Source organism: Sorex araneus, chromosome 1, assembly GCF_027595985.1.
Source record: "Sorex araneus isolate mSorAra2 chromosome 1, mSorAra2.pri, whole genome shotgun sequence".
In the NCBI taxonomy this organism is placed as follows: Eukaryota; Metazoa; Chordata; class Mammalia; order Eulipotyphla; family Soricidae; genus Sorex; species Sorex araneus.
Window position 1 is genome coordinate 394,910,566 of NC_073302.1, and position 288,358 is coordinate 395,198,923.

Consider the following 288,358-nt stretch of genomic DNA (forward strand, 5'->3'; position numbering starts at 1 on the left):
CAGTTCAGGGAGATGCAAATCAAAACAACATTGAGATATCATCACACACCACAGAGACTGGCACACATTCAAAAGAACAAAAGCAACCAGTGCTTGGCATTGATATGGGGAAAAAGGGATGCTCTTTCAATGTTGGTGGGAATGCCAACTGATCCAGCCTTTCTGGAAAACAATATGGACACACCTTCAAAAACTAGAAATTGAGCTTCCATATGACTGCACAATACCAGTTCTGGGAATATATCGAGGATGCAAAAAAGCACAGTAGAAATGACATCTGTACCTATAAGTTCATTGAAGCACTGTTCACAAGAGCCAAAATCTGGAAACAATCCACATGCCCTAGAACAGATGACTGGTTAAAGAAATTTTGGTACATCTACACAATGGAATACTATGCAGCTGTTAGGAGAGATGAAGTTATGAAATTTGCTTATAAATGGATAGACATGGAGTATATCATGCTGAGTGAAATGAGGCAGAAAGAGAGGGACAGACATAGAAGGACTGCACTCACTTGAGGAGTATAGAATAACATCATATGAAGCTGACACCCAAGGACAGTAGATACTAGGGCCAGGAGGATTGCCCCATAGCTGGAAGCCTGCTTCGTGAGCCGAGAAGAGAAGGCAGATAGAATAGAGAAGGGATCACTAAGAAAATGATGGCTGGAGCAATCAGTTAGGATGGGAGATGTGTGCAAAAAGTAGATAATGGACCAAACATGATGACCTCTCAGTGTCTGTGTTGCAAGCCATAATGCCAAAAAGTAGAGAGAGAGTATGGTGAATATTGTCTGCCATGGAGGCAGGGGAGGGTGGGAAACGGGGGGGTATACCGGGAATCTTGGTGGTGGGGAATGTGCACTGATGGAGGGATGGGTGTTTAATCATTGTGTGATTTTAACCCAAACATGAAAGCTTGCAACTATCTCACAGTTATTCAATAAAATTTAAAAAAAGCAAAGTCATCGAATTTTATCATTTCTATTAACCTTATATATATATATATTTTCAGAAAACTGATAGGACTAACATATAACAAATACAGCATCACTCTAAAACATATCCCTTGAGTTTATTTTGGAGGTCTCCCTAGAGTAGTATGGTTAAATAAGTCAATGATCACTGTGGATTGATGCAGCTTCTAGCCGCTTTCCCCTCCCTAGAGGCCTGGTAGAGAGACTGAAAGATATAATATAGCACATTCAATTAATATATTGTTTACAGCCATATATAGAGAGAGGAAAAGAAGCACTAACAGAATATTATCTAGTTTTATTGACTAGAAAAGGGATGAATCTTGATGAAATGCAAAGGATTTTTAAATTAATGAAAATCTAAAATACTATATAAATGAACATACCCTATGATTAGGAATGATGTGATAGAACATGTGTATCAGGTAATTTCCAGAAAAGGAGCTGGTCATGCTACACTCACTTTTAAGAATGTGAAGTTCAAGACTGTTAGCAGATCAAGTAATATTAGCATGAAATTGTGTATTTATCTTTAAAATTTAAATTTAAATAGTAATATGGTTACAATAAATTAAAGTTTATAGTATTGATGTGCAGTTACCATCATGTGCTGTGTCCTTCAACAACTGTCCTAATATGTGATCCTCATTTCTTTCTATCCCTCACTTAGTGTTTATCTGAATTTTATCATCTAAAGTCAAGGTTGATTTTCTTAACTTTCTCTATTCCACAGATTAATCAGATCATCTAGTATATGTCCTTCTTATTCTGCTAAGCATGATACTTTCCAATTCCATTCATGATGCATCACATAAATCATTTCATCTTTTCTTATAGCTGCATATATTCTATTGTGTATGCCACAAGTTCTTGTGGACCTTTTCGGGTCTTCTATGTATCTGCGAATAGAGATAATTTGACCTGTTTTCAATTTTTTACCCTATGCCACAAGTTCTTTATCGATTTATTTAAGACCAGTTGGGTTGTTTCCATATCCTGATTATTATACTAATTACTGCAATGAACATAGAATTGCATATTCTTTTGTAAATTAATTTTTTGTTTGTTTTGTTTTGTTTTGGATGTAGATGTAAAGAACAGGAATCTCTGGTTCCTATGGAAATTTACTTTTTGGATGAAAAATCCATACCATTTTCCACAGAAGTAGAACCAGAGGACATTCCCACCAAAAATAAATAATGGTTCCTCTGAAATGGCATCCACACTGACACTGTTGAACAACAGCCTTAAGTTTCTTTGTATTTCGAATAATAACAATAATAATCACTTTGATCATAATTATTAGTAGAGAGCTAAGAACTTGGAAACTTGGCCTCATTTAAAACTGGATAATTCACTTGATAACTAAGTTTAAATTATAGTTAAGTCAGAGTCATTCTGTTGATCAGTAGAACAAATTTGCCATTAAACCCTTCTCTACTTTGATCTTCTTGAAAAAACACGGTGGGCAGTATTCACGGTATCTTGAAATTAATTGAATCTGTAAATCATAAAGTATAACATATTTCTTACACACTAATTTTTGGGGAAAATGACAGAAAAACATTCAAAGAATGAAAATTACTATTTTCTTAACTGCTTTATTATGTATTTCACTTTTATAATGGAAAAATAAGCATCATTTCACAAAGAAATATTGTAGGCACAAATACAGTAGGAAAGGAAATTATAAATTTTCTCCTATTTGTGGAAACTGATGTGTTTAAGTCTGTCCAAAACAAACCTCACTATTTAGGAAAGAAATTCAACCTAATGCATTTATTTGAAGGCATTTTGATAATATCTGTAAGAATCTGTGGGTTATTTTGGAAAAATCTTCCCCTGTTTTTTAGGTTATAGCTTCCATTGTGGCTGGCTTAGCAGCTGCTTCTGACCTTGAACAAAGTAGAAGCCTTGGAATGCCTTTCTGCTGTCTGTGCGGACCTGTTCTCTCCAGTTACAGCACAAAGGGATAACTTAATTCCACTTGGGATATAGGTATGTTTGGGTTTCAGGAAATAATAGAATACTGTTGATTAGTTGTGAACTAGAACAAATAAGCCACAAGAGGGCATATTTTTCTTGGTTTCATCATGCTAATACAAATAAAGCTTGCCTCAATTAGGTATCACAGGAATCCCCTGAATTCATTTTCTTAGAATACACCCCTCTGAAAGTGTGGCATGGTGGCACGGTGGTGGTCTGAGGTATAAAGTGAAGCAAGGTCAAAAGGATTGTTTTCTTACCTGCTATGTAAAGAAAGTCTCTATAATACTTCCTTAAAATTTTCCATAGGGGAATATTTGTAGTTACAAGAACATTGTTTAAAAGTAAGAAAACAAGGAATGCGTTATTTGACTTTAAGGCCTCCTGCCTCTTTCTGGAATAGCTATATTTCCTATATCAGGTACTGAAAGCTTTTACAACTTTTAGTCAATGTTCCTTGTCAAGGTTTTCTTTTCTGAGGCCTCAGGATCTGGGCCAAAGAGGCTGGATCGTGTTTTTATTTTTATTTTGAAGTACATTCCTGCTGAATTTAATTATTCACCACACCCTAAGCCAGCTAAATAAATATAACTTAAGATTCTGGTTTGGAAAGGTTTGAAAATTGCTGAGTTTTTTCCAAGTAAAATCTCACAGTATTTTAGGTGTTGTATGATAGAGGGCAATAAGGCAGGAGTCAGAAAAAGCGGGGTGAGCCTCAAGTGATCTACTTGATGACTGATATCCTTCTTTCTCACACAGGGTTAGAAACTCTCTGAGGACACTTCCTAACCTGAATGTGTATGATTATTTATGATGTCATTAGAGCTCAAAGACATTAAGCAAATTTCTGACGGTTTTACATGCTGAACAACCATAAATGATCTTCAGTCTGTTACTAATGAGAAAAGTGGATACATTTACTCAGAGTTCTATGTCTGTCTCATTAATCTGAACAGAAGATAAAAGTTCGTTCTCTTTTTTTCCAACCATAGAACATTATCTAATGATCTTTATGTATAACTATCTAAATGACACAGTGATGAGTAGATTTCCATGATCAAATGAAGCAGATGGAAAAAAGAATCTGGAGTTTAAAAAGGAAAACACCTGATAGTAGATTAAGAGGTGCATAAATTGCTTTCAACTCATGCCATCACTTGTTCTAATTAGACATAAATTTAAGTATATTCCATATTTCTCTTGTAAAGGTAACAAAATATCTTATCTGTCAGTACGCATATGTTAATATATGGGAAGACATTCATAAAGTATGATTCATTAAAAAGCAGAGAAGTTTAATATGTGACCAAAGTCTGACTAATTTTACAGAACTAAGCACTAAAAAAATCTGAGTTTTATCTCCATGTTTTTCTTTATTACACATACTCTTAAAATCTATTTTACCCATTTTATTTTCTTATTGCATTCACTACATCCTCTTCTGTATTTTGTATAGAGGATACAAGAGAGAATTAGGACTATAGATTTTTTGGGGAGATTTTTATCTTCTGTTGAAGTACAGCCAGATCCTCTGAGATTTGCTAGATTTAAGTTCTAGACCAAATAATCATCTTTCTCCTGTCTGTGGGCAGATGAAATATATGTGGACTTGGAGGAATCTAGGAGTATACTGGTTCTACTTTAACTCATCTCTGTTGCCTTACTCTATGACTCCCAACTTAGATTGATGCTTCTTGAAATTTTCTAATTGGAACTTTAGTCTCTACCTTCATCAAATATTAATATACAATTCTTTGAGAAATAACGTATTTCACATTGTCTAACTTATTTCCAGAGAATGAGATATGCAAATTCTTTGAGCCTAGTGGAGATGGATGAGGGGCAGTGCTAAGTCACTAAGGAAGATTCTGGAACCTCAAAACACATTTACTTAGACATTTAGACACTTTTTTCCTCCAACGCCTGGAAAACAGTTGTTTTATTTTTACTTTCCTTAGTTTTTTTCTCTATCCAGTGTAAAATAGGCACAGGAGCAGCAATTAGGCTACCCTAACTGTTGATATACGTGTCTGTCTCTTTCAGTGCGAAGAGCACTTATTGAATCTTGAAGAGCTAAACTTAGAGATAAGTAAACTTGTACAGTACACTGGCCATTAAAAAAAGAAGAAGAAACTTGGTTCTAAATTAGACATTTCCCGTTGGAATTATTGTAAAGATTCAGATTATGTATTACTTTATGGAGCATATTGTTAAACTGTTTTTCATGACAGCAGATTTCAGCTCTTAAAGGGAGTTATAAAACTGTCCTGCTGGGATGCTGTACAGTTCATTGGCAATTCAGAAATAAGATCAGTGATGATTATCATGTCCACTCTTTCCATCAACACATTTAAGCCCCAAATACATGATAAAAGTCTACCATATGCCAGCAAGACAGAGAGGTACCTAAGTTTTGCAAAGCACTGAACACAGCTGAAGTCATTCATCACAACTTTGGACTGTGCAGTTGATTCTGTCTGCTTCGTGTTCAGAGTAATTAAAAGGAGGGAAAGCACAGAACCCAATTTCCAGATGTTTTCTTCTCTTAGCATGTTTAGGATGCCCTAGTAAAGGCAATGTAAATTTGAAGACAGGGGCACTTAAAGCTAAAGCTAAATAATTTAAATACAAATTTGTGAACATTGTTTCAGGAGCTAGAGAAGCAAAGACCCAATATAGCCAATATTTTATCTGTGATGCAGACACATGCATAACTAATTACGATGTAACATACAAAGAGCTTTTAATAGTAGAAAATCAGAGTGGTTTGGGAGAAACATGAAGAAAGGACTAATTCTGCAGGGGTATTTTGGATAAGTTAAAATAGTAGCAAAAAGGACATATTCTTTGGTTTAAATATATTAAACGAATGTAGATACGAGGAAAACTGGATCTTCAGCTAAACAAAATTCTAGCTAGACAATATTTTGGACAATAAACTGACAGTACTATTAGAGAACTACTAGAGAGCATTTTAAAAAAAGTCTTATTATTTTCTATAATGTACAAAAATTTATATGGTGGGAGATTTAAAAAAATAGATTTGTTTTCACAAAGAATTTTCCATTGGAACTGAGGGGCAATGGGGAGTAAAGCAGTATAAAAAGAGAGGAAAATAGAGTAAAAGCACCCAGGATGATTAGTTAAAATAAATGAGTGGTGTCATATTTAATGTAAATATTCGAGAGAAAAGTTGCTATAATTTAAACTACTCTGTGGAATCTTAAAATTTTCTGTATTCAAGGAGAAACCGTAGGAGAATTGGCTGGTTCACAGTCAAAACCAAGGTTATGGGGATGCGCCAGCATGAGACATAGGAATGAACCTTGGTCAAAGTTAAGAAATCTGAGTCCTTCATGTCCCTGGTTGTGGCACCAGAAGGCTGTCACTTCAAATGACTCATTTATCCTTTATGTCCCTCAACTCCTCACTGTTAAAGTAAGACAAGTGAAGTCCCTTTCAGATCTTCCATTGTTTCTATGTTTCTTTTGTCTGCTCTTTATCTCTAAACCAAAACACCCATGGTCACTGGCCAGGGAAGCTGAGACACCTTAGTCTTAAATCAAGCTGACAAATGTCCAACCTGTAGCTGCTGCTTCTCTAAGGTGCATCTCCCTCGGTTTTATGTTTGGGACTAAAAACAATAAGGTTTCTAGTCACAAAGAGGATAATAGACCATACAGCTAAAAAGGCCATTTTTTAAAAATGACACTTCAGTATTCATTTGCACAAGTTATTTTCACCTTCCTGGGAGAAGCCTGACCATGGTGTCCTTGTGAAAACTGCAGAATGAAGATGTTTCTGCATTGTGTTTATAAAAGAGGAGGTGGCCTCGAAATCCTGCAAGTTTATCTTCACAAAGGAGCCTGCCGTCTGGTCCCTCTGTATTTCAATTTTTCACAACCATGCTGTGCATGAATCTAAAAAAAAGAGAACCTCCTAAATGTGGAAAGGTGACAGGGACTCATTCACTGGCTTAAGAGAGAAAAAGAATGTTGCATTGGGTTGTTTTCTCTCTCTTTACTTGGCTCTTCCTGGATTTCAGCTCTTAATGAAGAACCAATCACTACACTTCACCCCAAGCTAGCTCCATGATGGCCATTAACAGTGGACACGGGTTTTATTTAGTGGAACACAGGTGCTGTTTCTGAGCTTTTAGGATGCTGTTTGTGGCCAATCACCCCCTTGTTTTTTTCTGCAAAAGGGATTTAGAGACTTTATGGTATCTAATGGACAGAATAACCAGACCCTAAAGTCACTAGGGCGCGGAATCAAACATCCAAGGTGGCTTTTTTTTTTTTTTTTTTTTTTAACAAAGAGTGGCCAGTCCAGAAAAAACCTCCCTGGGCCAGGCCGGAGCTCCGTGTAATCCCTGCTGCAAACCATCTACGCACGGACAGGGACGGACTTCTGCAAGCCAGGGGTGGGTGTGTGGGGTGGGTGTGTGTGTGTCGGGGGGGGGGGGTGGCGTGCGCACACGGGGGGAGCGTGAGGGTTGAGGGAGGAGATCGGAAGGGAAGAGGTAATCCCCGGCGTTCTGAGCATCCCCTTTTTAGAAAGACCGGGTTTCTCCCAGGACAGCTGCTGCGGTCACACCACAAAGTTAAAAGCCGCCCTCCGGCTCCGAGCGTGCCTGCCCTCGCCACCCTCGCCTCGCCAAAGCGGCAGCTGGTGCGGCGCGCTCCGCCCGTGCCTGCAGCGGCGCTCGGGGCCAGCAGCGCCCCCTGCCTCCGACCCGGCCGCGGCCGACACAGCTTCCGCGCGCTCGCGGGGCCGCCGGCGGCTGGTGGCTCAGCCTGGGCTGCGGCTCCGAGCAGCTCGCGCCCGCGTCCCGGGTCGCCGCCCGGACGCTCCTCCCGTCGGCCGCCCCCGCTGCTCCTCTCCCGGCCAGGGCTCGGAGCCCCGACAGGGCTGGGGAGAGACGGTTTCCAAGGTAAGACGGCGGCGTCCGGGTCACCTGCTCCTCCGGGGGGAGGGGGCGCTGGGGGCGGCGGCGGCGTTTGAAGCCGGGGTGAGTGGATTTGGGGGTGGCGGCGGGTGGCAAGGGGGATGCCCGGCGGCCGGGCTCCAAGGGGAAAAAAGCGCTCGCCGGCGACGCGGGAGCGGGAGCGCCGGGGCGCGGGGCGCGACTCTGTGCGCTTCAGGCGCGGCCGGCCGGCCTGTGCGCGCCGCGACGGGGACAGCGTGGCGGCTGGGGGCGCGGCCCCAAGTCGCCGCTGCCGGTTCCGCTCGGTCCGCACCCCCTGGCTGCCGGCACCCCCGGAACGGGCGCACACTTTCCTCTGCCGGCAGCGTCCCAGAACTTCACGCTCTTCGCCACCGGCTCCCAGCGCTGTCCGCGCGGTGCGGCCGCCAATGCCGAGGGGGCTTCCGCGGGGCGGCAGGTTCACTTGGAAGCGCTGGTGGGGACGGTCGCGGCGTGCGTGGCGTGGGGGTGGGGTGGGGGGACCGGACTCGATGCGACTGTGCGCCCTTGTTCACTCCGGCTCTCTCTGGGATGGGCCAGGGGATGGGGAGCCCCTTGGAGGGTTGTTTATGTGTCTCAGCTTCGGGATGGGGGCGGGGAGGAGAGATGGGCGCCGTCTTTTTTTTTTTTTTTTTCCCTTTTGAGGGAATCCCGACTGTCCGTCGGGGGGAAAGCCTGCATCTCTGTCGACTCCGCGGGGAAAGCCGGAGCCAGTCTCGGGCCACAGAGGACACTGGCGGGGCTGAACCACACCTTGCCAAGTGCACTCCTTACTGGAGCGGGGCGGCTCGGGGTCTCTCTCGCCTGGGCACCGCTGGAAGAAAGAGACTTTTGGAGACTCCTGCTGGGATCGCAACTCACAAGCTCGTAGCTCTGGGGTTCTCTACCCCCCGACCCCTAACGCCCTCCCGATCGCCCTGGAATTGAGGCATCGACAGACGGTGCTGGCTGCTCGGGGCGCTTTCTTTTCCGCTCTGGCGGGGAGTCGCCCTCTCTCCAGACTCCGGTTCCACCCCGCGGCGCGGGATTTCTTAGCTGGCGGCGCGGCGCGTGGAAGGGATTGACAGGAGGAGGTGGAGACGCCGCGCTCTCGCCGGCCGTCTGGAGGGGACCAGGCGCGACTAGAAGCGGCCACCGCAGCGGCTTCAGCAGGCGCCCCCCGACATCCCCTCCCTGCGATTCCAGTTAGACAGGTGAAGTTCTCTCCCTTTAGCCCCCGCCGATGCCAAAGCCACGCATCCTTTTTCCTGCATCCGAACCCCTTCCCAGCCGCTCTTTGCTTATAGGCGCAGTTTGCACCAGCTGCTGGAGCGGAATAGGCGTGAGATGGAAACTTTAAATCTGAAGTTCAGCCAGAAATAGATTCTTACTCTAGACTGTGCGTGTGTCGGGGGGTAGGGGTGGGAATCGCCCAACGGGCAAGAGAGGGTTGAGGGGGAAGTGGAGGACACGCGCCGAGACCCATCCTGAGTCTAGGGCTGCTGCTGTTCATGGGTCACCATGACAACCGCCCGGGCTGGAGCGGTCAGAGCCTTCCCGGCTGTGCGCACGTGGAAAGAAAAATGCGCGGGGCGGGGAAGGAAGAGAGCCTCATGTCATCACTCCAGGGATGCCTCCCTGCGCCAGGCGGAGAAAAGGATGAGCAGGAAAGGTCGGAGAGGGAGTGGGCAGCCCAGCCCTGAGCTGGGAAGAGCTGGCCAGCCGCGGGATCTCAGAGACGCGCCCGAGGAACCGACGCGGACAGGCCATCAAGTGATGAGTCAGGTCAGGGAGATGGAAAAAGACCGCGGTTCTTGGGAGAGAAAGGCCAGGAAGTACAGGAAGGTGATGTGGGAGGAGATAAAAATAGGGTCAAGAGGTAAATGACAGACAATGAGAGGGGACTGTTCAGGACTGCCAACATTGCAAATGGAATTTGCCCATGTGTGACATAGGAAGTTGGCGGAGAAATAAAAGGAATGTTGGTCAGACATTTATTCCATTCCAGGTGCCCTATGTATTTTCGCCATTATCATTACTAATATTAAAGTATCAATTTATTATTCATTTTTAGATTTGATCACATAGGGCAGGCCAGAAACGGGTGATGTTGATTTCTTTTTTCTTTTTGTCAAATTTAAAGAACATAGATTTTATGTGTGTGTTTTTTGGGGGGGTGGTCATACTGGGTGATGCTCAGGGGTAACTCTTGGCTTTACACCTCAGCAATTACTCCAAGAGAAAACAAGGTTTTCTCTTATGATTTAGTTTCTCCCTTTCATTGAAAGTAGTCATGAAAAACTGAAGACTTTATTACAAATAGGTGTAGGGTTGATGATCAGATGAAACAGAGTACGTAAGAAATATTTTCTGAGATTAAAATGAGTAAAATTCTTATTTGTGGAACACTTTCTATTCAGAACACATCATGCTTCATTTCAAACACAGATATTTGGAATTCTCGTTTGCCTTGTGATATGAGGTTAGTAGGAGCCGTATGGAGCACAGGGTTGAAACAGGGTTGGCCTGTGTGTAAGGCACATGGTACCACCTGCTGTACTATCACTCTGGCCCAAAGAACAATGATTCTTAGGGATAACTGTTATTCACAATTTAAAGGCAACAGGAGGCCTTTACAATTTAGAGAGAAGAGGAACCCTTGGAGATAGTACAGGGTGAATGCCTTTGCTCAGCAGGCTGCAGTCCCCAGAACTACATACGGTAGTTTTAGTACCCAAGCACTGGGTACTACATCCCAAGCACTGCCAGGAATGACCCCTCAGCACAGAGCCAGAAGTAAGCTCTGAGCATTGATGGTTGTGGTCTAAGTTCCTTACCCCTCCAACCTTTTAGATGTGAGGACACGGAGGTATAAAGGTATAAATGGAGGCATCCAAGTATAAACCATTAAAAGACAGAGCTGAGACTAGAACTGGATGCTGGCCACTTTTTAGGGATTTTAGGCAGTTTTCCATGACTCTACTTAAAGGGAGGACCTTCTAAGGTCAGTTTCATGTATCTACCGTAATGGAAAGAACACCTCAGGATTTAAATTGGTTCTGAGATTGAGGTAGGGTAAGGGCTAGTTCAAGTCTGTTGGCCTAGAATAATGTGTCTATTATATTAATACTTGCATTTTTTGTAGGTCTTGTATCCTGTATGAATCATTAAGGCTTTTGCAAAGGAAAATGAAAACAAAAGAAACATGCTCTGTCAAATAATACTGCCATGGTTATGTTGAGAAAATTTTCTGAGATTAGGAAGCTTCCCTTAGTTCATTTATTGCTTTTGTGTTCCTAGTTCACCAGAACTGACTTTTTGCTCTGGCGTTACTGGTTCACTTTTTAAGAGTCTTTGTTGCCCATTCAATTTGTAAGAGTAATTATTTGACATCTGAAACATTTCTGTTAATTTTTGGAGGGGGAAGGATGGGTGTTAAGAGAAAATGGCAGTGTAAGATGTTTTAGAATTGTCAAGAAAGTATAGCAAGTATAAAAACAAACTGTGAATGTTAGAGAATCAATTGTGAGACATATCCCTTGCAGAATTGCCTGGGATATAGGTCTCGGTGAATGGATTGATATCTATTTTATTTTTTTTTTTTGCAGGGGGAAAATTGCAAACATAAAACACTTCTTTTTCTCTCTCAGTCTGCTTTTCTCTCCCCTCTCCATCAGGAAAACAGTGAAAATATCAATTTGGCAGTAATTTCTCTCTCTCTCTCTCTCTCTCTCTCTCTCTCTCTCTCTCTTTCCCTCTCTCTTTCCCTCTCTCTCTCACCTGTGGAGTGCAGTTTAGGTGCTGAAGGCAGGAGTAGAATTAATTGTTTTGGTATTATGTGAGAATAGGAATATAAATAATTACAAAAATGGAAGCAGCACATGTTCCATTTCAAAAGTCAGGCTGACAGATCAATGAATTGCTCCTTCCTTCCATTAGGAAATAGTATTTTTTTCTTTTTGGGTCACACCCAGTGATACACAGGGGTTACTCCTGGCTCTGCACTCAGGAATTTTCCCCTTGGCAGTGCTCAGGGGACCATAGGGGATGCTGGGAATCGAACCTGGGTTGGTGGCGTGCAAGACAAACACCCTACCCACTGTGTTATTTCTCCAACTCCAGAAAATAGTATATTGTTTAGTGTTGGGCTTAAATGAAGATAGGAAATGTCAACAGCTCTTACTTCTTTAAATTAGCCTTTAATTCCATTGCGTGGGTATTTGTTAATTTTCAAAATGTATATTATTGATTTGAAAGGGTGTGCAAAAGTATTTTCAGGAATTGATGGGTATTTCTATGATCTGGTGTTTGTTTATAACCCATGTGAGTTACTGGACGTAAGTTGTCATCATTTTTTACTTTGTCACTGAGCTCAGTATTCCTAGTATTCCTCAGGTTATTAGACTTAAAAACTAATTTTTCTTTCTGGGTCACACTTGTTGATGCATAGGGGTTACTTCTGGCTCTGCACTCAGGAATTACTCCTAGCGGTGCTCGGAGGACCATGTGGGATGCTGGAGTCAAACCCGGGTTGGCTATATGCAAGGCAAATGCTCTGACCCACTGTGCTATCGCTCCAGCTCCTAATTTTTTTTTTTTTTTTGAGGGAGGACATACCCAGCTAAGCTTGTGGCTTACTCCTGGCTCTGTGCTGAGGGATTACTCCTGTTAGGGCTTGGGAGACCATATATGGTGCCAGGAATCAAACTGGGTGCAAGCCATGTGCAAGCCAAGTGCCTTACATATTACACTGTCTCTCTGGATCCCAGGTTATTAGATTTTTATAAAATCAACTGTTAATTCTCTAGAAAAACATCATTCTAATTAGCACCAGTTTGATGATATTGATGCATTTCCATATAATTTGTTATAATTCATTGTTTTTGAAAAAGGCAAGTGTGACTCTGAACTGTATCATCTTGGAGATATGATACTTTGATGACATACTTCTTGGGTAGCATTCTCATCAGTAAATGATATTTTAATTAAAAAGGGTCACCATAATTTTATATAAAATTGTTTTTCATATATATGCCTGGATATATACTACTTGTGAGCACACCCCCCTACAGAAATATACAAATATGCAAGAATTTTGTATCAGCGATATTCTAAATTTCTCAGATTTCAATCATTTATTACTTTCTTTATTTTTGTTGTTCATAATGCCTGATCAGAGGTTTAAGAACCTTCAAGGAACAAATACCATGTCTAACTTCCCTTATCTTCAATTTAATACAATGCAGAGCATAATATCATCATTCAACACATAGAAGTTAATTAATGATTAAATCAGCTAAAAGAGTTTTTGAATTTAAATATAAAGGATTAAATGTAAGGTATCTAGGGATTTTGATGGGTTTTGTTTTGGTAGTAGCTAGAGGATCTGGATGTGTGGTTTCAAACACACAAGGAGGTGTGTTCTACCATTGAGTTTCTTCCCCAACTTCAAGGTCTTTGCTTTTATACATATTTTACATTCTTTGTTATTAAAAAGAACATTTTCTCCTATGATTTAGTTTCTCCCTTTCATTGAAAATAGTCACAAAAACTGAGGATTTTATTACTGTAGGTGTAGGGTTAATGATCAGATGAAACAGAGTACATAAGGAATATTTTCTGAGATTAAAATGAGTAAGGTTTTTATTTGTGGAACATTTTCTATTCAGACATATCAAGCTTCATTTCAAACACAGATATTTGGAATTCTTATTTGACTTACGATACTAAATATGAAGTTAGTAGGAGCAGATATTAATTTGAATTTTCTTGTTGAAATAGGGAGTATAGTTTTTCGGTAGAAGTTTTATTGCAGTAGTGATGTTCATAATTTTATAGTTCATTATTATTACTGAAAATTCATTATTTATGGGCATAAATTTATTTTAAAATACATTCCCAATTAAAAATAATTAACAATTTATAAATAAACTTTATCTGTGACATAACTCTTAGAACTTGGTTTCTAGTACCATTCTTTAATAAAAAACAAATGGGGCTCATTAGAGAAATGGTTCATTTTAAGATTAGGCAAAAAATACACAACATGAACCTGAAACATATTGTAGCACCAGTATATTTAAAAGCACAAAAATATACACAGGTGACACACCACATATCATTACATACATTCATGATGAAGGCTTGTGAAAGGAATAGAGCAACGTATTGAAAGAATCCTTTAATGGTCAAAACTGTACAAATTTTTGAGGGGAAAGGTAGTATTGATTATAACCTGAAGTATTGGGTAAATATACTTGAGACCATGGTAGACAATGATTGAATGAAAATATGGTAAAGACAAACGTTCCATGTAGTAGAATTGCAGGTTATTTATGTAGATTCTTTCTGTCTCTCCCTCTTTTGTTGTTTTGGGGTCATGACTGGTGCTGTTTAGGGTTTACTTTTGTTTCTGTGCTTAGGGACCACCTGGGGGATCATATGTTGTGTCAGGCATGGACCCTAGGTTGACTGTATGCAAAGCAAGCACCTTACTCACTGTTCTATATCTCTAGCCCCTTAATTTAAGACTATCCAGCTTCAGAAAGGGGAACACATAACTCTCTACATCTGAAGTGTGGGCTAAGCATTCATTCAAAGAGAACAAAATGGACAAGGGAGATGGGAAATGCACTGTATCTACAGTGGATAAGTCTGGGTAGCACCATCTTAGCGTGATATTCATGGTCAACATTAGGACAGATAAAGCATGCTGATGGTATAAACCCATCAGGCTAGCAGATTAAAATGATGTTTTATGTCAGTAATCACTCTCCAAAACTCATGTTCCCAGTAAAACTATAAGATAAAGATCAGAGAAGTTTTAGGAGAGGAACTTAACTGTATTTACCAAGTATTCAAATTTAGCAAGATACTGAAACCTAAGAAATTGGAGAGGACAACAACAAATACATAAAATACTGTGGTATTTTGAGTGGCATTTATGAAGGAAAACTAATATTGGAAAAACAGTAAGAAAACTAGAAAAAGACGAAAGCTTAAGTTAATGTGTCACTATTGATTTATTATAGCCAATATTCATAATAATATATGATGAATAAATGTTACATGAAACTGTAAGGGTGATAGCAGAGCTTTCTACACTTTGTTATTAATGTTTTACAAATCAGAAATTGTTTAAAATAGAATTTTTGCATTTTTGTAAAAATGTGTATTGAGAGCATAAATTACAAACTTTATAGAAGGTAAACTATTCTCAGATCAGCAAGGGTATTGTCATTCAACTAAAGTTCACTGTATTCCCCTACTTTATATGTTTTGTTATATTCTTTAAGTTGATATAAAGAGTATTGGTTCTTATCACAATAAACACCTATATGATTTAACTGGTTTAATACTCACTTTGAAAAATAAGTGTGGATTACTAAAAATTGCATATCAACATTACTTTAGGTTCTTATGGAAAGAACAACATATTAGTCATATCCTAGAAATCAATTTTAAATAATAAAAGAAGACAAACCTATTTCCCTACTTTTGTCTTTGCTGTTTAACTGCTATTGACAAGGTCCATCATCAGTGCCAGATGCCTTCAGATCTAGATGATGATTGTGCTTCCAGAATTCTTGACAGAATGGCTTACTGGCATTTTTCTACTTTGTTGAATTTCAAGATCATCAACTGCATTAGTTATGTTAGAGATTATTCGCTATCAAGTATTATGTTCATATACATATCATTGTTTGACAATTTATATATGTGAAAAAGCCCTACCTCAGAAAAAACCTCAAAAAACTGTTATTTATGTGTATTCTATTCTGTACAGAGTGGGCCGGAAATCTGAGCTTCCATTCCTCTTTTACTATTTTTTACCGTTTAAAAGTGTGCTTTTGTATATATGTGTTTCAAAGCTTTACCTATATCTACATGCTTTTCTTTTCTTCATTTATACACGTGTGTATGTAAATCACATTATTCGTTTTATTTCCTGTGTCTAATTGTGCATTTTTAGACAGGGATTTTAGGGTTCATGTGATAGTACAACAGATGGGGCACTTGTCTTGCACGTTTGAATCCCAACATCCTTATGGTCCCCAGAGTCCCACCTGGAATGCTCATTGAGCTCAGAGTCAAGAATAAGCCTGTAAACCACTGTATGTGGCCCAAAAGACCAAACAAACAAACAAACAAACAAATAAATAAATAAATATTTTTCTCTGTTCGCATGGTTTCTTTACAGTTGGACAAAAGTACTTTTGTCTTTCTAAAATCAAAGCTTTGAAACATGCCGATGTCTTATTTTATCAGCTAATATTTACAACAATACAACATTTACTTGACTTTATGCTCTACAGTTAAATTCATTTTTCTATTAAATTTGTTTTGTTTAACTATTGGTATTACTGATAAACCTAGGAATTCCTTTCCTTGCCTCCACCTCCAGAACTTGTTCAGGAAAATCATGGAACCTAACCTCTGAATCTGTTTCTAAAGGGATGTGTGTGGGGATTTTGTGTGTGTGTGTGTGTGTGTGTGTGTGTGTGTGTGTGTTATGTGTGTGTGATACCACAGTGCATTTGCTAAGACAGTGAAAGTATCTGAAAAATACTCTGATGGATATGATTAATTTGCTCTGGTATCTCACTGGAATCTTAGATTCTAAGTTGTGTTATTTTTGCAACCAAAGAGATGGTACAGTGGGTAGGATGCTTGCCTTGCATGCAGCAGACCTGAGTTCTCTCCCCAGCATTGCTCTGTGATTCTCAGAGCCCACGAGGCCTAATTCCTGAGTTCAGAGCTAGGAGTAGGCCCTTAGCAAGGGCAAAAAAATATGGGGCAAAAAAAACAAACCCAAAATCATCCCCCATCAAAAAAACTCCAAAGTTTCCTGTTTTTGTTATACAGAGTCAAATATATTTTTTTTAAAATACCCTGCAATAGTAACTTAATCACTTAAAAAGAGGAAGGAAAGAATAAAATAGACTAAAAAAAACTTTTTAAAAATGCATATATTTTGCATAGATAATATGTGCAATTCACATTTTTGCAGAGAATCATATTGTTTTCTTTTAATTTCCTGTCAATATACTTAAAATAATTGATAAATTGTGAATATTTCTAATTAAAAATTATTTTTTAAAAAGTTCCTTGTCAATTAAAACACTTATTTTAATCATTAATTTAGACATTTGATTTTTTTGTACCAGGGTAAAAATTATTTTGTGCTGAATTTTTTTCTTTACCAATTTTATTTTTTATGTACATTCTAACTCAATATTCACCCTTTTAGTCATACATCTTCTGTCTCTAAAGCTTCATAAATTACTGTGTCATATTAATGATGGTGTTATGAGATGCTCCCTGAACAAGTTTGCAGAAGGCTAAAGTAACCAGACTACTCTGTTTGCAAAAGTACTTGCATGAGGAATAGTGTAAAGGTGAGTGATCAGTAATTTAGAAATAGGAAAATATTATACATCCAGGAATTATTACATTAATCTTTAAAGTTAAGGCTTTTATCACCTGTACATTAGCTCTTCACAAGCACTTAAACTGTGTATGCAGATGAGAGAATAGCATTTCCCTTTCTTTGGTGTGATTCACATTTAACAGAGCCATGGGGTTGTTGTCTTAGACTGCACTGTGATGAGGTTTGGCAGAAAGTGTTCATTGTTCAGGTTTTTAAAAGGGCAAGTTTTTGGCAGGATTAACTTGCATAGAAAAGGAATGGTATGCTTACACATGTGCACTCAATAAACCCTTCAGAGGTTGGGCTCAGATATTATGGATTCCTCACTCCACGCTACCCCCCAGACTCTGGATGTTGATTGTTTAGAGCACTTCATTTGTTGTAACACTATTACATAGACCTTGTCATGTTACAGAAAATGCTATTTTTGATTTATAACTCAAAAGTTATTAAAGTCCAGTGAGAAGTCATTTCATATCCTTGCACTTTCACTTGAGATTTATTTAAAAATGTTAATTGTATTCAGGTACGCCTTCCCCAAACTGACAACTGTCCTTTAATATATTTATTATAGCCTTTGGTTATTTCTGGTTATGAGAATAAAGATTTAAATTTTCTCATATATATATGTTGTTGAAAAGTGTTTGCATTAACTACATTAACTAGTAAGATATGGGCCAAAAAAAAAAGATTTTTTTAGATTCTACAAATCGATATTTTGAGCAAACCAGCATTATCCACCTGAACCTATAATCTTTGCAATATGTCTTTATGGGCTTTGGGTTAAGCTGTTTCCTTTGTTCATTTGAAATAATTTTTGACAACATTGCTATCACCTCTCTGGTTTTCAACGAATATCTGCTCCTCTTGTCACCCTTACTAAAAATTTGCCTGGGAAAGTTTGTTTTTCAGTCAAATTCTGCCCATATTATTACCCATCTGGCCTTAAGATATTTTCAAATTTTCTAAACTGTTATCCTCTGTCTTCTAGTATTATAAGACTAGGTTTCTCAGGAATAAGTACTTTGACATTGTTCTATTTTCACAGTATATTACTCCAACTTGCTGATAATTAGTACACAGTGCAAACACCTTAAATCAAGCCATTTAGAATCCGATATTTCTGTTTCCCCCCCCTCCTTGTCTATCTTGCGTATATAATTTGTTACAAATTTATTTCATACCTACAGTCATTGAACACAATGGAAAAATGGCACATAATCCTGTTTTTCTTGATGCCTTCCTATCTCTATTCCCTTTGTATTTTGAATTAAAGACATATTCCTTGCTGTACACCTGGTATATGCTTGACACTCAGATTGACATTGATTATCGTTTCTCTGCCTTTTGGCTAAGATCAAATTGACGTTGGTTAATACACATATAAAACTGCAATGTTATTCTAAAACAGATAAATATAAAGTAGTCTGATGCCACACTGGGTCATATTAAAATCTCTTTATGATATTAATATATTATACAAAGGTAATTTTATCTTGTTTTCTTTGGGGCTACCCCTGGCAATGTGGTGATACTTGGGGGTTATTACTAGCTCTGCATGCAGGATTCCATTCTAGTGGTGCTCAAAGGACCATAACGGCTGCTAGGGATTAAACCCAGGTCGACTGTGTGCAAGGTGAGTGTTCTACCGACTGTACTATCATCTCTGACCCCCACAAAAGGTCATTTTTATAATCACATTTTTTTAAATAAATCTCTACAGCCTTTTATTTTGTTATGCTCCCTAACTTTTGCTTCTATCTATGAGACTGTGCCCTGAGTCTTATCTCCAAACCTGACCTCTTAAGGCTCCACTTTCTTTCCTCACCACACCTCCACCACACCGGTGGTTGTTTCATTTCTACAAAGTTTTCTTCTAAAGGGGTCACTCTGGTCAGCAAAAGTTTCCGAGTTTTTAATTTATGTCACTTTCAACTAGAAATTTATAATTTTTCTAACTTGTTATTTATTTATTTTTGCTTTGGGGATATAGATGGTGGTGTTCAAGACTTACTCCTGACTTTACACTCATGGATCTCTCCTGGAGGGACTCAGAGGATTATATGGGGTGCTAGGAATGGAACTCAGATCACCTGCATGAAAAGCAAGCAATCTACCCGCTGTACTCTGTCTTCTGCCCCCTTGAACTGGGGATCTAAGAAATAGGGAAGAAATAGGGTGCAATGGTTAAGTCTATGCCTGAGCTTAGATCCCAGCTCTATCTCTTCATAACTGCGTGATTCAGACACATTACTTGGTCATTTTTTGAGTTTCCTGTTTTCTAACTTTGGGTTCCTAAAAGCCCTAACCACAGGGTTATTGAGTACTAAGTGGGTAAATACAGGAAAATCAAATGCCATATGGCAAAAGAACGGGGTTTCAAGGTTTTCTATTTAGCCACAAGAGTGCATGTTAATTTTTCTTCATCCTTATGTAGGTTCTGCATGCCGAACAGAGCTTTGATTCTCTTGCATTTATGTTCCGTTCTACTGCCATCTTGATTTTTATTTATTTACCTTGTGAGTCTCTCAAGGGGTACTCAGGATGTCTTTGGGAACCATCAACAATTCTCATCAGTGATTTCCAACCAACCATGCTGACAGGTCAGTGCACGGACCTGAGAATGCAATGCTGTCCCTTCCTTGTTGAGCCAGGCATTACCTGGGCCACCAGTAATCTCTGGGTTTGAGGGCTTCCCACAAAAATAGTGCTTGGAAACCACGTAATGCTAGAAATCAAACCTGGGTAAGACACATGCTGAGTTTGCATCCTAACTGTTCTGTATCCAGGCCCTCTGCTTTCTTGTTCTGGATCTGTCAAGTTCTTTTCACCTTATCAAAGAATAGTCTTGGGGTAACCTCTGTAATTACTTGATTAATAGAATGACTTTTTAGGATTGATCCTTACCAGCCTCTTTTTTGCAGAGAGGAAGTATATTTAAAGAGACACAGTTTGGGGGATGCACTGTAACAGACTATGATACAGAATGTGGGGGAAATTCCAAGGGCACACAGACCCTTCATTACTTGTTGCCACAGAAGCAGCAGCTTGTTAGAGATGCTAAAAGCAAGTAATAAAATCCTTAGGCATTCTCATTTAAATTTCCAATCTTAATTCTCAACATTCCTTCTTTCTCCTTTAAGTATTTACTGATGGATTCTTAACATTGTTTATTTCCTTCAAATGTGATCCTTTCCAAAATAAATAAAACAGATTTGTTCAACAACTTCTCTCCTATTTTAGTTACCAAACGGACAAACATTTCTTTAGTTCTCCAACATGGACCTACTGTGATTCCAGTCTCTTTGCTCACAGCTTATTTCTACTCTTTGGTCATGCCTTTGCCCTGTACATTTCCTAGATAGCTGTTGCTCTTAGTAGCTTTCAAGATATGCTCTTACGATTTTGCAGTTCCAGAGTATTCTATTTTCTTTCCCTCCAAAAGACAATGCAGAGAAAGTGGTAGGACTCACTGTTACTTCACTAGATGATATGAGAAATTTTGTCTCAGGTTCTGGAACTCAATCTTTTCTAAATCCCAGACTGTGGATTGAAATTAATTTTTTTCAAATAAATTAAAAGATTGTCAGAAAAATGTTTGAATTGTATACCTATTTTCTATGAATACAGACCCAAGGTTGAATAAAAATTTCTCTGTCAATTTTTATTTGGAGAAAGTGGGAAAGTTTAAATAGCCTAGTTCTAGACCATTGTTTTCTAACCCTTTTCCCTAAAAGTACCCCCCTTCCTGTGGCCCTGACCAACCCACTGGTCCCTAATTTGTGCTCTGGTTTTGCATTTATGTGATATTTCACCTGCGGCCCGGCCCCTTGGAATCACCTAGGTCCCCACAAAGTCCATATGCTCCTAGTTGAAAAACATTGTCTTTGTCTATAACCAGTGCTGACCTTATCTAACTGGAATTGTCCATCCTGGGTAATTATTCCCTAAATTTTTATGGGACCTTGTTAAAACTTACAATATGGCACTTACAAAATCAAGTTGCCTAAGGGAAGCTAAACTCATCTTTGAAGGAGGAAGTTTAAGAAGAAACAGAGATAAGTAATCCTGCCTCTGTGTTTAAGTAATCTAATACTTTGTCCCAAGCTACCTCATCGACTTGGCACTTCTCTGGAATATAAATACTAGAAACAGCAAGTATGTTAATCAATGATATTTTCCAGAAATTGAACTTAAAGGTCATTTCAGTTTTGAGTAAATGGAAGTAAAACTGAAAAATGTTCTGGCTATTTTATGGGAAAACATTTCTGTAATGTTTTAGATTGTTTTAGATTATTCTATTTCCACAATTTGGCAATTTGCTTATAACGAGTCATCAACATATATTAAAGTAAATTTATATTTACTTAATATAGTTTACTTAATATAGCATATTGTTACTTAATATAGCTTATTGTTTGTACATGATATGTTGACATTTTTCTAAAACCATCTTACTTTTATGTATAAATTAAGTCTGCCTTCAGCCCTTATTTCTGGGAAAATATTACTTGTTCCAGTTGCTCTCATTATTGTATTTATTCTCTTGCTACATATGTAACCATCAATCTTGCTGCAAATGAAAAAAAAAGTTATGAAAATTGCAAATAATGTCCTGTCTTATGTTTACAAGCAAAATATTTAACAAAATACATACTGCAGCTATTCATTTTTATTTTTATTAGAATCAGGGAGTCTTTGATTATTTCTCTCAGTCAAAAAAAATCTCAAATAAATCTCAAAGATAGCAATATTTAATTAAAAATATGTTAGGTGCAGGAATGATCTTTTTATAGTCTTCTGACCATTAAATTATGATATGGAATGTTCCAAGTGCTCTATTTTTCCTCTTTACTGTGAGATCATTTTGACTTCATCTTCATTCAGAAGAATGTTAAGAACAAAATATACTTGGTGAAAGTAGAAGACACACCCTAATGTTTAAAAAATAGCTTCTTTAAAGTTTAATTTTATAGACTAAATATACTAAATTTGTACTATCTGATACAGAATTTTGGAATTTCTCCAGTATAGTCTATTTTTATTAAAATTGTGTATTTTGTCAGTATAATTAGTATCTGAGGCATTTGCTTGTTTCTATTTGTTTAATGCCTGCCTTGGAAACAATCTGAGTATAAACCTGATAAGCTGTCAGTCTCTTAATAGCTTTTTGGAATTGTTTCTTAAATATGAATAATTTTTCTTTAATTTGACTTATATCATATTAATATCTTAAATTTAAGAAATGACCTGAGAAAATATTCAATTTCTTAGTTTTTTTAAAAAATAAAAGAAAAATAATGCCAATGATCTCTTCCTTCCCTTTTTGTTTTTGTATTCTTCCTCCCCCCTCCCTTTTTCTTACTTCCTTCCGTTACTGTGAAGAAATTACTTCTGTATTTTAAGATCAGTATTGAATAACTGTAGAGCAGTGACCTGGAGCCTGAATATTTCATGATCCATGTCTGTAAGAGATTATAGTTGTAGTAAATTTGGAGCCACACAATGGAAAATTACAAAGCTGTGATTGTAAGTAACATCTCTTCACTTCTGGAAGGTAAAAAACACAAAACAAAAGAAAACAAAACAGCAACACTATTATGTCTTACATATTACCAAATTACTTAGAAAATAAATGCAAACTTTTAGCTTATATTTAGTAAATAATGTGTTCTACCAGTATGATCACTTAGATCTAGGAAAAAAGGTTAGGTAATGATGATAATTGTTTTATAAATATATTTTCCAGTGCATATGCTGCCAGAGTCCATGTGCTGCTACTTGTGCCCATGCGGCTGAGCACATGTGATGCCTGAGCACATGTGTCGCCCACATCTCCCCTCTTGAGATGTGTACTTTCATGCCTTCGTGCCTAATGCTAGGATGTGTGTGGGGGCTTTCTCTGCCCCTGGAGAAGCTCGTGTTCTCTCTTGAGTGCATTGCGCACTCTCTCTCTCTCTCTCTCTCTCTCTCTCTCTCTCTCTCTCTCTCTCTCTCTCTCTCTCTTTCTCTCCCCTTCCACACCTCAAAAGTCTTCCAAATAAAATCTTTTTATTCACTGCTTGTCTACTCCTGAAATTCCTTTCTGTGAGGCGAGACAAGAACCCAGTAACCATGGGACCCGGTGGCAGAGGCAGTTGGGGAGAAAGTGACCGTCTTTCTTCTTCACGCTTCACACAAGTCACCCATGGTGCCCACCAACATCAGATGGCTACCACAAAGGGACATGGAGTGAAGAAATCCATGAGGAAGAAGTTAATCTGTGGAAAATCTGCTGTGGAGATAACTTCAGGAACCCAAGTAATTCACCGTTTTTATTGCCTGGGGTCCACTAAAACTAAGGTAGCATGAGATTTCACCCCTTGTGCAGGCAGGATCAGTGCCCCTCAGTCAGCATGAACCAGCTCCAGAAGACTGGACCTTCAACCATTCTCCCTTAAAGATTTAAGGGGGTGCAATCTCTAGGGCCATTGATGGGATTACACACACCTGTGTGTGTAATCCCATCAACGGCCAACATCCAGAGAGAGATTTAAAAGCAAGCTCTCAGAAGAGAGTGATGCAGAGAGTCTCTTGCCTGAATGCCTGGCTGTCTTCCCCAGGGCCCCTTGAAGGGGATAGGCACCAGCTTCCCTCCCCACCCCGAGCACAGCTCCCGGCGGCCAAAGACCACACTGGAACCTAGCTACAGCCATGCTGGAGGCTCCTCTCTACACGTTCGGACGGGCCTCATGGATGAAGGTACTGGCAGAGGAACCCAGGTGTGTGTAATCCCATCAACGGCCAATGTCCAGAGAGAGACTTAAAAGCAAGCTCTCAGAAGCGATATCTTTAGCCTACTTCTCCCTCTGGGAGAAACTGGCAATCTTCTGAGAGTTTCCTGCCCCCATGGGACAGCCTTGCAAGCTTCCCATGGTGTATTCATATGCAAAATCCAGTAACATGCTAGATCTCATTCCCCTGACCCTGAAGAGCCCTCAGTGCAACATTGTTAGGAAGGCCCGAGTCGAGATAGACTTCTAAGATCTCAGGGAAAGGAAGAAATGAGATGTTACTGAGCCTGCCCAAGCAATTGGTGATTAACGGGATTTCGTGATCCTGAATCTCTTAGGGGGAATATGATATAGGCAGGTAGATAGGGAAAGACCCTCGGCAACGAAACTTAGGTCAACAGAACTTCTGGGAGGAAAATCCTAAGACTGATCCACCCTGTAGATACAGAAAACAGACCTTATAAGACCTTCAGCAGACTTTGAGGAGGTTGGACCTCTCCCCATGAAGTTCCTCAACCCCTCGGACCTTTCCCTTAATGTGATACAGCCCTGAGAAGACTCCAGAACTTCTGGATCAAGACAACCTGAGAAGAGCCTATAAAAGCCACCTTGAACAAAGGGAGAGCATGCATATGCTGCCAGAGCCCATGTGCTGCTTGCGCCCACACAGCCGAGTATATGTGGCGCCTCCGCAAGTGTCGCCCGAATCTCTCCTCTTGAGATCTTGAGATGTGTGCTTTCATCTGTGTAGGGGCTCTCTCCGCCCCGGAGAAGCCTGTGTTCTCTAGAGTGCATTATTCTCTCTCTCTCTCTCTCTCTCTCTCTCTCTCTTTCTCTCTCTACCTCTCCACACGTTGAAAATCCTCCAAATAAAATCTATTAAATATATATATATATATATATATATATATATATTTTCCCCCTATAGGTATGGAGCTGCCCTTAATAGGCCTCTACCGAGCAACTTTTAAATATATGTATATTTATAATGTGTACTTTTATTAACACTATAGAGTTGTCTATTATAATATATGGATATTTCAGTCTTCAACTTATTGATATTTTACTAGAATTATTACAAAATTTATTTATTGTGTCCTTTATTTTTAATTTTTTTTAAAGAATTGAATCATTGTGAGATATACAGTTACAAGGTTGTTAATGATTGTGTTTCAGGGATACAATGTTCTAATAATCATCCCTTCACCAGTGCACAGTTCCCAACACCAATGTCTGGTTTCCTTCCTGCCACCTTTACTATGTCCCCTGCCCAACCTCCCACCCCTCCACAGCCTGCCTCTGTGGCAGCCACTTTTCTTCTTTAGCTATCTCTCTCACTCTCTCTTTCCTTCTGGCATTGTGGTTTGCATACAGTACTGAGAGGTTATCATGTATATCTCTTCACCTATTTTAAGCACTCAATTTTTGTCTGGAGTATTACTCTTGTTATTAACCTGATATCCAGCACTATATAGGGTTATATATACTTGATGTTGCATATAGTTTATTGTATACACTTTATGTTACATATGCACATGATTTACATTGTATATAGTTTTGTATGTATCTATAATACATATATACACATGCCTTAAGATTAATCTAGTATATACTGTATGGTGATGATACATTGTTTAGATGTTATGAACTTTATATATTAAGAAAAGATTTATACTAGAAAAAAAGAAGGAAACCATCTGCTCACATAAAGTCATTTTTATAATAATAAATTACACAGAAGTACGTACTGACTCAGAAGCTCCTCTCCTAGTCTCACCTCTTGAAACCAAGATCTTAGTTTCGTTAAAGAACATATTCATGGTTGTGTGAGTAGGGTAGGTAGGACAGTAAATAAAATGGTGGAGGTGTCAAAAGTTATGAAATACATAGTTTATGTGAATGTAATATATAATATAGTAGCATTAGTTAATATTACAATATTGTATATTTGAAAGTCTAGAAAAGAAATATTAAAGTTTCTCTCTTAAGAGAAACATTGTAACTTGTATGGTGAGAATTTTTAACTATGCTTAAGGTGGTGGTTGCTTTACAGTATATAAAAGTAATGAATCATGTGTCTTACACCTGTAACTATTATAAAGTAATTTGTTAATTATGTCTCAATAAAATAGTTGAAAGAAACAAATAAAAGAACTATCATAGAATATATCAGCTTACTTCTAGCTCTTGTGCTGAGAATTACCTGATAGAGGTCCAGTCAGTAATTATAAAATGGGTGAGTGATTCTTTTATAGGATAAATGCCGTGAGAATTGCTTGATGGTGTTCTTACTAGTACAGGACAATCAGGAAGATTCTTCCAGACAGTCTGGATGTTTAAAGACTTTTGATTTGCATCTGTGTGTTTTGGATTTTGGGTGGTGCTCAGGGATTACTCCTGGTAGTGATCACGAAAGAGCCTGACAAGCTCCCCGTGGCATACTCGATATACCAAATGCAGTAACAATAACAGATCTCATTCTCCTGACCCTGAAAAGAGCCTCCAATCCTTGGGAAAAACGAGTAAGGAGAGGCTGCTAAAATCTCAGGGCTGGGATGAATGGAGACATTACTGGGGCTCTCTTGAGTAAATCAATGAACAATGGGATGATAGTGACAGTGATACAGTGATTTGCATATAAAACATGTCTGTCATCTAACTTACATTTTTGTTTTCTATCAAATTTAGCATAATTTATTCAAAGCAACCTAAGACAGAGATAAATTTATCTGATCACAACTCCCTCTCAAGCACTTTCTAAAACTTGTTTGTACACCAAAGTTTAAGTAGTAACCTGCCATTTCAAAATAAATTAAAAAAGACAGTAGCTAATTCTAAACATTAAGAGTTAAGTAGTATTTTCAATTTGTTATTTCTTGCACACTTGTTTCAAGTAGTTTTCATAAAGAATGAAGTTCCTCTGGGATGGTATCTAACTGTACTGCCTTTCACCTTCCCTGCCCCTCAAATGTTCCCTCAAGAGAAATGCATAGATTATGTGGTCACAGATGGGTACTTTTATTAATTTTAAAATAGGACACTCTGGTGCAAAATACTGCTAAATCATTTAACTCTAGTGTATATGTAAGTTAAATTAAATTAAAATTTAATGTTCTCATAAAATATCTATTAGGAGTGTAGGTACTGGTTTGTAATTTATGATTCTTTGTCTGTAGGCGGTATAAACTTATCTAAAATGTTGCCACTTTCCATTTATCATCTGGGTGTGAACAAAGAAAGAGAGATAACAGTTTTACACAATATCATGCTTTCTTGATGCGGTCACCTTTAATAATAGAAATCAAAAGAAACATTTCCCACTGTGTTCATCATAATTCTAGCAGGAAGCAGATGTGCAGTCTTATTTTTTTCTCTAATCATGTATTTATTTATTGCATTACATCTTTCAGTTGTGGATATTTTCCTGTAGAGGGAAATTCCATCCTTCCTGGAATAATAATTCCCTACGTTTTATATGTTTTTTTTTAATGATGGGTTGATGTGAAAATATACTCCCTTTTCTTATGTGTATTAGACTTTTGATTGTATCTCTATACAGGTAGAGCCTGAGTGCTTAAACTCTTCCTGCGGGTATTTCTGTGGTGTCATAAAAACAAATCCAGGGATTTTTAGGGGAAATCATATTCCTACTGAAATATAGTATTATTAAAATGTAAACAAATAGATTGCCAACAATGGTGTTAGCATTATAGAAAATTTTGATTTTACTGAGAGGTAAAATTTTATAGCTTAACCTCCTATCTTTCCAGCTCTTTTATTTCTTTTCTTTATTTTTGATGAAAAATTCATAATCAACACATCATAAGACACTCCCCACTCATTTTCCATAATTACCACACCATATTTGATGGGGACAACAAATCATAGAGGGAAATATTTATATCTATATACTTGACTGGGAACACTGGTAAAGGAAATTAGAGGCTGCCCCAAAAGCTTTCATTCATCTCAGAGAGCCCAGCAAGCTACCGAGAGTAACCTGCCTGCACGACAGAGCCTGGCAAGTTTCCCATGGTGCACCTGGTATGCCAAAAACAGTAACAATGACGGTCCTCATTCCCCTAACCCTGAAGGATTCCCCCAGTACACCGCTGGGCTACACTAGCATGCAACAGGGACAAATGGAGACATTACTGGCGCCTGCTCAAGGAAATCGATGAACAACAGGATGACAGTGATACAGGGATTTTTGATGAAATGTTTACTTCTCTGTTACAACACCTTGACCATTTTCCAATTTATCAGCTTTCTTTTTTCTTTTTTGTTTGGAGGCCACACCCAGCTGTACTCAGAGCTCACTCCGGGCTCTGCAGTAAGATATCACTCCTGGCAGGATTGGGGGATTATATGGGGTGCCAGGGTTTAAAACTGAGTCTGAGGCATGCAAGCCCACTTGAAATGGTCATGTGGGTTCACCAGTAACTGTTGTTCTTTAAAGAAATATATATATATATGTATATATATATATTGTTTTGTTTAAGGACATTGTTCAGCTAATTTGAAAACTATTAAAGAACCGTGACTCACAAAATTATTAATGGCTGACTTTTACGCAATGATATTCTAGCACCAGTCCCATCATCAGTGTCTACTTCCTTCCATCAGTGTTCCCATGTTTGTTCTTGTCCTTCTGCCCCCAACCTGCTGCCTTGATAGGATATTACTAAGTTGATGATTTTTGTTCAGTTAAATTTTGACAAATTCAGACATTTATGCTTATAGTCTCAGAATCTATCTATATACCTCCCACACTGTCATTCAGCCCTTAATATGACCCACTGCTTTCTCCATAGACATACCTTCTTGGACAAACTTCCTACTTATGTTTCCACTGGCCTTTGTATCTTCTTGGCTTTCAAGATGAACATGTGTAAAATTAAAGTTTTGACTACTTGTTTTCTTTTTTTTGCTTTTTGGGTCACACCTGGCAATGCACAGGGGTTACTCCTGACTCTGCACTCAGGAATTACCCCTGGCCGTGCTCAGGGGACCATATGGGATGCTGGGATTTGAACCCGGGTCGGCCACGTGCAAGGCAAACGCCCTACCCACTGTGCTATCTCTCCAGCCCCTGACTACTTGTTTTCTTTACTGAGCTTCTTAACATCATGTATTTCTATTGTTACCATCCATGAGTAGTCTAAATATTATATTTATTTTATTTTAGTTTAGTTTTTTGTTTGCTTGTTTGTTTGGGATTATCCCCAATGATGCTCAGGGCTATCTCTTGGCTCTGTGTTCAGGGTTCACTCCTGATAGGCAGCAAAGTTGGTTGCATGTAAGACATGTGCCTTAACTGCTGTACTATACCTGGCCCCATTTTAGGGTTTTGGTTTGTTTGTTTGTTTTTATAAGGACATCCTAAGTTGTACTTAGAGGTATGAACATCACTCTGTGATACTTGGTTTAGCAAATTTGCTTGATGATGCTTATGCCTGTAGATCTGCCCAGGCCCATAGAACAGGGGCCACCAGGGCTACTCCTGGACAGTGCTCAGTAAACCATGGGTGCAATAAACTGGAGTCTCATGCATGCACTACATCACTTTGAGCTATCTTCCACCCATAGTCTATCTTTTAATTTTTACTTTTATTTAATTTGGGGTTCCCAGTGATGCTTAGGGACATTTTCTGGACCAGATCTCAGGACCGATACTGACAGAGTTTAGGGGACCATGTGGTCCTGGGGTCTAAACTCACGTGCAAAGCATGAACTATATCTCATTAGCAATCTTTTTGGCCCCACAATCTAAATTTTACACAGGTAATTTTTGATGCAATGGCAAAGAGTGTGTTTTGTTCTTAGTCAACCAAAGTAAGGGCTTTCATCCTTACTTTATAACTCATTGGCTTGTAGTTTGGGATGACCTTATTTACTTACCTCAGTTTTAGTTTCTATTCTTTTAAGTAGGGTTGTAAAATATGTTTAATAGACTACTGTGGGGGATTAAATGAATCAATTTGAGTTCATAACTTAGCTAGTGTCTCTTCCCTAGTTATTCCTGTGTGTTAGCTGCTATTATTATCATTTTACTCTGCACTATTTCCAGTTGGTTCAGCAAGTTTTCTTAAAATTTCTCTCTTTTCCATGCTCATTGCCAACACCATGATTCAAACCTTCATGATCTTTCCCTTGAATTATTTTAATAGTTTCCTAACTCATATTCCTGTTCTCATTTAATCATAAGCCCCAACAAATTTAGGGACTTCTTTTCAAAACGTTTAGCCTGGTTGGGAATGCTATATTTGGCAAGGTCAAGCTGTCATAGAGTGATATATAATTTAAGTGAAAATGATATTAAGTTATAGCCTATTTGGTTATGTACATATACATGTATATGAAATATTATAGTAAATAGAAATGTAAACAGCTTCATTAAAGCCAGATTAGATATTCATGATTACTAAAACTTCTCATGTTATTAATCATCATCTTGTCACCTTCCTCTATTGGTTTAAAAACTAGTAAATCATGTAATATAGTCAGGTACTATTTTAATGATTTTATTTTATGAAAATAAATGGCTTTTTAAAATTTACAGACAATTTTATTTTTCCCTCGTTATATATGCAATTTTTTGGTACCACACTTTCTTTTCACCTACTGAGACTCATTACATCACACTTGTTCCTATATTATTTTATATGGAAGAGGCGAAGAATAGCTGATGTTTTTCTTTTGTTGAAAGAGAAGGGTCTGAAGAGATTCTAAAGATTATCAAATTTAATATGATATTCATGTGCAAGAAGCTACTGAAAAATTACAAAGTGAAGTTTTGTGTGTGAGGTGTCATCCCTTCCTGTGACCAGTTGTGCTGGAATATCACTGTTGCCATCCATGTCCTGTGCTGTGATGTCAGAATCGAATAATAAATTGGTTTAAATTGCTTTAATCTAATTTTTAAAAGTTTATCTATTTGTTTAGGGTCTCCCAAGCAGTGCTCAGGGAGCTTGGGTGACACTCCTGCTGATACTCAGCAAACTGGGCCAGCAGTTGGAACCTCGGATGTGGTGTCACTTAGACACTGTAGTGTGGGAAACCACTAGGACCACCCCAGGGGATCTCCAGGGCTTTACTCGAAATGCTTGGGAGGAGGATGCATGTTGTTGGGGACTGAAACAAGGTGGGGCACATGATTTATAATTTCCTTACTATCTCTCAGGCAAATCCAAGTTAAATTCAACGCACAGAGAGGTCACGAGAAACTATGACATCACCACTTTTCTCTCATCATAGCTTATTCATCTCTTGAAATATTGCTCACTCACAAATTCTAGCTGAAACGGCACCCCTGTTATTAAATCTTTCATTTTCCTCACCTATTAGTCAGTAAATTACTTAATTTATACTTGACACTTTACCATTGCATTTATATTTCTTCTCAATTATAGCTGTTGATATACATGTTTTCTTTAAGTATCAGTATAAGTTAATATAAACATGATTTCTTTGAGTAAAGGGTCACATTTATCAACCATAAACACACTACAGTGGTGTTGAATTTTAAGTGAGGAGTGTTAAGGTCAATATTTAAAGTTCCAAGATGTCACTATGATCTGAAATGTTGCTAACATAACATATGACAGTTTATACAGTATCTATGTGCCAATTTAAGAGCTGGCATGTGTGGCTCTCAGTATAATGTAACACTGTAAGTCTTCCTTCTGCATTGGAACATGTTACTGTTTCCTCACTTCAGCACATATAAAGTAGTTGGCTTATACTGATAGACTATATTGTGTGAGAAGATCCATGAATCTTTAAAAATGAAAAACAAATACTAATTTGCGAAATACTTAGACTATGAAAACTTAGAATGACTAAGTACATTTCCTTTATTCCTAAAATTATTTTTAAAAATCACTTCAAAATTTCTGCATTCTTAATTTTCACAAAATGCTGTTGTTTATGCCTAAACAGTTTACATGAGTAGATAATAGATAAATGGAAAGGTCTGAACTAAAATAAACTGGCTGTATGGGTGGGGGCACTGTATTAATATTAAAAGTAAAATCTCAGACTATAAGAACAAGTGGTGGCTAGAAGGAAAGAAGGCAGGGAAGTTGGGTTAATAGGTTAAGTTGGATCAAATTAAACTTTTGGTGGTGATTACAACATAATACATACAGACACAAACAGATGAGAAATTGAGCTAGGTCTCAAATTGTAATGCTGTATATGTGAAACCTATATAATGACTATAAACAAATTCTACCTCAATAAAAAATAATTCTTAAAAAAACACCTCTGTGCATCAAAGGAAACAGTAAAAGGGCAGTTTATGGAACAGGAAACAATAATTTCAAATTATACATATGAAAAATTAATACTATACTATATACAGAATTTCTCCAATTCAATGACAAAATAATATAATTACAAGCGAGCAAAGAACAAAGTAACTTCAAAAAAGACTGACAATAGCCAGAAACATTTTTCTATGAAACAGTGCTCAACATCACTAATAAGTAGAGAAATGCAGATCAAAACAAAAACGAGAAATTACTTTAATTCAAACAATAGAATATAGCTGGTTTTTGTGAAGTTCTAGAGAAATTGGAACCTTCTGCACTGTTGATGGGAACATAAAATAATCCACCTGCTTAGGAAAACAATATAAGCTTCCATAAAAACATTAGAAATAATATATTATCTAGCAGACTCACTACTGGTTATGTATCTTAAAGATTAAAAAGATATCTTGAAGAGATATATGTACATCCGTTTTGATTGCAGAAATATTTCTAATAACCAGGAAGTAGGATAAAACCAAATGTCAACAAGGACTCGAACAAAACAATGTGTGTAAAGACAGCAAAAACTGTATGGAGCCTTAAATACAAATGAAATTTTGCCATATGCCTCAACATGGATAAGCCTTTAGAACATTAAGCTAAGTAAAATAATCCAGTTACTAGATACCATATGTTTCGTGATCCAATTATGTAAGATATCAAAACTAGTTCAACTAATGGAAACAGAAAAGAGAAGCCTGATTTAAAGGACTGGAGGGAGGAAGAAATGGTAAGTTCAATGGGTCTAGCATTTTAGTTTCATGAGATGAAAAATTGCTGGTGATACATTGTACTAAAGTTTAAATTTAGATTTAAAATGATTCAGTACATTTGTTGCCAGATTTTTTAAATAAAAATTTTAAACATATTTTAAACTGTTTAATTCAAAGATGTTTGCAGCATTGAACAGTATAATGGCTTGCTTCATGTTATTATCAAGAACAATTTTAATATAGAAAATTAAAAAGAAGATGTTGCGACTAATAGACTAATATATGAACTGAAAGACTAGATTGTTTTTCAAAAGATCGGCTTCTTCACAAATTACTTAGGACTAAAAGTATCTACCTCAGGAGTCTGAAGTGAAATATATTGTTAGAAGACAGCAGCACTCCAAAGAAGCTTTGTGTTATTATCACTATTATTATTGATGTTTCTACTTAAGATTATTTATAAATTAAGATGAAAATTTAAAGCTTGCTACAAGAGGCAGCTTTGACTTTATTTAGTTCATTTTTTATATTTGGGAGATAGGCAGGGATACCTCTTTTTACTATTTTGAAAGGGCATTCAGACATGAAATACTTGATTATTTACTTGAATCAGAATTGAAACACTTGGCTAGTTGAAGGCAGTTCTGGGAACGAGAAGAAGGGCGCCTCTCTCAATGATTGGAGCTGGATTTTTTGAATTGAGTCTTTCAGAAATAAAGGGCTTCTTTGCCCATTTTCCATGAATTTAGAGTTTTCATAGTAGAATTACCTTGGATCAGATACATTATAAGAAACAGTTCCCATTCTACATTACTTAAATGCAGCTTTAAATAGCCTTAATTTTTCTTACTCTTCTTGTATCCATTTTGTTTATCACTTGGTTCCCTTTTATTCTTATTTATTTTCCAAGTATGCTTACCATTTTCCTAAGCATATTTTCCAAATTACATTTCTTATTTTTCAAGTACTATAGTGCTGTTAATTTTGGAGTGTCCTTTGCAAAGGTTTTCTTAATATTCTTTTGTGTTATGAGTGATACTGTTCACTGCTATTCAGTTACTTAAACTGAGGCACTAGAACACTTAAGCAACTTGCTCAATTTTTCTCCCAGAAACAATGAAAACAAAATGTGGAAGTTGGTCCCAGAGTAAGAACGGGCTTGTTGTTAGAATATAAATCATAGCAAATCTTTTCAGAGAACTATTTCACCCATCCCTTTATTCTCTCTGTTTCACAGTTCTGCATCTTTCTTTTAGGAATTTTCCCAGTTACCTCAAATATATATGAACATATACTGCTTCCCCCTCTTTAATTCCTTAAGTTTTCCCGATGCTGTGCCTCTGGCTTCCAGCTCATTAGCTCCCTGCTTGCTTGAGTTGTTCTTTGCCTCGAAACTTCTGCCCTGTGACATTCAATCACTGACTCCATTCCTTTCCGTCTTCCAAGAAGTCTGAACATTTTAGATGCTATTTTCTTTTCAGTCAATTTTAAGATGATGTTTGCCTCTGCTAAGTGTATTTATTTCCTCTCAGCTACTGGAACCTTCTGTTCTGCAGATTTTTTCTTGGTGCATTTGAGAAGCAGTTGCCAAGATTCTTTTTGAGAATATCCTTGTGTTGCAGTGTCTGGCAACTTAACATAGCTTTTACTCTTTTTCTGGATTATTCTTCCACAAGACTTTCCTTACTCTCCATTATTGTTTACTGTCTATTGCACTTCACCTTCACATTTTCCTGTCTGAAGTCTTCAGTTTCTCCAAACCTTTCAATGTCTTTTTCCATTGGGGTGGAAGTTGTGTTTTAATCAGCTGTGTAAGCTCATTCTATGAAAACACATGTCTACACATTCTGGAAATATAAGACTGAGTTTTGTTCTTTTTATTTTCCACCTGATCTGCCTCATCAGCTTTTAGCTCCTGGGAAGGATTGGCTTCACAAAGTTAGATCCTGTATGTGAAAGAACCTGTGTTTTTAATTGTGCTGTTATTGAGGATATGAATGATGTAAGAAATACAGTACGATAGGAAGGTCATAGAAGATGACACATTGGGTGGTCTTCCTCTCTACTTTGACTTAGTAGCTTTGTTGATTATCAGTTTTGTTATTTGTGAAAGGAACAGTCAACAAAGGCTAGCTCTAAAGGACATAGATTCAAATGAAATAAAAAGCATGTCCATGTTTTAAAAATTGGACACAACTACACAGCAAGTATAGATGATTGTTCCATTGACCCTAAAAGTTCAGAAAAGAGTTGGTTGAGCATGTAGAATTTTAAATAAAAACAAGTGGAATATGTGAACTAGAGCAGTAAACTCTATTTACTATTGAACATCAGGAGCTTTTGTAGTATTGAAGTCTTCATCTTGAATTTTAATACAAGAAATTTAATCCAAGAAATTCATAAGTAGTTCTGTTCCTGTGTATGGGACAGATGAATCACATACCTGTTTTGCTAATCCAGAGATTATAATGCAAAAATAATACCTGTGCAAGAAATTGACAGTTTTTTTCCAGTGGTAGGATGGGTATCCCAGTGTGATTCACAGAAAAAGTAGGGAGGGCCTGTATGAACATGCAGCATCAGGTACTATTTAGGGAGGAAGCTCACCTGGGAATCCTTTGCTTCCTTCTGTGAGGATTCATCTAACTCCCAGAGGAATGATGATTTAAAGGTTTATATCTACCCTCAAGTCTAATTATATAAGTGATTTTAAGTTTTACTAGTAAAAAACTACATTGCAAATCAACACATACAATATTTAAAGAAAACAATATTTAAAGGAATTGCTATACCATTTATTTCCTTCTCCCTGCTGCTAACTTAATTTTCATGCCAAGTCATTCATTAATGAAGATCACTCCAGAAATAAAATATGGAGGATAATAGACCACATTTGAAGTCTTTCTGAAAATTTACCGTAACTTGTTACTATGATTATATACATCTTTCTTCTATGATTGTTTTGTCATTTAGAACTGTGGTAACTATCTGAGTGGTTGAATTGTTTATATCTACATACAGAATGGTATCAGTTCTTTCCTAGAGCAGTGCCTAACTCCCTATCAGGGGATGGGATTTATCACTTGTCTGTTTATTCCTTCCTTTCTAATTTTAGGGTTGTCTTCTTTTCAGTCTCACGGCAATTATTCTCACGAATCGCTCCTCCTGGTACCAGGTTAAATAATAACACTTTTCTCTAGAGTATTTATGTCTTTTGCCTATGTGTAGATAGCTACTTAGCCCATCAACTTGTTGCTCCACCAAGCTGTTCTTGTTTCATGCTTTAATCTTTCATCATAAATCATTTTTCTCTGCATCTTAATCATTCTTCCATCATGTCTCTGAACTCATTCCAGCTTTTTACACCTTTTGGATAATGAGGTGCCTGAGTCTGCACACCAGGTGCAATTCCACTAGTCCTGTCTAGGAGGGTCCCATTGCCTCCAGTGCTGTTATGATGCTTTTTTTGTTCCCTGAGGTACTCATTAGAGAGACATGCCTGTCTCTACAGGCAGAGTTGAGCATGGGCACATCTTTCCCATTCTCCTGCATCTGACTCTGGCTAAACCTTTTTTCCTGGGTGAATATTCCTACTCTCTCTCTCTCTCTCTCTCCTCTCTCTTCCTCCCTCTCTGTCCTTTTATCTCGCTCTTCCTCGTAATTCATCTATTTACTTCCCTTCTCTCTTTTCCTTAGTCAAATTCACTACCTTCTGAATTTCATGGTTACACAGAGGTGCCTACTGCAATCTCTCACTCTTATAAGGTAAGTGTCCAATTCTTAAATATATTAACTCTTTCCACACTTCCATGGGTAAAGAAAAAATATTTTTACCAAACCTGTTACTTTTACAATTAAAAAAATCACATTATTAAGTAGTTTGACATGATGTTTTTAGGACTAAAATTTTGACTTGTTTTTGTTTTTTTAAACAACACTGGAGAGGCTTAGGGGCTATTACTGGCTCTGTATTCAGGAGTCACCCATGGCAGTGCTCAGAGAACCATTTGAGGTGCTGGGAACTATAGTGGGCTTAGTGGGATGAAAAACAAGTCCTTTAATCCTGTCCTGACTTTCTAGCCCCTGAAATTTTAATTTTGTAATAGTGTTTTATGTATTTGAACTACAACTGGATTATTTTGATATAACTATTCAAAACATTATAAAATAACCCTTGGTTTCATTTTTTATCCATGAATTACTAGTTGGGCAATCAATGGTAGGTATATATCTGAAATAGTCTCAGTCTAAATTATCATTTGTGTTTCTTGAATTCTACTTGATTCATTTTTCTTTTATCCTATCATTTGCTCTTTTTTGTGTTACCTTGTTCCAGTCACATAATGGTTATTGAAATCCAGCCTTCAGAATGTCATTAGGAGAGAAAAGTACAGAACCTGTATTATAGATTTTAGAAGTAATTAGCTGTGGAGCCACATCAGGTGACACTCAGACATATTCTGCTCATTTTCATATATATATATATATAGAGAGAGAGAGAGAGAGAGAGAGTAACAGTAAAATTCGGGAACCTGGTTAAGTGATAGTAAGCCAAGATTTTGTTCACAAATTATAGAATAAATGAAAGATAAATCCTAAATGAATAGTTATGTCAGATTGAAGGGGACCTTGAAAACTTACAAAGGTATGTGTTAAAAATCATTTTTCATCACCTGTAAAATTAATTGTATCAAAACCACTTTTTGAGTATAAATGTGGTTTGTGCATGAATGGAAACAAAATTTTAAGAAGTTGGAAAAGAAGCTATGGTTACAGGCCAATAACTAGATAATAAAAATAAATATAGATTATAACGTGATGGAACATTTGGGCTAGGTACATACAGTATACTTGGGAACTAACTTTAAAATCAGTAACTGGTCAAGAGGGACTGTGACATGTTTCATCTGGAATATTTTCATAGTTAATTTAACTCCTAAACACCAACCTATGACTTATTCAAATGGAATGTCTGGAGATGGTTGCATAGAAATTGTAATTGTCATATTCCTCACAGTTGAATCCTGTTCTTATAACTGGTTAGAAAATTTTAAGATGAGAGAGCAATATGTGTTAAAGTAAATTAATATTAGAGTGTAGTCTGAGTAGGACAAGTAAAGATTACCAAACAGTGTTAAGTGTCTAAGAAATTGGGAAGGTCCCTAAGGGAAAGATCAGTGACTTTGATGAGGGAGTGATGTGGTTAGCTGAGCAGGTGGAGACAAAAGACACTGTTGACAGGAAGGGGTGAGCGGAGTTAAGGAATTTGTGAGGGATTTGGGAATTCTGACCTTTTGCTTTTAATGGAATAGAAAAACTTCTGGGTGATGTTGCAAGCCAATGTATTTTGTAGGTCAAGTGAAGATTCAATCACAGGACAGTTGAGAGAAAACTGCCCCTCTATCCAAAGAAGCTTTTTATGTTTGTTCTGTTTACTCTAACTAATGGTGATGCATAAATAATGAAAAGGACAAATAAAGTAACTGGTAGATCATCCTGGATCAAGACACAAGGCAAAACAATAAACACCCTTAACATTAGAATATTAGAGCAAGCAAGCATTTTAGGGAACATAGAGAGAGTTTGGGGAAGGGTCAAGTAGTTGTGAAAAGATACGCATTGTAGAGTAGAAGACTAAGAATTCAAAATTGTTTACTTATTTATAGAGACATCTTTTTTAGAAACTTGAGGAAATGAATTAACAACCTTTATGTGGGAACTGGAGGGATAGTACAGCAGGTAAGCATTTGCTTTGCAGGCGGGTTTGATCCCTGCCATCCCATATGGTACCATAAGGACCGCTAGGAGTAATTCCTGAGCACAGAGTCATGAGTAAACCCTGAGCATTGATGGGTATGTCCTCCCCCCCCAAAAAAAAAAACAGAAAAATGAAAAACTTTTCGAGGGCCAAGAGCTTTATGCAAAGGTTTAGGACATATGCCTTGCATACCCTCAAACCAGGGATCTGGTTTGACCCCTGTTGCCCCAAGACACTAAATATTATGGGTTGTGGCCCTGGAGGTTCCTGAGCACTGCTGGAGTGACCTCTCATAGTCCCTAGCCCCCACACTGAGTCAAGGAGCCATACTGAATTGATTGGTTCAATATGCTGGGTGTGGTCTTTTGTATTCCCTGAGAACCGCCTTGGAATTGCCTTTTGTTTGTTTGGGGGCTCATGCTTGGTACTCCTGACTCTGTTCCTAGGGATGACTCCTGGTGCTGCAAGACCATACTTGATGGTGGGAATTGTGATCACTCCCCAATCTTTCTGTTAATATTCTGAAGTAATTTTAATTTCAATACCGAGTCAGTATTTGAACATAGACACCAAAATCTTTACCTATATTGGTCTTAACATAACACTTACTTTCACAGTTTTTAGTATGGAATGTCTTTTGTCCATTTAAGCAATAAAGGTTTTTATTAATATTAACTGAGGAAATAGAATCACCGGCAGATTTTAAAAACCTGAGTAGAAATGTGGGCTTGTGCTAAGTGAGGATAGTGACTTTCTTTATTTCGAGAAACAGTTATTCCTGAAGCATCTCAGCTCTCTGCACAGTCTCACTGTGTGTGTTTTACTCTCTATAAGACAAACTATTATGCAAGCTCACATCCATTTGGGAATATTGTATTAAGTGTTGATGGGATCATTGTTTCAAACAAAATGTGTTTAAAATTATTACTTTTCTTGATTGTTTGCCTGAAGGAATTCCCTCACTGGTTCTGCAGTCAGTAAGATATTCAAAAGACGTTATTAATTTTCTACTTTAAAAAGTTAGATTTTTTTTAATTGGGGGTGTGGTTGCATGCTCTGTGGTGCTCAAGGGCTACTCCCTTTATTTCCTCTGGGGCTGCTACTAGAAGTATTTAGAGGGGCCATGTCATTCTCTGCATGTGCTCTCTTCTTTGAGACACCGCGATGGCCTTTTCCTCTTAGTAGTTGTTTTGCTTGTGATTTTTTTATTGGACAGACTTTTCTTTTTATAACAAATGTCAGTTCCTTAACATACTAGCTTACCTGTATGTGTCATCTACGCTGGATGAAAATGGAAAGTATATGGGGTTAAGTTTAAAGAGAAATGTGGGAAGAAATGTGAGCAACATATATGAGATGGGATTTACCTCCAAGTTGGTAAACATCTCAAAACTTCCAGTATTGAATCAGAAAGTTGTCATGATGAATGTATGTATGTATCTCCTTAATGGAGAGAATTTATTTTTCTCAGTAGACAATTTTGGAACTTTGCATTATTAAATATCCAGTTACTCCTTTAGGTTGGTAAAATTAATTGCTAACATTCAACAAATTATGTAAATGTTGGATACTGCTTTATTACATTAAGAATTACTTACATGTAAACATGAGGGACGAATGTGTTAATAGCATTTTTCTACATGCAGTATTTCTAAGCTTATGTACATATGTGCATTATATACATATATGCCACATATATGTAAGAATTAGATGATCAGAACTATTGATCTTCAAAAGAAAATTGAATAAATCCCTATAAATTTGGACCTAAAACTGCATTCGGTAATATAGAGGGAGTTGTAAAAGTATGATCAGTCATATAATTTATTCATATTTTCAACAGGTAAAATTAGTTTTTGGTTTAAATTGTCACAATTTTAAAAGAGAAATCAATTACCACATATATTTGCTCTATGATAGTTGCAAAAATTCTCCTTTTAATATTAGACTCAATAACATTAGGCATTCTTTTGAAGATCCTTAGATATAAATAGCTCAAATGAATATAAATTAAAGCATTAAATTCAATAACATGATATGCTCAGTAAATATTGTTCTATTACAGATTTCAAACAAATTTATATTTCCTAGTCATTGAATATATGCGTGACTCATTCCAAAAATTTCTGTAACTAATACTGTCCCATAGTAGTGTGACTAGAACTAACAGTTCTTGTACTCTTGCACATTACCCTCATTGGAAATATATTGTTTCCATGTCACTCAATATCTTTAGGCTTCTTTATGTGTACCTATGGTGGGGGGGGAACTATTTAACCCATCAGAAACATTAAAACTAAAACCATAACCTCATAAACACTGAGTTGTAATGGACAAGTCAGCGAGCCTTCAAGTGATTTAATGCACAGTAAGAAATGAATTTTTCTAACTATCATAATCTCTTCACAGCACATTTTTAAACAAAAAAGATAGTAAAAATATTTATTTTATGCTAAAATACTCAGGAGTGGGATATACAGTTATCTTTATTTCATGTTAAGAAAATATTTGAATATCAAATAGTTTGCTAGAATGAAGAATTATATGATAAAGTGATTATATAAGAAGGTTGATTGTAGAATCCAGAAGTAGGAATAAGGATGTTTCTATACATCTTACTTATATTTTGTGTCTACTTGGAAATTTTTATAGCAAAAAAAATTAGAAATATTTGTAAGGTAATTATTATGAGATCATTTAAAAAGTCAACATGCTAAAATGTGAAGGAAAGTACCATAATAATTTATATTTTTTCTTATAAACAAAAATAATTTAGATTTATTTTAAAATGAGAGATATTTTATATTAATATTAATTTTAGCTAAATTTCTTTTAGATGTATGCATCTTTTAAGAAATATTTTACTCTTTTCTCTAGATTATGTGTTTAAACCTAATTATTTTTTACAGTTCCCTATTATTTAGGGCTAGCCTAAAGTTATCACCTTGTGTTCTATTCTCATCAATGGACTTATTCAGTTTTATGATTCTCTGTGGTACATTTACAAAGTGCACTTTATACTGCTCCTGTAGTTCTCTATAAATAGGGAAACAACTATACTACTGTGTTTCAAATCATTGCACTTGGCCATTACTTCATTTGCCATAAAAAAGTATAAACAGTGCAAGTGCATTTCATACTTGGTAATTTCTAAAGTGTTAATAAGAAAATGTCTGGTTAACCTTGGTGTACAGAAAGTGGTGGGCCCCCCACACAGAGTTTCAGGAAGGTTTGATGTGCTATGAAGAGTGAAACCCCTTGCCTTTTGCCCTCTCTTCTCTTGGTCCTTTCATGTTTAATATATTTTAAATAAAATATTTAAACAGGTTATTAAAGCTGGATGCTGCCAACCTATATGAGTCATCAGTATCTGAGTATACATATCATTAACGTATGCTAAGAAAATGAGCCATTGGGAGTATTTAGAACTTAGAAATTCTGTCATGTCTGTAGCATCTGAATATTCACAGCTCAGCAGTACAGGAAGCTGGTGACTTGATGCCCAAGCAGTCAGGAACAAGAACTATAATATGTCTTAGAAAGAGGGGCAAGAAAAGTATTTATGCTGAGATCATAGAACTGTTAATAATTAATTTTCAGATCCACAGACATTAATTTGTATATACGATTAATTCAAAAGGATTTTAGGTTGCAAATAATAATTCACTCCACTATATAACTCTGGAGTTGTTTTTCATCAAAATAAATGCAGCAAAAGTTGCAAAGATGTTTTACATTTTACTGGACATATTCTTTGAATGCCATTGGTTGGTAAGTAGTCATATTTGCTTCTTTCAATTCATAGTCATAGTGTTCCAGTGATTTCCACTAGAGATAGGTAGTTGTGTTTCAGTTTCTGATGCTACTTGAGCTTGATGTACATGAGCATTAGTGCGAAAGATTAATGATTTTTTTAGGATCTTACATTGTTTTATCTGTTTTATACATTAATGCATTCTATAATGCATTCTATAGATGACAAGAAATTTTTTTAACCTGGATTCACATTTGCGTTTGTTTTCTAAAATAAGCGGTTTTATTTGGCTTATCATCTTTGGGGGCCTCCCAAGCAGTGTGATCAGGAGGGTGTAGGGACCCCACCAACGATTCTTAGCCAAATGGGCAGGTGTTCAGTGCGTGGACCACAGGAGGCCATGCTGCTGGGCCCCTGTAGTACGGGTGGGCTTACCCAGGCCATCCCTGTGGTGCTACAGGGCATCCAGGGCTCAAGTGACTAGGCTGAGAGAATCAAGAGCTCTGCTTGGCTGTGCACTGGGCTCCACAGTTAGCACTGCACTGTCCTCCTGTTGTTCATTGATTTGCTCGAGCGGGCACCAGTAAGGTCTCCTTTGTGAGACTTGTTGTTACTGTTTTTTGGCATATCAGATATGCCATGGGGAGCTTGCCAGGCTCTGCCGTGCAGGCAGGATACTCTTGGTAGCTTGCCGGGCTCTTCGAGAGGGATGAAGGAATTGAACCCGGGCTCTACAGTTACACCTAGCAATGTTCAGGGACCATGTGTTTTTGGGGACCTAACCATAACTACAATATTAAAATTTTCAGCCCCTAAAATTGACTTCAAATTTTATTAATTATTCTTTTTGGGTTATGCCTGTCCTGGCTCATGCACTCAGGGATCACTGCTGGCGGCCTCAGAGGAACATATAGGGTATCTGAGATCAAACCCAGGTCGGCCAAATACCTTACCCATTGTACATTGCTCCAGACCCTAAAATATATTTTTTATAAAATGGAAGTAATTTTTTAGATTATAAGTACATATATGTATATGGAAGCATATTTCTGGTACATAATCATAGCTTTACTCTTATTAAAATATAACTAGCTATTATATTCTAGATAATTGCACCCTTACCAATGTCTCTTGAAAGTTCCATAATCCTAACACAGTTTTATGTGTTCTCATATAATAAATTACCCCATTCTGGATAAGAAAAGAGATATCCTTTGCTTTCTAAATAATTGCATTTAATTTGAAATCAAATTTAGTTGCAAATGTTGATATCTTTCACTTTGTTAACTATCCAAATGTGGCGTTGTTTCAAATTAAGAGTCACTAAAATGTCAGTTTTCTCCTTATTTGTTTGTACATTTCCGTAAAGTTTGTTCAACAGGTATTGTATTGGAGCAATAGAAAATACTGAGAGTAAGACATACCCTTCTTGGATAAACAAATACCAGTAAATTCAGGTGTAAAATAAAAATCAAGAAATCAAGACAATGATTACTTATAAATTTAAGGGAATAAATTCTAACAATAATACAATCATAAACTCCATTAAAATTCTTATGTTTTATTATCAGACCATAGCATCCATGTGGAAATGAACATTTGCTTTAATTAAAGAAAATCTCTATGAGCAAATACTACAATTGTAATAAGTTTTTTCGAACATATTTGTGGACTTTTTCATTACTTTCATCAAAGTATGCCCCAAAAGTTTTTATTTCTTTTGGTGAAAAGCTGAAATTTTTGAATTTATCATATAAAAATGATTTTGCATATTTTAGGGAAAATAATATATAAGCTACTTAAGATTATATAGTTCAATATAATGATATAAATATGATATAGAAATAATTATACATAATACATAAAGGATGTAAATACAATAAATACAATAATAATTAATACAATTATTAATTATAATATAAAATAATTATAATTAAAATTTCCTATTTAGTACTATATATATATGTGTAGCCCTGTAGCACTGTCATCCTGTTGTTCATCGATTTGCTCAAGCGTACACCAGTAATTTCTCATTGTGAGAGTTGTTGTTACTGTTTTGGGCATATCGAATACACCACGGGTAGCTTGCCAGGGTCTGCTGTGCAGGTGGGATATTCTCGGTAGCTTGCTGGGCTCTCCAAGAGGGACAGAGGAATCAAACCCGGGTCAGCTGCGTGCAAGGCAAACACCCTACCCTCTGTGCTATTGCTCCTGTGCACACATAAATTATGAAGTTCAATGTCAACATATATAAAAAGTTTCAAATCTTCATCTCTTTTGATGAAGAACCCCATACACAGTCTGGAACAGACTTTGAAAACAATCTCTTGTGTCTTAAGAACATTCCACTGTTTCGTTTGGGCTTGATTTTAGTTTGCTTTATTTTGAGATAGAAAAAGATTTCCAGAAATTATTTGTGTTTATGTAAAGGGTAAAAAACTCATCTTTTTAAAATTAAAATTTACAAAGGAAAGAGCAAAGGAAGGAAAGAAGACAGACTTTGTAGAGCCAAAGACAGTGTGTGGGTGGGGGCATGGGGGAAGTAGGGGAAGTGAAGGAACTTCATGAATAGCAGCAATTTATTTTCTTTATTTAATTTTGCATACAGCTATAATACTATACTCCTTTTAAAAACTGTAACTTTCTTTTTAATCTCAGTATTATCAGATAACCTCTGTGTGTTTGTATGCATATTCTATACTTTTTTGCTTACAGGCTACAGTGCTTTTTAAATATTATATCGAAAGCATTAAAGTTCAAGGTGATATTAAATTTTTAAATATAACCGGGGTAAAACATTTTTTTAAACTTTAGCAACACTGTTTTAAAGTCTCCTTTTGTTTTTCTCACATTTACAATGAACAAAAAATCATGCAGATAATACAAAATAATAGCATCACCTCAAAGAAACGTCAGTGAGATGAAAGTCAGCTTTGGGACTTTAGCCAGTGAAGCTTAGTTGTGGTCCTATAATAAGGACTTTGTTGTATAAGGATTCTAAGCTACCCCATAAAGCTAGAGATATAAACTCAGAAAAATAGCAACACAAAAAAATCTTCAGTGACCTTAAAGTTGCATCAGTAAACCTAGTAAAAGCCAGTGAAAAATGGAAAGTTAAAAATATATATAAAAATTAAACTTGAAGAAGTCAAATGATAAATTTAGGACAGTTCATATGCAAAATATCTTTCAGATATGATTTGGTAAGTACCCCAATGTACATTTATACCTTTCTGGATTTGCTAGAAAAACACAAAGAACAGAAACTGTTAACATTTTTTAGATATTTTACCATATTTATAAAATTTTGGACGCCACTATCACCAAATTCTGTTTGTTAGCTCCAATCAGATAAACATTTCTGATTTGGCCAAATGACTATATTGGTTGCTATGTTAAAATTGGTTATGGGAGGGGTCATGCCTCAGGTGGTGATCAAGAGATTGGGGTAGGAGTACCACTCCCAGAAGTTTTCAGCCTTTATAATCTGATGCTGTCAGGGTCCAAGGGCAGTTGGGGCCCTTGATCTCTGGAACACCCGGGTCACTCTTGTAGTGTTTAGGAACCCCAGTGGTATATAACCACAATGGCAGCAAGTATGTGGTGCCGATGATCTCACTGGGTTGAGTATATGTCTTCTCCCTTGGCCCAATATTAGGTTGTTTGCTTGTTTGCTCGTCTTCCCAGGCGATGCTTAGGAGACTGCACCAGTGATTCTCAACCAACTGGACCAGCAGTGAGTGCAAGGGCCTGAGCATGTGCTGCCCCTATTGTGGGTTATGCATGCTGCCCTGGTAGTGCTGGGGCCTCTGAGGCTGCCCTCAACGATGCTCAGGGGACCGGGTTGTGCCAGGAATAAACTGTTGTCCCCTTTCCCTATTTTTCTTTCCTTTCTAAGTAACCACAATTTCTTATTTTGATGTCTGTGTATGTGCATGCATGTTAAGCACCCCACACTTCTCATGTTCAACACTGGCAACCCCAGTACCTGTTTTGCATGGATTTTTCTTTTTATCTCATCACCTGCAAAAAACTGCTTCTCACAGCTATGGAGAGGAATGTTGCACTCTCTAGTGTTAAAACTGTGAAATACCTTGTCTAATTGTACAAGGTTTCAGAACTGTATGTTTACCATGAAACTTCAAAATACCCCACAGCATGCCTTGGGAGTTCACAACACACCGGGAACCTTTTTGCAGGGCCTTAAAAAAAATTAAACTTTTGCATGTAAATGTTATTCATAACCCCGCAATATTAAAATCGAGAAGTCAGAATGCTTCAGCTACTGTGGAAGGGAATAGAAAGTATTATAAAAGAACTATAAAAGTACAATAACTTATTATTCAGTTCCCATGTTGTCTAGCATTTTCAGCCCAGCTATTGTAAATACATTACATAATTTACAGTATAATTTTCTCTGCCTCTGGAAATTTGACGATGGAAATTTGACCCAGTGGTTGTTCATGGTACCCTAATCATTATACGACACACATATTGTATATTTAAGGTAATGAAATAATCAATATCTATAAACACATTTTAATTTTTGATATATTTATATATTTTAAGAGTTGGACTGATTGTTTTACAATGTTTCTAATTTAATTCAAAAGAGTTACTTTTTTAAAGGGCCCTATAGTACTGAGAGTAAAGAGTAGAGGTTTTATTTTCTCATGTATATCCTAACTACAAACAAATTCTTGATTCTCTAAATCAGGAGATTTTAACTAATCTCACATTATATCTCTTTATCCATTTCAATAATCTGTTAGCTCTGTAAACATAGTTTCTTTTAAACAACCATTGTGTGTGTGTTGTGTGTGATGTACTCAAACATTGACCTCGGAGGATATTATCTAGTTTATTAGATGAAATCAAGTATGATCATTTTAAATAAATAATTTTTTTTGTAAATAATTTTTTTGGTAAAAAAATGTTACCAATTTCCTACTCAATAAAACCTTAGAGTTATCATTCCTAACTGAAGTCCTGGAACAGAAAACTAACTCGTTTCACTAATGTGAATTTTCACAAACATAAAAACATTTTAAAGTTTTAAGTGAAAAGTTAAAAATTAGTTGTAGGTGAAAAGTGAAACAAAATATAATAGCATAGAGCTCTTATTCAATATCTCAGTCAAGGCTAATTTGAACGTTATGGATCCTGTCACTGACATAAATTTAAATTTGAATTTTAGTTATTCATTTCCCTTACTTTTAAAAATTTTATGTAAATTTTCTATTATCTCTTTTGTTGATCAAGTTTCCAAAAGGATAAGTAGATTCCCATCATAGTCTGGCTATGTGAACAAGTTAGTTAAATGTCATAACAATGATAATTTGTTTCATTTAATTCATTGATTCAAATAATTTGTCATCTACTAGATACCTACTAGACATTAGGTTCTTAAGGAAATGAAAACCAGAACTAATGCTTCTTTGTCTGGATCTATATAAATTCTCTCAGCACTAGGACTAAGAAAATTATGTAGAAACACGCAGAAGGGAATTGGTCATATGAATTAAGATTGAAGATAATAGCAAAGAAATTTAACCACTGTTATATGTCTAGACTGACTGTTAGTTTATGTGCAATCGCTAGAGCAGAAAAGAATAAATTAGCTGATACTGTGATATACATTGTCTAGATAACAAATAAATAATATGCAAAGGAATCATTAGAAGAACGATTTGAGTTTTTCATTTAATGATTATAACATAAATTTAGGGAAATATGTATATATACATATATTTGCATATTCATATTTTTGATGAAGTTACTTTCTGGGTAGATATCTGTTGGCCTGCCTAAAGACAAAGACAGAGGCTGGAGCAACAGCACAGCGGACAGGGTGTTTGCCTTGCACTCGGCCAACCCAGGTTCGATTCCCAGCTCCCATATGGTCCCCTGAGCACCGCCAGAGGTAATTTCTGAGTGCAGAGCCAGGAGTAACCCCTGTGCATCGCCGGGTGTGACCCAAAAAGAAAAAAAAAAGAAGACAAAGACATGCAGATGGTTAGAAATTAGAATTATTTGAAAGATGGACATAAATTCAACTGTTACTGAATATTGTTTAGTTTGCTCTTTTACAGTCAGTGAACACTTCTTGGCAAAAAATTAATGTTCTTTTTATTTGATCCAGTCACTTACTACTAATTGCTCTGGCAAAATGTTTTCTTTTAGATTTTTTGAGGGGAGAAGGCCACACCTAGGTTGTACTCAGGGCTTACTCCTTTTACTATGCTCACGGGTCACTGCTCGTGGGGCTTTAGGGCAGTGTGCGATCCCCGGGATCAAACCTGGGTCAGTAACATGCAAAGTGAGTGCCCTAATGCTGTACTATTACTTGGGCACCTTTGAAGTTTTGACTCCAGAATTAACTCTTGATTAGTCAGTGCTCAATTTACTACTTCACTGAATGTGGATATGGAATCCGCAGGATCCTTTTGTAGCCTATTTTAAAATCTTTTTCCACATTATCAAAATTATTGGCAGCTTTTACGGTGTAATTCTATCTATATGAGAAAACTGGTTCTTTTGTTCATGTCTTGAACTTATCTGTATCTGCTGGAATGTTATTTTATTTGCTTATTTTTTTGAGCTACCATTTGTTTTTAACAATGTGTATGCTAGTAAAATGAAGAATTAAGAGAAGGATTTAAAGATAGTTGATATCAAGTGTCATTCTATCTATATATTGTGAGGTACTATACAGAAGTAAGATTGAAAAACCATTATTCCATATACCAACCTTTTTTCCTTTATGTATGCATAGTTTGGATCTTTTGAAGTTTTGTAGGAATGCTATCCAAAACACTTTGAAATGAAAATACACTGTACTTTCTCCCTGTTTTATTTTTGTTAATTAACATACCCTGTGATCTTGTTCATTGAGAAGATTGACTCCTAATATTTCATTATTCTTTTCATAACTCTTTATATAATTTGTATTTTTAGTACTCTATATTTCCTGTAAGCTCCTTCTTGAAATACTCATATTTCAAACGTTTTCAGTTCTTAAATACCTTTAGTTAAAAATATCAGAAAGTAAAACTATATTATAATCTTATTATATTAGGTTTCATTTAAATGCCATACTTTCCCCCCCTGTTTTTGTTTTTGTTTTTGTTTGGGGGCTACATGTAGAAGTGCTCAGGGCTTACTTCTGTCTCTGTGGTCAGGGATTGTTCCTGGCGGTGCTCAGTGGACCATATGAGATAGAGGGTTAGCTGCGTTAACATGCTACCCACTGTGTTATCTCTCCACCCTCCAAGGGCTGTACTTTTGTCTGTCAAGCTGAAAAAACATAAAAAACAATTCTCATATGTTGTTTAGTCCATCATACCTATGTTTATACTTAATATATTAATTTATTCATTTTTCCATACTGAATACCATATCTTATATACCAAGCACATGCCACAATGGCAATTAAATCAAAGATAAAAGATGAAATATATACTTATTTTTTACTTAAACAATTTCAGAGAGTTTGAAAAGAACAGAAAATATATTGTTGTGATGTGTGCTATTGTTTACATTTATCAACTCAGTCTTGAATTTCTTATAATGAGATTTTAGAGGTTATATTATCATTACCTTATAAGTAAATGAATCCAAATAATAATAAAATCCAAGCTAAAACTATGTATATTATTCATTCCTTTTATAATTTGTTGTCTTTAGTTATAAACACCGTAATCAAATTAATTTTTAAGGGCACTTCCTCTTGTATTTTAGATGTTAATAAATTGCATTAAAGTAAGATTCTATCATAGTTCATAAAATAATCCTGATATTAATATTGTTATATACCAAATTGATATTTAAAGCTAGCATGAAGGGCATAGCAAACATAAGAAAAAGTGCAGGTCTAATTTGAAGCTCTAAATTGGTGGCAAAAATGTTGTATATTGCCAAATATTTTTCTGCAGCAAAAAATGCTTCTGGCTGTAAATGCTTAGAAATTTTTCCCCTCACAAAAATTCTGATGGCTGGGAAGAGCATGTTTACTTGTTAAATGGTATCTAAGGCAAGATATATAGTGTTACATTGATGATTATTTCTCTCTCTCACAGAAACATGTTTTCTGATTGTGGGAAAAAAATAAAGGCTGTAGATTTCTTTAACTTAGCTATGTTTTAATGCTATTTTAAATTCACCTTAAAAAATTAAACTAAAATACTGTAATACTGTTTTTGAATATATTTATATATTCTTGAAGTGACAGTGGGGCATTCACTCTTCTTTTCAATAGACTTATAAGCAATTTGAAAATAGATCAATTATTTCTAATGAAATTTATCATACATATAGAAATGCTAAAAATAAAAAAAATATGGTCCTGATTATAGGTAAAATATCTGATACTTTTTCTGTTGACTGCATGCTATAAAGATCTCTGTCACTGTCACTTTCATCCCATTGCTCATCGATTTGCTCAAGTGGGCACCAGTAGCATCTCCATTGTGAGACTTGTTGTTACTATTTTTGGCATATCGAATACGCCAGGGGTAGCTTGCCAGGCTCTGCTGTGTGGGAGAGATACTCTCAGTAGCTTGCCAGGCTCTCCAAGAGGGGCGGAGGAATCGAACTCTGGCAGGCCACGTTCAAGGTGAATGCCCTGTCTGCTGTGCTGTTGTTCCAGCCCATGCTCAGGAGTTACTCCTGTCAGAGCTCAGGGGACTATATAAGATGCCCGGGATTAAACCGAGGCCAGCTGCATGCAAGGCAAATAAATGTCCTACCCACTGTACTATCACTCCAGCTCCTGGTCCTATATCTAGTTTTAAAAGTTGAATCTTGGCAGCCAGGGAGAAGGCTTGAGCTGTAAAGATATATTAGTTTAAATATACTATAATTTATTTCATCTGTTATTTTTAACTTATACGCCTACATTTAAAAAATATATAAGCTTTGCATTACAGGTTTATTTGACAATGTCAATACATATCTTAGAACCGGATAATATCCCATATGTAATATATCTTGCTAATTTTTTTTCTCAAAACATTTTGAAATTACTATAATAATAAAATCATTGACATATACTTCATAGCTAATGTGTTAGGGGCTCTCTTCATCACTTGTCAGAAAGTCTGACAGTATGTGAAATACATACCTTGTTGCATGTAGCAACATGTTGCATGTTGCATGTATCTCACTAACAAAATATTTTGTTAATGATTATGAAGATGATATTATGGTCATTTTGCTTCATGGGAATAACACAGGATTACTTCTTAACAAGTAGAAAAAGTTCCAAATTGTCTGAAATAGGCTTGTTCCTGATGTTACTTTTTCTAGTTAAGGTAGCAAGGTCTTAGCACTTGGTATTCTCAAAGAAAAAAAATTTAAGTTTAGTATTATTGCTCTAGAGCTAAATATTAATATATATACATAATGTACTACATTTATTTTGAGAAGGTAATTCAACCTAAAAGACAAAAGATTATTATATTCCACTCATATTGCTTGTCTGGGAATTTTTCTAAAAAGAAAGAGAATGGAGTCATATTATTAAAGAAAACATTGACAGGATTTTTGGACTCTAAGAAATACTATCCCTCTTTCCAATCAGACAAAGAACTTATTTCTGGATCATTGAGACCAAATATCAAAAGCCTTTATTCTTCTTTCTAAAACTTGTCTACATCCTGCTATCTGAGATTCATGATAAATATAAATTGAGGAAAACGCCCTATTACCATGGAAAATGATTTAATAAAAGTAGGACCACCATGAGATAGATTCCTTATTTCCCTAATGTAGTCTGTGTTCTATAAATAAATGATGAAATCTTCAGTAAATTTTATTATGTACTTTAAAATAAGGTTGTAGCTTTATGTTTAGAGAAATAAAGTTGGACTTAAGTTTTAAAACAATAAAATTCTTATGGGATTAACTCTCCTTGGTTCTGATGTTGCAGAGACAACTAAGCAAGCTCTCAATGTTTTATTAGTTATTTTGGGGTTGAAATTGTTCTATTGGCAAATAAATGACTTAGGGGTAGGGCATACTCAGCTTTGCTCAGGACATACTCCTGACTTTGTGCTTAAGGGTTCACTCCTCTCTGCTCAGGGGACCTTATGGGCTGCCATGGATAAAACCCAGTTCGGCTGAATGCAAGGCAAACATCTGGCCCACTGTACTATTGCTTTGGCCCCAGAAATTACTCTTAAACTCAAACAAACACTTCAATAATTAAAAAAAATAGAACACTAAGAAAATTCTCTCTTTTTATAAGTGGTGTTGATACGTCATTTATTAGAAATTCATTCATTCCATGCCAACTAAAATGCATTATCAACTTCCATACAGTTCACAAAAGCACATTGTTTTTCTTTTTCTCTTTTGAGGGAGAGGGCTGTTAATAATGCATTAATGTATTAAAGCTCTGTTTAAAAGCATTTTAAAACTAGTTTTTGAATGCAAACTGTATTGCACACATCATAAATTAATACTAAGATAACCAGATTTACTCCACTAGAGTCTCTCAGTGATGACTTTATAAACCGGGCCCTTGTTTATTCTGTGTGTGGCCACTTTGGTTATTAGTAAGGGTTACATTGACTGCCTTTTTCAGATTTATGAGAGTTGGCAAAAATACTTGAGAAAACACAATCCAGTCTCTCTCAGTAGGAAACAGTATTAGACACTAAATAAACATAAATTTTGGTAAACTGGTTACCCAGCAAAATAGGAACATATTCTTAATTTACATTTAATTCTGATAAGTGAAAGAATACATGGGGGGGGGAGTTTCTGTATTGTGATCACAAAGAAGGCATTTTTAAGTAAAAACAAAGACCTTGTACTAGAAGTTGTCCCAATCATTTATTAAGGGCAGTGCTTCTTTGCCAAGGAGATACATATCATGTTATTCAAGTAGGTAAAGATCAGGAGAATAGTCCATCTCTTTAAAATCAGCACAGAAAACTCAATAGCACAATAATTAATTTTGTTTAGATTCTAAAAAGAGTTTTGAGAAATAGATATATTTTGTAGTTAATTAATGCGTAGTTTTCAAATAATTTATTAGCTCTTGATAACACTGAAGTTTATGAAGAGGTTAGAACATTTTTAAAAGGATAACTTGAACCTCTCATGCATCAACAAATTAATGTCATGGGAAAAGAAAAGTGGGGATGATTTGTGAACTACATTAAATGTGATAGAAAGAAAGCAACAGGTTACAGTATATCTCCTGATTGGATCCTGAGATGGTCAAATAAGCTAGAAAGTACAGTGTGGAGATAATCCTAAAGTTTTCTTTAGTATGAAGTGGGTATAAAGTAAAGATTAAAAGGTATTGACGAGAGCAATGGCTTATAAATGTTGCAAAAATATTGGATACATTATCATGAAAATGGCAAGCTTTTGGTTGCCTGAGTCTCTGGGCAGCACTTGTTGGTTCACTCTTTGCCTGTTGGCACCGTTGCCAGCCCCCTCCCACGATGAGGTAGTGAACAATTAAGGGGGGGGCCCTTCATACTTCTTTGTCAAGACCCTGGATGAATGGTTTGATGCTCTTCGTGTTCCTGGAGCGAACAGAAACCATTGGGCTACACTAATATTCGACAGGGATGAATGGAAATGTTACTGGCACCGCTCGAGCAAATCGATGAGCAATAGGATAACAGGCGATACAGGTGATCATGAAAATAAATGTATTTGCACAGAATGAATAGAACAGTAAGGCAAATATTTTAACAGTGATATTTTCACTTCTTCTTGACTTCCCTCTTCATTGTCAAAGTAAGGTGGCGCTTTTTTTAAATTCTTTTTAACTGTCTGTGTTTTAACTACATACGTTCAAGCATACTATTTTTGTACAAATTACAATTTGTTATTGAAATGATAATGAACCAGCAGTAAAATTTATCTTTAAATGCACATTATGATAGTATGCATAGGACTTTTTGGTTTGCTTTATTTTATTTCAGGGCCATATGCAATCTATAGAAGGACCTTCCAGTTCTGTGTTCAGAGTTTATTCCTGGAAGTACTTGACAGTCCGTATGGTGCCAGGTTTTTGGCATGCAAATATGCACTCCATCTAATTAGCCATCTTCTCTGGTCTCAAGCGAGTAGGCCAGGAGTAATTTTTGAATATTGCCAGTGTGGCCCCACCTCCTCCAGAATAGATACTGCAATAGAATATAGACAAGTCTTTAGTAAGTGCAATAGAGAATGTCTTTGTAGCACAGGATCTCTTAGCTTGTTATACTGATATAATATTTATTTTTCTTAATAGTAAATAAGTTTATACAAAGAATGATAATCCGACTTTAAGATATTTTGGGTTCTTTTCCTTTGCTCGAGTGGGCACCAGTAATGTCTCCATTGTGAGACTTGTTGTTACTGTTTTTGGCATATCGAATATACCACGGGTAGCTTGCCAGGCTATACCGTGCGGTAGTTTGCTAGGCTAGCTTACTAGGCTCTCCGAGAGAGGCAGAGGAATTGAACCTGGGTTGGCCATGTACAAGGCAAACGCCCTATCCGCTGTGCTATCTCTCCAGCCCTTCCCTGCAAGATGTAAGAGAAAACAGCAGTTTTTTTCTTTCCTTCTTTTGAGAATACTAAATCCAATTTGAATTTTGCTATTATTTTAGGGTAACGAAAAACAGGAACATGTTCTAAATGAATGAGTATTTCAAACTCTTTTCACTTCCACCCCTGTTATGCTATACATTTAATTTCTTTCCTTCAGAAAAACTTCTTGAAACTCAGATTAAATAGATAAGGCTTTTAATGAAGACTCTGTGGTAGTCAGAGACTGTTAACAATGTGTTTGTGTTTTACGAGTTGTAGACTATAGGTTTTATGATGGGGGAAGATATATGAACAAGTCAGGAAATAAGAAACTAGTACTTGGCTATAACAAGTTAAACCAAATTGTGTGCAGATATTTGAAGTGACTACGGTGAAGAATGCCTTAATATTTTTCTTTGTGTAAGTGATCTTGTACATGTTAGAACACCTTTGCCAGTTCCTTCATTTAAAACCAAGTTAATTTCAATTCACAATGATAATTTACCAGAAGTCAAAATATTTATTGTCAGAGCTTAAACAGGAATTAATTTACCTGAACTCTGATATTGCATTTTTAATCTGTTCCACTAAGTTTTTTCTTAATTTTAGTAGAGGAGAAAATGTGACTACTTTAATAAATAGTAGTGCATTTCAGAAAATCATATTATTTAAGTTATAAATAAAAGTAGATATTAGATTAAGATGTCTTAAATCACCAAATATCTCCTATAAAAATATCTCCTATAAAAAAGGATAATCTTAAAAGCACTAATTAATTTTAATGGATGCTGTGAATTTACCTTATCCCATTATATAATATTGGCATTACATAATATCATTCAATTTAATTAGCTCTCATGTTCAGAGATGTCCTGTAAGACTGAAAGTTCAAGTATTTACTTATTACTCATCTTAAGATTGATTGAATATGAGTTAGACTGATTACATTTTCACTCATGTTTGAATTTTAAAAAGAAACTTCTCTTCTGTATTCTGTAAGAACTTGTTTAGTGTTACTCTTTTTAGTTTCCATGTCAACTTAGATATTGTGGTTTCTAACCATTTTGTGAGAATGTAGTTAGACAATTTTATGGTCCCACCTGGCATATCTAGAGAAGCACAATGCCAGGTGAAAAAAAGAGAGGCCAGAGACTGTTTCTTTTCACTTTAAAAAGAAAATAAATATTCTGTATAAAGCAGAGGAAACAATTTTGTTTCAACTTTGTTCAGTGAGTACAAAGCTGCTCCAAATGAGAATTGAATCATAGAGTTGAATGTAATTATCCTATTGAAAAGAGTAGACATGTTTTAAATGTCCAAAATCAGTTGCTGTAATATCATGCAAGTGATCCTATTTACCTTTTCCATTTCACCTTTTATTCTGTTTGCTGTAGGCTTTGGGGCTACACCCATTGGCACACGAGGGCCACTGCCTCCCTCCTCTGGCTTGGAGGTAGTAGATGGGGAGGTTGATCCTCAAAGTGCTTGTTGAGGACTGCACAGTGCCAGGGGTTGAACCTGGGACTCTTGCATTCAAAGCAGGTGCTCAACCCGAGGAGTTAGTTCTCGGGCCCATTCTTTCTTAAAATCTTTTTTTGAGGGGGCGGGGTGTTGGCAGTGCTAGAAATGGAACCCATGGCCTCAAATTTACAAAGTTCTCCTACTTAGCCCCATTCCTGGCCCTATCTTTCCATCAATTCCAATTTTCTCTGCAATACCCCTTCCCTCTTACGAGTAGTTTTATTCCCAGTGTGGTTTCACCTCTATTCCCTGACCTTTGAATAATGAAATGTGCCAGGGATCAGTGGTTTTACTTACTGTTTCCTCTATCTGTATTGCAGACCTTTGCAATGCCTCCTTCTCTAACTGCCATCTACATAATTACAAAACAACACTCCTTTCTTGATCTTATCTTACTTCCTAGCTAATCTAGTTGCCTTCTTAAAGTCACATGATCGATATACTTATTTAACATGTCCCAAACCTGATGCTCTTTGAGCAAAATATTTCTTGAGCATTCTCATACCCCATACCAGGTATGTTAATTTCTTGTTTAGATCACATGCAAATATGCACACCAGTTTTTGCCACCTATCTGTACAGGTAGATTTTTTTTGTTTCATCTGCTGCATGACTTCTCCAGATATTTGTTCTCATTAAACTACTCATTGAGCCTTTTTCTTTGTACCTCTTAAAATTCCAACTCCAAAACAACATTTCCTCACTTCTATTTATTTCTGTTTTCTCAGCCATATTATTTGTCAGGATTTGTGTGAAGTTCATTTCACTACTCTCTGCTTCCATGTTTTCATATGTAGGAAATCTCCTCGTCCTTCTCCTGCTCTTCTGTTCGGTTCTACCTCTTCTTCATCTTTCTTTTTTATCTCTTTTACTTCTCCTCCCTGTTTCCTCCTCCTTCTTCATCCACAGAGAATCCTGTGGAAGTGGTCTATGTCCAGAAGTAAATCCACAGGAAAGTAAGTCCCAGAACTTCACCAATTGCCACATCAAGTCTGCCACAGTGATGTCCACTCCACCCTGAGCAATGGTGTCACTCATGAGCCTGTTGGCAAACAACAAAGCGAGAATGGCTTGTAGACCTTCATCCTGGTGTCCAAGGGCTGTTGCACATAACTGGGTACCAGGATGAGTTGCACAACCTCAGGAGGCGTCAGAAGAAAGATAGCTGATGCCTGAAGATACTGATGATTCTCGAACATTCTATGATCAGGCTGTAGGCACCAACTCGGAGGCCCATTTTGAGGGGCCTATTGCTGAACCTGGGTCTGACCTTGAGTGAGAAGCCAGACAGGAGTCTGTCTGCAACCCTTCAGACTTATAAAGTCACATCTAGTATCTCTCAGGGATAGAAAGCAGAATGTTTTCTGGTTCAGAATAAGACCTCTAATTTATGTCTAGAACTCATGATAATTATCTTCAGGCTACTTATCAAATATTTGTTTGGGCATGATATTTTCACTTAATAATGAACCATCCATCCATGTACTGGAGCACAGTAGGTAAGGCATTTGCCTTGCATGCGGCCGACCCAGGGTTCGATTACTCTGTCCCTCATGAAGAGCCCGGCAAGCTACTGAGAGTATCCCAGCCGCACGGCAGAGCCTGGCAAGCTACCAGTGGTGTATTTGATATGAGAAAACAGTAACAACAAGTCTCACAATGGAGACGTTACTGGTGCCTGCTCGAGCAAATTGATGAACAATAGGATGACGGTGCTACAGTGCTACAGACCGAACCAACCTACTACTATAAAATAGATTGATAATTTATGGTTGCAATTAAAAATATAAAGCATTCTAATAGGGTAGAGGTGAAACTTCTTTTGATCATTTTTATGTGGATTATTATATTACACCTAATTAATTCTATGTAATGAAGTCACTCAAAGATATATTTTAATTACTTTGTTTTCTGGGGTGTCAGAGATAGAACTTGGATGATCCACAAGCAAGTGTCTTACTGTTGTATATTCTTCCAACCTCACTTGTTTTTGTTTATTATGGGGGCATACCTGGTGGTGCTCAGTGCTACACCTGGCTCTGCAATCAGGAATCACCTGGCAGTACTCAAGGGTCCATATGGGATGTGGGGATTGAACCTGAGTGGACTATGTGCAAAGCAGGTGCCCTACCCATTGTACTGCAACTCTGACCCCACCCAGCTTCCTTTTTTAAAATAATTTCACCTGACAACATTGAAAAAACCAATCATCATTTGGATGGCTAACCATCTTATGAAAAGGGGCAGAGAGATTTGACAAGAGTTAAGGCACTACCCTTGCATGCAGCCACTTTGATAAAGACACTGAATCAGTCTCCAGTACATATATTCTGAGCACCACCTGGAGTGACCCCTAAACACAGAACCAGAAATAATCTCTGATTACTACTAGGACACTCACTGAACAAAGAACAAAACCCATCAAAAACAAACAAACAAAAACATATTACTGGAATAGCTATCAGAACTTACATATAAAATGTTTCACTTATAGACAGTAAGAAAGTGTGAAGCAGGGTCTAACTGGCACTCAAATTCTTTATAGTAAATGTTCTATTTTTGTCATATTCTCTATCAACATTTTACATGTGATTTTTATGTTATTAAATAATGTTATTAAAGAATTTTGATGTTATTAAAGAATTTGATGGGGTGCTATTAAGAATAACTGGAGTGATAGTACAACGGGTAAGGCACTTGTCATACATGCAGCTTGTTTGTGTTCAATCCCCACAGCATCCCATTTGGTCTCCTGAGCTGACCAGGAGTGATTCCTGAGTGCAGAAAAAAGAGTAAGCCCAGAGTACCTCTGGGTATGGCACGCGCGCGGACACACACACACACACACACACACACACACACACAACAAAGCAAAATAAACATTAAAAATGGCTTTGGTTTCTTATAAAACCTCTAGACCCTTGTAGACCTAAAATTTATGTGTCATCTAATAAATAAGAAAAGATGATATTTTCATTGAATCTCCTTTATGATTTATTGCTTTCTTATCTAGTGAATATTTATTAGGTTTTCTTTTTGAGTCTCATCAGATTTTATAGGCAAATATACGTAGGTCTAAAATAATACGTGTTTTCTGTGTATAAGCCTCTTCCAGTATTTTTGGAGAGGTAAGAGGTTCATAGAATGCTGCCTACAAACAAGCTAATATGATGGTAAGTGAATGTGGTAAAGAAACATGTGCTTTGGTTATCCTGAGAGTGATTGAATGTTTTGACCTGGAACTTGCCCAGAAATGCTTTTTGGATGATATTATATCTGGGTGGGTAGGACATCAAGCACAAGAAGAAGAAAGTGAACATGACTTAGAAGGCATGTGTTCTTTGACCATGTAAAGTGGGACTGGGAATGTAAAGTGAAGAATAGAGAAAGAAGTAATTGATATTGGGAAGGAACTGGCATGCCAAGCTTGGGAGTTTCTATTTTAAATTAGAGATGGCATTATAAAAGCAAACATTTTAAGAAAATAAATGTGGAAACATCAAGTCCGAAGACTGGAGCTTCCTAGGAGAGTCCGTGATACTGATCAGATTAACTCAGGCATGCCATCCATTAGTGTCCTGGAAAGTAGGGTAGAATAAGTAATAGACAACATGGCATGGACATTATTAAAATGCATTACTAGGGCATCATTGATACTGATGACAACCTTTTTTATATAATTAAAGACTCCATCCCCTACATTTTAATTATATTACTTCTCTATTTGATAAAGAGAAAATTATGTAAATATTAAAGCTTCCTGATATATAACTTAATACCAACAAGTCAGAGTAACAATAATCCTTGAGAAAGGAAGTTGAATTGAGTAGAAAAGTTAATTTGAAGAAACAGATCTATGCATCTGTCTGTTAATCATTTAAAATATCTTTATATACTTTACTGGATTACATTATACCTCTTTTAGATTGGTGACATGCTAAGTTTACATAAAAGAACTCTAAGATTCTGAGCAGTTAATTAAATTCCTGAAGATGAACTTTGGGAGGAAAAGCCAGGAATTGAAGTAAAGTCAGTTCCTTATACTCTTAACTCAGTGTTCTTTCCCCTACAACATGCATGATTCATCCTTGCTCTTTTTTCCAGTCCAGCCCTTTGAAAAAAAGAATAGCTAGAGGAACTGGTTTATATTTTAAAACTCAGGTTTTAATGTCTTAAGTTGCATAATAATAAAAATTGTTGAAATTGGCCCCCCATTGATCTAAATTAATTTTTAACAGGAATCAGGCATAATTTACTTTCTGATGGTACTGATTTTACCAAATTACTATAAAGTTTAAAGTAAAATATTTTATTCACAACTGTATAATTTAAGTGGCCTGAATTTCAATAATCTTGAAATTTTATTTAGGTTTTTAATTGTTTCTAAAGCATAAGACTTTGAAATTAATACTTATCAATAATTGTTATGTGATTATTTAATTTATATATTTTAAAATGTGTTGATTTTTAATGACTCAAATACAATGCTAGAAATATAAAGACTGCATGAATCCTTAGAAATGATGCTTACCATTGTCGTTGGTAGTAATCATTTACACATAAATGCATAAAATGCAAGGTAACTTTTAAAAAGAGAACTTAATTTCATTAGAGTACTGTAAAAGAGAATTTTATTTAGGGCATGTCTGCATTAACTGACTTTTGAAGTTCCAAGGGTAGAATAATATCCTTTGCTCATTGTTCTGTAGTAAACAAATTCATTGCACTTTGTTAATAATGTCCCAGATAATGCATCCCTGCTCTACTAAAAAAAATTATCACATTTTGTCCTACCCAAGATAGCAATATTCTTTACAGATCTACTTTTATATGTTGCTTGAATGATTTGCTACACAGATATTGCTTTCCTACACCCTATTATTTGACTGTGCATTTATTTAGAAAGAGTTATGTGCTCTGAATGTTATGGTCATGTGGGTTTTTATAAACATAGCAAGAGTGATTAAAGGATAGAGTTTTTGTTGTTGTTCTGGAAGTTAGGGTTTTTAGTTTGTTTGCTTTATTTTCTTTATAGGAACTACCCTGTGCCATGCTTGGGGGACAGAAACTACCTTACAGAGCTTAGTCCATGGTATTTGATCAGTGATATGTTCCTTCTCTGTACCCAACAGGGCCACACTTGATAATTCTGGGGGACTATTCTATAGAAGGGGTTTAACTCAGAGTTTTACACATGATTACTCATTTGATCTACTATTGGAAGTATTTCACTGGCCCTTGAAGTATTATTCTTAATTGTGAGCATAATTTCTGATCAAGTATAATTTTATGCCTCTTGGGTGGGGAGAAATACTAGCAATTGAACGAAAGAGAAAAGTGGAAAGTATAAAAGTAAAGAAATCCAATTAAGATGCTTTGCTTTCTTATTATCTAAGTTGCTCCATTGAGATTTTTAGAGATATACAGGTGGTTATACTTAGAAGAATTTACAAATTCCCATAGGATCTGACAGGATTCATTGGCATACTATGCCTAGTTAGGAGAATGAAACTATCCCAATTTCTAATAAGAAATAATTAATGTCACAGTAATGTTTATTTCACAAATACTGCATAGGCAGAGATTTTATTAAATATTTTAAGTTGAAGAACATAAGAAATTGACATTATTTCCTAAATTTTGAAGTATTGACTGTAAAATAGTAGTACTGTAATTCATACCCAAGCTTACCAGTATCCCAAGTTTAAACTTCACGTTTCATAGATGTTCTCTATAACCAGAGTTTTCAATATCATTCTTAAAGGAGGTTAGATAAAAACACGATTCAGAAAATTTTTGAAGAGATCCAGAAATAGTAGGCAATACCCAGAACTACTCTCTCATTTTTTTGTTTGTTTCTTTATACTTTTGCGTATGGATTTTATTGCAGCCAGTAGTCATTCTAGTTTGGCCCAGTGGTTCCCAGATGTTTCTGAGTTTTTTGAAAGTACATGTTTCTTTATCTTTTTTTTTAAATTTTTATTAGTGATCACCTTGAGGTACAGTTACAAACTTATGAACTTTCATGTTTGTATTTTGTTTACATCCCTCCACCAGTGCCCATTCTCCTTCACCAATGTTCCCAGTATCCCTCCCACTCTTCCACCCCATCCCCTCCACCCCACCCCACCTCTGTGGCAGAGCATTTCCTTTTGTTCTCTCTCTCCTTTTGGGTGTTGTGGTTTGCAATAGTGGCACAAGTAACCCTCGTGTTTGGTCTATAGTCTATTTTGAGCTTGCGTCTCTATCCCGTGTGGGTCCTCAAACCACACTTTACCTGCTGTTCCATTCTCTATCTAAGCTGCCCCTTTCTCCAGCGTGTGAGGCCAGCTTCCAAGCCTTGGAGCCAACCTCCTGGTACTTATCTCTAATACTCTTGGGTGTTAGTCTCCTATTCTGTTATTTTATATTCCACAGATGAGTGCAATCTTTCTATGTCTGTCTTTCTCAAATGTTTCTAAAATGCTCATGATGTCACACACAACAGTTATGCATCGAGATGCTGCCTGCTTCATTTCATACACCATGGAAAGGGCTGGTAAAGGAGACAGGAGTGACTGACTGTTTCATCCTTTGTTTTACAAAACTATGCTCATCATCTGCTCTGTGCCAGACACTATGGTAAGTTCTGAAGTTACCTTGACAACTTGACAACTACACAACTACACTTGACAAATGTGATTGATGAGTTTAGTCTTTATTTGGTTTAAAAGAATACTTGTGGGCTGTGAAGATAGCTCAAAGGATTGGAGCATGTAAGGGAGGTCTGGTTCTATCCCTGACACTGTGTGGTAACCTGAGCATTGCTGTGAATGACCCCTGATCAGTTAATCAGGAGTATCCTTGAAGTACTGCTGGGAGTGCTCTGCCACACCCTTTAGAAAAATAAGTACTTGTTTTTGCAGATGGAGATTTAATTTATGAGATGTAGAGGATGTCCTGAATCTTATTTACTAAGGCATTTCAAACTATGATTTTACTATAACAGTTCAGTGTTTTGAATGTTGTAAGAAGTAAAACAGTTATAACAAAACTAATTCCTTATGTGCATACACTCTTTTGGCTTTTAATATCCCATTAAAAGACCTCCACGTACTTTCTTTAACATTATAACCCCAAATTTAATATTATTCACTGTCACTGTCACTGTCATCCCGTTGCTCATTGATTTTTTCGAGCGGGCACCAGTAACGTCTGTCATTGAGAGATTTATTGTTACTGTTTTTGGCATATCCAATACACATGGGTAACTTGCCAGGCTCTGCCATGCGGGCGCCATACTCTCGGTAGCTTGCCGGGCTCTCTGAGAGGGGTGGAGGAATCGAACTCGGGTCGTCCTCGTGAAAGGAGAATGCCCAACCGCTGCGATATCACTCCAGCCACTTAATATTATTGTATGAAAATATTTCTTTTTTCACTATGTCTTTATTATTTTATTTTCTAACAATTTCCATATCCAATAAAGCAATTAAATGTGTTCTTTTGGGTAGACTTCATTTGGGCAGTGCTGTTGCCTTGACAAATTGGAATACAGAATAATGTTTATTTTATTACCATGATAGAGGTCTTATCTAAGTATGCATTGAAGAAAAATACATTGTAGAATGAGGGTTGGGAACTTTAATGCCAAGTTACACAAACACTTTTGCAATCATGGTAGGAGAACCAGAGATTTTCTTGGTTTATTTTTAAGTTTTATGTTCACTAATATCTCTGGAAAAATAGATGCTATATAAGAATATGGATGTTAGCTGAATCTATTGTAGTCATAATTTTATTACACATGTTAATCAACCCATATTTCTGTATGACTTAAACATCTGTATGCTTTAAATGTCTGTCGATTGTTTCTCAGTAAATGGGAGAAATTACACATAGTAAAAGTCATGCACATATATGAAAGGGAATTAGATCAAATAAAATAAGTAAAGATATTTAGTGGCATTATTAGACAATACATGTTATATAAATAAAATTAATCCTGAATTTGAGTCCATGTAAGAACTTTATATCCATATTAAGAATAAAGGAGAAGGGTAGGTATGAAAATAGCACTGTGATTTTAATAGGATTGATGGGTAGATTAATAAAAGTTAAAAATATTTATCACTGGCTCAGGAGATGGTTCGTAGGTTAAGGAGCAGTACTGCGTATGTTCCCCTGAGCACTACTGTGCAATCTCTGGGCGGCTAGGAAACCCCAGTGGCTTTCTCTCTGCCTTTGTTCCTTAGACTGGGCCACTCATCCACCCAGTATGGCCAATGCCATGCGTGAATGAAAGAGGAAAGGAGGCCATCAGGCTGGTTGGCGATAATTGCCATTTATTCCATTCTCCCCATGCGCCTGTTCCAGTCTCACTGAGTCTTTCATTCTAGTCTCACACTGCCCCTCCTTCCCATCTCCTCCTGTCTCCCCTCACTTTTCTCTCCATGCTCCATCTCGCAGCCTGGTCTCTCATATCTCCACGCGTCTGCTCCTCCATTCTTCCCCTCCATTCTTCTCCCTCTGTCCGCCTTGTTAGTCTCTCTCCACTCCATCTTGCTGCCCTGGTCTCTCTCTTGTCTCTCCCCATCTCCCCGCAACAGGGGTAGACACCACATCCTGTCTGTAGCATGATCAACATATCAAAAGCCCTTCTTGACTGCAGATCAGGCTCAAAAGAGGGAGATACCACCTAGGGGATTTTCTCTTTTCCTTAGTCCAGTAACTTAATTAAGATCTTAATTTTACTTCTTAATAAGAGTTATTTTGTATGGACACAGTAAGAGATACATTATGCTTGTACTGAGGCTCTCCTTATGCTTGTACTGAGGCTCTCCTGGGGACATCTGAGATCTATCTCAGACTACAGTGCTCAGGCCAGATTAATCTCTCCTAACCCTAGCAGGGTCCTAATCTAGATGATACTTTTTGGATCATGACAAAATTTGTCTATGACCATGCTCTTAACTTACACTTAAGTATCGTGGCGTTTCGGCCAGGCCCATTTTGATGCCAGGGTAGCTCAGAGTTTGCCCTGGGTTCATCCAATCTCTCGTCAGGACCCTGATTTTGGGGTGCTAGAAAGTAAGGGTAACTGAGGCTTAAGTTGAGAGAACAGATGCCCACAGGCAATATCATTTGGAGTCAATTAAGTCCATGTTGCAAAAGCATAGCATTAACTACCTTCCTGTGTCTATACAAGGACATTTCTCTGAATTAACTATGCAAAAGACATAAGGAGAAGAAAAAAGCAATATTTACAAGTAAACAGAGTCAGATTAGGAGATAAAGGTGATTGACTGTTTGGGGGAGCAATTACCGAATCCAAACTCCCCTGAGGTCAGGGAGGAAGGGCAAACCAATGTTATCCTACACACTATACTATTAGGTTTCCCTGAGATCCAGGAGTACCAGAGTACCACTGATTTTATAGGCCCTTATGGTATGCTGGGCATGGAACCTTGGTCGGCCCTGTGCCAGACAAGATCTCTACCCTATGTACTATCTCTTTGGCCAATGATTTTAATTTTTTGAGGAATCCCATATTGTTTTTTTGTAAGAGCTGCACTAATTCTTGTTGAATGAATGCTCTTCCCACATACTCTAACCGGCTCATCAGTATTTCTTGCTTTCAGTACTGTTGTTTTTATTTGGTTTGCTTTGTTTTTGTTGTTCTTTTGTTTTTTAGAAACTAAACTCTCTCTGATTTATACTCTTCATTCTATTACCATAAATTAACTATACGTAAATTCGAGGATACATTTTCGTGCTCTTAATTCTACTCTTTTGGTATGCATGCCTGCTCTCTCCCACTAACAGGCTTTTTTATGATTACTGTCTTATACTTTAATTATAGTCAGTATGATGCCTTCTGTATTTTTCTCAGGAATGCTTTGGTTATTCAAGGTTCTATAGCACTTTGATGTATTTTCAAGTAATGTTTGCTCTACGCTTAAATAGAATTTTGATAGGGACTATATTTAATAGCTAAAATGCTTTCAGTAGGATGATCATTTTTAAAATGTTATTATTCCAATGAATGAGTATGGAATGTCTTTTTATGTTCTTTTCCTCTTCTTACAACTCTTATAGTTTTCAGTGTACAAGATAATACATGTCCCTTTGCAAGACAATGCATGTTTAGCTTATTCATAGCTGATTATTTTTAATTTTAATTATAAATGGGATCTAAAACAATTTATATTTTTCTTCTGGTTCATTGCTTGCAGAAAGAAAAGCAGCATATTTTGCATTACTTGAATTTAGACACTGCCACTGTAATATATTGGTCTGTTATTTCTAATAGTTTAATTTTATTGAAATTTTAGAATTTTTAATGCATGTTATTATGTTACTTATCATAGTTATAGTTTTTCTTATTTTCCTATTTTAATTTTTTCTCTTGCCTAGTTGCTATAATTAATACTTCCAATAGTATATTGGATGATAGTGGTCAGAATAAATATCTGTTTCATATGATCTTAGAGTTAAAGTTTTTTTCTTCACATTGAGTTTTTCATATATGACATATGTTAGTGTATGTTTCTTCTATCCCATTTTGTTGAACATTTTTCAATCATAAATGAAAGTTAAATATTTCTTTACTGTGTCTAGTAGCACTGTCGTCCCATTGTTCATTGATTTGCTCGAGTGGGCACCAGTAATGTCTCCATTATGAAACTTGTTGTTACTGTTTTTGGCATATTGAATATGCCATGGGTAGCTTGCCAGGCTCTGCCATGTGGGCAGGATACTCTCGGTAGCTTGCCGGGCTCTTCAAGAGTGATGGAGGAATCAAACCTGGGTTGGCCGCGTACAAGGCGAATGCCCTACCTGCTGTGCTATTTCTCTAGTCAATATTAAATATTATAAAGTATGAGAGACACGTATGGACATAAATTTATAGCAAAATGTGTACTGAGGAAGAAAAGTTAAACATTTTTGATATTGAACAAGAGATTAATCATTCTTCATAATATTTGAATTCTGTAAAGATAAGTAATAAAACAAAATGTATGGAGAAACCTTTCTATAATAAAGTTGTTTATTTTTATTTTTGAAAGAAAACAATTGTTTTTCTTCTAATTCCTACTTAGCTTTTTTTCAGAATTTTACTTGAGAAAAGTTTGTTTTTTTTTTTTACTTTTGGGGCCACACTCGGCATGTCTGGGGTTATTCCTGGCTCTCACTGAGGAATTTCTCCTGGCTAGCTATGGGGACCATATGAGATGCAGAAGATCAAACCCAGATCAACTGAGTGCAAGGCAATCCCCCCTACATTCTGTGCTAATGCTCCAGTCCCCAAAGTAGAGTAATTGTTTTAATGATGGCGGCCACATATAAGAATATTTGAATAAAGGGAATTGTTTTAGAAAATAGTCTGAGGGCTGAAAAGACAAAGGCAAAGCCTTTACTTGTAGGTAGCCGACCTACAAGATCCCCATACTCCTTGAGCCTTCCAGGAGTAATCTTTGAGCACAGAGCCAGTAGTAAATCCTGAGCACTTCCGGTATGGCACCAAGCCCAAAATAAATGAATAAGTGATAATTCATTTAAGTGATATGCATATAAAATTTGAATACTGAAGGAGGCATTAAAAACTGGCAAAATATCTATAACTCAAAATAAGCACATCTGAATTCTAAAGAATGAGAAGAAGTTAGTCTTTTTCAGACAAAGGTAAAGGAATTTGAAAAGAAAATCTCAATATGTGTAATTATGGATTTGTCAAATTTAAAGATGACCAGTTATAATTATGCTGTGGGTCTTTCTCTAACCAAACAAATTAATAATCATTATTACTGTTCTTTGAGTAGAAAAGGAATGATATTTACAATGAGAAAGATAAACAATAGTCATCTGTAGTAATATTTTGCTCATTTTTAAAAGTATGTATAAATTATTTGCTCAGTTTTGACCAGGTTGGTGCTTGATTTCTTTAGGTCATCTTCATAATACAAGAATTGTTCTGTTGTTTCTTTTATGTTCAGGAAAGAATTTATTTTTAATTTTTTTAGGAAAAAATTTAAGCCACAATATTATTACTTTCTTTATTGGATAGGCTCCCCTCAGGGGCCACAGTCCAAATATTAAATTTTATAGATTTCACGTGGATCTTGTGAAATCTCAGTGTTCTTATTATTTTTGTCCATATGGGTTTATTAGAGATAAGATCGTCATTTGATTTGGCTATTAGAACAAAAGCAAGCAGTGCCAAGTAACATACAACAAGGATGCTTTGTTGTGCAATTATTTATGGAACACTATATTTTTGGTGTATTTTAAAAAGGTAAACATTATGTTTGAATCAATTCAAAATAAAAGTAACAATTTTAATTTGTTTCTGCAGATAAAAATTTAGCTCAGCATTACTAATTAGGATCATGTGTAGTTTTGTGAGTAGTCATTTATCACATGCTGTTAGCATTGGGATGTTAAGAAATAGATCAGCATTTAATGAAATATAAGTATATTCTTCCTGATCTCCAAAAAATCATATTCTACACAATAAAAAACATTAATGATTTTATAGCAATTGATGGATTGAAGAATTCATTACATTTGTAGAGATGGTTTCTTTTTGTCAGGGAGGGGGCATGCCTGGTGATAATCAGTAGTAACTCCTAGCTTTACACTCAGGGATTACATTCTGGTGGTGCTGGGGAGGGGGACCATAAAGGATGGTGGCGATCAAATGTGGTTGACTGCATGCAAAGCAAGTGTCCTACCCACTGTATTATCTCTCCAACCTGGCAATGACGTTTCTTAATGATCTTAATGAACAAATAGTTTCAGATCAAGTATACTGGGCTAAATTTTTATTCCTTTGTAATTGTGCTCTACACTTGAGAAATTATTGTATTGTCTTGACTACTAAAGTAAGATATATTAGAACACACAGAGGAAAATTTAATAACACGGTATTTTGAAAATCAATATGATGGGTTGGAGCAGTAGTACAGCAGGTAACGACATTTGCTTTGCATACGGCTCACCAGGGTTCTATCACCGGCTTCCCATAAAGTCCTTGAGCATCACCAGGAGTAATTCCTGAGTGCAGAGCCAGGAGTAACCATAAACCTCGCCAGTTGTAACCCAAACCCACCCCCCAAAAATAAAAGAAAATGAAAATGAGAGTTTTAGCATTTTATATTTTATTCCAGTGGACTTCATAATGCAAACTTGTACTCATTGTTCTTTGTTATCTCTGTGCTTGATTAATGAGATATAAAATGATTCTATACAAACATAATTTTTTCTTTGCCTTTACTGACTCACTCTTGGTTTTTTTATAATTGTCATTTGATGTGTTGTACATATCCACGTCATCAAGTGGTATTAATAATATAATGATGTTCCTTCTAGAAAAACCACTTATTCAAACAGTAAATAGAAAGAACTATAAATTGCAATTATGTCAAAATGTGTTCATCCAAATGGTAGTTTTCATTTGAGATGACCATAGTGCTTTGCCTCCTGAGTTGAGAAAAATACTCAAGTGACCTATATGTAGCACAGAGATACGAAGATAACAGATCTCTATATCAATTAAAAAATCAAATATTTCCTTACATTTCTCAATCTACACACACACACACACACACACACGAAAGGAATCCTGAATCTAAGTGCTTGATATCTCATTTGCCAATAATGTATTTTAAAATTTATTTTCTAAACATAAAAAATCTATTTTCTCCATAGTTATACATTGTTCTATTATCACCATTTCAGAACAAGTGTTGATAAATAAAGCACATCGATGAGTTTCTCATATAAAATTTTATATTGCTTGCTCCTTATATGTGTTTGAAGAATTACCATCTATCTAATAAGTTCTGGATTGTTTGTATTCCACAGGGAAATGGCACAAGTCCTTCTTGAGTGTTAGATTATGCATTTGGATTTCTGATTTAGTGGAACAGTGTGTAAAAATCTCTCATAATCAGAATACTCCCTATTGGCTCTACATCTGAAGAACCCCAAGAGTGCTATTTGTCCAAGTGAACATCTGGAATAGATTACATGCATTTAATTGGCTCCAGGTTGAGCTTGTTATAAACAGTAGCATACAGTACAACCTATGCTATTCACTAAATCCACCCACTTTGGGTTAAATCACACCTACATCTCTTGATAATTTCACCCAGATGCATGCCACATATACATATTTATGTACACAAAAAACATACATACACACACAACTCTGGTACATAAAAAAGATTTGAGTGCAAAAATTTTTGGAAAGACATTTAGCCCATAAATTAGCTCAATTAAAATACAAAGTATTAAATTCAAAGAATTGCTGAGAATAAAAACAGTGAATCAGGAGCAACCGATTATAGTGACTGTTTTATAGTTTAAAAATATTTAAAGTAAAAAATACTCTCCAGAGGTTTCTGGATTGTGTACCCCACCCTTGGCATATGTTTCAGCACGTGTAGGCACTTATCAGAAAGTCATAGTAGCAAAGAAAGCAGTGCTTTGATTTTTAACTTACTTAACAATATTAATGAGTTGGGTTACAGGGAACAGTATGACTACTGTTCATTGAAAACTAAAACATCAATCTTTTTAACTTATGGTACAGGAGGCACAGGGCATGTCTAAGCGATTAATGACCAGTTGGAGGAGTAGATATCTCAATACATAGCCAAGCCCCATTAACCCCAACTGGTCATTAATTCCCAGGAAATGTTCTGTACTGAGGTCATTATTGCTAATAAAATGCACACATGGAAAGTTTCCTCTATTTTGTCTGTATACATCAACATACGTTGTTATATGTCATAAGAAATGTAGTATTTCAGAAACTCAGTAAAATTAAACCCAATGAGAAAGATAATGAACTTTATTTCTACACTCATTTACCTTTAACTTTTGGGGGAGGGTGTATGTAGGTAAAATAATACAATTTAGTATGTCAGTGTTCTGGATATGCTTTACAAGATGGCCATATTGTTAACACCTAGAGAGGGGAGTAGTAAAAACATAAATTGGAAAAGGAAAGTAGAATTAGAAAACTTAATGTTGAGTGCAAATGGGACCAGCATGCATGATCTAATATAGAAGGCACTGTGGAATCATTGCTGTGTTTACATGGTGTGTTAGGTGGAACAGACACGTGGCACATGTCAGAGTTCAGTGAAGTTCCTCTTTATTTTCCTTTCTCTTCTACCCTACTGAATTTTGTTGCTCTTCTATCCTGTATGTAGATCTAACTAAAGTTGTAGCTTTCTGGACAGCTAAACAAGGCATCACCATTTCCTGGAACTTTTTCTCCATTTTTCTTTCTATATTCACTATTAAACATATCCTTTCTTGGGTTAGAGAGATAGTACAGTGGGGAAATCACAGAGGGTGTGGCACAAACTCCCCCTCTCAAATATTTAAAAAATATTTACATGTATTCTTTCATGCTCATTTGTTCACTTTACTCCTTTGAATTGTATTCTAAAGCATACCATGAATAGTTTTATTTTAAAAATTATTTTAGTAGTATCACTGTATCACTGTCATCCCGTTATTCGTCAGTTTACTCGAGCGGGCACCAGTAACTCCTCTATTACATTCAGCTCTGAGATTCTAGCAGCCTCTCTTTACTCATCTTTCCCAACAATTGTTGGCTCTTTCAGGATCAGGGCAATGAGAACTATTGTTACTGTTTTTGGCATATTGAATATGCCATGGGTAGTTGCCAGGCTCTGCCGTGTGGGCGGGATACTCTTGGTAGCCTGCCAGGCTCTCTGTGAGCTGTATTTGAGATATGAATACACCACGGGGGGTAGGTTTTCAGGTTCTCCAAGAGGGAGAACAAGGCTGTTAGATGTCTCTCAGCCGCTTTGCGGCCGCATGCTTCTGGGAACTTAGTTTTATAATCTCTGGATGTTGGCCGTTGGTGGGATTACATGGCACCAGGGGCAGGATGTGGCTGTGACTGCCAAGCTACTGGAAAATGGGGGGTTTGGGTGGAGAAGGCCCAGTCCCAATCCGAGCAAGCTTGGAGATCTCAGCCCCGGGTCCCACACACCTGGGTTCCTCTGCCGGTCCCTTCATGTGTGAGGCTCGTCCTAACATTTGGTAGTACTTTAGTTATTTATGTGTAATCAATCCCTTAAGAAAATCATAGTTTTTAATTTGTTCAATTTTATTTTTTGGCACCATGGATTGAAACAAAGTACTTTAGACAAGGAAATTATGTTCTTTACCACTTATCTACATTCCTAGTACAGAAAACAATCTTACCTCTTTCCCACTTAGCAATCCATGGGAATTCATTGTGACGAAATTCTTGATAAATTTATGTATATAAATTACATTTACATACATATATACATGCAAACATAATCTTAAAAGTAAGGAATATATAGATTTGAATAATATGGGTTTAAATTATACAGGTTTGCCTATACTTGATTTTTTTGGTAAAGTGTCAATGATGTGAATTTATGGTGGTGGTAAATATAGTACAGTACTGTAAATATGTATTGTCTTTCTTATTGTTTCTTATTTTATTTTTATTGAATCAACATGTGGAAAATTACCATGCTTTCAGGCTTAATTCTCAGTTATACAATGCTGAAACAACCATCCCTTCACCAGTGCACATATTCCACCACCAAAAAAACCCCAGTATACCTTCCCCCCACCCCCGGCCTGTGTAACTTATAAATTTCACTTTACTTTCTCTTTACTTTGGTTACATTCAATATTTCACCAAAACACTCACTATTATTGTTAGGAGTTCCCCACTAGAGTCAGACCTGCTGTGAAGAGATATGAGGTCACGTGGCCGCAATAGCGGCCACACAGTTTTGGATTTCTGTATTTTAGAAACTAAGTCCAGGGAAATTTCTTCCAGAAATTGGATCATTGCAAGCTGTACCTCTCATTAGTGGTTCTCATAATACGGGGGTTACCACACTCTCTCCCCTCCCCCTCGGCAAGGAAAAGGCGAGAGAAATACCTTTCCCCTCCTGGGCAGGCATGGGGCCGCGGCTTAGTTCTTAGTCTGGAGACATTCTGCAAGGAGCTTCCGGTACCTATAGTAGTTTAGCTGGCCTCTGGAATCATGCTCGTGCAGCTGCGGTGAGGTCGCACATGTGTGGCCCCCGGGATCACATCTCGGCTGAGAGACTCTTATTGTTTCTTGACATTTTCATTTTTCTTTTTTTCTGGGTCACACCTGGTGATGCTGAGGGTTACTCCTGACTCTGCACTCAGGAATTCCTCCTGGAATTGCTTGGGGGGACCATGGATGCCAGGGATGGAACCTAGATCTGCCGCATGCAAGACAAACACAAGGCAGATGCCATGTTTGCTGCACTATCGTTCCAGCCCTGCATTTCTTAATATTGTATTTGACTTATCTTTGACTTATAAGGAAGGAGACAAGATCAGATGGGGTCCATGCTCAGAAAAACACTGAAATAGTCTGAAATGGTCAGACAGCAGCTACTTTAAAACACTTTCCCATAGCTGGATTGATCCCTAGTTATCCCATATAGTCTCCTCCTAGCCTGCCAGGAGCTATTTCTGAGTGCCGAGCCAGGCGTAATCCCTGAGCACCTGTGGGTGTGGCAGGGAAAAAAATCCATTATTTTTTCAGATTACAATGTGCTAAATCATGGGTGATCAGCAGAGGTGGTGCTGGACAGTGGTAAAGTGTTAAGCATGACATCCCATCAGTTACAGTATTATAAAACAATGCCTAAAATTGTAAAAGAAAATGTGACTGCTACAGAGGCAGGCTGATGGGTGGAAGGCAAACTGGGGACATTGTTGGAGGGAAGTAGATACTGGTGAGGTGGTGTTGGACCATAATGCCTGAAGCTCAGGCATGAATAACTTTGTCAATCATGGTTTCTCAATAAAAGACTAAGAAGTTTTTACCTGGGAGATAACTAAGGGCTGGAGTCTGTACTTTGCATGGGAAGTCCTCTGTTCAACCCCTGGCACCACATGGGCACCCACTAATTTTTTTTAATTTTATAGAATGACCGTGAGATAGTTACAAGATTTCATGTTTGGGTTACAATCTCACAATGATCAAACACCCATCCCTCCACCAGTGCACATTCCACACCACCAATATCCCCGGTATACTCCCCCTTTCTCACCCTCCCCCTGCTTCAGTGGCAGACAATATTCACCATACTCTCTCCTGGGCATTATGGCTTGCAACACAGACACTGAGAGGTCATCATGTTTGGTTCATTATCTACTTTCGGCATGCATCTCCCATCCCAACTGGTTTCTCCAGCCATCATTTTCTAAGTGATCCCTCCTCTATTCCATCTGCCTTCTCCCCTCTGCTCATGAAGCAGTCTTCCAGCTATGGGGCAATTCCCCTGACCCTTGTATCTACTGTCTTTGGGTGTCAGCCTCATGTGACATTATTTTATACTCCACAAATGAGAGGCACCCACTATTAATAGGAGTGACTCTAAAACAAGTTTAAGACTCAAGAATGTGTGTTTTCTGTACGTTTTCCTTTTTTGATTTTGGGTCACACCTGTCTGTGCTTGGGGCTTTCTCTTGGCTTTGCACTTAGGGTTTACTCCTGGGGACTTACGAGACCCTATAAAGTGCTGGAGTTTAATTTGCATTGACTGCATACAAGACAAGAGTGTTGCCTGCTGTGCTATCTCACAAGCTCCCTAATTTGGATATTTATAACGTTTGCAGGTCACACAGTATAGGCAATGAAAAGCCTTATCATGTGCCAGGTCCAGACCACAGGAATCACGGGATGCCAGAAATTGAACTTCAGTTAAGCCATGTGCAAGTCAGATGGCCTACCTACCTAATAATTGTTCCAGCTGTGTGTTTTGGATTTTGGGTGGTGCTCAGGGATTACTCCTAGTAGTACTAGGGAAAATCACAGAAGAGCCTGGCAAACTCCCCAAGGCATATTTCATATACCAAATACAGTAACAATGACAGGTCTCATTCCCCTGACCCTGAAAAGAGCCTCCAATCATTGAGAAAAAGGAGTAAGGGGAGGTTGCTAAAATCTCAGGGCTGGGACGAATGGAGACGTTACTGGCGCCTGCTCAAATCAATGAACAACAGGATGACAGTGATACAGTGAAAGTGACTTATCTTACTATAAGAGTATAGTAGTTAATGCATTCAAAATATGTTACTCAATCATTTATGCTGTTGGAAAGACTTCTGATCAACAGCTCTTCCTTATGTATGATGGGGACAAAAGCTACAAATCAATTTTTAACTGCAAAAGGAGCCATTGTTCCTAACTCTAGTTGTCAGCTATATATCTTTTCTTTTTTTTTTTTTTTTTTTTGCTTTTTGGGTCACACCCAGCGATGCTCAGGGGTTACTCCTGGCTTTGCACTCAGGAATTACTCCTGGCAGTGCTTGGGGGACCATATGGGATGCCGGGGATCGAACCCGGGTCGGCCGCGTGCAAGGCAAATGCCCTACCCGCTGTGCTATCGCTCCGGCCCCTATATATCTTTTCTAAAATACTAAGAATAGGTATACATACAGAATTTTTCTTATTAGTAAAAGTAGTTTATAAAAATAATGCATGGCTATAAAACTACTTATAAAAGTAGTTTGTAAAAATAATGCTTGCATAAATGTTAAATATTTGCAATGATTCATTTCTAAAGATATTGAACAAATAAATACTTGTAATTTTCTAGCAATGCAGGGATCAAACTCAGAATCCACTGAGTCATTTTAACCAACCCCCAAACTCACAATTTATAATTAATCATGATAAATTTTCCTGTAGACTAACTACAGTTATTCTCTTGTAGCAATAGCATAAACCCACCTTAGTAGTTGTGAAATAGTGCAACTTTTATTTATCCATTTATTTTGTTTTGAAGGGGATGGGGCATATCCAGTGGTGCTAAGGGCTGAATCCTGTCTCTGTATTCAAAGATCAATCCTGGTAAATTCAGGCGACCAAATGTGGAGTAAACCCATTGATCGAATCCAGTTCAATGCCTTATCCACTATACTGTCTCTCCAACCCTCTAACTTTTAATGTTATGTTAAATTTAATGTTATGTTAAATTTTATTATTTAAATTAGTACTTTATTTGTATTTTATATTAATAATACCTTTTATGAAAAATATCTGGCCACTTCATTAAAAAATTAGGAATTTAGCTTTCATATAATAAGCGATTCTATTTCTCAGCAGCTACCCTGGGGCCGAAAACTATTCAGAAAAGAAATTTGCTCTCCTGTTATACAGATCCCTTTATCATTGTATAAGAAAAACAGCTCCAACCCCATCAACAACTGGGGAGAAGAAATGAACAGAAGTTTCCTCAAAAAAAGAAATATAAGTGGCCAAAAGGCACATGAAAGAATGCTGCACATCACTAGTCATCAGGGAGATGCAAATCAAAACAAGATACCATCTCACAGCACAGAGAGTGGCACACATTCAAAAGCAACCAGCGCTGGCATGGATGTGAGGAAAAAGGGATGCTCTTTCACTGTTGGTGAGAATGCTGACTGGTCCAGTTATTCTGGAAAACAATATGGACAGTCCTTCAGAAACTAGAAATTGAGCTTCCATATGACCCCGCAATACCACTTCTGGGAATATATCCGGAGGATGCAAAAACACACAGTAGAAAGGACACCTTTACCTATATAGTCATTGCAGCACTGTTTTCAAAAGCCAAAATGTGGAAACAACCCAAGTGCCCTAGAACAGATGACTGGTTAAAGAAACTTTGGTACATCTACACAATGGAATACTATGCAGCTGTTAGAAGAGATGAAGTCAGAAATTTGCTTATAAATGGATAGACATGGAGAGTATCATGCTAAGTGAAATGAGTCAGAAAGAGGGAGAGACATATTAGGACTGCACTCATTTGTGGAATATAGAATAACATCACAAGAGGCTGACACCCAAGGACAGTAGATACAAGGGCCAGAAGGATTGCTCCATAGCTGGAAGCCTGTTTCATGAGTGGAGGGGAGAAGGCAGATGGAATAGAGAAGGGATCACTAAGAAAATGATGGCTAGAGGAATCAGTCAGGATGGGAGATGTGTGCTGAAAGTAGATAATGGACCAAACATGATGACCTCTCAGTGTCTGTGTTTCAAGCCATAATGCCAGAAAGTATAGAGAGAGTATGATGAATATTGTCTGCCATGGAGGCAGGGGGAGAGTGGGAAATGGGGGTATACCAGAAATCTTGGTGTTGGGGAATGTGCACTGATGGAGGGATGGGTGTTTGATCATTGTGTGATTGTAACTGAAATATGAAAGCTTGTAACTGTGTAGAAGTGATTCAATAAAATTTTTTAAAAAAGGAAATTTTCTTTCCTATGTTCATTTAAACACTATTTACAGTATTTAAAATCTGAAACGATCCAAGTGTCCAAGAGTAGATGACTAAAGAACTATGACACATATACACATATATATAGCTCTAAGAGAAAAAGAGATGAAAATATATAATTTGTTGTTAAATGTATGAATTTGGTGAAAAGCATGCTGGACCATTTTAATAGAGTTGCTTTTTCATTTAAAAAGTAATACTAAGGTTATCAGTATGACTGGAAACTAAATATAACTATTTCAATAATAATAAACTGCCTAAATTGAAATTTTTCAAAGCTAATGCTAGTATCAAGCATTAATGCTAGTATCATACATTAATTTTACAGAACCTGAAGCAGATAGAACAAAGGAAATTCTTTTTAGGTAGACATTGTTCTTTTTGTATTCTGGTTTACAACCGGACATCCCAGGTTCAATTCCCAGCATCCCATATGGTACCCTGAGCACCGTCAGGGGTGATTCCTAAGTGCAGAACCAGGAGTGACCATTGCTGGGTGTGACCCAAAAAAAAAAAAGAGATAAAGACCACTTCATTCTATAATAAGGCAAAGTGTTCCAAGATTAAGGTTATAAGAAGCCTTCTAGCTAAATCTTAGGCTAAATCTTTTAATTTATCTGCACTTTAATTCATCTTACTATTCCAATTCACATTGATTTAGGGGAAATATTTAAATTTGTCTATCTTTACTCATCTGTTGAAGAAAATAACTCATTAGCTTTCCTATAGGCCTATTATGCACATGGTTAAATGATAAATTGTGGCATACTTAACATTCTTTTAATTTTATCACATTTGATTTGAGTTATGCAGCATCAAAAAAATAGTCCAATAGTAACTCACTGGGCAGAAACGAGGGTTTGTTGGAAAAAATATGTCATCATCATCATCATCATCATCATCATCATCATCATCATCATCATCATCATCATCATCCCGTTGATCATTGATTTTCTTAAGCGGTCTCAGTAACGTCTCCATTTGTCCCAGCCTCTCTTTACTCATCCTTCCCAACAATGCCACATTGAAGGCTCTTTCAGGGTCAGGGGAATGAGACCCATTGTTGTTACTGTTTTTGGCATATGAATATGCCATGGGAACTTGACAGGCTCTCCCATGTGGGCAGGAAACTCTCTGTAGCTTGCCAGATTACCCAAGAGGGAGAACTAGGCTATAAGATGTTCCCGGCCATGTGCTTTTAGAATCTTGCTTTTACAGTCTCTGGATGTTGGCCATTGGTGCTGGGGGCAGTTACATTGCGCTGGGGCAGTGTGACCACCTAGCTACTGGAAAATAGGGGATCTGGGTGGAAGAGGCCCAGTCCCGATCCGAGCAAGCTCGGATATCTCAGCCCTGGGTCCCAAACATTTTGATTCCTGTGGTGGTTCCTTCATGCATGAGGCTTGTCTGAACGTGTGGAGAGGGGTCTTGAGCATGGCTGTGGCTGGGTTCCAGCGGTCTTTGGCTGCTGGGGTTCTCTCGGGGCAGGGAGGGAAACTCAACCCACCCCCTCCTAGGGGCCCCAGTGAAGACAGCCAGGCGCGGGGACAAGAGAAAGTATGTATGTGTATATATACACATATATGTATATGTATATATTTATACAGGTATACATATATATGTTTTATTGGTTATAGGTTAAAACCTAGCTGGTATTGTGTATCAGTTCTGTTTAGTATTTTATTCCTTTGGAGCTCTTATGGGCTAATATTTAATTTGTTTAATCAAATCATCATAACATTAGAATCTCATAGTCATATCTATCAATTCAATTAATTTAACAACATTAATTTAACTTACATAAAATACTTTAAATTATCTGCGACACATAATGTCGCATAAAATTCACTTAGTGAATATTTGTTGAAATCTTAGTATCATGCTTAATTTGAAGTAGATTTATTTTATTTGTCCCAGGGCTTAACAAAGACAGCCAAGGCAACATATTTGCACAAATTTGTAAATAACCAACTCTTCCCCTTATAAGGTCTTTAATTTTATAGCTCATCTTTTTATTTTTGTCACGTTGTGTGGACTCTAATCTCTTTGTTCCCTCCTCGTGGAATAGTATATTTGGTGCCAATAATATTCTATCATTTTAGCCAAAAATCTGTAGTATTGACCCTGAATGTATTATGCCAAATTTACCCATTTACCAAATTTTAGGATGACTTCTTAATATCTTTAAGTTGGAAATACTATCGCTTCCTTAAAATACTGGCTTAGTGTCTTTTCTATAGGGGATGGTATGATCAAAACAGTGGGATTTAGTATTACATGGTCAAATAATTCGTCATTAAAAAATGTACTTTCTGCATTTGATTAACATATTTTTCAGAGGAGGAAGAAATGCTAATTAACATATAGTGTTGAAATTTCAATTATATAATCATCTCCAAGTCAGATTGAAGCCGGGCTTGAATTCTGTTACTCAGTTCTGAGTCATTCCCCTGCAAGTTTTGAAGGAGCAAAACAAGAGAGAAGGAGTAATTGTTTTTTAAAATCTTGGTACATTCAGGAAATTGTAACTTAGTGAAGAAAAAAATCAGTGAACTGCTCTATTAATAGATCTTCTCTTATTTTTTAGACTAAATTAATAACTGCCTGAAAAGAGCATTGTTTCATCATGAATGCTGATAAAGATGAGAGACCAAAGTCCAGAAGCCATGATTTCCACATTTTCCATGCCTTGGTGATGCTGAGCCTGACCATGCTGTTTCTTCCAGTCAGTGGGAATTCTAAGCAAAATATTCCGCGACTCAAGTTAACTTATAAAGGTAATGCCCAATTATTTATATGAATTGTATTTCTATTACTGTATCTTTTATTTTGAAATGTTTACTGACATCAATAAAGTATTTATAGTATTCTCAACAGTTAATAAGCATGGTAAAATAGAAGGCAAAATTTGGGGGATTTTTTGGGACAAAATAAATGCTAAGTATTTTTTAGTCAAGTATTTACATGATCAGCTACTTATTAGTGTAGTTAAGAAATTTTGGTCTAAAAGTTATATATTCATTTATTTTGGTTTTGAGTCTGGGCTGGAGTGACAGAGCAGTGGGTAGGGCCTTGCACGCGGCTGACCCGGGTTTGATTCCTTCACTCCTCTCGGAGAACCCAGCAAGCTACCGGGAGTAACTCTCCTGCACGGCAAAGCCTGGCAAGCTACCTGTGGCGTACTTGATATGCCAAGAACGGTAACAACAAGTTTCACAATGGAGACGTTACTGGTGTCTGCTCGAGCAAATAGATGAGCAACGGGATGACAGTGACAGTGGTTTTGAGTCCATGTCCAGTTGTGCTTAGGGTTTTCTCCTGTCTCTGTGCTCAGGAATCACTTTAGGTTGGGATCAGGGGCTATATTCAGTGCTGGGGATTGAACCTGGTTTGGCTATGTGTGAGGCAAGAGCCTGAACTGCTCTAAGATCTCTCCAGCCCTAGCAAGCCACATTTAACTTAATATGGGTTAGATGCAATTAGCACCAATTAACAGAAAAATATTAGTAAATGCCAAATAGATTATACTAATTAGTTTATCCCAAATTAGGTGCTTTTAAATATAGTAAGATACTTTTTAAAAACTGATAGTTGAGGATATCCTTAAGTCTGATATATCACTGTCATCCCGTTGCTCATCGATTTGTTCGAGCGGGCACCAGTAACATCTCTCATTGAGAGACTTATTGTTACAGTTTTTGGCATATCCAATACGCACAGGTAGCTTGCCAGGCTCTGCCGCGTGGGCTCGATACTCTCAGTAAGCTTGCCAGGCTCTCTGAGAGGGGTAGAGGAATCGAACTCAGGTTGGCCCCGTGAAAGGCAAATGCCCAACCGCTGTGCTATCACTCCAGCCCAAGTCTAATATATATTTTAATATAAAATGGTAATGTAAAAGTTTTAAAATACAGAGATAAAATGAAGTCTACTTAGTGTTAAGCTAATTGATTAAAAATATTTGTTACCATAAGCAAAGTGTGTGTGTGTGTGTGTGTGTGTGTGTGTGTGTGTGTTGATGAGAGACAGGTAGCATCACACTGTCTGTCCTCCCTTTGTTCATTGATTTGCTTGAGCAGGCACCAGTAATGTCTCCATTGTGAGACTTCTTGTTACTGTTTTGGCATATGGAATATGCCATGGGTAGCTTGCCAGGCTCTGCTGTGCGGGCAGGATACTCTCGGTAACTTGCTGGGTTCTCTGAGAAAGACAGAGGAATTGAACCCAAGTCAGCTCTGTGCAAGGCAAATGCACTACCTGCTGTGCTATTGCACCAGTCCTGAGAGACAGGTATCATGCACAAATATTTATTTCTTTTGTTTTGTTTCTTGTTTTATTTATTTCTGTTTTTTTTGTGTGTGTGTATTTTTTTTTTACCACACCTTATGGTTCTCTGGGCTTACACCTGACTGTGCACTAAGGGAACACCATTGGTGGGACTTGGGAAACAGATGTAGTACTGGGGATCAAACCCAGCTTGGCTACATGCCTGCAAGTCAAGCAGTCTACCTGCTATACTATTACTCTGACTCCTTGTTTTTTCTTCTCTGAGTCTGCTGTGGTTTAATTAAAATCTTAGATAATAAGAGGAATTTAAAGGAAGTTGGAAGATGTAAATTATTCTGAAAGTTTTAATTTCCCCTAGGTTTAAGATAACTTATCATCAGCTTGGATTTTATAGAGTTTATTTGATGTCAAATGTATATGGAATACAGTAGACTTTCTTTAGATATTACACATTTCATGTGTTAGGGTTTGTTTAGAATTTACCTTTCATGAATGAATGTATTAGGGGAAGATATTTTGGGATATGATATTCTAGAATTTATGGAATAAGAAAAGACTAATATATGGTTTAAAATAAATCAGGCCATTGTCTTTGGGGATGTGGGAACACTAACTAACTGGGAAAATATGAGAGCAAGTGTTCAGAACTATGGAATCTTTATCCTGATAGTTATGTAGCTTATTCAAGAATACCCTTCACAAATTATCATGTTCTAGGTGAGATTTCTTTCTATGCATTCAAAATTTACTTTAAAAACAACATAGAACAGCTAAACAATTAAAATATAAAATGTTGAAAATAAGAGGACTGAAAAAAGGGAAAGAAAATTCTGTTTGCTCTTTATGAAATAGCAAATAATACAAGAATTTTACATTGATAAATGTGAATATGCTAAACAAGGAAAGCATAAAAAGAAACTCTAGGAATAAAAGATTATTTATAGGTTTGTATATGAATTATATGATTTCATACACACCATAACCCTCTTGATGGTGATTATATATCCTTCCTACATATGAAAATATTCATGTACTAAGAAATTGAGAGATTTTTCAGTGTCTCAAGTTGGCTCCTGAGTCAGTCCCATATTTCATAGAATCTAGATTCTTAATCCTACTTCGCAGACTTTTGAAATGAATAATGCATCCCTGAAGTCCATACTTATCAGAGTGAAGTTTATATAGAGATGTTAAATTTTCAGAAGTCACATGTTAATATTTGACTGTATGATCTGTATGATTTTCAACTGGGCTGGAGCGATAGCACAGTGGTAGGGCATTTGCCTTTCATGCAGCCAACCCGTGTTCAATTCCTCCACCCCTCTCGGAGAGCCCGGCAAGCTACCAAGAATATCTCGCCCGCCAGGCAGAGCCTGGCAAGCTACCTGTGGTGTATTGGATATGCCAAAAACAGTAACAATAAGTCTCACAATGGAGACGCTACTGGTACCTGCTGGAGCAAATTGATGAGCAATGGGATGACAGTGACAGTGATGATTTTCAATTGTTAACCTTAAATATTACTGAACATATCTATTTTAGATCACATAATCTAAAATCAATGGGTATCCAAAAGGTATTGATAGACTAATAAAATTTATTCCCCTTAATCCATTTATGGGAATAAAAGTAGATTGGTAGACTGGCATTGTGATAATGTGTTCAATGCCAAACCCTTATATAATAGTCATTATAGCACAGTGGGTAGGGCATTTGCCTTGCCTGACCCAGTTTCGATTCCTCTGTCTCTCTCAGAGAGCCCAGCAAGCTACTGAGAGTATCTCCCCTGCACATCAGAAACTCCCCATGGCGTATTTGATATGCCAAAAACAGTAACAAGAAGTCTCACAATGGATACATTACTGGTGCCCGCTCGAGCAAATCTATGAACAACGGGACGACAGTGCTACAGTGCAGTGAAGAAAAATGCTTATGTACTACATTCTTGCTTCTGAGCTAATACTCTCCATTGGAATTCTCTTTGATTTTGACTATTGAATTGATACCACCTAGTACCATTCTTTATCAAGCTTTATAAAAATAGTATTGTAAAAGCTTACTTTGTTTTATATACCATGATTTGTAATACTGTTAAAGGTAAAGTTTCAAGATAAGATATACCAGTACTATAGAGCATCTTCTATAGTACCACCCTCTGCCTTTAGTGTCTGCTTTCAAATTATCCCCACAAACCCCCCATTCACCTGCCTTGGTAAGATTTGTACTGAAGGTGGAGTTGGAGTGATAGCACAGTGGGTAGGGCATTTGTCTTGCAAGTGGCTGACCCGGGTTTTCGATTCCCAGCATCCCATATGGTCCCCTGAGCACCATCAGGAGTAATTCCTGAGTGCAGAGCCAGGATTGACCCCTGTGTATTGCCGGGTGTGACCCAAGAAGCAAAATTTACAAAAAAAAACCCCAACAAACAAACAAAAAAAGATTTGTACTGAAGACCAGTTTGAAGTTTCTTTTCTTTTGGACATTTGTTATTTCCTTTACTTTATTTCTTTATAACTCACATATGAAGGTAACCATTCTGTGTCCCTCTCCTTCTGACTGACTCAGCACAGCAAGACAATCTCTAGATCCATTTATGTACATCATATTACATGATTTTATCTTATGTTTGTTTGGGATTTTTGCCACACCTAGCAGTGATTAGGGCTTTTTCCTGCCTGTGCTCGAGGATCAATACTGATGATGCTTAGGGAACCATATGGAGGAATGGCGATCAAATCCTGGTGGGCTGTGTGCAAGGCAAATGCCCGATCCATTGTACTATTTCTTCGGACTCATCATCTTTTCTTTTCTTATAGCAGAGTAGTATTCTATTGCATATATGTATTGTCATTTCTTTACATAGTGAACTGTTCCTGGACTCTTTGTTTCCAGAATTTGGCTATTGAGAATAATGTTGCAGTAATCATAGAAGTGCATTTTTTTCCTGAATAGAGATTTTTGTCTCTTGGATTAAGTACCAAGTCATAGAATTGCTGGGTTATATAGAACACAGTTCTTTGTTTTTTGAGACGTGTCCATATTGTTTTCCCAAAAGGTTTCACTTGTTGACATCCCACTAGTAATTATAAGGATCCCCTTTCCCGACTATGCTAGTACTGGTTGTTTTTTTGCGTGTAATTCTCACTGGTGTAAGATTATATTTAATTATATTTTTTATTCTCCTGATAAGGGATGCAGAACATTCTTTTAATGTGCATGTTGATCATCTCTATGTCTTTTTAGAGAAAGTGTCTGTTCATCTTTTCCCCTCATATTTGACACTGTATAAGAGTTGATAATGCCAGATGTGAGGTTAAAAATTAGTTAAAATAAATTTTAGTTTTGTTTCAAACATTAGATTTATGGGGCAAAATTAACATTTTTTTCCCTAATTCCTTCTTATCAAGGTGCTGACCAGAAAGGCAGCCAACAAGTAAATTTAGCTTCTTTGAATAACTCAATGATTATTTTGAGGCATTTCTTGGAGGTCAACTGAAATATAATCTCAATTTTATCCACAGAATACTCTTTGATAAAGGTTTAGCTTTGAACCTCTGAACACACAGGAGTTTGTGGGGTTCCATTGTTGTATAAAGAGATTTCACTTTACTTGCATATTTTGAATTCTTTTATGTTTATGCACACTCAGTCTGTTTTTGAGAGCATTAGGAAACACTGGATAATTATATTCAATTACTTTAACCCAGAGGAATTTACTATTCTTAATTTGATTTTTTTTCTTGATTCCTCTTGGGACAGTTTCAGATGTTTGTGACACTGTCACAGCTTGGAGAAATCACTGTCTCCTTAGATTTCTTTTTCATATAGGGAGACAGATGTAGAACAAGTGTACAAATGAATGTCATTTCAAAGTATGGGACATGCCATGGAGAATATAAAAAAAGAAACACTAGGCTGTCTTGGGCAACTTATATTTATATCATATTAAATTTTATGGCACTCAGGAAACCATTATTTCTACAACCATTTTATTGATAAGAAACAAGATACTCAGAGCTCAAAGACCTTACATCAAAGCAAGAAGCTATTATATGACTGAACTAAGTTGTCTCTTTGGGACCCTAGTTCATGGTCAGGCTCTTAAAACCTTGTGCAGTTGGTGGAAACTTGACATATTCAGAAACACTAATATCAAGATATAAAAGTAGTACAGGTTTCATTATTACATTTCATTACATTTTTGGCACCATGCTTGCTTCAGTCTCCAACAATAGTGTTTTTTTTCAATTTTAATTTTTTTGTTTTTCTAAAATGTTGTCCTTCAGCTACTGGTCCAGAGGCTGTGCTGGTGTGCAGGCATAGAAAGGTTGAAGGTCACTTTCTGCAATATTGATTCTAACTCTTGGTTCTTGGTTTGGAATGAGGACAGGTAGCAGTTGACAGGTGCAAGAAGATTGAATAATACTTCTTTCATTTTCATAGAAAAAATTAAAATTACATTTAAAATTTGTATCTTCTGTTGAAGAGATAAATATTATTTGATAGAATGGTTCTTTGTTGGAGTTTCCTGAGAAATCAAAGTCTATGTATTATATTATTTACAAATTACCATTTTTTATCAGTCAAATGTCTTCTGTGTCTCTAGAGTAAATTCAAGGCTATTTGACTCAGCTAATTTGTTGAGCCTAATTCTTCTACTCTATTAACTAAAACAAAACATCACTGTTTCAAGAACAAAGGACAAAATTCGAAATTTTTTCTGAGTTAGTGAAGGGTTAGTGAAGGGTTAGTGAAGGTCTGCACTAAGGAAAAACTTAATTCAAGTCTGATTAGCTGTTTGTCTCACCCATCCTCAACCCCCCCTGCAGGGCAGGTTCTAAAGTATATGCAGTTAGAACAGGTGGGCTATTCTCAGTACAGGAAAAAGCAAACACATTAACGTCAAACAATTTGTCTTTGGTGCGCATGTAGCCAGAAGTTTTCCTAATATCTTGGTTGAAGAAGAAAATGCCCATTTAAAACATGAGATTAGTAGTTCTGTTGCAGAATCATTCTAGGGGTGAGGAAATGTAATTAAGAGATAATCACTCATTGTAAGACTTTGGACTAGATGGGAATATTTGTGCTTGTTTTTATAGTTACTGTGTCTAGTCTGGTTTTTTCAGATAGTGCCAGCAAAGGATTGGAATCTAGACTGCCAGGCCACAGGGCTTTCCACAGACTAAAAAGAATGGATTTCTTTACTTCATGGTGACTCAGTTGCTCAAACTCACCTCCCCTGTACCAGATTTTGTTCCATAGACCGGGAATATGACTTCTATTCCATATAAACTAGCAGTGAAGAAAGCCATTTATGAGGCCAAGAATTTGGGTCTTAACTGTTGTTAGTAGTTGTCAGGTATTTGGATGTATATTTTCTGAACAACTGTGCTCTTATTCATAGTCTGGTAAATCTAACAGGTGCATGCATTAATTTAATTATTTATTTGAGCTTGTTTTGAAGGTATATTGAAGGTATATTGATAAAGCAACACAGTATTTGGCACAATATGCATTTAATGTTGTTATTTTTCTTTATGTCTTCTCTGATGCTAATATCAAGGCCAAATGTTTTTATTGTTGTTATTGTTTTGTTTTGTTTTATTTTGGAGCCACATCTGTTGATACTCAGGGTTTAATCCTGGTTCTTCACTCAGGAGTTACTCCTGGCGGTGCTTGGGGAACTATGTGGGATGGTGGAGATCTAACCTGGGTAGGCTGCATGCAAGGCAAGTGCCTCACCTCCTGCAGTATGGCTCAGGCCCCCAAGCCCAAACATTTCCTATGTAATAAATGTAAAGTATATATATATACATATATGTATGTATATATACATATATATATATCAGCCCTCCTGAGATTTTTATATGCATTAAAATTGCTTCTGTTTACTCATAAAGCACTTTCTATTAAATTTAGTTTCCCAGAGTCAGATACTATCTATAGATTCCAAATATTTTTAAGGCACTTTCAGTATTTTTACCTTTGTGGTCTTCTAGTATTTAATAATTCTTTACATTTTTAATGTTATTGTTGGCTTTGATGAGAGCTGTGTCTTTGTTTCATTTACAAATTACTAATTAATTATTGAAATTTAATTTAAAGTAAGTTAAATTAGGTAGACATCAAGATATGTTAAAATAAATCATATGGGCATAAATTCAAACTACATCATGCGGTATAATCACGAATCACGAATCACAAAATCCTGTTGATCGTCGAGTTGCTCTAGCGGTCTCAGTAAACTCTACATTCATCCTATCCCTGAGATTTTAAAAGCCTCTCTCTTCTCGGCCTCCCAGTGATGCTGCATTGGAGGCTATTTCAGGTTCAGAGGAATGAGATTCAGCTGGTTTCTGGCTTTGGCATATAGATACACCATGGGAAGCTTGCGAGGCTCTCCCATGTGGGCAGGAAGCTCTCAATAGCTTGCTAGTTTCTCCCAGAGAGAAAGGTAGGTTATAAGATATTGCACGGCCGCAAAGCGGTAGTGTGCTTTTGGGAGCTTGCTTTTAAGACTCTGGATGCTGGCCGTTGATGGTATAAAGTGGAAATTTTTGTTGCAACTTTATTAGGATTAGTGTGGCGAGACAGTAGAGTGCATAAGACACTTATAAGCAACTGACCCAAGTTTGATCTCTATCACCCTGCATGGTCAGCCAAGTTCCTCCAATGGTGATTCCTGACTGCAGAGCAGGAGAGAGCCCATAGAAATGCTGTCTTTGGCCTTAACCTATGCTCTCGCCTCCCCCAAAAACAGTCAAACAAAAGTTTTGAAAACTATCATGTCAATAAATAATAGGTTAAAAAATGACAATGCCAGCCATATATCTATGAGGCACAAAGGTTTCAAACTTAAAAAAGTAATACGAGACAGAGATGGACATTATATATTGTTCAAGGAGATAGACTTAGCAAGAGAATTTATTAACATGTAATATAAAGGAGCATCAAAATATACCACTGTCAGTCACTGTCATCCCATTGCTCATCGATTTGTTCGAGTTGGCAGCAGTAATGTCTCTCATTGTAAGACTTGTTGTTACTGTTTCTGGCATTTTGAATATGCCACAGGTAGCTTCCAGTCTCTGCCATGAAGCAACTATAATATAAAGCAACTACTAATAGGACTGAAAAGAGAAATCAACATAAACCCAATAGTAATTGAAGACTTAAGCACTTTATTGGACAGATAAACCAGACATAAAATCAATGAGAAACAAAGAAAAAACATAAATGAAGAGCTGGAGAGCTGGACTTAATAGACATTTATAGGGCTTTCCGGAAGAGATACTGTGATATGAAACAAGTGTCAATAAAGTTATGAAGAATGAATTCATATTTTTTCAGGCCACATGTTATAAAAGTAGAAAATAATGAAAAACAATACTGTGGGGATCAAACATTTGTAGCGGAAATGATATCTATTAAAATATGCCTTGGATCAGTGAGGAGATCAGAGAAATAAAACATTTCTATACTCCAATAAGATTGAAAACAGGGGCTGGAGCGATAGCACATCAGGTAGGGCATTTGCATTGCACGCAGCCGACGTTCGATTCCCAGCATCCCATATGGTTCCCTGAGCACCGCCAGTAGTAATTCCTGAGTGTATGAGTCAGAAGTAACCCCTGTGCATTGCCAGGTGTGACCCCACCAAAAAAAAAAAAAAAAGATTGAAAACACGACCTATCAGAAAAAATTAGTGTAAAGTAAAAGGAGCGCTATAAGAGAAATTTATAGAAATGCAAACTTACATCAGAAAATGAGAAACCCTCAAAATCATAGCCTAATCTTGTCTCTTAATGGACTAGAAAAAGAATATGTGAAACCCAAAATCAGTGGAATGAATGAAATAAATTATTGAAGCAAAAATATTGAAAGATATATCAAAAAGAAAATACATAAGATTAACAAAACAAACAACTCATTAATTAGAATAAATAGTGCTGGAATAGGTAATGTATCTCAAGTGGCACACATGTCTGATATAAGGTCCTGAGTTTTATCTCTGACTCCACATGAACACCACCACCAATGTGAATTACCTCTTTGTGCAAAAAAAAATACTGTTATGTGTGTCCATGGCCCCTACGTATTACCATACTCCTGTGCAGAGCATCTTAGGCATTTTACCCCACCCTACCACACACCATTGGCTACTGTTAAAAAAGAAATAAAAGAAGTAAGAGTTAACACAATGAACAGACCCTTTGTTATGCTCAAAAAGGAAAGAATCAAGGATGAATACTCAATGAATCAGAAATGAGTGAGGAGAAATGTCAACAAATACCACAAAAATATAAGAGATTTCTATGAATAACTTTATTCCACTAAACAAGAAAACAGAAGAGATTGATGCATTTTTAGAATTACACATGATATCCCAAGTCTGAATGAAGAGGAAACAGAAAATCTTACCAGGCCAGTTACAAGCAGGATTACTGAAACAGTAATCAATGTACTCAGTTTGATAGTGTTACATAGCTTCTAAGGAGCTAAGCAGATTCCAGAGTAACACTATTTCTTTTAATTTTATGTTATAAAGACTGTCAGAGGAAAATATTTCCACTATCCATCCCTCTTGGAGAGCCCAGCAAGCTACCGAGAGTATCCTGCCCTCAGGCAGAGCCTGCCAAGCTACCCGTGGTGTTTTTGATATGCCAAAAACAGTAATAAGAAGTCTCACAATGGAGATGTTACTGATGCCCGCTCAAGCAAACCAATGAACAATGGGATGAAAGTGCTAACAATGCTGTGTTAAACTAGGAGGCAGTATCAAGGGTCTGCTTTCATTATATGCCAATTGATTAAACTCAGTTTCCAAGAATCAAATGTCAGTGATAAATCAGGGACTTACTGCTTAGAAAACTTGCATATAAAGGTTGAAAATAAAATTTAGGGCTTAGGAAAACTGGTCACTGGTTGGAACTAACCACAAGTGTGTGTGTGGGAGAAGGTAGGTAAGGTAGAGAAGAGACTCAAAGACAATAATAGCTGGGAATGATCATGCTGGACAAGATCTGAGTGTTAAAAGTAGGTAAGGGATATTCTTGATAAACTTTCAGTATCAATATTGCAAAACACAGTGCCCCAAAGAGAGAGGAAAAAACACAGAGGAAAGAGAGAGAGGAAAGAGACAGAGTTGGAGACAGAGACAGAGACACTGAGAGACAGAGGCAGAGAGACAGAAAAAGAAGTGTCTGCTGTAGAGGTGGAGTTGAGGTTGGAGGGGTAATGGGTGGGAACCTGGGACACTATTGCTTGGAAATGTACACCAGTGGAAGGATGGGTGTTGGAATATTGTATGACTGAAATTCAATCATGAACAGCTTTGTAATGCTCTAATAATAATAATAAATTAATACAAATTTGAAACGTAAAATTAAAAAATTGAAAAAATGAACTCCAGGGGTCAAAACAATAGTACAGTGGGTAGGGCATTTGCCTTGCTTGCAGCTGACCCTGGTTCAATCCTTGGTATCCCGTATGGTTCCCTGAGCACCACTACGAATAATTAGTGCAGAGCTAGGAGTAACCCCTGAGCATCTCTGGGTCTGGGGTGTGACCAAAAATAAAAACAAAAAAAGAAAATAAGCTCCAGAAAGATTGAGTAATAATTCAGGATGATGTAAGTCAGTAATTAGAAATCTGATTCTTATCTCCTCCTTTTTAGTGAACACTGTTTGTATTTCAATTTCATCGTCATCATTATCATCCCATTGATCATCAAATTTCTTGAGTGGTCTCAGTAATGTCTACGTTTGTCCTAGCCCTGAGATTGTAGAAGCCTCTCTTTACTTGTCCTTCCCAACAGTGTTGCATTGGAGGCTCTTTCAGGGTCAGGAGAATGAGACCTAGCTTGTTACTGGTTTTGGCATATTAATACACCATGGGGACCTTGCGATGCTCTCCCATGTGGGCAGGAAACTCCCGGTAGTTTGCCACGTTCTTCCAAAGGAGAAGTAGGCTATAAGATATCTCGTGGCTGCTTTATGGCCTCGCCCTTCCGGGAGCTTGCTTTTAGGTCTCTGGTTGCTGGTCGTGGATGGGATTACACGGCTCTGGGGGCAGTCCCTGGGTGTGACTGCCTAGCTACTGGGAAATGGGAAATCCCAGCAGAGGAGGCCCAGTCCCGATCCAAGCAGCCTTGGAAGTCTCAGCCCTTGGTCCCACACACCTGGGTTCCTCTGCCAGTACCTTCATGCGTGAGGCTCCTCCGAATGTGTGAAGAGTGGCCTTGAGCATGGCTGTGGCTAGGTTCTGGAGGTCTTCAGCTGCCGGGAGCTCTGCTCAGAGCGAGGAGAGAAGCTGGAGCCCATCCTCTCTGAGGGTCCTCGGGGAAGACAGCCAGGCATGCAGGCAAGAGACTCTCCACTGTATTTCAATTTAAAAGTTAAAATTTATTTTACCCTGTATTTGAAGCAGTCTTCTGAATGTAAGTGATTTGTGAAGGTGCAGAGGGTGATGGAAATTACACAGCTTACAGATGATGTATTATTCCTACTCAAGTATAATAAAAAGGCATTGCTGGAATAAATATGTAGAATAATCACTGAGCTACAGTGCTTAGTAGTATCCTTCTGATAGGTCAAATGAGAGCTATGTGATGAGATAGTGGTTATCCATAAATATGGATATTATTTTAGAAGAGGCATACTTTATTTTCTAGGATTAAATCCAGTCAACTCTAATTTTATCAAATACATCATGTTTTTTTTAACAAAACTTACATGTAAGTGGTTTTCTAATTTGCACATTATTGGAGATAAAATTTTTATATATACAACTGCTTATTTTATGACTTTAGTCACTAAAATTTGGCTCAAATTCCTTGGATCTTGCCAGAGGTTTTTAATAGCAGCATTCATTCAATACATGTATAGGAGTATAAATTTAAAGACACTTAAAAATGAGTGTCTTTTTTATATGGAAGATTTGACAAGTGCCTCTTTTGTTTCTATTAGTCAGAAATGTAAGTTGTGAATTTTTCAAGGGTCCATTAGACAGGATACTTTCAGCTGATTAATTTAAACTAGGCATGAATTATAACTAAAGTGCTTTTTAGTTTAAAGAAAAGGACTCATAAAGATGTTATTTGATTGAATTCCCAGTGAGCCATATCAAGTCTAGAAAATAATATAAATATTTGATTAATCTCAGGAGAATTGTGAAAAGTGAATGAAGAAATAGAAATGAATTTCTCTATGTGTATAGTCTGTGAAAAATATAAATATAAGAATTGTTTTTTCTATATAATACTGAACTGTAAAATATAAAATCTAATTACAATAAGTGACAGAACTTAGAAGGTCTAGATAAGTTTTATTCTTTCTTTGGCATGTACCACTAAAATGATTATTTGTTCTTACTGCATATAGATCTTCTTATCTGGCAATGAGTGATAATTCTTATACTTCTACTAGGAGATCAAATTAAAGAATATAGGGGAGGGCTGGAGTGCTAGTACAGCAGCTAAGATGATTACTGTACATGCTGACATCCTGAGTTTGATCCCTATATAATCTACTCGAGCTGCACTAGGAGTGATATCTGAGCACATAGTGTAAGCGCTGAACACTGCTGGGTGTGCACTACTCTTCAAATACATGTATGAGAAAAACTATCGTACATATTTAATACATTTCAAAATGTACTTATGACAGTCTTTTAAGGAGGATATATCAAAAGTTATTGTATTAATTCAAGCAATCCATAAGAAAAACTGAAAATGTTCAAAACTATAATTTTACTTCTTACCCTTTTATTTATATTTTTAATTCAATCACAGTGATTTACACATTTGAATAGTTATTCATGATTGGGTTTCTGTCATATAAAGTTCCAACACCTGTCCTTTCATCCGTGTACTTTTGCAACCACCAGTGGTCCCAGTTTCCCTCCTTACCCCTCTGTCCCATGGATTTATGAGAGAATTTCTGCTGTTATAGACAATAGGGAATTTACTTAAATTAATAAATCATAACTTGGCATCTTCACATATTCCTTATAGGTTATATATGTTAAGTGGGTACTTAAATGGATATTAAGTGTATACAGGGTGAATAATAGGTGTGATGTAAGATAGAACTGCTCATTAGTAATGAACTTATTGTAGTATATCATCATCATCATCATCATCATCATCATCATCATCATCATCATCATCATCCAATTGATCATCTAATTTCTAGAGCAGTCTCAGTAAAGTCTCCATTCGTCCTAGCCCTTAGATTTTAGAAGCGTCTCTTTACTCGTCCTTCCCAATGATGCCGCATTCAGGCTCTTTCAGGGTCATTTGTGAATGAGACCCAGCTTGTTACTGGTTTTGGCATATGAATACACCATAGGGAGTTTATGAGGCTCTCCCATGTGGGCAGGAAACTCTTAGTAGCTTGCCAGGTTCTCCAAGAGGGAGAACTAGGCTGTAAGATGTCTTCTAGGAGTTTGGTTTTAAGTTTCTGGATGTTGGCCATTGGTGGGATTACACGGCACCGGGGGCAATCCTTGGGTGCAGCCACCTAGCTTCTGGAAAATGGGAAATCTGGGTGGAAGAGGCCCAGTGCCTATCCTAGCAGGCTTGGAGGTTTCAACCCCAGGTCCCACACACCTGGGTTTCTGTGCCAGTACCTTCATACGTGAGGCTTGTCTGAACGTGTGGAGGGGGCCCTGAGCATGGCTGTGGCTAGGCTCCAGATGTCTTTGGGCGGGCGAGCTCTGCTTGGGGTGGGGAGGGAAGCTAGAGCCCACCCCCTCCGAGGGGCCCCAGGGAAGACAGCCAGGCTCGAGGGCAAGAGACTCTCTGCATCGTTCTCTTCCAGGAGCTTGGAAACCAAACCAATTGTAGTATATACATATTATTTTAATCATGCACACATGAAACATATTGTTATGAAATGCTACTTTAACAAAAATATAAACATTGAAGAACAAATATGTCATTATATAAATTATATATTAAATGAATTAAGTTGGAATAAATTTGGCTGATACCAATGTGAAGTGTACATTTTAAAGGAAAAATTACCTGGACATCTTGCCTAAATTTATATATGCCATCATTTACAAACTGAAATATAGTGTAGAGTAAAAGAACTTAGCTCTTGAAAGCAAAGAGGTAAGAATATTCTATTTCCTTTTGGATCCAACTGTGGTTCAATGTCAATAGCACAAGTGGAATCTAGGAACTTGTTAATAATGAAACATCTCAGGCCCCTTTCCAGACTTCTAAATTAGAATCTATATTTTAGTAAGAGTCCCAAGTGACTTGACTGCATTAGCTCAGAATCCAAGTGTTTTGTTTCAGACCAGCATCCTTTTCCCCCACCCTTACACATGAGCATACGGAGGTCACTACAGAAATCACTTATAATTGCAGAGCCACAGTTGGGTTTCCAAATGGCACAATAACCTCTCTAAATTATTCATAGGACTGAAATAAATTCTGACTTACATGGAAGGTAGATAATGCAAACTGAAAAAACTTAAAATTAGATAAATATTATTTATTACACTTATATAGAGGATTAGTGTTGATTTTAGTTCATCCTTATCAAAAAATACTTGCATTATTTTTTGTAATGATAAATTAATGAGAAGAATAATAGTCTCAAAAGGCTAAGGTAAATAAAACCAAATTTAAAAGGGAATATTTTAGGAATTTTTAATGAAACCAGTGGAGAGAGCAGTTTATTGAATGCATTGTCATCAGGGAATTTGGATTTTTAACTTCTAGCTTGCTTGTGATTTGGGAATAAACATAGATTAGGGAGCATTATGTGGTAGTTATTGGTGAGGAGGGGCCACATAGAATGGGGCATTTTTGTTTTTTGTGGGGTTTGGGGTGTGTTTGGGGTCACACCTGGCATTATTTAGGCCCTACTTTCAGTGCACTGCTTGAGATCATGTGATGGTAGAGATGGAACTTGGGCCTCCTGTATGCAAAACGCATACTCTATTTCATTCAACATAATACTTTCCATGTTGATCCACTTATATGCAAATTTCATGACTTCATCTTTTCTAACAGCTGCATAGTATTCCATTGTGTAGATGTACCAAGTTTCTTTAACCAGTCATCTGTTTTTGGGCACTCCGTTTTTTCCCAGATTTTGGCTATTGTAAACAGTGCTGCAATGAACATAGAAATGCAGATGTCATTTCTACTATACCTTTTTGCCTCTCCAGAATATATTCCCAGGAGTGGTATTACTGGGTCAAATGGAAGTTCAATTTCTAATTTTTTGAGAAGCGACCATACTGTTTTCCAAAAGGGCTGAACCAGTCGGCATTCCCTCCAGCAGTGAAAGAGATTCCCTTTCTCCTCACATTCATGCCAACACCAAATGCTTTTGTTTTTTTGGATGTGGGCCAGTCTCTGTGGTGTGAGATGGCATCTCATTGTTGTTTTGATCTGCATTTCCCTGATGATTAGTGATGTAGAGCATTTTCTCATGTACCTCTCAGCCATTCGGATTTCTTCTTTGGGAAAGTTTCTGTTCATTTTATCACCCCATTTTTTTTATTGGGTCGGCAGTTTTCTTCTTGTGGAGTTCAACCAGTGCCTTGTATATCCTTGATATTAACCCCTTATCAGATGGGTACTGGTTAAATATCCTTTCCCGTTCTGTAAACTGTCTTTGTATTTTGGTCACTATTTCTTTTGAGGTGTAGAGGCTTCTTAGTTTAAGATAGTCCCATTTATTTTTCTCTGTTTTCACTTGCTTGGCCAGTGGCATGTCATCTTTGAAGATACCATTGGCTTCAATGTCATGTAGAGATTTGCCAGCCTTGTCTTCAATGTACCTTAGAGTCAGAAAGAAAGAAACAGACATAGAAAGATTGCACTCATATGTGGAATATAAAGTAGCAGAATGGGACACTAACACTGAAGAGTAGGAGATATCAGAACTAGGATTTCTGCCCCACAGCTTAGAAACTGGCCTCACATGCAGCTGAGTTAGAGAAGGGAATACCTAGGAATGTTGGGAGGACCCACTCGGGTTGAAAGCTGCATACCAAAAGTAGACTATAGACCAAGCATGATGGCCACTCAATACCACTATTGCAAACTACAACACCCAACAGGAGAAAGAACAAAAGAGAATGCCCTGCTGAAGAGGCAGGGTGGGGTGGTAGCGGTTGGGGTGAGGGTGGTGGGAGGGATACTGGGAACATTGGTGGAGGAGAATGGGCATCTGTGGAGGGATGTAAACCAAGTCCAAACATGAAAGTTTATAAGTTTGTAACTACATTACGGTGATTCACTAATAAAAATTTAAAAAAAAAAGAAAAGAAATAAAAAAAAATACTCCAGCCCTCCCTGTGTCCATAAAGCATTTCTTTTCTGATTGTTCTATAAACTTTTTGAGTAATATTAAAGTTGAATCTTTGGTAGTGGGAATAGATATTTGAGAAGAAATGATAGATAATTTATATTACGGAAATTATAAAGTTTTAGATTTAGCTGAGTGTTGGTGTAAATGACATGAAATATATTTAGAGTTACAAGTTATTTAAAGAGAGGAAGAGGAAAATAATAATGAGGAAAAATGCAAAATAATTCTGTAGATTTAAATGTGGAAGTTGGATTAGGTTACAATTAAGGTCTTTTAGATACTCACATGGAAAATTAAAAAATTTCAAACCTCAGTTACCTTTCTCAGGAAACTTCTGGTGTGTGCTCATCAAAATAAGATAATAAATCAAAAACAGAAGATGAGCTATTCATGAAAGATGGGAGTCATCAAAGGAGAGAGGTAGAAGGAAACTCTTCCCCAGGCCAGGGAACAATCAGTTGAAATTTTCGGAAGCCCTAGGAGGAATATTTCTAGAGGAAAAAAGTAAGACAGTTTTATTTGAAAAAAAATTTGGAGGCATTTTTAAGAAAATATGAAGGGGGTTGATCATGATTTCAAAGAACACTATTCATATTCTTTACCAGCATTAAAGGTAAAAATTGGGAAATAACTAGTAAAACTGCTTTTCTTTCAAGAAAAGATAATATGAGAATACTACTTATTTTTTCAACTGGGGAAGCATATTTGCACTGTAGTAGTGCAATTGCTGAATACGAGTTTAATAAAATTGGTCATATTGTTTGGAGCTCATTTTGAGGGAAGCAGTTGGCATAGTATAAAAGCTAAAAATTAAGCTCATGTAAGTAGCAGAGCAATAAAAATATCTGGAAAATGATGTTTTAAAGTAGTGATAAATGTGCATCTCTGAATATAAAATCAACAAATAAAAATCAATAGATGTGTTAATATTAAGGCTGGCTAGGATGGTCAAGATTGGAGAAAAAAAATGACTGACTTACATGTTTATTTTAACATGTTTTTGATATATTTATTTACATGGCAATATAAATAAATGTTAAATTAATATTCTATAAATTACTGCTATACTTCACTTATTCTTACAATTCTTTATACATATTAAAACAATCTTAGCTTAAGAAATTCTTTGTTCCTGTCAGATTTATCTTGCTATTTAAAATCAATTGCTGATGGTGTGATAAGGAATAAACATCTTAAATTTTTAAAAATTAAAGTCACATGATTGATTGAAAACAAATCCACTCGTGTGACATGGTTGTTTTATTTTAAATATTCCTTGAAATTAGTAAATGGAAAATGTCTAAATGCCTTGAAGAGAGTTAACAAAATAATCATCCTAGTAGAATCTGTGACCCCCCCCCAAATGAATCTCTATATACTTTCTGAAGAAGTTTTCTTTGTAATGATATATTCTTATGGAAATGTACCAGGTAAAATATTTATCTTTAAAATGGATCAATAGGAAAGCATTTTTAGCAAATATTTTAATTCTTTCTAAGCTTGGAATTAAAAATACATCTAATCATAAGTTATGACTCTTACATGTGATGAGTTATGTAAAGGATTTAGTATTGAAGACTAGCCAAATAAGAGTACATTTTTGATTTACAACCTTGGCTGTAGATGGAAATGTGACTGTGAAAAATTGCCACAGTCCTTCTCAACATCCTGTCCCGACAAGAACTTAACTCTGATGATATAATAGGTTTTGTTTCTAATTTATATTTTCCTATATAATCTCTAATTTATTATTAAAAATATGTAGTGTTCTGTTTAATACTCCAAAAACAAAATAATCTCCAACATTCTTTTATAGGAGAACAAGTTAGTTCTTGATAATTTTTCTTTCTGACTTAGACTTGCATTCATTCGCAGGAAGCTTAACAGACAGGGTTGGGCTTCCCAGTTAGGAAAGGATAATGATAATATAACATAAAACTGTAATTCTGATGTAGTCTTTTGTAGATATATTAGGTATGACTAATATTCTTTAAAAATGTACTCGGAGAGCTAAAGAGATTGTGCCAGGGATGGAATATATGCCTTGCATGTCGCAAACCTTGGTTTGATCCCTGGAGCCATATGGTCTCCCAAAAACTATCAGGAACAACCAAGCAGGGGTAACTCTTGAACACCGTAAGGCATGACCATGTGGGCCCCCAAGCATTACCAGGAAGCCCAGAGTAATCGTAGGTTTGAAGGAAATGAGCATTATTACCATGTTCTTGGTTTCTGATAAAATGGCCAAAATTGCTATTGCGGGCCCCTGGATCTTGTTAGCTATCCCCTTTGCAATGTTTGATGTAGCGGGTGTAGAAAACTATGGATGTAGTAAACATACATAGAGATAACTAGTATATCTGATATGTGGAGGTGAACTCTTTTGAAAAGCAAAGTCTTTCCTGGGGTCTCATGCCTTGTCAAGCAAAGCATAAATGGGGGAAATTTAAGATGTCTTTTTTCAGAGGTTGAAATTGAGAGAAAATTCATGTTTTTCTTTGGATCAAAAACTGGAGAAACAAGTACAAGTTCACAGAGAGCCCAGTGGGTTAATGGGCTACAACATTAGGGATTATTTTTCATTTTGGAATTTGATTTTTTTCAATGTTTATTCAATTCAGAACCCATTGAGAATGGGTTTTCATTTGCAGGGTGGGGTGGATGGTGTTAATGATTTTGCAGGAGAAACATACTTTAGAATTATGGAAAAAAAAGGAATTCCCGGAACAAGTTTTTAGATACTAAAAGCATGAAACCTCTGGGAATTCAAAGGTCAGGAGGAAGGATACACTTATGGGAATAATATTAAACTAAAGAATATAGAATATAAATATATATATATATATTGGCTAAATATATTTTTACAGGGTACAGGGGTAAAGACTTGTCTTTCACAAGGCTTCTGCTGATTCCCTGCACTGATTATGGTCACCTAGCACCTTCAGGAGAGATCCCATAGTGCAGAGCCAGGATTAAGGCCTGAGCAATTGTCTGATGTGGCACAAAACAAGCCAGAATTCACAGAGACAGCTTTACAGAGAATATACTGGATATCTGTTTGTCTCTATTTAAGAAATCTTGGAATTTCTCTAGTAATATAATGGTGGCTTCCTAGAAGAAGAGTGGGGGCAAGACATTTATGCTGAAAAAAACCCAAGGGAGTGACAAAGGCTACCGGTTTTGATCTAGATACATTTTGTGTTGTCAAATTTCTCTGATAAGAAATTCTACTCCTGAGACTGAAAATTGGTTTATCTCAAAATAAACGTTTTTCTATCCCATGAACGAAATTTAATCACTCATTTTCTTAAAAGAGGAAATAAAATGCATCTCCGTTTGGCGTTCATTATGGGATGTTAGAAGCCATGTGTTAATTCTGTAGTGTTCTCCTGAGGAAAGTGATAGCTCCACCCAATTCAGGATTTCTGGCAATAAATGCAGGATTTCAAGGATCTTGAGGTTTGTTCATTTAAAAAACACGGAGGAAGTCTGTGTTGCTTAATCCTTAATTTATTAGATTCCATGTGACTAACCACTCCCTTCCTTTTTGGGTTGAAGAGGAAGAATCTAGACCATCAGGTCAAATGTTTCTTCAGTCTGAATGAACAATTGTATAAAGGGACACTAAAAGGATACAAAGAATTCTTTTCAGAACAAATGTTTATTTCAAATAGACATGGGTATTATGGGATCCTTAGTCTTCCTGCTCAGAGCTGTGATATTCATTATTTCTGTACTTTGGGACTAAGAGCTCTTGGAGTTTTGAAGCCTACTGGGTCATTCTGCACTGATCTGGATTGGTCAAATGGGATTGCTACTATCTCTGATTTGCGTTTTACTGTATTTTTGTTCTTCTCAAAGGTTGGCAACTACCTGCTCCAAGGAAGAGAGCAATAGCCAGAACTATATAGGTGAATGGCATGGCAGTTTATGGCTCTACACAAACTCCATTAAAAGAAGTCCAAAGTGAGGTTCTAAACCCTAAAATATCCAATGAGTTTTCACCATCTGCTTTCTTTACCTACACATACAAAAAGGGAAGAACTGAAGTAGTGGTTTGGGGGTTTTTAAAGGCAATGCAGATAGGAAGTTCTGTCTTACCATTATCAGTTATTTCAGACTTCTTTTTCTTAGTTTAGCTGTCCTTTCATTTAGGTGAAATTTAATATTTGTTGTAGGTAAGCATGTCCTATCTACAAAGATGTAATATTCGCGAGAATAGAAATTGCTATCAGTTCTTTGTAGCATATACAGAATACTGTGTTATTTTAAATCAGTCATTTGCTTCCAAAAGCTATCTTTTTTGTTGGTTTGATTTGGTTTGGAGGCCACACCTAATGGTGGTTAAGACTTAATTCTGCCTCTGTATTCCTGGGAGGACTTGGGCATGCTGATGCATACAGAGTTCTGGGTATCAAATCCATGGGGTCTATGTGCAAGTGACTTATCCTCTGTACTATCACTGTACTACCATTCTGGTACCAAAAGTTTTTATGTGTGGAATCACTGACTTCCTTCTGCTAGATTTAAAAAAAATCTTACTGTGTGTAGGGGGGCTGGAGCAATAGCACAGAGGGTAGGGCATTTGCCTTGCACGAGGCCAACTCAGGTTCGATTCCTCTGTCCCTCGAAGAGGACCTGGCAAGATACTGAGAGAATCCTGCCCACATGGCAGAGCCTGGTAAGTTCCCCGTGGAGTATTTGATAATGCCAAAACCAGTAACAAGTCTCACAATGGAGATGTTACTGGTGCCCACTCGAGCAAACTGATTAACAACGGGACAACAGTGCTACTGCTACAGTGCTACTGTGTGTAGGGAACATACATGTTTTCCTACAAATTTCCATAATATACTGGAAGATGTTGATAATTACTTTTGACTCTTGAAAGAGTCACATATACATACAAAGTTATTATTATGATAGCACATCCTTTATATGATTTCTGGACCTCAGAACCTCAACCCAACTTATTGATTGTTGATAAGGAGCATGTATTCTCTATCAACCTTCCATTAAATGCCATCTTACCTAGTGATTCCCATATCAAACAAGGGGAATAACTGATTAACTGCATAACTGTTTCATTTTTCAGAAATGATAAGTTTGTAGGTTTTTTTTTGGGGGGGTCACACCTGGATATGCACAGGGGTTATTCCTGGCTCTGCACTCAGGAATTACCCCTGGCGGTGCTCAGGGGACCATATGGGATCCTGGCAATCGAACCAGGGTCAGCCGCGTACAAGGCAAATGCTCTACCCGCTGTGCTATCACTCCAGCCCCAAGTTTGTAGATTTTTCAAGAGTGTATTCCCAGAACAAGAGTGAGCACTCGAGGACCTTGGTGATGAGTGTGATTACAGACTGAAAACAAGGTTATAGACAGTGAATTGCTGAAAGGAACAGTGAAGAGGAACAATTGTGGTACATTAGGTCAAAGGCTCAGGTAGGGGAACAAAGAATGCTTTTAGGATTCAAGGACAAATGCTGCTGTAGTCTAAGAAAGGTGGGACAAGTTAAGTAAGTGCAAGGCAGGACTCAGAATAAGTGAAGCAACACACATCTCTTCTACCCCAGGGAGAATGAAGCAAAGTAAAATAGAGGGTTTTTTTTTAAAAAAAAAAAACCAGCATAATCTATGGATAGAGTTAAAAATCACATGCCTGAGAACTGCCACTTTAGGAAAGAAAAAATAGAGCTCTGAAATATACTGCCAAGGTATTAGTTTTAACTTTCATGAGTTTGCTGCCTGCCGAGCCAGCATCCATTTATGATTGCAGAAATCCTGGGAGTGTATTTGTTTTAGGTGTTAAGATGCATGCTCTGAACTTAACATATTTTCCCCTGGACTTTGGTTGATGATCCTCTGCAAACAAAAATGACTTTGCTTGGTTTGGCATAAATGCAAGAAAGATAAGCTGCTTGGGGAAGAGGGAACCTGTTCCAATCCTTGTTCCAAGGTCTTTTCAAAATGAGTGCGTCAGCCTGAGAAATTTTCATGTGTAATGCCTAAGTCTAATTATTTAGTTTGGCTACAAAGAATTGGCAAAGTATGCTTTAATCGTTTGATGCTAACATTGTCACAAGGCAACATTAAATCATTTTGAAATGATAATACTTCAGGTTAGTCACTATTTTTGCAGCTGTTCTTCCTTGTCATATTTGTTTGAAATGAAACCCAATAGAATTGGTTATGGTGAAGTAAAATAAAGCAATGAACTGCATAAAATGTATATTCTTTCTTCATTGTGATATGTCTAAACAGAACAACAAACAAGTAAAGGACATTCCAAATTCTTAAACATCTTCTCTCTCCCCAAACCAAGATACTGTCAAATTCAGGCTCTCACCATCATCTGGAATCTTTTGTGTAGTGACCTCTTACTTTTGTGATTGTCAACATCTTGAGCAGTTTTTATAGTAAGACTTATCTTTCTAACATTCAATTTTTTTATCTTTTCTGCATAAAATGTTTTTGTTACCTACATAAAAACACAACCTGCCAGCCTGACATCTTAAATCCTGGTTAGCAGGAGGATCCCTTTATGCCCAAGCTCATTTCTCATTTTCCCCAATGTCCATGTTTTAGCAAATGAACTCTTGTCACAGTATCAATTCCACAAACATGTATAAGTGATTTCATTTGAATATATACCATTGTATCTTTTCTGTCAAGTTTATATTTCTCTTTTAAACTACTCTTAAATGTTACCTGCTCTTGAAAGGTGAGGATAATCAGTTACTTGAAAGATATGTTAACATTTTGTGTATATTTCTATTCTAACTTGGTTTACTTATGTTATATTTTATTTAGCTATCTATTTATACTATCATCTGGCAGAGCCTTGAGAACAGGGCTAAGTCATCTGACAAGAAAAATCAATAATTCCATTATTATTTTTTGGGGGGTGGTCACACCCAGCTGTGCTCAGAGCTTATTCCTGGCGTGTCCCCAGGGATCACTCCTTGTGGTGCTCAGTTACCAGTTACCATATGTGATGTAAGGGGTCAAACCCAGATCAGTCTCATCTAAGGAAAGTGCCTTCCCTGCTATCTTTCTGATTTCTTCAATGTTATTCAATGTTATTTTTAAAAACATAAAGACTTATAATACTCATAAATCAAATTTAATAGTTAATAAGATAATTTTCAATATTAGTGGAACTTATTTGGCCCAACCTGGTTTTTCATAATCATGTTCAAAATAATGATGTTGTTTATAATTAAATTTATTAACTTTAGCCATCTTAAGACATTACTTATGATCTTTATTTAAATACCTTATTTAATCATTGTGAGAATCATGTATTTATAGAGAGAAAAGTTTCATGTTCTGCGAGTCCAGAGTTCATCATGTTCTATAATTTGAAAAACTCACTCTTTGTTCTGCTGGTATGTCTCCATTCTTCTTACTAAACTTAAGGGTTTATTTTTTCTAAAATAACTTTTGCTCCTATGAGAGTCTAATAATGATATCCACCAACAGCTTTATCATCAGTAAATGTTCAAATTGACTTCTTTTAAAGGTAGATACCTAGATAAACATGGAAGCTTACTTTTTCACACATAACTCCTTTATGAATAGTATTATAACTATAAAGAATCCAGGCTATGACTTAGGTGATCTGAACCTAAAGTTCATATTCTTCTTTTTTTTTAAGTTCACATTCTTACACGTTAGGCTAAGTCTCATTTTATTTTTTAACTAATGGTAATATATGATTAAGATAATCACGTATTATAAATGGGCATCTTAATATAATCATATATAGTATTGCCTAATTTTCTCTATTAGTTGTTCAAGATATATTCTTGTAAATTTTATTATATATTTTCCATTTTGTGCATTTTAGTCTTTGAAATATGGAACAATCCTACCAAACATACATATTCATTTATATAAAAGTTTCATCATCATCATCATCATCCCATTGATTGTCGATTTTCTTGATCGGTCTCAGTAACGTCTCAATTCATCTTAGCCCTGAGATTTTAGAAGCCTTCTTCTTCTAAACAAAAATTTATATGAAATGTTTTCTCTTGTCTCTAGATAAGTTTTATCTTATCTTTTATCTTGATTCCACTCTTTTCAATTCTGCTTTACAAGCAATATGCAATATGCAATGCAATGCTTGTTGGCTGTTAGCCCAGCTAAAATAAGTTAAGTATATTTGAAGAAGTTAAAATATATTATTCCATTCTTTCTCTGGTTTAAGAGCACTCTGATGTTATATTTAATTTAATAGAAAATAAGTATAAAGTTGAGATTTCTATTCAGTAAACAGTATGGACAAGAAATATTAATGACATTTATGTTTATGAAAGTCACACTTACTTTGGATTTTACGTCTTATGGCACCTACTTCATCATACTGTCTTTTGGTTTCTCAAAACTAAGACAAAAATCTACCTTAGTGACTAAGAAAAATAACAATAATTGAAAATTTGAAAAAATGAATAAAGGGAATTTGCAACAGTGAAAGTAATAATGAAGTCCGTAATTGATAAAATAGATGCCCTTTTAATTTCAGGAACTCATAGCTATTTTATACAACTTAAAACCTTCCATGAAATATTTTAGAAGTTTATTGATTCCTATATCCAAACATTATCTCTTTACCCCTTGAACCTTAGCTACTATTAGTTACTTGGAAACAATGATTTCTAGACCAGTGGTACTCAGAGAATAGGATTTGCTTTTGGATGTGCTCGGGGAAGGGCCACCAAAGGTACACCCATTGGCTCTTGTGCAGTCACGTGATGCACAAGCTCTGAGGCAAACTCAAGGCTATTCATTTCATTTCTTTGGGCTATCTCCCCATGATTTTAAAATCCAGTAACATATAATGCGATTTCATAAGTCATCAGTGGTAATACATCATACTTTTATTTAATATTGTAGGGTTGCACAAAAATTTGAGGATCTGAAAACACATTTTATAAAAGACTATTGAAAAAAATTTGGTTTATAAAAACCCAGACATAAATTTACATTAGAGTTTATTCATATTACAATTATTGTCACTGTCATCTCATTGCTCATAGATTCTTGAGCAGGCACCAGTGATGTCTCCATTGTGAGACTTGCCGTTACTGTTTTTGGCATATTGAATACGCCACAAATAAGCCTCATAGCTTGCCAGGCTGTGCCGTGCAGGCGAAATACTATTGGTAGCTTGCAAGCTCTCCGAGAGGGGTAGAGGAATTGAATTTGGGTGGGCTGCGTGCAAGGCAAATGCCCTACCCACCATGCTATCGCTCCAGCCCATTACAATTACAAATGAAATAAAAAGGTAGGATTTACAGACAAGTGTCTGTAGTAGACTGTGACAATGTTTCGATTTCCATCATTGGTGCTACCTAATTTTGTGACTTTAGGACATGTAGAACTAAATATCTATGTTTATCTACATTTTATAAACTCTTGAATTTACATTAATTCATTTATAACATTTCCTTTCCAACCTCAAATTGTTATTTCATTACTAGTATAGGGTCATATCTCTTACATAATATTATTTGTAGTATTCAGTTTCCTCATTTTTATCTTCCTCATTATATGAAATAGGCACAGTGTAATCTTCCAAATATTAGTTTCTATTAAAGAATATTAAAAGCAGAAGGTTTGAAAATTTTATCGCATTTTCTTCAGACTTAGTTTAATGCATATATTGATTCTATTTTCAAATGTTATTGTTGGTAGTTTCTCTAATTTTTCACAATGTGGGTACAATTTTGAAATAATTGCTTCTGTATTTGTATATTATAATTTTCATATTATGTGAGATAATTTGGGCTGGAGTGATAGCACAGCAGTTGGGAGTTCGCCTTTCACGCAGCCGACCCGAGTTTGATTTCTCCGCCCCTCTCGGAGAGCCTGGCAAGCTATTGAGAGTATTGAGCCCGAGCCTGGCAAGCGACCCGTGCGTATTGGATATGCCAAAAATCGTAACAATAAGTCTCTCAATGAGAGACATTACTGGTGCCTGCTCGAACAAATCGATGAGCAACAGGATGACAGTGAGATAATTTAACATTAAGTTCCTATAGAAATGCATATTTTGTCAATAAATGAAACAAATACTTTAGTTTACATCTATAAGTATTTTCTAAAACAATTTTTTGTATGTATTGGAGCTATCATGCTATTTATATGTATTTGTGATATGGGATAGGGCATACAGTGAAAAAAGTAAAGTTTTTGTTTATTAAGAATTTTGTCTTTGTCTCTTTCTGTACTTTCCTCTAGATTTGCTGCTTTCAAATAGCTGTATTCCCTTTTTGGGTTCATCGGAAGGACTGGATTTCCAAACCATTCTATTAGATGAAGAGAGGGGCAGGCTACTTCTGGGAGCCAAGGACCATATCTTCCTGCTCAGCCTGGTTGACTTAAACAAAAATTTTAAGAAGGTCAGTTTATTTGTACATGGCTGTAAATGTATATATTTTCATGTATTCCACTTATATCCTTTCACTTTGTTTTGCTTTAACTAACTCAATATCAAGTGCAATAATTTATATACATATCAAAAAATACAGCAAAAGACATTAGCTCTATGCATTTTGGATTTTTATCAGTTTAAGTTCATGAACAATTTCCTCATCGACCACCAGAACTCACGGCTGCTGCTACCGGAAGGGAGCATAAAATGAGGTCCCCATAACTATGCCACTAGACTCTGCGCCATGCTGTTTTCACTGGGGGGCACCCCGCAGGGGGTGGGTGAGAGCCCTCCCTGCCCCAAGGGATCCAGCCCTGGCAGCCGACCTCCACAACCCAACCACTGCCGTGCTCCACACTTGGGCCAAGCTTCACATTCCAGTGAACATATCCCTAGACTGCACAGCCGTGAAACATCATAAGACATCCCCTACTCATTTTCTATACCTCTTGGAGAGCCCAGCAAGCTACTTAGGATATTCCGTCCTCACGGCAGAGCCTTTGGCAAGCTACCCATGACATATTCAATATGCCAAAAACGGTAACTATGTTTCTTCATGTTCCTGGAGTGAGCAGATGCCATTGGGCTACACTAGCACTCGACTGGGATGAATGGAGATGTTACTGGCACCCTCTCAAGCAATCGATAACCAATGGGATGATACTGATAGAGTGTTATAGTGAAGATCATGCACATATTATTTGTTACAAGCAAATGAGTATAATATTATGTTTTTGAAATATGAATAACTGGAATCAGAAATTACTAAACACTATAGAATAGAAATAAAGTTTCATATCAGAAAGTTGTCCTATTACCTATTCATCAAGGATTTAAGTTACTTTATATGAATTATAAAGTTAATGTTTGAACTTCACTTAACAAATCGTATATTTCAGTTGATAGAGTTGCTATGTTAACAATTTATCACTGCAATTCTTTTATCACTCATTTTGTAGCTGAATAGGTTTCTAGGATGGCCAATTCATATTCATAGAGTGAAGGTTAATAGTGCCTCATCTATGTTTCCTTAAGAATAATCTTAGTAATGGAAGAAAATTGACATATATATGTACACACACTTATTATTTGAAGTAGAAAAACATTTTGTTACCATATTTTCTAGTGTAGTGATCCACAGTGGAAATAATAGCACATTTTAGACTCTATCAATTATCATTTGCAAGATGTCATTATCTATGCACAAGAGGATTGATATCAATATCAGAAAGGACAGAATAATTGGTGAAAAGATCTGTGATCTATTTTGCATATTTTGATAAGGATTTCTTTCTGTTTTTTAATTGACATATTCTGATGTATCCTAATAGAAATACCAGAACCCATTGCAAGGTTTTTGGCCAGTAGTTGGGTTCACAGGATTGAATTGATAATTACTTTTTTCTATTTGAAAGAAATCGTTTAGAGGGTATTCTTGGACCTTGAAGCATCACAGAATATTCACCTACAGTGACAAATTTAACCCTTTTGTGATACTTTTAATAATCAAATATCAGTTACTTGTTATTTGTATATTATTGGCTCATAGAGGTTTTGTCTTTGCATGGAAAAATTTTAATCTCCATTTGTCAATATTATTTAATTAGTGCTTGTAATAGAAACAATGCTGTTTTGTGCTTTTAAATTATTTAGGTTTTTACACATTTTTCATAAGATCTACTAAAGGAATAAAACATTTTTATGAATTGTTAGACTTTCATTTTTATGAAAATGGTAACCTTTGAATGCAAATATACATGCTTGTATTTCATGTAATTTTTATTCCTAGAAGATTAAGTATATAAAGTATCACCAATAATTGTTCTTGATTTGTCTTAATCTAACTTTATAAGTTTTTTTAAATAAATCATTTTGCAGCCTCTATATTTTTTACAGCTAAATGAAAATAATTTAGTGATTAATTTTGTGATTAATTTAGTGATTAATTTTGTTCTGGAATTAGAAAAACTTGCTCTTTGCTCTGCTAATGTTCCTTTATTCTATTTACTAATCTTAAGGATGTATTTTTCCTTTATAACTGTTGCTCCTAGGAGAACCTAGTGATTATATCCACCAATATCTTAATCAGCAGTAAATGTTTCAGTTGGATGTAATCTTTTTATGAAAGAAACCAAAGAAAATTTTAGTCAATTTTGCAGTTTTTCTTTAAAAGATGCTGCATAACTAAAATAGCATTTTTCCAAATATGTCTCAGTTTTTGTGTAATAGCTAAAAGGGATTTGGTTTTTTTCTGGTTTCTGCCTTCAGGGATTGGAAGAAAAAGACTGTTTATCTGAACTGAGAGTATTAGATCATAGCTTAAAATAAATTCTGATAACATAACTTCCTTCTGTGACTATTTTCAGCAAATTTCTCTTTGGCCATATTCCATGCTTGCAATGCGTTAATATTTAATAAAATAAATATTTATGAAACATTTGTTTCTCTTATAGTATTGTAGAAATAAATTAAAATTTGAACACATTTTAAAATTGGCATCTTGGTTAGAATGTTTCTCACATACTGACATTTCTTTATAGATGCAATGCTTATAATTCATAAAGGAGTTATATATGAAAAGACAAGTGTTCATGTTTATGTAGGTATCTACCTTTAAAATTTATATAAATCACTCCAGTGCTAAAAGGTACTGCACAGTAGCAAATAAGTGTCAAGATATAGTACTTTAGCAGTGTTTAGACTTATGTGGTTTGCATTGGCTCAAAGCCTCTCGGCAAAAATCCAGGCTCCTCTGTAGAAGAAACCACACATGTTGGGGTTCTGTAGAGCTGAAGGATGCCCTTTGTACTCGTTAGAGTTAAAGCAATCTTCAACACATAACTGAGTTATGAGTTACTTCTTGGGAATTTTTTCCTCTGGGAAATTAAAAAATATAGAAGAAAGTATTCAGTTAAAGTATTGAAATTTAGGATATATGTTTTCTTGAGGTTTTTGTCAAAGAGCTATGCTTACTGAAAAATAGTCATTATAATTTAATATTTGCCACTAGTGGTTAGGGTGGAATCACCAGAAATCATAGGAAAATCCTTTATTAAAATATTCAGGAATACAAAGCAATAATAGTCTTACTATTTTCCTGTTTAGATTTTGAGTCAAGTACAATGAATGGTACTAATATATCCTCTCTATAGAGCCAAGTTAGGTAGATTAATTTTGTAGTGACATTTAGATAAGAGGGATAAGACTATTTAAATATTTTTAGGATTATGCTTTAGGAAGTTAGTAGACACAAGAGGAATGTAATTGCATATTACAATTGGAATACCACATCATTTAGGTAAACTTTCCCAATGTTGGTCTACAAGGTCTCTCTCCAGTTAAGAAATATTCTAAGGATTTCTCTCTCTGAGGCAGGTTTGGGACAGAGCTTCACATTAATTTAACATTTTGTTCCCTCAACATTAGATTAAAGCTCACATTAATTTAACATTTTGTTCTCACAACGTTAGATCCAGTGAACTCACTGCCCCAGAAGTGATCTGATTTCAAGCGAAGGATATGGATCTGAAACTGTGCACACCGCTCCTAACAATGTTTTGTAGATTGAATTCCTCCATAAACCAACCCTGAGATAAAGATTTACTTAAAGAACATTTATAAAGGAGTGCTCTGGGGATCAACATTATGAGAGAGACCATAAAGGACATTGTCTTAGTATTCAATGAGAAAATTAAGCCCTTTTGTAGCCTCCTTTGTCCAAAGCCTCAGGTGACATGCAAAACTGATAAGGCAGCAAACATTTGGTATTTTCTTCTATTATATATGTATGTATGTATGTATGTATGTATATAAATATATATAATTACTGGGTTTAACTTGTAAAAGAGAATGTTCATTTTCTTATTAATTCATTAAACATGACTATTAGTATTATCAAAGAAAGAAAGAAGGAGAGAAAGAAAGAAAAAGAAAGAGAAGGAAGGGAGGAAGGAAGGAAGGAAGGAAGGAAGGAAGGAAGGAAGGAAGGAAGGAAGGAAGGAAGGAAGGAAGGAAGAAAGGAAGGAAGGAAGGAAGGAAGTGAGGGGGCAGGGAGGGTGGGAGGGAGAAAAGAAAGAAAGAAAGAAAGAAAGAAAGAAAGAAAGAAAGAAAGAAAGAAAGAAGAAAGAAAGAAAGAAAGAAAGAAAGAAAGAAGGAAAGAAAGAGAAAGAAAGAAAGAAAGAAAGAAAGAAAGAAAGAAAGAAAGAAAGAAAGAAAGAAAGAAAGAAAGAGAGAAAGGAAGCGAAGAAAGAGAGAAAGAGTGAGAGAGAGAAACATGATCATGATTTCTACGTTTATCCTTCCTGAGTTTGTTAGTTTTGTGATTTTTGAGTAAGGAGACACACCTACCCATGCATGTGCAAGGGCTGTTCCCAGCTTTGTTCTCAAGTGACCAAACCATGCAGTGTTGGGCATTGAATCAACAACACTTGAGGCAGCACCTTAACCCCTGTCATGTCTTTCTCTGACCCACTTCTGAGATTATAAACTAGTAGAAATCCAGTCTCAAGATTTCTATTGATGTCTAAGATCTAAGATTCCCTGCAGTTCATTCCTACTCTATGTTTGTAGTATCATTGGTGTAGATTCTTCTTTGTCCCCTCAGTAGTATTTTACTTATTCTGTCTGTCTCTCTCTTTCACTAACTTCCATGTTGATTCTGTCCAAAATAAATAACTTGCAAAATCTGTACTGTTGCTAAAACTTCCTGAAATCATCTTTCACATTCTTGCTCTATTTGTCCTCTGTTATCTTGAAGGTACCTATCTATGTGATTCTTTTACTTATTGCCTTTTTCCTTGCCAAGGTTTCCCACTCCAGGAGACATTATTTATTTTCTTATAAAATTATTATACTTATTAATATTTTTATTTTATTTATTTATATCAATAATAGATGTCCTGTCTGATAGAATTATCATTAGTAGTTGTGTCAATATATTCCCCATCCAGAACCTTCATTCATATCATATCTCATTGTTGAGAAACAAGTAAATTCCATTTTTAAACTCAAAAGAATGGCAAGGATTTTTCTACTTTAATGATCATCTTACGTGATGAAAATCATATTCAATAATCAATCATATTGATCACTCCTCTTACAGTGAGGAAGTAAATATAAGTTTTTTAAAAAAGGTAATTTTATGAGCAAATGATTCTTTTTTTTCACTAATGTAGGGTACTTGAGGCAATTTTTTTTCTAGATAACCTAAGGAAAGGGTGTGCATTTTATATTAAAACATAATAAAGATTAGAGCTATTAAAAAGAAAACTATCCAGATGAATTTTATTTTATTTCAGGGGTCTTAGTAATATACATTGCAAGTAAAAAGGTTTTTTTTAAAGTAATTAATGTTTTTCCACCATGCATTGTTAAAAACATTGCAGGCCTAAAAATACTTCTGTTTACTTAAGAGTTCATTTGTCTTTATAAAAGTGTTCTGGGGGCCGGAGCGATAGCACAGCGGGTAGGGTGTTTGCCTTGCACGCGGCCGACCTGGGTTCTATCCCCGGCATCCCATATGGTCCCCCAAGCACTGCCAGGAGCAATTCCTGAGTGCAAAGCCAGGAGTAACCCCTGAGCATCGCTGGGTGTGACCCAAAAAGCAAAAAAAAAAAAATAAATAAAAGTGTTCTGTGGTTTTACATAGGAGTTTTGATAAAATCTAATCTTTTATAGATCTCTTTAAATTTTTTCATACCCTATACCTTTTATCCCATTTATATTCCTGTTGGGGTTGACATTGCTAAGAGGAAGTAGCTTACAACCAAACGTAAAGATTTAAAGAATGCATCATTATTTCATCATGTTCATGTCTTGATTGTGGAAGAAGTGATTCTGTATTTGGCACCATAGAGTCCCTGAAGCATCCCTGAGAACAGAACATCCCTAAGCAGTACTGAGTCCCTGGATGTCTCTGAGCACTTCCAAGGTAGTCTGGCTCATCCCTGGTACTACAGGACCCAAGCAACAGTCCATCCTGGGCCCTTGATTGAACTATGTCTCAGATGGACCAGAATTGTTTGGGAGGATCCATAGGACACTTGAGCAAAAATTGGGAGCCCCACACCAAATTAAAAAGTGTTTATTGTTCAAAGAACATATTTTATAATTCCCAGTATATTAAACTTATGCATAATTAAGTACAGTTCTATCAGATTACATAGTAAAGCAGCTTGGATTGATTTGGTTGTACCAATCACTGAGATTTAAACCAAGGTTTCGTATTTGTTGAAGTAAAACAGGATATAGCTTAGTGACAGTTTTATCCTATTTTCTGTGTTTTGTCCTATTTACTGTGTTTAATTTATTTTTAATAGAAAATCATTTGAGTATTTTTAGTATTATGAGCATCTTAATGAAATAAAAAATTCTGGTATTGCCATTGCTTATGTCCTAGATAGGGAGACAAAAAATAACATAGGCAAATTAGTTATAAGACAAGTTAAAAAAATCCTAGAATGCCCAAATTTGTGAGACAGATCACATATCACAAGAATTCACGGGATACCGAAGAATCACATACAATGAATAGAATTTGAACTCATTCATGTTGTTGTGGATAATTAGATTGTTGGAAACTGATTAATTTAAATAGTTTGTGTCTGGATTTGCAATGTGAAGTTATTGTTTTCTTGTTGAGTTTGGATACAGAGAAACATATTTAGAAACTATGTAAAAGGCAATTGTTTCTTATTTCCATATATATTTATTTTATAGTTTATTAGTCCAATAAATTAGCATCCTACACCATCTCAAAAGTCAGAAAAATATCTATATAACTATATTAAGAATATATATACTTATATATGTTAGATACATATTAGAATACATATTAGAAAATTTCTTGAGAAAGGATATCAGCAGGCATTTATTTTATCATTTATTTATAAGTGATTCATTAGAAACCTGCTCAGTGTAGACATCATAATAATTGAAGTGTTTGACACTTGTACAATATGGTTTAAGGACCCATGACTTCTAAACAAATGATTCTTAACTGCATAGAATTTGTCACTGTGACTAAAAATGAACATTCTTTACCTTAGTCATCTTAAGTAGTCCTAGAAACAGTTTATATAAAATCCAGAGCCCTCTTTCTGTAAACTAAGGGTAATATATACAGCCTAAAATTCTCTCTCTCCTTTCTCTCTCTCTTTTCTCTCTCCCCCCTCTATCTCTTTCCCCCCTCTTTGTCATAGTTGTAATGTTTAGCTCCTGATTTAATAAATTATCGGTGTCCTTCCACTTAAAAATGTTCCTCATTTTGGAAGCATTTCGAACTATACAATGGTGGAGTAATCTTTAAACTAGGATGGAAGCAAGAACAGGTCTCAAAAAATGACTCTTAAACTAAGTACTGCTTTTGTATCCATATTATTTGTGCATTTGCTTCTTGGTTTTCTTATTTCAAGTGGACTTTAAAGAAAGACAAATAGACCAATGAAAAATAAATTTATGCTGAAACTACAGCTATTATTTATTTTAGTTATTTATCTAACAGCAACTGGCATGCCAGCTCATGAAAAATAATAAACTTTATCTTACCTTCCCAGATCCCTTTCAAATTACTCTGTAAACTAGTTCTATTCCCCATCCTTCTCAACCTGTTCCATTATTCCATGACTCTAGTAGGCCCCAGGACTTTTTTTGAGGTCACATATAGGTGGTACAAGCAGTTATTATCCAGCAGTTAAAAAGTTCAGTTTAATTTAATAAAACTTCCAGCTTCCACCCCCTCTACTTGTCCCTGCTTGTGCATGCCATGTGAGGAAGGGCTGCTGCTTACAGAGATTTAATAGACCTCTCTTGTTTCTCTTGAATGGTCCTTGTCTTCCCTAAGGCTATCAAACATAGTAATAGACTCTTTTATAGTCAAATTTAGGAAAAAGGAAGAGAGGCAATTTAAGTGAAGTGTCTCCTCTTCTATTACCATCAGAAAGATCATTCCATGACTTCTTTTTCTTTCTAAGCACCTTGTGGATATTTGCAATGCCAGTGCCCGCTTCCAGAGTTCTTTCCTGCAGTTTGATGGGCTGTATTTCACCTCAGTTTTCATTCTTTAGCTGGCGAAATCTTTCAGTTTCACCAAGTGTTAACTTCTACAGCCTCTTTTCTCAATCCTCTATCTGGTAAAGGACCGCAGGTGAGCTTATGGCTTTTCAATTTTGAGCACGGCCGCCTACTCTTCCACTGAAACTGCATGGTACATTTTTTTATGGACAATTTTACATAGTTAAAGTTCGTACAATATAACCAGTAAGCCTGATCTCTGTTTATATTGCGGTTTGACAGCTCCTCACCATAAAACATTGTCTTTAGTGTCCCAAAACTGAACATAAAATTGCTAGTGCATCCCAAGCTCCCATCAGAGCATCTTCCCTAACATCTAACAAATTCTTACCCTGGGGATTATAAGACACATGATATTACTGTCTTGGGCAAAACTTCTTTTACAAGGGAAAGAAATTTTCTAAACTCCAGCTTTCAAATTTTTTTTTAGACAGAAAATGAATGAACTCATCTAGATTATTTTACCACCATCATGAAAACTTTTATATCTGAAGATAACATCTCATTTTGAATTTTTCCTCAGCTCAAATTCTCTTTGAACATTTTACTATCAATGAAGATTAAAAAAATGATCTTTCAAAATAATGTTGTCTTACCCTTAAGTGTAATGGATAATCTCATTATATATCATTCCTAAAGTACACACACAAAAATCATAGGGGAAACAAATGGAGAATGTTAATATTCTTTTGAGTATTATTTATCTTTTGGACCATATGGGCCTCAATCAAAACATTTGCTGTTTTGCATCTTACTTCCCATGTTTTTCTGTAGTATTTCTGTTGAGATTAAACAAAGCAACCTCTAACATTCTAGATAAAAGGGAATATAATGGATTCACAAATACACTTTAAACAATTGTAAAGTTTGCTTTCTTATTGATAGAATGTTCAGTTACTTTTATTTTTTATTTTATTTATCAAAGTATAATATCTTAAAACCGGTATATATCAAAGTTTAATATACATGCATGTGTAAGTGAGAGAGAGAGAGAGAGAGAGAGAGAGACACTGTGTGTGTGTGTGTGTGTGTGTGTGTGTGTGTGTGTGTGTGTGTGTAGTGTTCCAAGGATTGCTCTCTTAGTAAAGAATGAAGTTCTGTAACTGGATACCAATATAAAACTATTTACTATCATTAGTGTTGAAAGAAAAATAGTGTGATGCTTAAAATTTTTGTTCAAATTAATTCATTTGTATTTTATATTAAATACGATATATGTTTCTGGAATGTGTTTGCTATGGATTTTAGAACATGAAAATAATGTAAATGTTATAGTCTGTGTAAGATAACTTCATACAGAACAAACTGAGATACTTTTTTTCACCTTGTAAAACTAAGTTCTTACATTTATTCCTTTATACCATCCTAAAAGCAGATATATAAGAGGAAATACTGACTATACTTAAGTATGAAATACTCAATTTAGAAGTTATATACGATAAGGGATTTAACCTTGCATTTTGTAAAATGTTTAGAAAAAAAGTCATGTAAGTAAAATTTTTCCTTTTACCTCAATTTGTATAATTTTCTCATTATGTAACATGAGAATTAGGCATATACCTATGAAAATTAATCAGATGCCTAAAAATTTACAAAACTGTGTCACAATTTTTAAGTTCATATATTGGCAAAGTAACTGATCAGAGTAATTTTATGATTTTAAATATAATAATTTTTCAGTGAGCTATTTTACCATTCTTCTTTCTGTAGCATAAGTAACTCACTGATTTCTTCTTTCCCTTGAGATATTCCTAAATGAGAGGATTTTAGTACATTGGTATTCTATTCTTGTTTATAATGAGTATAAGAATAAGATGCTCTTATAAATCAGAAGGAATTTTCAATTTCAGTTTCCTTAATGTACTTTTTTTTTGAAGTAAATAGATTTTATTTTGAGGTTTCTGAGGGAAGGAGGAAGGGATAAGTGGGAGAGAGAATAGTAAGAATAACGCGTTCAAGAGAGAAAGTGGGCTTCTCCAAGGGTGGAGGAAGCCCCTACACATAATCAAGATTTAGACACAAAAGTATGAAAGCATGAAAGTACACATCTCAAGAGGGGAGATGCGGGCGACATGTGTGCTCGGGCGACACATGTGCTCAGCCACACGGGCGCAAGCAGCACATGAGCTAAGGCAGCATATGCGCTTCCTTAATGTATTTTATGGCTAAATAAGATTTCCCATCTAATAGGTCACTTCCTAAATATGATATTTGATGATAAAGACTCAGAGTAAATAATTGCTCATTAATAATCAAGTTATTCATAAAAAATCACTACTTTTTTTAAATTTGTTTGTTTGCTTTAGACCACACCTGCTTTAAAGCTTAGATAATAGTTTAAACATTTGGAAGCTATGTGGACATTCCAGTAAATTAGTTTTGGTATATGGGGCCCTGCTTAGTTTCATGCTGACTAATTTGTTCCTACTGCCTGCAAAGTACATGCTAGTTATCACAGAGGAAAAATAATCACCCTGTTCATAGATGTGTTGGCTCTCCAGCCCGAGTGCTTATGTGCAGGTCCCATCTGGTCACTATTGACTGTCATGATAGGTCAGACTGCTCAGACATTTTACAGAACTCTGACAAGAACACTTTTTGTGTATCCAGTTTTCAGGGAAACACTGTAGAACACTATTCAATGATTATTTAGTATTTGATTTGGTGTACCTCTCTAATGCTGTGCCAGGTGCTAAAAAGTGTAAGAAGCATTGTCTTTTGTCACTCAAGTGGTGACTAATTTCAAAGAGGTTTATGCTGGATAGTGCCATCTTTATTTCTTATAAAATTCTGTAATCTATCCACACATGTAATTTTACAGTTGCCTAGGTTATTTAATATTATTAACCCATTTATGGGTTTCTTAAAAGATTTTTTTAATTTATCAGCACAATGAGATTTCTCTTAATTTTAAGCTATTTATATTTATTGAGCTTCTGTTATATTCCTAACAATCTTTGAGATGCTGGCATTATTTTGGAAATATAATAGCTTATGCCTCTACTCTTCTGGTGTCTCTGATATCTTTGGAAGTTGAGGGAGAAGGAATAAAAGGAGGGGAAATAAAGTTAATTGTCATTTTTAAAATGTGATGTTCTATAAATATCACTTCAGATTGATCATCAGTGATAAACTTTCTGGAGACATTACTTTAAATGAAAAATTATAATCAAAAGGACCATTCAGTCAAGGTCAGATATATTCCAGGTGGAACAAGCTCATTCTGAATATAACACTAAGATAATATTTTACATGAAACATTTGCTGCTAGCAAATAGTACAATAGCAACTCAAACATATATTTTTTGTACTAAAAATGAAATTTATTTACAAAAAAGGAGTGGCCGGTGTCTGTGATAAGGACAAGTGTATCAGAAAACAGAGATGCTCCTGGAAGATGGCAGACATCATGAGACAGGGTCTGAATTGAGTCCTTAAAAGAGAAAGGAGAGAACTCATCAAGACTTCATGAAAGAAGCCATGAGTGATAGATCAGAAGCCATGAGTGATAGATCAGAAGAATGAACTGGATTCATCGTCTTCTGCAACCCTGCTGTTGAATGTAAACCTAAGAATTCTTTTCCTCCAAATTTGGTAACTGCACTGTAGTACGGTAGCATAGCGCTGTCGTACCATTGTTCATGGATTTGCTCGAGTGTGCACCAGCAATATCTCCATTGTGAGACGTGTTGTTACTCATTTTGGCATATCAAATACGCCACGGGGAGCTTGCCAGGCTCTGACTTGAGGGCAGGATAGTCTTGGTAGCTTGCCATGCTCTCCGAGAGGGACAAAGGAATGGAACCCATGTTGGCCACATGCAAGGCAAATGCTCTACCCGCTGTGCTATCACTTCAGTCCAAATTTGACAAATACACTTCCAAACTGTAACAATTTTTATCTGGATCATTTTCAGTCTTATCAGCTTTACTTTGTGTTCCTGTCATTATTTTTCAGTACTTCATTATATGATAACATATATCTGTGTCCTTAGGCCCAACCATAGTATTGATTGTTCTTTTGGTTTAGATCCTTGGAACTGTATGGCATTCAGAACAGTGTTTTGCTATGTCCACACTTGAATCTTGTCCTTTTATAGCACAACCTACATTTTTGGGGATCTGATTTTTTTTTCTCTAACTTAGTTTTATGAACAAATTGTGGTTCCCTTCTTTGCTTCATTTAATAGTTTTTGGTATCTTTGGATTAGGGCAGAGGACATTTAACAAGTCTCAACTTGCTACATTGAATCAATTAAACTGTTTCCCCAAGGATGAAACTTGAGGAGATATAATTAGAATTTCCTTAGAATGTTTTTGTAAAGCCTTATTATCATTTGAATGTTTCTGTAACTTGTCTAAGATTGAATAATTAAAAATAAATTGTGTGACATTTTCACCTTGCCTAATGATAACTGTGAATGAGTTTTGTAAATTGTGAATGAAGTAATAATTTTTAGGGACATTACAGTATTTTAACTTGAGATTTCCTCTTGGGTATTCAAATTGGAAAAGAAAAAAGTTTGAAAAATACCCAGACAAAAATATTGGACTGGAGAGATAGTACGATAGTACAGTGGGTAGAGCACTTGCCTTGCTCATAGACAACCTGGGTTCAATCCCCGGTATCTCATCTGATCCCCCAAGTACCACCAGGATTGATTCTTGAATGCAAATGGAGAAGTCACCCCTGAGCCTTGCCAGGTGTGCCCACCGCCACCCCCCCGCCAAAAAAAAAAAAATGTTCGATTTCAACTGGAAAAAAAGCAAAGTTAAAGTTAGTTAAGTATATCTGCAGCCATACATCTAACTGCATGCAGCTCTTACTATGTTTTAATTAAAATCAATATTAAAACTTTTGAAAAAGTGTTTAAAATATAATTTTATATTATATGATATATGTAAGGTGGAGGTGGAGACAATTTTCTTTTCTTCTGGGTAGGGAGGTCAGGAATTGGGTCACACCAGGTGGTGCTCAGGGTTCACTTATTCCAGTGCTCTGGGAATACGTGTAATCCTGGAGATCAGAGATCAGCCATGTGGAAGGCAAGAGCATTAACCACTGTGTAAGTTTTCTAGCTGACATTGAAGGCATTTTCATTTTCTTACAGTATCTCTTTTTTATTCTGTTATCTATATTCTCTCTACAAAGAAAATAAGTGACTACTTGACCTTCCAGTGTCAAATAAAACAATAATTCACGAAAGTTATCAATTTTCATTGTGGATATGAAGAAAAGCCAAAAAATGCTATCATGTATTAGTTGATATATTATAAATATTGGGAACTGATTTATCAGATATTTTTGTTTCAAAACATTAATACATATGGGGCCATAGTGATAGTATACTGGGCAATGGTCTTACTTTGCAAGCAACTGTCCCAGATTTGATCCCTGGCACTACTTGTAAAACTAAATATGTTATTTGCGTTCAAATAGTCATCTTATAATTAATTTATCAATATTAAATTAATAACATTAATTTAAATTATATAGTAAATATACCAGTTGGCCATAAAATAATGTTAAATTTTATTATTATTATTCCATTAATATAAAATCAGTTAAAATGGAGTCAAATATCATCTCATAAATTAGATAAATAAAGTATTAAGAAATGTGTTTAACTTTCAGTTTTTCAAATCACCAGGAGTGATCACTGAGTGCAAGGCTAGGTACTCCTTGGGTGAGCATACCTGGGTGTGACTGAGCATCCCTGGGTGTAGCCCTAAAGCCCAAACAAACTAAAACAACATTAACCCATCACTTTCAGATGTACAAATTTATAACTTAATTTTGTCTTCCACATATTTTTTAAATTATCGACTTGATCTATAAGATTAACATGAAAATTAGAATTTATTTTATCCCCTAAGTGGTTAGCAGTGATACAATTAGTAATTACTACCTAGATAATTATACTGAGCAGAATTTTTTTATTCATATAGATCAATATAAGAGATATGTTTAATTTCTGATGTCTTTATTCTCTGTGGGTGGAGAACATGTAACTGTAAACTTTTTTACAAATTTGATGTCAAATTTTAAGGACTTCAAAACTATTAATCATCAAAATGACCATTTTAAAGCCTGTACTTGGCATATAACATCATATTAGTGAAGAACTAGCTTTCTGTAGGAGTATTTCAGGACATTAAAATGTGACACTTTTGTAAGTGGCATCGATGCTCCTGGTATGCCTCTCTTTGAGTGAAAGAAAAAGTTCTGCCCAACTTTCTAAAAAAGAGTACAGCTGCATGAAATGCAAGAAGCAGCATGTGTTCTGTTTTGACCTGGTAATGTAGCTTTTAAAATGGCTTGTTACTGCATATGCAAGACAAATGAAGTACAAGGTAGTTTGAGGAATTAAAATCACAGAGGCAATACTATCTCTTTCTCAAAAATGTGCATATTACCTGATCAAATGGACTGCTGTGAAATTGTAGTTTTTAAGTGTGAGGCAGGGAATCGGTCCAAGAAAGATATTCTCAAAGTGTCCAAACGGGACAACTAAAAGTATATCAGGTTCCTGCTAGATTTTGTGAAAGTCTGCTTTTGTGTAGGTGAACCCCACTCAACAAATTTTGAACATATTTTGAAAAACTTATATAAATATGTTTATTTTGTTGTTTTTAGTTTTTGTTTGGCTTTGCTTTTAGATTTAATTGAAAGGAATCAGGTTTTTTTTTTTTTAAATTTTAAGGAATTAAAGGAAAAGAATTGAAACATTTATTCTAATGACATTTTTCAAGAATAAGAAAATCCCAAACATAAATCTAAATTAAAATGTTGTTTTTTAATATTGGCTTAACTACAATGATTTTTTTCTTTTAAGAATTATTTATAGTCTGGAAGGCAACCAGATAACTACAATGGTGTTATAATTAAGGTAATTATATGTCAATATCCTTCTTGACAATAGCCTGTAGAAATAAGCCAATATATAATCTCAACAAAAATTATTTTTAAAAGACCTGAATGTTACCTTACAAAGTAAAATTAACTTAATACCACTTTATTTTTTAAAATTTTTATTGAATCACCATGTGGAAAGTTACAAAGTTCTCAGGTTTATGTCTCAGTTATACAATATTCAAACACCCATCTCTTCACCAGTGCCCATATTCCACCACCAAAAACCCCAGTATGCCCCCTGCCCCCGCCCCCCAACTGTATAACTGATGAATTTCACTTCATTTTCTCTTTACCTTAATTATGTTCCATATTTCAACACAAAACTCACTATTGTTTTTGGAGTTTCCCCCCAAGAAAGACAGCCCTACTACCAAGGAAGCATTCGATAATTAGTTTTCCATTGCTGAGAATGAAGAAATATGTAGCCCCACTGCTCCAAGTACATAACTCTTTTTTTTTCCTTTTTCCTTTTTTTTTTCTCCCTCATTCCCCTTCCTGTGCCTCATAGTATGGTGGACACCACGCTACGTTTCTCCCTGAAATTGGGAAACAACCGGGAAAGAGGAATATTTCCTCTTCTCGGCAGGCGTGGGGCTGTTGCTTAGTTCACAGTTCAGAGAAGTGGCTGCTACTTTAATAACCATCAATATTTCAACAAAAACTCACTCTTATTATTTGGAGATTCCCCCACAAGTCAGACCTGTTAAAAAGGAACCGTTTCACATTGCTGACAATTACAGATGTTAAGTCTTGGTTTTGGATTTCTGTATAAAGTCTAGGGAAAATTCTACCAGAAATTGCATAGCCCAGCTCATAGTCCCAGTGCATTGCTGTAAGAAGTCTCTGGAATCAAAGTCTTTATGCACAAAGGGTCCATTTCACTCTCAGCAGCTCCGAATTTATCTGGGCCGAGGGCGTGCCAGTTACACCCACTTCCCATGATTCCCTAGGAGCCCCAAGCTTAAAAATCTTATACCTCTGGGTTAGGAGTCTTAGAAGATGGTGCCTGCCATTTGGATGCTGCCGCCGCCACCATTTTTCGTGCAGGAAGACAGGATGGGGAGGAAAGATCCACCCCAGGGCTGTACGGAGTTGTAGCCCAGTTCACAGTCCCAGTGCATTGCTATTAGATAAAGCTGTGCTGGATGCCCGACTGTGTTAGGTCTCTGGAATCAAAGTCTTTAGGCGCAGAGGGTCCGTTTCACTCTCAACAGCTCCGAATTTATCTGGACTTAATAACACTTTAGACCTCTTTAATACTAATCACCCAAATACATTTTCTATTTTAAGAATTACAGATTTTATGTTATTCAATGTAATGATGTCATTGTCACTGTCAATGTTGTCCCCTTGTTCATCCATTTGCTTGAGCGGGTACCAGTAACGTCTCCATTGTGAGATTTCTTGTGACTGTTTTTGGCATATCGAATATGCCACGGGTAGCTTGCCAGGCTCTGCCGTGCAGGCGGGATACTCTAAGTAGCTTGCTGGTCTCTCTGAGAAGGATGGAAGAATTGAACCTGGGTCAGCCATGTGCAAGGTAAACATCCTACCCTCTGTGCTATCGCATCAAATGAGAAGATATTTTGAAAAAAATATGCCATACAACAAAATTTAGCCAATTTATTTAACAATGCTTCAATATTCCAATAAATTCTCAGTGCTTGTGTTGCTTTCTATGACATTTATTTGTTAATCAAAAACTGGGTCTTCTGAAGCTTGTGATTTTTATTTTATTGGCTAGAATGAAACAGTCCTATTTATATTTATGTGGCCTATAACTATAACTGAAACTGTTTAACAAAACCATTGAAAGAATCTTTTAGAGTTGTATTTCTTTGCAAAGAGAAAAATCTTTAGTTACTGATTTAGTGTCCAATCCTTAAAGCATGGCTCCAGTTGAAATTATTAAACTAAGTAGATCTATTACATTAAGGACTGAAACTGTTAAGAACAAATAATGTAAAACAATGGTGCAGAAATGGGAGACTATGGAGACAGACTATATTTCTCATTTAGCTGCCTGAGTGTTCCCTGAGCAAGGTATGCAAGTATCTTTGCTGCCAATACTTTTGCTGCCTTCTTTGTTTCTCTCTGAATAGTCAGTCACCCGATTTGTTTCACTGACTCAAATCTTTTCAGGTCAGTGCTATACTTTCCCAGGCAGACAGATGGGTTTTCAATGTGTCTAATGAACACAGGAGTTATTAACATGACTGGTATAAGTTTACTTTGGAATTTTCTTTTATACCTAAACAGTCATATAAAGATTGTTCCATACCTTTAAATGATGCCCTCTATTTTAAAGTTGAATTAAATTTATTTAAAGATTACTTAATTATATATTGGCTGCTGAGCCTCACCAGGTAGTGCTTGGGAGTGATTACTAAGCACAATACTTAGTCCTGGCAGTGTGCTCAAGGATAACCCCTGAAAGGGCTTGAGAGACCATATTGGGTGCTGCAGGCTGAACCAGGTGGACCACGTGCAAAGTAAGTGCCGTATTCACTGTTCTATTGTTCCAGCCCCAAATGAGTTTTATTTCTTATTGTTATTGATTTCCTTTGGGACATGGCACTCAAGGAGTGCTAGGACCAGTGCTGCTCTGAAGGCAACAGCGGTATAACTGGTGGTATTCAGGTGGCGAAGAAACAGCACCAAACACTGAACTTAAGACTTGGGACATTCAGAACAGTCACTGCCATATGAGCCACACCACCAACCACAAATTATCTCTAGAAGCAACATTTTCAGTTATAATTTAAACTTTAACTTAGTTGCCCTTTTACTTTTTGACGTATGAAATAAAACCCTATGATGGTCTTTCGTGTCTCTGTCTCACTTATTTAAAATAAAGAATTATTTTCTTCTGTTATTAATTCTGTTATTGTTAATATTACTGATGTTTAGATTTTCATGTAAAATATCTAAGTATCTCTTCAACTTACTTCTAAAATGTTTTTATTATTCCATCTTATTAAACTAAAAGAATGTGATCCAACTGAAATGACTCAAATATTAATCTAGTTGTAAACCAAATAAAATGAGCTAAGGATTAAAATTGTAAACACATGAATCATTTGCATGTGTTCTGTATCTGACTTATTTACAGTCCAAGGATACAATATTATCCTCTGAAAATTACCTTTAATATTGAAAGTCAGACATGCAGAGTTTAGATTTTGTAGAGACAAAGTTATTCTGGAGATTGATTGCACTAGTGAATATGCTTAATAATACTAAATTATAAGTTTAAAATGGCTAGGATAAAAATCTATATTATATTTTGCATCATATTTCACTACAATTTATATTATATAATTTATATTATATTTATATTTCACAACAATTAACCACAAATTATAGTATACCTTAATCTCTAAGTGCAAATATCACAGTATAAAATAATCCAAAGTACTGTTTTTATAAAGGGAAAGAAATGATGTGTAGTTTAGTATTTTCTGCCACCAGTGCTTAATCAAGTGAACACCAGAATAACTTCAAAAATCTCTTGAGTTTCCAACCAGTTGCAATAATTTTAATTTTATTATATATTTATGTAAGACTTCATAGTTTTAGGTTGATGGCATATTGTTGTCAATTGCCCTGTGCCTGATCCATTATGATTTATTTACTTAATTGTTTTATATTTTTAATTATTTTATTTTGCACCCAGGGTTCAAACTCAGAGCTTCAGTATATTCAAGGCAAGATCTCTACCACAGAGCTGTATTTCTGACCCTTACTTGTTTTAATATCGTATTAAACACCCCAAAATGCACCATTTAGATTAAAAATTAAGATATGGTAAATAACTTGTTTCTTAATATCAACTTAAAGCTTTTATCTGGGTAACTTTCTGAATTATGTATTTGTTGCACTTGTGATTTTCCTTTTAATTATTGCATCTACATATATACCTATCTATTTTAATAGTTTTAAACTTTATTTTGAAAGGATCTTGCTATTATGGAAAATATACAGTTGGGAAATGCAGTTTTTATCTAACAATTAATGACTGATTTTCACTCATATTAGTTTTAATTGCTGAAATTTTACTTACATTTTACTGCTTGCTAATATTCAAAATTTTATGGAAGTTAAATTGCAGTGTTTTAAGCCATTTCTGAGTAAATTGCATTTATAAGCTTACAACTTGAACCTACTCCTGATTCAGCTTCCTGTCTATGTATACCTGTGATTGTGATTTGTATGTTTTTCAAATGTGTTCTTAAGTGAACAATCCTACTTTCTTTAAAGCCTCAATAATTTCACTGTTTCTGTCATTACAAGAGTTTTGAGTGTAATCGTCTGTTTTTTATTCACAGACATAAAACCCTAAAATTTCACCATCAGATAATATCATATAAACACTAGTGCCTTCTAAATCATTTGTTAATTCCAGGTTTAACAAGTCTATTTAAATGTATTCCCTCCGGTTATTTTCCTTTTTTCTTACCTATTAAAACCTTTTCTGCTAACATTGGTGAGAAACATAATAAAAGTTTGTTGGGAACACTTGAAACGTTATAAGCAACTCAGAGCTTGCTTTTCTTGTTCCTTCTTGTCTGTAGTTGATGGAGCAATAAGATTGTTTGAATCTTATTTTTCAAAAGCTTCCTGACAGAATTTCTAAAGTTTGTTGAAAAGATAAAGCAAAACCTTTGTTATAAATTCAAGGCTGTTAAAGCATGACTAAAAACTACCAACCAAGAAATTTGTTGTCCTTGTTCTTAATCATTGGCCTGAAGAATACCCAGTATATAGTGGTTGATGGACTCTCAGTTCAGAAGGTGGATAGACTCTAGATCCTGTTTTGGCTTTCCTGTGAACTAACTTCCCATTTTTGATATATTATCTAATAGCTGTGCTTTATGTCTTCTGACTTGAAAATGAGGGTAAATATAGCTATCCCAAAGGGTCTGTGTGAGACTTAACAAGATAATGCTTAATATGATAAATACATTTAGCAAAGTGACAGATACATGATATCCAGGTACATTAAATATTGTCATTAAATCCACACTGGTCTTTGACTTGAAGTGATAATTTTTATGCATTCTGACAGAGACCCATTTTCCAAACTTTATAGCTAATATTTGTAGTACACCAGTACTCTACGAAAAACAGAAAAACAAGGTGAAGAGAATCATTTCTTATGTAAGCAAATGCTGACATGTTAACCATTGATATCACAATAAGAAGCTCTGACTCTAAACATATAGAATCATCTACTGAATTTATTTTAGAAAAATTAAAAGGTACATAAAAGGTAATGCTCCTGCATAGCTTTCTTTTTAAATGTTTTTTGATGGTGTCTTGGGAAATACTGTAAATATTTGGAAAAGTCTCAAACTTCTTGCCTCAACTTTAAAAACATGCCTTTAGTTTGATATCCACTCTTCAATTTCAAATATTGACTTTTCTAATTAGAATTGTGGGATATTTTAGATATTCAAATTATAATACACCTTGAAATGTTTTACAGATCTACTGGCCTGCTGCAAAGGAACGAGTGGAATTATGTAAATTAGCTGGGAAAGATGCCAATGTAAGTAGGACACTGTAAAAAATATCGTTGTTAAATTGGAACTGATATATTAGTAAATATTTATATTGGGTTTTACTGAATCAATGGCATTAAAATATTTTTAAGTTTATACCAGAATATTCTGTGTAAACATTAAATGGTATAAACTATCTATGTTGAAAAATGAATGATATTCTACTTTTCAAAAAGAATGAAAATATTTTCATAAATTTAAAATTGCTTGTTTTCTAACGTGTTAATTCAATATAGACTTTTATCACAAATGTTGGAAATACAGTTTAATATTGAAAATAAACCATCTGAAAATGTCATATTTCTAGGTTCAGATATTTTTCATTTATATACAACATATTTTTATGTACACTAAATTGTATTATCTGTACTTTTAACATTGTGAACGTACAACTGCTATTTAATTTGAGTTGTGGTTGAATTTACAATATTTAGAAAGCTCTTAAATTTGCATTATTATTAAGAAGGCTTGAAAATAAGTAAAACTTTCTGGAACAAGAACTAAAACTAATATAAACTTAAGTGTAATCATTTTAAATAAGTTTAAAATGGATACATAGTGGGAGGCGTGTATACAATTCTAATTTCAGTTAACTGGAGAACTAGAGAAAACTTCTAGTCCTAGACCATACAATTAACCTCAGCTTCTTTGGGGCATCCTGTCTGGATTACTCTGTACAAGTTGTCCTGCATCCTCTGCCAAATTGCCTTGCCTGTTTCATCTTCAGCAATGACTGAGCAGTGCTGTGTTCTGACTACCTCTTCTCATAGGAGTTATCTGATTCAGGCCAGATGCTTTGTGATATGCACTGATTTCTCGCACTGTGGTGATGGAGGGACTTCCCCTTTATTTTTTTTTTTAAATAAGTCAGTTCCTGAATGTAATTCAAGAGGGAAAAAGATTCTGACCTTAGGCAGAAAATATACAGCTTGAGACTTTCTGCAACGTCCTCTAAAATGGCCTTTAACTACAACAAACTAATGATGTTTAGCTCAGCATTGCATCACATTTAATAAAAAAAAAAGTATGTGTTCTATGAAAGCATAATTCGATTAAAATATATCCCTTTGTCAATGTGAGGAAAATAAAACATGCCACATGATAGCTAGTAAATACTTAAAGGAATAATTAAAAGGCCAAGAATCCAAGATACCACTCACTTTTGTTCATTCATTCAACAGTTATTCAGAGACAAGACCTGAGTTTATTATTTGTTAGCCTAAGTTAGTATCTGCTCTCATGGAGTTTTTAATCTAATAAAGGATGTAGATGTCCTCAAATGGCAAACAATGACAAACTTCACACTGTACTGCAAAAGGGATCATCAAAACAGAACTAGAAAGAAATATATGATTATGCCCAGTGTTATGTTTAGCATTGTTAAGCGAGATCTTTTCAGGAACATGTTCATATTTATATAAGATGCAATAGAAAAATATTTTCACATATATTTTGACAAAATTGAAAGTTAAAAAATTATTTTAGAATATTTTTCTTCCATATCTCTAATCATTTTACTTTGTAATATATCCCAACTCTAGTTTCCTAGATCTGTAAATTCATCAATAATTTTTGAATTTGTGAGGGAAAAATGATTCCTTGGAGATGAAATTCTCCACATTGTTTTTATTAATAATGATAAAAGTGTTTCATGAATAGTATTGACATTTTCATATTTTATCAGTATTGAATATATGATGAGTCCAGAGGGAAAATAATCAAACAGTTAAGTCTCCCTGTGAAGGAATTTTAAGTATTTTATGGAGTGAAAATATTTTTATTTCAATAAAATAATGTTGTTTCCCATAAAGTTACCCTTCAAGGTCAAATAGTGAAGAGTTTAATTGCTGCAGTCTTCTCATTTCACTGTGTTCACTTATTGCAGTTATATAGTAACCAGAAACCCTTATTACTGGTGACAGTAAAGGGGGATAAAGTTTTCTACACATGATATCTGAGAGCATGTACAGCCTCAGGAATGGGACCTCTTCTTATGACTTCACTGTATTTGAGAGACAGTAACTGCCTTTAACCTTTATGCACATCTGCTTCTTAACCAGGATTAGAAACGTGGGTCAGTGTTGCACTTGCTATTAGTCTGCAGAGTTGAATGTTTAGTCATGTAGGTTTAGATGAAAACAATATTTTAGGGACTGGAGTGATAGCAATAGGGTTCAGGAACTTGCCTTGCATTGTGACTGACCCTGATGTGATTGGCAGCACAGTATATAGTCCCCTGAGCACCACCAGGAGTGATCTGTAATCTTAGAGCCAGGAAGGCCAGGTGTGACTACAAACCAATGGAAAATTAATTGACACAGCTCTTTATATTATGCACTGTAGCACTGTTGTTCCATTGTTTATCGATTTGCTTGAGTGGGCACCAGTAATGTCTCCATTGTGAGACCTGTTGTTACTGTTTTTGGCATATCGAATACACCACGGGTAGCATACCAGGCTCTGCCTGCAGGAAGGATATTCTCCATAGCTTGCCAGTTTCTTCGAGATGGATGGAAGAATCGAACCTGGGTCGGCCACATGCACGGCAAATGCCCTACCCACTGTGGTATTTATTGCTCCAGTCCAGAAAGTTAATTAATAAACACAATTAAAACCTTAATATTTTAGCATTAATAAGCCTACAATGCAGCACTGTTGGGAAGGACGAGTAAAGAGAGAGTCCTAAAATCTCAGGGCTAGGATGAATGGAGATGTTACTGAGACCACTGGAGAAAATCGATGGTCAACGAGATGATGATGATGATGATGATGATGATGATGATGATAATGATTAGCTAATACTTTTCTAGTATTCACTGTGTTCTAAGAACTAATTTTGATGATTCACATTAATAGTTTCATTTAATCCTTGAAACAAATAGTATTTGTTAGATTTTATTATTATCTCTTGTATGAGAAAATTGAGGCCACAAAAAATGAAACTCATTGCCCAGTGTCTCATATATATTCATTGTAAGGCTAGAACTAAATCGATCAGTCTTACTCCAGATATATGCTCATACACAGGGAAATAATATAAGGTCTGAATTCTATAAAGAAGTTCTGAAGGCCTGTATTCCACAAATCATGTTTCTCTTCAATATTGCCATAATACAGATCCCATTTTAAACAAGATTATGGGGGATTTCAGCAAGGAAGACTGAGACAAGTATGCATTTTTCCTGTCATCTTTTACTACCTTGACCTTGCCTTCTATTCTCCCTTTTTCTCTATTTATTCCTTACCAACTTCCCAGGAGTATGTTATGGATTAACAAGAGTTTGGAAAGATTGTCCCTAGATACAAAGGTACTATATTAAAAAAATTAAGTGAATTATTTACCACAATGGAAATTAGCTAAATGAAGTGAGAAAGGAGTGGAGAATGAAACAAAAGAGAACTGTTCCTGTTCTTTCACATCATCCCCATTTTAATCCAGGAAAGGGAAGTGTGATAAAATTTGGGGGGTATATCATTTTTTATCTATTTTGAACATTAGTCAAATGAAAATAACTAAATAAATGTCTTTAGTTTAGCCTATAAAAAGTAGGTTAACAGTACAGTTTAGACAAAGCAAGGCAGAGGGTGTGGGCAGTCTGGGATCTGTTTGTCAATTTAGTCTTAGATATGTACAAAATTCATCCACAGGAGAATGCATAGGGTTAATGCATCTTCTGTTTCTAAAGATTCATGATTACATTCACTTTTTTAAAAATAATTTTAAAGTTGAAGCACTGTTCATTGTTAAAAGTTGCAAGTTATATACAAGTCAGCTATAATTTAAAATTCTGAAGAGGCTGATAGCATCCGGATGTTTCTTCTGTTTTATGCTTTGTAATGCATTCCAGAAAAAAATAGTATATATAACCCCTTTTTTTTTTTAACTTCACATTCTGCTAGGTGCATTTTCCCATGTCATTAAATTTCTTTTTATAAGACTACTTTTAATTACCACTATGGGGTTTTTTCTTTATTATTTCATCAAATGTCATTATTACAAGTTTGTTATATATCCAGTTTTTGACTATTACAAAAGAAGCTGCACATTGAAAACCTCATAATAAAAATTCTGAATATATTTGATTATGAGTAGATTACAAGCCAAAATATTTTAAAATATTTATACACATGTTGCAAAATTCATCTAAAAAAGTTTACACCTTATATGTTTTTAACTAGAAGTGGGCTGGAGCAATAGCACAATTTGCCTTGCACAGGGCCTTGCACACGGCCAACCTGAGTTCAATTCCTCCACCCCTCTCAGAGAGCCCAGCAAGCTACTGAGTGTATCTCTCCTCCACGGCAGAACCTGGCAAGCTACCCGTGGTGTATCTGATACGCCAAAAACAGTAACAATAAGTCTCATGATGGAGAGTTACTGGTGCCCACTTGAGCAAATTGATGAGTAATGGGATGACAGTGTCAGTGACAGTGACAGAAGTGTATGCTTATGAGAAGGTATTTATCCATACATTTCCTAATATTGGATATAATATGTAGTTAACATTAAATGCTAAACTATAAATTAAATTTTAACCTCATTAATTAAATATGTAATCATTGAATACAAGAAGAAAATTGTTTTGTGTTTTATCTTGAAAAAGTTTTTTTTGGCTTTTGGACCACACCCAATGGTACTCAGGTCCCCTGGCTCTGTGCTCAAGGCTCACTCCTGGTGGGATATAATCTGGGTTGGATACATGCAAGAGAAGTGTCTTGCTCACTGGATTCTCTCTCTGGCTCCTATTTTGACATTTTATATTCTTATTTGTACTAAATAGTTGTGATATTAGAATTGTTTTGATTATTGCCACTAAAATTTTCTTAACAGGTGCATATGCTGCCTGAGCCCATGTGCTGCTTGTGCCCACATGGCCGAGCACATGTGTTGCCCGCATCTCCCTTCTTGAGATGTGTACTTTCATGCTTTCATGCTTTTGTGTCTAAAGCTCGGTTATGTGTAGGGGCTTCCTCCACTCTTGGAGAGGCCCGCGTTCTCTCTTGAGCATGTTATTTTCACTATTCTCTCTCCCACTTATCCCTTCTTCCCTCCCTCAGAAACCTCTAAATAAAATCTATTTACTTCAAAAAAATTTTTTCTTAACATTTTGTGGTTCGCTTTTTAAAATTTATGCCAACTTTAAATTTCATGTAATTTTTTTTTATTTTACATAGTGTGATTTATGATACTTTTACTTGTTAGGGTTTTACACAATTTTGCAACACACACTCCCCCCAAATGTTCTCTTCCCTACCTCACCATGGTCCTGCTTCCTTCTCTCCATCCTAACTCCTAAACCTCACCTCATCTAATCTCAGGTCTGAGAATCACCTTTCAGGTTCTGCTGCCTTTAGGCATTTTTAATTTCCCCTCTGTATCTTTTCATACCCCACATCTGAAGTAGGTGATTCTCTAGTTGTCCTTTTCCTTCTTGCTAACCTCATGCAGTATGATACTCTCTAGTTCCATGCACGTGGAATTGGATGATTTTCCATTTCTTTTTCTTTCTTATTTTGATGTAGGGGAAGGCACATTCCGTGATGCTCAGTGTTTACTTCTGCATGTGCACTCAGGGATCATTCCTGGCTGGGCTTGGTGGACCATTGTAGAGTGACAGGGATCAAACCTGTGTTCACCATATTCAAGACAAGCGCCTCACACACTGAACTATCTTTCTAGACAAGATATTTTCATTTACTATAGCCAAATATTATTCTTAGTATAGTGTATGTATGTACATCATAGGTTTTTTTTTATACCAATCATCTGTTTATGGACACTTGACTTGTTCCTATTTTAGCTATTGTGGGTAATGTGGCAGTGAACATAGGAATGCAAATCTTTTTTCTAAATAGAGTTTGGGGGACCTTGGGAGAGATACTTAGAAGCAGAATTCCTGGGTTTATGGAAGCTCCATTCTTACTCTTGAGGTGTCCATATCTTGCAGTTATTTATAATGATTTACAGACTTTCAAGACCTAGGTGTACGTATAAAGTATGTCATTACTTTGTGTTTCATACATGTAATCTTTTCAGTTATCCTATCTGATATATAGACTTTACCTATTTGAATAGGCATACCCCTCAATATTTTTTATTTAAGCATATTATTTATTCATTTAAAATAATCACAATATCTTATGTTAAATCCTCAACTGCTCTGAAATGTTACATCATATTTCCAATATCCTCTGTTAAATCCTCTACTGCTCTGAATTGTTGTATCATATTTCCATGTTTGAAGTGTTGACAATTTATTTGATTATTTGATAATATAAAACCTAAACAGGTATATCTGCAGAATGGATTCCTATAAAAATCTAACATAGCACAATGATACGTATGTAGAAAATAATTTTTCAAAAAATTATCACAATGCTCCACAAAATGTAGTTTCTGTAGTAAAAGAAGAAGACCAGGGATATGCTTAGTGGCAGAGCAGCTGCCTTGCAGTGTAAGAGCTCGACTTGAACCTCTCCTGCAAAATAATTTAAAAATAAGTGAAAATAAAAATGACCCAAAAAAGATTTCTAGATAAGTATCTCTCCATATTTTGCCTACATGAATTAAAATTAGTGCTTCTAAGTTAGTTAATGAAAGTACATATAAAGTTTTATTGGATTTCAATGGATCCTAACTAAGTATAAGGACTGCAAGTATTTCTGTTAGGTAATATTTTTCCAGGTATCTAGAAAGAAACTAAAATTCAAGGTGTTAATACATAGACAAATAGGCTGTTTGTCTTTTTGACAAGCATTCTGACTTATGTTTGTTTTATTTATTTAAAAATATTTAGATATAATGTAGGGATAGCCCATTAAAACCTATTTATAGAATTAAAATGTTGATATATATATTTGTTTCCTATAAGTAGGAGTTAGGGCAGAGAATAAGTAGGTAGGATTAAAAGGGAAGGGAGGAGAAAATTCAGTACTTCCTTAAGATTGCCTGGACTGAATACATTGGTCTTTGAATTAAATTGTTGGCTTATTTGTAACTCCTGCCAAAATGGGCAATAGCTGACAAATTAGCTAACTTTCAGGGAAAGTTAAAAAAGCTGCTTCTCAAAGTTATCTTTCTTCATGCCTCATATAATTACCCTACCATTAATAGCTAGACAGGTAGCAAAGTAAATTAAATCAAGTTAATTATTTCTCATACTATTTCAACAAAAGTGTGAAATTTGTATGTGTAAAAAAATATAAAAGAAAGGAAAATATCCAGAATATTGAAACTTAAAAAATGAAGTAATAAATTAAAAGCTATAAAGTAAAATTAAAATAACTATAAAGTTTGTGTGTATGTTTAGCAAAAATATTTGCCCCAGGCTAAACTTAAACTTAGAGTCTTTATCTTTTATGATCTCTGTTCCAGTTTACTTTCCCTGAGAATGCTCATTTTTCTCACCCTCCTTCCCCTAGGCTGTCTACTTTCAATTGCAGGCAATTTTGAGCGGAGCTGTTTTTTTTTTTGCTAGATAATTAAGAAATTATCTTTTCTTTATACTGTTTTCAATTAATGCAGTATGAAAGAGAAAGGCATTTCATAAATAAATCCTTGGAAACATCTCACCAATTCAAGGAACCAGTGTGATAGGTTACTAGAAATGAATAACTTGAATGGATTTGCAGACACATCTATCCACTGGAAAGCCACATCAGCCCTTGGGGTATTTAAATTTTATGTAAATTAGGGAAAAGTTTGAGCAATTAGTCAACATGATATTATATAGTTCAGATTACATTATTATCTATTTAGTCATTTATGCCTCTTATAATATTTAGTTCCAGGAACTCCCTACTAGCTGATTGTATAACTTTCTTGTTTTTGATATTTTTCTCCTAATAACAGTAGTAACTGTCATGTCAATTCCTGAGTGGTGAGGATCCCATGATCTTTCAAACAGGAGAAATGGGGCTTTTATTAAACCAGTAGTCTTGATCTTCTTTAGTAAATACTTGCCAGCTTTGGGATAGAGTCAATTTAGAATAAAAGCGCTCTGTAACTCAGTGTTTTTTCAGGGGTCTGTGGGTCAGAAATCATAAAGACATGGTTAAGATATTGCTTTCAGTAATTATGTACATATATATAATTACCTAAGTAAAATAAATATAAAATAATGTATATTTATACAAACCAGCACTCTGAAAAATAGTTATTGTTTAAAAGTAACCTTGGATTAAAAAATCATTGTTCTAATAATAATAAAAATGCAAAGGCATGCTTTTTTGGCTTAAGTATATGGTAAACAAGCAGAAAGGTGAAAATCTCTTTAAAATCTGACAGTATAAGAAATCATGTTCATGGGGGTAAAAGAGAGACTCTTTTAATAAAAAGAAAGTAAGATGATTATTAAATTTTCTTTAACAATTGAAAATATTTAGAAAAAAGTGGCAGGATATTCTGAATAATAAGAATTGGATGTATACAGAAATGGTGAATCTGTGTTCAGTAAAGCTGAAGTAGTCAATATTGTAAAGATTTCCTACATGGGATAGTCAGTGTGGCTGTATCAGAACATGGTAAATTTTGTTCTGTAAGTAATTCTGGAAGATAATATTGGACCCTTTTTTTTATACTTAGTTTATGTTCTCAGAGAGGAGAGAAACTTTCTCTTTTCCCTCTGAATGCTTCTCTGTCTGGCCAAGCAATTAAGTTAATATCAGGCATCTTATTAAAGATGACAAAGGAATAAATTTCATTTATAAAGTGAGTTTCCACCAATGTGGATTCCAAAGTCAATGATACAAAAAGTGTATATATATATACCCGGAACTAACTAGTGGGATTGGGACTGGAATGTCAAGGAGAGAGGAAAGAGCGACTCACGTCACAAGATCTCATGGTCTGTGGTTAAATGTTTTTTTTTCCTGCTATATAGAAATTTTTCTTTCATAGAAGCTTGCTTGCTGCTTAAAAACCCCAATTCTAGATTAATATCCTCCATTCTCATTCTTTCAGATAGTTAAGAGAGTTATACAGTTTCCTGTGAATCTGCTGGGATGCAACTGACCTCAGTTGGAAATAGTGGTCACACTAAAGTGAAGCACCTTGGGAAGCCTGCTCTAAACACCTTGAATAGGACAAAAGCAATAGTGTAGATGATAGGACATTTTCCTTAAATATGGCTAGCCCGTGTACAATCCCTGGCACCTCATATGGTCCCCAAGCTGACAGAAGTAAGCCCTGAGCATGAATGGTGTAGCCCCAAAATCAAGAGAAAAAAAATAAAACAACATTAAAGCTCAGCTTCATTATCCATTCTTTGGCACCACTATAGAAGTGTGTGTTCAAGCATTTTGATTAGTGAAAATTTTAAAATTTGAAAACACTTCTCTCGTCTAGCTAGTTCCTATAGTTGTTTTGACCTTGTGGTAAGGTTGGTGTTTTTAAAAAGAAATTTTTTGTTTCAATTTTGCTTTTAATTTTTGATTGTTTAGTACTTAGAAGTAGGAGGGAGAGAAAGAGAGACAAAGAGGAGAGAGAGAGACAGAGAGAGACAGAGAGACAGAGAGAGATTGCCTGCCATAGAGACAGGGTTAGGGGTAGTGAGAGTGGAGGGAGGGAAACTGGGGTTATTGGTGGTGGGAAATGTACACTGGTGGAGGGATGGTTGTTAAAGCATAGTTTGATGGAAACCCTATCTTGAACAACCTTATAACTGTGTATATCATGGTGATTCATTTTTTTAAAAAAAGGTAATATGATAAAAAAGTTAATTGTATGTTAATGCTTTCATTTGTTATATCCAATAGACAGAATGTGCAAATTTCATCCGAGTCCTTCAACCCTATAATAAAACTCATATTTATGTGTGTGGAACTGGAGCATTTCATCCGATATGTGGCTATATCGATCTTGGAGTCCACAAAGAGGTAATAGAATGGAAAGCTATGTTATTATAATGCTTTGTTCCTTAATGCTTATGACATAACACAGACCAATTTGAAAACAAAGACTTTCTCGGGAAGCAAGATTTTCATCCGTTTCAACTGCAGAACCTTTCAACTGTAGAACCAATATGGTTCAGCTAGTATTTTGCAAAGTTGAGAGAAAGCCAGCACAAAAAGCTGCTACAAGCCTTTGCTGCCCTTCACCAACATTGTGAAGCCCAGAACAGTAATGTGAATATTTACTTGATAAGTACTTGGTTTCATAGCTACTAAAATGTCAAACAGAAAAGATGTGCCTTAAATTCACCTAAGGAAAAATGAGCCCTAGCTAAATTGAAAAAAAAAAAAATAATCCTGGAAACACCAAAGCTTAAAATTGTAAGAATTGCATGCTTGTGGGATGATGAAGTCAATGGGAAGGCATCATTGACTGATGTAACAGAGAACATAGTGGATTCTGGTATGATAGACGTTGAGTGTATAAGAGGAAATGGGAACCAAAGCATGAAGGCATACAGTAAGCATACGTATAGATACTATGAAGGGAGTCTGGAAATCCTTTTATAGTTAGGAAAGTTTAAAACAGAACTACCAGAAGAATAGCCATAGATTATTCATATTCTGTTGACTTCTTAAACATTACAAATGTTAAAAATGACATGGCCTGGTATCTGGTAGTGCTTTAAAATATTGTGAAAATCAAATATATGGCTTTGGTGGTAGAGTACATGTCTATCATGTTTGAAACCCAGATATCAATCCTTCACATCATATGCCACCTCCCCCCAACACTACAAGGTGTGGCATTGGTGGTCTCTGAGCACTTCTAGGCCACAGTACTGCTGGTTTAATCCTCAGAAAAATAAGAAAAGATTAACTACCCCCATATTTTTCAAGTAGCCCTCTTAAATGTTAATGCAATATACTGCACCTTACATCATGAACTGTCCTAAGTACATCTGAGAGAATAAAAAAACATTAAATAATACAGTTTATTAATTGTTTTTGTTGAGTAACCAAAAATAAGTACTTTATTTTTGGAGTCTCCTGGGCAGTGTTCAGGAAGTCGGGTGCCGGGCCTGCAATTCTTGCCCAAATGGGCTTGTGATTCATTGCATTCAAAGATATTATGTTTCTTAAGCCTGTGGTGACAGGGATGACCAGACAACCCAGTGATGTCCTGACCTCCAGGGCTGCGTCTGACAATTCTTAGGGGACCATGGAGGCTGAAAATTCAAGCCAGGTTGTTAGGAATCCACCTAACTCTGGTTGCAGTCCTTGCTGTGCTTGTGTAATCCTTGTATTATATTCCATTCCCTGAAATATTTTATTTTTAGTGCATTTATGTAAGTTATTATTTTATTTTGAGTGATATTTTAACTAGATCTGTATACAATGTTGCTTAGATATTTCCTTACAGTGGATTTGGTAGATTTCAAATATTATTTCATTTTCCTCATCCAACAAAATCAACCTTCCACATATATTTAGAGTAGAACACACTATACATAAAACCTAAATTTTTTTCTGAAGTTCTACAAATAGTAATTAGCTCACTGAATTCATTATTTCTGCATTAATAAACTAACATCAAAGAAATAAAGGTGTGTTATTAATTAGGAGTAATTAATCCCAGCTAACAAAGAACAATTTAATAAGTGAGATCATGCAGGTTTTACTAATATATTGAGTAATTAACATATTTAACTGTTTTGTTGACATATACACAATGTGAAACAGTTTATTCAGATTGTTTATTTTGAGTTTCACAAAACTTCTGGTAAAAGTAATACCTTCATAATTCCTATTTTACAAATTAGTAAAATTGGAGTCAGTGGAATTAAAAAAAAAAACTTGCCTGAGGTCATCTAATGAACAATATAGCAAGTAACTGCACCAAAGCAGCCTGTCTCTAGAGCAAGCATGTCCAGCTGCACATTAGAATGTTCCTCTAAATTGTTTCTTTGTGTGGGTTGATGGGTTACAACGCCATACTCCTGTTTATATGTGTTTTCCTTGTGATTAACCACACATATTTTCAGGATAATTGAATGTGTATTTGAAAGCAACATTTGGGATTATGGAATACATTTCTTACATGGACTTAACTGATTCATGTAGAGATCAAGCCCACAAATATGTCTGGATAAATTTTTCTCTCTAACCACCTTGTCTAACCAGACCAGACCCAACTGTTTGAAAGTAAATCTACCTTGGTAGTTCAGTCTCCAAACCACTGGGAGACTTGGCACCCATCATTCTTACTAGCAAAAATTTCTCTTCCTCTCTTTGATGAATGGTAATATATAACAGCAGTCCCTTGCATAGGATGTAATTATATGAGATAGTCCCACAACTTAGATGTGTTTTGAGGCCTGAGGCTGGTGAGGGATGCAAATAGTGTTTTTAGCTCCTAAAACTCACAAGTGCTGAAAGGGGATTAAGATGGAGCTAATTACTAATTTGGGGACTGTCAAGAAGTCTCTCTCGGGGCAATAAAATTAACAAGTCCTGTGAGTAAGACAATTATGAGTGAAAAGAGGTACTGAGCTTTGTTAGTTTTCCACCAGTCAAGAAGTATAGGTAACTGGGTCAGATAGTAGAGAGGTAAGGTACTTCCTCATACACAGCCAACCTGGGTTCCATTTTTGGCCCCACATCTGGCCTGTATGGTCCCCTCAGACCTACCAGTTGATCTCAGATCCAGGTGTAAGTCCTGAGCACAGATATGTGTAGGTAATTGTATAGCAGATGGTCATTAACTTTTCAAATGAATTATTAGTCCTATGTCCTTGCAAATGAAACTTACAAAGCCCTTCCAATTTTAGATGCATTTGTTCAAAGGAAAGAAGGATCAGGAATATATAAAACAAATAGAAGATAAGTATAGGAGGTTCTTTTTGTGGTGACTACTATTTCATGTAACTTGGGCAGTGGACTATAGAAGTAAAAGCTCAAATGAATCACACATTTCTGTATTTAGCAGTGAACTGAAGAGTGGTGCTATTTATTGAGGTGCAAATAGTGACAAGATTGTGGGGAGAAATACTGAATTCATTTTGTACATTCTCTTTTGAGAAATTCCCAGTGGGTTGTGCCAAGTGGCCAGTTGGATCAGGATTTCAGGGTTGAAGTGAGAACTGTTGTCAGCAGCAAATAGAGTCAGCCCAGAGAGGCACAATATGAATTGTAGCTCCAGTCATTTACTGGCTCCCTGGTGTTACACATACTGTGCAAATGTTCTAAGCTCATATTTATTCAGTAAAATGATGATTATAATAGTAGTAACTATTCCACAAAATTGTTTTGAGAATAAAATGAGAAACGATTATAAAGAATTTGGCACAACACTTGGTTTAGTCCAGTCTGTTACTAGAAAATGAAGGAGGTGAAGAGGTGTGAGTTCTAAAAGGGGGTATATATATTTTGTATGAAAATAATGTCTCTCTTGTGTCTTAGACATAAAATGCTGGGAGTTTGTGATATTAGTTTAATAATTAGAAGAATTTTCTTTCCTCCGGGTTCCCCTTCTTTGGCAACAAATATGATGTTAATGGTAACTTTGAAAGTTTCCTGTCATTTTCACTATGTTAGCTCTGTACTTCAACAGTACCCCTCTGTATTCACTCTAGGTAGATGCCCTTCATACAGCTAGTTAGGTTTATGGAATTTAATAGAAAATTATAAAATTCTTTTCCAACATTAAAGACCATATTATTTAATTAATTTCCAGAAGTTCATTTTATCATCCATTATTTCACACATCAAATTTTTGTTGATGTATATAACTCTGGCTTATAAAGCATGCTTTCCCATCACCTCCCTTCACCAGGAGATTATAAGGAATACCTTATACTAGACCTCCAAAAATATAAAATTTATGAGTGTATCTTGAGAATTTAATAAAAGTATTGCATTTCATAGACAAAAATAAATAATTACAGAAGTTTAATGCATCAACTGTGGCATTTCCCCATACATTTTTTTAATTTTTAAGAGAATTGCACTATATAAACTTCTGCCCATCAGGATTCTGTTTACTCATTCCCTTACAATCTTCTGTTATAAGCAAGCTGGGTGATTTGACCTGTGGAAAATAATGTGCCCTTGATAATATTTAGGCATTCTTAAGAGGCACTCTGTCCAAGTTAAATTTTTCCTTGGTATGACACTATTTCCACTCACAGTTGGCATTTCCTAAATGTCTTCTCATTAGTGTCTTCTAGTATTCTGAAAGTACCAACTTCCTTAGGTTCATTGTGAAAGACTTAGTGAACCATATAGAGAAAAAGTTCCAGGCCCATGTTTTATACCTGGCAACTATTATAAACTATTACTATTTTAAAGTGCATTTACTGAAAACTATGAAATAATATTTCTAGCTATATAAATTGCTACTGGTACTATCAGTCTTGTTCAGAAGAAAAATATATGAAATAACAACAGACTGCAACAAATGATCTAGTTCCACTGATATTTTGCTTCGTGCTTTTTTTCTAGGTAGGTAACACTGAATGTTCTTTTCTTATTACCCACGTGTCCTGGAATAACTTTGTAGGTACATCTTCTAGAGAGAATGTATGAAATGTTGATTTGTCTAACTCATTTCTATGTAGGATGAACCATCAGCTTTTGTGCTTGATGGTAGTGTTGTCATTATCATAAAATATTCAAGACTCCTGAGGCCACATCCATTTTACATGTATATTTTTCTTGGAAAGTTTGGCTTTGGATGTTATTTTTTTCCTTAACACTAAAAGTTTGCCAGTGTCAGTCTGTCTGTGGTCACTATTGTAAAAATAGATATTTCAGCCAAAATAACTGTGTGGTTTTTATGTGTACAGAGTTTTCATAATGATGGAAATACTACAACATGATTTTTTTTGCCAATATATATCAACAATTTTGAAATGAACTGCCTGCCTTAAAACAATTTTCTAGCACTAATATGACAAAACACAAAGTTTAAGTAACTTCTTGGACATAGTTGCAGTTAGTCCATTATCATGAAAATGTAGTTATTATAATACATTTATTTCTTAGATAAGAAAGTTGGTATTAGGGGTAATAAATAGGTGCTGGGCAGTGATTTTGTAATGATAAAAATGCAAGCAAAATGAATTGTTAGATACATTGCTGTGTCCAACTGAAATTATTTCACTCAGGATTGTCATTACTGATTTGGGAAAATGAAGCCTAAAATGTAGGGACTGACTCTTGGCCAGAAATAATATTTACTAAAGAATTGAGAAGCCCAGCATGATGCACATGCTATATGCTTGATCAGTTTTTATTGAATTAATGAGTTAGATTTTATTTCTTATCTCCTATGTTCTTGCTGATTCTAATACTTCTGCAAATCTTGGTTATGTTATTGTTTTTAATAACAGGAAGTCATGTTCAAATTAGACACACATAACTTGGAGTCTGGAAGACTGAAATGTCCTTTTGATCCTCAACAACCTTTTGCTTCAGTAATGACAGGTAAGATCAATGACAGTCAGTTCTAGATTTGGGGTGACTTTCAGAATGCTACAAGTAGAATGAGCCACACTGTCTCATTGAGTTAAATATAATTTAAAATTAGTTGTCCATTGGTTTTTGATTATAGTATTTTAGTTCTAAATATTTCTCTTCTTGAACACCAAGCAATGTGTGCATAATAACTCTTTAAATAAATTATTGTGTGTCCTCTCTTGCTTCGATCCCCAGCATCCCATATAGTCCCCGAGCACCACCCGGAGTAATTCCTGAGTGCTGCTCCAGCAGTAACCCCTGTGTATCACCGGGTGTGACCAAGAAAGTCAAAAATTTAAAAAAATTAAAAATTAAATTATTGATTAAATTATTCTAAATGTAAATGACACATGCACACTTGTCCTATAATTTTATATGTAGATGTCTCAGGTTTTCTGATATAAGCTATCTGTTTTGCTCAAAATAGTTTGATTTAGCAATTCTTTAAATATGCTACAATGTATTTCAAAGACTTGATTAGAAAGATTAATAAGACATAAGTGAATAAAATATTAAAATTTTCAAGCCACAGACTACAGCTAATAGAATATTAAAACACCCCCTCCACCCAGATCTCACCATTACCTGATTCTATTAATTAACATGTAATTTTTTTTTTGCTAACACTTCAATCTTTTCTTGCATTTTATATCTCTTAAATTCTCTGAGGGGATGACTATCCTATTTAAAGAGTTAGTACTGTGTGGTCTGAAGTCTATTCTCAGGAATGTCTGCCTAACCTCTTGAGTTTTAACCGTTTTAAGAACTTCTTTTGTCCTGATGTAGTTCATGACTTCAGTCTCTTTTTATTTAACTTGTCTATCATATGTTTGAATAGACATAAGAGTGAAGCACAGAGACATTTTAATTTTCATTTAGTGAGAACTAATGATCTTCCTTTGAAGTTAAGTATGTGTGTTTGTGCATTTTGAAAATTATATGACTAATGTTCAGTTATTATCCTCAGAGAATGAAAAAAATTATTTGTAATTCTAGTCTGTCAAGTGATTTTGAAACAACTTAATTAAAAAACAATACATTGTAGGCATCGATGACCTCTCTTAGGAACCCAGATGTAATTTTAAATGCAACAAAGACTTTTAAAGTCTGGATATACTGATTCAGTTTTTAAGTTGATAAATCATTTTTTTAAACTGTTGGAATTATTAGACTTTGTGGTTTCAAAGTAAAACTATTACATACCTTTACTATTTTTTTAATAATAGCTTTGTTTACATTGTTATCTTCATTCTGTTTTATTTATTTGTTCCACAGTGATTTCTTTTAATATATTTTAGGGAAGTGTCTTAAGAAATGGAAGCAGTATCCTGTCTATATTTCCTTTAACATAACTTGATTTTTTTCCTTCTCTTAAATTATTTTGAATTTGACTATTGGCATTATTTAGATTGGTTGCCTCAATTTGTTCAGTAAAAGTATTATTTTGATTTTCATAATAAAGATACTTAGAAAGTAACTGAGTCACATATACAGGACAAAATTTTAAATATATAGAAAAGATGTATTTCAGTAATACCATTAGTTCTTATATTTATGCATTTGTTTCTCTAAGTACTCCATAGAGAAACCATTTAGTCTTTTTCTCTAAAGTCACTCTTCTGCATATAACGTAAAGCAGTGATTTTAAAAAATGTTAGGGACTAGCTATTACAGAGGTAAAATATACTACTTTAGGGACTGTATTCTCCCTGTCAGCACCCCATCACCAAACCAATATGCTGACTAGCATTAGGCAAGATTCTTCCCTGCTCCGCTCCTTTAATGCACATATGCTTCACTTTCACTATTCTCTCTTTTCCTCCTCTCTTTACACTTAGTTATCTCCTGTTTTCTTCTCCCCTTCATCTTTCTCCATCGTTTCCCTCTTCTCTTCCTTCCCTTCCTCTGTTCTCCTATCCCCCACTCTTCCCATCACTTTCTTTTCCTTCTTTTCCCTTCCCTTAGTGGCCTTGAATTAAATAACAAGACAAAGACATTTGGTATGCAGTAATGGCAACATTTTTCTCTTTTCAGGAATTCCTGTTTATCAGAACTATTAGAAACATGATTAGCTACAAGGAATGCAACATGTTATAATTACAAAGAGTGACTTAAGTGCTGAAAGTTCCCTTTCAGCAGATGTTAGGCAAATAGTTGTGGTCATTTAGCTTTGTTCAGTTAAATAAGTACGAATCATACAATCCACTTCTTATAATAGTCCTTATTTTTAAATATTTTTGTGTTGCTAGAAAGAGGAATTCTTAACTATGATATTTCTTAGAATTATATACTTTAACGATATGTGGAGAGGAGGTAAAATAGAGCAAGAAGAGTTTATTCATTAAATAAGCTAATGTAACGTGATTGCTAATTTTGTTATTATTAATTAAGCAATTATTAATTAATATACCTTCTTTTTTAAAATTTATTTATTTATTTTTAATTAGTGAATCACCGTGATAATATACCTTCTTATATATGACTAGCATTATTTACCAAAGATCATTGAGCTGATTTTTCTTCAATGGTGCATATTTTATAATGTCTGAACGCAACTTATGTGAAATAATAAGTCCTGGTGTTAAAAATTGAACATTTTTGTTTTGATATTATGAAAATTAGTATATCATAAATAATATCTATGAGTGTGTTACTGGAATTCCTGTGTCTTCTTTTTTTTTTCCTCCCAGATGAGTATCTCTACTCTGGAACAGCTTCTGATTTCCTTGGCAAAGATACTGCATTCACTCGGTCCCTTGGGCCTACTCATGACCACCATTACATCAGAACTGACATTTCAGAGCACTACTGGCTCAATGGTTAGTGATTTTTCTCACTTGTGATTGTTTTGCTTAAGGAAAGATAAGAAACTCATTATTATCCATTCAAATGTGTTTAGGGATAGGTCATTTAGTCCAACATTTCAAAACATATTTGAAATAATTGCTCATTAAGTTAGGCAAACCTCCAGAACTTGTGTGTACAACAATATGGTTAAAAGTTATTGTGTGTGTTGTGTGACTAAACTTATGTTCTAAAATATGAACAATACACATGAATAAGTGATTACTGCTTGGTTTTTAAGGTTTTGCAAATTAAGGTAAAAATGAAGTTGGTGAAGGTCTTAGAGTGTGAACATTGCAGAACTGGGGTTCAGTGTCCAAGAATGGGTTTGACTAAATCAAATATAATAAAAATTACAAATAGTAGATTGTAATATTATCTACTTTTGTTTAAAGATGGCTTCTGTTTGAGTTAACAAATTCCTCTAAAATTTTAAGCATATTAATATTTTGTCTATTTACGGGCTGGAGCAATAGCACAGCAGGTAGGGCATTTGCCTTGCACGCAGCGGGCCCAAGTTTGATTCCTTCGCCTTTCTCAAAGAGCCCGGCAAGCTATCAAGAGTATCTTACCCGCACTACAGAGCCTGGCAAGCTTCCTGTGGAGCATTTGATATGCCAAAAACAGTAACGACAATGGAGACGTTACTGGTGCCCGCTCAAGCAAATCGATGAGCAATGGGATAACAGTGACAGTGACTTTATTAATTAATGTTTTTTTTGTTTTTGTTTTGTTTGCCACAACCAGAGTGCTCAAAACTGGCTCAGTGCTCAGGGATCACTTTTGGCAGGACTCAGGGGACAATATGCTATGCCAGGAATCTAATACAAGTTAGTGACATGCAAGGCAAGAATTTTACCTTTTGTACTATTTCTCTGGCCCCTGTTTACCTTTTTATTTTTTTTAATTTTAAGAATTATATGCTATTCCTGAATTTTAATAAGTGTTTTCCATTGATTTAATTAAGGTAATGCTGCAAAACTTTCTTTAAAAAAATACTGTATCGATGTATGTGTGTATCACTCTCATCCAGTTGCTCACTATTTTTCTTGAGTGGGCATCCGTGAAGTCTCATTCAACCCTGTCGCGTTCAGGGTCAGGGGAATGAGGCCCATTATTGTTACTGTTTTTGGCAAATCAACTATGCCACGGGTAGCTTGCCAGGCTCTGCCATGCAAGACTTTATAATATAATAAGAATTTTTGTGATGATTTTGTAATATGTTAATTTCTAACCTGACACATTATTCCAATACATAACAGAATAATATAACACCACTATTTTTAGCAAAGTGTTGGCATTTCTTATTGCCACTATGAGCATTGAACCTTAGTAAAGGTTGTTTGGTAGAGATTTCTTTGGGGTTAACTTAATGTCTTAGAATCATTTAAGAGATGACCATAAACATCATCATCATAACCGTCATCCTGTTGATCATCGAATTTCTCGAGTGGTCTCAGTAATATCTCCATTCGTCCTAGCCCTGAAATTTTAGAAGCCTCTCTTTACTCATCCTTCCCAATGATGCTGCATTGGAGGCTCTTTCAGGGTCAGGAGAATGAGACTCAGCTTGTTACTGGTATTGGAATATTAATACACCGTGGGGACCTTGCGAGGCTCTCCTATGTGGGCAGGAAACTCCTGGTAGTTTGCCAGGTTCTCCAAGAGGAGAACTAGGCTATAAGATATCAGGGCTTGGAGGTCTTAGCCCCAGTCCTACACACCTGGGTTCCTCTGCTGGTACCTTCATGCGTGAGGATCGTCCGAACATATGTAGAGGGGCCTTGAGCCTGGCTGTGGCTAGGTTCCAGAGGTCTCTGGCTGCTAGGAGCTCTGCTGGGGTTGGGGAGGGAAGCTGGAGCCCATCCTCTCCAAGGGGCCCCGGGGAAGACACCAAAGCATGCAGGCAAGAGACTCTCTGCAGAGAGCAGAGACTATAAATAGTAAAGGAAAAGAAGCTTAATTTTTTTCTATTGGAATACTCATGACCTGTTTATTTACATAATAATGTGAACTTCATTGGCCAAAAAAAAATTCTATCAATGAGTAAAACAAATTTAGATTATCCGCAACTATGTAATTACTCATTAAATAGTTAATGCTTATGCAGAACAAGAATATTTTCTTGCAATTGAGGTTTGTTTTTGTTTTCTTATGTGAAAACACTTGGTTCTATAGTAATTCCATAGAATTTACCAATAAAGCTTCCATACATCAAGATAAATGTATGCCTTTAACATGACCTATATATTTTGATTGTATCCTCAATCATAGGATGGCAAGTATACTTCCACTTTCTTTTTCTTTTTCTTTTTTTTTAATGAATCACTGTGAGATACAGTTAGAGACTTACAAACTTTCTTTCATGGCTAGTTTCAGTCATACAATGATCGAGTACCCATCTCTACACCAGTGCCAATTCTCCACAACCAATATTCCCATTGTCCCTCCTGCCACCCCTTCATCCGCCCCTGCCTCTCTGGCAGGCACAATCCCTTTTACTCTCTCCTTTTGGATGTTATAGTTTGCAATATGGGTATTAAGTGGCCATCATGTTTGAGCCATAGTCTATGTTCAGCACACATCTACTTTAAAGAAAATATCATTTTCTTCCTCTTTTTTTTTGGATTTTTGATATAACTTTAATAACTGTGGAAATATATATGTATGTTTTATTTTATTTCCTTTTTTTATTGAATCACCATGTGGAAAGTTACAAAGTACTCAGGCTTATGTCTCAGTTATACAACATTCAAACACCCATCCCTTCGCCAGTGCCCATATTCCACCACCAAAAACCCCAGTATACCTCCCACCCTGCCCCCCCACCCCTAACTGCATAAGTGATGAATTTCACTTCATTTTCTCTTTACCTTGATTACATTCCATATTTCAACACAAAACTCACTATTGTTGTTGGAGTTTCCCCCCAAGGACAGCCCTACAACCAAGGAAGCATTTGATAGTTTTCCATTGCTTAGAATGAAGAGATGTGTAGCCCCACTTCTCCAAGTACATAACTCTTTTTTTTCCTTTTTCCTTTTCATTTTTTTTCCCTCACCCCCCTTCCCGAGCCTCATAGTATGGTGGATGTCACGCTGCATTTCTCCCCGAAAATGGGAAACAACCTGGAAAGAGAGATATTTCCTCTTCTCAGCTGGCGTGGGGCTGTTGCTTAGTTCAGTCTAGAGAAATGGCTGCTACTTTGATTACCTTCAATATTTCAACAAAAAACTCACTGTTATTATTTGGAGTTTCCCCCCAAAGTCAGATCTGCTAAAAAGAAATCGTTTAACATTGCTGACAATTAAGAGATGTTAAGTTTCGCGGTAGCGGCCACGCGGTTTTGGAATTCTGTATAAAGTCCAGGGAAAATTCTGCCAGAAACTACATAGCCCATCTCACAGTCTCAGTGCATTGCTGTAAGAAGCTGCGCTGGATGCCAAAATGTGTTAGAAGGTCTCTGGAATCAGTCTTTAGGCGCACAGGGTCCATTTCACTCTCAGCAGCTCCGGATTTATCTGGGCCTAGGGCGTGCCGGTTACACCCACTTCCCATGATTCCCTAGGAGCCCCAAGTGTAAAAACCGTATACTTCTGGGTTAGGAGTCTTAGAAGATGGCTCTCACCACGTGGATATTGCTGCCACCGCCATTTTCCGTACCCTTCTAACACATTTTGGCATCCAGCGAAGCTTCTTACAGCAATGCACTGGGACTGTGAGCTGGGCTACAACTCCGCGCTGCCTGGGGATGGATCTTTCCTCTCTACCCTATTTTCTTCCTCTTAATTGTGATGTGATCAGTTCCAACACTGTGAAACAATAAATGCAAAGAATATTTACTTTCCCATTATCTGAATAAGCAATTGTACTTAGAACTGTGTGAGAAAATTATGAAGTAGAAAAGTTTCGAGTTTAATTATTTTTTAATCAATAAAAGAAGTTATGATATATGGAGTATTATTTTCCTCAGTAAAAATTATATATGAGCTTTACTCACCTTTGGGATTGCAAAAGCCTGGAGAATAAAAGGAGAATGAGAGATAGAACTGTAATACTACGTGCATCATATTTAAGGCAACAGAAACTTTGGTTTTGATTAATAGAGGAATTAGTTATTTATTTTTCATAAAAGAAACTATTTGATGGAAATAATAAAATGATGAAACAGAAGCAATAGTAGTAGCAGTGAAGGCAATATTGCAATGCATATTTGAAATAGAAAATATTTGAGAATAAAAGATTACAGGGAGATGAAGAAGAAATAAAAAATATCCTGGATTCTGGGAAAATCTTGAAATTATTGAAATTCTAAAAGGAGTTCTCAATTGCAACTTTAAAATTTTCAGAATTTAGAATCTGAGAATTAAAATGAAGACAAGAATTAGAAGTAACATTTTTCTTCTAGGACAGTTATCTTAGTGGTTAATAATAACAATCTTTATAGAATAGTTTCCCCTAGACATTTCCAATACTATTATGGTTCTTTAACTGTGGGAAATGCCCCAGTTTTTTAAAAAAATATTGTTCAATTTCTGTGGATTTTACTATGGTTTAAAGCCCTATTATGATATTTTGTGACCTAGATCAACACTTCTAATCAAACAAGCTATTTGTCTAAATCTTTGTCATAATTATAATAATATATGTTCTTATATAACATGCCTGAAATTGGATACTATATGGAACTCAGAGGGAAGATAATTAAAAGAACAATCTAATACCAGTATTATTATTGTCATTGTTATTTCTGAAGGTATGGTGAAGACTAAAGCCCTGATTATTCTGTCATTTTCTGACATTTATAGGGCATTTGGAACTACTAATCACTTTTGTCTTCAATCAGCCTACATTCTAGGGCTCAACATCTTTATTTTAAATGTTTTTAAATAGAATCATATTATAGCTAGATTTCATATGTGTATGATTAAAAATAAGCATGAATGCAATCCTGTTCTGTCCTTCATCATACTGGTCACCTCCTTTTCTTCTTTTCTGATAGTCATTCATTGCTTGTATAGTACAAATGTACATTTTTTTACAAACAATTTTATCAGTTTATTGTCCTTATATACCATCACTATATCACTGTATCACTGTCATCCCGTTGTCCGTTGATTTACTCGAGCGGGCACCAGTAACATCTCTATTTCTCCCATCCTTGAGATTTTAGCAGCCTCTCCTTACTTGTCTTTCCCGACGATTGGAGGTTCTTTCAGGGTCAGGGGAATGAGACCTGTTGTTACTTTTTTTGGCATATTGTTTTTGGGTAGCGTGCCAGGCTCTGCCCGTGTGGTTGGGATACTCTTGATAGCTTGCTGGGCTCTCTGAGGCGTATAAATATATACCTTCTACACCGGGGCCCCTCAGAGGGGATGGGTTACCTTTCCTTCCCCGCCCCAAGCAGAGCCCTGACAGTTGAAGACCTACGGAATCCAGCCACAGCCATGCTCAAGGCCACTCTCCACACATTCGGATGAGCTTCATGCATGAAGGGAGTAGCAGAGGAACCAGGTGTGGGGGACCCGGGGCCAAGATCTCCAAGCCTGCTCGGACTGGGACTGGGCCTTCTCCACCCAGACCCCCCATTGTCCAGTAGCTTGGCAACCACACCCATAAACTGCCCCCTGTGTAATCCCGTGTAATCCCACCAACACCAACAACCAACATCCAGAGACTGTAAGACCAAGCCCCCATTTTGCGGCCCTGTGATATCTAATAGCCTTATTCTCTCTCTTGGAGAACTTGACAAACTACCAAGAGTCTATTGTCCGCAAGGGAGAGCCTTGCAAGCTGCCCATGGCGTATTCATATCCCAAATACAGTAAAAGATATATACATACCTCTCAGAGAGCCCAGCAAGCTACTGAGAGTATCCTGCCCGCATGGCAGAGCCTGGCAAACTACCCTTAGTGTATTCGATATGCCAAAAACAGTAATGATAGGTCTCATTCCCCTGACCCTGAAAGAGCCTCCAATCGTTGTGAAAGATAAGTAAGGAGAGGCTGCTAAAATCTCAGGGCTAAGTGTAATAGAGACGTTACTGGTGCCATTACTGGTGCATATATGTATGTATATATGTATGTATATACACATATATATGTATATATATATGTATATATATCATGCATGAGTAAAATCACCCAATATTTGTCTTTCAGAGTAATTTCATTAAGCATAATGTCCTCTAGATCCATCCATGTTGTTACAAATTGCAAATTATCATAGCTGAGTAGCATTATTTAATGAATATATACCACCGATTTATCTATATACAATGGCTATTAAGGTTGTTTCCTGCTCTTGATCAATGTAAGTAATATAGTAATACAGATTCACGGGCAACCATCCAGTATTCCAGAAGCTTGTCTAATACTTTAAACTGTTTCCTTGCTCTAAACTGTATTTCTAACTTAGTATTCTTGTAATAGTATTCTTGTAATGAAGTGACCTTAAAAGTGTGCATTAGGTTTTCCTAATATTCATCTCTACTTGAAAGAAACCTTTCTTTTAGTAAAGGAGTAATGATATCTACACCTTGGTTTTGATTGTGCCACAATGCATGTGATTTTTGCATCTCCTTTAATGATATTTTGCTTCAATTCTTGAAATTCTTTGTAACATACTCAGATATATATGAGCAGATATAAGAATATATAAAATACAAATTGTTTCTTCAATCTTTCTACCCTGCTTTATAATATACTTTCCTAATTTTTAATTAAATTTTCTTAAATTTAATAATCCAATCTACCCAATTACCTTGAATGTGGTTTTTATTCCCTCATCTCCTTTGTCTCTTTTATCTACTTTATAACTAAGAGCTTTTGCTTCCTTCAAAGAATTTGTTCACCATGATTTTTCCTTGGGTGTCATCTTCCAATAGATTTTCATCTTGTCATCTTTACTTTATCAAAATAATTTTATTGCTGGTTTAAACTGTCTTTGATCGCTCCTGTTTTAAATATACTTTACACAGCACCCATGCTAGTTATTATATTGGCCACATTAAAATATTATTTTTACTTATAAAAATAATGAGAGAGAGTTGCTCTTTCTACTTTACAATAACTGATAGAAGTCAGATAAGTCAGATAAATAGTTTATAAATATATTTTAGAATTCAAATCAAAATGCGAATATTAGTGGATGGAGAATGAACATGAATACAGAGGATATAATGCATGCCATGCTGTGGCAGACCCCAGTTCCATCCCTGGCAATATACATTGTGCCTTAAGCACGCCAGAACTGATTTCTGAGCATAGAGGCAGAGCCAAAGTAAACTTTGAGCACCACTGGGTGTGGCCCCAAAGCAAAATAAGTAAATAAAAATCAAAAGTAGCATAATATCTCTGGACTGAATATCTATAGCCATTTAATTGACAGTTATAGGAGTAATTATTCTCCTTTTTTCTGTCTTTACTGGATCTGACAAAGCACCTTTACTCAATCTATTTTCTCCAAAGCTCCACTAACTTGGTATGACCATTTACATGTAAATTTATTTAAATTGAATAATTAAATTATTTGTTTCTTAGTCACAAAATTATATTTTATGCATTCAATAGCACTAAGGACTAAGGGCTTCCTTACTGGATAGAAATAATATAAAGTATCTCCATCATCATAGAAATCTATCTTGGATAGTAGTGGTATAAAATGTGTTTATTATTCACATGATGTAACACACAACTTTTCTTTATTAGTTAGTCATTTAGTATGATGTGAATCTTGTTTCTCAGTTTCATAAAATTATCACCAGGTTGAAAGATCAAGCAGATGTTATATATTTCAAATAATAGAGTCAGTGCCAATAGCTAGTTTTGTTAATAGTACTTTGTATATTATTTGTATATTATTTCTATTTGTATATTATTTGTATATTATTTCTAATTAATTTAATTTTGGTTAAATTTTGCTCTCTGTACCTTCATTTTACAGCCACAACCACATACAGACTTACATCTCTGAATGAACTAAACTGAAAGGGGGCACATACAGTGGTTCTTGGAGACCACACCTGACTCACAGCATAATGAACAAAAGGGGGTTGTGTAGCCAGGGGATTAAAGGGGTCAGCATACATTTGGTCTCCACGTGTCATTTTGGAATCTGCTGGTATTGAAAGATGCAAAAGCTATTTCCTGGGATTTGCTGCAGGATGCTGTACTAACCAAGGAGCAAAGCATAAGTGTAAGAATATGTCCATTGTAGGAGATTAGGACTAGAAAAATAGCTCAAAGGACTCCAGCATATGCTTTGTATGTGAATGGCTTAGATTCAGCTCCCAGGGTCTCATGGTCTCTGAAGCACTGCTAGAGTGACCTTCAAGGACTGGGGCAAAAGTAGTCTCTCACTACAACTGGTCATGGCCCCCCCAAGGGGAAAACAAAACAAATCACTGCAGGGCATCAACTAAACTGTAAACCTAAGGCAAGACTGTATCCTGTCAGTGAGTTGATTTCCTGCTTTAGATCCTTGTCAAAATATACCTTGGACTTTGTCTAATCCAGTTCCAAAAGACTTGAGGTATATGAATCCTGATGTCTTCTTAGAAAAACTAATTCATTTATTAAAATCTTTCTCAGGAAAGCAAAATTTGCTGGATGGAATACCGTAGACAGTTATAGGTGAAGATTTCTTGCTTTCACACTTTATGAACTTAATCTCGCAACATATCAGAAAATAATAATCTAAATAAAACTGTTTACTCAAACATAGTGAATTTTTTTGTGAGAATTTTAGGATAAAACTAAAAATTACAACCATTTGGAAAATGAAAACAAAACAATGACGCCTAAGAGGCATATGTTTTTGTTTTCTTTCCTGGAATAGATGGGAACGTTTGTTTTAAATTTCCCTTTCTTAACTTATGGAGGTAGTTTTCATTGAAGTATCTCTTTGAGTGCTCTTTGTCTCTAATTTTTTCTCCCACACAAAAGGATAATACTTTTCAAAAGTGGTAGTACGAAGATGTTAGAAGAAGTGAGTTCCTCGTGAGTAATAGTGAAGAGTGAATAAGAATCTAGTGTAGTAAGTTCATTCAGGTGAAGAGTTTCACAGGAGAATGAAAGCCATTTCAGTCACAGGCCACATGGGTTCATGCCATTTTCAGTTGGCAATGATAGTTAGTGTCATGCTAAATGTTCACTTGTGAAAATGCATGATTTCAAGCTCCAGCCCTATTAGGGCATGTGTTTCAAATGCCAAAGGGGAAAAATGTGCTATAATAAAGCCCAGGTGTCTGTTGGTATGATTATAAATTACTTAATTCAACAGCTATGCATGCCATACACTGATTAAATGATACCTATTTTTACTTGAGGTTGGCAGCAAGTCAGGAAAGAGTTTCTATCATAAAATACCAAAATCAATGTTCTAAGACAGGGCCTCAATTGAATCTGTAAGAAAGAAACTTTTTATTCTTGAAACTTAGATTTATTTTTAACTCATAATAGGCTTATTATTTAAATTTTAGAATAGAGGACTATTTGATACTAATTCTTTATCCATAATTAGATTTCTTCATATAATAAACATTTGGCTTAAACATCTCTACTATTCAATTTTCTTACAGTACTTCAAACAGTACAGCCAGAATAATTTTCTTATAGTACTTGAAAACAAACCAAGCTTTAAAAAAGAATTCAGTAAAGCAAAACCACTGAAATAACACACTAGACCATCTATATTACATATTAGTTGAAAGTTAAAAGGTACTTGGACAAGTATACTCTTTTCTGTCATAGATAACCAAAATGAAAATTTTCTAAGATAGAATGATGTCATACTATTCACTTTTCACCATTTTACCTGGCAATGCTTGGCTATACCTTCAAAAGAAGGTTATCCCTGAATTTTTGCAATAAAGGAATATAAATTTTGTATTTGTATACATCACAGAGGAGTAAATTATCCTTTGTTGTGGATTTGTGCTTTTGGTTGGACTTTGTTACCAAGTGAAGACAAAAATATCTCTGTTTTTAACCATTTCTTCCATCTAAGTGTTTGAAGAAAGCTTTATAAGGAACCCCTTTACTCACCTTGGTATTCTTTTTAGCATGACTCTCTGTTGCAAATCTTCAATATCTCATGCTTCTCAAGAGACTGTTATACACATATCTTTATTGCCATGATGGTTTTTTTTAAGTGTAATTAAAATCAGTCATTAGGTAGGTCTGATAGTATGCTTGTCTTCCAAAGTTATCATGATGCATAGGTAACTTCTGCTTAAATTTAAATGTTATGATAAATTCTATATGCAATATTCCTCACTTTTGTCAAAATAAGAAGGTCAATCGTATTCTTGCATTCCTGCAAACTTTCAGTAATGTCTCTCTTGCCTCATATTAATTGCTTAAGAGTATGTGTAGCAGGGCTAGGAAGACACTACAGTGGGCAGGCTTTTTGCATTGTGAGTGATTAACTTACATCTGGTCTGATCTCCAGATCCCAGATGGTCCCCCAGTTACTAGGAGTGATCCAGGAGTAAGCGTTGAGTATGGTCAGATCTGACCAAAAAACAAAACAAAAAAATCAAATAAAAAAATGATATGTATAGCATTGCTCTGGGTTAATGAGGATTACATAGTTACCTATATGACAGATCTATGCCAGTGACTCTTAAATTTAGATGCAAGTAAGAACCAACTATATGGTTTTATTTATTTTCATATTTATTTTAAAAATACACATGCTGTGCAGATGGGAGATTTCCATCCAAGTTTGCAGCATTGCAGTCTCTAAAATTTAAAAAAAAATGTTTTTGATTACTATTAATGCCAGTTCTGCCTCTGTGAAGCCCAGTTTTGCTTGTCCTTTTTTCTCTTCTTTCTTACTATCATTGTTCAGGGAACTAGAAATAGTAAGATCGATCCCTTTCTTTAGCCATAGCTTTACCATGGCTAAAGAAATATTTTGTTTTAATCTAGACTCTCATTGGTTAGGAGCAATAGTGCAGCAGGTAGGGCATTTGCCTTACAAGTAGCAGACCCAGGTTTGATTTCTCCACCCCTTTTGGAAAGCCCGGCAAGCTACTGAGAGTATCTTGCCTGAATGGCAGAGCCTGACAAGCTACCTGTGGTGTATTCGATATGCCAAAAACAGTAACAAGTCTCACAATGGAGACGTTACTGGTGCCCACTCAAGCAAATCCATGAGCAATGGGATGACAGTGACAGTGATTCATCATTGGTTCAAAGTAAAGATTGAGTTTTTAGTACAATTTTTTGTTTTCTTTGATTCTAATAACTTTAGTTTGTCTAAGAGAATTGATGATTATTAAGTACATTTCATTATTATAATTAGTAAATAAATTTCATTTTCAAAGCTTGCTGAAATTCCTGTGCCATAGTGGGATTTAATTTAATTCCACAAATATATGTATATATATATATTTTAGAAAGAAAATGTTTTATTGTGGTATGAAATTACACTAATAAAACTGGAGACTTGACAAAAGTATTTTAGCTTCTTATACCACTTCTAACTGTAATTCTCAATTATACCAATGCTGAATTGTAAACCTAAGTCAGTTTTACAAATTATTTTCTAGCTTAAACTTAATTTAGACATTGTGAGATTCAAAGCCAAATTACCAAATTCCAAATTCCACCATATTTGAAACTCACTTTACCACTTTGATGATTACTCTTTCCTTCTTTAAAAAATTCTTAGTTAGCAAAATTCTTGAAAGCCTTTCTCATGTCTTTGAATTCATCCCTTCTTTATTATTTTGTAAGTTATTCTATAACTCAAATTTTATTTCTTTAGTAGCCCACTGTAACTTTAAGTCAAATGTTATGGCCGTAGGTATTACATCTATATTGTAAGTTCCAGAAACATACTTATTTTATCTTTCCTACCTTTCTTTGTTTCTTCTGAAAATCCTCTGACAACTTTCTGGTCCCACAGATACTAGAATTTATCCATTCAGTTGTTACCTGTTGGGTGCCTAATGCTAATGTGTGTCAGGCTTAGTACAAGACTGTAGATGCACCAGTTGAGTGAAACAAACTTGTTCCATGTCCTAAGGGCCTTGTAGTCTGATAAAATTTACATGAAAGCATCTCCTAACATACACTTTATGTTAATCAGTAATGATGCAAGTACATGTGTTTTTTTTTCAGAAAATAGAAAATTTATATTACAAAGACCCTAAATTTGTGCCAAATTTTGATGATGTCACATGTCTCTGGAAACGTACATATTGAGGATTAGTGAGAAAAGCAGTTCAGTCTCTTTTCCAAGCACATCACATTTAGGTTCAGTGCCCTTTATAATGTCTCACAGAGCAAATATCTATAGATTGTTCAACTCCTGTGTTTGCGCACAAGTTATCTTTTATGAGGGAGTAGTTCCTGATGTCTTGGGGCTGCTCATGATATCTCTTTTTTTAAAAAAAAAATATTATTTTTTTAATTTGTGAGTCACCGTTAGGGTACATTTACAAATTTACCCATTTATGTGCTTGTGTTTCCCTCATACAATGTTCGAGAACCCATCCCTCCACCATTGTCCATTCTCCACCACCAGTGAACCCAGTATCTCTCCCACCTTACAATACCATGCCCCCCACTTACCCCGCCTCTGTGGCAGGATATTCCATTTTGTTTTCTCTCTCCTTTTGGTTGTTGTGGTTTGCGATAGGTGTATTGAGTGGCCATTGTATTCAGTCTCTAGTCTACTTTCCGCACGCATCTCCCCTCCCGCTCAGAATCTCCAACCACATTTTATTTGGTGTTCCCTTCTCTACCCAGGCTGCCTTTCCCCCAGCATGTGAGGCCAGCTTCCAAGCCATGGAGCCAACCTCCTGGTATTATATACTTCTATGCTTGGGTGTTAGTCTCCTACTGTTATTTTATAGTCCACAGATGAGTGCAATCTTTCTATGTCTGTCCCTCTCTTTCTGACTCATTTCACTTAGCATGATACTTTCCATATTGATCCACGTATATGCAAAGTTCATGACTTCATCTTTTCTAACAGCTGCTTAGTATTCCATTATATAGATGTACCAAAGTTTCTTTAACCAGTCATCTGTTCTCGGGCACTCGGGTTTTTTCCAGATTCTGGCTATCGTAAACAGTGCTGCGATGAACATATAAGTGCAGATGTCATTTCGACTATACTTTTTTGTTTCTCCGGGATATATTCCCTGAAGTGAAGTGGTATTGCTAGATCAAATGGAAACTCAATTTCTAATTTTTTAAGAAGTGTCCATATTGTTTTCCAAAGGGGCTAAACAGTCGGCATTCCCACCAGCAGTATAGAAGGATCCCTTTCTCCCCACATCCTATCCAACAGTGGTTGCTTTTGTTCTTTTGGATGTGTGCCATTCTATGTGGTGTGAGGTGGTATCTCATGGTTGTTTTTATCTGCATCTCTCTCATGATTAGTGATGCAGCACATTTTTTTCATGTGCCTTTTGGCCATTTGTGTCTCTTCCTTAGAAAAGTTTCTGTTCATTTCCTTGCCCCATTTTCTGATGGGGTTGGATGTTTTCTTCTGTAGAGTTCAACCAGTGCTTTATATACCCTTGATATCAAGCCCTTATTGGATGGGTATTGGGTGAATATCCTTTTCCATTCTGTAGATTGTCTTAGTATTTTGGTCACTGTATCTTTCGCTGTGCAGAAGCTTCTTAGTTTAATATAGTCCCATTTGTTTATCTCTGTTTCCACTTGGTTGGTCAGTTGCGTGTCATCTTTGAAGATACCTGTAGCTTCAATATCGTGGAGGGTTTTGCCGACCCTGTCTTCGATGTATCTCATGGATTGTGGTCTGATGTTGAGGTCTTTAATCCATTTTGATCTGATTTTTTTGCATGGTATCAGGTCGAGGTCTAAGCTGATACTTTTGCATGTGTTTGTCCAGTTATGCCAGCACCATTTGTTAAATAGGCTTTCCTTGCTCCACTTCATATTTCCTGCTCCCTTATCAAAGATTAGATGTTCATACATTTGGGATTGTGTGTAAGGATATTGCAACCTGTTCCATTGGTCTATGGCTCTACCTTTGTTCCAGTACCCTGCTGTTTTAATTGTTACCGCTTTGTCGTAAAGTTTAAGGTTGGGGAGGGTGATGCCTCCCATCATCTTTTTTCCCAAGAATTGTTTTAGCTATTCGTGGGCATTTGTTGTTCCATATGAATTTCAGGATTGCTTGATCCATTTTTTTGAAGAATTTCATGGGTATTTTTATAGGGATCGTGTTGAATCTGTATAATGCTTTAGAAAGTATTGCCATTTTGACAATGTTGATTCTCCCTATCCATGAGCAGGGGATATGTTTCCATTTCCTCATGTCCTCTTTTATTTCATGGAGTAGCATTTTATAGTTTTCTTTGTAGAAGTCCATTTTCTGGGCATGATTGTGAATGGGATTGCTTTTTTTCATGTCCCTTTCCTGTGTCTCATTGTTTGTAATTAGGAAGGACATGGATTTTTGGGTATTGATTTTATAGTCTGCGACTTTACTGTACAAGTCTGTTGTTTCTAAGAGTTTCTTAGTAGAGGTTTTAGGCTTCTGTACATATAGTATCATATCGTCTGTGAATAGTGAGAGTTTGATTTCTTCTTTTCCTATTTGGATGCCCTTATATCTTTTTCTTGCCTAACAGCTATTGCAAATACTTCCAGTACTATATTGAACAGCAGTGGTGAGAGTTGGCATCCTTGTCTTGTCCCTGATCTTAGAGGAAAGGCCCTTAGCTTTTCCCCATTGAAGATAATACTTGCCATAGGTTTATGGTAGATGGCTTTGACTAAATCTTGAGGAAGGTTCCTCCAAAATCCATTTTGGTGAGAGTTTTCATCATGAAAGGATGTTGGATCTTGTCAAATGCTTTCTCTGCATCTATTGATATGATCATATGGTTTTTATCTTTACTTTTGTTGATATGATGGATTACGTTGATTGATTTCTGAATGTGAAACCATCCTTGCATCCCCGGGATGAATCCCACTTGGTCATGGTGTATGATCTTTTTGATGAGTTGTTGGATTCTATTTGCTAATATTTTGTTGAGGTGCTTTGCATCGGTATTAATCAGGGTTATTGGTCTATAGTTTTCTTTGTTAATGGTGTCTTTGTTTGCTTTTTATATTAGGGAGATATGTGCCTCATAGAAACTGTTTGAGAAGGTTCCTGTTTGTTCAATTTCCTGGAAAAGCTTGAGTTGAACTGGCAACAGATCCTCTTTAAATGTTTGGAAGAATTCATCAGTGAATTCGTCTGGACCTGGGCTTTTGTTTTTGGGGAGACTTTTGATTACAGTTTCAATTTCCTTGATATTAATGGATCTATTCAGGTATTCCAAGTCTTCTTGGTTCAGTCTTGGGAGATTGTAGCAATCAAGGAATTAATTCATTTCTTTTAGGTTCTCTTGTTTTGTGGCATACAGACTTTAAAAGTAGTCTCTAATGATCTTTTTAATCTCCTTGGTTTCTGTTGTGATGTTCCCCTTTTTATTTCTGACTCGGTTTATTAGGGTTCTCTCTCTCTCTTTCTTTGTGACTTTTGCTAGCGGTTTATCAATCTTGTTTATTTTCTCAAAGAACCAGCTTTTGGTTTCTTTGACCTTTCGGATTGTTTTCTGGGTTTCCATGTTGTTAATTTCTGCTCTAATTTTTATTATTTCTTTCCTTTGGTCAGGTTTGGGTTCCTTTTTCTGGTCCTTCCACAAATATTTTTAAAAGAATACGTTTTATGTTTAATCAAAAATCAAAAATCCTAGATTATTTTTCTGCTCAGTTATTTTTGCTGTTCTCTTAGATTCAAAATTAAGTATTAGTGATTGATCAGAAATTAAAATAGGGGTGCATATGGAAAGTAATAAAACATTTAGTAGAATTAATATCAGATCCTACCAATTTAAGATTAATAAAAATGAATGAAATAGTATTTTAATTATTTTTTATATAATTGATAACAACATCACAACGAAAAATCTTCTGGTCTTCTAGGTTCAGAGAAATAACAGGGAAATAATGCAGAGCAAAGGGGGGAAAATTCTTGCACATGTTACCTTTTTGCCTTTCCTTGAAATCTTCTCATTCATCAGAAAAGAGATTGGATAGGGCTGATCAAGAGAAGCTGGGATGATAAAGACTGAACTACCTAGCACTTGGAGACAAACATTAACTTTTGCCCTTTGAAGGATCTTGTGAAGTTTTGTTTACTGAGCTGTTGACCACTTGCTGTATGTATACAGGGAACAATTTTCAATACTCACGGTATCCAACAGATTGGGCACTGGAAAAACTCTAGAGAAGGCAACATCTATATTTTTTCTATATCCTACTTGCCATTTAAAAGTTGTCTTCTCTTCTTTTCTTTCCCAGTACACTTGCTTCCTTCTTGGTATTACCATCATTCTGCTTAATTGAATTCCTTTCATGCTTGCTCAGTATGCATTCTGTCTTATTTGCTTTAATGGAATACATAATATTAATCCTGACATACCCAATTATAGATCTGTTATCTGGTTAATTCATAATCAAAAACTCAAGTTATCCGTAATTTTTTAAAAAGAAACTAGTAATCCAAATTGATTCACTGTTTACTCAGTACAAAGGGGTTAATTTATTGCATAAGTAAAGTTTTTAGTTATATATTTATTTATCTTGGTTTGGGGGGCCATGCTTAGCAGTGATAAGGGCCTACTCCTGACTCTGTTCAGGAATCACTCCTGGTGGGGCTTGAAGGTTCCAAGTTCAGGATTGAACCCCATTCAGTTGAATGTAAGGCATGTACCTCAAATGCAGTACTATCTCTCTGGCCTGCGAATTCTTTGATACTTGGTTTATGGCATATAATATATTTTTTGGTGGTAGCAGGGTTTACAACTCTGATTCTGTCTTTGGATGTTTCCCTCAAGTCTGTGCTCAGGAGTTGCTCTCAGTGATTGCAAGATTGTGCTGGGGATAAACTCAGTGAAAGCAGCATGCAGAGCAAGCACTTTAATCCTATATTCTCTTAGATCTCTAAGGTATATACTTTTATGTAAAATATACTATGTGTATATATATGTATATATATATATGTATACATGCTATATACACTGCACTAATATACACTTTTTAAAATTTAGTATACCTATGTATCTGAGCTACTTTTTTATATTGTTAGGATTTATAGGATACATTAAACTGTAAAACATATATAGAAAACAGCGCTATAGCACTGTCGTCCCGTTGTTCATCAATTTGCTCGAGTGGGCATCAGTAAAATCTCCATTGTGAGACTTGTTGTTACTGATTTTGGCATATCTAATATGCCACTGGTAGCTTGCCAGGCTCTGCCATCCGGGTGGGGTACTCTCAGTAGCTTTCGCGGCTCTCCAAGAGGGACAGAGGAATCGAACCTGTGTCTGCCACTTGCAAGGCAAACGACCTACCCGATGTGCTATCACTCCAGTCCAGCATCTGAGGTACAAAAAGATTTTACTAATAGAAAACATAAGTCATTTGAAAATTTAATCATAGAAGAATGGGATGGAGTGTCTGGTTCTGCAGCTGGTACCTAAAAAACGGTGGCTGTTCCTAAATTTTAGTACATCTGAGGCACTCAAAATGAATCCTAGAGAGGTTCTGTTCAACTTCTAGATCTTGAATGATACTGTCTTCAGCCTCAGCTTCAAAATCTGGAGATGTTAATGTTTAATTATCTTCTAACGCTTCACAAATGCTGCTATTTGAGCCTGCTGCTCCTTTGCAGGTGAAGTGGAAATATAACTGCATCATTTTAAACAGCTATAGATTAGTAATATAATTTCATTGATATGTGCTTGATTTTCAATCTTTTTGTTGGGGGGAATCACAGCCTGTTGTGTTCAAGACTTACTCCTGGCTCTAGGCTCAGGGATCACTCCTGGCAGTGCTGGACAAACTCCCTGTGGTGCCAGGAAATCAAAGCCAGGTTGTCTGCTTGAGAGACAGCTACCTTACGACTGAACTATTTCTCTGTCTTCTCATTTTCCTTTGGTGGTTATATTACTAATGGAAATTATCAGGCCAGCCATCATCTTAATAATGATGAGTATTTTTTAATGCTTATTATGTGTCAGGAACTGCCAGCTAGTGTTTCACATAAAGTAAATCACATGGTTCTTATATTACTCATCCATCTCCTTTAATCATATGGGTAGCTTCGTAGTAAATATGAGATAACTGAGGTATAAAGAAGCCATAATATCTGCAAGGTCATAAATAGAGCAAGCGGTAGAGAAAAGATATTATTCTGGAAAAGATACCCCAGACCCACACTGGAATTGTTCCAAGCCCTATTGGTGGCTGCATTTTGACTCCCTTTTAGAAAAATTACACAAAACCTAAAAAGTAATGTAGTATGCCCAACATGGATGCACTTATGGCTTTTTTCTAAGCTCTTAATACGCATCTTTATACTAGGCTTTGCAATTAGAAAGCAGTGACCCCACATAGAGAATATGCAATCATTTGAAAGACTAAGTTTCATTATAACAGTGGTATGTATCATCCACACTATTGTTATGTTCTCACCTGTTTTGGGGGGTGCAGAGTGAACCTGTGTAAGAACTTTTTGTGTTACTTTGTGTTTCTAGTGTTTCTACATTGTGTCATGGTTGACTGTCTCATTTCCCACATTCCACCTCTGGTTCTTCTTTATTGTTTTATTCGTAGTTGTTTTACCTACAAGATATGAGAGTTGAAATCTTGGCTGAATTATGTTAGCATTTTGATTTTTTTAATTTCCTTTCTTCTCAATCAGGCGCAAAATTTGTTGGAACCTTCCCCATACCAGACACCTATAATCCAGATGATGATAAGATATATTTCTTTTTTCGTGAATCATCTCAAGAAGGCAGCACTTCTGATAAGACCATTCTTTCTCGAGTTGGAAGAGTTTGTAAGGCAAGATATATTTATTTTACTTAAGATGAACATATACTAACTGTTTAATGTTAAAGTAAAATTGATATTATTTATTCATAATTGGCATCTTATAAGTATAATTTATATGTCCAAAATTAAAAAAGAAAAATGTATTAAAGTTTTTTCCAATCTTTTGGATTATTTTCTAGCTCTGAGGTATGAAGTATATATCTTTGGCAGGTTGATTATTTTATTGTCAGGTGATCCCTTTGCTATTTATTGTTAGTGAAATAGCTCACTCTTTCTCCTCATCTATTATGTTAAAATTTTTTGTGTACACTCATTAATTTTTTTATTCTAAGCAAAGAAATTTTATTTAAAGGATACAAAGTAAATGTAACGCATTCAAGAGAAAGTGTGGGCAGCTCTAGAGAGAGAAGTATACATGATGAGGTAAAACAATAAATATATGCAAAGATACTCTAAAATAATCTTATTTTGAAGTTGGTTTTAGCTTAGAAGAATAGCAAGAATATTAAAATTAATAGAATCACATTTTGTATTTTTATCAAAACCCACATGTTAAATGTTATATTTACGTTGATCAAAAATTAGGAAAGTGGGTAGATAAAAAGAGCAAATTATAAAACATTTACATAGGAAAAAGATTGCAAATAGTTTTTTGATATTTGCTGTTGTACATATTGCAAGATAAAACATAAACTGAATCACTTCTATCTTAACTGTTCAAGCTCATTTAAATGAACAAAGCTTCAAAAAATGATAATGCTATGGCAATACTACTTTTCACTTCAGTTTGATGGTTTTTATTTGGCTTTATATTCACTGAAATCACTTTACTTCAAAAGACAGACCCTTCAGGTAAACTCTGCCGTTCAAAAGAAGAGCTGTTAAGTTAACAAATACTTCAGTGTGAAGCTTTCTTTGGTCTTATACAAACTTTTCATTTTCTTCCATCTGAGCCTATCACTTTTGTCTCATCTGTGCCCTTAGGCTTTTGAATGCTTCCAGGGGCAGAAATACAAACGACCATTGCACTTTAAAAGTACTAATGAAAACATGGTGTTTGAATGAGACCAACTTGTGAGCACAGATCATTCTTTACCTAGTGTCCTAACCAGTAATGTCTCCCACTGATCCCTTCACCCCCAGGGGACAGATTCTCTGAGAAGCATTCTCTTTCTTTTAGACTCTAAGAATTCACAGTAATTTCTTGTGAAACCTTTTGCTGGAGATGAATGGCCATTGCTTGGAGTAGTCCTGGTGTATTGGTGTACTGAAGCATGCCTTCTAACAACAGAATCCAAGCACTGAAAAGCTGTGTTGTGTTTTGACAACATTTGTATAAATGAGCTATGTTAAATATGCCATTGAAGATTTACAATTAATTAAATGTGCTGCAAAAATCAGTTTCTGATGCAAGTGTATAACCAGAACTTGTTCTGTGTATGAGTACAGTACTTCTTTCTTGATAGTTCTAATTCATTTGATACAAATTCATTTAGAGCGGAATAATATTCTTAATCCCAGTAAGTAAAAATATATTTGAGGCTAATTTGAATGGTAGGTTTATTGTTGAGATCTCAATGGGCACTATAGATTTCTTACAGTCATAATCTAGTTTCTTTGTATTGGCCATGAGGTACTTTAGTTGAATTAGGAACAGACTCTTGTAGAACTTAAATGATAGAGTTGTTGTGCATGGATCTTCCCAGAACAAAAACTCTGAGGCCACACAGCAAGATTTTGTCATGCTATTGTCTTTGGATAAATAGCTAACAAATTGTGAGATCTAATAAAGAAATGTGATGGATGCATTTCCTTAAAAACAAAACAAATCCTGTTTTTCTCACATTAGTGTGTCTCTTTACTCAGTCACTATTTTAAATGAACACCATATTCAGAATTTCCCAGTTGATTCATTCATCTGTCAAATAATAACCAAATGCTTTTTTGTAATTTTTAATTGCAGCATGTCCCACCCATGTTTTAAACTTTATTTAATAATTTAGGACTAAATTATGGCTAAAAATGAGCACTTTTAGGTGGAAATTTCACTAATATGATTAAAATGTCTTTAAATTTCTAAGAAATATAGAGTCCTGCAAAACAATAGCAAGTCTAATTTTTAAAAACTATTACTCAGCATCATTGTTATGGAAATGCCACATAAAATGGTTCTTAACATTTGGAACATATTATTCCTTGCTATTTTTTATTTATCCCCATGAGACAATTATAGTGTTCTATACTTTCAATAATACTAGCAAATGTACACCTAGTCCATAAAACTATATTTAGTTCAATATAGAAGAAAATCTTTAAAAAGGAAGAGGTCTTGGTAGAATTACAAGTCAACTGTGGACATTTTATTTCACTTACAAAGATTTTCCAGTAACATGGGAGTCCTCTGTTTTTTATTCATCCAGAATATTCCCAGTGCACCGATTATTTGGAAGTATTTGGATTTTGTTTTGCTTGCTTTTGTTGTTATTGTTTTCATTTTAAACTAATAAGCTTCAGCTCATTGAAGAACTCTCAAAAATTAAGTCTCCTACTTCTTTAGCTAAAGTAATATGTGTTACATTGACCTGTTAAAGATATAATTCTTCCATCATAGTATATAGAGATTGGTAAAGAACAGACTTTCTACCCCCATGAATCAACTCCAGCACCACCATGTAAGCTCTACTACCAGCCTTGCTTCAGAGACCAATAAATAACTCTAGAAATAGAAAAAAAATTAGGCTTTCTATATTGGCAAAAAACAATCCACAAAATGACCAAAAACTTGTTTATAGAATAAGAGAAATGCTTTAAACTCTATAATTTACTATTCATTACCTTATTATTTCAACACCACCACAAAATATAAGATAAGGTCTGTGCAAAATACAGTAGGCCTGGGCAATAAATCATTGTCCATTTTCTTTAAAAGCTTAATAAACTGAGAGTAATAGAGAGGCACAAATCATCACAATCATGTAATAGAAGTCAGAGCTGAGAAATGTACACATTCATTGAAACTCACAGATGTTTTCAAGGAAGGGTTGTATAGCTTTTTTGTAAAAATACTTGCATTACATGCCTGAGTTAGGCCCTGATTCTATTCCACATGCTCCTAACCCTAGAATTGAGGTTGTTCTGGTGGCCACTCAGAACTTTGGGGTGTGGCTCTGGCAACCCACATCCCAAATCTCAACAAGTGTGACTCCAGCAATTTTTAAAAAAGAAAAATAATTTCAAAGAAGTGATGTCCTACAAGGAGAGGAAAAATGTATTAAGAAGGTAAAAAAGTAAGAAATTTCAGAAAATGTATTGGGTAAAATCGTAGAAATGTCTGAAATTAGCCAGAAGTTCTATACTTCAAGATCAAAGAGCAAGACCATAATCATGAGGAAGAATGATGCTTAATAAAGAGCAGAGAATGGGGACCAAAGATGGGGAAGAGTATTAGAACATCTGCTGTGTATGTGTGAGGTCCTGGTTTTTATCCTTAATTCTGCATGGTATCCTCCTATCCAAGGACTGCTCAGTGTGACCACAATAAAAAATAAAGGCAGCACTGTGGGAGTGATGCCCGAGCACTGGCAGGAGTGATCTTAAAGCTAAGAGCTATGAGTAATATCTTAGCCATGAGTAATATCTGGGTGTGGCCCAAACCCCAAGACCCCTCCTCCAAAAAAATCAGATCACATATGTTTTATGCTTCTTATTCGCTCAGTTTTTTAAAGCTAGAATATAAGTATAATTTATCTTTTATGATTATGTTACAAAGGAAACATAAACCTTAAATGAGATCACATAATTTGAATATGACAGGTACGGAGGGAGATGCTGGAAAACAAGGGTAACACCTTTCTCTGTTTAAGCAGATGAATTGTTATGAGAAATTGGCATGTAAATAGTATAAATGCATGGCCACACTAGTGTGAGTTATATTAAAAATTATCCATGCACATCAACACAAAGATGACATACATGCCATGCATGTGGCTGGAATCAAATCACAGAACGGTGCTAAGGAGTACAAGATTGTACTGCAGGTTAAGAACAGCTTAGTTATAAATCATTCTTGGAAAGATATTCTATTTTATTCACCATAAGTTAAAATGGCATATATTTTCAGCAATATTTATACTTAGAAGATGGATCTTTTTTTCTGGGCATAGTCAAACATGTGACATACATTATAGACACATAATGAAGAATTTCATCAATGCAACTGTTGGAAAGAATAGTAAAAGGGGAGGCTAGAGCCTTATGTACAGCGTGTAGGGTGCTAGCCTTTCATGCAGCCAACCCGGGCTCTATCCCATCATCCATGAAGGTCTCCCAAATACCTACCACCAGGAGTACAAAGTCAGGAGTCAGACCTGAACAAAGCTGGATATGGCCCAGGAAGCAGAAGGAAAAAATGGAGAAGTGGACAGGGAGAAACACTAGGAAGTAAAGACAACTGGGGAGTTAGTTCCCTAGGGCATTGTTGATCCTGATTGCCATAGAATAAATACCCCAATCTAAATAATCTCTTCCAGACCCAGTATTTTATCATTGCATATGGCTGAAAACAAATGCTGTTTCTACTTTCAATTAAATTACCTACCTTTTTAATATTTAAAATAAGGTGCCAAACTAGAACCACTTTGGAGTTCCAAGTCCAATTCCCTAATATTTTGGTTCTAATATTTAACATTTTCAATGACCCTGCACTGTTTTTATAGACAGTAAATTTTGCAGATCTTCTTAGCCAGGTCATAAATGCTGACTGGCTCAACAGGTGAGAGCATGAAATCAGTCCCTGTAAAGATTTATGTCTATTTACTTTTCAAGTTAGTCTTAAAAGATCCTTTATTATGTTTATCTGTATGATATTTATCTCAGAGAAAGGTGTGTTGTGTATGTGTGTGTGTGTGAGAGACAGAGACAGAGACAGAGACAGAGGCAGAGACAGAGAGTTTCCTTTAAAGACCCACTGTTAATGTGGGGAAATACCAGTGAGGCATGATTGTGATTTCTACCTCAAGGCTGTTTTGCATTATTTTTGGATTCTGTTCATTTTTGGAAGTGTTGTCTATTGTTGTCTATTAGCTTATTTAGGCTAGCCCACTCGAGATTCCAGTTGTAGGTTATGCCAGTTTTTTTTTTTTTATTCTGCTATATTCCTTTTGTCCTTGCCAGGAATTCAGTTTGGATGGTCCTTTCACATAACTTGCCTGGAGGTCTAATTAATAGCCCTTTGCTTCAATTCCACTCACATTGTCTATTTTGATATATGGCGGTTTTGGGGGACAATTACAGCCTTTGAAGAGTTGTATTTTTTTAGACTGATGACACTTTCTGTATTTATTGATGTCCAAATTGTGGGGGGTTTTGCTTACTTTCAGTGTCTCACTTACAACCTACATGAGAGATTTAGAGCCCACGAGTTACAGATGTGCTTTTGCTTTATTTCCATCTGTTTTCCTGTCAGAAACTCCAAGGCAAGGATTTATCCTGCCGACTAGCTATTTTTTTTAAATTAATGAATTTGGAACTTTCCTAAACAGACTGCTTAGCAATCTAGACTTTTCTAATTTTAAAATGTTCAATCTTAGAAATGTGTTTTTTTACCATAGTGTAATATTCAAATCCTGAACTTCTATTAAATCTTTACAAGTTTTTGAAGCAGTTAGGAAAACATGTTCTCCATTTCTAGTATCCAAGGCAAATCTAAAACAGTCATCTCTTAATGCCAGAATTCTTTTTAAAGGAAAAAAATCTTTTGCCTTGAAAGCTTATATGGAGTTTGTCCCTTAAAAGCAGCACTGTTTCAATACCTGCCACACACAATTTTTTGGTGTTATGAAAGTTTTTTCTTGTTCTCTGTGTGTGAGTTTTTTGAGCTTGTATAATTTTATTTCTTTTATTCATGTAGTTGAAGACTTTTAGTAGATAAAATAGAAGAAATTTTATTCAGTTTTTTATTGTCATCGTGAGATACACAGTTACAAAGTTGTTCATGATAGGAAGAAAATTTTTTTTATTCTTTTACATTTTAGTGACCACAACTTTTTTGACTATGTGAAACAGTTTTAACTTTTCCAGTCACTTGAAATATTGTTTTTCAAAAGAAGACTCATAAGCTGAAAATAAAGGACCCACCTGTGATCCAGTGGGTATATATTATGCCACTGTCTTTCTTAGTTAATGGGATGTGTTACGATAACTCCATTTAAGCTTCTCTCAATTTAATAGTCTATTTTAATATTCATGATATGCTTTTCTTAGGAGCTGCTGGATATCATGTTCTGGGCTTTTATTTTTACTAGTAAGCCTCATGATCATAATTTCAGGCTTCTAGAAGGCCATCCTGTGTGTGCATGATCCTTATAATCAATAATGACATTTATAGCCCAATATATGCCATCTGTACGGTTTAAAGACATTCTACAATCTTTCCCCAGAAATAGCTCAGTGAAAATTTAGATAAGACAGAGAATTAGATTGAACTATTTCTCTAAAAGTTCAATTGCAATATATCTGAATGTATACATAAACATAGAAATATGTTGACACATACATAAATTGGTATGTTATATATAAAATATACTTGTAATACATACTTCGTGGCACAAATGGGTCTTTAGGCAATTTGATAATTTATCTTGACACAATACTATTTAAAAGGTGCGAGTCTCTATAAATGATAAGTCAAATAAAGACTATGAATGCTATCTTGAAGTTTAATAGGTAGTAAATAAAAAACAAGATTATTAAATTTCCATAATCTTATTTATTGCATTTGTCAGAAGGGTAAAAAGATTTATCTTTGTACTACCCTCATTGTGATAGTTCTGCTGAGAGAAAAAATATTTTTGTTGATTTAGAATACTGTTTAATACAACAATATTAGCTATGGTATTTAAATGATACTTAAAAAGAAGAAGGTGGTGTTGGTTCAAGATAAAATATCTGAGATTCTGAGATTCTGTGTCACTAATAATGAATAGAATTACACTAATAATAAATAGAATTAATACTGCGGGGAGGGAGAGATGCATATGTTAGGGTTTTCAAAGTGTCTCCTAGATTCTTATTCTTTTGCTACACCTAGATACAGAAGAACAGTATTGGGCAAATAAACTGCATTTGAAGATAAGGAGAATAAATAAGTTCTAATTCTAGTAACAAAGGTTTTGTTGCTTAAATGCTAACAGTGTGTCATTTTTCAGTGTTTATCAACTTGAAAACCAAAATAGTGTTCTTTGTATTTTAATTTCAGTTTATGAGTCTTCTTTTTAAATATATTATTAGAGTATTTCATATGACTGGTTCACTGAAAAAAGAGAAAATCTGTGGCCACTGAAATGTAGCATTATAGCACTGTCATCCAGTTTTTCACCAATTTGCTCGAGCGGGCACCAGTAACGTTTCCATTGTGAGACTTGTTACTGTTTTTTGCATATTTAATATGCCACACGTAGCTTGCCAGGCTCTGTCCTGCGGGCAGGATACTCTCGGTAGCTTGCCAGGCTCTCTGAAAGAGACAGAAGAATTGAACCCAGGTCGGCTGCTTGCAAGGCAAACACCCTACCTGCTGTGCTATCGCTCCAGTCCACACTGAAATGTAAAAGAATAAAATAAAAGTTTTATTCTATTGGCAAATACTTTAGCAAACAAAATAAAATTATACAAAAACAGTACCATGACTGCAAATTTCTGAATGCACATTTTAACGCATAATCTAAAAGCATAATCTAACGTGTGTTCACAAATGTCTCCAAGACTCCACTAGTTTATAAATCTTCAAGATTTAAGAGCCTAAGTGCTGCAAATCAATAATTACATTTGCCAAGTGCTTCTATTTCCCAGTATGCAGGTAGAAATGACAATATTTATAAAGTGCTGAGAAATTCTCAAAAGAGATGCTACAGATTTAACAGATGAACCCAGCATATTGACCCAAAGGTCAAAAGACACACTCAATTAAAGTCCATACTTGACAACTCATAGCTGCTCTTGTGTCTATGTAAGGACTTGAGTGGCTGGGACAGTCAAAGGAAAGTGGAATTGTCGTTCAATTGTCCCATGATTGATGTACATATGAATAGATACTGTGGTTAGCAGAGCACAATATTTAATTTTATGCAGCCATCACCCAAGCAGAGAACACAGAATTGCTTTATTTTAATGCTGATGAAATATTTTGTATTTTATTTCATCATAGGGTTGGCTTTTTTTCTTCTACTAATTGTTTCGGAATTTAATGTTTTAAACATTTCAAAAAAAAGCTACAAAGAATAAAACAGACACTCTCTACCCTTACCACCCACATTGACCATATTTACATTTAATTTCTTTGTTACTTTTCTCTGTATCTTTGTGTAGAGGATGCCAAAGCTTTGGTGATTTTACCACAAAGAAACTGTGATAAATAGATACATAGAGAAGTGATTGGTGACTAAAAGCTGGTGATTGTGACATCTCAATAATAAATCTATTGTGTTAGTGAGATGGTTGTGTTCTTTAGAACTTCACAAGAAAAGCATGGAGGTGACAATTTGGTATAAGAGTGGTTACCTCCCTCTCTGCCCTCTTAAGGGCTTAAAGTTCTCAGAGGGGATTGAGTGGATTTGCAAACAAATCCAGAAACTGGGAGCTGGTCAACAAAGTCAGCCAGCTGACACCTTCCTACAGAAGAAATACAACTCCTTGTGATTGAACTTTGCTGTCCCAGGTCATGCTTCTGGATGTCAGTAAGAGTTACTATGCAGCCATTAAATGCTTCTAATCCTTCCTGAAAGCTCTTATACCAGAACTAGACTTGTCTCCCTGCTGATAGCAGGTGGCTTTCATCTTTGACCTGGATTTTTGTTTGTTTTTATCTTTTTATTCCTTGAGGGACATGGGAAGGCAACTAGATGGGGAAGCAAGAGCATTTAGATTTTTTTTTTGTTCATAATATTGAAAATTTTATTTGACAGGTTAAAAAACACAGTACAGGTACATTCTTCCTTTCCAAAAAATTGGAACTAACAAAATAGAAATGTGTCATGATTTGTCCAAAATTCAGTACAGTTGCTCATGGAATAGGAAGTAAAGACCGGTTTCGGGCTTTGTTGTTACTTTTGATTGTAGTGCGATAAAGTGTTTGTTCAGGGTCTGAAGAGTTGTACAACACTTAAGGGTCCTGCTGTTCATATTGCCAACGCTGATTCAATCCCCAACACCACATGTGTTCCCCTCAAGGCTAGCTGGGAGTGATTCCTGAGGACAGAGCTAGAAGTGAGTCCTGACACCTACCTCCTCTGGCCCCAAAATTAAAAAAAAAGTTGCTTTTATGACAAAAGTTGTGACACTTTATATTAAAGTCTATCTATTAAAGAAATATGGTGGAGCAAATATTTCACTTGTCTGTTTGCTAATTTAAAAAAATTACTCTGCTTGGGGAAAAGCATTAAATCAGACCTAGTCCCTGGAATTCTGTTCATGGTCATTGATGCATTCTTTTTTTCTTTCTTTTGTTGGGTCACACCTGGTGATGCATAGAGGTTTCTCCTGGCTTTGCACTCAGGAATTACTCTTGGCAGTGTTCAGGGGACTATAGGGGATGCTGAGAATCAAACCCGGGTCGGCCGCATGCAAGGCAAACGCCCTACCTGCTGTGCTATTGCTCCAGCCCCACATTGATACATTCTTTAGATGTATTTGATATCTGTAAGAGTTATACAACACAGAATTTTAGTATTTATTGCTGAGTTGACAATTAAAGTAGTACACAAGAAAATTTAATATATGTAACAGTGTAAAAATTAAAATATAAAAGTTTTATTAGAGACCCATTTTGTAAAATAAGGCTTTTGATAAAGAAAATCAAGCAATTAGGTATCTGAGTTTGCAGTTATTAACTAATTAAAGAATATTCACCTTAAAAGGAAAAGTTTTGATGAAAATGGGAAGGGAGCCTGGACTAGCTCTTCGGTGGCCAATGTGGTGACATATACTTTGAAGAGGCATTAGATTAATCTCTAAAGATCCAGTCATGTACTAACATCGACTCATAAAAAAGAAAAAATGAAAGTCTTTACATATATACCTTCACATCTGTAGACATCTTAAATAATCCAACACTTAGTTGAATATTGATTATATTTACCATAGAAAAATAAAATAAGTGCTATGGACAAAACATAAATTTAGGAGCAATTATAGATACTTGATCGTACTTGGTCATTATATAGAATATATTGTTCACATTCACTGTTTTAAAATATAGAGCTTATTATTTTACCTCTTTGTTACTTGTTAAATATTTACTCATCCTTGTGTATTATGCCTCTGCATATGTCACACATATGCCTCTGGCCTTGCTTTATACCTTTCCTTAACTTTTCTTTGACCATAGTGCAGTTAACTTTTATAATGCTTTCCTTGGACTGGAGCGATAGCACAGTGGGTAGGGCATTTGTCTTGCATGTGGCCAACCCAGTTCCATTCCTCTGCCCCTCTCTGAGGGCCCGCAAGCTACCGAGATAATCCCGCCCTCACGGCAGAGCCTGGCAAGCTACCCGTGGTGTATTAGTTATGCCAAAAACAGTAACAAGTCTCACAATGGAGACGTTACTGGTGCACGCTCGAGCAAATCAATGAACAAAGGGATGACAGTGCTATAGTGCTTCCTCCATACTTTGGTTTATCTTAATTTCAGTTTCTTCTGGCCTTCATCTAAACACAGTTTATCCTGACTTTGATACATGTCCTAAGTTGCTTCACCTGCTCTTCTTTTTCTGTAGCTCCCATGGCCTAGATAATTTCCTGAACCCATTTCTGCATGTATGAACCCACCCCGCCTACTATTTTAAAGATAATGTTAAACCTAACTGTCTTTAGTGAAGATGCTTTTCCCACTTGAAAGAAACTTCAGAGAAGACACAAATTCTTTGGGTGACATGAAAAAAGGAGTGTATTTCTTTTTTGGTGAGAATTAAAGAGTAATAGAAAATCAACTAAATGGCAGTTTGATTTTTTTTTATTACTATGTATAAGCAATTCTGAACAGTATCAATGACAGAATACTTCCACAGAAGTCTTCTATTATTCCAAGTGCTAGATAAGCAGAGTTGTGATAATTGTATTTTTGCTCAAACTACACACGCATACACACACACACAACTATATGTATAAAATCAGCCTCCAACTATAGGTATATAATCAGCCTCCAATAATCTGATCTCAGATGCATATGTGTTTCAAGAATTGATTTATGTGATTTGTAATTATTTAGCACTTAGAACAGTGAGACAAAATTCACAGTTTGGTGTAATTTTATTTGTGAAGTAGAAATTTATACAGAGACTATTTTGTTCTATTCAAAATTACTTTTTAAATTATTGCTCTTTATAGATGTTAAATTATATTATTATTTATATAAAAATGTTGCTGGATTCAAGTGTTTAGCAGATGGTAGTGTAAAACATGGCTCACTCTAGGTATCACATTGCACCCTCAGTGTTAGATACATAGGCTCTAAAGATAGCAAAGGGCTCTGGTCTCCAGGATTTCATTTGCCTCCTCAGTGTTCCATAAATCTAAGTGTCTTTTGAGTTTTCTGTTACGATTAGTGTAGCTAAGACTGGATTTCTCTCTAGCCCCTCTTTAATGAAATTATCTTACTCAACTTACTCCCCTCTAGCCCGTTTATTGCAGAATTGTGGCTATTCAATTCCTGGGACCACAAAAAACAAACCATGCATTTATATCACAAAGTATTTTTATTTAATTTACTATAAACATACTAGATCCAGTTGAGTTAAATAAAAGTCTTATTAATTTGATGGTCATGTATAGGTTATTAAATAAAAAATAACTATCATTTTGTGGTGAATTATTGAATAGAATAATCTTTTTTTACTTTATTTCATATATTTACTGCTTATATTTTGGTAAATGTCCTAAGAACTATTGATTGAACCATTTCAAAGTAAATAAACATGCAAAACATAAATTAGCATTTAAAAAATTGATTTGATTTCCATGCTAATATATACATATTTATGTTGTGTTAGTGCCTGATTCACAGGTTACTACGTTTAGAAAAGACTAGTTTTTGGGTGAAACCAAGTAAAATTCTAAGAGACGGAATGCTGATCTGAGCAATACATGTAATATCCAAATAAGTGATGATATTTACGTAAAACAATTATCTTGATCTTTGCTGAACATATTAATAAACTTTTCTATTTAATCATCAAAGTAACTATATTGTAAGTATTTAATACTATTTTAATACTATTTTATTGATAAGGAAACATAGATATTTAAATATTCCTTTATAAATCAGAGTGAAAACTGGCAGAGATGAGATTTGATTCTCAGTTGTCCATATTTTTCGTAACTTTGCATCCAGCTGCTCACAAGTGGAGCCTTATTGCTTACAATACTTTTATTCTACCATAAGAAAAGCATTTATGTTAACAAACAAAAGTTTGCCTCTTTTCTCATTCATAAGTTTAAGAACTTAAATCTAAAGGCTCTCTGTCTTATAAGCAATGACATTAATGAAACGCAGACTCTACAGTAACCACCAATTTTAGTTGATACAAGAATTGTATTTATAAGTCTGTATCTTTACAGTTTTCACTTCTTTATGTCTCAGAATGATGTAGGAGGACAACGCAGCCTGATAAACAAATGGACAACTTTTCTTAAGGCCAGATTGATTTGTTCAATTCCTGGAAGTGATGGGGCCGATACTCATTTTGATGAGCTTCGTAAGTCACATATCACTTGTAAAAAGTTCTTATTACCTAATTAAGAAATTTGACATTGATTTTGTTTTACCCCAAATGCGCAACGATAGCCCATAACCTGTTTTATAGGAATGACTAAGTAAATCTGAATACACAAACATTATTGAAGTGTTTGGGTTTGGGTGGACATTATGTTAGATGAAGCAATATCTCTTTTTCTGAGACTTCTTTGTCTTAGTGAGTAAATCAAAAATAAAGCAAGAGACAGAAATTTTCTGACTCTGCGACTTTAGATTCCATCCATTCTCAATGCTAACTGCAACTATGGAAGGTGGCAAATTCTTGACACCTAGAGTGTCAAGAATTTGGGTTCTTTATTCGGCTCATGCCCTCTGCTGGACACATTAGAAATTTGGTGAATTCTTCCATCTAAAAAGACTACTCAGAAAAGTATTGCAGTTTTTTCTCTTTCATTTTTGCTTTTGCTTTTCTCAAACATGATCCGGAAAATAGCTTTTGCTTATATATAAATTTAGCATAATTAGGTATTAAGATGTTATTTTTAAATTATATTTGGTTTTACACCCCTCAAAAACAGTTGTATCATTTCATGATTTGTCAGCATTGTTTTCCTCTAAAGTATATTCATATTCATTAATAACTTATTATAAATATGTTTACTTGTTAAATAATATCTTAAATAATATTATTTATGCAGGTTAGTACAACTTTTGTGTTAATTACTTGTCTAGCTATTTATTTTGTGACCAAATAATTGAAAAAAGTAAGAAATTGACACAATCACACAATGGAGATAAAACACTTTTTTCTTGTTTAGTATCTTCTATTTTTACTAACATGCTTGCGATTGAAAAGTTTGTGGGGTTATCAAAGTGAACTATCATGTTTATAAATGATAAACACCTAACAGATTAAAATGTCACACTACTAGTAAGAAAATTAGTTTTTTAATTACTATGTGCAACATAATGATACTCATTGATAACTGATTTTTGTGTACTTTTTCCAATCTCGGAAAGTATTTAACTAAGAAAGGCAAACATACTATACTAAAAAAAAAAGTAACTGTGGGATTTTTTCCCCATAAATAGAAGATATTTACTTACTCCCTACAAGAGATGAAAGAAATCCTGTGGTATATGGAGTCTTCACCACAACCAGGTATGTTCAAAAACGTTGATAATTCTTCTAGAGAATTATCTAACGTATGTAAGAAAATAAATATGTACTCTTTCCATCTCTTCCTTTGTAAAGGTAGTTGTCATGCAAAGATTTTTAATATTTATTATGCTCCCTGGAAATCTTTATTTAACATCAATACCTAAAGGCACCCTTGTTCTTTTTATAACAATATAGCATCTCCTAGTTCACTACCACAATGTATTTAACCATTCCCCTACGCCTAGACATTTTCATATTTTCATAGTTTGTGCTCATGATGCTCAGAAACTAATGTAAATGTACCATTCCCTAGTGAGCACATATATACCATCAGACAGATTCCCAGACTAAAATCACTGGGCACAAAGATATATTACATAACAATCATGCTAAATCATCAAGCTTTGTGACAAAAAAAAAATGGTTCTGAAGAAATGCTTGCCTTAGGCACCTAAATGCTTAGTCCTGAGGGTAAGGTAATTTGCCCTGCATTTAGTTGCTGACCCAGGTTCTGTCCCTGATATACCTGTGGTCCCCTGAGCACATGAGAAATGATCGGTGAACACAGAGCCAGGAGTAAGTCCTGAGCACTGCTGGGTGTGGCCTCCCAAAAACAAAGAAACACAAAGCTGACCTAATCGTTCACTAATTAGACTGTGCTGTGCTCCTAACACTTGTTATTTTTAAAATGTCAATATATATCACTATATGTCCACTTCTAGAAGTATGGGAGTGTAGTTGTTTATACCATTTCAATGAACTACCAGTTTAAGCATTACTTGTTAATGCATGGTATTACTTACACAAAAAAGGAAAAAAAAACAAGTAGGAGTAAGCATGAGATAAATTTAAAATATTTTCCTGATTTGTACCCTATAATCTTCTCTGTACTAATGTCTTCTTTTATCACAGATCCAATGACTTACTTCCAAGTTATCCCAGAATCTTTAAAGATTTTTTTTAATATATGTGAGCTCTATTGTCTTAATTTTGTTTAATTCAATAACTTATATTTAATTACCTTTAATATGTGTCTTTACATATTTTCAGTTTGTAAAGATATTGCTATCAATGGTACCTTCTTTGAAATGTCTTTCACTATTTGATAACTATACTTCAGTCTTTATGAGTAGCTGTTAATACTGAATGAATTGGTGGTAGTGGTATTGGTATCAGAGGAATATATATTTTGTCTACCTCTGAAAAAATTTTTAAGATGTTTTGAAGGCAAATTATTTTTCTGTGCATTATTTTCCTCATGAAGTTCACCATAGCTTATGTATAAGTTCAGATGTACTATTGGTTAAAAATGTATTGAGAAAAATTAGACTAAGTCTGAGAATAAAAAAGTCCTAGAATTCTATCTGTACTACACTTTCTGCCCATTTATATAGAAATTTAAAAGTTCAGGAAGAGCATGTGTCTATAGTTAATCAAGTTAAGGAGCTCAGAACTTTTGCTCTTATTATCTTTATACTCATAGAACTTTCACTGAAGTTGCTATATGTCCAACACACAAGGCAGAGATAGGTGTTAAGAAAGCTTAACATGTATGAGGGAAACACAAGTAAAAAAATGTGTAAATCTGTTACTGTACCTTCATGGTGACTCACTAATTAAAAAAATTTAAAAATAAAAATAAAAAGGAAAGAAAGCTTAACATGAAGTCAGTTTGTTCTTTCTCCTACCAAGTTTCTGTCCACTTATAATTTGCAATATAGGTAATCTCTTTAATTGGAGTAATTCATTAACATATTATTGTTACTTATTTATTTTGTTCTTTGGGACACATCTCCCTATCCTCAAACCTTGCTCCTAGCCCAGAACTCAGGGATTACTCCTGGTAGGTCTTAGAGAATTATATGGGATGCCAGGGATAAAACACCAATTGGCTGTGTGCAAGGCAAGTGACAAGTACTATTTCTATAATTCACCATTATTTTATGTTTAATTACTACCCTAAAACCTGAGGTAAGTTCAGATACATGCATATCTTTTGTTCAAGGAGAAAATAAATTAGTCAATAGGAATAGCAGTCTTTAATCATGATGCCTCATTCCTTATAAATGTCATAGATAGGGGCCAGAGCGATAGTATAGCAGATAAGGCATTTGCCTTGCCTTGCATGCAGCCAACCCGGGTTTGGCCACTGGTAACTGATATGGCCTACTGAGCCCTGTCAAGAGTAATTCCTGGGGGCTGGAGAGATAGCACAGCGGGTAGGGCGTTTGCCTTGCACGCGGCCGACCTGGGTTCAAATCCCAGCATCCCATATGGTCCCCTGAGCACGGCCAGGGGTAATTCCTGAGTGCAGAGCCAGGAGTAACCCCTGTGCATCACCAGGTATGACCCAAAAACCAAAAAAAAAAAAAAAAAAAAAAAGAGTAATTCCTGAGTGCAGAACCAGGAGTAGTCCCTGAGCAGCACTGAGGCTAACCCAAAGCCAATTAAATAATTAATTTAAAAATAAAGGGGCTGGAGTAATAGCCTAGCGGGTAGGGCATTTGCCTAGCATGCGGCCAACCTGGGTTTGATTCCCAGCCTCCCATATGGTCCCCAAAGCACTACCAGGAGTAATTCCTGAGTGCAGAGCCAGGAGTAGCCCCTGAGCATCACCGGGTATGGCCCAAAAAGCAAAAAAAAAAAAAAAAAAAAAAAGTCATAAACAGACTGTGTGATTTTTATAATTTTATAATTTTATAAATTAATCACTTCCTTTAGCACCCAGTTTTGTCCTTGTTGGCAGTTTACTGTCACTTCCTTCAATTTTCCACTACTGTTATTTTAGGAAAATTAACGATTAATCGATTCATGCTGGGAAATTTTTAGTTCACTTATGTAGTATTGAGATGCTTTGTCTCTTGGATCATTAAGGGTAATCTTATTTTTAAGTTTTGAGATAACTGATTGTGTTAGACACAAAGAAAATGTCTTTTAGAGCCAGAGAGTTAGTACAGGGGCAAAGATACATGTTGCATGTAACCAGCCTCAGTTCAATCCCTGGCACTGCACATGGTCCCCTGAGTACTACCAGAGCAGAGAACCTGTCATAAGCTCTGAGAACTGCCTGCTGTGGCCTCCCTCTCCCTGCAAAGAAAATACATGTCTTTAATTTCCAGAAATAAAGCAGAAACCACACATCTGATAACATAACTAACAATTTTTATTACTAGTTTGCAAAAACTTGTAGTATTATCATGTATTTTATATATAAGATATGGGGTTCCAATTATTAACTTTAGAAATTAGGTAAGTGTTATGTGTAAAATCAGAAATCAATGAGTACAAAAGATTTTGTCAACAATTTTAATTAACAAATATTAAAATAGTATATGATAAAATTAATAATAAACAATATGTATGGACAACCAAGTACATTAAAAACCAAATAAGTTATATACACTTGTGGTTTTATATCTTTATTATTCATTTTTTTAAATCAGGAAATGCAAATTTATTTTAGGATGTTTTAGAAGGTGCTATGCTAAAATAAGTTAAAAGAATTCAAGAGCATCTAAATACGTTTTGTTTATGCTCTTCATTGTGTTTTTTTTAGTCCTACAATTTTCCTAATTCTTACTTATCCATTAGATATATCATCCAGTATCAATATAAATTCTTCTTCCTCTATGAAAAGATTCCAGTCTACTTTATTTTGGGAATAGCCATCCATGGACCTGCCCATTAGCTCAACTGTTTACCTTCAATATAATTATTAACAAATTCTATTCTTTTTTACACAAGATAATGTGTTTTAAGCTCCCTGAGGACACAGGCACATTTGTCTACAACACCTATTGAACAAATATAATAAATAAGTTTGTCTGCACTACCTGATAGAATTTATGAATAAGTGTGCATTGAACTAGTGAACTAGTGATTCATGTTGTTGTCTTTCAGTTCCATCTTCAAAGGCTCTGCTGTTTGTGTATATAGCATGGCTGACATCAGAGCCGTGTTCAATGGTCCCTATGCTCACAAGGAAAGTGCAGACCATCGTTGGGTGCAGTATGATGGAAGAATTCCTTATCCCCGACCTGGCACTGTATGTATCAAACTCTGTAACCATAGACTTTTGTAATCTTCATATCCTCTTCTTAATGTCATTATACTAAGCAATTATTCATCAAAGCACAATACACTGTGGATTTTAAATTATTATTTATTTGCAATAATATATTAGCACTTTCATCCTTCAAATTTTCTTTTTGAGGAAGAATTGCATCAGATAGCCAACAATATTACAATGAATAGACTGTGCTTAGAAAAATTGTTTATTCCCAGTAAATCTGTAGAGAACTATTAAATTAATCGAGCACATAGAATGGCAAGTAATCTGATAGATGGAAATACCAACTAAGACTTTTCCCCTACATTTTACTCTGCATATAGCTAATCTTCTAGTCAGCGTCTTTCTTGAAAATATTAAATCAGTTATAAATGATTTATATCATTTACATGGCTCTTTCCTTGTCAGACATTAGTATTTTCCTTTCATATGTTGCACCTTGGAATAATGTTGTTGGTTAGATTTGAGACATGAGCTACTAGAGAAACCCAATTGTAGCATTCTATTTATTTGTATGTTGTTTTGACCATGTTAGCTGTGCTCAGGCGTACTCCTAGTTCTACACTCAAGGATCACTCCTAGTGGCGCTCAGCAGCCATAGAAGATGCTGGGGATTGAACTTGTTGGCTGTTTGCGAGCAAGCACCCTATCCGCTGCACTGTCCCTCCAGCTCCCCCCCCAATTTATTGAAATGTATGTCTTTTTTTTAAGTATATAAAATTAAGAGATGTGTTTTATAGTTACTTTAGCCTAAAAATCTGTATTTATATTAATAATGAAATTTCCTTTTTTTTTTTTTTTTTTTTTTGCTTTTTGGGTCACACCAGCAGCGATGCACAGGGGTTAATCCTGGCTCATGCACACAGGAATTACTCCTGGTGGTGCTCAGGGAACCAGATGGGATGCTGGGAATCAAACCCGGCTCGGCTACATGCAAACGCCCTACCCGCAGTGCTGTCACTCCAGCCTCATTATGATCAAATTGTCTCGCTTTGTTAATATGAGTAAAATAGATTTTTAAATAATGTGGGGTTGATTGATCTGACATGGGCTGGAGCCATGGCACAGAGGGTAGGACATTTGCCTTGCATGTGGCCGACTTGGGTTCAATTCTTTTGTCCCTGTAGGAGAGCCTGGCAAGCTACCTAGAGTATCTTGCTGAGAGTATCTTGCCCGCATGGCAGAACCTGGCAAGCTAGCCGTGGCATATACGATATGCCAAAAACAGTAACAAGTTTCACAATGAGACTTTACTGGTGCCCGCTCGAGCAAATCAATGAGCATGACAGTGACAGTGACAGTGATCTGACATAACTGGAAAATGCTTTTTATTTTTTTAACTAAAGATTCACATTCAATAGTAATGCCAAGATATAAAAATCACCAAATCTTCAGAAAAATTGTTGACTTAATGCTTCAAATTTTATTGAAAATTATCATTTGGATTTTTTGTTTGTTTCTTTCTTTTTTTTATTCAACCAAGTGATGCTTCGGCATTACTGTTAGCTCCACTCTCAGTAATTACTCCTTGTGGTGCTCAGGGGACTGTATGGGATTCAGGGGATCAAATCCAGGTCAGCCACCTGCATGAGGATCATCCTACCCACTGTACTATCTCTCCAGCCCCAAAGCATGATATTGTTATATGTTTTTCTTTAAGGTAAAATAGCTGGTAGTCAGGCTTTCTGAATTATCTTTCAGTACTCTTTTATGTAGCAATTTAAGAGCACATCAAATAACTTTTTTTTTTCTCTGTCACAATTGCCCCTTAAAGGTTAGGGACATGACTTAGCAGTGGAAAACTTGCTTTGCATTTTTGAGGCCATTGGATTCAATCCCAGGCAACACAAACACGCACATGCAAAAACACACAATCCCTCACTATTAATGTGCTTTAAGGGATGTTTTCTTGACTATTTACAAAGTAACTTCTTTATAAATAAATTTTTACAAATGGTAGAATTTTCAGAATTCACTTTATTTTTTTTTGAGCATCAGAACATTTTTTGCTTGCTTTAGTTTGATTTATTGTAAAATGATATATAGAAATATAGTATTGTAGCTGTATCTTGTATATATTATTTTTAAATTATCTGACAATAACATAGGGTATAGACTCTTTAGGGAAAACCTTCTAAAGTGCTTATATATCTTAACTTAATCTTCATACTGACTTTCTAAAGCAAGTTTTATCTTTCTTGGTTTTTTTCTTTTTTTGGTTTTCAGGCCAAGCCCAGCAGTGCTCAGGATTACTCCTGACTCTGCATTCAGAAATTACTCTTAGTTGTGCTCGGGGAACCACATGGGATGGTGGGGACCAAACCCCAGGTTGTCTGTGTGCCAGGCAAGCATCCTACCTACACACTGTACTTTGCTCCAGCCCCAGGCTGTATTTTGCTTATCAAGCAATAAAAGAGCAGTGTCAGACTAGCATGGCAACTTGTCCAGGGTCACAAAGCTCTGAGTGGTACAGTCATGTTAAAGTTCATGTACTTTGACTGTAGCATCCAAGTTTTTAATCCTTGTACTATATCTATTGATCGATGTTAACTTAGCTCTTTTAAAGAAAGATGTTAAAATTCAGAGATGCATTATAAATTAGGTCTTAGGGATCCAAAATGATTACATTTGAGCTATTGCTCTTAATTTAAGAAAGAAAGAAAAATGACTACCACTCAGTCCATTTTAAAAGTATTTAAATTTTTCTAGATAGTATAAAAATAGTTGGGAATTAAAATCATTATATTAAATACAGAAAATTATTTCCAAACAAATGTACAGAAGTTTATTCTTGCAATATTTAGGGATTGAACATAATTATCAAAATAATCTCATCAGTGCATCCAGATGTTTATTTCTTGGTGATGGTAATTCAGGTTTGGGGTTTGCAGATGTGTGGGATGTCCTTTCTTCTCTGTTCTACCTGTCATAAAGCTGACAGTCAGTATAAAGGACTTCTTCCCAAGGCGCATGTCTAAAATGAGAATAAGTGATACTCCCTACCGCCTCCACACACACAGCAAACCATAAGTACAGTAGGAGAATTTTTCTTTAATAAAAAAGGCTTTTTTATTATCCCTTTTGGAAAACAATATGGATGATTCTCAAAAAATTAGAAATTGAGCTCCCATTTGACCCAGCAATACCACTCTTGGGAATATGTCCTAGAGAGGTAAAAAGGTATAGTAGAAATGGCATCTTTATTTCTATGTTCATTGCAGCACTGTTTACAATAGCCACAATCTGGAAAAAACCATAGTGCCCCAAAACAGGTTAAAGAAACTTTGGTACATCTACACAATGGAATACTATGCAGCTGTTAGAAAAGATGAAGTCATGAAATTTGTATATAAGTGGATCTACATGGAAAGTATCATGTTAAGTGAAATGAGTCAAAAAGAGAGGGACAGACATAGAAAGATTGCACTCACCTATGGAATATAAAATAACTTAGTGGGAGACTAACACCCAGGAGTTGTAGAGATAAGAATTAGGAGGTCTGCCCCACAGCTTGAAAACTGGCCTCACATGCTGGGGGAAAAGGTAGCTCAGATAGAGAAGGGAACATCAAGTAGAGGATGTTGGGAAGACCCATTATGGTTGGAAGATGCGAGCTGAATGTAGACTATAGACCGAACAGGATGGTGACTCAATACCTCTACTGAAAACTACAACACCCAAAAGGAGAGAGAACAAAGGGGGAATGCCCTGCCACAGAGGCAGGGTGGGTTGGTGGGGAAAGGGGTGTGGGTGGTGAGAGGGATACTGGGATCATTGGTGGAGGTGAATGGGCACTGGTGGAGGGATGGGTAAACAATCACTGTATGAGTAAAATGCAAACACAAAAGTTCATAAGTTTGTAACTGTACATCACAGTGATTCTCTAATAAAAAATAAAAAAGGAAAAAGGAAACATCACAATCTATTTAACAGCCCAGTCATTGCTCCTAGAGTACTCAAAATGTAAAATGTTTATATTGTAAATACTTTTGGGAATAGTTAAAAATATCTAGGGAATGAGCAGTATCCAAACTAACACACACACACACACACACACACACACACAGAGCTTAACTTACTTTTCTTCTTAAGATTTCAGAGAAAGGAAAAATGCTTTTAGGTTTAAGAGACACCATTGAACAAAGTTATTCTTTTAATCCTTTCTAAATACCAGTGTTTCTCAAAGGCTTTCTTTGGTCTTTTTAGTATGTAAACATTTGCATCTGAAGCTAAGCTTTGAGAATACACTTTATAATTGCTTTTTTCTTTTTTAAAAATGTTCTTATGATAGTTTAGGTAACATGGTTACAAAAGAGTTAAAAATTATGGTATCACTATAGGAAGTTACTTTATCTGTTGTTGCCTGTGGATGGGTCACTATTAAAATAGATGTGTCATGGGTCCCAGAGAGACAGAATAGGAGTTAAGTCATTTGCCTTGAGTGCTGCTGGGCAGGTGGCTCTGGTACCTCAGATGATGTTCCTTGGTCATCACCAGGAGTGATCCCTGAGCACAGAGCTAGGAGTAAGCCCTGAAAACTCCAAGTACAGCTTCACCCCCAAACCTGGAAGAAACAAAGAATCACTAATTCGAATGTGAAGTGGAGAATCTCAGGTTACTTTACTAAAATCGTTGGTGAATAATTTTCTTTCTATGAAATGTGAGATGTTTATAAATAAATTTTTACATTTGCCATAAATTTTAAATAGATTCAATTGAAAATTAGCATTGCCTTTTCATTCTTTATAACCATACTGCTATTCAGTTTGGTTTTTTGTTTGTTTTTATTTGGGGTGGGGGGGTCACACCTAGTGGTTCACAGGGTTTACTCCTTACTCTGAGCTCAGGGATCACTCCAGGTGGGACTCAGGAACTGTGTGTGTTGCCAGAAATTGAACCTGGTCAGTTGTTTGCAAGGCAAGTACCTTATCTGCGGTATTCTTACTTCAGCCTTTAAGTCCGAGTTTTAAGTTGTTTTCTAATCAGCAGTGTTTTCTACTGATATTTTCACTCACACTTAAAAAAAACAACACTGTAACATTTGGTATCCATCATCACTTTATTTTTTATTTATTTTATTTTTCACACAATTCTTTTTATTCCGTGATAGGAGATCCTAATTTTACCAGGCTCTCCCTCACAGGAGGCATAATTTCATACTTCCACATTTTAAGTGATACTTCTGCCCTCTGCTGTTCAAATAGAATAAATTAACAAGCATTTTGGTTGAGATTGGTTTTTTTCAATCCTTATAAAAGATTCCAGTGAAATGTAATGTGGAGAAATCCACAGATCTACGGAAGTCAAATTAGGTCAAACCCAGAATGTCAAGTTTCTAAAAGACTTGGGATCTGGGGATTATATAGAAAGGCAAAATATTTCATATTTTATGTTTGATGCACTAACAATGATTTCTTCTGTAGTTTTCTAGTGTTCATAAGAAATTTCAAGGATCTATGGCTTAAATGTAAAATATTTATGATTCACAAATATAAATGCATATAAAAAATCATGCAGCATTTGTCATTCTATGACTGACTGGAGCCATTATACTAACCAAAATATAGGAAATACTTGTTTTTTTAGACACAGATAATTGCAGTTGTTTTGTTCATTTTATTTTTGTTTTTGAAAGACATGAAATGTTTCACGAATTTTCCTGTCATCCTTTTGCAGGAATCATGCTAATTTTTTCTGTATCTTTCCAATTTTGGTATATGTACTGCTGAAGTCAGCTAAATAATTGCAGTTTTTACAGTGAAATATTTTACTTTATTATGGGAAGTTGGGGTATTGCCAAAAGTCCAACCCAGATCACCTAAGCTATTTAGGAAAAGCATATGCCATATCACTGAGATATATCCTCAGCAACTTATTTCATTTTAAAAATCTTACAACTTACATGAGTTTCTCAAGTAAAGCCCCAAGTTTAGTAGAAACAAAATTAGTTATAGCTCCTCTCTTTTAATTTCAAAGTTTTATTTCGGTTTTCTTTTGTCTATATGGTAGTTATAAGTATATCGTAGTTCCTATTAATGGCTTATATGCCATAAAATGATTCTTTTATTTTTTTTGTTTAAAGAAACCAAATGAGAAACCATACAAAGTACATCATGAAGGTTCTTGTGAATTTCCTTGGCTAAATATCTGAAACAAAACTATATTTCAAGGAATGCCATGGCTTGTTAGAAACCTCTTTGACTGCTCCACCTCTTTGTTTTGCATTTCCTGACAGACTACATTACATATTTTCTTATTTTCAGCTCTACTCTTCTACTTATTAAGATAAAGCTTCTTGCTTATATTAAGCCATATAAAATATCAAGATCATTAAGTTAGTGTCTTTCTCCCTATTAACCGCTGTCATGGAAAATATCCTATAAAAACTCTCTCCTACCCAATTTCATGTTACAAACTTAGAGATCTTTGAAAAATGTTAAAATTCCTTATCAGAGTTATTGCTTTATATTAATTAAATGTTCCCCTAATTTACCTGATCTACCATGAAAACAACCTTAAATGATGTTTCAACTCTCACCTTATGTAATATAATGAAACAGATCCTTCTATCACATCACAGATATTCTTCTAAATGAGAGGCCCCATCACGTAAAACTCCTTACATAGAGTTCTGTCAGAATTCTAAGCAAAGTAATTGACTCCCTTTGCAACAGGGTTCTTGCTCTCCCTCTTTCATGATCTGATATAAAATATCTTAAACACAATTTGTAGGTGCCACAGTTCTCAGTTTCAATCAGCTAAATTATCAGACTGACAGTCTAAAATATATGGATGGGGGATGGAGGATAGTACTGTGTATAGCAAGGTGCTAGCCTTACACAAGCCAAATGTCTTGTCGATGTTCCTGTGTGGAGTGGGTCACCAGCCCATCCTTGGTGATCCAAGGATCTCCTTGGTGCACTTGGGGCTGATTGCCCTAGCTGATGAACAGTGATGAACTAATGAAGGAGGGAACAGGGCTGGGGGGGGGGGGGCACCGGGCTGGTTGGTACAATGATTGTTTATTCAAGTTTCACAGCATTGGTTATAGAGAAATCATGAAGGATTGCCGGGAGCAATTACACCTAGGTGTGTTGAACATTGTTATAAACAACGAACAGACACAAAGCCTTTCCTACAGGGGAAGTTTTTCTAGGACATACTCAAGGACAAAATGAGTGCTCAGTATTCCAGATTCCTGCTAATAGATCCGCCCAAGGGCAGAATTCATCTAAGGGTGTATTGCTTTCCCCTTTCCTTAGCCAGTATCCATTTAAACAATCATCTTAAATTTACTTCTTAATAATATTTCTGCTCATTTTGTATGGACACAGTAAGAGATATATTAATCTTAAAGTTTGGCTCTTCCTGGGGACATCTAGCTATAGATCCCAGACTACAGTCCTCAGGCCTGGTTAATCTTTCCAAACCACAGCAGGGTCCTTATCCAGTTAATTCTTGTTGGATCATGATAGAGTTTGTTCCATGACTGTGTTCTTAACACACTTCTTATGTCACTTAACCTGTCCCTTTTTGATGCCAAGGTAGCTTTTGGCATCAAAAAAGGACAGATACTCCATCAAGTACTCCTGATGGTGCTTTTTTTTCTTACTACAAAAGATAAGGGCATAAATATCTTTGTCGCTCAGAGACCCCAGTTTGGGGGTGTTAGGAACTAAGGGCAACTGAAGCTTTAGTCAAGTAAATGTGATGAATGCCCAGGAGTAAATATTATTTGGAGTCAGTTAACTCCCATGTTACGAAAGTATAGCATTTACTCTCTTCCTGTGTCTATACAAACAGGACATTGCACTGAAATAAACTATGCAAAGGATACAAAGAAAGAGAAAAGCAATATTTCACTTATATACACTGAATCCAGACTCCTCAGAAGAATTTGTTTTTATAAGTCATAGGTCTTATTTGGGGATAAAAGTGACTAACAGATAGGGGAAGAAGAGTACAGAGGAGAGATTAAATATAAATACAGAAGATTGGAAGTACCTGATGGAATTGGGTGTGTCTTTGGAGCACTGTGGTGGGAGTAAGTCAATAAACCTAAGCTCCCTGCAGGGATAGAAAGGAAAACCAATGTTATTCAACAGCCAACCAAGGTTTGATTCCTGACATCACATTTGGTCCCTCCACCAGCACTGCTTGGAGTGATTGCTGAGCATGCAGCCAAGCATAAACTCTGAGCAAAAGCAGATGTCCTCCCTCACCTCCAAAAAACCTTCACAAGCAAATAAAACTAAAATGCACAGGCAAATCCCGATTTCATTGCATTTAACTATTAGAAAGGACACAGTTCAGATCTGCTACATAGACCAGGTCTGGGTCCTGGGCAGACCCACTTGTTATCAAAAGATTTGTTTTACTCTGGTAGCAAAATATCAAAGGTTTAACTGAGATTGATTTGCAAGTGTGCTTCAAAAATCAAATGCTTTGCCTAGATCATAAGACATAATGTCAAAAACAAGATCCATGTAGCCAACTGAATGTATGTGCTAGTATTTCACCTAGAACTAGATTGATTGCTGAGAAATCCCAACTTGCACCTTGGCCAAAGTTCTAAACCACAGAGAACCCACAAGTCCTTTATTTACTCTTTGGGACACCCAGTTATTCTTTTCTGTATCCACCTGAAATGTTTGACTAGAACATTCACATATCCCTGTAACGTTTTCTATCCATAAGGAACTGTTGATTTTTCAAATTGCATGTCTTTATTAATGTTCTAAGTTAGATATGGATAGTAACTGTGGCTGGTCTTGATCTAAACCTGGGGGCTGAGCAATAATGAAAGAATCACCACACAAGTTTTCACATGATTTCTAATTTTTGCACCTGAGAATTATTGCCAGTATTGTAAGTAAGACCTTTCTAATTTATCTTAATGAAAAATGTTGGGAGAAATCTCATTTTATGCTTCATAAATTCATAGGTGTGTATCATATTCAATTCAGTTTTATTTTATCCCTAACATTTGTTCTCTACAGGCTTTCCACTTTGTTGAAAAACATACTATTATTGTAACCAGCTCCTAAATGACTGAGATTGTCTTTAGTTCTATTCCATCTAGGTTTTTTATTCTAGAAGCAAAAGACAGATACTGCATTAGAATTTAGGCCCCCTGACTATTGCCTGTTCCTAATTTTTTTTACACCGAATAAGATATAAGATAAAACAGCACCACAACTTATTTAATTGGACATGGCCTATTCCTCTAAGACAATGAGAGGCAGTAGAATTCTAACACAAATAAAACTTTTCAGTTGTTATTCAACTTTCTTTTCCCTAGAGTGGACTTTTGCTCTTAAAATGAGATTCTTCAAATCACAGGCTACTTACTACATTCAAGTATTTTTCATTTTCTGGCATTAAAAAGATCATTCAAAGATAGCCACCCTTTCTTGGAGTGAGGCTTTGCCATATGGGAAGAAGAAGGGAGGAATGGGGAGCAATGGAAGACAAAGAGATGCAGGAGGAAGGGAAGGAAATAGATGGGATTTGCCTCTGTACCCCTGGCTTTTGAAGATCCTGTTAGGTATGGGATCTTCATTTTCTATACCTGTTATAAACTGATTAGTACAGTAATAAGCAGAAGGAGAGAAGAACACTTATTAATTTTGTATTTGACCTTATAAATAAAAGTGAGGCTTCCTTGAGCTAGTTTATTTGTCCTACATCACTAAAATGAAAACTCGTTCTGTCTATTCTCTGTGCCATGTCTTGCATCACATTTGTTGTTTCTCAGATTTGTTTCAAAGGAAAACACTACCTGTCGAGAATACTCTGAGGCAGCCAGAGGAGAAAACTTTTAACAGCTGTCTGGAGCCTTGCCAAGGGGGCAAAGTTCTCTTATTGGATAAAACCCATTTTTCTGCTCTTATCCATTGCTTCCCTGCACTACTAAAGGCCTTAGACAAACAAGTAGCTCTGCCAAGCATAACATGATCACACCTAGCGGCTGTAGGCGCTGAACCCCGGCGCCTCGCTATTGGATTTGCCCTTTCTTTTTCTTTTTTTTTTTTTTTTTTTGCTTTTTGGGTCACACCCAGCGATGCTCAGGGGTTACTCCTGTCTTTGCACTCAGGAACTACTCCTGGCGGTGCTTGGGGGACCATATGGGATGCCGGGGATCGAACCCGGGTCGGCCGCGTGCAAGGCAAACGCCCTACCCGCTGTGCTATCGCTCCGGCCCCTGGATTCGCCCTTTCATCTCAGGGTCTCTCCTCCCCACTCGTGTGCTGCTGCTGTTGCTTCCAGCAAGCTACCGACCCTTTCAGGTTTGGAAATAACTTCCTTTGGGCTCTTTTGTCTCCAAATTTTAACTGCCTCATTCAAAGAGATTTTCCAAACAGTAGGTGAAGATGCCACTAAGCGCCTAAATTTATTTCCTGCAGCCAGAGAAGCTGGAGTGGCAGAAGTGAGGCATTGGGGAGAGAAAGGCAGGAATGAATGATCTTCTAGGATTGTTGAGGGAGAATTGTGTCCTAACAAGTAGATCCCAAAGTCCATACATATAGAGGAAAAGCCACCAGATGTTTAATACCTCGGGCATACCGGGCAATAGAAAAGGTTTCTAGGAGTTATTGAAGAAAAATAAGTGAATATGAGGATTTGATTTAGCTGTAGCATTGGCATTTTTTTTTAAATAAATTCTGCTCTTACCTGCACAAAGTTTTAAGGCGCCTCAAGTTATTTTAGATCTGTGGATATACAGCTATGTGATATCAAAGGAAAAATCCCAGTCTTTTGAATGTGCAAGAAGGGCAATATTTAGTTTAAACTGTACTGTTTCAAGCCTTGGGGAGCTACTCTGCCAAATCACTTTCACTTGTGAAACATAAAGGAGACCTAAAGCTGAGAGGTCACTCACAGTGACCAGGAGGACAAAGATCATGTGAGAATCAGCAGCATGCCATGAGGGAGAGCACCAGACGGGGAAGATACTTTGCTGTGGACTAGTCAATAGCACCGAGGTTTCTCCTCTATTTCGTAGAGTTTATTAACCTTAAACCTTTATGGCAGAGGTGATCAATGAGGAAAATTGTTGTGCTTGCTTCTTCGAGAATATTGTCATATCTCAGTTGATCTCAACTTTCTTACACTAAAGTTATATTGTTTAGGGGTCAGAATGATAGTGGAGTAGGAAGGGCTTTTGCCTTTGTGCAGCCAACCTTGGTTTGTTCCCTAGCATTCCATAGAGTCCCTTGAGTCAGCCAGGGGTGAACCCTGAGTGCAGAGCTGAGAGTAAGCTGTTGGTCCAACCAGGTTTGGCTCCCACAAAAATGAAAGAAAATTTTAATTATTTAGAAAAAAATCTATAATACCCCATTACTTGAAAGCCATAACATTTCTTATGAAATTTTGCTATTGTATAACTACTGGTGCAAATTATATATGCAAAACAATATATAGTCATTTGTATATATAAAGAATGATATAGTTAGATAGACCTATACTGTATCTTTCTATATCTCTATCTATCTCTCTCTCAATTGGGAGGGTTATTTTTCAAAAAGGTGATCCAGGAAATTTTTTGCCTTTGCTTTGATTTTAATACTATCCCAACCAGATTGTACTGCAGACATTCTTAGTTATAAGCCTATTATGAATGGCCTTTGGCTGAGCTTCCAACATGCAGCCTATAATTGGACAGAAGCTTTTTATCATTTGAGCTCCATATCCATTTTGAGTCTCTCCTTAATCTCTTTAATGTAGGGTTCCTTTCATTATTGAATTGCCAGATCCCACTTGACTGAAACTAAGTTTTAGAAACACCACTTGAAGACACAGACTTAGACCTTAGACCAACATTCAGTTAAGAACATATCATTTTCAACTTCTTTATTGCAGACCTGGAAACATAAATATAAGATCTTCTTAAGACAAGAATTGTAAGATTTTTTAAAAATTTTTTAATTAAATCACCATGTGGAAAGTAAGAATTGTAAGATTTTTATGAATCATAAGGACTTTCTCATATTGATTCTAGAAACTCATGAGCTTATTTTCTAGCTTGATTTTACTGGTATAATATATGATATATTTGCCTCCAGTTCTCAGCATTTTTACTTCTGGAGTCTTCTGTCCCAGGAAGTAACCTTCTTGAGTCACTAGGGATAATTTTGGACCCTTCAGGGGTACTTCTAGTGAGTGCCTGGTATAAACAATCCAAATGAGTGGAGATTGTTTCTGATTTGTCTAAATACTACACTTGTCCCATTGTTCATCGATTTGCTCGAGCAGGCACCAGTAATGTCTCCATTGTTAGACTTGTTGTTACTGTTTTATGGCATATTCAATTCAATTCAATATGTCTAAATAGTAACACAGGAAAAAAACGCTTTTCTTTAAGGTTTCTATATCATTGCCTATTTTATTTGTCATGCCTGAATTACAGAGTCAAAGTTTTCCATTGCAAAAGAATGTGTGTACTTATCTGTTGAGAATTAAAATATAAGGAGAAATGTGGTAATGGATTTTTCTCTTTAAGTTTAAAAATTAAGTTTAATTTAAGTTTAATTTTCAAAATATAACATAGTTAATGATAAAGTATATTTATTATTTGTCACTCGGCTATTTTTTTCAAACAACAAAGGTCAAATTATAAAGTAATTTCCTCTTTTGTTCAGGATCTTTAGGTAAAAGAACATCAAATTTGTTGTTAGTCTGGACTTCTTACTTTTACCACCAGGGGGCAGGGTATGCTAACACTTGAATTACTAAACACGAAGACATATAGGAAGCACTTTTAGACAGAAGTCAAAATTTTACAAGAATATTTCCACAGGCCCTTTAGGAGACTATCTGTTGGTATACTCACAGTTAATTTTTACACCACTCCAAAAAATAAATAACTATAATATCAAGCTAGTAAAATTCTCTTGAAAGTAATTTTACTCTTGTAAATTTTTACTCTTATAAAATTTAAGATTTTGTGTTATGTTCCATTCTATTATTGATAATGTGATTTTAACTTAGAACTGAAATTTAAGTTAGAGGAACAGGAAAAGAATGGTTTCTCATGTCACCACGTTAGCAGATTTATAATTATTTTAACACCAATTTCTTGTGTGTTCATAAGAAATTAGGGTCTTCCAGAAAAGAGCTTGCTGTGGAAACTTTTGGAAATATAGATAGATGCACTGATATACTTTAGAGTATTTTTGACAGAAAAGGGACTAAGATACATTGAAGTAAATAGGGTTTATTTACTAGCACAAAAATTCATTTTGTTGCTATTATTTATTTCTTTAATAATGTCCATGAGAAGTCTGTAAAAGTTTATTAGAAGTGAGTGTAAGCAATCTACTCCACTATAGAAGTACAAACAGTGTCCTGTATTCCCCCATACATTTCTTTTCAGTGTCCGAGTAAAACCTATGACCCACTGATTAAATCCACTCGAGACTTTCCAGATGATGTCATCAGTTTCATAAAGCGGCATCCAGTGATGTATAAATCCGTGTACCCAGTGGCAGGGGGACCTTCGTTCAAGAGAATCAATGTGGATTACAAACTGACACAGATCGTGGTGGACCATGTGATCGCAGAAGATGGCCAGTATGATGTAATGTTTCTTGGAACAGGTATGCCAGAAATAGATTGTGCTTTTATTGAAAAGTTTTGTGGTTAGACAAAGAAACTACAAACAAGTAAACTGACTGAAAAATTGCAATTATTGGCTAAAAACATAAAACTTTCTTAAAATGCCTTAACACATGTTCTTGGTTGATTGATTATCTTAAATAGCATAGCACCCTTTTGTCCTGTTTAAGATTTCCCCCAAAAATTGTATATGAAGATTGGGAGGTGTCTGCTATAAGTTGGGTGTTCAATACATATTTGTTAAATGACTATGTGCTAAAATTAAGCAAATAGGACAGGAAACTATCTCCTTTTCCCTGTCTCCAAAAGATACTATATTCTCCCCCTAAAAATTTTTCACCTTATTTTGAAAATTGCTGTCTTAAGAGAACTCTTCTAAGAAAGTTAAATGTTACTTACAAATATATTTAAGTATAAAATCTTTGAAGATCATTTGCCCCTTTTGGGGATCACTCTCATCATTAGAGCTTGTTTTATTTATTTTATTTATTTACTTATTTATTGCCAGTTATTCAAAAGTTATTTTTCCCAGAAAGTTTAAAATGGTTAATTTTTGTGAAAGCTAATAAATTGTTTATTCAGTTCATCCAATAAATGGTAAGAAGTATTTTTCCTTTATTTAACCACTGTGGTTACAAAGTTAACCATGATGTATGTGTTAGAGGCCTTCAATATTCCAATACTAATCCCACCATTAGTGTGACTTTCCTCTACCCTTGTCCCCAGTTTCCCAATCAACCCTCACATTTGCCCCTTTAACAGACACAAAAAAAGGTTATTTTATATTGTTTGTTAATTTTTTTTTCTTTTTGGGTTACACCCGGCGATGCACAGGGCTTACTCCTGGCTCTGAACTCAGGAATTACCCCTGGCGGTGCTCAGGGGAACATATGGGATGCTGGGAATCGAACCCGGGTCGGCCTTGTGCAAGGCAAACGCCCTACCCGCTGTACTATTGCTCCAGCCCCATCATTTGTTAAAATTAAATAGCTAGCAGAATTTAAATAAAATTAAATTAAATAAATTTCAAATAAAAAAATTTGAAAATAGTTATGTCTCACCATGGGCTCATTAAGTCATTGTTCAAAAGTTAGCTTTGCTGTTCATTGCTAGTTGGGCCTTTTGTGTTACTGATTTTACTTATTTAGGTTATTTGGCTTCTATGTTAATTTCCCATCTAATTTGGTATGTTCCTACTGGGATGTCAGTATTATAGAATTTGGAGGTGTGGTGGCCCTGCACTCCAGACGTTCCAGAATATTTAACTGGGCCAGAGTTTACATGGCAGCCATTGGCATATAAATGAGGAGGCCAGGGCTGCTGTAAGTACAGGGGGCTGGGGAGAGGCTGCCTGTCCCCACTTCTAGGAGACCCCAGAGTTCTCAGCCTGGAAACCCATGCACCTGAAATGTTCAGTAGTTTGACACAGCTCACTAATGAGGCAGTGGAGTTGGACCATTAGCATGGCAGCAGCTGTGGGGTGTAAGTGCAGCTCTGGGGGGCTTCATGGCTTCGAATTGCAGGGCAGGGACTCAGCCAAACCTCTCCTGAGAAGGAAGAACGGTGTGCCCATGGGAAGAAGCATTACTTCATAAGGTCATGTGTATTTTAATTTTAGAAAGGCAATATCTATCATTTAACAAAATCACTGTGTCCTAGACAATGTTATATAATTGAGTTCATTACACAATATACTAGGAAATAGGAAATGATGGCGATTTTTTAAATGGGCATTTTTATTGAAATAGAGTTCTTGGATTCCAAAATAATTTCAGAATAACATACCAGCGTTATGTCTTTCTAAATAAACTGTGTGTCATGGACTCAAGTTTTAAATAATAGTTCTGGAGGATAATAAATGATTCAGTGGCTTAAATTATTTGCTATTTAAGTACTAGGCTGTGGGTGCAAACCCTAAAGCTATTCACATATACGGAGGTGCACCTGCCAGCTTGGATTTTCTGCTGGAAAATCCACTGTTAGGGAAGAGATTGGAATTTTGTTTATTGGATTAGGGAGAATACAGGTCAAATATGAGTTTGAGTTCATTCCCCGGTGCTCCATTCCATGGAGCAATTCTAACTTAATAATAAATGCCACTTAATATGCACTGCACACCTTATCCCTAGGTCTTTACTATTTCAATGTCATAAATACTAAAGTCACTAGGTGGCACTACCTAACTTACAGAGAAAATTGGAAGCATGATTAGCTTTTTTTTTTTAACAAAGACATTGAAAAGTATCCATTTAATGTTTTACAAAGAGTCTAAAAATTATTTAAGAGTAGATTTAAGTAATAAAGATTATTTTTTAAGGCATTCTACTACTATACATACGACTATACTCCAACAACAGAGCTCAGACTTTTAAAAGCATCTTTCCTGTAATCAGTTAATTTTCAAATAATGTATTTTTTAAATGTTCTTTTGGTTGTTTTTTCATAAGTTGTATCGCCTTATAAAATTCAAAGTGCATATTAAGGGAATAGTTTCTAATTAATTTTTAGTGTATATTATTAATGGTTTTACAGGTTTTTAAATTAAATTTAAATAATTTTAAACAAAATTTCCATTCCTAGTACATTAATTGTAAGTCAAATACATTTGATGAGTGAACTGCAATTTCTCCATTTATATAGCTTAAAGTAATTTCTCTTTCGTTTTAACATTATTAGTATATAAGCATTTCTACATATATAGCATATATGCCTTTCAGTGTTGGATATAATTACTAAATATTTATTGCATTGACACTTGTATCTTAATATATTGAAAATTTTAATATAGTTAATATAGTTCCAGAAATCTCATTCCACTTTTGTTGTTGTGTGTATACTATTATATTATATATTTAGCACAGCGGGTAGGGCGTTTGCCTTGCACATGGCCAACCCGGGTTCGATTCCTCCATCCCTCTTGGAGAGCCCGGCAAGCTACCGACAGTATCTTGCCCCTTCGGCAGAGCCTGGCAAGCTCTCCATGGCATATTTGATATGCCAAATACAGTAACAAGTCTCACAATGGAGACGTTATTGTTGCCCACTCCAGCAAATCGATGAACCATGGATGACAGTGCTACAGATTTACTTTATTCGTATATAAACTATGACTATATGCCTTTTAATATTGTCTTTATAAATATACATTTTGTCAGCTGAAAGTGATATTTCAAGAGGGGAAAATTGTGTACCTTAAATTTTGTTTCTTGCATGCTTTACTTCTGATCTCTTGAGAGAAATGAAAACAAATGAGTGAACTATATCAAGATTGCTAGGATTATACTTACAAGTAAGCATTACTGTAGGAACAGAACAATCATGAACAATGTTCTTACAGACATTGGGACAGTCCTCAAAATTGTCAGCATTTCAAAGGAAAAGTGGAATATGGAAGAAGTAGTACTTGAAGAGTTACAGATATTCAAGGTAAGACTTAGTACAGAATTCTGGGGAAAAAGATGGTGACAATGAGTAGCTAAAAGAGTACACCTTTTATTTATTTTGTTATTTATTTATTTAGCATACCATCACTTGTTCCAGAGAAATTTTTGCAAGTAGTTCCTTTATTTTACTTTTCCATGAGGAATTGGGAAAGTTTTAAAAGCAAATAAGAATGGGACTCACCTCCTATAGAATATCACAGAATCTGGACTCCGGGGATTACTCCTCATTATTGCATTTTCTAACCATATGGTCAGAAAATTGCCACAAAAGATGAAAGCCTGAAGACCCTTACAATCCAGATGCTTTTGTACTTTATAAATTTTGATTTTCAATTTTCCTCACTTTAATTTGAAAAAAGTAGAACTGTGTATAAATCATGGGTTCTGCCTTTTCTGTGAGGAACTTAAAAAAATAGGCAAAAGGGTTGATGGAGTTGTATAACAGTTAAGTTCCTTGGATGAAAAGTCCCCTCACTCACTAAGAGCAAGTATATTTAAAGTAACTGCTCTGCACACTTAGGGGATGTCTTTGACTTTTAACAGTGAATTTGTATTGTAGAATACTTGTATATCCTCAGTGAAACCAAGGGACTATGGCAATAAAGTAAGGTATACATATGTATTAGAAGGATTTTAAATTGTATATATATAGAGATAGATATATATAGTGACTTTTAAAATGTTTTTGCTGAGGATAGCCTATTAAAATGGACCTCTTTTATATAAACATCTATTGCCTTTAAAAGAGTGTAGACCCCTGCACCATGAGGGTCCCAAGTTAATTAACATGCTGAGTTTCACAGGATCCTGTTTACATTGTGATAATAATAGTGGTCAAGGAGTTAACAAGAACAAGACCTGCTCTCTGTTGTCTACCAAAAACAGAATCTTGGGTGGTTCCCAAAGGAAAAGCCAATTTCAAATATGAGTCCAAAGGCCAAAAGGCAATCCCTCCACAACTCATAAAAGAACATGAGAACAAGACTTATGGAGTTGTGTTATTGGTCCCAAGGAATTGTTTGAATTCCTCTGTTATAATTAGTGAAATCACTCCCTTAAATGTCATTGAATACATTTTTTGCACTTAACTTTTTTCCTGTCATACATTTTCTTAAATTTTTGACATCTTCCATTGTCAATTGGTATTGGCTGGTAAGAAAAGAATAGTGTATGGTAGATAGATGATTGGATTCCTAATTAAATATCCCATACCTTTTATTTAAGTAGCTTTGTGTTGTTATTTATAATTTTATATTTGATTAATTTAACATATTTTCTTTTTTTTATGGTTTTGGGCCAAACATGGCAGTGTTTAGGGCTTACCATTGCCTCTTTGCTCAGGGGTTACTCATTACAGGTTCAGGGGACCATGTGGGATGCCAGGGATCAAATCTGGGTCAGCCACATTCAAAGCAAATGCCTTACCTGCTGTGCTATCACAGTGGCCCCAGTCAAGCCTGTTTTCTATGAATAAAACTGCCTCTGAACCATCCCTATTTTGAAATCACAGGAGCCAGTATCATGCTATATTCCATAAAGAGCATATTCATTCACAAGGAGCACTATAACTCTTCAGAATATAGCTACTTGAGCAAGGTTTTGAACTACTGATAGAAATAAGAGCAGAAAGGGGTAATAAATAATTATGAAGGTGTCCTTATCAACTCAAGTTAAAATTACATGGAAATAATTAAGCACATATAGGAGAAAGAAAAAAAACTAAGAACTGGGAATAGATTTTAGTTAACAGTATTTCTTCAAGATATTCCAAAGTAACTATTTTGATAACTTTTATTAAGGTAAAATAACAATATATTTGAAGGAAATAAAATATTTAAATCTTTTTTTTTCTATGTAGTAGAACATTGAAGTTGACTTTAGTGAACTCTGGTATAAGATAAAACAATATATTGTCTACTATAAAAGACTATGAATGCTTATCTTCATTAAAGTTTAACTTCTCTTTTCAGCACTCATCAATCATCTTGAACATGGAGTTGTCTCTTAAACAGGTATTTTTCTTCCTCTTTCATTCTCTCTTTTTTCTAGATATAAATTAACTTTAAATACCAATGGTTGCTGAATCAAATATTCTTTTAGGAAAATCCATTGAAATTATAAGCTAATATTATAAACAATATAAAAAATTTAGATTTATTTTATAATTGACTAGACACCATCATTTCACCTTTGCCTTTGGAGAAAATGGGACCACCTCTCATGAATTGAATAATACATTCTACCCTTCGTTTAACTCTTGAAAATTAAGCTTACTCTCCTAATCTCATGAGGATTTCTTTCTGTCAAAGCTGTAAGAAATGCATGTAAAATACTAGTCCTAATCATTAAAAATGGTTTTTAATCAAAGCATCTATGAATCACACTATAGACTGTGATGGCAAAGAGCCTAAGCTGTAATTCCAACCTACCACTTAATATCTGTCTCCCAGGATCAATTTCCTTAACAGTATAGTCAGAAAAAGTGTATTCTGTTAAGCAGGGAAAGCATGCAAAATTCTGGTCAAGGAACTCATACATTTTATTTGTGAAGTAAGAGGTAGCTATCAATAATATTGGGTATTATTTCACAGTTTTCAAACATGATGCCCTCTATCTACTAATTTCCAATTTATTCAAGATATTTCAAACTTATAATGTCATTTCTGTATGTGCCTCTAAGTTTTTTAAAACTTGATATATATTCAACTTTAAGGTCATGATGATATTGTTTTAATCTGCTATGAACAATACATCTCAGGATTTAGGGGAAAGATCTAAATAGTTTTACTCCTCATATTTTCCCTCAATTTACTATTTAACTCTTCTTGATAGCTTACCACTTAGCATGTGAATGAATGAATGATATAGTTTTATTGTCTTGTTTGTTTTGGTGAGGGCCACACTTGGTGCTCAGGGCTTACTACTGGCTCTATGCTCAGAAATCTCTGCTGGCTGTGCTTAGAGAACTGAATAGGATGTCAGGAATTACACACGGTCTGCTGTATGTATATCAAGTGCTCTGCCTTCTATAGTACCTCTCTCGACTCATGATACAGTTTTTAACTTCCCAAAGCTCATCAAGGACTAGGAGACAAACAAACAAATAAACAAACAAACAAACAAATAAATAAATCAGGCTAATAGTGCAGAATAATGATGGTATTATGAACTGAGTACATACTAGGGGTAGAATGTTAATACATACTAGAGGTAGAGATGGAAGAATGGTAGTTCATATAGGAGAAAGTACATATTAGAGACAAAGAAACTGGTTTAAAAGGGAACCAGAGGGCTGGAACAATAGCACAGCAAGTTGGGTGTTTGCCTTGCACGCCGCCGACCCAGGTTCGATCCACAGATCTTATATGGTCCCCTGAGCACCACCAGGAGTAATTCCTGAGTGCAGAGCCAGGAGTATGTCCTGTGCATTGCCAGGTGTGACCCAAAAAGCAAAAATAAATAAATAAATAAAAAATAAAAGGGAACCAGGGGCTGGGATTGGAAAGATAGCATGTAGGGCACTTACTTTGCACACAGCCAACCCTGCTTTCATCCCTGGCAGTTCATTTGATCCCCTGAACTCACCAGGAGTGATTCTGAGCACAGAGATATGAGTGATCCCTGATCAACACCAAATATGTACTGAAAATCAAAATTAAAAGAGAGAGAAAGGTAGGGAAGCAGGAAAAAAATATTGTTAAAAGAAGACAAATGCCTATAATGTTTTGATAGATATTGAAACTTGCCAGATAAGTTAGAAGCTGTTTGGGTTGGGATATGGAAGTTTATGCCATGTATAAAGAGAGAAGGCTTGAAAAGGTATGAAGGAGAGACTACAGTATAATACAGTTTGTGTTTGGATAGAGCAAAGGACACATTTGTGCGCAAGAGGAAGAGATGTTAGATATCAGTCTAGGGAAGACAGAGCGAGACTAGACACCTCTTTATGGATCCTAAGAAGTTTAACAGTTTCATCTAAAGAAGCAGAAAACCACCAAAGATTTGAAAGCAGAAATAATCATGATAAGATTTTCCTTTTAAAAAGATCTGCCTGGTGTGTCAGTGTGATAGATGGGTCGAATTCTGGGAGAGAGGTGAAGATTTCTGGAAAACAAAGCCCAAGGAAGAGGAAATTGGACACTTACAAGTAATCCGGGAAAGAAATGATAAGGACCCTAACAAAGGTCATAGCAGTGGAAAGGGATAGGTGGGGATAGATTAGAGAGTTCTGTATAGGAGAATGGAAAAGATGTGATGACAGCCTGGATGTGAAAGGAAGAAGACTCAAGATAACTCCCAACTTTGGGTCTTGGGTTGCCTAGTGAGAGCAGAAAGTAAATTTGGGGGAAACAATCTTCTGTCCACATTTTTGTTGTTTGAACACCCCCTCAACAATAAGAAGGCTCATGAAATGAGAACAAATAGGAGAAAATCCTGTTGAGAGAAGAGTTTCAAGAGAAAAAAAACACTACAAAGAATTAGGTAAAACAAATCATAGACACTGTACATTACAGTTATCAAGTAGGAAAATGTAATGGATGCTTGAATTATAAGATTTCTGTAGGTTAGTATACATTATTTATAGTAGTATCTATTTCTCATATTGTTTTCCATATAAAGTGTGGCACGTGCCTCCAAAGTTGGCCTGTAGTTCACTGCAGGCAAAGCTATGGCTTACCTGTATTACCTTCCGCCTGACTCCTTCTCTCAGCCCTGCCCCCTTTTTCCTACGATAAACACCCAAATGGATGTGTGCAAAAAGTAGTGCATTTTTATCAGGACTTATCTTCAAAATTTAACTTTATTCCGTAGGATTTTCAATATTCCACATAACTTACATATGACTTGGAATCCCACAAATCTCCTTAATACTCTTCATTATGATGTCACATTTTCCTTCAGGGATCAAGCGCTAAATTAACAAATTAAATGGTTCATTAAAATCACAAAAAAAAAGGCTTATAATCGACTTCTCAGTTGCTGTCATATATTACAAGAGGAGAAAACCATCGTTGCTGGTTATCTAGCATCTGTGCTTCATATAATTTACCAAAGTGCATTTTCAACTTTTGAGAAAGAATTTGACATCTTAATTCCTCAGTCTAGCAGCTGGCTTTTGACCTTCTTAAATTACTGGCAGGGTTACATTAATTCTGCAGAATACTGTTTATTCCAATATCAACATATTCAAATCACTATTTTGTCTAGGGTAGAAGTGACTGACTTATCTCAGTCCTAAAAGTTACATGTCTATAAGAGTGTTTGCAATGGGCAAGATACCTGAAGAGGCTGATATTAATCTATGATTTGGTATTCAGGAAGGGGAAGTTCTTAAGACTAATCTGAAAGATGCTTCTAATTCATTTGTTTTGCCTGATTTGCAGCAACAATTGTACATTGGTTCCCGAGATGGATTTGTTCAGCTCTCATTGCACAGATGTGACACTTATGGGAAAGCTTGTGCAGACTGTTGTCTTGCCAGAGACCCCTACTGTGCCTGGGATGGAAATGCCTGTTCTCGATACACACCCACCTCAAAAAGGTAAGAGGCACAAAAGAGTTATTAGGAAGTCTTCCTTTTTACACAATGTGTAACACATGAGTACTTTTCCTTACAGTCTAAGTTACAGAGAAAATGTCAAAAACATGAACAGTGGTCACTGTCACTGTCACAGCAATCCCATTGCTCATTGAGTTGCTTGAGTGGGCACCAGTAATATCTCCATTGTGAGACGTGTTGTTACTGTTTTTGGCATATTGAATATGCCACGGGTAGCTTGCCAGGTTCTGCCGTGCAGATGGGATATTTTCGGTAGCTTCAGGGGCTCTCCGAGGGGGACGGAGGAATCAAACCCGGGTTGGCTTCATGCAAGGCAAACGCCCTACCCATTGTGCTATTTGAATGTTAAAATAAAAACATTGCATTGTTTTTAAAATTAAACTAAATTTTACAAAAAGATTAAATAGATTGTTCAGAAACTTTGAAATGTGGAATTTTAAAAACATAATCAATTGTTATTTCCTTCTTCTATGTTAAACATATTGAAGTTATTTTTCTTTCTGTTATCGCTATTCTTCCCCTCTCTCTTTTAATTCTAAATAATATACATATATACTTACTGTCATATAAATAATGTATAAATATATGTGCTGGTAAAACTTTGCACAAAGCACTCTTCAATGACTTAGTACAATTCTACTTTTACTATAAAGTCTCTAACTTGTAATTCATAGCTACTATGGTAAACTACTTACCCATCAACTGTTGCCCTGCTGTTTGTAGATCATGGCTTTGTGTGCTATTAAAAATAATGCTATTTTGATTCAGCAATTTCTTGCAAAGAAGTTATTTTACACAAGTATGGGAAAAATTGCTATAAAGTTATGTGTTAATATATGGAGTTCAGCCTTGTTTTCTCAACAAAGTTATTACAAACAACCTCAAGTTAGTTAATATAACTGATGCTGCCAAATAGATTATAATTATTTCATTTATGATAAATTATTTTAAAAAGTGGGTTTCAGCAGCACTTAAAAGTATTATTCAAAGTTTATTCATGTGTACTTGAAATGTTAGCAGTTGTATATAATATCATCTTTTGTTGGTTTTAGAGAAACACTCAGCAATGGTCAGGGTTTACATCTGGCTCTCTACTTAGAAATCACTCTTGATGCACTTGGGGACCTTATGGAGTGCTGGGGATTGAACTTGGGTTGGCCTTGTGCAAGGCATGCACTACCCACTGTACTATGTCTCTGGCCCCAATATATGGTATTATTTTTGTCTTTAGGTCTTATTGAAAATAACCACTAAATATATGTTAGTCCATTACTGAATATCCTTTTCTTTTTGAATCTCAATGCCATGACAAGTTTCAAGTTCTAAGAATCACAGATGTGTATAAAGAGATTTAGCTATTAAAAATTAGAAAATATTTTATAGTCCTTAAAATATCTTAATTAATATTTGGTAAATATGTGCTTTAATTACAAGCTGAAAGTAAGAAGTACCTAACTGATTTTTGACCATGTCTAGACTCATCTTATTGAGTCTTTGGGAATGCTTTTCTTTTTTTTAAATTTTTTTCTTTTGGTTTTTAACCAATTTTTAAAATTTATTTTATTTATTTTTTTTGTTTGTCATTCCTTTTTTTAAATTTTTTAAAATTTTATTGAATCACCGTGAGATAGTTACAAGCTTTTATGTTTGAGTTACAGTCTCATAATGATCAAACACCTATGTTTGAATGCTTTTCTAGACGTTAAAAACCAAGACTATTTATTAGTTGGTAAAGAACTTTCAGTTTGATGAATTGACCCCATTCCTTAAGCAGCCAAGATTTAAAAACATTCTTGACCTTATGTGTCTATACTGTCATCATTTTTTCTCCTTGAATTCCCAAGGAAGATATCTCTGATCTTACAGATATGCCACTGTGATGTTTTTCCTTATCTTCTACAATGTCCATGTGAGCCAAAATATGTGTAGGATAGATGACTCCTTACCTGGTCAGCATTGTCCTCAAGGGGTACCCAAAATACCATAGATGATTTATTGTGTGATCTCTATCATCTTCTGTGTGGCACCATAAATTATAAAATGGCCAAAGTAAATGAAAATATTCTCTAGGAGTATACTTTGTTAGTTTATGTAACCAAGTATAATCTGTTAGCAGATTTTCTCTTTTATATATTAGTTGCTTTTTTCCCTAAAGGAAGATAAGCGATAATAATGAGCAAACCCATTATTTTTATCATAGTCATTACTAATAGTATCATCACTAATGTTAGTATTGTAGTGACTAAAGAAAAAGGTAACATTACTTTTTGAATTTTTTTTCTCTTATCAGCCATTGAGAATAACATCATCATTAAGGCATACAAACTTTTACTTTCATTTCAAATAATGGTATCTCTTATTGTTTAATCAAAATATATGTAATAATAACCCTACATTTGTTAAGGAGTTTGAATTTATTTATACTTGTCTATCTACTAACTGAAGTTTTTATATTGTTTCTTTCCTATGGTGGACTTATATAAAGAAGGTAAGTATAGTCACTCCCATTTATGTATATTAAAAGCCAGATTTTGTTTATATTCAGTTGATTCTGGTGAAAACTTTGTTAATAATCAGAGAAAACAAAAACTGTAAATGTTAAATAAAATGTGGTCTTATTGCCAAAACAGGATTTAATTTGTCAGAACTCTACTAGTAGTGTTATTTGAATTAATGTTAGAGTGTATGAAATATTGACCTTTAATTGAGTAGCATGACAAATAGAGTTCTCCTTTAGCCACTGTTATTATATTAGATGTAAACATTTTATATTCCACTTACACGCTAAAAGTTCTGAACAGTTTAATTTTTTTTTCCATAGGCGAGCTAGACGCCAAGATGTAAAGTATGGAGATCCAATAACTCAATGTTGGGACATAGAAGACAGTAAGTATAGGTTAAAAGGCTTTTCTCCTATTTAAAATCTTAAGCCTATTCTCTGTGTCTTTTTATTATATGACTTAAAGCATCTATTATACAGGAAGATCTCATTTTTGTGCTATGCTTATGCTCTGGAAAAGCAATGGGAGATTTTTAAAAATCAAATTACTGTCTATGTGCCTAAGTAAATAATACTTTGTTATATGGTTATTTGTTTCATATGTCTTTTACAATTCCTATATCCCCCCTCCTTTTTTTTACTGTCTTATCTAGCCTTGTAAAGTTTGAAAACTGCTTTTAAAGATAAAGTAGGATATAGTCCAAACATATGGACATTTAAATAAACTTAACAGGTCCTTCCCAGAAAAATATAGGCATTTATTAGAAAGAAAGTTTTAGGTAGCTTATGCATTCTTTGTAGTCACAATATAAATCCACATATCCTTTCATTCAGCAAATATTATTAAATGCTTTCATGTGTATATAATTGTCCTGAGTATTATCAGAGACAAAGAAACTCTTAAGAGAGCTTATTATTCTTCAGGGAAATGTCATAAGGCATAATTAGTGACATGGGAATTACTGAAAAGAGTGATCACCAAAGACTGAAATATTCACAGAAAATTTCTTAGACTGGAAAAGCTAGAAAGTATGAGTCTGAATGGGCAGACTGGAGAACAGAGAGGCAGTGTGCTGAGTGTGTCTGATAACAAAAAATATATATAAAGGTATTATTCTACATCTTTTCTTACTTTACATGAGCTTCACTTTCAAATAGAAAATACATTTACCCAGTCACATACAGACACAGGTAGACACATGCATAAAAACAACTGGAGGAAGAAAGCTGTCTTCCTGTACTCTTACTTGTTGCCAACTTGGAATTGGAAAAACAACTCAAGCTCTTTAAAATGATTTCTAATGTTATTTTTTTGAAAAATGATCTGGACTATATTTGGTCCAGAATAATATGACTGTCAGAGGAATTGAACTTACAGTGGTAAACAAAAAAGGAAATAATCTGTGCATTCCTGAAACTTATACTCGTGTGTGTGTGTGTGTGTGTGTGTGTGTGTGTGTGTGTTAGGGAAAGGTTAAGGTAAGAGCAAAACAAAACAAAAAAACTAAGAACATGGAAACTATATGCTTATGTTAGTTTATGATAAGCCGTAGAAAGAAAAGTATCTAAGACACAGTTATTGCCTGTAGTACTCGAAATTATTTTCTCTTCATCATGTCCCTTTCTTGCTATCACCAACCCATTGCACACAAGTCTGTTCTAATCATCATCATCACTCAACCCTATTCATTTTTTTTGTCAAGGTCACTAGCAATTTCCTCTTTGCCAAATCCAGTGGCCCATTTTCAGCTCTAAATTTTGCTTAGTCTCTAGCTCCCTCCACTTTGAAATATTTTTCTCTACTTGATTTTTATGTAGTGATGTGCTAGAACCCTGAACACGCTCTGTATGGGCCCCATGAGAGTAGAACGCTCATATTATTTAGGGATTCCGTGAGATAGCTTTAAATCATTGGTAGCTTGAATCCACTATGGTGGGGTTTTGGGTTATTTTTCCAGGAAATATGGTATATTTTACATATCAGGGCTTATTTTTTCTGTTCAGAGATGGTGTTGCAATAAATGAATGTTTCAACAATTCACTCCCTTCTGATTTACCTCTTACCATATAGACTTCTGAGTATTCTTAACTTTTCATCCTACCATTTCAATATCTAATCTATGCTTTTTAACTCCTTACTGCCATAATGTCCATGTTATTTAGGAAGTCTTATTTCCACATTTATTGTACAGTTCTGAGCACTCCCTGAGTACCAGATTTGGTTATTCATACATCTTCTTAGAATCTCTTAGATAGATGCCCAATAAGTTTCTCAAATGGCATCATTCTGTAAATGTTTCCATAAAAATTAAAAAAAAAACCTTTCAACACCTGGTTTAAAGAACCCTTTAGGGGTCATCTTTTCATCCTTTCTTTCACATCTATCAATCACTTTTCTGTACCTTCTTCTGGCTCCATAGCCACAACTCCATTATATAGTGTCACCTACCTCATGTCAGCCTAACCAAAGCCACCAGTACCTTTGGTACCATGCAAGGAGCCGTTGTCCGGCTCCTGTATTTGCCTCTCCATGGTCTCTGCCCCATTCTGTGTCCCCATTTAACTTTGGGGAGCCTCCATCTCATATTCAAGGTTCTTCTGGGACCCTTGCTAGCAATACTCAGCCAACCTGGCACATTTCAATGCTAAGATCAGATGGTGTGGTACTTGGGTCCTGCGGGCTGGGACCACCAGGACCTCCTAGTGGTACTGGAAGCTTCCAGGACTTGAGATGACATAGATCAGCACACTTTTGATGCTGGGCACCAAATCTGTCAGGCTCATGGAAGGCATGTGTACTAATCCTTAACATACATTCCCAGGCCCAGAGTAACCTTTATAAACACTTGAGTAACATCATAGCAGTCACTAATAAAAAAATCTTTGACTAGCTTTTAGAATTAGTAAAATAATTAAAAATGTACAATTTTTAGGATGGTCTAAACAACTCTCCTGATCAGGTTTTGATCATTCTTGGAATCTCTCTAATACCATTGATGCATTAATGGCTCAATGATTCTCTTTTCCAAAGGCCCCAGATCTAGTTTTTGCCTCAGGGGTGATAGCACATGTGTTTTCTCTGTATAAGAACTCATCTCTTCAGATGTCTGTATGGCTCCATCTTCACATCATCTAATTCTGTGCCTTAAGTGTTTCTCAACATTGAAGCATTTTCTTGATCATTCCATATGAAATACCTCTCATTCTACCCAACCTTATTCTTAGATTTGTTTATTTTCATTGGTAGCTCATAAAACTGTCAGATGCAATCTTCTTTGAATATCATTATTTGATTATCTTTTTTACTTAAATACGCTTCCCAAGGGCAATGAATTTGTCTGTCACTGTTACTAGTTTACTCTTATTACCTTAATGCCAGTTACCATATTACACAAGAACATTTGTTTAATGGATAGATGAAGAAAAGTATCTCAGGTGTATATCTTTTGAGCTTTACCTAAGGGCAAGTTAAATTTGATAAAGTGAGTGAAGTGGCATTAGGGAGAATTTACATAGATTAATTTAAGTCCTTGTGTTTCTTGTGCTATTGTATGAAATTTATATTTACCCTGTAGGTGATAGTGAGCTATTTAATATTTCTACAGAATACTTATTTTTAAGTAAAAGTAATTTACACTGTAGATCATTAATCGGAGTTTTAAAAACCTGAGGAAGGAATCAGTTTGGGGAATTAAAAAAAAATAAAGAGAGAGGACAGGTCAGACATGAATAATAGCTTGTAGTAAAGAAGAAATGAAGTAACTTCTTGTGATTCACAGTATATAGTATTTTAGTACATGTGGTAATAATGTTGCAAATAATTGGGCAATAGATAAATTTTCTTTCCTTCCTCTGTTACTTTAACTGTTACATGCTGTGATGCTATATGATAACTAATACTATAAATCAGTAATGAATTTGATGACATTTTTTAAAAAGTAAGCCACAGTTTTGCTTTAGTTACATAATGTTAGTGATATGCCAAGTAATTATTATTTATATAATTTATAAAATATTCTATATATTGTTACAAAATATTATAATCTGGAAGACTAAAATATTCTCTTCAGAACTACTTTTCACATGTACGTGTGTGTGTGTGTGTGTGTATGTTATTGGCATCACACCTGGCTATGTTTCAGGGTATTTTTTGGCTGTGCACTCAAGGATTACTTGTGGTGAGACTCTAAGAACAATAACTGGTGTTGGGAATCCAACTCAGGTCAACTGAGTGCAAGACAAGTGCACACTACACTCTCTGTGTATTCTATCCAGCCCAGTGAGAATTATTCTTATAAATATTTTTGAATGTTGTTGTAGACAACTTATATAGCTTAAATCATATAGTAATGGAGGTTCAGAGAGACAGTGAGCAAGTATGGCACTGATCTTGCACATGGCCAAACATGGTTTAATCCCCAGTAGTGGTCCCCTGATCACTGCCAGTAGTGATCTCTGAGCACAGAGTCAGGAGTATACCCTGAGCATTGCTGAGTATGGCTCCAAAACAAAATTTAATTAACAAACTAAAATTAGATATTAATATGTTATGTCTGTATGTATGTACATATGGCTATATGTATACTTGTCTGTATGTGTATGTATTATATATTATATATCGATGCATAATATCACTGTATCACTGTCATCATGTTGCTCATAGATTTGCTCAAGTGGGCACCAGTAACGTCTCCATATGAAACTTGTTGTTACTGTTTTTGCATATTGAATACATCATAGGGAGCTTGCCAGGCTCTGCCATGAGGGCGAGATACTCTCCATAGCTTACCGGGCTCTCCAAGAGGGGCAGTGGAATCGAACCCAGGTCGGCTATGTGCAAGGCAAATGCCCTACTGGCTGTGCTATCGCTCCAACATGCAATATATAAATAAACATATTGATATAACAATATATTATGTATAACACATATATTTTACTTAAAATGGAAACATAAAGCCAGAATTGAAACAACAAATTCATTTCAATTAAACTGATATAGTAATGACTTTTATATAGTCACTGCTTTTTTATTTATTTAAAATATAATTTCAGTCAGCATAAGATTTCTTTTTTTTAGTTGATTTCACTTAGACTTTATAAAGCTGGCCAATTCTTTGACTGAGTTAGTCTAATTGAATTTCATCCGAACGCTTCTCCCATCTCTTGACAGTCAACTTGCATTCTCTGTGTTTTTTTTCCATGAATTCCGTTGCTCAAGCAAACAGCACATCTGTCACTATGAAATAATGCTGTCTTTCACTTTCATGATGGCACTACTAATCTGTCTGTGCATTAGTAATTTATTAACTGTAAAATCATACCTATAATCTTGAATTGGAAGAGGTAGTAGATACCTTACAAGGGTTCAAATGGAATCTTTACACATTTTTAAGATTACTTGAGGTTAATTCATAATGGTGTCAGACTTAATGTTTGACTTAATCATTGTGAATAAAGTACAAGTGAGTTCAAAGGAAGGTTCTTAAAAAGAAGTGTAACTATTTGATGATGTCCATTCATGTCATTTGCCGACAATCTTGTGTGCTTAAGTTTAGGATCCACTTAGGTCTCTTAAGTTTTATTCTTTGGTTGATGCTTAAAACTCTAAGTAGGCCCATCTGCAGAATAGAGACATCTGAATATATGATGAAAAAGTGCATGTTTGAGCCAGACTGAGCAGCCGTCATTTTTTATTTGATCAAATTTGAGCTACAGATTTTAGATCACACATGGGACACAGCCTTTGGCTACTCGGAATGGAATGTGTTTCAGATGTTGCAGTTGATTTACGAGGATAAGGTGTCTGAGACACTGTTCCCTTAGCATCCCGTTAACTATATCACAGCAGTGTATGTACACTGAAGTATTCTTCACAATTTTGAGATTTTGATTATTAGATAAATTAGCTTGTTGTCATTGATAGAGAATGTCATAAATTCTTTCTTGCATCAATATTTCTTCATGTTAGTTTTATTTGTTAATAAATTTATGGCAGAATTATCTCTAAAAGCTAAGTAAATTATCCTTCTCGAACCATCTACAATATTTAATGAAAAAGGGATTAAATTGGAACTTTGAAAGTGAAAAGCATAAAGGGATGTCAAAGATTTATTAAACAAAAATTTATTCAACTAAGTCAAAGACAGAGATTCAGTGTTTAGAATTAGACCTTGTGACTTATTTTTTAAAAATAAATTGTAAATAGTTAATCTCTTGATAGAAGAACAAAAATTTCAAAATGTAGATAGAGTTTTAAAAATCAAGGGTATTGATGATATTTGACTTGTAGGTAATAATATTATAACTTGAATTTCCTTTCTCTTTAATAATGTATATGAATCTTTCCTCCATAGCATCTGTTCTAAATCACTCTATTTTCCCATTGTTTTTAAAAGCAGGTCAAGGTTAATCTCCTATTCCATGTTTGCTTTCCAGGCATTAGTCATGAAACTGCTGATGAAAAGGTGATTTTTGGCATTGAATTTAATTCAACCTTTCTGGAATGTATACCCAAATCCCAACAAGCCTCTATTAAATGGTATATCCAACGGTCAGGAGATGAACATCGAGAAGAGGTAAGTTAAAGACATCAAAAAATACTCACCTTGAGGGAAATGGCTTAAATTTTTAGTTGTTTTGATTTGAGAGACATTTTTCTTTCAGTTATTCTCCTGTAGTCTCCTAATCACTATTTGATACACAGAAAAGTAAATTTAATACTCAGTACAGAAGGTAACAATACATTTGGTATCTTTGAATTTAGTAGGCAAACTTAATACACATGTTAATAAAATACGTTTAAAAGCAATTTGAATATTTAAAAGTTAAAATTGTTGTCACAATTTATTTTCTCAGGGATTGTCAGTATTTAGAACAATTCCCTCATCAAAAATAAAACAAAGGGCAGGAGCAGTAGCACAGTGGGTAGGGCATTTGCCTTGCACTCGGCAGATCCAGGTTTGATTCCCAGCATCCCATAAGGTCCCCGGAGCACCACCAGGGGTAATTCCTGGGCCAGGAGTAACCTCTGTGCATCACCAAAAACCAAATAAAAAAATAAATATAATAAAACAAAAAAAATTTCCTTCTTATATTAATAGTACGATGGTCAAATTTTAACTCACACTGTGTTCAGTTAGATCAGGAAATAATATATATTGACTTTGTATACAAATAAAAGTATCTGTATTTTACGTAAACAAGTTAAAAAGTCATCTGAATCTATGTACTATTTTACTCATATAGTAAAATTAAACAGGGAAAATATGAATACTGTGTTCTTCACTTTTTTGTTTTTATTTTAGCATGTGCTATTTAAACATATTATGGAGGTAGTATCTACCTATGGTTCATATATATATATATATATATGCATATATATGTATGGTGCTGGAGCAATGGCACAGTGGGTAGGGCATTTGCCTTGCATGCTGCTGACCTGGGTTTGATTCCTCTGTCCCTCTCAGAGAGACCGACAAGCTACTGAGAGTATTCGATGTGCCAAAAACAGTAACAACAAGTCTCACAATGGAGACATTACTGGTGCCTGCTAGAGCAATTTGATGAGCAATGGGATGACAGTGCTATAGTGACAGTGACAGTTATATATATACGTATACATACATATATATATATTCTATATTTTAGTTTCATTGGTTTAGTATGCCACTGAATTTAATTTAATAAACTTGAGTATTCTCAGAAATTCTATTAGTATTAATTGAATGTCATGAAACTAGACAGAATATGTATATTTTTATCTCAGTACCTCAGAGAAATCAATGATACTCAGCCTAGAGTTAAAAAAATCTAATATTAAGTTAGATATGCTATAATTAGTAATGAAAAAAGCATAGGCTTCAGAATTAGATGTCTGGAATTGAGTTGTATTCATAGACCTTTAGTCATATCATTGAGTCCTATGGTCCATAATTTTCTAATATAAAATAATTCAAAAGTGAAACTCAAGTGATCAAACACATATGAGAATGTGAATTTCAAGACGACAGTACAAGTGTGAAATATGCATACATAATTTCAGATGATCTTCCTTAGAGAGGATGTGTATTGTAGGAAGGCTCATGGATCGAATTCAGTTTGACTGCTGAGGATTCAGGACTAGGCTGTAAATCCTCTAGCACTCACATTCACTGTCATATAAGTAGGTGAACCAAAGGTTCTTGAAAATACTGGAATTTTCAAGAAATTCCGGTATTTTGAACTTACCAGCCTTCTTGATAAGTCTGTAAACATTTAAAACAGTATATGAGACCAGTCAATCAGTGCTATAGAATAGTAGTTCTCAACCTCGGGCAACTTTAGGGTGTATAATGCTGGGGCAACCAGGTAGCTGGTGATAGAGGAACTACTGGTCTCTGGTGCAAAGAGGTCAACAGTGATAGTGATATTAAGCATCCTGCAGCATATAGTCATTTGTAGTAAAGAATTGTACCCCCTCAAATTTCAGTTGTAGTCAGGTTGAGAAAGCTTGAAATAGAAGATGCCAACTTTATCATAAAAAAATTATATTGAAATATATGTCATCTTTTAAAAAAGTCAAATTTTGAATATACTCCAACAAATAAGAAGTCAATATTCTCTTTATTGAAGCACTATAGCACTGTCATCCCATTGTTCATTGATTTCCTCGAGTGGGCACCAGTAACATCTCCATTGTGAGACTAGTTACTGTTTTTGGCATATTGAATACTCCATGGGTAGCTTACCAGGCTCTGCCGTATGGTTGGGATACTCTCCGTAGCTTGCCGGGCTCTCCAAGAGGGACGGAGGAATCAAATTTGGGTAGTCCGTGTGCAAGGCAAATGCCCTACCCACTGTGCTGTTGGTCCTTTTCAGACTTAATACCAAAATAATAATGCCACTGTTTATCATATCACATTTCTCCAATAAAAATTGTTTTTTCCAAATTACTGCTGTGCATAAATTATAAGTTTGTAACATCCGTATTTATACCAAAATTTTAAGTTCTTCATTTTTGTCTGTATGTATGGAAGTAATACCAGTCATATGGTTATTTAGTTCCAAAATTTTTATATTTACTAAAAGAAATATTAAAGAATGTTATCTAAATATTTTCTGGTGCAGATATTTTAGTTGCAATATTTTAATATTTTTTAAATTTCCACCAGTATTTTTAATTTTATAGTTAATTAATTTGATTTTTTTTGGTTGTAATACTCTTAATGGTTTTCTACCATTTAACATTAAATCTCAGTTCAAAAAGTATGGCACTGAATTTAATTTGATAAGTTTAAGTATTCTCATAAATCCTATATTAATATTAATGGAATGCTATGAAACTATGCAGAATATTTAATTTATGTTTATATATTTAATACCTATATTTAATATTTAATATATTTAATATTGGTATAATCTTTCATTTATAAATATACACAGGCATCTTTCTTTGCATTCGTGTTTGTTCTGTTCAAAAAATTCTATATATTACTTTAATGTATCTTTCAAAGTAGATCATAGAATCATAATGGCTCAGTGCTAAAAGAACTTCAATGGAGAAGTTAAATAAACAATAGTGTTTCTTAATTCTTCTTAAAAAATAGCTTAGTTGTAATATTTCAGCAGCATTTTCATCAAGCTTTGTTATTGCATACTTCCACATTTACCAGTTTATACAATGCTACTTCTGAATTGAGGAGAGGGACAAAATCCAGACTGGATTAGAAGCATTTTTTCTCAGCAGGATGCTTCTGCTCCTTACCAAGATCACAGTTTGGAATCTTTCCTCCACTCAAAATAATACCTGGGGGGACGTACCTGGATAGCCTTCGCATAGAACCTGTCACCAGGTTATTCTCTACTAGGCTGGAGCATTTCTTGAGCTGAGCTATTTCACAGTTGGATACTGTTGGGGAGATCACGAGTTACATATCTGCTGACTTTCTTGCCAAGCTGTTCTTGAAATGGATGATGTTTATGTTGTTACTAGCAAGTTAATCTGTAGTTAGTCCCCAATCATCTTTTGAACTTTTGATATATGAGTGAATAAAATAGGCATTTCCTTATGGCAATATCAGTGGTATATTTTTATGAGGATTTCAAAACTATTTTGATGCAATGTTGTTAATATTTGCATTTTTCTATTTATCTTTGTGTCTTTTTAGTTCTTTTTGTTATTAAAGCAATAAAAATAGTTTTGAAAATATAGTAACACATAAAGTTTGACTATTAGACATTAATAAGCATCAGTAACTCCTAATATTTATTCCAAGTTTTTTTTAACTGACCAGTATACTGTGAACATTTTCCTCTTCTCAGTTTTATTTAGTTTTAATTTTATGTTTCACATCCCCACCCATTCCATTCTAATGTCACAATTATCCTTTCTTTATCTTTATCTTTACGTTGAAAACTTTTCTTCCTCTTAAAGAAGAAAATAAGTTTGAGGCAGGGAATTCAAGGGATCTTGCGTGTGAGAGGACTTGGATTGGATTCCTGAACATGTGCCCCCTGGCAATGCTAGGTGTGACCCCAAGGGAAAAAGGGAAAAAATAATCAAGCTGTTTATATTTGAAGTTCTTTTTAAATCTCATTTTCTTAGGACAAATATTTAGCAGTAAAACAAGTGAACTAAAGGTTGCAGTTATAAATATATATTTTGATAGACAATATTAAATATAGTTAATTTCTGACTATAATAGTGCCTTTTCTGAGATCCTGAGGCAAAATTGCATATTGTAATTCCTAAAATCAATTCCAATTTTCTAAATATAGTATCATATTGTGTTACTATCTATCTCTTTGAATATTACTGATATGAACTTGTCATTCTGTATTTCTTTTATTTTGGTTTTGTGACCATACCCAGATATGCTCAGAGCTTAGTCCTGACTTTGCAATGAGGGATCACTCCCAGTCAAGCTCTGGCGATCATTTAAGGTGCTAGATCAAATTATGGTTAACTGCAAGCAAGGCAAGCATTAACCCACTGTGCTGTCTGTCCAGTTCCATGACCCTGTATTTTTAAATTTTTTTTTTAATTAGTGAATCACCATGGGGGCACCATGACTGATCATTTCAGTCATACAACGATCTAGTACCCATCCCTCCACCAGTGCCCATCTTCCTTGTATTTCTTGACTGTTAGTTTCAGTTATATTTAGTAAATTGCCTTACCTCTTAATTGCTTAGTTTCCATTGATTTTTTTCAAAATTACTTTATAAGTCTCTTGTATGTTAATATATAAATTTTTTTTCATTAAAATTTATATTTGTTCCTAACATTAAAAAGGTTCTTATTTTTGGTTTGGGAATATGACTAAAATTATAGAGCATGCTACTCCAATATGAAGCCTTGAATTTGATCTCTGGCACTTCATGGCCCCATGTATTTCTTAAAGTGGCCTCGGCTTTAGAAACACTGCCTGTGTTTTGCCCACACATAATAAAATAAAAGTTTTCCATTTTATGTAGGCAAATATATTAATTTATATTGATGCCGTCTCTTGCTGTGCAAAGAAACTCTTTCCTCAGTGGAATAGCATTATTAATTATTCTGTTTTTTATTACTTAGTAATAATTAAATTTTATATTTGCATCTGTTCAAAGACATAAAGAAGTTAGGGATGATTGCTGTTTCATTTGACTTTCTGCTTTTCTTCACAGCCATAGCAGTAGGCTTGGGTCATTCCTGGTGGTATTCAGGGGACCATGTAGTATGGAGATCACAAATGAGGCCTTTCCCATTCAAATATGTGTGCCAGCTCTTTGAACTATGCCTTTAGCCTTAAATCTTATTTTTTAAACAATATGGTAGCAATCATTCTTATCACTATTTTAAAATAAGTTGTCTTCTACATTTGATGAAGAAAGGAGATATTTTTAAAGCTCTTGAGTCACTTCTAAACTGTGTCACTGCTTTCTATGTGAAAGAACTGACAGGTGAATTATCTAAAAGGAATTCCCATTAGGCTGCTATTATCAGAAAATGATGTCCCTGACCTTTACCTGCTGTTCAGTACCTACATGTCCTTTGTCCCTTTCCATCTTACCCTTCTCATTTTTTATGAATTGCCCTTCACTGAAGATCTACATTTAATAAGACCAAATATATGGTCCTTGTTCACATTAGCTGAATTATTCGACCCCAGATCAAGCATGGTTTTGATTTGTAAGGCTGAACAGTTTTTACTTATCACTTCTAGAGTAGAAAAATTCCATAACTTTAAATCAGTGGCCAGAGATTTCATTATCTCCTGGTAGAGGAGCTGGATATTCTAAATTGACTGTGCTGACATTTTACTGTTGAAATTCAGTTCTCATAATGTCTTCTATTCCACCATGGAGCGAAAGCATTGCAGAGAATGAAAATGTAAAGGCGGCAAATGTTCATCAACTGTTTAATTTCTGAGTCACAGATTTCTATCTGCAGATCACAAAATTCCTATAAAAGCAGACCAATTCAATTGTATTTTATTAAAGATGTCATTTTGTTAAAGGTATATTTTTGAAATGTTTGAAGAACAAAATACCTTTATTAATAAGGATAATTAGATAAGACAAAGAGAAGCTGACTGGAGCAAGTTTTATATATATAGGTTAAAAATTAAAGAAAATATATGCACCCATGGTCGAAAGAAATGTAGAGGAAGGAACATGGAGAGTAATAAAATGTCAAGTATTTCTGAAGCTGAGTCCCGTGTGGACAGCAGTGTTCTCCAGAAAGCAAAAAGAAACAGACATCAGAGTGAAAACATAAACAGGATAGAGAAAGAGAATAGAAAGATTATAATGAAGTGTTGCATAATATGTGCGCAATCAAAGTCATTCTTGCTTCCTGTCAGAAGATTAAAGAGAACAATAAAAAGTAATGAGTCAGAGCTGAGACAATCTCTAAAAGCCACATAAAATGCAGTTTCTACATTGGCAAGAATGCCAGTTATGAAAAAGAAAGCTAGAGACAAAATGGAATAAAAGTCAACCCCCTTAGGTCGTCTGGCTAATAACCATAGTCCATTTTCGATTAAGAGAATTGCAGGAATGAATAAGCCACTCCAGAACACGGTCTCTCCAGCTACATAGCAGTAGTCTATAATGTTGTTGATAATACTTCACACTTCACCTTCAAAGAGCTTTACTTTTAACCCTCAGATGCAACCATATGTTATGTCACCAACTTGATAAATGGGAGACCAATCAGGGAAGATAAATGAGTCATCCGAAGAAACAGGGAAGATAGAGACCAGAACCTAAGCTTAATGTAGAACTTTTGCCTAAGGTTTTTTCTTTTTTTAAAATTAACTCTTACAACTAACTTCCTTAAAAGAAATATACGCATGTGTTAAGTATGAGAAGGATGTATTGAATCTAATACATAAGTATATATTTTAATCGGTCCTGTAGAAAACTACAGTTCAAATTCACATCTTTGTTAGGCATGAGACGTCTGTGGTTTCTGAGATTAAGTGAATTCGAGGTTCATTTGTACTACACTCACATTTTAAAATGTTTCTGCCTTTAGTATAATTCTGCTATGGGGGGAGGGGGGACCGGGAAATTCCATACCCAGCTCACTTAATGGCAAAGTAAAGAAAACAAACAAACAAAACCCTGCTGGTGTGGATTCATTGTGGAGAGAAGGCAAAGCTGAAGACCATTCAGCCTCATTAAGCAGGGATCTGAGCTGTGACCTGCCTGTGGCCTCGAGTGGTACCCCGCCAGCTGCACTTCTCTGGCACAGAGGGTGGTTGGACATATACTTGTTAGTTAACTGGGCTGGTCGCCAGAGATGTTTCTTTTCCTTTTCTCATATTTCCAGCATTGAAGGGATTTTTCCTACATATTTTTCACATAAAGATGCAGAGTACAGTCCACCCACTGTGAATAAATCTAATTTAGCCGTCTTTATGCCTCCTGGATTTCCATCAACGAAAACTTTGCAATACAGGGGCAGATGTGTGAACTGGGAAATCTTCCAGATTTCTGTGTTGTTTTGTTGTTACTCTGCTTAATAGAGAGCCTCTCAGTAATACTCCACATTAAATAAGGCTTGTAGGTTGGTAAGCATGCCTTTAGTTTTATTGAAGATAGGTTTGCTTTCATACCAGCTGTGGGCCAGGGGAAATTCAATGTTTGAATTGTCTCTCAGTCCTATTGCTTCATAAGATAGAGAGCATCACATTTCAGGTAAGTCTCTTTTAGTTCACTGAGTTTTCTGACACTCAAAATCACACTACTGTCCTATCCTATATAGAAGTATGGCACATAGTTCCCCAAGTTACGTAGTCTAAAATATCATATAAATACATACAGTATCAAAATTCAGTCCGTGGTTAGAAAGGAAATTTAGCTTTAAGTGTTGCGACCTTCCCACTATATTTCTTCTCAATTACAGTTCTAACATCCCAAAGGCTGTATCCGTACCTATCCAGTTGGCTTCTAACAAGTTACTACTTCCAGCTTCCAATTGATTCAGACTACTTCTTGGTCGATATGTAGAAAATAGCAAATTCCTTTGAGATCATTTTTCCATTCTACATTACAAATTGTAGCTTGCACTAAAGTTGTGTGTATATATGTGTGTGTGTGTGTGTGTTTCCTATACAATGTCAAAGTCACATTAAAGCTCTGCAGAGTTTGGACCAATTTTTTAATTTTAGTATATCAACAAGAATCCTAAATTTTCTTAAAAAGAAATGAGGCAGTTAAAAATTTCCAGTTTTATTTCAGTAACTTCACAGATTTTTCAGCAGTTAATACACCAGGAGGAAACCTAACCAAATCCTAAGTTTTCTGTTAGACAAAATAGATGCAAACATGTGTCTTTGGGTCCTATTCCTTCTTTTCAACCTTTTAACTATAGATGACAGTATTCAACTTGATGACAGAGAGATGGGGAATGTATCTTTTAGATTCATCTAACTAAAACTATGTAGCCTGTTTTCATTTTCTCATAGCCCTCTCTGTTTTTAATTTATTACCTACATTTTTCCAATTCTGCAGTTGAAACCTGATGAAAGGATCATCAAAACTGAATATGGGCTACTGATTCGAAGTTTGCAGAAGAAGGATTCTGGGATGTATTACTGCAAAGCACAGGAGCACACTTTTATCCACACTATAGTGAAGCTGACTTTGAATGTCATTGAGAACGAACAGATGGAAAATACCCAGAGGGCAGAGCATGAGGAGGGGCAGGTCAAGGATCTGTTGGCTGAGTCACGGTTGAGATATAAAGACTACATCCAAATCCTTAGCAGCCCAAACTTTAGCCTGGACCAGTACTGCGAACAGATGTGGCACAGGGAGAAGAGGAGACAGAGAAACAAGGGCGGCCCAAAGTGGAAGCACATGCAGGAAATGAAGAAGAAACGAAATCGAAGACATCACAGAGACCTAGATGAGCTTCTCAGAGCTGTGGCCACATAATTATCTATTTAAGGAAAGAATTTATCAGAAAAATACGGTCTTCTGTTTTGTACACCTCTTGTACTAACCCATAAGAGCTTTCTATGAAGTTTTGCTAAGACACAAGAACCATAAACCGAGTAAGGGTAGAGATGATGAATATGGCATAGTAAGAACAAATCATTCACTCATATCAGCCACTTTCCCAAAAATTAAATTTGTACCAACAGAACATGGGACTTGAAACTTATAAATGTGTATGTTCTGGGTTTTACAATGTGTTATGTCCTGTACATAACTGAATGAAACAAACATCTAATTTTATATTGGAATAAGATGTTTTCTGTCCCTTGCCCGGCCATTTGGAGTTTACCATGCAGTTGAGCTATATGAACTTTTTTTTTTTATATATAAACAGATAAATCTTTCTGCTGTATAACTGACTGTGCTAGGAATTGGAAGGAAGACACAGATTCACAAATCTCATGTTATCAGCAGAAACCATTCACTCTCTTGCATGGTTTAGACATTAGAAAGGATGTGTTTCTTCTCCCCTAATATGGGGGCAATATTTAGCTCACAAAAGCATTACTTTGTTGAGGGTACACGGCCCCCTTCAGGGTTCCTAATGACTTTTCAGGAGTAGCAGATTAACATAGAAATGTTAGCCCTCACTTTTGAGAATATGTGCGTTCTGCAAATATATGCTGAGCTTTAAAGAGACAGAATGCTTAATAATCATTTTAATAAGATGGGAAACAATTTAATAAAACAAAACAGACATGATGTATACTGCATCCTAATAAGAAAGCATACAGATGGGATTTATAAGAGACAGAAGGAAAGACAACTATAAATTTTAGCTTTGGGGAAAACTCTATCCCCATAAATAGGGGAGAACAATTGCAAATAAAGTAGGTGAAATGGAATGTAGCTTTATTCACTAGAGTAAAAGTAGTTGCCAAGTTGTTATCCATCTGTTTTTAAAAACATGGATCATGGTACACTGCTAGTGAAAGTCTAATAAAAGGTAGGTTTTCTATAATAAAGAATGAAAAAAAAATTATTTACAAACAAGGAATTTCAGTGTTTGCTTCATCTCTTTAACAAATTATATTTTGTAAATTATTTTTTCTGTCTTTTTTCTTGAATTTTGCATCATTAGGTTTTATTTGAATGATTAGGGAAGCTATATACATAAAGAGAGAAATAGCATTAGGTGCACAATTATGGTGGGGAGTGGGAATATATATTTGTTGAAAAACAGAACAAATGCAAAAATGTTGACAACGGAAAGGGTGAAATTAACTCTTTGACATCTTCACACAATCTTTTTGCATTTCTGAGATAATAGGCTATAATCAAGTATAATTATTTTAATAATTTAATAATAAATAAGTCTGCTGCATGTAAAGAAAACAAACTCACAACAAAAACATGAACATTCTCCATATTTTATTAGCACATTCAAATGTCTAGATATTGACTTCCCTCTGAATATGTATGGTTTGTTTCCTGCCTATTTAAGCAAGGTTCACCTTTCCTTCTTAGAACACAAAACCCTTAGCCTTCCACTGTTTTGCTTTTTCACGCCCTTTTTAGTGTGAAATGGAAAATTAGTCACTTCCTCACATGGAAGGGAGATTTACAGAAAACTAAATAGCAGACATTGTTTTGTTTCTCATGCATTCTGTGTGTCTTGGGAGAAAAACTTATGAGATCCTGTCTGATTGATCAGAGGATAGCTCATCACAGACTTCAATATGTCTGTGATTAGTTTTTTGTTTTGGTGCAAAACTTTCTTTCATCATATTTGCATTTCATCATATTTGCATTTTTACTCATCTCAAAGTAGGAGTACTGATAGATGAGCTTAAGATTTTGACATGCTGCTCATAAATATTTTCAGATGTTTCATTATAAGGAAAACTTAAGGCAGATCATTTGTTGTTATTTTTTAGTGCAAATCACTTTTAAAAAGTTATGCATCGTAATAGTTATCACAGGATCAGAGTGCTAATTGGATATCATAACAAGTGTTTTATAACTTGATTTCCTAGGTTAAAATGTTATGGAAATTCAGAAAACTCAATGCAAATACATGAGAGCATCTTTTATTTCTAAAATATCTTTAAATATTTGTATATCAGAGAGTAATAATCAAATTATTGGATGGCTTTTGGGTAGTTACATGTTGCTCAAATGTTAGGATTTATTTGTGAAAATAAATTTAATTTTCATCAAAATACAAATGTCCAAGCCATTTTGTAATTACTTCTTATTTTAGTTTCCAGACAAAATTTGGGTAACTTAATTTGCTTTGCATCTAATATTCTGGAGTTTTGGATCTAAGAGTCTTTATTAATGTTATTGACATGAGGACTTTGTCATTTGATGATAGAGCACAGTGCATTTACAAAAGACATAGCAGTAGTAGAATTATAATTCACACCTAATCTCATTACACTTTTGGCTAAATAATACTCATTTACAAGATCCTGCATGAAAAATAATCTTATTTTTAAATTTACCTTTGGCCTATATTTTGAGTTTCCATATGCTATTAAGAATTATTCCTGCTGATTTAATTACATAGATTCAACTATAAAATGTTTACAGTGTCAATTCCTGTTTTTAAACATTATCAAACTTTTAGAGATAATTTCATCTCATCCAGGTATCCTCAAAACTCTAATGTAAACAGGGTAATTAGTTCATATTTTAAGCCTAAATGTAAGATATATTTCATAGATATAGTTATAAATGGAAATAAAAGCATATCTTCATTTATAGTTATCATGATTTTCTTGAAAAACATGTTATGAATAGACTTAATGAAAATTAATAGTTGAGAAAAAAATGATATCCAAAAATTTTTATAAAAATATGTTATTCTCAAAGTTAATGGCCAAAATATTTAAATAATTGAGTGTACCTCTGAGGTTAAGTGGTAAAATAAAGTATTTCCAGACTTTACATATTGATTGTATAAAGACAGGAACATGTGCATGGGCTTATGCCTCTCATTTACATATTTTGTAGTATGAAATATTTATGATATGCTTTAGATAGATAAATTTTGGGGAAAAGGGCAAAAAACAGTTAATTTTATAATTTAATTTTGGTTTTGTAAGTGGTTATTAGTCAATTTTGAATTTATAGTTTTATTATAAAATATAGACTTGTGATCTAAAATAATTAAAAAATGTTAATGTATATTTTGTCTGTCTTATAATAAAATGCAAACATTAATTTTCAATGGTTATAAACAGTATATTAGTTCATGTAAAACTTTTGTTTTAAAAGCTGACATATGGTAACTGAATTTTATGTAGAAAAAAGCACTAAATCAATACCAGTACTAAAAGTGTATTTTCTGACAATTCTGATGAGATACATTTTTTTAAGTAGTTCGGGCATGGACCAATAGTAGAGTGAATAGGGTGCTTGCCTTGTATGCTATTGATCTAGGTAGTATCCTAGAATCCAATTTGCTTTTCCAGCATGACTAGGGGGGGACTTCTAAGTGCCAAGTTCCTGATAATAGAATCAGCCCTGAGAACTGCAAGGTGTGACCCTAAACTTAAAATAAAATAAAAATGAAAACAGTCCCAGGGATAAATCCTAGATCCTCTCACATCATTAGATATATTTTCTCTTACTGTAAGTATATAGTAACTTCCTTAGGGAAGGGAAAGGGCCAGTATTTATCCCAGTAATTACAGTGATGTTGTTGAGCTTTACTGTGATTTAGATTTTTTCCCCCTTTGTTTTGGGGATCTACATGGCAGTGCTTGAGTTTCTCCCTACCCAATGCTTGATGTCAGTTTTTGTGGTACTTAAAGGACCATTCAGTGCTTCGGATTGAACTCAGGATTGAGTTCAATGAAATATTTACTTCAGCCCTTTAAGCTATGATCCTGATTCTGTGATTTAATTTGTGCTTTGGCAAACTAAGGTAAATATTACTGCTGCATATCAACTGCTTCTAAGATTTTCAATTTCCATTCAATAACTGATAATTTAAAATACACATATATATGTTTATGTAGACATACATCAGCATACATTATTAAAGAATCAACTAATATCTCCATTTTATTTCTGCCTTGTGTTTTTGCTGTTTCTGGGCCATAACCGATGGACTTACTTTTGGCTCTATGCCGATGGATCATTCCTGGTGAGCTATGGAGATTATATGGAATGCCAGGGATCAGATTCAGGTCAACTGCATGTAAGATAAATGCCCTACCTACTGTACTATCCTTATGCCCCCATATTTTTGCTTTATAAAGACACGATTGATCACGATCATGATAGCCCATTAAACACCGATTTCTCAGGCAGGCCCAGTAACATCTCATTTTGTCCTTTCCCTGAGATCTTAGAAGTCTATCTCGACTCGGCCCTCCCAACAATGTTGCACTGGGGGCTCTTCAGGGTCACAGGAATGAGATCCAGCTTGTTACTGGATTTTACATATAAATACACCATGGGAAGCTTGCAAGGCTGTCTCATGTGGGCAGGAAACTCTCAGAAGACTGCCAGTTTCTCCCAAAGGGAGAAGCAGGCTAAAGATATCGGCAGCGCGCTTCTGAGAGTTTGCTTTTAAGTCTCTGGATGTTGACCGTTAATGGGATTACACACACCTGGGTTCCTCTGCCGGTACCTTCATGCATGAGGCCTGTCCGAACGTGTAGAGAGGATCCTCCAGCATGGCTGCAGCTAGGTTCCGGTGGTCTTCGGCTGCTGGGAGCTGTGCTTGGGGTGGGGAGGGAAGCTGGAGCCCATCCCCTCCGAGGGGCCCCGGGGAAGACAGCCAGGCGTGCGGGCAAGAGACTCTCTATAAAGACACATTTAGGAAAAATATATGTCTTATGCCAGTTTGGAGTACAAAGCATAATTTATATTTTAAAATAGATATTATAATGACCTCCCAAATACGCAATTTCTGAAATAACTTGTAAAGATAATGTAGAGAAGTGGTAGTGTTCTACAGTGTCAATATAAAAATACATATTATGCCAAATATCTAAATCTTAAATGTCAAGATTCTTTTAGCTCCAAATATAAGTTTATACAAATAATTTATAAAACAATGATTTTGTGTCATTTTTAGTGATTATATTGCGTCCAAGCACTTATTGTAAACAAAACCCAGCACAAGATTAATGGTGTACAAAATTCCAGATAGAATTATTAGAAAACAATTCTCAAAACATAACAAAAAAATAAGAGTTTAATTATTGTGTTTAGATTCAAAAATATAACTACATCTTGTTAGTTGCATGGCTTTATGATGAGGAAATGCGTGCTTGGGAAGACAAAGGGCCAAATTAATTTACTCTTTATTTCAGTAGCTGAAATACTTTTGCTCTGCATAATATTGGAATAAATATATATCATGTAGAGTGACTTGTCTATGTACAATGAATTTTAAAATGTACATATTCTGAGATTAGGTTTTCATGATTAAGTATGTGCACTTGAGAAATATTTCACATATGCAATAGTAGATGTTTTCAAATGTATTTGTTTTGGAATTAATTACAGTAGGAAAAAGAACAATCTGTATATTCAACAAAAAGAAAATAGGTAAACTAAAATACAATCACTAAATGAATGCCAATATTCACATGAGATGTAACAGCTGTATGTATCAACACAAAAATATCAGGAATAATGTGAAAGGAATAAAATGAAGATGCAGAAATTTAAGGAGTGAAATACTGAGTGTATCAAGTTGAAAGAACAAATGATACTACTGTGCACATACATATTCAGATGTAAGTAGTACATATATAAAATATCTCTAGAAAAGGGAAACACCAAAACTAAACTATATTTTTCTCTAAAAAACTAGAAAGAGGAATAGTTATACTGATTTCAATAATATATATTTAAAGTATGTCTAAATTTAATATAATACATACCATGCATACTACATATAATTGTAGGAACTAATATTTAAATATGAGTATTTCCCAAGTTGGGTATTGGATTGTAATTTAAACATTACTTTCAACTTATTCCTTTTTTCTTTAATTGAATCACTGTGAGATACACAGTTACAAAGCTGTTCTGGTTGGGTTTAAGTCATACAGTGTTCCGACAGCTATCCTTCCAGGACTGTACTTTTCTCACCACCAATGTACCATATTTCCCACCCCCTTCCCATAAGCCTGCCTCTATGGCAGGTACTCTCTCTCTCTCTCTCTCTCTCTCTCTCTCTCTCTCTCTCTCTCTCTCTCTCTCCTCTCTCTCTGTCAGTTTCTCTGTCTCTCTGTCTTTCTGTCCTTTCTGTCTCTCTCTGTCTCTCCCTCTCTCTGTCCTTTCAGCCATTATGGTTTGCAATATAGATACTGAAAGGTTATCACGCTTTTTTCCTTTACTTACTTTCAGCATGCAGAGTGATCATTTCCAACTATCGTTGTCTATAGTTGATCTCTTCCTTCTCTATCCCAACTGCCTTCTCCCCAACTTTTGAAGCAGGCTTCCAACCATGCACAATTCTCTTGGCCCTTGTTTCTACCGTTGTTGAGTATTAATCTCATACTATGTTTTTTTCATATCTCAAAACTGAGTGCAGTCTTTGTCTTTCCCTCTTCTAATTCATTTCACTCAGCATAATACTCTCATGCCCATCCATTTATAAATGAATTTCATGATTCAATTTTCCTGGTGGATGTTTGGCATTCCATTGTGTAAATGTACCATAGTTTCTTTATCCAGTCATCTGATCTGGACATGCAGGTCATTTCCAGATTTTGGTCAACATAGCTCTTTGAGATTGAATATTTTCATAATAAAAAAATAGTTGAGAATCAATCTAAAAATTGACATAATGATCAATTTTAAAGAAAGATAAGGGATAATGCATTGGAATATTAAATACTTAGCAGTTGTATTAAATGCAGCTTTAAAGTTGTAGCTAAATTGACATTATAGATAATCTTGAATACAATTATTATAAAAAAATTATGAGCAAGGACCTTGGTTAGTCTCAGGAACCTTGGAATAATGTTTTATTTTTAAATCAACCCTTATTGTTATAGAAATGGCCACATAGTGTCTAAAATAGCTGGAAAATTGTGCTTAATATGGCAAAGGATTCCAAACAGCTGATTTTTCTTTTTTCTGAATTGAACACTACCTAAGGTTTTATCTCGTTTTTCCTATCAAATGTATAAACCAACTCATATGCTTTATGTAACCTAAAGAGAGAATAAACATGTTCATACGTAGACAAAAACACATCCTTTAAATGATCTTACAAATCCTGATCTCCACAGGAAAGATTCTTCATTAATATAATTCGTATTTCTAATTTCCCCTGGCTTCTGTCTTGCTTAGAGATAGGTCAAAATTTCAGGGCAAATTTTTGTCCTTAACAAATTCTTGATTTTTTTTTACTTTGTTAATGATGAGCTAGTATATGTTAAGTATGTGTTGCAGAGATATAAGCAACAGATAGAATTGTAATTTAATATACAGAAGATAGGAATAGAAGAAATAAAACCAATTTATTTGGCAATCTAACTCTTATAATTATGAAAGGATTGTTTAATGGACCATATCCTTCTAAGCATTTAAGGTATTGAAACAAGCTATTATTTGGCAGTTGGCTAATTTTTTAATTGTGTTATAATTGCATCCCTTTCCTACAGGTCATTTTTACTATCAAAAAGCAAACAGAACCTAATCTCTGGTGGCAATTTGTTGTGGTATGGAAATTAGTCTTTATACACATTTGGATGTAATCTTAAATTTGACCACAGGCACAGTTAAGGGTGAATCTTACCTATAAGGTATAGAATTTTAGAATATGGACAAAAAGACAAGGGCTTGTTTATTGGAAAATTTATAATTTATACTTAAAAGAGATTTCAATGCCATGAAGAGAGTTACCTATTTTTGTAGACAGACTTAACTATACTAAGCACCTACTTTCATAATTTTGGGGGATGAAATGATATGACAATTTTTTTATCAGATTTCCATTTGAGAAAATAAATAGAACTGAGGGGAAAATCTTGATTTTTAAGTTTCAATCTTTGGCATTTGATCATTCCTAGGAATCAAGGGGAAAACAGTTTAGATTGGTGAGTTCACGGTGTCAGCATTAAACACTAAGTTTGAGACTATTTGAGGAGTGTCTGGTAGGTAGCTTGCTATGTGACTTAGGTGCTTGGGTTAAATGAAAGCGAGGATTATTTTTGGTCACTGACATAGAGATCACAGAAATAGTGTAGTAGAGAATGCAGTGGACATAAGCATAACTAGAGGGTCAAGTTGAAGCTTAAATCAGTGTGTGTTCTAATAGAAGTTACCATTAATTTCACTGTCTCTCAATGAGGTGTATCTAAGGAATAAGACTGCTTAGCATTTTATAATTTTTCCATAATGCTTTCCTGGGAAACAAAATTTCTTAAGAACCGAATCTCTATTCCTATAATCTAGTACAATCTCTAGCAAGTGAGTGAGATAGTTAGGCCTATGTTATAAAACAACAGAGGAAATGCCATCAAAACTATTATAATTCATTATCTAAAGCACTAGTAAGAAAAAGTTCCAACAAATGGAAACATTTTCTAAAATTCCTTCGCCATGTGTTTCTTTTTAAGAAAAATTGGTAAATTGATGAAGGTCTATTTTCATTTTGAATGTTCATCTGTTTTAAACAAAACAATTACAAACTGGTAGTGTTTGTTATTTTTTCCTTTGATTCAGGTGGATCCAATGCCATAAACTATGAGGTTGAAACTGATAAAAAGAAGTCCCATATAATTTTTAATGAATGGGTAAAGTACAGACTTTGAAGAGGACTTTGAAGAAAACATTCAATATTTCAATTCATGCCACAATCAAGAATATATATTTCTCTTACAGAAATAGTATGAATAAAAAGTTTGTCTTTTTTTAAACAATAGTGTTTCCCTGTTCAATAACAACAGGAAAAATATCATATAGCTCTCATATGAAATTGTTTGTAAAACATTTCCATACCATTAAAAGTTCTTTGTCTATTAAGAGTAATCTAAAGTTACAAGAATTCTTGCATCCATTTTATATCTACTTACAATATCTCAAATAAGGAAGTTGTATTAATTTTTTCATTCATCATCATCATCCCGTTGATCATCAATTTTCTTAAGCGGTCTCAGTAATGTCTCCATTTTTCCTAGCCCTGAGATTTTAGATGCCTCTTTTTACTCATCCTTCCCAACAGTGCCACATTGGAGGTTCTATCAGGCTCAGGGGAATGAGACTCATCATTGTTACTGGTTTTGCATATGAATACACTACAGGGAGCTTGCCAGGCTCTCCTATGAGGGCAGGAAACTCTTGGTAGCTTGTCAGGTTCTCTGAAGGGGAGAATTAGGCTATAAAATGTTGTATGTTGGCCATTGATGGGATTACATGGCACTAGGGGCAGTTTCTGGTGTGATGGCCTAGCTACTGGAAAATGGGGGACCTGGGTGGAAGAGGCCCAGTCCCAATCTGAGCAGGCTTGGAGATCTCAGTCCCGGGTCCCACACACCTAGCTTCCTCTGCCACTTCCTTTATGCGTGAGGCTCATCCAAATGTGTGGAGAGGTACCTTGAGCATGGCTGTGGCTGGGTTCCAGAGGTCTTTGGCTGCCGGCGCTCTGCTTGGGGCAGGGAGGGAAAATCAACCCACCTCCTCCCAGGGGCCCTGGTGAAGACAGGCAGGTGTGGGGGCAAGAGACTGCAAGTCTTTGATTAATTTCATATATTTTATTCTTCAATTATAAAATAGTTGACTTCTGTCACTGACTGAAATACAGAGACATTATGAAACATGGAGTTCTGACTGAAATTGTAATGCATAATATTTGTACTCTATATTAAATCTAAGTAGATGTATGCAATTTGATAGGAAGGAAATGAGCGAGATTTTGTTACTGAAATACTTTCCTACCCATTAGCAAAACATGGAACTGTTTGCTTGCTTTTCTTGTAGTTATAAAAAACCAAAGACAACAAATAGCAATTTTATTTTTATATCTTTAATGGTCATTAAAATGTTTATATATATGTAGCATTTTATATATCAAGTGGACATTTTTAATTAAAAATGTAAAATCAGGTTTTTTTTTTTTTAAAGGCACCAGACAGTACAGTGAATAAGTCACTTGCCTTGCACACAATGTTTGTACACACCTAAATTCAATCCCCAGCATCCCATATGGTCCCCTGAGCTCTGCCAGGACTGATCCCAGAGCACAGAGCCAGCAGTTAACCTTGACCACAGCCAAGTATATCCCCTTCTTAAAAAATAATACTTTAGAGGCTAACAACACTTCAGTGGATAAGTTAAAATAAGAATCCAGTATTTATTTTAACTTGTTAAAAAAAGCATAGCATGTGCCAAATTCTAAATCCGTATATATTAACCAAATTGAGTTCCACAATCTTATGTGAAATTATCACTTGCATCTAGACTTTACATATGAGGAAACTGATGCTCACTGAGGTTAAATAAACTGTGTGAGATCATATTGGAACTGAGATTGGTTTTGAACCCAAGATAACGGACTGATCTGTGTTTCTAAAGCTGCAAACTGATGAAGCAAACATCACCTTGATATCAAAAGCAGACGGATTCCACAAAAATAAATAAAAAGAGAGAGAGAGAGAGAGAGAGAGAAGGGGTGGGGGAGAGAATTATAGGCCAATATATTTGATGAACACAAATGTGAATATCTTTAACAAAATAATAGCAAGTAGAATACAACAATTCATCAAGAAAAGTATCATACACCATAACCAAGTAGGATTCATCTTGGGGATGCAAGGATGATTTAACGTACTATGCAAGTCAGTCAGCATCAATAAAAAAATAAAAGGCATATGATCATATCAGTGTATTTATTCAGAGAAAGCATTCACAAGATCCAGTACCTATTCACGATAAAAACTCTCAACAAAATGGGAATTGAAGAAACTTTTCTGAATATAGTCAAAGGCACTTATCACAAGTCCATAACAAGCATAATACTCAATGGGGAAAAACAAAACTAAAGTTGCAAATTGAAAAGCAAAAACAACAACTACAAATCAAAACTGACACAACTTGAACTTTAAATTCTCCTATAAGAACATGTATATCTTCACTTGTATCACTTGTCTTCCCATTGATCGTTGATTTGCTAGAGTGGGGGCCATTAATGTCTCCATTTGTCCCTGTTGCGTGCTAGTGTAGCCCAATGATATCTGCTCGCTCCAGGAAAGGAAGAGCCTCAGACTGTTCATTCAAGGTTTTAATGAAGAAGTCTGACCACCTCGTTGGTGGGAGGTCATGTGGTCTTTTGACGTCCCGTGGAATCCAGTCAGTAACAGCTCTCATCCAGCTCTCTCTGAATTGCATTACATGTCGGCCCATCTGATTTTTGATGTCTTTGCAAATGAAACAGCATCCCTGATTCTTGATAGTCGACGGAGGTCAGAACTCCAGACTCCTTCTCTCACTTGAGTGAGAGGTGATACTCTTAGCATAGCTCTTTCGATTTTTCTTTGGGATACCTGAATAGCGATCTCATCCTCTTTGCATAGGGCCCAGGTCTCTGAAGTATATGTTCAGAGGAAGCACAGGAAGAACGGTGGAATCCAAAAGATGTGCCGGGAGTTGGAGGTCCTTTATCCTCTTAACCACTTTTTTGACGTGCTTAAAAGTGTTCCACTCTGCTCTCTCTTCCTCCTGCGCAGTTCTGGCGCCACGTCCTTCCTCATGCTGAGTTCTCGACCCAGGTACACATAGCTGCTGCATTCGGAGATGTTTGTTCCCATTGAGAGCAATTGGAGTCAAGGACTAGTTCATTTTTCATGAGCATCGTCTTGTTGAGGTTCAGCTGCAGTCTGACCTTTCCATACTCATGGTAAAAGTCAGCCAGCATTCGTGCCGCTTGGTTAATGATTGACATTATGAGAATAATATCATCAGCGAAGCAGAGGTGGTGTCTTCATTCCCATTCCTTCCTATTCCAGTTGTTGCATGACATTCTCAAGGTTGGCCCTGAAGAGTTTCTCTGAAATGATATCGCCCTGCCTAATCCCTCTCTTTATGTCAATGATCACTTCCTTGTAGAATGGTGAGATCCTGGTGGTGAATCAGCAATGCAGCTCATGAAGGATCCTGATGTACTGAGTTTGAATGCCCTGTTTGGCTAGGGCTTCGATGACCACTTCATTCTCAACAGAATAGAAGGCCTTCTTTATGTCGATGAACATTAGACAGAGAGGCCTCTTGAACTCTCGCAAAACTTCAATGAGTTTGGTCATTGTGTGCATATGGTCGATCATGCTGAACCCTTTTCGGAACCCAGCTTGCTTGCATGGTTGTCCTTCATTCAGTGTTCTGCCTATTCTATTCAGGATGACATGACTGAACAACATGTAGACGACAGACAGCAGGCAGATTGGACGATAGTTGTCAATGTCGTGGATGTCTCCCTTCTTATATAACAGAATGGTCCTGCCGGTTTTCCACTGGGACAGAACCTTGCATTTGGATAGGTAGTGTGTGAAGAGCCAAGCCAGTGTATTGATGAGTACTGGCGGCAGGTTCTTCAGGTGTTTGGGTCTGACCTTGTCTGGACCGGATGCTGTATGCGTCTTTACTGACGAAATGGTGTGTTAGATTTCGGAAGGAAGGACGTTAGGAATGACATATCCATCCTGCAGAATTTGGTATCTGGGAAGGTGGACATGGCTGTCAAAGAGATCCGAGTAGAAGTCGTGAATAATCCTCTCCATTGTCTTTCTGGAATATGTGATAGATCCATCAGGATGTCGGGAGGGCAGTCATCTTGGTCTTGTAGCTGGCGAAGGAAAGGAGAGCATTGTGAATACTTTTCCTGGCTTCTGCCGCATCGGCCAACACTGCTGATCTCTCTTTGAGGTCTTCCTTTATCACTTCTCTGCACAGCTTTGTGAGCTCGGACGTTAGCTTGTGGTTGCCTGAGGCTCGCGCAAAACTGTGTTGATGAATGAGCTTGAGAGTTTCCAAGACAGGTGTCTGTTTGTGGCTTTCTCACTCTTGGCATTCTTTGCACAGTCATGGAGGAGTTGAACCAGTCAATCATACTCCTTAACGATGTCAAGGATGGCATCTTTCCACGTTGCCAAAATAGTGCCAAAGAGCTCCCAGTTGGTGGTTATTCTGGAAATTCTTTTCTTAAACTTAAACTTTGCAGATCTTTCTCCGCACTCTGTGAAGTAAGATTTTGCACGAAGGAGATGGTGGTCCAATCCTGTTTGGGATTTTTGGGCAACAGCGACATGGGTCAGGCAAAACCTTCAATTGAATATGATGTGGTCAATTTCACTGTGGAACTGTCCACAGGGAGACTCCCATGTCCAGAATTTAAAATCAGCCTTCTGGAACTGTGAGTTACCATGATTGGCCTTGGTTAACATGATGAACTCAGACAGTCTCTCACCCTGATCGTTCCATTATAGGTCATGGGTTCCTATGTGGAGTTCTTTGGGCAGCCTTCTCGGTCCTATCTTGGCATTAAAATCACCAACAATGATCTTGTAGAAGGTGTGGTCTTCTTTATAGAACCTCTCCAGTTCCATATAGAACTTCTCAATTTCTTCTTCATCGTAGTTGGATGTTGGTGTGTAGACAATGAAGATAGAAACTGCCAGCAGTGAGCCATACCTATTCAAGCATAATCATCAGATTCAGGTTGTTAGGCATTCGAAAGAATCAATGTTCACAGCCAAGTTCATGTTAACAAGGACATCTATGCCACCAACACCTCTGTTGTTGCATGTTCCGAGGAAAAATTCTTCTCCAGTGTCGAAAATGGCATGATGTGATCGATGTCTTCCGTTTTGGTCAGACCAATTACATCGTACTTGATCTTCTGTGCTTGCACCATCAGGTCCTTGATGGATGCTTCTGATGCCAGTGTACGTGCACTGAAAGTACAGACAGTCATTTTAGCCTTTTTTCGTTTTGGCATTCTAGTTAGTCCCTGAGATTTCTTCCGCCTCTCCTTGTTCATCTTTCTTATGGCTGTTCTATTGGGAGCTTCTTCGGTGTCAGGTGAATGAGGCTCATTGTTGTTACTGTTTTTGGCATACCAAACATGTATATCATATTATCAAATTCATGTAACTATATGAATGGTTTTTAGATGGCAAAAATTGAGTAGTCACAATATCATTCCATATTGCAAAAAATAATTCTTAATTGCACTGCATCTGATATGATATCTATCTCTATGATTCTCCAAGTTACTATATCTTCAGATTTAGAAAATAAAATCATGGAATTAAGAGATGGCATTCTATTAGCTGTGGTTGGTGTGGCACAATTAAAATATCCATTTTAATGAATTCTCCTGGTAGCATTCTGATTGCTCACTCATGTATGGAATTAAAGCCCTTTTGTAAGTATTTTGTGAGCTAAAAAGTTGAGCTAAACTCAATTTTGGTTTTCAGAGTAATCAAGTAAGTACCAAATGAAGGTTCTCTGATAAATCCAGAAGGGTCTCTTGGTCAAAAGTCACATGAATACTGCTAAATCTGTAAAGGTCTGTTAGCCAAAAGTTATTGCTCTTCTGCTCAAAAGTAAAGAGTGATGTTATCCCTAAAAGTTACCTGAATTATGGCTTCATTTACAGAGGCACATTAAAGAGAAAACCAGCACTGGAGGCTTAGCAGACTGATTTCCATTTTTCCTTTTGACATAGCTTGCTTTCTCTCCAGGGAGCCAAGTTTGTAATCAGGACATATGTCAGGTAACACTATCAGTGGGAGCAGACTGTGCTTCTCTCCAGAACAATGTTTGTATATTTTGTGCTGACTAAGGTGCAGAACTGATTGCATGTGAGTGACTCCTTACAGAAGAGTGGGCTAGAAGTTGCAGGGAATGACTGTTATAGCTATTTATAAGAATAATGGAAGAGAGCGAACACTTTGTTCTAAGAATTTGGCTTACTAGCACACAGAAAAAAAAAGTTGAGGGAGTGGTGATTAATAGTGATGAAAATTGTAAGTTTCTTGCATATGGAGGAATCCTGGCAAATTTCCACCAACATTTTATCCTTTATTTCAAATTGTCTCCTGTCAATTTTTTAAAAGGGATTTATTTTGTGAAAACACTATGAACTAATAGGCACTGAATCTTCATTCAGTTATGAGAGTGAATTAACACAGACAGATTTGAAAAACTATATCTTCCTTCTCCCCTAGACCTTTCCATGGACATTCCTATATCCCTGTTCAAGCGGAGATATCCCTAAAACTGTCGGATCAGTCATACTTTATTAGAATGAAAACTTCTTTACTTAGAATTTTAAATTGTTTTGTTTTGTTTTATTTTGGGACTACCTCCAGAGATGCTCAGGGATTACTCCTGGCTCAGAAATTACTCCTGGTGATGCATTGGGGACATATGTGATACCAGGGCTTGAACCTGGGTAGATTGCATGCAAAGCTAGCACCCTTTCTACTGTGCTATCTTTCGGTCCCAGTTGCAACTATTATGCTTTGAAATCATATAAGGTAATAAATAAATCTTTCCAGGAGAAGGATCAAAAAACATGCATAGAAAAGTTCTATTATTTATGTAAGAATATTAGTATACTAGGAAATTGATAGAAGTTTCTCTCTTGCTCTTTTGGAATTATCTTCCAATTTTATCTTTTTTTTTTTAACCGAGTAAAAATACATTTTTAAGTTGAATCTGTCAGAACTGTTTAAACATATGCTACTTTCATTATTCGTACCCTTTTAAAGAAGACCTGGACATATGTCCTGGATTGTCAGTAGAAGTATATGTTTAATTGTGTAATATGGCTTATATACATAACATGTCTGCATCAAATAGACACTAATGAGAGTTTGGTACCAAAAGGGTAATAAGTGGGGGCCTAGGGAAGTAAGTTAAGTGGTTGAAACATGGATAATGTATGTGTGAGGCTGTGAGTGTATTAGTATGATCCTTGCCACTGCTGGTGTGATCTCTGCGCCTAAACCAAATGTGTAATAATCTCAGCTAGTAGGGAGAGAGAAAACGGGGGTGGTTGAGAGAGAGGAGGAAGGGAAGGAAGGAAGGAAGGAAGGAAGGAAGGAAGGAAGGAAGGAAGGAAGGAAGGAAGGAAGGAAGGAAGGAAGGAAGGAAGGAAGGAAGGAAGGAAGGAAGGAAGGAAGGAAGGAAGGAAGGAAGAGAGAGGGAGGAAGTGAAGGAAAGAGGAAAGAAAGAAAGGGAGGTAAAAGGAATGAAGGGATAAAAGAAAAGATTTGGCCAGCAACTAAAAAAATCAATTTTAAAAGTGGAAAGGTTGGGGAATATAGTACAGGGGCTAAAGTGCTTGTCTTGCATGGAATTGACTCTGGTTCTATCTCGGAAACAACACATGGTTCCTTGAACACCAAGGAAATTAATTCTTGAGCACAAAGTCAGGAATAATTCCTGAGTACAACTGGGTGTGGCCCGAGAACAATAATAAACAATATTAATTTTCTGTGTTTTCACATTCTTCCAACACTTATTGTTTTTATTGTTTATTGTTATTATTGTATTGTTTATTGTTATTATTCTTATTGTTTGGATAATAACCGTTATCACAGGTGTGTTGTAATGTATCACCGTTATTTTATTTTTAATTTCCTTAATCACTGTATCACTGTGTCACTGTCATCCCATTATTCGTTGATTTACTCCAGCGGGCACCAATAACGTCTCTATTACACGCAGCCCTGAGATTTTAGCAGCCTCTCCTTGGTCTATGTGCCTGATGACTAGATATCAGTACAGGTCCTATACCCAAGTTTTAATTGTTTCTGTATTGTAAAGTTTTATGAGTTCTTTGTATAGTTTAGATGCTGTCATTGTCACTGTCATCCTGTTGCTCATCGATTTCCTTGAGTGGGCACCAGTAACATCTCCATTGTGAGACTTGTTGTTACTGTTTTTGGCATATCAAATATGCCACGGGTAACTTGCCAGGCCGTGCGGGCGAGATATTCTCGGTAGCTTGCCGGGCTCTCTGAGAGGGGCAGAGAAATCAAACCCAGGCATGCAAGGCAAACACCCTACCCACTATGCTATCATTCCAACCAGTTTAGATGTTAAATTCGTTAAATATTATATGTGTACATCTTCTCCCGGACTAGAGCGAAAGCACAGCAGGTAGGGTGTTTACTTTGCATGAAGGCAAGCCAGCTTGGATTCCTCTGTCCCTCTCAGAGAGCCCGGCAAACTGCCAAGTATATTGCGCCTGCACTGCAGAGCCTGGCAAGCTACACATGGCATATTCGATATGCCAAAAACAGTAACAACAAGTCTCACAATGGACACGTTACTGGTGCCCGCTCAAGCAAATCTATGAACAGGATGACAGTGCTGTATTGCTACACCTTCTCCCATTCAATAAAATGTCTTTTCAGTTAGTTGCTATTTTCTTTACCTGTGCCTATACACATCCTTACCTTTTTAAACTGACCAGAGAATGTGAGAGCATTTTGTTAATTTACAACATTGATCTTATTTACTTTTCACCAAGACATTATTACATTGGTCACTATTTTTTCTATGTTCAGCATCAATCCATTATTAACAAGTCCCAACTTTCTTGTCACAGTAAATTAAGACCTTTTTTATTGTCTCCTCTTATTATTCCAGCTTACTGTTGGCTAAATGTGATTTCCCTTTTGTGCCCCCAAACAGGATGAGCCTCACCTAAACTGCTGTTTTCTATTCTACATAGAAAGCATACACCGGAATCGTCTTGAGTTAAACACTGATTCCTTCAATAAGTCTTGCCTTAAAATGAATCATTTTCTAGACTTCTTCTCTTTTCCCCCAAATCTCTTTATTAAAATGTAATATATCTGTTTATTAGGGTCTCTACATATGTTACTTTGTCTTCTTTGTAAAATTTATTTATAACATAAAAGCCAATACTTGTAGTTCTCTTGCAGTCATTTGCATACATATGGATGAACTTTGCTCAGGTGCAAGTAATGGCATTGTTGACCAAGAGTTCAATGTTAATGAATCCGCAATGTATCTGAATATGTGTTTTTAAACAGAAATCCCATAAAACCAAATTACATATTGATTAGCTGGTGAAAATATAACTAGAGAGTCTCAGGAAGCTTACCTGTGTTTCTCTTTTTAAACACTGGCTCAGCATTCATAATTCAGTGTTTGCAGTAGTTGTATAAACTACTACAATAATCAATGATGAGAATAAATTTGATGTTTGTTGTATGTACATGTATACTTTCCTGAGGATGTTGACCTATCTTTCAAATTATGTATCATCTTAATCTTGATTAATCCTCAACCAGAGAAGAATACAGAATGAATATCTCTTGAATAAACATGTAATTGTCCATGTGCAGGAATTAAAATATATGGTAGCACTTTTTCATTACTGTATGAGTAAAATCTCTGAAGGAAGATAGTAAAGTTGTAAAATGATGCAAATGTATATGTACAGGGATTAGAATATATGACAGTGTTTTTCATTTCTATAAGAGTAAAATCTATGTAGAAACATAGTAAAGTTGGTGCATTTAATGCACTGAAAGAAGAAAAGGTTTATTTAAAGATAAAAATAGCTAGGGAGTGATGAGACAGGAAGGAGTTAAGAGATACTAGACAAAGAAACCTAAACACAAATGCAAAATAGAAGGATTACATAGGAAGTTACAGCAGCAAATGTTACTTTTATTTCATTTCTAGTGAGGATTCCTAATTTCCTTCCTGACTACTCACAGTTCATTAGTACATACACGTTAACTAACCATCCCATTCTGCCTATGACTATTATGGTTTTACCACTGATGGTATTAAGTGCTAGAAATGCATTCAATGCTGGGTGAGTGAACAGGGTGATGGAGCATGATATATTTTTATAACTTGAGATAGTTTAAGTATTTACTCATTTCATTCAAACTCTCTGATATGTAAAGTTATGTTTTCAGGACATAATATGAATATTACTTTTCTCAATGATCTCTGTGTAACATCTCAAAGTTATTTCTACTTGAAAATTTGTTTTTTGGGGCCGGAGCGATAGCACAGCGGGTAGGGTGTTTGCCTTGCACGTGGCCGACCCGGGTTCGATCCCTGGCATCCCATATGGTCCCCCAAGCACCGCCAGGAGTAATTCCTGAGTGCAAAGCCAGGAGTAACCCCTGAGCATTGCTGGGTGTGACCCAAAAAGCAAAAAAAAAAAAATTGTTTTTTTTATAAATATGTATGGGGTAAAGTCAGAAAAATTTTGAGAATATGTGCCTATGATAAAAATATTTTATTGAAAACTTAAATTTTTGTAAGTTCTAGTTTTACAAAAATATGTAAAGGAAGATACAGGGATTTCCCATGGATTTCCCATGTACTCACGTCACATATATGCATAATCCTACTACTAGCAACATATCTCTGAGAACAGTGCATTTTAGTTCGCAGAATGAACCCTAATGGCACATCAGACTACCTATAATTCCATACTGTGCCCTATGGCTCATACTTATGATTGTATTTCTTTGGCTTATACAAGTATATAATGATATATACTCATCCTTATAGCATTAAAGAAATCCTCTAAACTGACAATTCTTTATTCTTTTACCCCTCTCCTTCTCCCTGAACATAAGCAGCACTAATATGTAGGGGCCAGAACCATGAATATGAATAAGTTGTACTTATATATGAAAGGAAGAAGAACTTGAAGGCAGATCTTGATAACATAAAGAGAAGCTTGCTGAGAAGTAATAAACAGGGAGAAATAAAGGAAAAGTATCTGATGTCATATGCTATATTTTCTTAAGATTTCTTAATGTTTCCCAAACTCAAGGCTTTGAACCATCATAAAATCCTGAATAGATTGTTTTTATATGTAACTAAGTTTTTATTACAATTGAATATTTTTTGTAATTAATTGATAAAAAATATTCTCAGAATAAAAAATGTATTGTATTCCCTATGAAAACATATAACACTATATAACAACAGATAACTTGAACATATTGTTCAAGATAGTTAATTAACTCAAAATTTATCTAAGATTAAAAGTAACAGTTTCTATTAATGACAATAATCTGACTTGGAGGCTCTTAATTTACTTTCCATTTTTATCTTTTTTAAAAAATTTATTTTATTGAATCACCGGGAAATACATTTACAAGCTTTTATGTCTGAGTTGCAATCATACAGTGCTCAAACTCCCATCCCTCCACCAGTGCACATTCCCTACTACCAATCTCCCAGTATTCCCCCATTTCCCACCCTCCCTCTGCCTCCATGTCAGACAATTTCCCACATATTCTGTCTCTACTTTAGTGCACTATGGTTTGCAACACAGATACCGAGAGGCCATCACTTTTGTTCCTTAATTTACTTTCTAAATTATCACTAGTTTGGTAAAATTATAATTACTATTAAATTTATCACAAAGTTTATAAGACCTCCAAAGGAAAGTTGCAAAACTCCTTTACAGAGAAAAGTTATTATTTTTACCACTGACTTGGTTTCTGACAGTTACAATCCCACCTTTATTTTTGTTTACTAAATTAGTACTCCTATAATATTATTACAATTATTACAACTGTAACTTTCACCCAAATTTAACATTTTATGTAATTTAATATTTAGTGTTTCTCACCTTGTATGTATTATATAGAACATTCAATGAGATATTAATGCATGTTGTCTTAAAATTATTTACAAAAATGGCTTATTTATAAAAGAGGCTTCAATCAATGTTTTATTCTAAGTATGCAGTTGATACCGAAATGGTAGAATTAAATTGAATTTGCTGTTGTAGAAATGAGAAACACAGGATAGGCCACTATGAGATAATTGACTATATTTTGCTTGCTATAATAAAATATTTAAGTAAAATCATCGAATTTACATTGATTTCTATCAGTCTTGTACCACTTGGTTTACATTAAAAATATACAGTATGTATTTGGAAAGAGATATAAACAAAAGTAAAACACAAATCTTTGCCAATTTAGGATTATTTACTTGATTATAAATTCATTAGAGATTAAAACAACTCTCAAATATTCTAAAATAGTAAGTATATAATATAGTTTTGTATAGCACATTCATCAGTTGTAGGCATGCATGCTTAAAGTCTGTAGTGATGAAAAATATTATCCTGGAATCTTGGTTCTGGATACTATATTCAGGATTTGACAGTAACACATGATGGATGCACCACTTTGATTATTTTTGCCTGGTTTTTTGAATAAAAATGAGTAAACTTAGAAATATGAGAAATTTTAAAAACTGCTATTTTGAAATATTGCTTAAGAAAGTGCTAAAAGTTATAGAAGTAGAAGGAAATTTATCATCACTTAAGTTTGGAAAATACTGCATTTTATATCTTATCCTAAAAATTCATATGTAGGTATTAAAGAATTAAGGCTTCAGTTTAACCTGAGAAGAGATGGTCATGTATTTGACAGGATTAATTAAACATGGAACATGTCTTTAATGTCCTTTTTAGACCCATAGATAAGGTAGATGACTTCCAAACTCTCATTTTATAAAATTCATGTTTATATTTCTGAAAGAATTTAAGTAATGTCAGTGAAAAGGAAACCGATGTTTATTGGTTGTTGCTCAATTGATAATAGGCAAAACAAAAATGATTTTTGAAATTACTATTTTTATTTTGTTAGATCTGTCAGACACACAATGTATGTAGTCACTATTTGACTTATTTCACCTTAGCTATTTTTTTTTCCTAAGCACATCTTCCAAACACCTAAATTCCTTTACTGAACATTGACTGGGGTCAAGGGTCAGTAATTTGGAATTTCTGGGTGAGAGGATGAATGCAGTTTGAAGTGTGACATCAAATTAATTTCTGTCGACGGAGCTGTTTTTGTTATTTTGGTCAAACCCAGTGGTGCTTACTCCTGGCTCTATGCTCGGAGGTCACTGATGATGCTTGGGGGATCATCTGGAGTACCAAAGATTAAACCAGGATTGGACCCCATGACCCATGAAAGGCAACCCCCTCTACTATCCCTTCAGCCCAACAAAGTCTTTCAAGAAGAGACCAGCTGGTTCCTAAATTAGTTCAATGACCGGTCCTTAAGTATATTTGTGTTTGAAAGAGTGAGCTATTTGGCAGGAGGAATTTTAACAGTTCCCTGACTGAGATCATCTTTAATTCTAATGTTGACTTTCTCATTTGGAAATAGAAATTCTGTCTGAGAACTTTAATGATAAAATTCTGCAGAATTATAGCCATTTTCTTGAAAAACTTTAAAACCCATCATGAAAAATGCATTTCTTGTCTTTAGGGTTCTCTTAATTTCTCCAGATAAGAGAATAAAATGATTACCTCCAAACTTAATTGTTTTTCCCTCCCTGACAGTTCCCATGGAAATTACCAACAGAATATAAAAATAAGGAAATTCGACATTAGTAAAAAAAAGTATTCATGACATCTGTTATGAAAGAACTCAAAATTTTAGTGTCTCTATTTATATCTAGACAGGTGGGGTATGTTTAAGGAATATCATGGATAACAGACATGGAAATTTTTGTACATAATTGCAGTTTGAAAGTAATTCTGATGAAAGTTCATTAATATTATCCCTTACACAAAATGATTTGACTGTCCATCTGAACATGCAATCCTTGAGGAGTGGGTGCTAATTGTGTGGGGGAAAAATAAAAAGACAGTGTGCAGACACCTGAGAGATACATTGATGCCACAGGATGGCTACACAGGAGCAAAACTCCACGTTATGTTCATTGACTTTGATGGCTATCATCCACCCCCACCACTGAGATATTTGATATTGCTAAGTCATCTCATCAAAGCACTATTTTTCTTGATTTCAGGAAGAGATTCAGACTGGTATCTGATAATATAGAATTCCATCTTTTACTTCATTGTAAACTAATATTACCTAATTTTTTTAAAGAAAAAATTTTTAAAAAAGAAGCCAGAAATATAGTACAGGTATAGTATACCTGTCCTGCAACCAGACTATACAAGTTTGGTCCACTGTTTGATATCTGGACCATCAAGCGCCACCAGAAGTGGTCTCTGAGCACAGGGTTAGGAGCAAGCCCTGAACATCACCAGATGTTGTTCCAACACTTCACGCTCTAAGTTTAAAAGGTCTCTAGAGAGAAGGGTCAGCAAATAAAGAATAAAAATTATATGAACAAAGTGATGTGGCATTGCAAAGGTTGGGGACCTGACAGCTCATGCTGGTAGCTAAGCATAATGTTCCCCCACCACCACCAAAAAGAAATAAAAAACCCACTTTAGAGTCTAAACAATACCTGACCCAGTCATCAAGTGACCATGTTAGGGAAGGCAGACAAGACCACTTTGTGTCTGAAATAAGACAGAGACAGGATACTCAACTGCTACAGAAATAACAGCTCTCTGTTGAATTACATGAGGGACAACGGCTTCTTTATCAATGACAACTTTAACTTGACTTTAATTCTTTCACTCTCTAGATAAAAGTGACCAAGTCTTCCATTCACTAAGCTGTCCTTGTTTCCGGCAGCTGTCAATCCAAAATGGGCCACCACTTACTCAATTACTTCTTAGTGTCACAGTCAAATACTATTATAAGCTCCTACCTAAACATTCTCCAGACAATTCACATGTGAATTCGAAGGCAAACAGAACAGGCATATTTCTGGACGTCACTGTTGGTGAACTTCAACACCTGCTTTAATTTTGAGAAAATATGATTCAGCATGAATGAAATTTGATAGGAAACAAAGCAAACACACACAGACACACACACACACACACACACACACACACACACACACACACACCACTGGAGCTGGCATTGTGAGGGGTAAAAGAAAAGCTTACTTTTCTAATTTTTCTCCCTTTCAAATATATTGCTGAGAATATAGAACTCTGATGTTTGAACAAATAATTAGTCAAAAATTTTGAGCCAAAGGAAGATTTCCTGATAAAAAGAGGTAAAACTAGTCCATTTAAACTTCTTATAAGAAGCCAGAGGCTTTGTTGGAAAGGGCAGTGCACTGCTTGAGTGAAAAAAGGATAATAGAGTGAAGGATAGTAGAATGAAGAGAGAGCACAGCGTAGATGGACTATGTCAGAGTTTCCAGAGGATGAGTGAGCAGGGGTTGAATCCAGTTCATATAGCCTGTATGAAGCCATAGATCTTACCAAACTTCATCTGCCTAGAGGAAGAACATTTGTTACATGTTCCCACCCCCACTCCCCTACCCAAAGGCATTATCTGTCCAGAAGACACAAAGGTCAGAATTGGAAAATATATGTCCTGAAGAAAAGGTATTTAACATTAAATTTTCCTACACTAGTGTTTTCCTTTCTATGAAGCAGAACACATGCAGGTACTCAGAAATTCCGTTTCTCATCCTCTGGGACTCCTTTACAAACTTGAGTAGGCTGGGACTCTAGAGATCAATCTTCCCCAGCTCAAAGAAGACACATCTGCTAGCCCCAGTTTGCCCATCATTTTCTCAGCCTGCTATAGCATAATAGGGCTTAGGAGCATTGGTTTTTAATGATTCATATACTCAATCAAATGGCATTTACTAAGTTCCCATGGTGTGATTAATGCTGGAGAAGAGCAAAAATGGTGCTAAGTACCCTAGTGAATCTTACATTTCTCTATCGACAGTATCATTTGCAATGCCCTCTGATACTTATGCTCTCATATATTATCGTACAACTCTTCATCTGAACCCTAGTCGCTTTATCTGTAGGATGTTCATGGTCCAAATATCTTCAGCATAGTCGACACTAATAACAATGACAAAAATAGAAGTGTTTAGTATAAATGTGGGATTTGAATGGATGTGTTGTGAATGTGTTAGGAAAGAAAAAAATGAAGGATAAAAAGGTCGTGTGTGAATAACATACGTCAGAAGCATACTTCGGGAGAATTGTAATTTTGTATTATTTTTTATTTGTTTGTTTTTGAATGGAAACCCTGAGATGCTCATAGAGTTGCTCTAAAAGTGCTTCAGGAACCACGTGGTGCTGGGAATCAGACGTTGGTCATCGGCATGCAAAGTGTGTGTTCAGCCCACTGAGTTATGCCTTCACGCTTCTAGTTGTGAATCGGCTCAAATCTGTATATTGGTTCAGGGCAGTCAGTTTTGCTGAAACTATTGCAGAGATCCACCCTGCTTAAACACTTCACATAGTTCTTATTATTTTCTCAAATTTTTTAGATTCTTGCATGATGTCTAATATTTTCAAAGCTATTTTCCTCTGATGAACCAAAACATTTTACTCTAATTTTATTTTATTAATTTATTTTTTTATTTATTTTGCTTTTTGGGTCACACCTGGCAATGCACAGGGGTTACTCCTGGCTTTGCACTCAAGAATTACTCCTGGAGGTGCTCAGGGGACCTTTATGGGATGCTGGGAATCGAACCTGGGTCGGCCACGTGCAAGGCAAATGCCCTACCCGCTATGCTATCTCTCCAGCTCGACTCTAATTTTATTTTGAATTGTTGTCTTCAACTTAGAATATCTGAATTATAATTCGAATATTTGAATTAAAGTATGTGTGGAAGTTCAGCTCTTTGACCGGGGAGGAGGGAAGAAAATAAAACAAAGACCAAGTAAGACAAAACCAAAAGCCAATGACGACTTGATAGCTACCTCTCACATCACTGTTACCCTTCCTTTACTACTTCAAAAACTATACTGTGGTTAACTTCTTATTCTAACCTTTGTTTATATAGATACTGCTCCCTACATTAAAACCTTATGGATATACTTGTTTTTTATTTTTTTCTCTTCTCATAAAGAATTTTATTATGCAGTGAATCTGAATTCATGTAATGGGAGGAGGGGGCTTTCCAGGAGGTGCCCCAGGGGCCTGGGCAACCAGCTCCCATCAATACTCAGCCAACCAGGACAGCAACCTAAAGCAAGGTTCCTGGAGTCTTTGTTGCTCAGGTCCTATAGTGAGACCATCAGGACCATCTGAGTAGTGCTCAGTAACTACCACGGCCTAATCCCGAGATGCTTGGGAGGTCGTATGGTGTTGAGGATCAAACTGGGGTCTGATGTATGTCTGGTTATGTGCTGTAATCTCCATATTATCTCCCAGACCCCAGAAGCTACATGCTTTATTTTGCATCCTTCATTTGGGATCCTTTAAAAGATCATTTTTTTCCTCACTCAAAATTAAGACACATGGATCAAAAATAGGAAAACATTTCTAAAAGTGAATTGATAAACCAGCAAAGCAAACCTGAGAAACACCATAGGTGACACAGCCAAAATGAGCGCTTGTAATGAGTGCATGAAAAGTTCATAGAACTGATTAATCATAAATTACCGAGAACTAGAAAGTCTATCTGTGCCTATAAAAATTTTCATAATTGCATTACTTGAATAATTTCATCATTCTGTTCTCTCTATTCTAGGTCTTTGCATGGGTTAATATTTCTGTTCTTCTGTTTTACTGTGATTTAAGACATGATTATCTAAGACAATGTTCAACACATAATAGATGTTCAATTAATATGGTTCACAGTTTCACATTTTCTGTTTGTGTACACCGTATTATTATTTTTTTATCCTTTAAGGCTTTTCCCCTCCCTGGCCTGTGACTATGATTTTCCCATACCTCATTCTGAGTATAATTAAAGCTAACATTATTTATCATATTTTTAACTTAACAGTATTCCCAGTTCTAACTATTCTTTTTAAATACTGGAGGGTTAAGACTTTAGTTGTCACTCAAATGGTAGGGCATTTACATTGTGGAAGTGAGGCCCTGACTTCCTTCACTGCACTACTCCCTGAGCTCTGAAGAATGTAGCTAAAGTAGTAAGGATCCAGAGATTGCAGTACAAAACAAAGTGGTCCAATTATTGGTAAAATATGGCCTATTGTTGTTTTGACCTATTGTTGACAATTTAAAACAAGATGATTCTATAGTTGGTCTTACTCAAATGCAAAGGTTTATTTTTGTTCTTTTGTGGTCAGTATGTTTTTATTCTAATACTTACCTTCAAATGAGAATTTCCAACTTATTAGTTTCGTTTCCTTTTGAGCATCTTTACACCCACACCCAGATTCTATATTATGAAATAAGACAAAGGGAAAAGACTGTGCCTATTTTGATGTTTTTTAATGTTTCCTTGAATTCCCAAGAGAACTGGCCTTCAAAATCATATAGATGCTATTCTCTTTAAGATAAAAGGAGATACTATTACCCCACATGGTGAATAAATCATAAAAAAAAAACTAAGACACAGATGAGCAGAGCATTAGCAAGGGACCAGAGAGCAAGACGGGAGAATCTGAGGATTAGCCAATTGCTCCCTAATGTCAAGTGGAGTCCAGTAGAAATAATCATTCTGGCATTTGACAGAAAAAGTTAAAGGTCAAGATTTAATGTCACCATAGACTTATTTCCCAACTTCATTGAGCAGGTGCTTAATAACGCATGATTATTTGTTATGTTTAAAGAGTTCAGAGCAAAGTAAGAGGCAGTCACAAAAGAGAGTGATCCCCAGCTCTATTATTCTGGTGAGAACACTGTAACCTTTTGTTAGCAACAATTACCGTTCAGGTCATTACACTGTCAGAGCTGATTTCTTTGCCTAAGAAAAATATGGAATGCAAACATATTATATTACACAGAACTACTAATGTCAATGATGAGTCTTCAGTGATTACAAAGAAGAAGAAAGAGTTTAAGGTTGGCAGAAAGAGCCCTGAACGACTAGATGATTAGATAAAAATGTGTTTACTGTGACTTCTAAGTGAAAAAGTTATTTAAAGCTGCCAGAACTTTTTATCTATGAAAAAAAGAATTTATCTGTGACAAAAAGAGAATGAAAGCAAGGGTAAAATTGAAAATAAATAAGTGTGCTGTATGTGTATTTGTATATGTATGTATGTGAGATATTTTCACGCAAATGTACTTAATGCTAAGATGTTGGAATTAATGGGAACTTCTTTAGATGTAACAAATAGAATATTAATATTTTAAATCGTTGCTCAATGCCCTCCAGAAACAAAAAGAGAATCACAATAACTACTTATGTTTGAATTTCAGTTTCCGCACTTGCTGAGTGAGATACCTTTTCTTGACATTCCTAATCTCTGGATCTCTGCTACTTAAAAAAAATAACAGTTCACAATTAAGAGAATTAACAGTGATGGTCTTTGTGAAACATTAAGAATAGTTTTGGCCCAAGGTAAGTTCTCATTAAGTTAGTTTCTTGTTGTAATTATTATTATTGTTGTTCTATGCAATAATTTTTCCTGGAAACAGAAAAGAAAACAGTCACCAGAAATGATCTCTACCTTCATCAATTTAAGAAGAGGTTGAATACATAAACACTGGTTGAAAAGTTAACCATTAACTCAAGGATACTGATCTTTAAGAGGACTCATAATAAGCCATGTCCCCTAGCATTTATTCCCCGGTATATGTCTCTTCTTCCTTGAATCTATGTTGAATCAATGACTCACTTTGAACAAGAGTATGTAGAGAAGTGACACCATGCAAGGCTCAGAGATATGCCTTAGTTTTTTTTTTCTTTTTTAGCTTCTGGGATTCATGAATTATCATGCTATAAGTCTATCTACGTTGCTGGGTAGGCCTCATGGAAAGATCATCCATAGAAGGCATTTATAGAGGGAAAGGCCTTGTAGCTACAGAAAAGCAGAGCTAGTCTTGGCTATCCCAGCAGCTCACCTCAGCCCAGCCAAGGAGTCAGTTTAGGAATGAGTCGATTATGAACATGCCAGACCCTGCTATTCTCCATCAAGAGAGACCTAGAGCAAAATCAGAGAATGACTGGTTAACTCAAAGAATTGGAAAGTAAAATAAAAGTTTAATGTTAAGGAACTAATTTGGAAAGAAACCATACAAGACCATGGCCGCCAGTAGCCACAAGGAACTATTAAGCACTTACAATATGACTAGTTTTCCTGAGTAACTAAATTTTGTTTTCATGTAATATAATTAATTAAAATTTAAAAGTTGAAGCAATATTTATTTATTTATTTTTTAAAAACTTTTTATTAAATCACCATGTGGAAAGTTACAAAGTTCTCAGGTTTATATGTCAGTTATACAATATTCAAACACCCATCCCTTCACCAGTGCCCATATGCCACCACCAGAAACCCCAGTATACCCCCCGCCCCCACCCCCTACCCCCTACTGTATAACTAATGAATTTCACTTCATTTTTTCTTTACCTTGATTACATTCCATAATTCAACACAAAACTCACTATAGTTGTTGGAGTTTCCAACCAAGAGAGACAGACCTACTACATTTGATAATTAGTTTTTCATTGCTGGAAATGAAGACATATGTAGCCATGTAGCCCCACTGCTACAAGTACATAACTCTCTCTCTCTCTCTTTTTTTTCCTTTTTCCTTTTCCCCCTTTTTTTTTTCTTTTTCCCCCTCATCCCCCTTCCTGCGCCTCATAGTATGGTGTCCGCCACGCCGCGTCGGCCAGCGTGGGGCTTTTGCTTAGTTCACAGTCCAGAGGTGGCTGCTACATTAAAAACCTTCAATATTTCAACAAAAACTTACTGTTATTATTTGGAGTTTCCCCCCCAAGTCAGACCTGTTCAAATGGAACCGTTTCACATTGCTGACAATTATAAATGTTAAGTCTGTTAATTATAAATGTTGGATTTCTGTATAAAGTCCAGGGAAAATTCTGCCAGAAATTACATAGCCCAGCTCACAGTCCCAGTGCATTGCTGTAAGAAGTCTCTGAATTCAAAGTCTTTAGGCGCAGAGGGTCCGATTCGCGCTCAGCGGCTCTGGATTTATCTGGGCCGAGGGCGTGCCGGTTACGCCCCGTTCCCATGAGTTCCTGGGAGCCCCAAAAGTAAAAACCGAATACCTGCAGGTTTGGAGTCACAGAAGATGGCGCCTGCCACGTGGGTGCCACCAGGCCGCTGCTTTCCGTGCAGGAAGACAGGGTGGGGAGGAAAAAAATCCACCCCTGGCAGCACAGACTTGTAGCCCAGTTCGGTGTCTTAACCCCTGTGCATTGCCGGATATGACCCAAAAAGCAAAATAATAATAATAATAATAATAATAATAATAATAATAATAATAATAGTAAAATAAAATAGATGTAGTTTTTGGAAGCCAAAGAGACTTAACTTGCACACAGCCAAACTGGATTCAATCCCCAGTACCCTATATGTTCCCTGGAATATCACTGGGAATGATCCCTGAACACAGAGACATGAGTGACTCCTGAGCACTTCCAGCTGACCACCCCCCCGGAAAAAATAAATAAAAACAGTTTTAAAGAACAACTTTAGATCCATTGTGCACTACACAAATATTTCACTATTATTAGTATCTTTTATAATTCTAAAAAGAATTGTTCCTGACAATTGAAGAGATAAGGAAGAGAGATACTAATGGATACTAATCTCCGAAGGGTGATTCTTTCAACACGTTCATTTCAGTCATTTAGCTTCTCTCCATGTATAACTGCAAAGAAATGGTTTTCCGTTGTTCTGTTCTACCAAACTTAAGACAATCTGTTAAGTAGATACAGAAAATTAAAGCAAACCTCCTTGAGAGTTTGACACTACTGAGAAGGTATATTCCTGAATGCTCTCTATTGAAGTTCATTGATGTTTTTCTCATAATCAGGCAGAAGTTATGTATTTTTGGGAGGAATATAACCAAGATAAAATGCCATTTTCATCATATTTTATCAAATGCAAGTACTCTGATGCTGACTTATCACTGTTGTTGTTCGTGATCACCCACTTCATGCAATTTTCTCCACTAAATAAATGATTTCCTCCCTTTCTATCCATAATGTGCTCTTTGGAAGGAATTTTGATTAACTAAAATTAAACTTATGATAAAATGTAATGGAGGAGAGTGATGAGACCTGTTAAAGGAGAAGAGTAGATGCAGAGTGACTAGTAGACAAAGGAAAAAAGAGATCATCAAGGACCACAGTGAAAACATAGTAGGGCTATATTTAGAAAGAGAGATCATTCTCCCTCAAAAACAAGAAAACATTTTTGAAATGTTCAAATAAAGTTATATAAACATTGAACATTATATAAACATTGATAAAATAAGGTTAAAGAATTCAGAGATAAAATATTTATCAAGAAAGTAAAACTAAGTTCAGTTCAATACACACTGAGAATTACTGTGTACCAGATGCTGAACTTGGACCTCCAAAGTGAGCAAACTTTTGTTTCTGTCTTAAGGTGTTTTACCATTTCATTTTGGGTTTTTTCCCATTTTTTTTCCATTCCAATTTATCATTCACTTTATTTTACCATTTTAAAATGAAAGATATGAATAGGTATAAAAATAAATTTAGAGCTGTAGTACAGTTTTAAATGGGGAATAAAAAAGTAGCATTCATGTTTATCTGAAAATCGTGTAAGTTTTCAAATATCAGCTAGTATTCAAGAGAAAAGCCACTAACTGCAAAAACTGTTATGTAACTGGACCTCAAAATAATTGTCAAAATTACTCTGAACTTTGCAGGTTTTAAAATACTATTTGTCACTGGACTGTAATTGATTAGACTTGGAGATAATACCCAAGCCAAAGAAAATTATGGAAATACAAATCAGAATGAAAAGTATTAATTATATTGAGAACTCAGTTTGCCCATTTCTATGTGGAAGAGTTATCAAATGTGAATTGCAAATAACTGATGAGTCCGAAGGGAAGTATAAAGTGTAGTTATTTACATGGGTCCAATATGTAATGGCATTATCTTGCTAAATTTCAGTTCCATAGTCAATAAAATGTTTGAATAAAATAGCTTCTCCATGAAAGGATCAAATGAAGTATGGTATGATTAGAGGAGGAGCTGATACATAACAGTTTCCCAGGAAATATTATCATCACTATGACCATTATTATTAGCCATCAATTTCAGTCTCCATCATAGTTTTGTTCTAAGTATCAACCACATCCTTACCATCCAGTGGCTAACAAAGTGTTCATGTAAATAAAAATATAATAAATACACTTATCCTGCTTTATAATTTTAGAAAAATTATAGTATGGAGCAATAAATAACTTAAAGAATAAAAATTATATGCACTAAACTAATTTTGTCTTTTAAAAAAATTAAAAGAATTTTGGTATACTCTACATACATGCATTAGGAAGCTTAAACATGTAAAAGTGATCATTCCTTTTGCAATGGTACTATGTCCTGTTTTTGATCAAATGGAAAGAACCAAACACAAGCTTACGGCATTGGGGGTTGGAATGGCTGTAGTTGGGAGACTTGGTTGCTATTTATAAGTAAAAAATGGAAGAGAAGGTGTCATAAACTTAAACTTAGGGAGGTCCAATACTAACTATGTCACAAGATTGTCTCTGTGGACTGATTTAAGCTCCTTAACAACTTCTCTGTTTTATTCTCCCCATCTGTTTTACCAGACTATAGGGAGGATTATTTAGTTAATGTTGAAGACTATATTTATCAATTCCACAAAATGTCTGTTATTTAATGATGAGAAAGCTTTAAGCGACACTGTGGGAGTATCACAGCGGCTAGCAATAGCATTATTGTGAGTTGAGTCCTTCAGAGACCCACAGGACAAAATATGATATGCAGTTCTTGGAGCATATGGAATTGTGTTTCAATAATTATATCTCCCCCTTACTCCCCTCAGTCAATAGTGTTTTTTAATTTTTTTCTTCTTTTGGCGTGACAAGCAATTTGTTCTTTTTACATGATGGTGGAATTTTATAATGGTCTCAATATTATGCTGAAAAGTAACAATTTTTCCAAATAAAAATTACAGTGATACAATACACCACAAAATGGTAACTTCTATTTCTACACATCTATAAATTGGAATTTTAGCACAGACCAAGATGCCTTTCTCTCTCTGTCCACCCCATCTCTCTCTCTCTCTCTCTCTCTCTCTCTCTCTCTCTCTCTCTTTGTCTCTCTCTCACTCTCTCTCTCTCTTATTCAGTGGAAGAAGCAATTTTTAGTAACTTTATCTCAAGCTACAGACTGGGAAGCTCTCACTATATCACATCTAAATGCAATTTTTTCATGGGATACATAATACAGAGAAAAATTGGAATTTGAAATAATAACACATACTGACTCAGTAAGAAATTCACAAAAGAATTTCTTTTGTGAATCATGGTTATATAAGCAATCTATATTTTAAAAACTCGTACTAGATAGCTTTCTGATTCAAGACTTTCAGATATCTTTCTGAATCATGATTCGATTCTGATTCATTTCAGTGAAGATGAAAACTCAGAATAGTTGATTTTAAATGCATTAGATTTTCAGTTCTAGAATGTTAATTCAGCACCTATACTCTGCAAACTGAACATTAGCCTATTTACTTAAAAAAAAAAAGCAAAAAACAAAAAGGACCAGGGGGAAGGAAAATAATCTAAGATGTTCCTAATAAGCATACAATGTGTTTGTCTTACCAAAAGGCCTGGCAAATAAAATCCCTCTAAAATGAAACCTCCGTATGAGGTAAATCAGTTATTTCAGGTCAGTAGGGTACCATTTGGTAAATTACTTCTGTTTCTTCCTACCATGAGACATTGATATTACCTCACGTATGTGGGCTAGTTATGCCCACCACGCATCAAACTCTTCTGAATTGCTCAAAGGATCATGCTCAGTTTGAATAAGAATGAAAATATTATTAATGGATAATTTAGACTTTAGGCCTGGGGCTAGATTCATGCTGTTACTCGGTCAGAATATTGGCACTTTTCCTTCTTTAATTTATGTTTGCACAACAGTGACATGAGCAAAGCTTAAATATCCTTCTAGAAATCTGGCCCAAATCCTTCTTTGTGTGGGTTTAATTTGCACCCTTCATAATATTTGTGTGTTAAAGTTGCTTTCATAACAAGTTGAATGGAATTTCAGACTTGATTGAAAGAAGTTCTATTTTCATAATTCAAAATGAATCATGTCCCGGCAACATGAACGAAGCTCTCTGGGTGGTAATCCTGGAATTAACGGTCTCACTTGAAAAGAAAAACACTCATTTGTGATCTTTATTGAAGGTTATCATGTCCTCAGAGCAAGCGTGTGTTTGGCGAGACTTCAGAGGTTGGTTCCAGTAATTTCTACTGTGTGTATGTTAATCACGTTAATCTAGGAGCTCAATTTCACATCAGAATCATAAACAGAACCAGAGTCCTAGATATTTTCTGACAAGGAGAAGAATGGGATGTGTGATATCACTGGAAGGGTCAGAGAGAGCCCCAACAAAGCTGTATAGAAGTTGGGGTTTAAAAGGCTGTTTGTTTTACTGACGTGGCTGCTTAATTCTCTGCCCAGTATTACTGGAGGGGTTTGTAGATAAACTTTCTGAATTGATAGTGAATTCCTAGAAAAATTATGACACTTTATGTGTGCTCCAGTATGAATTTAACATTCACTATGTCCACTCCTGGTTGCTTTCCCACTCACCTCACTCACCTCAGTTTACCTTCCTCTCTGATTAGACTGGTCTTGGCTCATGATGAGATACTAGCTCAGTACTTAGTGCCACTTCTTTAAACACTTCACTGTATCACTGTAGCACTGTTGTCCCGTTGTTCATCGGTTTGCTCGAGCAGGCACCAGTACAGTAACATCTCCACTGTGAGACTTGTTGTTACTGTTTTTGTCATATTGAATATGCCATGGGTAGCTTGCCAAGCTCTACTCTGCGGGCGGGATACTCTCAGTAGCTTGCCGGGCTCTCAGAGAGGGATGGAGGGATCAAACCCTGGTCGGCTGCCTGCAAGGTAAACGCCCTACCTGCTCTGCTATCGCTCCAGCCCTTATCAGTGCTTATTTGAGTGGACCAGACATTGACTAAACGATTAAAAAAAGTTGGAACGATTGTTTTTGTGTGTGATTTTGTTTGTTTGGGGGCCCACTCAGCTGTGCTCAGGACTTACTCCTGGCTCTGTGCTCAGGGATCACTCCTGATGGGATTGAGGGACCATATGGGGTGCAGGGGATTATACCCAGGTCAGCTGTGTGTAAGGTAAGTGACCTACCCTCTGTATTACTGCTCTGGCCAGTGCACTATTGTGCATATAGTTTTTAAGACAGAGTTTTTATGTTAATGAATGTTCTTTGATAATTTGAATTAAAGGCAATGTAGAATTACAAGGTGTCTGTCTCACCCTTCGCTTCTAAGAAAATCAGTTCTCTTCCGTAATTTTGCATTTTGCATTCCCCTATAAATCCCTGCTACAGTGGCTTTCTGTGATAACTTAAGGTATGACCAAACAAATTCATTCTTTGGGAAATTAGGCTTTGAGAGTCAAAGAGGGTGAATACAACAAAAAGGGTGGAATCATATAATAAACTTAGCATTTCCTGATATCTGTGAACAGATGAATAGAAAAGAAGGTAATCTGTAAAGAGAACAACAAAATATATCAAAGAAGATAAAAATGAGTCTTGTGAACCTCAAAATAGAATCTATTAATTACTTTCATTCTTTTGAGGTTTTTTTTGTGTGTGTTGTCTTCGGATTTGGCAAAATATCTATTTTCTTTTTTTTTTTTTTAACATGACTTTAACAATTCCTTTCTTTTGTTTTCTGGGCCACAAAGATCCTTTGGCCTTACTTCTGGTGGGCCTCAGGGATTAGCCCTGAAGGGGCTCAGGTTACCATATAGGTTGGTCACATGCCCTATCTGCTGCACTATTTCTTTGACTCTAGCTCTCTCTCTCTCTCCTTCTGTCTCTGTCTCTGTCTCTCCCTCTATCCACTTCTCTATTTATATAGCACTCTTTTGTTTGCTTGTTTGTTACTTCTCTTTCTCTGTTTCTTAATATAGGCCCCTGCATCTCTTTTTTGCTCATGTTCATTTGCTTTGCACACACACACACTCTCTCTCCTCTTTCTCTCTCTTTGTCTTTCCCTTCTCTCTCTCTCTCTCTCTCTCTCTCACACACACACACACACACACACACACTCTCTCTCTCTCTGTTTCTTTCTCTCTGTGTATGTTTCTGCATCTAAATCTCTCTTTATACTTAAATTTCAGGAGATTTCTTTTTCTTGCACTTAAATAGAATGATTAGGCTTTTTAATCAATTTAATAGACTACTTGCCAAGCCAGCAATCCAAGATTATTTCTCAGTGAATATGTTGTTTTGGGAGATTTATTTCACTAAATTGCAAATCACACCCAGTTACTCAAGGATAAGTAAGAAGAACATTTGTGGTTACACCTTTAAAAATTCTAAGTAAGGTTCTGCTGGCTTATTTTGAAAAATAGCATGAACTGCTAATGGTGCTCTGACCTATTTTCAGGTGTGATTAAAATTGTGAAGAATGAGAAGCCAGATGCTATTACTGCATATAATTTGTGTACTGTTAAATGGTGAACTGATGGGGGCCAATTTCTTAATGTATTCATTTTCTTAATCTATTCAACTCTAACACACAGCTTTACAAAGGACTCTCCTAAAATCCATGTCTAAAGCCGACCTAAGATGAAAAAAATTGGAATTGAGTCTTTTACTTGGGAATCTACTGGTTAGAAAGTAGTGTGGAATTCCAGCTACTTTAAAGTCTGAGACAATGTAGGAATGAAATGTCACCTTCCAATATGGAGCTGGAATTTTACATGTGCCAATTATTATGATTATTATGCTCCAAATAAGTACTTAGATATATAATTTAAGACCATTTTTATCTTTACTCAAATTATTTTGTTGTGTGATTTCTCTTGAATTATATATTATTTTTAAATACTTATTTGAAACTTTGATATGCTATGTTCACATGTTAAACTATAAAAAGACAATCAACTTTTTATTAAACTGGTAATTTAAATAGAAAATTGAAATCTAATTCAATTCCTTTTTGTAGTCCTGGCATCAACTTTGCTTCTTTCTCCCAATCTACTTTCTTATTTATGTTCCCCACAACACAAATATTTTGTTTTCACTATGTCAAAAATGGAAATTTATGTATTTGTTACTATGTAACAAGTTACGTAATGTAAGTAGAAAATGTATATGACTTGTTTTCTTCTTATGTTTTCAATTTTCTACTCTTAAGCTTATGTCCTTTTGTCATAACTATCAAAATCGTGTTAACATAAATACCTCGTTTATTAAAAGTTTCTTGTCTATAATAGCACTGTCCTCCTGTTGTTCATCGATTTGCTGGAGTGGGCACCAGTAATGTCTTAATTGTGAGACTTGTTGCTACTGTTTATAATGAGCACTTGTCTATAATGAGGACTATATTTTGTCAAATGATTTTTATACTATTGAGTGATAATTTTGAATTGAATAATATTCTTTAAAAGACTTATTTTGTGTCAGGCACTACCTAAAAATTAACATTAATCTAAATTTTTCGTGAGTGGGAATCTAATAGGTGTATTGTTGGCTGATGGACTCACTTCCAGCCAACTGTAACCCATGGGAGGAGATTGGGTCTATATAAATCATTCTATTTTTAGGAAGACTGACTAAAGCCCTTGTAGTAAAGGATGTGGTATATATGACTGTACATGTTGCAGTGATAGTAGTAAGAAATTACTGTAAACTTTACTTCTTTTCTTGTTGTCTTAACTTTATTACATTAACTTGGTAATCCAATTAAGATGAGTCTTGAGTAATAAAATATAGATACAAAATCTTGTCTAAATATATTAAGTGCTTTCTATTTTTGTCACAAAAGAAAAATATCCCAATGCATAGTGAAAAAGGGGGTGAAGAGATAGTGCAGAAGCTTAGGCACTTGCTTTGCATACCCTATCATGATTTGATACTCAGAACCATATATGGTCCCCTGAACACCACCCGGAGTGATCGCCGAAGACAGAGCCAGAAGTGCACCCTGACACATTTGAATGTGGTCCCTGTCACCCTCCCTAGCCCTAAAAACATCCAGAAATTCATTATTTTCAAATATTAGTTTGTTAAGAAGATTAAGAACCTCTGGCTCCGGGCACATCTTTTTGACTCCACTGTTCTTCCTGCACTAACATATGCCTCAGAGACCTGGGCCCTACGAAAACAGGACAAGAACACTACTTGGGTATCCCAAAGAGGAATTGAAAGATCTATGCTTGGAATATCACATTTGACTCAAGTGAGAGAAGGAATCCAGAGTTCCAACCTCCATCAATGATCAAGAATTAGGGACGCTGTCTCATTTTCTAAGGCACCGAAAATCAGATGGGCTGGATACGTAATGCGATTTAGAGACAACCACTGGACTAGAGCTGTGACCAACTGGATTCCACTGGACGTCGAAAGACTGCATGGCCTCCCACCTATGAGATGGTCAGACTTCTTAGTCAAAACCCTGAACAAATGGTTTGAGGCTCTCCATGTTCCTGGAGCGAGCAGATGCCATTGTGCTACACTAGCACGCGACTGAGAAGCAAATCTTGAAACCCAGCGGCTTCTGGCAGAAATCCCTCCAGATTTAACTATTAAAATTTCAGAATTCCAAAATTGCATGGCCTCTATTGTGGCTGCACAACATACTATGCTATTCATAACAGGCAATAGAAAACAAAGTGTCTAATGTTGCCTTTTTGGCAGATCTAAGTGTTAGGGGAAAATCGCAAATAACAACGGTGGGCCGGTGTCGAAATATTGAATGTAATCAAAGTAGAGAGAGAGTAATGTGGAAATCATCTGCCATACAGGCAGGGAGAGGATGTGGGATAGAGAGAGGCTTTACTGGGGTTGTTGGTGGTGGGAAATGTGCACTGCTGAAGGCATGGGTGTTTCATTATTGTATGACCGAGTCTTAAACCCAAAAGCTTTGTAACTGCTCTCACGGTGATTCAATAAATAAATTAAAAGATAAATAAATAAATAATCCTTTTATTTTCTTAAAGAGATACATGTATACATTATTTCAAGTACTTTATCTTACAAAAATAGAAACTTAATACATCATATTTTTTTTTCCAATTCAGGAACTTTGCTTTATCTATCAATACTTTGTAGTTAACCTCTTCTTTATTCATGTTTAGAAAGCAAATTTCTTAATAGACTGAATTTAAAAAAAAGAAAAGGTGAGAAGTAAGTTTTCTGCAAGAATCAGTGCTTTGCATGTCAACTCAATTGCTCAGTGGTATAAAATATGGAGAAGGACCAATGAGAGGAGTACAGAGATAATGGTGCCAACTGACACCATGTTCTCAGGCTCTAACACTGAATCACTGACCCAGTTGGCTTAAAACCACTGGGAGAGGTTTTCAGAGCCCCCATGAGCAATAACTTGCAAGCCACCCCAGAAAAAATTAACTCAATTAAATAGATAATTTATTTAAACAAAGCAATTATTTTCCAGTGGTAGAGATTTGATCCATACAAACCAAGGTTGAATGCACACAAGGGATTCTTATTAACTGTACTATCTTTTTGGCCCAGTACTTTGAATGAATGTTAATAAATTCATCTGTGATTTTTTATAGTAAGTAATGTTATACAAATAGCCAGTAGTCAGATTATGTATGACAGTTGAACTTTGATTTTTAATTTGAATTACCAGACACAAAGATAAACTAAAACTCTTGCTTTAGAAAAAATATAAACAAATAAAAACATCAACAAAAAATATGATGATGACTTTCAGTTGCTCTAATTTTTGTTCCTGCTTTTATCTTAGAGACAATTAGCAAAAGTCAAATGCACACCCCCCCACCAATCACACTGATATTTCCCTGTTATTTATAACTCTTCTAGATTCCTCATGCTAATAACCTTCCACTCGAGATACAGAAAGTCCTCCCTTCTTTATTTTCTATTTTAAAAGTGCTGACTTTCATTATTTAGTACCTATGAATATTATCTAAAGTAACACACTAATAGCTGGCTCCCTTGTTATTGCAAGCTCTGAATAGTCTACCTTGTTTCTCATTTGGTTGTTGTCATTTATTTTCATAATATATTTTTCTGTAAGGTGCATGAAATATTTCTTTAAAACTTTGCAGGTCCTGCAAAGTTTGTACAGGGTGTTAATTTTAAGGATCTTGCCTTGCTCAAAGTCATCATTAAGATCTTTTCAGTTAGATCTTTTGGTACTGTATATAGTCTGAGTATTGTCAGGAGTGATCCATGAGCACAGAGCTACACTACCAGGAGTGTCTCCCCAGATAATAAAATAAAAATTTAATTGCCAAACACTGTAAGTTTTAAGTGTTCATAGTATTTCATGATATTTTGAGTAAACTACTGATATATATATATATACATGTATACATATATTATTGATTTTCAATGACACTCATCAAAATAAAACTCTGTCCTGCAGAGAATGAGAACTGAGGATTAGTGACAGACAGTTCACTTCCAAAAGACAACTCAAGTTACCAGGTGAATATGAGGAAGAATGTATAATCTCGATCAGATCAAGAAAGAATCATATGTTTTCTAAAGAATTCGAAAAAGGCATAGCAAATAGTCTTAAAGTCAGAAATGCTAATTTTTTCCTTCTACAGAAAGCAGATAGATTTTACATTATTTCACTGAATCAGTTTGTAGATTCATTTTCTCAAGGTTATCTTTTTAAGCTTTCTACAGGTTTGACTCTATGTAAAATATAAGTAGAGATAACTTAGAGCACAAAGAATTTTTCTTTGATATGAACACTAGGGGATTCTCATGTACTGTTCCCACATAGAGATGCTTGTGTTCTGGGCTTTTAAGTTTCCAATAGTGCCCTCTCAGCTTCTTACTTTAAACTATCACCAATCAGGAAACTCTATTCTCAAGGTTTATCTTTTGCTATAGTTAAATCATAAGGTACATCTTTCTATTTTGAGACATCAGCTACCGTGTGAAGATACAAGTTCAGAAGGGTTGAAATGTTGTAGTAGGGTCATCATTCAGTGTGAGTCAACCACAATATGTTTCTTATGCTGGTGTTTCTGAAATAGGCTTGACTTAAGCAGAGTTTCTACCATTGAAAGTAAAAACCTGGTCAAGTTCATAGCAGTTGTGCAGACAGGAATTATCACTAGAGATACGAGAGCTCTTCCTTGAAACCTGAATATGTGAAGAATTTGCTGATGTCTTTGGTAGCAGTGGTCTGAAAATCAGTTTTTTAGATCTGCTAGGCAATATTGTCTCTGGTAACACAGTGTTTTAGAAACAAAGAGCCTCCTGAGGAATGTTTGAAAATAGGAAAAGTAATAAATAAATTCTCAGCTTAGAATGATGAATCTCCTAGGGCTATATCAACTGAGGGCAATTTCTGATTCTAGGCACTAGTTAAGTGGTTGAGAAATAGAAGAATTTAGGGTTGTCATTTGGTCGAAGGTAACTTCTTAGAAAGAGATTTAGATGGTCCAATTATTGATGAAAGATGAAACAGGAGGCTTGAAGTGGTCTGAGACAAGGTATAAACCATGATTCATGAGGAAGTACGATAGCTCTTTTTGAAAACTTGTATCACTTGTATCACGTGTATCCCGCTGTTCATCAATTTGCTCGAGTGGGCACCAGTAATGTCTCCATTCAACTCTTTCTCATGCTAGTGTAGCCCAGTGGCGTCTGCTTGCTCCAGGAACACGAAGAGCCTCAAACCATTCATTCAGGGTCTTGACGAAGAAATATGACCATCTCGTAGGAGGACGGCCAGGCATTCTTTTGATGTCCTGTGGAATCCAGCTGGTAATGGTTGTAGTCCAGCGGTCATCTCTAAATTGCATTACATGTATGGCCCATCTGATTTTTGATGCCTTGGCAAACAAGACAGTGTCCCTGATCATCGTTGTTCCATGGAGGTTGGAACTCCAGATTCCTTCTCTCACTTGAGTGAAATGTGATACTGCAAGCATAGCTCTTCCAATCCCTCTTTGGGAGACCCGAATAGCATTTTCATCCTGTTTTTGTAGGGCCCAGGTCTTTGAGGCGTATATTAGTGAAGGAAGAACAGTGGAGTGAAAAAAGATGTTTCTAGAGTGGCTGGAGCAATAGCACAGCGGGTACGGCGTTTGCCTTGCACGCAGCCAACCCGGGTTCAATTCCCAGCATCCCATATGTTCCCCTGAGCACCACCAGGGGTAATTCCTGAGTGCAGAGCCAGGAGTGACCCCTGTGCATTGCCACATGTGACCCAAAAAGCAAAAAAGAAAAGATGTTCCTGGAGCCGGAGGTTATTTATCCTCTTAACCACTTCTTCGACGCTCTTGAAGGCATTCCACACTGCTTTCTTCTTCCTGCGAAGTTCGGGTGCCAGGTTGTTTGTCATGTTGAGTTCTCCACCTGGGTACACATAACTGCTGCATTCAGAGGTGTTCGTTCTGTTGAGAGCAAATGGAACATCAGGAACTAGTCGGTTTCTCATGAGCATTGTCTTCATGAGATTCAGCTACAGTCCGACCTTTCCACACTCAGGTTGAAGTCGGACAGCATTTGTGCCGCTTGGCTGATATTTGGTTTTATGAGAATGGTGTTATCAGCAAAGCAGAGTTGGTGTAGTTGTTGACCATTTATCTTCACACACATTTCTTCCCATTGCAGTCATCACATGATGTATTCGAGGGTGGCTCTGAAGAGTTTTGGTGAAATGGTATCACCCTTCCGAACCCCTCTCTTTGCATCAATGATCATTTCCTTGTAGAATGGTGAGATCCTGGTGGTGCATCCGTAATACAGCTTGTGGAGGATCTTGTTGTACTGAGTTTGAATGCCCTGTTTGGCTAGGGCTTTGATGACCACTTCAGTCTCAACACAATCAAAAGCCTTCTTTACGTCAATGAACTTTAGGCAGAGTAGCATCTGGAACTCTTGCAAAACCTCAATGAGCTTGGTTACCGTGTGGATGTGGTTGATCATGTTGAATCCTTTTTGGAACCCAGCTTGTTCTCATGGTTGTCTTTCGTCTAGTGTTCTGCCCATTCTATTCAGGGATGTCTCGAGTAAACAACTTATAGACGATGGACAACAGGCAGATCAGGCCATAGTTGCAGATGTTATGGATCTCTCCCTTCTTGTACAACAGAATGGCCCTGCTGTTTCTCCACTGGGTCAGAAACTTGCATTTAAACAGGTAGCTTGTGAAGAGCCAAGCCAGTGTTTTTGAAAACACAACATGATATTTGAGTATAATCTATATGCTTAAAGAATTGATGATGGCCCATTTCATGGGATATAAAAACCTCACTCTTCAGAGTGGATTAATTAATATCCATTCACTGAAAAAGATTCACATTGCTATATTCCAGTCCCATATCATGTGCTTTGGACATATTTGTGTCCTAATTCTCAGCTTTATATATTAGACTTTTTCTGATCATCTATTAAACTATTATATATCAAGGATGAGAAAAATAAAACTATAGGAGATGAGTTTTATTGTGAATAAATATTCCCCATGAATTTAGTATTAAAAGAATGGAATTGAATTCTAAGTTTTCCTTAGGGTAGGCGTTTTTTCCAGAAAAGGAGAAAGAGAATTATGTTAAATTTCAAGACAGGAATGAAAAAGTCTCATGTTGGATAATAGATGAGTCAGCAAAAACAATAACCTAGTTTGACTAAGAGGTAATAAGGAAGAACTAGTAATCTATAAGCTAGTGGTCAATTCCAGTGAGCAAATGAAATTGCACTGTCACTGTAGCACTGTCATCCCATTGTTCATTGATTTGCTCTAGTGGACACCAGTAACATCTCCATTGTAAGACTTTTTGTTAATGTTTTTGGCTTATCGAATATGCCACGGGTAGCTTGCCAGGTTCTGCCATGGGCAAATGAAATTAGGGGGAATTTATTAATAGTGTTCAAGTCTAATGATAAGAAAGGTAGATAAATATGTAAAGAAAAAATGTGACAACATGTAAAAAGTGAATAAACATTCAGTTTTCTGTCAATATGCAAAAACATACTCTATTTAGTATGAAGGAATTGATCATACTAAACTGATTGAAAGGAATTATCAACTGGCTGAAGTCAATTGGGTGAAAAGGGGGAAGGAATTATGATGTTCTATAATACATTGTTAGTTTTAAATTTTGAAGCATTTTAATGTGATTTTAATTTTGAGAATTTTCAAGTAAAATTAAAGGCGAAATATTTACAAATGATAATAACAAAATAAATTATTTTAATAATACCTTAAATTTAGCAACAATGAACATATCCATGTCAGTAATCTTATATGAATTATTTCATTGAATCCTTACATACATACAATATTTAAAATTTTAAAAACTGAAGTTTTGTAAGGTCTTTTAATAATATTTCCTATAGATTGTACCATGTATAAAAATGGTACATGAAAACACAACATAATATTTGAGTATAATCTATATGCATAAAGAACTAGTGATGGCCCACTTCAAGGGATATAGAAGCCTCACTCTTCAGAGTGGATTAACTAATATCCATTCACTAAAGAAAGATAGAGTACTAAACATTTTCCTCAACATGAAACAAGGATACTTATTAAATGCCAATGAGAATTACAATTTGCCCAACTATTTCTTGATATGCAATTCATGCTAGTAAATCCATATTCTAAAATTCAAAGTTGACTGTAAAATAAAAATGTATAAGGTGCCCAACACATAAGAAACACTGAAAGTGGATGGGAAACCATGCTTATTATGAGTACAATATATGAATATCTTCTTTTGGAGTCATACCTAACCCATAGATATGGTGGTTGGGTCTTCTGCTATTGATATCTTCTCTCTCATCTCTTCAAATAATCATCAAAACATAAAACTGGATTTGGGTCTGTTGAAAACCATGTGGAAAACATTTTCCTCATTGATTTTTGAGATTGAGTGTGAGCTTAAGTTCACCTTTTGAAAAAATCTTTATATATTTAATACATTGTTCAATATCCATTTTCAAGCAATGTAGAACATACAAACTACACATGATTCTAACATGTTTTTAAGAGAAGAAGAGCAACAAACCATATCAGACTGGTGTTACATTTATAGAATCCCATATTATATTTTATTGAGTACCTAAAAGGGGAAAAAAGAATTACTTTGAAAAAAGCTGCATGGAATTCCTAAAATACTGAATGCATATCTTCAACATGGAATGCTTTTATTAAAATACAAAGTGAGATATTTAGATATTGGTAAGTTTATCCAACTACAACTCAGGTTTCAAAGTAGATCTCATATATGTTGAAATTTAGTCATCATTTTATTGAAATTTAATGTCATTTAAAAAATAGTTTCCTTGTTCTATGCTAGCAACTAATTATTTTAATATAAGACTTCTTATACTGACTTGGTTTGGGTTTTTAGATCATTTAATTCAGCAACAGCTATTTATTCAACTTTAAATGTTTCCAAGATAGACTCTTCAAATATTTACTTTGTCCTAATATAAATGCCTTCTTTCACATTCATAAATTATTTTTGGTGATTTAACAGTATATCTAATGTTAAATGATTCAAATTAATTTTAAGATTTTGCATGTCAGTGATGTTAGTACAATAAGTACAGTATTTGAATATTAAATTTCATTTCTTAGAAGTCATTTTATTTTTTAAAAAATCTTTAACTTTCCAGAGTAAACGCAAATGTTCCTGATACAGAATTTCACTTGAAACAGTATATTCTGTAGAATGATGACATAATGCTTTTAACAAATCCTGTGTGTTACTACACTAGAATTTTTTTTTCAGCAAGGGAACAATTGGTTTTGAAATTTCACTATGATGCTTCTCATTTCACTGGACTCTCTACCACCTGAAAATAATCTAGCACAGGGTTACACCTCACCCAGTGAAATGGAGATGGAAACATTTAAGCATCTCTTTGATGGGAAGGAAATGCTATCTTTAAACATGCCTCTTTATATATGGTGTCAACCTCATAGTTAAATTATACTATGAACTCATACCAAGCCACTCACGGTCACACCTCTTATCCCTTTATTAACCTTTAGGATTTTACGATCTGTTAGGCGTAGATACACATCTGTTCGACAGACCATAATCATACCTACCCACCTGCCTAAGTATTTCAAAGGCTACTAGTAAAAATACCTTGAGTGTAAAAACAGTGACACTTTAAGATGAGCATATTTTCTACACAGCACAATCCTCATGACCCTATTTCCTGCAACTCACATGGTTGACACCTGGGACTAGTGTTTCTGGAATTGCTTGAGGTATAGAATCACTCAGATTCAAAGTATGTTGTATCTTTTAACAGGAAGTAGGTGCGAATTAACCATGGAGTCATATAATGAAAATTCTTGAAAAAAAAAAGTGACATAGTATAAATCTAATTTTGGATCAAGTGTCCTGGGTCCATGTGATACTATAGAAATCCCAACGTTTTAATAGAAGGTTGGTACATTTTAAAATAATTTGTTGTTGTTCCATTTATTTCAGTTTAAAATGAATTGATTAGCTGATTAATTAGTGAAACCTGGAATCCTATGATTTAAACTTTTTTCATTAAAAATTTTCTTTTCTTCTATAAATGCAAATCTATAGAGAATTTTCTTTCTCTACAAATTTCTCTAGATTTTTTTCTATAACCAACAAATTTTACTTTACGTTAAATAATACTGAATGTTGATATTTGCAAGAAGGAATACATCTAGTAGTAAATAATGTTGAGTTGAATTAAGGACACACTAAAGAGTTCACCTGTAAAAGAATGGAAATCTATTAAAGGTATGGAAATAAGAAAGCTACAGATAAGATTTATTATATGTGTATTTGCTATGATGTGCTATTAAAAGCACACTCAGTAGAAATAATAAATTATTGATGTGATTGATTATCCCATACTGTTACCTCATAGGAATAGTATTTATCTGATACCATATAACTGACTTGAATTTTGTTTATAAAAATATAGGATAAAGTTTATACATTTATCTTGGAATTTTATTGCATTTGGAAAGAATATAGTCAAAATAGTCATTATTAACCTTTCAGTAACCTTGTAAGATTCTCAATTTTAAAAAGTACAAGAAAAATATAAATGGGAGTGGCATAAATCCATAACTACTATAGATATGTTCTTTTATTGAAATCTTAAGAGGATATTATTTGTAGGCCATGATGTGGAAAAAAAAGCAGCTTAATAAAATGGCTTTAATTTAATGATAGGAGTTTCATACTTTTGACTGGGTATTAGATTTAGGCCACATGCTCAGGGTTTTTTTTGTTTTTTTTTTTTTTTGCTTTTTGGGTCACACCTGGCGATGCACAGGGGTTACTCCTGGCTCTGCACTCAGGAATTACTCCTGGCGGTGCTCAGGGAACCATATGGGATGCTGGGATTCGAACCGGGGTTGGCTGCGTGCAAGGCAAATGCCCTCCCCGCTGTGCTATCGCTCCAGCCCCCAATATTTCTGACTTTTCACTCAGGGCATCATATGAGGTGCATAGAACTGGGGTTTAGCTGCAAGCTAGGCAAGCAGATTAACCGCTGTACTCGTACTCATTCTTCAGCCCCATTTCATGCTTATCCTTAACAGTATGGTTGAAAATTGATCGGAAAAAATGTAACATTATCTATTGGTATGCAAATAATTCTTTCTCATCCCCCCCCCGACCCCAGAGGTTGAATCTCATAACAAAATGAACTAAGGGTCCATAGATATAGTATAGTGGGTAGGGCACCTGCCTTGCATGTGACTTACCTGGGTTCAATTACCAGGGCATCCTATATGGTCCCTTGAGCATCATCAGGAGTAATTCTTGAGTGCAGAACATGGAGTAACCCCTGAGCCTTGCCAGGTGTGACCCAAATAATAGTAAAATGAAAAAAAAACATATATTAAGTTATATTTATTGTTAGGAGCTAGCGCCTGACAAATGTTTTACCCATTGTACTGGCCCATATTGTTCTGGCAGATATTGTGAATCTTTACTATAAAATATATATACAGTTTGCAGCTAATGCCTACAGTTTTCTAAATACTAGATGATTCCTATTGCGATGTGTGACATTCATCTTATTCAGTGTTAAACTCATCATTTCTAATATGAAACTAATGAAAATGTTAACACAAAATAATTTTTAAATGAAATGAAGGTGATATGTATGATATTATTATCTACTATATATTCACATTATTTTATCTATATTTATTATATGCATATTTTAATATTTCATGAAAATATATAGACACACAGGTCTCTATGATTCTTCTATTTCTTTAACTCGATGTTATAGTGTGCTGTGATTAAAATATCACCAAGTTAGATATAATTATGTTGTCAAGGAATCAGCAGTGAACACAAGATTTGTTGTTGCTTCATTACTTCTCATAATTCCTAGTAGCTGGCCTTTTAATACAGGTGTTTGCAGTTATCAATCACTAAGAAACTCTCAGCTTTTCTCTTCTTTCAATCAACTTTTACTGACTTGTTGATGCAAAGGAGTGCATTTGCCTCAAGCAATTGGCTTAAAAGCATTTGCAATTCACTGAGGATCATTTTATGTTGCATCTGTGAAAACATTTCAATTATAAGTTTCTGCCAAATTTATGGATGAAGAGAAGAACCAATTTATGAGTTTCTGGTTGAAATTACCAGTGTTCTGAGAGAATGAAACAGGTAATTTTATACTTATCAAAGGTTTTAAAAAGGTTCATTTCCATTTTTGTTTACCCCTATATTTGAAGATACTGTACTACTGATGACAACTATTATACAAATTGGAAGGTGAACAACTTGTGTAACGTGTATTTCCTAAGAACACACTGGTTAAGAATTTAATATTATTATAATAAAATAAAAAATATTAAATCTCTAGTGCAGAAGTGTGAGAATTATAGGTTCCTGCATTTCCTTCCCAACTATCTTAAGTATTTCCTGCTAGAAAAAATCTTAAAATACCCCCAAGAATAACTGCTCTGGATTTCATGAAATATATAGTTAAACTTTAAGTATGTTACTCCTCTGCCAAGATTCAGAAAGATATGAGACCCTGGGAACTAAATCTAGAAATCATTTTAAGGACATATTATTCACAAGTTAATACTTGCTCTCTCTCTCTCAAGTAAGGTACTGGATGTCTTATTCTCTCTGATCTCAAGAAGGTGCTCATTAAAGAAGTATCTCATGTCCACATATGTCAGCCTACATACCTAACCATTTAAATTTACTGCTGTACACCTCCTGGTATTAATTTTTAAAAGATTTTGGTTCAAACATGCATAAAACTTTTAATTACAATACCGTGTCATTAAAATTCATGCATACTGTTGTATAACCGTCATCACTAACCATATTTGTACTTATTTTAACACCACAAACTAAAAATATCTCCCCATTAAATATAATTACCTATCTCTTCTGTCTTCCAACACACCAAAAATATGCTTCTACTTCCTTGCCTGAGTAATTTGACTATTCTAAGCATTTTGTAAAAGTTGAATTATGCATATTTACTCCATTGTGAGTGTCCTGTTTTATTAGCAAACTGTCTTCAGGTACATACATGTTATATGTATCAGAATTGCATTCTTTCAAAATTATGAACAATATTTGATTTTATACATGTGTATGTTGGATATGCATTGTTTATCAAAAGGCAATGCAATTGACTGCATTTTGAGAGTGTCACTGTTATTTCTTTTGGATTATATGTCCAGAAGAAGAGTTTCTGTCTATGTGGAAATTCTATGTTTAACTCTTTGAGAAATTAGCACATTTTCTTTTTTGTCATTCTCATGTGCACATACAGAGCCAGAGCTGCTATGCTACTTGGGTCCAATGGTAAGGATTTCTAAGGTCACATGCAGGTGGTCCTTAGAATGCCATAAGCTGCTGGGAAGCAAATTAGGATTTCTAGCACACAAGACTTGTATTTCACTTCACTGAGCTATTTTCCCAACCCACTCCAAAATTTTTGAAGAGTTCCATTAGCAAAATATAATTTAACATATCATGAATCACAAAATCACGAAATCCCATTAATCACCGATTTCTCAGGCGGGCTCAGTAACATCTCATTTCGTCCTTTCCCTGAGATCTTAGAAGTCTATCCCGACTCGGCCCTCCTAACAATGTTGTGCTGGGGGCTCTTCAGGGTCAGGGGAATGAGATCCAGCTTGTTACTGGACTTTGCTTATGAATACACCATGGGACGCTTGCAAGGATGTCCCATGTGGGCAGGAAACTCTCAGAAGATTGCCAGTTTCTCCCAGAGGGAGAAGTAGGCTAAAGATATCGCGCGGCCTTTGTGGCCTCACACTTCTGAAAGCTTGCTTTTAAGTCTCTCTCTGGATGTTGGCCATTGATGGGATTATACACACCTGGGTTCCTCTGCTGGTCCCTTCATGCATGAGGCCTGTCCAAACATGTGGAGAGGGGCCTCCAGCATGGCTGTAGCTAGGTTCTGGTGGTCTTCAGCCGCCAGGAGCTCTGCTCAAGGTTGGGAGGGAAGCTGGAGCCCATCCCTCCAAGGGGCCCCGGGGAAGACAGCCAGGCATGCGGGCAAGAGACATATATATGTGTGTGTATATATATATATATATATATATATATATTTTAGGATAATAAATTTACAGACACAAAAAAGACTTAAATAATCAACTGAACCACCACAATTATTGTTTCAATATCCTTTTTGGGTATGACGAATATTAATGGTATAAAATAGGGAAATCTTATCTGATAAATCAATATTCTGTAGAAAAATGAATTAAAAAATTAAGAGTTCTATTCTTCTCACAGGTTAGGTAAATAGCCTTATATATGCAGTTATGTTCTAGAACTGCTACGAGTAAGAGCAGTGACTGTGAGGCTCCTATTTTGCCCATTTTAAAAATAGGAGTGTCAGGGTTGGAGAAACAGTACAGTGGGTAACGTGCTCACCTTGCACTTAGCCAACCCAGATTTTATCCTTGGCAACCTATATGGTCCCAAAGAACCACACGGGTGATCCCTGAGCGCAGAGCAAGGAGTCAGTTCTGAGTACCACTAGATGTGACACAAAAACAATAAAAAAATAGTAATGCATGTGGATATTATGCATACATACTGAAATTGTGTAGAAGACATACACTGAAAGACAACTGTCTTGTCTTTTGGTTTGCAGTGTGAAAGATCAACTGGATGCTCATCTGTCTTTGAGGAAGATCTTAAGATGTCTTTGTGCGTGAGTAAGTAAATCTGGCTGTGGTGGACTGGATTCTCCACTTTTCTGCCCCCTGCCCTTTCACATTTCTAGAATGGAGGAATATAGATCCATATATATTTTTTGCTTTTTGGGTCACACCCAGCAATGCACAGGTGTTACTCCTGACTCTGCACTCAGGAATTACTCCTGGTGGTAATTCAAATCAGGGGACTTTATGGGATACTGGGAATCGAACCCGGGTCGGCCGCATGCAAGGCAAATGCCCTACCCGCTGTGCTATCACTCCAGCCTCGAAAAAATATTTTGATGAGTTGGATTGCATGCAGAAATCCTTAAAGTGACCATTGGACAACACTTTACCTCTTCTACCATAAGTATCTCATCGGATCAGCATGTATTGGTGAATTGCTGGTCCAAAGAGGTCTGGATATGTGTGCCGCTTAGAAGCCAGCCAGCAGTCCGAAAGCCAGCGGACCTGAAATCTTACTGGGCAGCAAATGATGCTCTTCAAATTATAACTCTGTGAGGGAAGAAAAAAAATACTGTTTTACTGGGATTTTTGAAAGATTTTTACATTGTTTTACAAGTTTTACATTGCAATCCAGTGATACTTGACTAACAAAAAAGATAATTAAAACAAATTTTTAGTCTTCAATGCATTCTCTGCCTTTTTAATTTTCTCTCAAGATTATGAATAATGAAGAGAAAATCACTGAGGACAATCTAATTATATTGCTTTGGTATCTTGATTATATTCATCTTAAAAATAATTTTCCATTTCTCCACCCACTCCAGTTATCTATTTGCACATAATAAATGAACTTTCTCAAATCTACTTTGTTAGACTCCCTGTAACCATATTTATATGAACATGTTTACTTCTCATAAATTACAAATAATTGATTTTATTTCTTAATTTCTCACAAAAATATTTTTATTTTGAGATATATTAATATTGACATAGTTAAGTCATGGGCTGGAGCGATAGTACAGCAGTAAGGTGTTTGCCTTGCACACAGCCAACCTGAGTTTGATTCCTCCACCCCTCTCAGAGAACCCGGCAAGCTACTGAGAGTATCTCGCCCACATGGCAGAGCCTGGCAAGCTACCTATGGTGTATTCAACATGCCAAAAACAGTAACAAACAAGTCTCACAATGGAGATGTTACTGGTGCCCACTTGAGCAAATTGATGAGCAAGGGGATGACAGTAACAGTGATAACTAAATCATGTTTCTCAATTTAGAATATTGTAATGTTATTTAGCACAGATATGTAACAACTTTGTTTTGTTTTGGTTTTTTGGGGGGCAGGGCCACCCTTGGAAGTGCTCAGGGGTCACTCCTGGCTCTGCACTTGGCAATCACTCCTGGAGGTCTCAGGAGAGCATATGGGATGCTGAGAATCAAACCAAGTTGGCCACATGCAAATAAGCACCCTATCCTCTTTGTTATCTTTCTGGTCCCAGATGTAACAGTTTTGACTCTTTTATTTTTTAAGTCATGTAGCCTTTATCATTCTTTTCATTCATTAGACCCCATTTCGATAAACATTCTTGTTCATGTTTTCATATGAGTATGTATAAAAGTTCATTTTATATACTTAACGGGGATCATGTCTGGGTACCCTGAATTCTGGAAACATTTTATACAAAATGATTTTGAGTTTACACTAGTATCTTTGCTAGTTTAACTTAGACGTTAGTGATTAGGTTAGCGCCTAATGGTATATGATGAAATTAAAGTCTGTATATGAAGAGGAAGGACTGGAGTGATAGCACAGCAGGTAGGGCCTTGCACGTCGCTGACCAGGGTTTGGTTCCTCCATTCCTATTGGAGAGCCTGGCAAGCTACTGAGAGTATCCTGCCCACATGGCAGAGCCTGGCAAGCTCCCGTGGCATGTTCAATATGCCAAAAACAGTAACAGGTCTCACAATAGAGACATTACTGGTGCCCGCTTGAGCAAATTGATGAACAATGGGACAACAGTGCTATATGAAGAGGAAAAGTTGGAAATTTATTTCTGAGTAAACATCCAAAGAAAATGAGAGCAGGATCTGTAAGCTATATATAAATTCTGTGTTCGTTTCAGCACTATTTATAATAGTATATATTTGAAAAGAATCTGTGTCTCAGAAGATAAGTAAATAAGAAATATGAAGTTGACATATAGAGATAGCAGATACATTGAGCTGGAGCAATAGTAAAGCAGAGGTAGGGTGCTTGCCTTGCCTGAGGCTGATTTGACTTCATTCCCCAGTAATCCATACGGTTTTCAGAGCTCCATCAAGAGTGATCCCTGACAAAAAAAAAGCGGGGGGGGGGGGGCTGGAGCAATAGCACAGCGGGTAGGATGTTTGCCTTGTGGTCAACCCGGGTTCGATTCTCAGTATCCCATATGGTCCCCTGAGCACTGCCAGTAGTAATTCCTGAGTGCAGAGCCAGGAATAACCCATGTGCATTGCTGGGTGTGACCCAAAAAGCAAAAAAAAAAAAAAAAAAGAAAAAGAAAAAAAAAGAGTGATCCCTGACATACAGCTATGTGTAATATCTAAGCAGCACAAGGTGTGGCCTCAACACCCATCTCAAAAAATGTTATAAAGATACGTAAAAATTTTATTGAAATAATAAAATTCTGTTAGAGTAATAATTTTGCAATATATAATTAAGTCATCATGCCAAACTCATAAAATACATGTAACATTATATTAAATTTACATCATAGTATATATGAATTATATCTTAGTATAGAAAAATGAATGAAAAAAGAACTAGGGCTCTCTCACAGAAACCAAATTAGAAAGGCACATTAAATTTGGACATTCCAGAATAAATAATAAATATATAATTTAAATATATAAATAAATTTATATTTTTTAAGTCATTAGAGTATTTTGTTCTGGCAACACAAAACTCCTATGGTTAAAAATTTATGTATAAAAATTTAATAATGCAGTATGTGTCTTCAAAATATGTCAGCAAAATTTTTTGAAAAATAATTTATAACATTCTAGTATCTCTCTTGAATTTTTTGGCATTCCTTCCCAATCCCAAACATATTACTCAGGAAGAGTTCTCATTTGTTTCCAATTTGTTCTAAGATATATTTTTTGCCTAGTATCATTGCCTTCAGACTCTTCACCATTTTATGGCCTAATTAAATAACTGTGAACTGAAATACTTTAAATTAAAAATATTGTGAGTAATGTTTATTATAGCTAATAACCTTAATAAAAACTTCAAACCATGAAAATAGTTTTGCTGAACAACCTAAAAATTTGCATTATGAAAATTAACTAATTTTAAATTTAAAGAATTAAATTCAGTTTACAGACTTAAATGATTATATTTCCTTTTCCTTTTTATAAATTATTTCTCTCCGTATTATACCCCTATAGGCAGAGGGTCTTCAAATACATAAAAAACAAAAAAATAAATTGTTTAAAGGGGGAGGAGGTGTTTTCCCATCTATTTTCTCTCTGAAAATTCAAACTAGTAGACAATTTATTAATCATAGATGATAAGTGTTGTTGGCAAATTCAAGTGATAAATGCAAGACCACACAGCCAGGCAAGATTGTCTGTTCTAGAGTTTATCATAGTTTTCACAAATTTTTTCATTGACTCATAAGTACATAGCCTCAGTCAAGGTTCTATTGATAACCATTGGTGATAAATCACAGCAATAGTTGGGTTAACTAAAACATTCCCAAATGGAGAATAAAACACTTTTTTTCTAATTATGTTTTTGGAAATTCTTGCAGATGGTGTATTTTCAATCCCAGGACAAACAAAACAGTTTAACAGGAGACACATATATCTTGACATATTCCAAAAAAGGAAAAGGTTTATGGAGTTGATAAAATATTGCAGATGGTAGTTTTTTTTTTCACTTCACAATGCATTTCTAAGGACCATTTAAAATTAAACACTTTAAAACATCTGACTTATAAGCAAAGAAAACTAGTAAAAATTTAGAAACTGGTTATAAACACTTTTTCTTTTTGTTAATATATTTCCTCCCAACTTATTTTTTCTTATAAGTTAGCTTTTTAGTACTAAATCCATGGCCTTTCTTTGCCTAAAATAAAGACAAAAGACAAATAAGTAATATTTGATTTGGTACATGCCCAAAATTTATATACAAGAGAAAAATTTAATATAATAAAAAATTTGCTGTTTAGTAGTAAACATTTTATATAAAGTATTTTAATTTTTTTCACATCATTTGTAAATGTCTTTACTGATCTTTATGCTCTACTTAGTAAAATAAGACCCAAATATTGTGTCTTTCTGTGAAACGAAAGATATCACATACCACTTTATAATCAGTGTAGAAATTTGCATCTATTATGTGTAATGTAAAAACGTTAAAAAAGAATCTTAAAGTAACCCAAAGAAATGACTTTCTTTTTCAAAATGTCAGGCATCATTCATGTGAGTTATGTGCATATGAGCATAAAATAGGACATTTAGACCATAAACAGAAAAAGAAAACCTTAAAAAGCAAATGAGTTAAATCAAGATTTCATGGAATTTAATTTCCACAGTATTTAGTAGGCATTGATTTAATCAGCATTATAAAAGTATATGTAAATGCCTTGGATAATGATAAAGAAGGAGTAACATTTTATTTAAAGTAGAGAGAATCAATTTGGTATAGTTGTGAAAAAAATGTACTGCATTCAAATAAATTTTACCCTGCTAAAATGAAAACATCCCTTATATTATGGACTATAGTGCAAAATTCTCTGCCTTTTTTTCATGTGAGACTTATTTTTGTGAAGTAAATTCAAAAACAATAGCAATCAAATCTACTTAGTGTTACAAAACTATAGAAAATCTAGATAGGAAAGAAAGCTATTGAGATCCAAATTAGAACACCTAAAAACAATAATTCATCTGTCTTTAAACCCCTGTATAACAATTAAACTCCATTTATAAAGAAATTTTACTTGAAGCCTCTTAACTTTTTAATTTAAAGGCATGTGTGACTATTTGAATTTGAGCCATACTAGAAAACGCAAGTTATTTCTGAATTCCAGAATGTTTAATAATTTTTCCAAGTAATTCAAAGTCAAAACATTTCTAAATTATAATATTGATAGATATTAGAAGGCTAGTAGATAATAATATATAATTCCCTTAGGAGTAAGAAATCTATCTTAGATTCTATACTTACTAAATATATTTTTTGTAGAAGACTTTCTTTATATTGAATTGAAATTTATAAACTTTATGGGAAATTGAATTAAGTACAGACTAATCATCATAAATCATTATTTTTTTGGTTATATTTGAAAGTCTCCCCTTCCTTATCTTACCAAGAATATTATTTAGGTTTTATGTTGGGCATACAAAAGTGACTATTATCCAGATATTAAAAAATATGTAGATGATAATTAGTTAGTTTGGAATTCTGGCCTAATTATGGGTGAAAGGTAAATCTGCATTAAATCTATATTTTGCTCTCAAGATAAAATCCCATTGTTTATTGTTTGACAAAGAAATTGTTCATTTTCTAGAAGATTTTTACTTGCTAATTATACTTCATGGAAACTTTTGAAATACTAGATTGTGAGTATTGCCTTTGAGGAACATAGAAATATTTTCCATAGCAAGAATCCTGAGTCTATAAATGTGAGCATCCAATGTTTGCTTTAAGTTTATTTAAATACATTACTTTGAAATCCAAGTTGTGATTTTGTTGCCAGAGTAAAGACTTAGCTAGGATGAAGGTGAGGGCATCATTGATGAAAGAGGATCTCAGTTGAGTTCCTGTTCATTCAGGTTGTAATTTTACCAGCCTTCAGACATAGGTCAACTTGACCTGAGAATTAACCACAGCCATGCCCAGACAAAAGGAACCTAGCTGGGGGATTGAACTCTTGTTAAGAAAGAGAAAGAACGACCTTAACCAGAAACTGTGAAGAAGAAGGAGAACTAGCAAACTTGTGAAAGTGCCTTTACAGCCCGGGATGAATTCCTGCAAGTCCTCCATGTTTGGTTGCCAGATTGCCTCTGAATTCCACTTGATCTATTTATCCTGGGATGATCCCTGCCATCTGATACTTGGAGAGCCATGCATAGAATGTAAGGGGAAGATTTTGATCTTTCCAGAGATAAGAAATTAGGACAACCTCATCTGGAGTCCCAGATTCTTTCATCTATCTCTAAAGAATTCAAAGACAAGACAAAGTATAGATAAAAGTGGAGATGTATTTAAGTAATATTATACACATAAAGGATGGGTGTGGTGCTCTCAGAGGAGAGTGCACCTGCTGGTGGTTGGAGCACATGTTTCTAAGGAATGAGTCAGTTAAGCAAAAGTTATTTACATAAAGAGTTAAGTATGAATACCGTGAAGTGGATGGCGCTAGTATTGTACACATGTAAGAAGCACACACTTGTTTAAATACATGTATCTTTAGCATCTCATTAAGCAGCTAACAGGCATGTGATCAATAAGTATTTCTAGTTTAAAGATGGAAAAAGATATTTTGGTCACGATTGTTCTCTCATGATTTCTCCAATAACTGGTTAGAATTCATTTTCCAATTATCTTATGATCAGAAAATTGGACATCTTGAAACTAATCTGCTGCTCTCCATTCTCTTTGTAGTTTTGTTTTAGGGCCACAGCCAGATGTGCTTTTCAGTGCCATTCTTCATCCCTGTGAGTACTTTTCATCTCTAAGAGCAGTTTTCCATGCAACCTTCCCTACTTAAGTTTTTTTTGGATACGCTTTCCTCACACATGATTTAATTTCTGGTACATTGTATCTACCAGAAATTAAAATAAATTAAACAACCCATACCAGAAGTTTTTCCTGGTAATAATTCTTAGGAATGAGTCATTTCTTGTTTCCTCTCTCCTACAGTTTTCTCAACAAAATACTGATTATCCTATAATTATCTGGAGAAGTTAGTCCATTACCTACTCAAAAGTAGGTAAGGGGGAGATTCCATAGTATCTTTAAATACTATTTATAATTTCATGAGAAGTGTGTGTGTGTGTGTGTGTGATTTCATTCAGTTGAGCTCATTTATTATGTCAAATATATATATGTGTATATATACATGTATACATACATACATACATACATGTATGTATGTATGTATACACATATATATGTGTATGTATGTATGTATGTATGTATGTATACATGTATATATGTATAGACATGAGAGTCTCTTACCCCCGAGCCTGGCTGTCTTCACCAGGGCCCCTCGGAGGGGCTGGGTTTCAGTTTCCCTCCCTACCCTGAGCAGAGATCCCGCAGACCTCCGGAGCCTAGACACAACCATGCTCAAGGCCCCTCTCCACACGTTCTGATGAGCCTCACACATGAAGGAACCAGCAGAGGAACCCAGGTGTATGGAACCTGGGCCTGAGACCTCCAAGCCTGCTCAGATCAGGACTCGGCCCCCTCCTCCCAGATTCCCCATTTTCCAGTAGCTAGGCAGTCACACCCATGGACAGCCCCTGGCGCTGTGTAATCCCACCAACTGCCAACATCCAGAGTCTATAAAACCAAGCTCTGGGAAGCAACATCTTATAGCCTATTTGTCCCTCTGGGAGAACATGGCAGGCTACTAAGAGTTTCCTGCTCACATGGGAGAGCTTCGCAAACTCCCCATGGCGTATTCATATGGCAAAACCAGTAACAATGATGGGTCTTATTCCCCTTATTCAGGAAAGAGCCTTCAATTCATCACCATTGGAAAGGATGCGTAAAGAGAAACTTCTAAAATCTGAGGGCTAGGATGAATGGAGACATTACTATGACCACTCAAGAAATTTGACAATCAAGGGATGATGATGGAGATATATATATATATATATATATATATATATATATATGCATATATATATACACACACACATATATGTATATAATGCCTCCCAGGATATAAAACATGACCAGTGCTAGAAATTCAGGTATTCTTTACTGGCTTCTAGGTAACCATAACTGATACTTTAACCAAATATTTTGCAATTATGTAATATGGGTTATAATTTTCTCAGCTTCCTACCAAAGTATTTTGAACACCTACAACCTATTGTAAAACTAAACATTAACATGTATGTTGGGGTTCATATTTATGGTACCATCCTGCTTTCTTATACTGCTTTATGGGCTAGTTAACATTAAATCATTTTCACAGCTTTTTCATTTTGCTTATGTTTCTGCAGCCCACCTTAAAGATATTTTTGAGCTAGATACTGAATGGATTCAGTCATGCTTCAAAGGCTCCTGAGTGTTTATGATCAAACCAATATTATACCTTTCTCAGGAAAACAGAAGCCAAACAATCCAAGCTTGTTTAAGTACCCTGTTCAAGTTATACACTCTAATATTGTATTGACCAAACTAAATTTCATGGGCAAGGTCCATCATCAATGGTTTTGAAAATAATATACCATACACTCTAGTGAACTACAAGGTCATCTGATGGAATGAAGAATTAATGAAAGCATTTCAGAATTTTTCTATCTATTCTCTGTAACATTAAGCATTATACACTGTCTCATTTCTTCTAATAAGAAGTCATGAACTTATTATAAATAAATTAATGCAATTTAAAGTAAGAAAAAGTGGTTTGGTAATTGTATTTTTATATTGATAATATTTAGTAACTTTGTTTTATTTGAAATCTAAAGGAAATATATTATGTGTATACTTTATACATATACATATACTATGTATGTACTAAATTTATATATCCATACTATGTATAAAAACAGTACACACATAGTATATAAAATATGCATATATACGTATTATATTTAATCACATATATAAGTGCATATAAATTTGTACATACATTAAAACATTTCTGTATAATACGTATGCATACATTGCATATTATTTGCATATATTTGTTATTTTTATCCCATTGTTTTATTTGTCATTGGGGGGTATTGTTTTGGGCCATACCCAGTGGTGCTCAGGACTAACTCCTGTCTTTGTACTTAAGAATCATTCCTGGTGGGGCATGGAAGGTCATATGGGGTGTCAGAGATTGAACCCATGTTGGCTGCATGGAGGACAAATATTGTATCAGCTGAATATCAATCTGGCCCTGCTTTGCGGCACTAATAAATCTATAATTAGTTGGACAACTGGCAAATATTTATTTACCCATTTTATTATAAAACATTTAATGATCTTTCTATAAGCTATGTGTTATGTTAATTAGAAGTTCATAACCAACTTCATTTTCACAGACATTTTGGGTTTTGGTATATTTTTTATTATAGAGATTATATAAATTATCTATTTGTTCATAAAGTGCTGTCTCTTTTCTCTTAATTTAACATACATTTGTGTACATATTATTTAACTAGCTAAGACACTATTAAGACACTGTGATTTGCAAAGTTACTCATAAGAGTACTTTCAGGCATTCACTGTTCCAGCTCTGCCCCTACCACCAATGTGACTTTCATGCCGTTAGTGTCTGAGGTTTCCTGCAATTCCCTATTGACAGGGATATAACAAATTTATTTTTTTTTATTACTTGCTCCAATAAACTTTAAAAAATGACAAATGAAATTATCAGAAAATAAAAGCAAAAGTGAATTTGTTGCTAAGTGATTTTAACCTATGTAAATAAGTAAATTCAAACTATTTAATATATTATAGGTATACTGCTTATTGTCATTTACATTTACTGACCTTTCATCTCTGGCATCTTAAAAAGATTGCAGTACATTTTCTTTTGTAGTTGGACCTTAATGCAGTAATCATATCTTCCGGGTCATAAAGGAAGTTTTTTTATTTGCTCCCTTGACAGCATAGAACAAATTTATTTCATACTACTTGCTCCAAAATAACTTAAAAGAAAGGCAAATTGAATTATCAGTAAATAAATCTATAGAAGTCAATTTGTAATGATTAATTACTGCATGTTTTAACCTTTCATAATCTAGTAGAAGACAACCATATGCACTATTAGTGAGTACCATACTTAATGCCATATAATGGGAAGTTTCTCCTGCCCTTTAAAGGAACTCTTTTTTTTTCTTTTTTTTATATATTTTTTTTTATTTTTAATTAGTGAGTCACTGTGAGGGTACAGTTACAGATTTATACAATTTTGTGCTCATGTTTCCCTCATACAAGGTTCGAGAACCCATCACTTCACCAGTGCCCATTCTCCACCACCAGTAAACTCAGCATCCCTCCCACCCTCCCCAAACCCATCTCTCCCCACCCCACCCTGCCACTGTGGCAGGGCATTCCCTTCTGTTCTCTCTCTCTAAATAGCTGTTGTGGTTTGCAATAAAGGTGTTGAGTGGCCACTGTGCTCAGACTCTAGCCCTCATTCAGCCCGCAACTCCCTTCCCCCTCATGGCCTTCGACTACATTATAGTTGGTGATCCCTTCTCTGAGTTGCCCTTTCCCCAGAATATGAGGCCAGCCTCCAAACCATGGAGTCAACCTCCTGGTACTTATTTCTACAATTCTTGGGTGTTAGTCTCCCACTCTGTTATTCTATATACCATAGATGAGTGCAATCTTTCTATGTCTGTCTCTCTCTTTCTGACTCATTTCACTCAGCATGAAACTTTCCATGCCGATCCACTTATATACAAAATTCATGATCTCCTTTTTTCTAACAACTGCATAGTATTCCATTGTATAGATGTACCAAAGTTTCCTCAACCAGTCATCCGTTCTAGGGCATTCGGGTTTTTTCCAAATTCTGGCTATTGTAAACAGTGCTGCAATGAACATATAAGTGCAGATGTCATTTCCACTATACTTTTTTGCCTCTCTGGGATATATTCCCAGCACTGGTATTGCTGGGTCAAATGAGAGCTCAATATCTAAATTTTTGAGAATCGTCCATATTGTTTTCCAAAAGGGCTGAACAAGTCGACATCCCCACCAGTGGTGTAGAAGGGTCCCTTTCTCTCCACATCCTCTCCAACAGTGGTTGCTTTTGTTCTTCTGGATGTGTGCTAGTCTCTGTGGTGTGAGGTGGTACTCGTGGTTGTTTTGATCTGCATCTCTCTGATGATTAGTAATGTAGAGTACTTTTTCATGTGCCTTTTGGCCATTCGTATTTCTTCCTTGGTAAAGTTTCTGTTCATTTCTTGCCCCATTTTTTGATGGGGTTGGATGTTTTCTTCTTGTAGAGATCAACCAGTGCTTTATATACCATTGATATTAACCCTTTATCTGATGGGTATTGGGTAAATATCCTTTCCCATTCTGTGGATAGTCTTTGCTGGTCACTGTATTTTTTGCGGTGCAGAAGCTTTTTAGTTTAATGTAGTCCCATTTGTTGATCTCTGTTTTTACTAGATTGCTTAGTTCCGTGTCATCTTTGAAGATACCTTTATCTTCAATATCGTGGAGGGTTTTGCCGACCTTGTCTTCAATGTACCTTATGGTTTGTGGTCTGATGGTGAGGTCTTTAATCCATTTTGATCTGACTTTTGTGCATGGTGTCAGGTCAAGGTCTAAGCCCATTCTTTTGCATGTGGTTGTCCAGTTGTGCCAGCACCATTTGTTAAAGAGGCTTTCCTTGCTCCACTTCACATCTCTTGCTCCCTTATCAAAGATTAGATGATCATACATTTGGGGTTGTGTGTAGGGATATTCCACCCTGTTCCATTGGTCTACGGCTCTGCCTTTATTCCAGTACCATGCGGTTTTAATTGTTACTGCTTTGTAGTAAAGTTTGAGGTTGGGGAGGGTTATGCCTCCCATCGTCTTTTTCCCAAGAATTGTTTTAGCTATTCATGGACGTTTGTTGTTCCATATGAATTTTCGGATTGCTTGATCCGTTTCTTTAAAGAATGTCATGGGTATCCTTATAGGGATCGCGTTGAATCTGTATAATGCTTTGGGGAATATTGCCATTTTGACAACATTGATTCTTCCTAGCCATGAGCAGGGTATATGTTTCCATTTCCTCATGTCCTCTTTTATTTCATGGAGTAGCATTTTATAGTTTTCTTTGTAGAGGTCTTTTACTTCCTTGGTTAACCTAATTCCGAGGTACTTGATTTTCTGAGGCACGATTGTGAATGGAATTGCTTTTTTCATGTCCCTTTCCTCTGCCTCATTGTTTACATATAGGAAGGCCATGGATTTTTGGGTATTGATTTTGTAGCCTGCAACTTTACTGTATAAGTCTATTTTTTCTAAGAGTTTCTTAGTAGAGGCTTTAGACTTCTCTAGATATCGTATCATATCATCTGCAAATAGTGAGAGTTTGATTTCTTCCTTTCCTATCTGGATGCCCTTAATCTTTTTTTCTTGTCTAATAGCTATAGCAAGTATTTCCAGTACTATATTGAAGAGGAGTGGTGAGAGTGGGCATCCTTGTCTTGTGCCTGATCTCAGAGGAAAGGCCCTTAGTTTTTTCCCCATTGAGGATAATGCTTGCCGTAGGCTTGTGGTAGATGGCTTCGACTATCTTGAGGAAAGTTCCTCCAAACCCCATTTTGGTGAGGGTTTTCATCATGAAAGGATGTTGGATCTTGTCAAATGCTTTCTCTGCATCTATTGATATGATCATATGGTTTTTATCTTTACTTTTGTTGATATGATGGATTATGTTGATTGATTTCCGAATGTTAAACCATCCTTGCATCCCCAGGATGAATCCCACTTGGTCATGATGTATGATCTTTTTGATGAGTTGTTGGATCCTATTTGCTAATATTTTGTTGAGGATCTTTGCATCGGTCTTCTTCAGGGATATTGGTCTGTAATTTTCTTTCTTAGTGGTGTCTTTGTTTGCTTTTCGTATTAGGGAGATGTGTGCTTCATAGAAACTGTTAGGGAGAGTTCCTGTTTTTTCAATTTCCTGGAAAAGTTTGAGGAGAACTGGCAACAGGTCTTCTTTAAATGTTTGTAAGAATTCACCAGTGAAACCATCTGGGCCTGAGCTTTTGTTTTGGGGGAGGTTATTGATTACAGTTTCAATTTCCTTAACATTGATGGGTCTATTTAGGTATTCCAAGTCTTCTTTGTTCAGTCTTGGGAGATTGTAGGAATCAAG

General features: G+C 35.6%; 1 protein-coding gene and 1 non-coding gene across 2 annotated transcripts; one reads left to right on the forward strand and one right to left on the reverse strand.

The window, feature by feature from the left end:
- The first annotated feature begins 7,800 nt into the window (after window positions 1-7,800).
- On the forward strand, window positions 7,801-227,528 carry SEMA3D (semaphorin 3D). The gene is made up of 18 exons (XM_004602146.2): window positions 7,801-7,898; window positions 80,623-80,812; window positions 107,906-108,066; window positions 128,572-128,634; window positions 138,404-138,523; window positions 143,932-144,025; window positions 146,749-146,877; window positions 165,656-165,798; window positions 178,418-178,532; window positions 179,624-179,693; window positions 183,594-183,738; window positions 197,138-197,360; window positions 200,717-200,805; window positions 202,793-202,834; window positions 206,207-206,364; window positions 209,204-209,268; window positions 215,318-215,457; window positions 223,865-227,528. Exons 2-18 carry the CDS (start codon window positions 80,662-80,664, stop codon window positions 224,288-224,290), a joined length of 2,334 nt encoding a protein of 777 aa, XP_004602203.1. The 5' UTR covers window positions 7,801-7,898; window positions 80,623-80,661; the 3' UTR covers window positions 224,291-227,528.
- Window positions 189,394-189,496, reverse strand: LOC129401377 (U6 spliceosomal RNA). The gene has a single exon (XR_008628302.1). It is a non-coding gene; the product is annotated as a U6 spliceosomal RNA (small nuclear RNA).
- Window positions 227,529-288,358: the final 60,830 nt, after the last annotated feature.

What these genes read in the sequence shown, in the direction of transcription:
- SEMA3D (XM_004602146.2), top strand. Translation starts at nt 80,662, where the DNA reads ATGAATGCTGATAAAGATGAGAGACCAAAGTCCAGAAGCCATGATTTC. An exon ending in ACTCAAGTTAACTTATAAAG is followed by an intron (nt 80,813 to 107,905) that starts GTAATGCCCAAT and finishes ACTTTCCTCTAG; the next exon opens with ATTTGCTGCTTTCAAATAGC. An exon ending in TAAACAAAAATTTTAAGAAG is followed by an intron (nt 108,067 to 128,571) that starts GTCAGTTTATTT and finishes AATGTTTTACAG; the next exon opens with ATCTACTGGCCTGCTGCAAA.